At 42.5% G+C, this 269,355-nt stretch overlaps 8 protein-coding genes and 1 long non-coding RNA gene across 12 annotated transcripts; 2 read left to right on the top strand and 7 right to left on the bottom strand.

Annotated features, from left to right (window-relative positions):
• Positions 1–9,493: 9,493 nt before the first annotated feature.
• On the bottom strand, positions 9,494–20,502 carry LOC137097995 (phospholipase A2 inhibitor and Ly6/PLAUR domain-containing protein-like). Its single transcript, XM_067473611.1, has 5 exons — positions 20,430–20,502; positions 18,536–18,652; positions 16,369–16,521; positions 11,132–11,269; positions 9,494–9,696 (listed from the first exon to the last, which is right to left on the bottom strand). The coding sequence occupies exons 1-5, from the start codon at positions 20,500–20,502 to the stop codon at positions 9,494–9,496; spliced, it is 684 nt and encodes a 227-aa protein (XP_067329712.1).
• Positions 20,503–28,730: 8,228 nt separating this feature from the next.
• LOC137094858 (phospholipase A2 inhibitor NAI-like) lies at positions 28,731–55,997 on the bottom strand. Its single transcript, XM_067460776.1, has 7 exons — positions 55,835–55,997; positions 49,650–49,729; positions 46,658–46,814; positions 44,753–44,896; positions 34,734–34,886; positions 32,711–32,848; positions 28,731–29,044 (listed from the first exon to the last, which is right to left on the bottom strand). The coding sequence occupies exons 1-7, from the start codon at positions 55,995–55,997 to the stop codon at positions 28,839–28,841; spliced, it is 1,041 nt and encodes a 346-aa protein (XP_067316877.1). The 3' UTR covers positions 28,731–28,838.
• A 141-nt stretch (positions 55,998–56,138) lies between these two features.
• Positions 56,139–56,963, bottom strand: LOC137094857 (uncharacterized protein PF3D7_1120000-like). The gene has a single exon (XM_067460775.1). The coding sequence runs from the start codon at positions 56,961–56,963 to the stop codon at positions 56,139–56,141; it is 825 nt and encodes a 274-aa protein (XP_067316876.1).
• A 2,178-nt stretch (positions 56,964–59,141) lies between these two features.
• LOC137097943 (phospholipase A2 inhibitor and Ly6/PLAUR domain-containing protein-like) lies at positions 59,142–70,392 on the bottom strand. The gene is made up of 5 exons (XM_067473412.1): positions 70,344–70,392; positions 69,692–69,820; positions 66,282–66,434; positions 62,458–62,595; positions 59,142–59,359 (listed from the first exon to the last, which is right to left on the bottom strand). Exons 1-5 carry the CDS (start codon positions 70,390–70,392, stop codon positions 59,142–59,144), a joined length of 687 nt encoding a protein of 228 aa, XP_067329513.1.
• A 26,140-nt stretch (positions 70,393–96,532) lies between these two features.
• On the bottom strand, positions 96,533–104,377 carry LOC137094889 (uncharacterized). The gene is made up of 3 exons (XR_010908734.1): positions 103,919–104,377; positions 103,054–103,192; positions 96,533–98,262 (listed from the first exon to the last, which is right to left on the bottom strand). It is a non-coding gene; the product is annotated as an uncharacterized lncRNA (long non-coding RNA).
• A 17,131-nt stretch (positions 104,378–121,508) lies between these two features.
• On the top strand, positions 121,509–128,920 carry LOC132780278 (interferon-inducible GTPase 5-like). Of its 3 annotated transcripts, XM_060783892.2 has the most exons (3): positions 121,509–121,773; positions 124,630–125,683; positions 127,498–128,920. In XM_060783892.2, the coding sequence occupies exons 1-3, from the start codon at positions 121,745–121,747 to the stop codon at positions 127,504–127,506; spliced, it is 1,092 nt and encodes a 363-aa protein (XP_060639875.2). In that variant the 5' UTR covers positions 121,509–121,744; the 3' UTR covers positions 127,507–128,920. The 3 variants fall into 3 exon arrangements, with proteins under 3 accessions (XP_060639875.2, XP_060639874.2, XP_060639873.2); XM_060783891.2 differs by lacking the exon at positions 127,498–128,920 and having other exon boundaries at positions 121,509–121,742; positions 124,630–126,786; XM_060783890.2 differs by lacking the exon at positions 127,498–128,920 and having other exon boundaries at positions 124,630–126,786.
• LOC132780277 (nonsense-mediated mRNA decay factor SMG9) lies at positions 127,571–149,970 on the bottom strand. The gene is made up of 14 exons (XM_060783889.2): positions 149,884–149,970; positions 144,297–144,453; positions 144,139–144,213; positions 142,903–143,146; positions 141,605–141,702; positions 141,264–141,376; positions 140,028–140,139; positions 138,354–138,449; positions 136,757–136,842; positions 134,461–134,567; positions 133,522–133,629; positions 132,147–132,272; positions 130,706–130,850; positions 127,571–128,301 (listed from the first exon to the last, which is right to left on the bottom strand). The coding sequence occupies exons 2-14, from the start codon at positions 144,438–144,440 to the stop codon at positions 128,223–128,225; spliced, it is 1,533 nt and encodes a 510-aa protein (XP_060639872.2). The 5' UTR covers positions 144,441–144,453; positions 149,884–149,970; the 3' UTR covers positions 127,571–128,222.
• On the top strand, positions 149,970–163,912 carry LOC137094693 (uncharacterized). Of its 2 annotated transcripts, none has more exons than XM_067460822.1 (3): positions 149,970–150,048; positions 159,057–159,146; positions 161,431–163,912. In XM_067460822.1, the coding sequence occupies exons 2-3, from the start codon at positions 159,063–159,065 to the stop codon at positions 163,675–163,677; spliced, it is 2,331 nt and encodes a 776-aa protein (XP_067316923.1). In that variant the 5' UTR covers positions 149,970–150,048; positions 159,057–159,062; the 3' UTR covers positions 163,678–163,912. The 2 variants fall into 2 exon arrangements, with proteins under 2 accessions (XP_067316923.1, XP_067316922.1); XM_067460821.1 differs by lacking the exon at positions 149,970–150,048 and adding an exon at positions 154,447–154,587.
• A 936-nt stretch (positions 163,913–164,848) lies between these two features.
• LOC137094888 (intermediate conductance calcium-activated potassium channel protein 4-like) lies at positions 164,849–253,845 on the bottom strand. The gene is made up of 9 exons (XM_067460820.1): positions 253,457–253,845; positions 210,079–210,174; positions 196,993–197,402; positions 195,213–195,348; positions 191,713–191,823; positions 190,823–190,941; positions 186,445–186,514; positions 171,762–171,944; positions 164,849–170,282 (listed from the first exon to the last, which is right to left on the bottom strand). The coding sequence occupies exons 1-8, from the start codon at positions 253,709–253,711 to the stop codon at positions 171,762–171,764; spliced, it is 1,380 nt and encodes a 459-aa protein (XP_067316921.1). The 5' UTR covers positions 253,712–253,845; the 3' UTR covers positions 164,849–170,282.
• Positions 253,846–269,355: the final 15,510 nt, after the last annotated feature.

Genomic DNA, 269,355 nt, shown 5'->3' with positions numbered 1-269,355 from the left:
GGATGGAAAATGTCCCCACTCACCTATGAGCAAGAAGTTGAGATGTTGCAAGTTGAGATGTTGAATAGAGGACAATGGAAAGATGGGAAGCAGGGGGAAGAGAGAGGTGTTGCCATGGCAAAAGTTGCCATGACATCCCTACATAGTATGACTCCTCCTGTGTCATAGTTGGTTGGTCACATCACAGCCCCGTGGGACCTGGAGGATCTATTTATTTATTTATTTATTTATTTATTTATTTATTTATTTACTATATTAATATACCGCTTTTCTCAGGCCTCGGGCGACTCAGTAGATAAATTCAATGCTCAAAACATCATAAAACGGTTAAAGGCAATTAAAACAGTAGCATAATAAACAATCATTATAAATCAGTAAAACATCTCATTAGTGTCTCATAGTTAAAATCAAGATCCAAGTTCATCATCCAATTGTTCCATATTCCTATATTCGTTACACTGCCTTTTCAAATGCCTGCTCGGACAACCAGGTCTTCATGAACGGCTAACAGGGAGGGGGCTGATCTAATGTCTGTAGGAAGGGCGTTCCCTAGCTGAGAGGCCACCACTGAGAATGCCCTGTCTCTCATCCTCGGCAAACGCTCTTATGACGCAGGCGGAATCGAGAGCAGGACCTCCCCAGACGATCTTAACGTCCTAGCTGGTTCATAGGAGGAGATGCCAAGGGGATTTTGTCCAAACATGATTGTGGTGATAGTGGTGATCATTGTATGTATTCAAGTGGACTCCGGCTTGAATAGCTCCTAACACACATCATTGGATTTTTTTCAGCACTATTTCTTCAAAGGAAATTTACTGTCTCCTTCCTCCAAGATTGAAAGAGTGGCCACCATCTTTTAAAAGAGTGTTAACCTCTGATATTTTATGTTTCATGAAGGTTTTTGTGCAAATTATCTATAGAATTCCACCAACATTACATGCATTAAACCAGAAGTGACCCCTTTTAACTTCAATAGACAGAATCCCCCAGTGAGTGTGATCAATATTAACATTTTAAACCTGCTTGCAGGAGAGATGGTGAGCATTAGTCAAGGAGGTAGTGAAGTCTTCCTTCTCAACATTCCCTCCCCCCACCCAAAAAAAGATATATGTGTTAGTAAAGGTAAAGGTTTCACCTTGACATTAAATCTAGTCATGTCCAACTCTGGGGTATGAGTCCATCTCCATTTTTAAGCCAGCATTGTCCGTAGAAACCTCCAAGGTCATGTGACTGACATGATTGCATAAAGCGCCACTACCTTCCTGCCAGAGCAGTAAGTATTGATTTACTCACATTTGCATGTTTTCGAAATGCTAGGTTGACAGAAGCTGGGGCTAACAGCAGGTTCTCACCCCACTCTCCAGATTTGAACCGCCAACCTTTGAGTCTGCAAGTTCAGCAGCTCAGCGGTTTAACCCGCTGCGCTACCAGGGGCCCCTTAGGCTTGTGCATTCCAGCTGAACTGTGATCTATTTCTGCTCTCTAAATTTCAATGGATCCGCGGATCCATTTTTGTGCAACTCCTGAAAACGGGTGTACACCCAAAAAGCCATTTTCAGTCCTCAGGCAAAAAATGCGGCAAGATCCAGGTCATTGCTGGTAATGGGGAGCCTATGAAGCCTCCCCTTCCCATCATTTTTAGTGCTATCTCAATGAAAAGCCACACTTTTCATATGCATTGACAACTATGTCCAAATCCCCAAGGACTGGGGGCTTGTAATCATTGTCCCCATCTACAAAAAGAAAGAAAGATGGCCCTGGAAACTACAGACCAATCAGCCTCCTCAATACAATCAGTATGTTATATGCAAGACATCTTCAATGGATACTCCAAGACTGGCTGGAACAAGAAAGCATACTTGCTGAAGAGCAAGCTGGATTCAGGGAAGGTTGATCCACCATAGACCAATGTCTGGTATTGCAACATCTTGTTGAAAAATACTCCTCCCAAAACATATCCTCACTGTATGTCGACTCAATTGACTTTAAAGCAGACTTCGACTCCATCTCCCAAGTCAAACTATGGGAAAAACTGGAGAGCTCTACAGTTGATAGCCAACTACTTCACCTAATACACCTATTTCATGAAGGGACTTCACAGAGGCAGTTGGAACGGGAAAACTTGGTAAGCAAGGCTGCATCCTGGCCCCTCTACTATTTAACTTTTACATCAACTCTATGGTGGACCATTTTCACAACAAGGATTTCCACCCCGCCCTGCCCCCCAAAACTGACAGGAAGACATATTTCCACCTTACTTTATGTAGATGACGCAGCTGTACTCTCAAGAACACCCATTGGCCTTAAAAGAGCAATGAGAGCACTAACACAATAGTGAAAAGCAGATCAGCTCCAACTTAGTTACAATAAAACCAAAATCATGGCTTTTGCCAAAATACTCAAGAGTCACAGTTGCAGCATAGACAGACATAAAATCGAGTAGTTCCCGTGTTTCAAATACTTGGGTAGTCTTCCAATCAACCAGTAGCAGAGAAGCCCACGGAGATCACATAGCCCACGCTGCACAGAGGAGCTCAATTGCCATTTTAAAATATCTTAAGTCAAGAGGGGGCCACTTCACACCTGCAGCACTTAAACTATTTGAAACTAAGTAACAAGCACAAGTCCTGTATGTTGCCCAGCTAGGGCCCTTTTCCACTAGAGCTGGTACAAAGTTTCTGAGATCGGCCCTGCAAGTACCAAAATGCATTTCCAGTGCTGTCCTGTGACTGGAGACAGGTTTCATAAGAATGGAGGCCAGGATATGGGTGGTCATACTTATCTACTGGCTCAGAGTATCCCATGCTCCCCTTGGTCTTGTTCCTTTAACCATGGAATATGACTTCCAGTCCACATGGAAACAGTCTATAGCAACTAAAATCTCATCACTGGGCTTCTCCCCAGGGTTGCTACTCAGTATGGAATACGATCAAGCCAAAGCACTTGTCAAACAACATATCATAGACACAGAGCACCAAATGGATCTAGATCCGACCCGAACCTTCATTGTCAACAAAGACAATAGATATCTTGCCTCCCCTCTGGCATACTTAACAAATCTAGAGGTTCTTAATAATTGGAGGTCCTTCACCCTGGCTCGATGTCACGCCTTTCCATCAGCTGTAGTCGAGAGTCTATTCCAGAAGATCGTATTTCCAAAAAGACACTGTCCTTGTGACTCGGGTCACACAGAAACCAACTGATGTTACCAACTTGCAGCTTCTAATATCTTGAGGGCCACTCTATTTAAATAATACTTTGTATGATTCAGAATTACTGGAAATGACTGTGATGATCATCTGGAATTATTTATGCAACCAAGAGCTTACCAGCAGGTTTCAGATCTCTTTGGCAGTCCTTACTGCTCCTCGGTCTTAGATGCAAGAGCGCTCTTTTCAGAATGTCTAGTGATTCTATCACAATAGCTCTTTGTTTCCTTGCGTTCTAAGCAAGAGCCTTTGACCTGCTTTAGTAATTTGACTCCACTATTCCAAGATTCAGTCTGAAATATTCAAATATATTTTATACATCTTTGGGATATCAAGCTGTTTGCATTATAGAATTAACCACAAAGAATTCAGTGGTACATTTTAATTCCTGCCAGCCAAGTTGGACCAACCTCCTTTATTCTGCAGCCCTGATAAATTATTTAAAAGAGAGGCCAATGTTTTTTTTCTAAAATCTCTGTTTTTACTCAGCCCAGTGAGGCAAGGGTCACTTCTTTGTGGTGCAAAGGTTCCTCTTTCTTTTTTTATTTTTACTACCCAAGGTCTTCTGACTAGAAAAAAGATTAGAACATGAATCTTGGAGAAACATGTTTTTTTTTTCAGTTGACTGTAATAAAATCCCCCTTCTAAAAGAAAGAAAGAAAGAAAGAAAGAAAGAAATGATTACAGTAAAGCTAAAATACCCTGAAACATACCTTCAAACATTTCACAAAGTAAAACCACAATAATAATACTAATAATAATAATAATAAGAAGAAGAAGAAGAAGAAGAAGATATGAGGATTTAAAGATCGAACTGCAAAGACTGGCACAAGCCAATCAAGATGGTCCCGGTGGTGTAGGCCTGGGCAATGCATGGTTCTAAAGTACTTACAAAACTAAAGTTCTGGGGGTGAAAATTTCAGAACTCTAACAAAACTCTCAATATTTCATTATAAATGGCAGTTCCTAAGTAGTTCTGTCATAAAAATCACCAATAATGAAATAATAATTAAATTTTGAAAGTTTTGTTAGAGTTCTGAAATTTTCACCACCAGAACTTTAGTTTTGTAAGTACTTTAGAACCATTTAGAACCATGCATTGCCCAGGCCTAGTGATTGGCACACTGATGCAGTGCCTAAAGACCTTGGCCTGCACTTAAACACAATTGGCGCTGACAAAATTACCATCTGCCAGCTGCAAAAGGCCACTTTATTGGGATTTTTAGGGTTTTACAGAAAGTAGACAGGGTGGGCAGTAGTCTAAAACCATGACATGTGAGGCCAAGCAACATTAAAGGTAGGTCAAGTTGGCAAAGAAACAACATATAGTTTGTTTCTTTCCTGAGCCTATTGTGAATGACAAGATTCTGTCTCTTCCTGTCATCTCCACCTGAAAGTTGAATGCGAATTACTTTTGCACTGTCAGTCCAATCTGTAGCAATGTAGTAAATGGAGTACAAAAAAGAGTAAGGGTCCAGGTTACCTACAAGATTGCCTTCTGTACAATCCGCTTCGAACAGTGAAGTTCTCTGGGGGCATCTGCTCCAACCTGCCAGAACCCAACTGGCAACTGTCACTCGAAGGACCTTTTTATCGGCCGCCCCAAAACTGTGGAATGACCTGCTGGAAAAGCTCCAACAGCTAGATCAGCTGTCGCAATTTAAGACACAAGTGAAGACCTATCTCTTCTGGCAGGCCAACACAGACATCTGGTGTGAGGGAATTGGCTGTCTGAAAGGATGTTGCCCAGGAGACACCTGGATGCTTTGATGCTTTACCATGCTTATGGGAGGCTTCTCTCATGTCCCTGCATGGGGAGCTGGAGCTGACAGAGGGAGCTCATTCGCACTCTCGCCATATTCGAACCTCTGACCTGTTGGTCTTCGGTCCTGCCAGCACAAGGGTTTAACCCATTTCACCATTGCAGTTTCTCAAGTTGCTCCTGACTCACACACACACACACAAACCCTTGCATCTTATGTTTAATCTTTGTTTTGTGTATTGAATATGTATTTTGAGGAAATATGTTTAATATGTGTATTTTAATATGTGTTTTTACATGAATGTGTGTTTTAACAATGTTGTAACCCACCTCGAGCCATGAGGAGAAGCGAGCAAGAAATAAAAATTATTAATTAATTAATTAATTAAAATATTGCTATGAATTAAAAGAGCTGAAGGGAATGATGATAGACAAGCTATTAACAGCAGCTAGATTATTAATAGCAAAATAGCAAAATTGGAAAGGGGAAATGATGGTACAAACTGATGAATGGTATAAAGAAGTCTGGAGAATGGCATAAACAAACATCAAATTTAAAAGTAAAGAAGGGACTATGGAAAATCAATGACTTTGAAAGTCTGAAGAAGATTTTTAGAAAAAAAGTATTGGGAAAAGAAGATGGGAATTTACCTCCACGTGAAGAACTGAACTTTTGGTGGGATTTTAGAAGAAGAGATGGCTCTGGAGAAGGGGAGCACAAGGATGAGAGAGAATAAAGGAGGGGGAAATGTACAATCATAAGATGGGTGAACTTATGTCACACACACACACACACATATTGTAAAAAAATAAATTAAGAAAAAGGAAAATATGCTGAAAAAGGATCAGGACTGCCTGTATCAAATTAGAATGGTTGAAAATCATGCTGAAAGCATCAGATATTGTTTGGTTTTGGAAGCTTAGAAGGCCCAGGTCTGGTTAGTTCTTGAAAGAGAGACTGCTAAGGTTATGTATGCTATACTCATATCAGATTATGTATGTTATATTTGAAGAAATGTGGGGTTGAGTGTGCAGGAACCATGTGGAAGTAGAAAAACCGCCAACATATCTGGACGTGTGGCAAAGCATTGTAGAGCCAGGGAGGTTGGTTTTGAAGAAATAGGGGTGCAAAACAGCAGAAATCCATTTCAAATTTCATATTGAAATTTGGATGGTCCCTGCTTCCAATCCGAATTCCAGAAGTTTTGTTATTAATTTGTTAGTTTTGTTCGATTGATGGCAATGGTGAAATCTTAGAGGCTCATTTCTTTGTCATTTTATGGCTATCAGGATGAAACTTGCTACAATTGTAGCACACGTTTACCACTGTTGCGCACATTTATGGCTGTAAGTCTGCCAAGTTTCAAAATGGTTCCATCATCCAATGATTTTTCGGAAAGTTTTTACAAATAACTTTAAAAAACAAAACAAAAGAGGTAAGCTTTTAATGGCAGAACATGAGAATGGCAGAACATGAGAAGAGCATCATTCTTGCCAAGTTTAAGAAAGATGCAGTCATCCACTGATTTTTAGGATTTTTTTTTTCAATTTAAGCACTTTGGACGAGTCACAGAGGATTGAACATTTCTCAGCCTCAGAAGACTGACTTTAAAAAAAAACAGCTATCAGGATGAAACTTGCCACACTTGTAGGACACACTTATTACTGTAAGTTTGTAGGATCTTTAATTTTAGTTTTTAAGATTTTTTTTTTCAATTACAGCCTTTTGAGTTGAGTTGAAGTAGATGGCTTAAGGGGAAACTTTAGAGCAGTGGTTCTCAACCTGTGGGTCCCCAGGTGTTTTGGCTTACAATTCCCAGAAATTCAGTATACCAGCTGTTTGGATTTCTGGGAGCTGAAGGCCAAAATATCTGGGGACCCATGGGTTGAGAACCATTGTCTTAGAGGCTGCAAAAAGGAATCGAACCTTCAATACATGGGTTCAATTCCTATGAATTAGGTAAGCATGCATAAAAATGCAAGTACCTTTTTGTTCTATTTATAGTAAACTGAGGAACAGTTATGAACAAAATGCTCAATTAATGAAACTGCTGGGTTGTTGTAGTTTTTTCCGGGCTATATGGCCATGTTCTAGAGGAATTTTCTCCTGACGTTTCACCTGGATCTATGGCAAGCATCCTCAGAGGTAGTGAGGTCTGTTGGAAGTAGGAAAAATGGGTTTATATATCTGTGGAATGACCAGGATAAGACAAAGGACTTTTGTCTGCTGGAGCTAGGTGTGAATGTTTCAACTGACCACCCTGATTAGCATTTAATGGCTTGGAAGTGCCTGGGGGAATCTTTAGTTGAGAGGTGATTTGATGTGCCTGATTGTTTACTCTCTGTTGTTTTGCTGTTGTAATTTTTGAGTTTTTTAATACTGGTAGCCAGATTTTGTTCATTTTCATGGTTTCTTCCTTTCTGTTGAAATTGTCCACATGCTTGTGGATTTCAATGGCTTCTCTGTGTAGTCTGACATGGTGGTTGTGAGAGTGGTCCAGCATTTCTGTGTTCTCAAATAATATGCTGTGTCCAGGTTGGTTCACACGAATCAAGGAACATGAAAGGCACTGCAGACTACTCCAACCAGAGAAGTCAGCCATAGCAGAGCACCTGATGAACCAACCTGGACAAAGCATTTCATTTGCATTTAAATAGGGGGGGGGGGGGGAGGAAGAAATGGGAGAGGATGAAGGAAGGCAAGGCTCCAGCTTCCACTCTCTGCAGTACACCATTTATTCTTTCTCTGGATGTCTTCATGAGATCCTTAAAGTAGATTCAACAGAGCAAAAGAAGGATAGGACAGCAGTTGTAGACAGGCTTTGGGGAGCTGGCATCACCATGAAGGAGACATGTGTATAAAGGAAACCATGGTACCAATTCTCCTGACACAAAGATACATTGCATTTTTTTAGTTAGCAACGACTCTAGAACATGCAGTCTTCATTCTGTTTCTCTACGCTGATGCAATGCAATCCTGTGGGCAACCACCAGAAGTGGCTTTGTGACATTTGATGGCATCTGGGGACCCACAGGTTGAGAACCAGTGCTTTAGAGGCTCATTTTTCTGTCATTTTCATGAAACTTGGGACATTTCTAGAACACATTTACAATTGTAAGTCTGTCACATTTCATGACATTTCGCTCATCCACTGATCTTTTGGAAATTTTAAAAGTTTTTAGAAATAACATTTTTAAAAAACCAAAAAAGGTATCCTTTTGATTTTCCGCGCAGTGGCAGAACATGATTAGGGCATCATTTGTGCCAAGTTTCAGAATGTTTCACTCCTGCACTGATTTTTAGGGTCATATATATATATATATATATATATATATATATATATATATACTCCTACTGAGAGGTGAAAACAACTCGCAGGAAAAAAATGGGAATTCTGGGATTTGAAGTCCAGGATAATGGAGAGGAAAATCATCCTGTGGTTGGATGAGGAAGACCATGTGATGCAGCAAATATGGCTGCGCTCAGCCCCATGACCCCAACGGGTCAGCCAATATTGCTTTAACTATGGGAAAAAATGGTCAGAATACAAACAAACCTAATGATTTTTTTCTCCAAAATTCCATGAGGAGGAAGGTGCTGTTTGATTCTGTTTTGGGTCTCTGGTGGCCTTCCAGCATTTTGTTTTGGAGGTTTGTATCTACAAATTGCTGAAATGGCCAAATTTGGCCAAATTCCTAATTGACTGCTGGGATTTCACACACCCCTATGAAGAATGTGCCTCGCAGCAGCCACCTTCAATAGCCTGGTGTCACAATGTACATATTCACATGGTGACCTCATGCATCACGAGGAAGAGGAGATGACTACTCACAACCACCATGTCTACATCCACACATCAGTCCCCTACCTTGGAAGAAAGGGGGATGAAAGATTGGGACCCCATTCCTCTAACAAGAATTCACACAACAGCCCTGTATCAAGGAAGGAAGGTGTGATCAACTAAAGGCAGCTACTGTGAAAGCAATAGGCAATGGTTGGCAATGCCAATTGCTGCTGCTGTGCCCTCCCAAAGTCTCAATCAAATGTGTGTCAGCCTTTGAGAGAGCACCGCAGTGGTAATGGATGTTGCCAAACATTTCCCAAAGTATTGGCTTTCTAGTTTCTGGAAATAGTTGGCAAGGGAATTTCTAAGCCCATGGAAAGCTCTAGCCACCTATAGTCTCTTTTTCAATTTTTCCCCTGAACTCTCTAAGACAGACCGCCTGTGCTTCCTGGAAGCTCTGGGGAGAGCAGAACAGTAGCAATGGACATCACCGAATGCTTCCCAAACCCTAAACATGTCAGACCAGGCTGTACAGGCAAGCCAAACTCAAATACATAATTTTTTTTAAAAAAAACACACATTCAATTTTCTTTGGTTTTACAATTGGAGTTTATTCTTGCTGATGAATGAAGAGAAACTCCACCTGGATGTCCAAGCAGCATGGTGAACTGAAAACATGTGGATTCAGTAAAGGCATGACTAATTGTTTAGTTGGTAAAATCCTGCAAGGGCATCGTTTACAAGAGGATCTTCAGCAGCAGGAGCCCATAGCAGAGTAGTAGGACGAGCTTGGGGGAGGCTGACCCATGAAGTACATCAGGTGTGCATTCAATTTTCGTAACAATGGCTTCTCCCAACATTGGAGACCGACTACTTGATAATGAAGCACAGACAGACTCAGTTGTACAGCCCTTCATGGTATATGCTGTCTCCTTTCCATCTGAATGTAAAAGAATCAGAGGAATGATCAAGAAAATCATTGTTGCCTAGTGATTTTATTAGTTTTGGTGTAACTCTGTGCAATAGCACATGGCATTCCCCCCACCCTCCCATTCCAGTCCACACCACATGAATGTAGTTAAAATACCAGAAAATTAGATATTTTTTTTAGAAAATACCTTTTTTAAAACTTAGTAGCAATTAGAACTACTGGTGTGCAGGCAAAACCGCACTATTTGAAGCATTGTTATGATTAGGGAGTGAGACAGCTTTATCTTTGTGGGCAGTACGTGTAAGCTGGAGTGTGATCCCTGGTCAAAGTGGTCCCTGGTCAAATGATCCCTGGTCAAAATAATCCCTGGTCAAAGTGGTTCCTGGTCAAGTGGTCCCTGGTCAAAGTGGTCCCTGGTCAAATGATCCCTGGTCAAAATAATCCCTGGTCAAAGTGGTTCCTGGTCAAGTGGTCCCTGGTCAAAGTGGTCCCTGGTCAAAGTAGTCCCTGGTCAAATGGTCTCTGTTCAAGTGGTCATTGGTAAAAGTGGTCCCTGCTCAAAGTGGTCCCTGGTCAAAGTAGTCCCTGGTCAAAGTGGTCCCTGGTCAAAGTGGTCCCTGGTCAAAGTGGTCCCTGGTCAAAGTGGTCTCTGGTCAAGTGGTCCCTGGTCAAGTGGCCAGTGGTCAAAGTGGTCCCTGATCAAGTGGTTCCTGGTCAAAGAGGTCCCTGGTCAAAGTGATCCCTGGTCAAAGAGGTTCATGGTCAAAGTGGTCTCTGGTCAAAGAGGTCGCTGATCAAGTGGTCCCTGGTCAAAAAAAAAGGTTGGGAACCACTGAGATAGGTAGGTAGGTAGGTAGGTAGGTAGGTAGATAGATAGAGATAGATGATCTGCTAGATTGTTATTTTGGAATTGTCCCTCTCTGATGGTGTCACTGGGTTCAGTTTGCACTCACACACCTGCATAATGCCACCACTATTGTTGACACCATTAACTTCCAGAGGTCCACTAAATTTGGTTGACATGCATCCTGCCCTAACCACAAAATAATTTCTCAAGAACAGAGTTCAGCAAGATCTTTTTTTTCTAGATTGATCTGGTATCCTGGAAATGAACCATGGATTGTTGTCTAGATTCAGTTTGCCTTACTATAGGCTTTACTATCTAAAGGTGAAGGGAGTTCCAGCCTAACAGATCTGGAAAACTAAAGTTTCCTATAGTGATTCTGGGGCTGTAAATGTTGCAAGTGCAAAGAAATTTGGCATTTAGCATGGTGCAGCCACTTTGGTTAAATGAAGTGCCTTTACATGTCTTTTGTAAGAGGGAAGAGTAGCAGTCTCCATCTATATCAGGACCCAGATAGCACTGTAGCTAAACCTAAGCTCACATAAAGAAATAAAATTTAAAAATAGAGGAGAAATCAATTGGCCATTGAATTAAACTTACCAATCTTTACTAATGTAGACACATCGAAACAGAAATGCTGTGATCCAAAACATGCCACAGTCTTGTTGCCACATTTTTCAAAAGCAGTGTAGCATGCAGGGCATACTTTCCCATTTAACACAAATTCTTTTGATGGTGCTGGAAGCATAGGATAGGGAAATGGATTTTCAGTCAGTTCAAATATTGGTGTAAGAAAAGATACAGCGCTCTATTTCTAAATAAGTTTTATAAATGACTAAAAAAATCAAATAATTTATAAAGATGGGGCAGGTATTAGTACAACAAGGTTCAACTTTGCTAATGAGTTAAAAAATTATACATTGGAATACAGTCATCTCTGAGTCTATAGCTTTATGTGCATAACTAGACACAGGGTTTTCTTGGCAAGATTTACTCAGAAGAGAACTTTCTTTTTGATGTAAACACTGACAGCATATAGACTGAATCCTATTAGTTCCAATTAGAGTAGATTCATTATCTCAATAGCATTTGCATACATGTTGACTTACCAGTCAACAATGATGATTTACCAGTCAACAATGTTGACTTATTTTATTTATTTATCATGTCAGGAGTGAACCAAACAATTGTATTGCATTAAAAAACAAACAAACAAACAAAACACAAAGTTTGCAAACGTGGTATTCAATTAAATGTTCTTTGTCCAGTAGCTGGCCACTTGGAATGCCTCTGGTGTTGCTGCAAGAAAGTCCTCCATTGTGCATGTGGCATGGCTCAAGTCGCATTGCAGTAAGTGGTCTGTGGTTTGCTCTTCTCCACACTTGCATGTCATGGATTCTACTTTGTAGCCCCATTTCTTACCAGTCAACATTGACTCTAGTTAGAAGTAATAAATAGGGCACAAACATTTGCCTCCTCTCTTCTCCTTCTCCATCTCCTTCATTTAAACAAGTATAAGCCACGACACTAAGGAACCCATCACACTAGAGAATTAATCCACTTTAAGTCCGGTTGCTGCCTCCTGCAGAATTCTGGGGTTTGTAGTTTAGGGAGGAGCCTTTAACAGCCTCACTAAACTATAAATGCCAGAATTCTGCAGGAGGCAGAAACCAAATTTAAAGTAGATTAATTCTCTAGTGTGATGAAGTATTAAGTAACCAAATAAACATTTTTTCTTTTTCTATGAGACATTGTTCCATGAGATGTGATTCCTTGGGACACAGTGTCAAAGGAAATGTCTTAACACACTCAGCTTTTTAAAATTATGTACAGGATTTGTGGGAACCCTGAGCAATAATCTTAGCAACATTAAATGTTTTTTTATTTTATTTCAGGATGTTATTATGCTTTGTGTGATTTTTGTCTTGCATGTTATGTTAAATACGCTTTGATTTGTATTGTATTATGTTGTGAGCTGCTTTGTGTCCAGTTGGGGAGAAAAGTGGGATATACAAGGGTATTCAGAAAGTAAGGTTACAAGGCACATGGCTCTTGCAGGGAATTTTCTTGGGGGAAGTTGGCATCATTGCTGTGTAGCAGGAAGCCAGAAGAAGCAAACGAGCAGTGCCAGTCATCAGTAGCTCATTGACTGGCGTTGTGTTGAAGGTTAGAGAAGAGCATCCTCACTCTGTTTCCCTTCTGTCTGTCTCCTTCATGACAATGTGTGTCCGCACACCACTCATGCAACACAAGAGTAGTTGATTTCATTTGGTTGGAATGTTTTAAGCCACCCCTCTCACAGCCCCGACCTTGCACCCAGTGACTATCATCAGTTCACTCAATTGAAGGAGCACCTGGGTGGAAAACACTTTTCTGACAATGAGGAGTTGGAAATCGAAGTGACGAACTGGCTGAAAAAGGTGGCAGGAGACTTCTATGATACAGGCATCAAAAACACATTGCAAGGATGACAAAATGTATTGAACTGAATGGTGATTATGTGGAAAAATAATGTAATACATATGCTACATTCCATATAAATTATATTAAAATATGTTCATTCTTAGTATTAAAAATATCTTGTAACCTTATTTTCCAGATATCCCTCGTAAATAAAGATTTATTGTTGTTGTTGTTGTTATTATCTGCATTTCTATACTGCTTTTCACACTCGTAGAGGTCTCAAAGTGGTTTACAACATAATAAATGGAAAATTCAATGCCTAACATATATATAAAAATATCACATATCTAAATCAATAACATATAACTGTAGATTAAAACCATTAAAACTATAAAAATATCAAACATAGACATAAGCATAAGCAGGAAACATATGATTCCTGCAATTAAGAATGTAAACCCCTTCTCTCCCCCCCCCCCCCCACTTCCCATCTCTCTCTCCATAGTGTTTCAGCCATTCTTTTTATACCCTCCCTGTTGTTGTTGTTGTTGTTGTTGTTGTTGTTGTTGTTGTCGTTGTAGCACATTGGAGCATACAGAGTACAATGTTCTATAGCAGTGGTTCTCAACCTGGGGTCCCCAGATGTTTTTGGCCTTCAACTCCCAGAGATCCTAACAGCTGGTAAACTGGCTGGGATTTCTGGGAGGTGTAGGCCAAAAACATCTGGGGACCCCAGGTTGAGAACCACTGTTCTATAGGCATAGGTCAATGTAGCACTTCTCCTTCCCCAGTAACCTCTCAAGTCCCAGGAGGCAATCTCATTGCCAGTAATTAGGAAGGAGTGGCACAACAGTGATTGAAACTGAAATTATTATCCAAGAGTTCTAGGAGAATGGCTCCAGAGCAGCAACTATTGGGACAAGTACTGCCCCTGGCTGCCTTTCCCCTCTCCCCTAGACCAGTAAATAGTCCCAAGACTACTCTGCAACTGTCTTGGCATGGAGGTTTCGGATGTTTGGTGAACAGTTAAGGATTAGCACAGATATTGTACATTGGCTGCTTAATTATGTCTACATAACAAAGAGAGATCTCCTGATCCAATCGCCATCCAGCCCACCTAAAGAACCAGCAACCAGATCAGGTAAAGAGGTCATTTCAATATCCAAGATAGAGGATGCTCCCCGCTCCCGCACTCTTGCCAGCAATTGAGACTGAAGAAAGAACTTGAAACTGGGATTCTGCTCCTGACTATCACTGCTTTGCTCACTGGTGTAAAGGAAGGTTGAAACAGCTATCCTCCTTGCACTCCAATCAGAAACGGAGCACCTTTGCTTGCTCGAACTTCTAGCTCAGGTGGCATTCATGTAGTTTTAACAATAGACTACACAGTAGTGGATCCATGACTCTAAATTAGAAAGCCATTAAGCCATACCTTCAGTAAAGAACACTAGCCTAGATTTTTATGCAACATCCAAAACCACACATACCATATGTACTCGAAGATAAGCTGACCTTTTCAGCCCCCCCCCCCTTTTTTTTTTGAGCTGAAAAAGCCTCCCTCGGCTTATAATGGGGTCAAGATCAAGGCCAGGCAGGGGAGTCTGGAGGCAATTGCTTGCAATACATGATATATTTCTCTCTCCTCTTCGCCTCCCTTGATAGTGTGTTTTCTTTTCTAGTCAAAAGGGAGGGAAGGGGGAGATATATTTCATGTCCTTCTTGTTTGTATGGTTCTCTTTCAAACCCATTCAATGTCCTGGCTTTTTGTGTGTGTATCTAAATGTATTATTATTATTATTATTATTATTATTATTATTATTATTATTATTAACACAACAAGATGAGTCCACAGCAGACAAAATCACTCTGCTGGCTGTTGTATTGGATCAAACGTCGGGCACTTAGAATCATAGAATCATAGAATCATAGAATCAAAGAGTTGGAAGAGACCTCATGGGCCATCCAGTCCAACCCCCTGCCAAGAAGCAGGAATATTGCATTCAAATCACCCCTGACAAATGGCCATCCAGCCTCTGTTTAAAAGCTTCCAAAGAAGGAGCCTCCACCACACTCCGGGGCAGAGAGTTCCACTGCTGAACGGCTCTCACAGTCAGGAAGTTCTTCCTAATGTTCAGATGGAATCTCCTCTCTTGTAGTTTGAAGCCATTGTTCCACGTCCTAGTCTCCAAGGAAGCAGAAAACAAGCTTGCTCCCTCCTCCCTGTGGCCTCCTCTCACATATTTATACATGGCTATCATATCTCCTCTCAGCCTTCTCTTCTTCAGGCTAAACATGCCCAGTTCCCTAAGCCGCTCCTCATAGGGCTTGTTCTCCAGACCCTTGATCATTTTAGTCGCCCTCCTCTGGACACATTCCAGCTTGTGAATATCTCTCTTGAATTGTGGTGCCCAGAATTGGACACAATATTCCAGATGTGGTCTAACCAAAGCAGAATAGAGGGGTAGCATTACTTCCTTAGATCTAGACACTATGCTCCTATTGATGCAGGCCAAAATCCCATTGGCTTTTTTTGCCGCCACATCACATTGTTGGCTCATGTTTAACTTGTTGTCCACGAGGACTCCAAGATCTTTTTCACACGTACTGCTCTCGAGCCAGGCGTCACCCATTCTGTATTTTTGCAGTGTCTATTTTGCAGTGTCTTCTCTAGTGTCTATGACTGTGTGATGTATCGGTGAATAATGTGTGCGGATCCCAGTAGGGTAGCCTTCTGCAGCTGGCAAATGGTAATTTTGTCAGCGCCGATTGTGTTTAAGTGCAGGCCAAGGTCTTTAGGCACAGCACCCAGTGTGCCGATCACCACTGGGACCACCTTTACTGGTTTGTGTCAGAGTCTTTGCAGTTCGATCTTTAAATCCTCATATCGTGTCAGCTTTTCCAGTTGTTTCTCTTCAATTCTGCTGTCACCTGGGATGGCAACATACTTTGTTTTTTAACATGATCGTGAGGTCAGGAGTATTGTACTCCAAAACTCTGTCAGTTTGAATTATTATTATTATTATTATTATTATTATTATTATTATGTTATTGTTAATGCTATATTGTTTTTTCTTGACCCTACGTTTCCACTTACAGAACTAGTTTACTGTTTTTCTTTGAAATGAGGTAAATATTCAAAAACATTTAACCTACTGATGCCTCAATTAATGTAATTTTTCTATTTTTATTTACCCGTAGCCGCTGCATTTCCCACCCTCAGTTTATACTCAAGTCAATAAGTTTTACCAGTTTTTTGTGGTAAAATTATGAGCCTTGATTTATATTCAGGTTGGCTTACACTCAAGTATATACGGTATTTATTCATTACACCTTTATGTGTGCTTGGAATCTGTTTAGAATCTTTTGGGCTGCAGATGAAAAACTAAGAGAAACAGGGAATTGCAAGCGGGGAAAACCTGAGACAGTATGTTTACCTGAAGGAAAAGTATGTCTGCATTGTTGTCCTTTGCAACAGACCAAACTCGTCATGTAGGTTGTTTCATTTCCCATGTTCAGCACAACCATAGGAGTACCACACATGTCCAGATTTCCACAGCTTTTAACAGTGTTGGCAGACGTGTTTCCATCTGTGGTGGGGAGAAAGAAAGAATGACTTCTTTTCTGTGGCTTGCAAAGCATTTGTTGTTAAATTGAAATGGTTTGTCAAAATGATGTTCTCTAGCCTTGTGCTTTCTGCAGGATATCTGTCAATAATGAGTGAGCCATGAGGTGTTAGAGCAAAGGAAGAGGTGAGCCACCTCTCCACACAAGTCAACATTGACACTGAAATACAACACCGCCTAATCTCTGTGAGTGCAGCATTTTTTCCGAATGAAGCAGAGAGTGTCTGAGGACTGGGACATCTGTAAGGAGACCAAGGTGCTTGTTTGTAAAGCTATTGTCTTCCCAACTCTGCTATACACCTGCGAAACGTGGACTGTCTAAAGACATCACACTCCTGGAATGATTCCATCAGCGTTGCCTCCAAAAAAAACCCCTGCAAATCTCTTGGGAAGACAGGCAGACAAATGTCAGCGTGCTGGAAGAAGCAAAGACCACCAGCATTGAAGGGATGCTCCTACGCCATCAACTCTGCTGGACTGGCCACGTTGTCCAAATGCCCGATCACCATCTCCCAAAGCAGTTAGTGTACACTCAAGAACATGAAATGTAATGTTGGCAGACAGGAAAAGAGATTTAAAGATGGACTTAACGCCAACCTTAAAAACTGTGGCATCGACACCAAGAACTGGGAAGCCCTGGCCCTTGAGCACTCTAAATGGAGGTCAACCATGACTAGCAGTGGTACAGAATTCAAAGAGGCACAAATGGAGTCCAAAGGGGAGAAACGTGCCAAGAGGAAGGTGTGTCAAACCAACCCTGACCGGGACTGTCTTCCACCTGGAAACTGTGGGAGAACATCATGTGGGTCAAGAATAGGGCTCCACAGCCACCTACGGACCCACTGCCAAGGCACTAGACTTGGAGGACCATCATCCTTGGCCTATCAGGGATTGCCTAAGTCTCCTAAATGTATCCTGTCCAGTATGAATGAATGTAGGAGTTGATGCCTTAGAGATATAATTCTTGACTATGTTTTTCCCAAAAGAAAGAGTAAGTCATTATATTTGTTTTTTCTCACTGCAAAAAAGTCTCAAAAAACTGTGGAGTTGTCAAAGAGAATTGAGGCAGAGATCCTGCTTCTGATTGACAGAGTTTAAGGGTGGAAACACCCTTCTCCTTGGCACTATCTACCACTTAAAGAAATACTATGTTTGTTTGTTGTTAACTGCCTTCTGATAAAGTAAGTTGGAAATGGGTAGAGCCATGGTTTATTAAGGATACATTTGTAGCTAAGTAGGCAGAATAGAATATGGCCCATTATTTTTCTATGCAGATAATATTTCTACCCCAATTTTCTGAGCAAAACAGCCATTTGCAAAAGTCTCAAAATATGAAGATCCTTATCAGTCCAGGATAATTCTCAAAAACTAAGACACATTTTTTTCTACAAGTTTTCAAATCTTTAAAATATTTTCCTATCCCTAGCATGGGAGGACATTCAGCATCAATTGAACTCCAGCTCCCATCACCATTAGCCCTCAAAGCAAATGGTAAGGGCTCTTTGGGAGACACAGTCCACTTTCTAGAGGTTGACAGATGCCCATTTTCAAATTAAAAGCTTTCACTCCCAGCTCAGTTAGATATAGAAGTTGATGAGGGATGGGAGGGATATCAGATGTTTAACTTCTCCTTATCCAATTTTGATAGCAATATATTTCCATTGAAATTACACTGAACACCTTATTGATCCTGTTGATATTAGTTCTCCTTTCCATTACACAGTGTAGTCTGCAAAACTGCAACTTGATGCAAAAGTTGCAGAGCACAGTTGACACATGCAGCCACATGCAACAATTTGCTCTAATGAACATTAATGCAGAATTTCAGTTGATATATAACAGAGAATATTCATCTTACTTAGTGCTTATACTGTACTATAGGTTAAGTCCATCCTTCCAGATTTTCAGCCATTTCCATTCCCACAGTAGGTTATCATGACTGAGTTATTGATCTGCACACAATCTGCATCATACTTACCTATAGTGCTTTTAACCACTGCATAGATACACACATCTTTATCGGAAGGGCAATGCTCCCAATTACCAGAACAGGTGACATCTTCACTTTCACAAACTTCACAGTCTAAGGATGCAACTAGTAAGTGAAAGAATAGTAAAACAATAGAAAAATCAAGCACATTCTTTTGGGGGAAGTTGTGAATGTATTGTAAGTGTAGTGAGTCCTCCACATCCATGGGGGATTGGGCCTGGAACCCTCTGTGAATACCGACAAAATGCAAATGCTTTGGTTCCGACTAAATATGGTATGGGTAACAACAGAGGTGGAGAGCCTGTAAGTTAGCTGTGTCTTCCTCCAGGCAGTTCCCAGAAACAACAGAGTGCTACTTGTGTATCCAAGCAGCTTCTGCAGGGACATTGTGAGCAGCGGCAAAGCTCCACGGTGGGTTGAATCGACAGATCATTAGACCATGAATACTGCAATCTCACTATCCCTGAAAGGAGCTCTCCAGGGTGCTGAATCTGTTTTATAAGCCTCATCCACACAGGCACTAAACTCCAGTTTGAGGCCAAGTGTCCTGAAAACATTTCCTCCCTGGGTGATCTCTGACATGGATTCAACCAGAAATAGCATAATAAAATGACTCACCAGAAATCCAATTTCCAGCTATAAAATTTGCAGAATGCATCTTGTACCTAAACTCTAAACCAAGCAAGGGAAAGATCCAAATCCAAAATACAGAGAGCAAATGCAAATAGAGCTGAAGTTGGAGCCGGTGGATTAAAATGACAGCTGCACTGTGTAGCTGGAAGGGAAAGAAATGCCTCTCCTTCATCCCAGTAATGAAAGCACAGTGTTCCCATGGGGACACTAGCCTTTACAGCCTTTTACAGCACCTGAAGCAAGCGCTGGGGAAGCTGTTTGTTTCTTGGAGGAGGTAAGAAACAAATAATACACAACTTGATTTTTATTAAGCCAGGATAATAATTATAGCAATCTGGTGGCTCTGTGTGGACTTCTTTGCAGCTTGCGGCTAATTCGTATGGTGCCTACGTAGGCACTTCAGAGTGAACTGGAGCTCTATAATCCACATTCTGACCTGGATTAATTGCTTATGTGAAAGGGTCAATAAACCATGTTTACCAACTCCAACAGCTATTTCAAAGTCTGGACTGAAACCTATTTATTATTTATTTATTTAAAACATTTATACCCTGTCCTTCTCAACCTCCACGGAGGGACTCAGAATGGCTTCCAAATAATCAACAATTTGATGCCAAGCATAATATAGAACACATAATAAATACATCCACAAAATTAAAATAATTATAAATATACATTAAGATCCCACTCACCAGATTAAAATCACCAGAATTAAAACCTAGAGTGAATGTCCAGCTGGCATTGAAGATTGATTTTCCCCTGCTATCATGGAAAAATAGCAAAACAGGAAAATGTCACCTAATGCTATAGTTGCAATCCTCTCCTCCCTGTTTTTTCCCCCAAGGAAATTCACATTATTCTCACTTTTTGTCCACCATCAAGCCAAGCTTATATTATTTCTCCCAATTCAAATGGAAAAGTTTTTCAAATTATTAGAAAATTTTCATATTGGGTTGTTGTAAGTTTTTCAGGCTGTATGACCATGTTCCAGGAGCATTCTCTAATGATGTTTCGCCTGCATTTATGGAAGGCATCCTCAGAGGTTGTGAGGTCAGGAGAGAATGCTTCTGGAACATGGTCATACAGTCTGAAAAACTTACAACATTCCAGCCATGAATGCCTTCAACAATATAATTTTCATATTGTCTTTCATCTTGTACCCATGCCAGTCCCATGACATCTACGTAGATTGGGCACTTTTCTCTCCATGGAACAAATCTACAATTATTTTCTACCACTTCCTCCTTACCTGTGGCTATCAGTACAAAGAAAAGAAAGAGTTTCAGGACAATGTTGAAGAGGACATGCATGGTGATGGTCATAGGAATTCCAATGTGGATGAGCTAGTGCAGAATTTCTCTCATTGGTGTATCAAAGCCTGTGGCTCCCTGTGCCTGCTATAGTGTGGAAAAGATGGATTGAGATGAGTTTTTCCATTCCCACTGACTTCATAAGACTGCAACTCAGCTTCAGCCAGTTCTATTGATTAATAGCAGATTAAGGATAGAGAAAAGGAGTTGCATCATCAAAAAGAATGTTATGAATTTGATATCAAATGAGAATCAGATATAGACTTATATTTATAGTTTTGGATATTCACCCCCTCCCCGGTGCCATCCCCACTACCTATCTGTAGACCGCCTTCGGATGTTCTCATGGGTTGAGTTGAGTTTTAATAACTACTTGTATGTCATTTTTAGCTTAGATTTTAAAATTTGTTGAAGTTTGAAGTATATAACCCCTTGAGTTTGATGTGGATGTGCAGGACTGGGTCGCCCTGTTATGATCTGGTCAATGACCGTAATTTATTTATTTATTTATCATGTCATCCGCAACCAGAACATTGCATTACATTTCTAACAGAACAAAACAAACAAACAGATAAAAAATGACCGTAATAAAGTTTACTTACTTACTATTGTTAGGATATGGCAGCTTCTAGCTTAGGGTGCATCTACATGCATCACAAATGATGATGTTGATGTGGAATGGAGTAGTTCAGATCGGTGTCACTGGAGTCTGCATGGCCAGATACCAATCTGGTTTGGGAGCTGATAGTGGCTGCACTGAAGGCTCCCAAGCCAGACTGTTGGTTAGATGGTAACTGCACAACTCAGCAAGACTGGAATCAATTCAGTATCACTAGATCACCACCCTTACCTTGCTCTATCATTCTGATCTCTGTACTGACCACTGGGCACAAAAATGGCACTAGTCACCACTCGGTGGCTGTAATGATAGTAGTCAGAATGGCAAAGCAATTATGTGAGGGAAAGGGTGGGGGAGCAATAGTACTATCATCATTAAGCATCACCAGTGCTATTTTGTGTCTGATGGACATCTCAAAGGCCAGAATGATGGCACAAGGTTGGTGACATCCCCTATCTCTGGGCTGCCAAAGTTGGGGAAAAGTGGGATGGTGGTGTAAAAAGCCACAGCTGCTTCCTGAATAGGATTTGTCACAACTGTTTACATGGATCTAATTCATGATTTACTCTTAAATTCAGGGCAACCCACCACTTTTGTTAATGTGATTCACGGCTCAGATTCAAGACATCATGTGGCAGCCGTGGAGCTGATTAGACCCTCTTCAGAATAAAGGGTCTGTGTAGATGGACCCTTAGATGCTTTTCAAAGGAGGTTGAGCCAATTCATGACTGATATATGTATCAAAGATTACTATTATGATAATCATAATGTGCACACAATCTCCAAGAAGTAATATACTTTTGAATATCAGCTGCTGTGGACGGCTTGGAAAGTCTATTGCTTTCATGTCCCACTTTGGGGCTTCCCTTGGGCAACTGGTTGACCACTATGGCAAAGAGGATGCCAAATGGTTCTACTTCCTCTCCTCCTACATTTTTAAACCATAGGTCTAACCTTGACAAATTGAGGAGGTTTTTTTTTTTCATTCTCAGAAACTTAGGGTATTCTCTTTGCCACTTGGGAGATGCTATCCAGATTAGTTTATAGCCCATTCTTAGATATTCATTTTGAGAGAATTCTCCCCAACATCTTCCAAATCCACCACTTATATTCACATTTATATGGATGTCATCATCTTGATAGAATGAGACTGAAGACAATAGTTGCCCTTAAACTCATGCCCCAAAGAATTCCAATAACTGTAACTCAGGATTCTAGGAATCTAGGAATCTATTTCTCTTAAAGTGAAACTACAATCACTCCTCCACTTTTATGGGTGCCAGTGAAAAATATAAATATTTCTAGACAGCTGAACCATATTCAACATACACACACTAAGTATATCTATACTGGCAGAATGGTTGTATGAAAGTTAGTCAGAGAGAAGGGGATTTTGAAGAGATTGTCCAGCTAGGAATATGAAGAGATAAGGTGTGATGGAATCCTGGGAGTTATATTGTAAGGAGTCTTTCATCATCTTTGCCAAATAGTGTTGGCACTTCAACAAACTACAGCTCCCAGGATTCCACAGCATTCAGCCCTGGTGTCCAACTGCATTCATTCTATAGTAAAACTAGCTGTGCCCGCCACGCGTTGCTATGGCCAGCCTTTCCACCCTCTTTCTCTCCTTCTTTCTTTTTATCCTCCCTTCCCTTTTCTTTCCCTTCCTCTTTCTCCCCATTCTTCCTTCTCCACCTATTCTTGGGCTGCAACTCCCAGCAGTCCTCATGATCAATCTATCTACCTAGTTACTAGCTATCTCTACCTAATCTTTCTATCTGGAGGATTGCTGAGAGTTGCAGTCCAGGAATAGGAAATTGGAAATATGCAGGGATTGGGATGCTCTCAGAGAAATTCAAGGAGAAGAAAGCTTGCATTGTGGAAGCAGTGCATTTGGATCATCTTACAGCAGTGCATTTGAATCATCCTAAAGGGCCTGGTCTAGGGCATGCTGGAAGCTGTAGTCCAGAAGAGAATAGATATGCCATTGTGCGGGGGGTTTTGCCAGGGGAATTGTTTATGTGCATGAGCTATAGCATCTTTTTGCTTTTTTGGCTTTTAAAGTCCCTTCTGCTGTGTTTTTCAGTGTTTTTATGAGTGATGGTCACTCATTGGTCTGATAGGTGTATTGTGCCCAAATTTGGTGTCAATTTGTCCAGTGGTTTTTGAGTTATGTTAATCCCACAAACTAACATTACATTTTATTTATATAGGTGGTGTCCAACTGCATTCATTCTCCAGTAGCAGAGGGCCAGCAGCAGAAGAGGAAGCAGGAGGTGAGCCCTTCTTCGGAGGAATCTGGCTCTTGGAGTGTACTAGAAAGCTGAGTGTTTATTTGTTTCTTGTTTAAAGACTGGGTGCTTGGTTGCAAGGTGGTGTGTTTGCTTTTAAGACTTTGTGGTTCTGGTAGTTAGTGAGCTGATTACAGCTGTGCAAAACTTCATTTGGAAATCATTTGTTGGCTCTGTTTTGTAAGATTCACACATACGAAGCGATATTTACAAATGTGAGGAGTGGCCATACAAAAAACGTAAGATTCAAAACACTGACCTATGACTTTCGGATGAGTTATGTAAGTTTCATAAGTGGCTCCAGGTCTTCATCCAGGGTTTTATCATTTTATCTTGTCATTTGGCCCACTAATTGTGTTCAATTTTTCATTATGTTATTTTGCACTGTTTAATTTCTTCTTGTTACTTTATGTATTTTATTGTAATGTAATTTTTCGTTGTTTTGTATTTTATTTTGCTGTATTGTACTTTTGGGCTCGGCCTCATGTTAGCCACCCCGAGTCCCCTTGGGGAGATGGTGGTGGGGTATAAATAAAGATTTATTATTATTATTATTATTATTATTATTATTATTATTATTATTATTATTATGGCCAAGCCAGCAATAAGCTCCTTGGGCACATGGCCGGCCCAGAGAGAGAGGTAGACACCACACTCGCACTGAAACTACATTCTAGGAAATGTAGTTTAGGGCAGAGTCTTTTGAATTCTTTGCCACAAGGGTTCTCGCCTTCCCAATCTTCATTTCTCAGAATTCTGCTTACCGCCATGTCTGGCCTCCTCCTCCTCCTCCTCCTCTCTGAAAGTTTTGGTGGGGGAACTTTATCTCTAAAGGACTTTAGAGATAAAAAGGGATTGTTGGGAGTTGAATCAACTCTGTGAAGTAGAGAAAGTTGAGAGGCAGTAACTCCAAAGTTTACCTAGTAGGTTTGTTGTTGAATCAACTCTGTGAAGTAGGCAAAGTTGAGAGGGATAACTCCAAAGTTTACCTAGTAGGGTTGTTGTTGTTGTTGTTGTTGTTTCAAAGGCTGTATTGGCATCTGTTCGGGGTGGTTTGACTGTGCTTTTCCTGCCTGACAGAAGGGAGTTGGGCTGGATGGCCTCTGGTGTCAGATGGCTGGATGGCCATCTATCAGGGATACCTTGGCTTTTCCTGCATGGCAGGGCGTTGGAGTAGATGGCCCATATGTTGTCTTCCAACTCTAAGATTCTATGATTTGATAGTGTAGACATTCCCATGATGTGTTAAGATTCAGTTAGGATTTAAGTGTGCTAAATATATAGGGTGGGATTCTGTATTGCAATGATGGATTTGAAACCCAGATTTATGGATCCACAACTGATTCAAATTCATAAATATTGCATACATACTCACAATCGTGGCACTATTTCCACAATAGTAAAAGTTCACCACAATACCTTAATGACCACCAGCCACTGCATGCTACAGATGTCTGTTCTGAAACCTAAGAAGGTCTGTTCCCCTGTCAGCTGGGGTGCAGCACATTGGTGTTTCCATCATTCTGTCAACTGTTATCTCTAATGCAAAGGTAAATTGTGACTAGAATCCTTCTTTTTGTTGTCACACTGCAGATTGCTGGTAGTAAAAAGAGAGAAATGCCAGTCTGCTTCACTCAAATTGACAGTAGAGCAGATGTCCACCTCTCACAGTGGCTGTCCAGATGAACAGGATCTAGGATCTGGGCTATAATCTTTATTTGTTTGTGAAGTTTCATATTTTTATATTATGCACACATACCTATGAAATTGCTACAATGGTTCTAGGGGAGTAGTTGACTTCAGATAGTGGTTGTGATGGAAACAGTGATTCAGGGCTGGTACTGTCCATTGGAAGATATGAAGGAGTAAAGTCTCAAACAGAAACTACAAAGGGATTCAGAAGGTCCCTCTATATTGTGCCATAGCAGCAGGACAAGAAAGGCAATGAGTTAAACCCTTGTGCTGGCAGGACCGAAGACCAACAAGTCAGAGGTTCAAATCCGGGGACACTGCGGATGAGCTCCCTCTGTCAACTCCAGCTCCCCATGCAGGAACATGAGAGAAGCCTCCCACAAGGATGGTAAAACATCGAAACATCTGGGCATCTCCTGGGCAACATCCTTGCAGGCAGCCAATTCTCTCACACCAGAAGCGACTTGCAGTTTCTCAAGACACTCCTGACACAAAAAGGTAGGACAAGAGGTCCTGACATTTAGTGGCATTTAGTGGCAGGGGTTAAATAATTGGAGGTTCCCACAGTGGTGGGGCAAGTGGCAATCTGCTATTGCACTATAAGGTCTTGGCTGCCAGAATTTGGGAAGTGACAGAGAAGCATGTCTCCTGGCAGAGGAATCCACAAGAATTTAGAGTGGGGCTCTCATTATTATATAGGTTGAGTATGCCATATCAGACTTCTGGAGCTCTCCAAAATCCAAAATTATCCACATAGATAGTGAGACAGTGACACCTGTACTTACTGTTGACTCAGTATATGCAAACTTTGTCCATACACAGTTTTTAAATTGTGCATAAAAGTACCTCCATTGTGTACATGAAATATAAATGAATGTTGAGTTTGGATTAGGAACCTATCCCCAAGATATCTCAATATGTATATGCAATTATTAAGAAAAAACAAAATTGAAATATGGGACACTTCTGGTCCTAAACTTTGTAGAAACAGGATACTCAAACTGTAGTAATACTTGTTGTATTTTAGTGCTCTCTTTAATAATTTAATTCAGGTGTTTTGAAGGTAAGGGCGCTCCATGCAGTCACGCTGACGACATGACCTTGGAGGTGTCTATGGACAATGCCAGCTGTTCAGCTTAGAAATGGAGATGAGCACCAACCCCCAGAGTTGGACACGACTGGACTTAATGTCTGAGGAAAACCTTTACATTTACCTCAGGTGTTTTTCAGATCTGTTATTTGTATTACATTAAATTATCTTAAATTATATTATCTTAAATTAAATTAAATTATAGCTGATCCCCAACCCATCTAAAGCACAGACATGTGCCTTTCACCTCAAGAACAGAGAAGCATCCCGAGCTCTGAAGATCACCTGGGAAGGAATCCCACTGGAGCATTGCAGCGCACCCAAATACCTGGGAGTCACTCTGGACCGTGCTCTTACCTACAAGAAGCACTGCCTGAACATCAAGCAAAAAGTGGGTGCCAGAAACAATATCATATGAAAGCTGACTGGCACAACCTGGGGATCACAACCAGGTAGTGAAGACATCTGCCCTTGCGCTGTGCTACTCTGCTGCTGAGTATGCACGCCCAGTGTGGAACACATCTCACCACACTAAAACAGTGGATGTGGCTCTTAATGAGACATGCCGCATTATCATGGGGTGTCTGCGCCCTACACCACTGGAGAAATTACACTGCTTAGCTGGTATTGCACCACCTGACATCCGCCGGGAAGTAGCAGCCAATAGTGAAAGGACCAAGGCAGAGACATCTCCAGCTCATCCCCTGTTTGGGTATCAGCCAGCATGTCAATGACTTAAATTTAGACATAGTTTTCTAAGATCTACAGAGACACTCGCTGGAACACCTCAGCAAGCGAGAGTCCAAAAGTGGCAGGCTCAAACCCAGAACCTCAACCAATGGCTGATACCAAATGAGAGACTCCCCCCCCCTAGGCACACAGAGGACTGGGTGACTTGGAAGGCGCTGAACAGATTGTGCTCTGGCACCACGAGTTGCAGAGCCAACCTTCAGAAATGGGGCCACAAAGTGGAATCCTCGACATGCGAGTGTGGAGAAGAGCAAACCACTGACCACCTGCTGCAATGCAACCTGAGCCCTGCCACATGCACAATGGAGGACCTTCTTGCAGCAACACCAGAAGCACTCCAAGTGGCCAGATACTGGTCAAAGGACATTTAACCAACTACCAAACTCACAAGTTTTGTATTTTGTCTGTTTGTTTGCTTTGTTCTGTTAGAAATGTAATATAATGGACTGGTTGCCCTGACATGACAAATAAATATCTCTTACTATACTTCTGATTAGGTTTATTCTTGAATGGGGGCGGGGGGGGGGGGAAGCTTTGCTCCTGTCAGAAACCTAGGGAGAAGTGAAGACCAAACAAACAAATTCTCAAATCACATGAGAGAATACTATACAAACCCATTTACACTTTAGGATTCGACATATTCATGCTGTGGAAACTCTTCCTAGGCCCATTGAGGACTATCATCTGTATTCATCTTTAGATAGATGTCTTCACCTTGATGGAACACCACTGGACAATAGCTATCTTTAAATTCACATTGAAAAGGATTCCAGTAAATGTTACTTAGAGATTCTGATATTCCAGGATTTCACTTTTCATAAACTGAAATTATTTTTCATAGGGGAAAGTGAGTAAAAAACCATTCAGCCATCGGTCAGGCCTGATACCCAAGTTTAGGCAATTTTTGTCTAGGGATTGCCGAGATAGGACTATCCCAGACCTTGGAATGTCAGGGCCAAAGTGTGATGCAGGGGAAATAGAGATGTAAACCTTTATAACTTGCACTCTTTCAGACAAGAATATATATTACAGTTTTTTTCTTGCCATGATAAAATCACTCAAACCTGCAAAGCTCTTGAAGACTATTTGCAAGTCAAAACTCACTCTGCACACAATAATGCCTGGGTTTTTTTTTTTTCATAGTAAAGGTAAAGGTTTTCCCCTTGACATTAAGTCCAGTCGTGTCTGACTCTGGGGGTTGATGCTCATCTCCATTTCTAAGCCGAAGAGTCGGCATTGTCCATAGGCACCTCCAAGGTCATGTGGCCGGCATGACTGCATGGAGCGCTGTTACCTTCCTGCAGAAGCAGTACCTATTGATCTAATCACATTTGCATGTTTTCAAACTGCTAGGTTGGCAGAAGCTGGGCCTAACAGCGGAAGCTTATCCTGCTCCCGGGATTCAAACCACCAACCTTTCGGTCAGCAAGTTCAGCAGCTCAGTGGTTTAACTCGCTGCGCCACAGAGTTAAACCCACTTTTCCCCCCATAAAGAATAGCAATTTGTGCAGTGAAAATAATATTTTCTGTACAGATTTCTGTTCCATGGGAGTGTATTTTATAGTTGGAGTGCTACTATTGAGAAAATGAAAACAATTGCATTGTGAAACTCAGGGCCCATTTAGACTACAGTATTATTGTGATATTAGTCTACTGCTGTGATTCTAATCTTTGGGTGTCTGGGATTTGCAGTCCTAGCTGGCAATTGAGCTGAAGGAAAATATCTTCATCAAACCAAGAATATTTGGGTGAAAAAGCCATCTAACATTCAGATTATTTTTGCTTTGAGCCTGGCATTTATTTTGACCCAAGGAAGCAGAGAAAATCCAGAAACTGCACTCAATTAAAATGGAAAGTGATATGATGGAGTGAATGCAGAATGGAGGCATTCCCACACTGCTGCTTTTTAGCCAAAGGTCTTCATCAGCAGAAGCCCAGAGACAGTTGGCAGGAGGAAACTTCTAGGTTGAGACGCCTTAGAAACCTTTGGGTTACACTCAACCTCATCAAGTTCACCAGTGAAAAGAGGGATTTTGTCCTCTTTCATTGTTATACAAACAAGCTCACTTGTGCAACCTTTCATAATACTGTCGACGATTCTTCCATCAGGACCTAGGAGAGAAGAGGGATGGTTAAGGAACCAGTTATGCAGGTATACTCCTCTCCAAATTACACTCCATCTAATCTTTTTTTTCCCCTGCCACAAAGAGTGCATCCACATTATGGAATTAATTATGTTTGACTGCCATGGCTCAATGCTATGGCTCAATGCTATGGAATCCTGGGGATTTTGCAATATCCAGTTAATTGCCATGGCTCAATGCTATGGAATTCTGGGGATTTTGCAATATCCAGTTTTGGATAGCAAAGAGAAGGGTAAACACTCCTGCAGTATTTGCTTTGATATCTATAAACTTCATCACACTGGGGAAAAAAATCCACATATAATCTGGTTTCTGCCTCCTGCAGAATTCTGGGGTTTGTAGTTTAGTGAGGCTATTAAAGGCTCCTTCCTAAATTACAAACCCCAGAATTCTGTAGGAGGAAGAAACCGTATTTTAAGTGGATTCTTTCCTTAGTGTGATGAAGCCCCTTGCCCTTGTTCAGAAGATTTTGCCCTTCTTTCTGACCAGGCCCGTAGCCAGGATTTCGTTTCGGGGGGAGGCTGAATTTTTTTTCAGGGGGGGTTTCGGGGGGGCTGAGTTTCGGGGGGGGGCTGAGTCTGAGTGAAAGAGGGTCTAGCCTAGCAAACCTTTTGTATCATTACCCCAATACCCCCATGTATATGGGAAATAATGAGTATGGTGATCAGATCATGATATGAATAAACATAACAGTTTAAATAATGCACCAATAAGGCCTTTTCGCGAACCACCATGAACATTTCGGGGGGGGGGCTGAAGCCCCCCGACCCCCCCCCCCCGGGGTACATGCCTGTTTCTGACCCTTTGATGATTGAATTTTGAAAAAAAAATGGTTTGTTGTAGAAACAAGGATTGCTGAGAAAGCTTGAGCTGAGACGCCTTTTTTCTCATGATAACTCTTCCAGGAGTGAATTTCCCTTCTGAGTGGTAGATTTCTCTCACTTTCCCTTGTCTAACCCTATTCTTAACTGTGAGTTGTTTGTAAGATGTGATGGTTGTAATTTGGGGAGCTCCACTGGCTGCCATTCATTTTCTGGACCCAATTCAAGGTGCAGGTTCTCTCCTACAAAGCCCTGAACCTTTGTGACCGCATCTCTGTATACGAACCCACACAATCTCTTCGATCATCTGAAGAGGCCCTGCTCATGCTCCCACCTGTATCGCAAGCGCGATTGGTGGGGACGAGAGAGGGCCTTTTCGGTGGTGGCCCCTCGACTCTGGAACTCTCTTCTAAGGACATCAGGCATGCCCCAACCTTGGCAGTCTTTAAGAGGAGCTTGAAGATGTGGTTGTTCCAGTGTGCCTTCCCAGAATAATGTTCCCATAGCACTTTGTCCTCCAAAGCACTTGATATTGTTTTAAGTCTACTTGTATGTTTCCACAAACCGCCCCATCACTCTTTTCGCCCATGTCCAGCATTATTTTTTAATTTTAATTACATTTGGCCTACCCAAAGATTTTAAAGTGTGTTGTCTCATTTGATAATGTTTATGTTATTGTTTTACTGTTTTAAATTGCTTGTATTGTTATTGTTATTTCTTGTATTGTTGTATTTTGGGTTCGGCCTCATGTAAGCCACACCGAGTCCCTTGGGGAGATGGTAGCGGGGTATAAATAAAGTATTATTATTATTATTATTATTATTATTATTATTATTATTGGGGATTGTCTGAACTGGGATATTACAGTTAGAGTGGTTTCAAACTGCATTAATTCTATAGTATTGCACCCTAAGTCATTGTAAGTGAAAGAAGCATTGCTCCTTTGTTACATGTCCTTGCACTCAAGTCGCCACTCCTCCTGTGGCAACCCTATGAATTTCATAGAGTTTTTCATGGGTAAGGTTTACCATTATCTGTTGTGGCTCAGCAAGTGGATGGGAATTTTTCTGATGTTTCAGAGGACGAGGGAATTGATGGATTCAAAGTAAAAAGTCAGCTAGTGATCCAAGAGAATTACAGGCTGAGGAGGCCTCTGTTTAAAACAGCTTCACTGGCTTCCGAGCCAAATTTAAGGTGCAGGTTATGACCTATAAAGCCCTAAATGGTTCGGGCTCTGCCTATCTTTGCGATCGCATCTATCTTTGCGATCGCCCCCCCCCCCCCCCACCTCTGCAACGCCCTTCCTAGAGAAATAAGACAGGCCCCATCCCTCCCCTCCTTTCGTAAGAGCCTGTAGACCTGGTGGTTTAAACAAGCCTTTGAGAACGACTATTTCTAGCTCATCCCCAGATACTGTTGAATATGGCCATATCTTTTTCTACCAATTACCCAGGTTACTTCCTCCGATTAGGCCCCATAAATGAATAGCCATAGACTCTATCTAATTTCCTGGGCCCTATACAAATTGCACTAGCCTCGGCCCGGCCTTTTAAATTGCCTTAAACAGGCAGGATTATCTTAAACATGTATGTGCTATTGTGATTTTTTTAATGCTTTTATTGTCTTGTTAATTTTATGTTTATGCTGTTTTCTTTGTATGTATTGATGATTTTACTTGGAAACCGCTCTGAGTCCCCTTGGGGAGATGGAGCAGTATATAAATAAAGTTTTGTTGTTGTTGTTGTTTTGGATTCCTGTGCTCATTCCCAAGCAACAGGAAGCGAAGATGTCAGTTTCCTTGTGAAATGGCCTTTGGCCAATGGGGAGTTTTCCCATGAAGCCAGATTAGGTCTCCAGACAGAGGGAGTGAAAGATAGATTAATTAGAAATTCTTAGAAACTCTGTGAGAAGTCCTTGAAGCCCAGGTGTGTCCAACATGATCTCATGACTTCTTGGTCGGGCTTACACTTAAATCAAGTGGTGTTTACTTGGTGCCTTTCAGAGAGGACAATGTTGCCATATGATAGTGTTCCTGTTTCGGCTCTCAAGTTCATGATTCAAGTTTCCTGTGTTTGCCTATGTTCCTTTTTCCAAGGGTTTGCCTTGAAAAAAGTTCCTGCTTTCATGCTTATGGATTTATGCCTGAGATTTTGGCTCTCTTGACTTCATGTATTTTGCCATTTTTGGATTGCTGCCATTTTGTATACGGACTGCTGCTATTTTGTGTTTCCTTGTCTGCTGCTATTTTGGGAAATGCTCCTTTTCCCCTTTGTACATGCTTTTCTTAATAAATTGATGTAGTTAGTGCTACTGGACTCTGGTGTGATGATGGGTGAAAAGGTGTCTCAAGGCTAGAATGTAACATTTCTTTCCTCTAACCTGTCCGGACCATCATATAAAATGTTCTATGTTGAATGACTGCTGAAGATACCTTTTTGGAGAGCCTTTCCAAATGGCTTCACAGACTCAATGGATCTACAGGGGAGCTTACCTGGTCACTCAGGTAAGCATAACATAAACCAAATCCTTAAAATGTGCCCAGTTAAAATTAGGTAGCCAGTCAAATTCCTTTATGTGCTGCCTTCACACAGAAGTCTGAATGAAAACATTTTGCACTAACTTCAAGGGTAGCCCCAGATTCGGCACAATTCAGCAGTCTAGCCTTGAGGTTACTAACAGCTGGATCTGCGTAATCAAGTTATCCCTCTCCAAGAATGACCAATATATCAGCTGAAACCAATAAAAGACTCCAGAGGTAAACTAACAGGCTCCTTACAAAAGAGGAAGTGTCTTATATATCAGGAGGGACTTACGTTGTATGCGTGTGGTTCTGATACCAATGCAATGGGTGTCTTCTCCGGTACATTTCACTGCCTTTTCCTCACATGTTTTTGACCAAGCAAAGCAGCCAGGGCATTCCTTTCCATTGGGGGCTGTTTTTCCTAGTTTTACTGACAAAAAAAGAGTGGAAACTTAGCTCTATGCATGCTAAATAATGCAAAAGCAGAAATATTACTAAATACTGTATGTTGCGTGCATAGTTGAGTTTTATCAGAATAAAACCATGAGATAGTGTTCCTGTCTCGGCTCTCAAGTTCATGATTCAGGTTTCCTGTGTTTACCTATGTTCTGAGTCCCCTTCGGGGTGAGAAGGGCGGCATATAAATGTCGTAAATAAATAAATAATAAAATATTGAAGTGTATCCACAGCTATCTGCAAATTAGAATTCCCAGATTTCAGGGTCTAATTCTGAGTCTCAGGTCCTTCTCTGTTTTCTCCACTCCTCGGGGAAAGGGGGAAGGAACCCAAGGTGAGGGTGCTGCCCTGAAAACTGTATCTGTGCGTGTCAGTGTGTGCATGCAAATGTAATTTGATCATTTGTTTTTAAATGTATAAAAACATAGTATAAAGTGCAAGGATGTGTGACTACTACGCAGAACAACTAGGGACTAGTTTTCATATAGGGATATACATATGCTAAGTCAGGCCTTGCATAGTAAAGGTAAAGCTTTTCCCCTGACATTAAGTCCAGTCGTATCTGACTCTGAGAGTTGGTGCTCATCTCCATTTCTAAGCTGAAGAGCTGGCATTGTCCATAGACACCTCCAAGGTTATGCGGCCGTAATGACTGCATGGAGCGCCATTACCTTCCTGCCAGAGCAGTACCTATTTATCTACTCATATTTGCATGTTGGCAGAAGCTGGGGCTAACAGTGGGAGCTCACCCTGCTCCCCAGATTTAAACCAGCGACCTTTCGGTCAGCAAGTTCAGCAGCTCAGTGGGTGTAACCCACTGTGCCACTGTGGGCTCCAATGCATACAGGGCCAAAAATTTACTATCAGTCAATTGACATATTTGGCAAATAGGAGTGGTAATAGAGTTGTTCCGATAGTATTGTACATTGCAGCTGTGAATCCTAATAATAATAATAATAATAATAATAATAACTTTATTCTTATACCCTACCCCCATCTCCCTGAAGGGACTGGGGACGGCTTACAGAACTGCACAAAGTGCCTAAAAACAAACATAAAAATGAAGCACAATATAAAACACAATAAAATAAAACACATACACATATAAAAACATCAACTCAGGCTCAGTAAAACTGAAATCATAAGCCAGTGGCAGTAAGCTGCTGTCAAGATGGCCAAGCTGTAAGCAATAGGAATGGAATAAGTGCAAGCTGCAACAATAGACAGAGGGCATAGTATAAAGTGCAAGGATGTGTGACTACTATGCAGAACAACTAGGGACTAGGCATTCTCAAAGGCCTGTCTTCAAGTCCCTACGAAAGTCCCTATATTTCACATTGGGAAGTGTACATTGCGCATTGCATATTACATAATGGCACCCAGTAAATGATGTGTTGCACACTGTCGCCATTCTATATGTGGGGTGGCATGGCACGGGTGAAACTTATCTCCAAACTGGAAGATATACACTGAACTAAGGGGATGTTGGACTTGAAGCCTTATTATTTGGGATTTTATTTTAAATAATTAAATGTAATTCTCTAAAAAATGTTGACATTTAATGTAGCATGTTAAAGACGTTATCGAGGAATACTTGTCACCTTTGTAACATCTCGAGGACCTACCCACAGTGACAATGCATGTCATTGTCCTTCAGACTCCAATTTTGGTTCTGAAAATTCATGTCAGGGAAGCAAAGAAAATCCAAAAGAAATGATGAAGAAGATGGCTTCCCAGGTGAGCGACAAGAAAGAACACATCTGATCTTATATCTACAGATCTACATATGAACTCCTTTCAATCAAAAGAAAAATTAAGATGCTGAAAAATTAAGATGCAAACAAAATTGATATACGTACATGGAGGAACATCTTTGGGGCAGTTTTTGTCTTTGCAACAGGCTATTGATGACATATAGCTTCTTCCATTCCCCACAGAAAAGTGCATTTTGTTAAAGGTACAGATTTTAGAGTAATCACAGGACTTCTCAACAATGTGTTCTGTTACTCCACCTACAAGTAAAGGAGAGATGGAATTATTTTGTGACTAGCAGAAGATCCATCCATAGGATGAGTCTGGTTTTTAGTTATTTTCAGCAGTTCCAATTGTTTGTTATTTATCTATCTATTTATTTATTTCATTTCAACCCCACCTATCTCAACCCCGGAGGGGGCTCAAGACGGCTTACAAATCTGGCAAAAATTCAGTGCCGCACAGGTAAACAATAAAACACATCTTGTAAAATATAACAGTCTAAACATATAAGTAATCAAAACACATATCAATCAATCAAAGCCAAGTCTTTGAAGTTGCCTTCAAAGTCAACTCTGACTTCTCTACTTTTCTTGGCAAGATTTATTCCTGAGGAGGATTGTCGTGGTCTTGCTTTTAGGTTGAAAAATTGTAACCTGCTCAAGATTGCCCCAGGAGATCAGTCAATGGCACCCACAAACCACGGCCCTCCAGCTGTTTGGGCCTCCAACTCCCAGAATTCCTGACAATTGAACAAGCTAGCTAGGCCTTCTGGGAGATGGAGACCCAAACATCTGGAGAGCCGCAGTTTGAGGATGCCTGGCTAGCTAATGGGTTTCTATGGCTGAATGTGAATTTGAACCCTAGTCTTCAAGAATTCTAGTTTCTTTCAAGGACCCAATCTATCAAGATGAAATCTCTGTAACTGACAGTTTGATGACTCCATGGATAAGTACTAGGGTTGGATAGGTTCATTCAGAAGAGCTTGAAAGTTGTAAAAACTTCCGAATTTTGACTTTCGAAGCAGTTTTGATCCACGCAGGAAAGATGGGGGGGAATCCAAATTTGAATCACTAACCTTTTTTCTGAAATATTCCATGTTCTGATGTCTCCCAAGGTTATTTTAATTTTCAGAACCATTAAGCAACTTTGCAAAAGCCTAAAAAGTTTTAAAATCTCATGCTTTCCCTCCCCTGGCGATGCAAGGGAGGGATGAGATGGTTGTGGCTAAGCACAGCCATTAATGTAGTTTGTGAAGGCCAAGCCCCCAATGGTAGAGATTGCAAAAGGCCCTGCTGTTAAACTACATTTCTCACACTGCCTTGCTGCTCATTAGCCAAAATGGCTGAAGGACCTCTATAGCTATCTGTAGCAGTCTTCGTCTAAATATAAAATAAACTTATTGAATCTACAAAGGTGTCTAAAGAAGGCAGCAAAGCAATAAGCAACTTTTGCAAAGCCAAGAGAACATAAACTGCTTAAACCTTGGCCTGATTGTCATGAAAAAGGCATTGCGTAGCCAACCACTGCCAGCCAGCCCTTTATGTCAGTAATTAATGATAAAATAAAATGATTGATTGCATCTGCAAAAAGGAATAAACGGAGGATGTGTCTTGAAGGTCCCTCCAACTCAATAGAGGAAGTAAATAGATGTCAGTAAAGTTTGGATGGTGCCTTTCTGCTCAGAAGAAGGGGATCAGTCTAGATTTCCCTTGATAGGGTCTGTACTATGATTTCTGTCCTCCATCAATTTAACACAGTTTGTGCCACACAAACAAAGTTTCTGGAGTAGAACAACTACTTTCAAAGTAAAGACCACTCAATGAAACAGGAAATAACACTTTCAAACCAGGAACAGATTTTCTTTATTATTAAAAATGTTTTTTTTATAAAAGAAACTTTGAAAAATTGCCAAAACTCCATGGATAAGGCAAAGGTTATGAAATTTGGTGAACTAACAGTGGTCCATGTGTTCTACCACTGTAACAAGTTTCATCAGGATTGGTCTAAAAATGAGGGCGGGAGAATCCATTCAAGTTTCCTCAGTGCCAGTGCTTTTTTTTTTTTTCTCCTACTGTGCATGCGTGTCTGCCATTAACGAAGCAATTAGGAAGTTTCGGAAGTTTCAGTAAGTTTTGATTTTTTAAAAAAATAAATAAATTCAGAAGTGACTTTAGAATCCACCAGCACCCCTACATCCAAAATGAGTTTTGAACCATTTTTTTTAAATCAACCAAGCCTAATAAGTACTTATATGGCAATGAAAGAAATTGGAGCATGTTGAACTGTTGTTGTAACTGAATCCATCTCTGTAAACAAACTATAGTTTGTTTGCCAGCCATAAAGCATCATTAGTGGCCCAACCATGGTTTATTGTTGGAACGGAACATGGATAACGAGATTGGATTGTGATTCTATGATGAGACGTCGCGAATGATTTAGTGTAATTGTATTATTGATAGTGATGTTGTTATTGTTGTTTGTGATATTGCCTATATTGTAATTTGTTTTTATATGTTGTCAGAGGCGGCCCTAGGTAATTTTCAATGGTAAGCAAAGAATATTTTGGCGCCCTCCCCCCCAACCAATCACTGTGATACACACACACACACACACATATGGGCATGGACAAATTTTGGCCCTCCAGGTATTTTGGACTTCCTACTGGCTGTTTGGATTTGTGGGAGTTGAAGTCCAAAACACATGGAGGGCCAAAGTTGGCCTATGCCATCCATATATATACACACACACACACACACACACTAGCCGTCCCCTGCCACGCGTTGCTGTGATCCAGTCTGGTGATCTTGAAAAGAAAGTAATGAGAAAGTTGGTTTCTAATCTATGTAATGCCTTTCTGCTTGTGGGTAAACAGTATTTCTTCTTTCTTTGTCAGTGTTGATGTGGAGATTGTCTGGTTTGCCTACTCTGGAACATGCAACATATCATTGTCCTTCTTTAGGGATCCCTTTCAAATCTATGATATTATTTCTTCCATATGTGTGTGTGTGTGTGAGAGAGAGAGAATCATATAGATCTATATCTATTAGGCCTGTAGGTTTCGTTTCGTTAATTCGTTATTTCGTATTAAAATCGTTTTTTTTTCATATCCGAAGCGATATCAAAACAATATTTTTAAACCCGGAAGGGTTTAAAAATATCGAAGCAGCAGCCCCATGTATTTTACGAGCTGAAGCTCCGCTCGTTAATGGCATGGAGGCTGCTGCTGAGTGGTGCTGCAGTGGTGCCTGGGAGCCAATCCGGCGCTCCCAAGCACCCCAGCAGTGCACCATGGCAGAAGCCGGATGGCGCGCGGAGGCCGCTTGTGAGCGCACGCGCCATCCAATGGGCTCTGGCTTCTGCGCCCCCCTCCTCCTCCTCCTCCTCCTCCTCCTCCCAGATGGGAGGAGGAGGAGGAGGAGGAGGAGGAGGAGGGGGGCGCAGGAGCCAGAGCCCATTGGATGGCGCGTGCGCTCACAAGCGGCCTCCGCGCGCCATCCGGCTCCGGTTCCTGCGCCCCCCCTCCTCCTCCTCCTCCTCCTCCTCCTCCCAGGAGGAGGAGGAGGGAGGGCGCAGGAACCGGAGCCGGATGGCGCGCGGAGGCCGCTTGTGAGCGCACGCGCCATCCAAGCGGCCTCCGCGCGCCATCCGGCTCCGGTTCCTGCGCCCCCCTCCTCCTCCTCCTGGGAGGAGGAGGAGGAGGAGGAGGAGGAGGGGGGGCGCAGGAACCGGAGCCGGATGGCGCGCGGAGGCCGCTTGTGAGCGCGCGCGCGCGCCATCCGGCTTGTGTGTCAGTGTATACCATGTTCCAGAAGCATTCTCTCCTGACATTTTGCCCACATCTATGGCAGGCATCCTCAGAGGTCTGTTGGAAACTAATGGTGAGTTATATATCATCTCTCTAATACTATGGAATGTCCAGGGTGGGAGAAAGCCATTGGTGACCATTACTGCAACATTCACACTTAGCCTGTTTGATCAAGAAAAAATTTTTTTCTAAAATGTTTTGTAAATAATAACGAAAATTCGTAAATAACAAAACATTTTTTTGGTAAGTTTTGTAAATATTTTTAATATCGAAACAAAAAAACACCCCAATTAAGAATCGAATTTAGAAACAAATTTTTTCTTGATCAAACAGGCCTAATATCTATGGCTGGATAGCTCTTTGTCAGGAGGACTTTATGTTTTCTTGCTCTGGTGAAGGGAGTTGGTCTGGATGGCCATGCAGTACATAAATATCTATTTGAGGCAGAATTTCCAAGCTAACAATCATCTAAGTAAATGCAGCCGGACCACAAATAAGCAGCTCTGTTACATTATCTGACTAACAAGGTTATCCTCTGATCAGATTAAAGTGTTTTAAATTGTTGTTGTTGTGTGCCCTCAAGTCATTTCCAATTTATGGGTACCCTAAGGCAAACATAACAAAGTGCAATTTATCAGGTATCAAAGGGCCCTTCAACACTGCCATGTAACCCAGAATAACAAGGCAGATAATCCACATTATCTTCTTTGAACTGGGTTATCTGAGTTCACACTGCCATATAATCCAGTTCAAAGCAGAGAATGGATTTCAGGAAGGCCTTCGACAAGGTCCCCCATGGCCTTCTGGCAAACAAACTAGTCCAGTGTGGGCTAGGCAAAACTACGGTGAGGTGGATCTGTAATTGGTTAAATGGACGAACCCAAAGGGTGCTCACCAATGCTTCCCCTTCATCCTGGAAAGAAGCGACGAGCGGAGTGCCGCAGGGTTCCGTCCTGGGCCCGGTCCTGATCAGGATCTTTATTAATGACTCAGATGAAGGGCTAGAAGGCATGATCATCAAGTTTGCAGACGACACCAAATTGGGAGGGAGAGCCAAGACTCCAGAGGACAGGAGCAGGATTCAAAGGGATCTTGACAGATTAGAGAGATGAATGGCCAAAACTAACAAAATGAAGTTTAACAGTAACAAATGCAAGATACTCCACTTAGGCAGGAAAAACGAAATGCAAAGATACAAAATGGGGGACAATGCCTGGCTCGAGAGCAGTACGTGTGAAAAAAATCTTGGAGTCCTCGTGGGGAGGAAGTTAAACTTGAGCCAACAATGTGATGTGGCAGCAAAAAAAGCCAATGGGATTTTGGGCTGCATCAAGAGGAGCATAGTGTCTAGATCTAGGGAAGTCATGGTCCCCATTCTCTATTCTGCTTTGGTGAAACCACACCTGGAATAGTGTGTCCAATTCTGGGCACCACAATTCAAGAGATATTGACTCTAAGCTGGAATGTGTCCAGAGGAGGGCGACTAAAATGATCAGGGATCTGGAGAACAAGCCCTATGAGGAACGGCTTAAGGAGCTGGGCATAGTTAGCCTGAAGAAGAGAAGGCTGAGAGGAGATATGATGAGAGCCATGTATAAATATGTGAGAGGAAGCCACAGGGAGGAGGAGGGAGCAAGCTTGTTTTCTGCTTCCCTGGAGACTAGGACGCAAGGGAACAATGGCTTCAAACTACAAGAGAGGAGATTCCATCTGAACATGAGGAAGAACTTCTTGACTGTGAGAGCCATTCAGCAGTGGAACTCTCTGCCCCGGAGGGAGTGTGGTGCACGCTCCTTCTTTGGAAGCTTTTAAACAGAGGCTGGATGGCCATCTGTCAGGGGTGATTTGAATGCAATATTCCTGCTTCTTGGCAGAATGGAGTTGGACTGGATGATGACCCAGGAGGTCTCTTCCAACTCTTTGATTCTATGATTCTATCTGTATTTTATATGGCAGCATAGATGGGGCTGAAAACCCTTTCTACACTGCCTTATACCCTGGGATCTGAACTGACATTATTTGCTTTAAACTGGTTTAAACACTGCCAGATGATGATGATGATGATGATGATGAGCTTTATTTATTAATGTGGGATAAGAAAATAATCTGGGTTTAGATCCTGGGTTATAGGGCAGTGTAGATCCAAAACCCCTTCTACACAGCTGTATCCAGATTCTCTGCTTTGAACCGAGTTATATGGTACTGTAGACTCAGGGCCCTTCCACATAGCCCCATATCTCAGAATATCAAGGCAGAAAAACCCACATTATCTGAGTGTGGACTCAGATAACCCAGTTCAAAGCAGGTATTGTGGGATTTTCTGCCTTGATATTCTGGGTTATATGTTTGTGTGGAAGGTCCCTGACAGGTCCTATATCCTAGGATCTGATCCCAGATTTTCTGCTTTGAACTGGATTATATGAGTCTGCACTGCCAGATAATCTGGGATAAACTGATAACCTGGGATCAGATCCTGGGATATAAGGTCTGCCTGGAAGGGCCCTGTGACAATCCAGTTCAAAGCAGATAATATGAAAAAAAAATAAGAAAAAGAAAAAAAAACCCTCAACTCTGGGGTTTTTTTGTTTTTGTTTGTGCACATCCCCCTGCCATTGATATTCTGGATTATGTCGTTGTGCAGAAGGGCTCTAAACCTCCCTCTACACTGCCGATACTCACAGGGAGTGGGTGGCTGGGAGTGGAGTGAGGAAGTCGGCGGGAGAGGTCGCCCCCGGCTGCTCTTGCCCTGCCCCCATGGATGCTCCTGATGCCGCTGCCCAGGCACTCCAAGCTTGAGAGGGAGCGGGGGGCGGGGACAGCTCAGCTGGCCACCACCCCACCAGTCTCCCTGATAACGGGGCCTGCCGCTCCTCCTCCTCTTCCTCCCCCCTCGCCCTCGGCATCTCCGAGCAGCGCGGCCTGAGGAGGAGGAGGAGGAAGAGAAAGGGACGGAAGATGGGCTGGGAGGGGGAGGAACGGAAGGCCCCATGACCAGGCAGACTGGCGGGGGTGGTGGCCAGCTGAGCTGTCCCTGCCCCTGGCTCCCTCTCAAGCCTGGAGTGACGGGGCGTGCCGGCAGTGGGAGGGGCCATCCACAGGGGCGGGCAAGAGCAGCAGGCTGCGCCGCTCGGCGGGGGCGGGGAGGAAGAGGGACTCTGCTGCTGCTGCTGCTGCTGCTGCTGCTGCTGGTAGTGGAGGCGGAGAAGGAGGAGGATGGGAGGAGGAGGAGCAGCAGGCTTCCATACCACCACCAGCAGGGTCCCTCTGGCCTCTGCTAGCTTCCCGCGTCCCTCGCTCGCGGCGCCCCTGCCAAAATAAAGTGTTCCGCGACGGCTTACTTTGCGTAATGCTTGAGCCGCCCCTGTATGTTGTACACCGCCGTGAGTCGCCCTAGGGCTGAGAACGGCGGTCTACAAGTGCAGTAAATAAATAAATAAATAAATTTACAATCCCCAGGTTGCTTTGAAATGGATTTCCATTAGGTCTGAATCCCTCTCAGTCCTGGATTGCTTCTTCAGCTGCCCACCCTAAAACAGGAGCTGGCAAAAGTGAATGGAGGAAAACAAACTAGAGGTGTGGAAAAGAACTTGTGATTTGTTTGGTACTCGTTGGCTAAAAAAAAATCTATGTATGAAACATGGCTTAATGTAGCACTCTACAGTGTGGGTGGACAACTGAGAGAGACTAGTGAAGCACACAGGCACTCTTGGAGATCTAGGAGGAACTCCCTTCCGTCCCATCACAAAAATATATTGAATCCCTTCTCTGGCATGGTATAGCAGTGTGGCCATTGGACTACAGCTTTGATGACCAGAGTTCAAATCCCCACTCAGTCATGGAAACGCACTGTGTGACCTTGAATGAGTCACATGACCTCGTACATTAAGAGGTGAAAGCTTGGGTGACCATCCTTTTAGCGTAGAGAATCGCCCCTCTTATATTGTCAGCAGTCCTGTTTCGGAGTCTGCCTCCCCATCACACTCACACATGGAAATTAGAGAGCTGGCAATACATTCATCTTACATTCATCACAAGGTCAGTATTACTTTTTTTTTGTTTGTAAACAGAAGAAACAATTACATCCAAAAAGCAAGAGATCCCTTGCCCTGCCCAAAGCCTCTTATTTTAAAGGAGACTGACACCAGTTTAAAATCTCATCTTCCTGTGGGAAAAATTGTTCTGCCCCAAATCCCAGAGGATAGAAGAGACAGCGATCCAGGTTAAAACCACAGCCTTTCATGGGCTCTTATTGATTTGTAGCGAACCCCGAAGGTTACAAGAGGCAGTGATCCAGGTTAAAATCATTGCTTTCCATGGGATCCTATTGATCTGCCTTGAACACCAGAGGATACAAGAAGCAGTGATCCAGGTTAAAACCATTGCTTTCCATGGGACCCTATTGTTCTACACCAAACCCTGTCGCAGTGTTTCTCAACCTTCCTAATGCCGTGACCCCTTAATACAGTCCTTCATGTTGCGGTGACCTCCAACCAAAAAATATTTTGTTGCTACTATGTAACTGTAATGTTGCTACTGTTATGAATCATAATGTAAATATCTGATATGCAGGTTGTATTTTCATTCACTGGACCAAATTTGGCACAAATACCTGATACGCCCACATTTGAATACTGGTGGGTTTAGGGGGGGATTGATCAATTTTGTCATTTGGGAGTTGTAGTTGGTAGTTCACCTACAATCAAAGAGCATTCTGAACTCCACTAACGAGGGAATTAAACTTGGCACACAGAACTCCCATGACCAACAGAAAATACTGGAAAGGTTCGGTGAATATAGACCTCGAGTTTGGGAGTTGTAGTTCACCTACGTCCAGAGAGCACAGTGGACTCAAACAATGATGGCTCTGGACCAAACTTGGCACAGATGCTCGATATGCCCAAACGTGAACACTGGTGGTGTTTGGGAAAAATAGATCTTGACATTTGGGAGTTGTAGTTGCAGGGATTTATAATTCTTTTAAATCAAAGAGCATTCTGAACATCACCAGCGATAGAAATGGGTCAAACTTCCCACACAGAACCCCCATGACTAACAGAAAATACTATGTTTTCTGATGGTCTTTGGTGACCCCTGTGACACCCCCTCAGGACCCATCTGGGGGTCCCGACCCCCAGGTTGAGAAACACTGCCCTATCGGATACACAAGACTGTGATTCAGTTTAAAAGCATTTATTTCCATGGATTCATATTATTTTGCATTAAACCCATAGGATACAAGAGACTGCTGATGGTTGGACAATGAAACAGGATGGGAAACTGGGTTGTTTTTTTTGCGCTATATGGGTATGTTCTAGAAGCATTCTCTCCTGACATTTCACCTGCATCTATGGCAAGCATCCTTATAGGTGCAGGCGAAACGTCAGGAGAGACTGCTTCTAGAACATAGCCATATAGCCCGAAAAACCTACAACAACCTAGCGATTCCAGCCATGAAGGCCTTCGACAATACATAAGATGGGAAACTTTTGGTGGTTCCCATCCACCTGTTTTTCAGTTGTAAAGTACGATAAGAGGTCGGAGCTCTGAACATGATTGTTGGCCCATATTCAGAGTTCCCTCCTTTCAGGACATTTCTGTCTCTTTTCAACCCTGGAACATGTGATGAGCTCCGTGCCTCTCCATGCTAGAAAAGAAGCTTAAGTGTCCTGCTAGGAGGAAATCATAAAATCATTGAGTTGGAAGAAACATTGCGGGTAATAATAATAATAATAATAATAATAATAATAATAATCTTTATTTATACCCCGCCACCATCTATCTCCCCAACGGGGACTCAGGGTGGCTTACATGGGGTCAGGCCCACCAGCAGAATTACAATAAAATAAAATAAAAATAAAATCGAAACACAAAACAACAGCATAATAAAATTCAAATTCATCCAGTCCAACCCCCTGCCAAGAAGCAGGAAAATCACATTCAAAGCACCCCCTACAATCAATGTGATGAGGTTGATTACTGGAGTTCCTTCCTTTCCAGACACTTTAACTCATGTGATGAGCTTCATGTCTCTCCATGTTTGAATAGAGGCTGAAGTATCCTAAGACTGGGAAATTTCTCAATGTAATAAGAGGGACATTCTCTCAGTCTCAGACCTGCTCTGAATGAATCTTGCCATGAAAACCCTGTGATAGGATCACCTTAGGGTTGCCATAAGTTGGAAATGACGAAGGCACACAACTACAACAATGCAACATTTCTCCCTTACTATATTGCCAAGAAAAAATAGCCATTATTTTAAATCAGGGGGGAATCAGTTCAAAGGCCAAAACAATCTTATCTTAGCAGCTTCTCGCCCACCTAGATTGTGTTCGGAATTTACTATGGCGCAGGTATCTTTGTTAGCACTACAGGTCTTCATGGGGCCATTGCAATTGAATCTGGTGCCATTGCGGGTATGGTTGCTGAAGATCTTTATACAAGTTTCACATTGTAAGCAAGCACCTGGGGCAGACAGAGACACAGAAAATCCATTTGTTGGCATAGGTACGTCTGTTTGTCAAAGCATGTGTTTTTCATTACTGGCTCTTAATACCTGCTGGCCAGCTTAAAATACAGACCAGGCTGTATGGTATGCACACCTCTACTTTTCACCAGAAAGATGGAGCCACTGAATCTCAGATGAAATGACTAAAGGGCTTTCATCCCCTCCTCTCACACCAGAAACAACTTGCAGTTTCTCAGCTCGCTTCTGACACAATTAAAAAATCTCTTCCTTCTTAGAACTGATGCCTGACAGTCCCTTCACTCTGCCTGAAGGCTGGATTGACTTTGCTTATATATACAGTGTTTTTTTTTTTCCATGTCAGGAGCAACTTGAGAAACTGCAAGTCATTTAGAAAAGTAATGAAAACTTACCTGGCCTCCATTACAGGCTTCAGCCAGCTCTTTCGGTGCATAGAAATGATTTGCCAGGAGGGGGGGGGGCACATGAATTTCCTCCCCCCCTCCCCCGCTCTGCTGGCACGTCATTTCTATGCACCGGAAGAGCTGGCTGAAGCCTGTAATGGAGGCCAGGTAAGTTTTGAAATGACGTGCCAGCAGAGCGGGGGAGGGGGGAGGAAATTCATGTGCCCCCCCCCTCTCCTGGCAAATCATTTCTATGCACCGAAAGAGCTGGCTGAAGCCTGTAATGGAGGCCAGGTAAGTTTTCATTACTTTTCTAAGAAGTCTGGAGGCTTGGAAGGGGGGGGGGGGTAGGGTCTCCAGACATTCTCTCTGGCTAGTCCCAAGAGAACATCTGGACACCCATCCAGAAAGCACCAGCATCCTTGCTATGGAACCCAAGCATCCTTGCTATGCAATCCAAGGATGCTTACAACAGGTTTGCCAGTATGGACTGGTTCTTTCTTCTTCTTCCCCCTTTAACAATAACAGCATGTACTTTCTGGGGTGGGCGTGGACAAGCCCCCAGGAAAATCCATATTTTTAAAATGGGGATTCTCCTGGGATAAAGGCCTGTCTGAATCTGTCCTCAGGTAACTCAGTTCAAAGCAGATATTGTAGACTATATTCTGGGGGCCCTTGGATTATATTCTGGGGACCCATTCACACAGCCCTATATCCCAGAATATCAAGGCAGTAGATCCCCACATTGTGTGCTTTGAACTGGAATATCTGACAGTGTGGACTCAGATAAGTCAGTTCAAAGCAGACATTGTGGGATTTACTTCCTTGATATTTTGAGATATAAGGCTGTGTGGAAGGGCCCTATGATACAAGGTGGAGGATTCAGGGCTTCTTTCATGGCATCTTTGGGCCCTTCCACACAGCCCTATATCCCAGAATATCAAGGCGGAAAATCCCACAATTTGCTTTGAACTCGGTTATCTGAGTCCACACTCAGATAATGTGGGATTTCCTGCCTTGATATTCTGGGATATAGGGCTGTGTGGAAGGGCCCTATGCTATGGAATCCAAGGATGCTTACAACAGGTGTTGTGATTTTTCTTTCCAGAGTTTGTTTGCCAGTATGGACTGGTTCTTTCTTCTTCTTCCCCCTCTAATGATAACAGCCTATCCGGAACTTCTGGGAGTAGGGTTTTTACAAGAGAGGCAATGCCCTCAATAGCTACAATGCTTCATTTTCCTCTCTCTATTGGGATCTTGACATACCCTGCCCACTTCCTATGAACACCAGTCTTGAATTTGACACCACCGAACTCAATGGAATAATTCTCCAGTGAGCTATCTCTTCTTCCTTACCTGTTGTTAGGAGCACACAGAAGAGCAAGACTTTTAGAAAACCTTGCATGGTGGTAGAAACTCCATAGACCCTTGTTCCACGATGGACTGGATTCTTTGACTCAAAGGCCGGGCGGTGACATCCAGGAAAAACATGCACACCATGTGATAAATTCTCCTAATATTTATGTGATAATGTAATAAAGAGATGAAACCCAGTTCATTAAGATATAGTTAGTCTTAGGCTGTGGTTATATGAGGCAGGTTACTCTGGGCAATTTGTGCTTCAGAGGTGCCCCAGATCTCAGGCCCCTTCTACACTTTCATATATTCTGCATTATCAAAGTGGGTAATCCACATTATTTGATTTGAACTGGATTATATGAGTCTACACTGCCATATAATCCAGTTCAAAGCAGATAATCTGGATTGTATACGGCAGTGTAAAGGGGGCCTCAGAGTAATCTATGCATCTTCAAAGATATCTTGCCTGATCCAGTAGATCTCTTTTATGTTCTTAGGAAGCCACTGAACAAACCATCTGTCTCTTACAGATGTACAGATGTTGTTGGACTACCTATCCTCTTACTCCAGTCATTGGCCACATAGTGGTTAGATTTAATGGAGCCTGACAACATCTGGAGGGGCATTGTCCACATAATTAATTAAAAATGGTGAATCTGTACCTTCAGAAACCAGAGAAAGTTGAGGGTTGATCATGGTTTTTTTTCTACTTGGAAAAGTAATGCTTTTCACATAATTATATGGATGTTGTGGGAACTTTTTATTTCCATGGTGAAGACTGAAAGGGTTAACAGAACTTAGAAATGTTGAAATGCAAACCTAAAGAGGGGTTTGTCCCTCTCCTCTGGCCTGCAGAAGACCAAAAGCCAAGAGGAGATAATGTATCTAGAAGACACAAGATGCTCTATAGTCAAGTATGCCCAGGGAGTACCCAGGGTGGGTTAGTATGCCCAGGGAGTACCCAGGGTGGGTTAACACCCAAAATGCTTATCTGTAACAATAATGTGTGTGTTTACGTAGTTTGTAGAGGGTTGTCAGTTAAAGACACTGAAGTGGCAAAATATGAGAAAAACATGTTTTTGAATGGTTGATCCGATAAGAGGGGTGTGTGCCCATGACACAGTGAAAAGACATGTATATAAGGAGACTGAAAGATCCAAATGTCAGAGACAGCTTTCTTTGAAGACACTGGTCTGTCTTGGCTGTTTCTCCCTGTGTGGCCACACTTGAAATAAAGAGATTTTTGCTTCACCTACGGAGACTGCTTGCCTTCTGTCGCCAGCCTTGGGGTGCCTAACTAAAGGGGTACCCTTCAAGACCACCTCTGGTCTACTACTGTCCAGGGGTATTACAAATATGAGACAGTAAGGGGCCTTCTACACAGCCACATAACCCAGAATGTCAAGGCAGGAAATCCCGCAATATTTGCTTTGATCTGGAACATATGACGGTGTGGACCCAGGGCCCTTCCACACAGCCCAATATCCCAGAATATCAAGGCAGAAAATCCCACAATATCCGCTATGAACTGGGTTATCTGAGTCCATACTCAGATAATGTGGTATATCCTGCCTTGATATCCTAGGATTTGGGCTGTGTGGAAGGCCCTTCAGATAACCCAATTCATAGCAGATATTGTAGGTTTTTCTGCCTTAATATTCTGGATTATATGTCTGTGTGGAAGAATCCTAAGAGGGAAATGCACCCTAAATAAGATGGAGAAAGAAGAAATATAAGGTGTAACTGAAGTGGGAGCTCAAGCTGACCAAAAAAGCCTGTTCAGTAATCCAATCCACTGGGTTATCAGAATCCAAACTACCATATATTCCACTTCAAAGCAGAAAATGTGAGATTCTATTCAGCTGTGTGGAAGGGGCCAAAAATGAAAGCTAAAACAGAGTGAGGGCCCTTCCACACAGCCATATAACCCAGAATATCAAGGCAGGAAATCCCACAATATCTGCTTTGAACTGGAATATATGGCACTGTGGATTCAAGCCGGTTCCAGACGGGACTTTATCCCAGAAGCATCTGCGTTAAAAAAAACACAGATTTTTCTGGGGGTCTGTCCACACCCACCCCAGAAAGTGCACGCCCGAGACAACATCTGGAGGCCCTAACCCCTCCCCAGACCACTTAGAAAACTAAAAAAAATTACATTAGAAGCTTCTACCGGCTCTCCCAGCATGTAGAAATGACACACCAGAAGGGGGGGAGTGATTTTCTTCCCTACTTCCCGCCCCCCAACTCTTCTGGTGCATCATTTCTACACACCGGAAGAGCCAGCCGAGGCTTCTCATGGAGGACATGTAAGTTTTTACTAAGTTTTCTAAGGGGTCTGGGGGCTTGGGGAAGGGGTGGGTATTCCCACAGTTTACTGGGCTTATATAGCCTGGTAAACTGTGGGAATACTGTCTGGACTGCAGTATTCTGCAGTCCAGACCCAGAAATAGTGGATTTATCCCATGCCTTCCAAGAAGGCGTGGAATAAATTCACTATCAAATTAATTCGCTGTAAACCAGGGTTTTCCTGGCTTGTAGTGAATTAATTTGGGACTGTCCAGAACATTGTCTGGACAGCCCCTCCTTTATTTTGGGAGTTCCCACAATAAAGGTCCTGTCTGGACCCAGTTGAAAGCAGATATTGTGGGATTTCCTGTCTTGATATTCTGGGTTATATGGCTGTGTGGAAGGGCCCTGAAAATGGGGAAAAGGAGATAAAACCTTAGTTTCCTTACTTCCTCGAGAAAGAATCTCAGGGCCCTTCCACACAGCTGTATATCTCAGAAAATCAAAGCAGAATATCCCACAATATCTGCTTTGAACTGAGTTATCTGAGTCCACACTCAGATAATGTGGGATTTTTCTGCCTTGATGTTCTGGAATATAGGGCTGTGTGGAAAGGCCCTCAGGAAACTTAATTTGATTGAATAACATGTCATATTAGGAATATCTAACCAGTAATAATAAACAATTTAGCAAATACCACCTGATTGATGTTCAGCTGGGCTTTTCCAACTGCCACTTGGTTCTTCAAAATTCCATTACTCTTATAGTCACCACGGCAACCTGTGGGATGGAAAAACTGTGGTCAGTTTCGCTTTCTACACATTTGATTGCTTCCCCAAAAGCCCACATTCATTTTGTCCCAAAAGCACAGCCTGAAAAATATATCAGACAGGAAAAATTTCTCCCATTTGCACTGCCACATCATCATCATCATCATTTGAAACACAACAAGATGAGTCCACAGCAGACACTCTCCTGGCTGTTGTATTGGATCACACGTCAGACACTTCCCAAGTGTCTAGGACTGTGTGATGTATCTGTGAATAATGTGTGCAGATCCCAGTAAGGTGGCCTTCTGCAGCTGGCAGATGGTAATTTTGTCAGCACCGATTGTGTTTAAGTGCAGGCCAAGGTCTTTGGCACTGCACCCAGTGTGCCAATCACCACTGGGGCCACCTTGACTGGCTTGTGCCAGAGTCTTTGCAGTTCGATCTTTATTTTTTTAATTGTTTTATTGGGGTTTTTTCCCCACTCCCACCCTCCCCTCCTTGTATATACAATTTATACATCCAACTACAGAAGTTACATTTGAAATATCAGACTCAGTCTTAATTTTTCCACTCTACGTCTTAGCACATTTTCGAAATAATTCCTAATTGGTTCCCACATCCTCTTAGTTATTGTGACCTTTTCCATTTTATCTATATTATTCCATTTACAATTTGATATTTCCACATTTAACATATTAACTTTATAGTAGTAATGTTGTTGTTTTGATAAGATGTTTTTTATGATAATGATGAATTGTGGATTATTTTGCACTATGTTTTGTAAATTGCACTTGTTTTTTCATGTTGTACACCGCAATGAGTCACCCTAGGGCTGAGAATTGCGGTATATAAGCGCAGTAAATAAATAAATAAATAAATAAATAAATAAATAAATTATACCAATTAATTCAGTGTCCATTTTGTTTTATCCTTCCAACCCTTCACTAAAACAATTTGTGCACACGCTATTAATTTGTCAACCAATTTTTCCTTTTGAATATTCTTCGCTCCTGTTATCTGTGCATGTAGTACATTTCTATTTGCAGTTTGATCTTTACATTCTCATATCGTGTCATCTTTTCCAATTGTTTCTTGTTAATCCTGCTGTCACCTGGGATTGCAACATTGACAATCCATCGTGTTGTTTTTTAACACGATCAAGAGGTCAGGAGTATTGTGCTCCAAAACACTGTCAGTCTGAATTCGGAAGTCCCGTAGGAGTTTGACGTGTTCATTCTCTGTAACTTTTTCCGGCTTGTGATCCCACCAGTTATTTGTTGCATGCAGATGATATTTGTGTGCAACAGTGTTATGCCTCTACTTGTAGTCTGTCTGCGCGATCTTCTTGCAACAGCTGAGGATGTGATCTATTGTTTCATCTCCTTCCTTGCAGAGTCTACATTTGGGATCTGTCCTCGACTTTTCAATTCTGGCTTTGATGGCATTTGTTCTAATGGCTTTCACAGAAGAACCCTAGCTACACTGACATTTAATGCAGTATAGACCCATAAAATGCAGACTGAACTGCATTGAACTGGATTATATGAGACTACAGTGCCGAATAATTCAGTTCAATCTGCGTTATAATGGCAGTGTGGATGGGGTCTGTGAGGCAATTTGTTCCACTGTCAAAAATGTTTAACAGGCAGAGTCTCTTTTTGTATAATTTGACTGTATTGGTTTGCATTCTAGTCTCTGGAAATGCAATAAATAAGATCACTCCATCGTCTACATCTACCAGCCTCATCTATTCGATTAGGAGCTGTGGGTTAAACCCTTATGCCAGCTGAACTGCTGACCTGAAAGTCGACAGTTCGACTCCACGAGACAGGGTGAGCTCGCATCTGTCAGCTTCATATTCCCATGTGGGGACATGAGAGAAGCCTCCCACTGGATGGTAAAACATCTGGACGTCCCCTGGGCAACATCCCTGCAGACGGCCAATTGTCTCGCACCAGAAGTGACTTGCAGCTTCTCAAGTCACTTCTGACACAATTTTAAAAAATCTAGTTGATTGCTTGGAGATGGCTGTCATGTCACTTCTCAATTTTCTTTCAGCTGCAGAGCATAGATTAAAAACTGTCAGGAACCCACAGGCCATAGTTTCCAAAACCTAAGGAGGGTGGTTGATGGGCAGAGCTCTTGGGGGTTTCTCATTCAAATGATCGCCATAACTGTGATATTTCAATCATGAGTTTTGATTTCCATTCTGTTGCTACTATATGTCAATTCTGTATATGTGTTTTGTATGCATTTCTATTTTTTTATGTCTCTCTCGTTGACTTCCTTCGTATCTTCCAAGTGGATATTCCTTTTCCTTCTTTTTATCCGTATTCTTATTTCCGTTCTCTCTTCTACTTATTATTCTGTATTATTACTTATTTGGTCCGTATAGTCTATCACTCTTGTCCAGTCAGTTTCTTTTATCGGGGTTCCTTTACTTTTAGTTATAAGATATGTTAATCTATCCATATTTTTGATGTCCAATACTTTCTCAATCCAGTCCTTTATTTCGGGGGTTCCTTCCTTCTTCCACAGTTTCGCATAGCACATTCTTGCCGCAGTATTCATTAGAAAGAGGAGTTTATCTGTGTTTCTTTCTATTTTTCCGTCAGTTATTCCTAACAAGAAAATTTCTGGGTTAAATAATAATTTTATGTTTAGGATTTCCTGTATTATTTTGTGGATTTTTCTCCAATATATTTGTGCTTTTGGGCACGACCACCACATGTGATAATAAGTACCATCCATCCTCCCACACTTCCAACATTTAATGTTTGAATTTTTATATGATTTATTTAATTTTTGGGGGGTCAGATACCATCTATGTGCTACTTTCAGCCAATTTTCTTTCAGATCTATTGCATAGGTGTATTTAATCTTTGTTCTCCAAATCCTTTCCCAATCTTCTTTCTTAATTGTTTTGCCCAAATTTTCATTCCATCTCTTCATGTATTTTTTCTCTCCATCCTTTTCTGAGTTCCATTCCCTGAGTTTCCTATATAACTTTGTAATTATCTTTCTATTGGTGTTTAGTATCTTGTCCCAGAAGGTCTCTTGTTCCTGAAACCCTTGTCTTCTATCTTTCTTAAAACATTCCGCTATTTGTCTGAATTGGAACCATGATATCTTTTTGTTTATCGCATTCATTTCTTGTTGAGTCTTCAGTACTATCTCGTCTTGTCCTTTTTTCAATAATTCTTTATATCTCGGCCAATTATACCATCCCATTTCTCTTCTTTGGTTGGCCTCAAGGGGGGAGAGCCATAATGGGGTTTTTTCACATATTTTTGATTTATATTTTTGCCAGCTTTTTATAATTGCGGATCTAATGAAATGGTTCCCAATTTTTTTTTCCTTTTTTAAGTCTCCATACCACAAATAGTGGTGCCAACCAGTTCTTAATTGAATTCCTTCCAGGGTAAGCAATTTCTCCTTCTTCAATTCCGCCCAGTCTTTCACCCACATTAATGCACTAGCTTCGAGGTATAACCTTAAGTCAGGAACTGCAAATCCTCCCTTTTTTGTATCTTCGGTCATATTTTTAAATTTAATTCTTGCTTTTTTGCCTTGCCAAATATATTTCATTATCTCTTTATTCCATTCTTTTGGTAGGGTTTGATTTCTAATTATTGGTAAATTCTGGAAGAGGAAAATAAATTTAGGCAAAATTTTCATTTTTATACTAGCTATTCTTCCTAATAGTGACAAGTTCATACTTTTCCAACTTTCCATTTCTTTTTTCATCTTTTTCCAGCCTTCTATATAGTTGTTTTGCAATAATTGTAAATTTTTAGCCGTCAATGTTATTCCTAGATATTTCAACTTGGTTACCACCTGGATATTCCAATTTCTTCCCAATTCATCCCTCTCTTTTTGTGTAGTATTCTTCGTCAATGCTTTTGTCTTCTCTAGGTTTAATTTGAAGCCCGCCACTTCACCAAATTCATTTATTGTATGTATCCATTTTCCTAATTTTTTCTCTGGTTTTTCTATTACGCAGATGATGTCATCAGCATATGCCCTTAATTTAAATTCCTGCCCTTGAATTTTTGCACCTTCCAATTCCTTGTCTTCTCTAATTTTATCCAACAGAACCTCTAATGACAGAATAAATATTAGCGGGGATAGGGGACATCCTTGTCTTGTCCCTTTCTCTATTTCTATTTTCTCCGTTTCTTGCCTATTAATCCAAATTTTGGCCTCTTGTTTCTCATATACTGCGTTGATCATATTTTGAAAGTGATGTCCTATATCCATTTCTCACATGAGTGCTTTAAAAAAATCCCAATTTACCCTATCGAAGGCTTTCTCCGCATCAAGGGCTAGCAGCATTACTTTTTTTTTATTATGAATGTCATAATATTCAATCAGATCCAGTATTGTTCTGACGTTTTCTTTCTGGTGTCTATTCGGGAGAAAGCCGGATTGTTCTTCTTTGATTCTTTTTGTGAGTAATTTTTTTAATCTCTCCGCAATTATAGAACTAAATATTTTGTAGTCTAAATTTAGAAGTGATATAGGCCTATAATTCCTAACTTTTTCAGGATCTGAGTTCTCTTTGTGCAGCACCGTTATATTTGCTTCTCTCCATGAATTTGGGATGGTCTTGGTTTCTCTAATTGTGTTCATATTTTTTTTTAAGTAGGGTGTTAATTCTTCTTGAAATGTTTTATAGTAAGTGGCTGAAAAGCCATCGGGGCCTGGGGCCTTTTCTATTTTCAGATTTTTGATTGCTTCTTTTATTTCCAAATCTAGGAATTCTCTATTCAGGTCTTCCCTTTCTTCTTCTGATATTCTTTCTATTTTCCTTTCTCCTAGGTATTTTGAAATCTTTTCTTTATCTATCTCATCATTTTTATATAAGGTTTCATAGTATTCCTTAAATTGCCTTTTTATTTCCTCTTCCTGCGTGTATATTTTGTCTTTTTCTTTCAATTTTGTCACAAATGTTGCTTCTCTATTCCTTCTCAATTTCCTTGCTAGCCACTTCCCTGGCTTGTTTGCGTTCATAAAATAGTTTTGCTTCAGGTATTTTAGTTCTTTTGCTCTCTCTTCTAGTTCTAAATGTTCTCTTTGTTTGTGTAGTATCTTAAGTTTATTGATGCTTTTGTTGTTCCGTGGGTTTTTCTTTAGATTTTCTTCCTCCTGTTTAATTTCTTCCATAATTGCTTCCCATTCTCGTCTTTTCATTTTGTTCTTTCTTGCTTTTTGTTGAATAAAGTTACCCCGCATTACAACTTTGCTAGCCTCCCAGATCGTATATAGGTGGGTTTCCTCTTTATCATTTAATTCAAAAAATTCCTTTAATTTTTTTCTATTATTTTCTATATCTTCTTCTTTTTTCAATAGATTTTCATCTAATCTCCATCTTCTTGTCGGTCTGGATAATTGCATCTTCATTACTAATGGACAGTGGTCTGACTCTATTCTCAGTAATATGTTTACTTCTTTTACACTTATTGTTAGAGAATTGGATAGCCAAATCATGTCTATTCTAGACCAACTTCTAAAACGGTCTGAATAAAAAGTGTAATCTGTTTCTTTTTCATGTTTTGCTCTCCAAATGTCTTGTAATCTGTATTCGTTTATCCAATTTAGAATTGATTTCGGTAAGTTCCCACTAATCAATGTTCTATTTCCCTTCTGTTTTGTATTTTTGCTTCTGTCTAATTTGCCGTCCATTACTCCGTTAAAGTCCCCTAGTATTAAGAGTTGGTCAAATGAATGGGTATCTAATTGTTTTTTTAACTTCTCTGAAAATGCTGTTTTGGAGTCATTAGGGGCATAGATATTACAGATTAACAGGGTTTTTCCTTGTATCGTAATGTTGACTCCCAAAAACCTTCCCTCGTCATCTTTAAAGGCTAGAGTTGCCGGTATGTTTGTATCTATGTATGTTGCCACCCCTCTTTTCTTTTCACTTGCTGAACCATAAAAGACTCTTCCCAATTTTTTGTTAACGAGATGTGTTACGTGTTTATGTGTTATATGGGTTTCTTGTAGGGCAATAACATGATACTTTTCTTTCTTTAATCTGTTGAATATTTTATTTCTTTTAATCTGTGAATTAATCCCATTAATATTATTTGAATAAATTTTTAGTTCTCCATACATTCTTCTTTTTGTAGGTCTTCCTCCTGCTCTCCCTCCTCCCTCTCCGAGTCTCCATATTCATCTTCTTCTTCTTCAGTTCGCTCGTCTTCTTCGTTTGTAGCCTCTTCTGTCCTTTTTAACCTCTCTCCTTCTGTGATTCCTTCTGTTGTTGTCCTCGTCATCCTATCTGTTTGTCCTCTCGATCTGTCTTGATCATCCTGTCTTCTTGAGGAGTTTCTTCCTTGTCTGGTCCTTCCTCTTCTTTTCCCTCCTTCTCTTTTTATTTTGTCATAGAAGTCTTTGGCACATTCCTCGTTTAAAATCTAGTACCGTTGTTCTCTGTAAGTTGCCATTAGGCCGTCTCCTTTTTCCCAACGAAATCTAATGTTTTGTTTCTTTAGTTCTTCCGTAAGAAAACTATATTTCCTTCTCTTGTTCAGCGTTGCTTTCGGGTATTCTCTCAGGATCGCCACTTTTTTCCCTTTATAGTACACGTTTTTATTGCTATTTATTTTTAGTACTTCATCCCGAACCGTTTTCTTCGTGAAGTTCACGATGAAGTCCCTTGCAGTTTTGTTCTTTTTTGCATAAATTGTATTTACCCGATATATCCTATCTGTATGATTTATCACTTCTTGTTCCGTCCAGTTTAACATTTCTGTCAGGATCTCTGTAACTTTCTCTTGTATATTCTCTTTGGCCTCTTCTACTATGTTTCTTAATCTAAGCTGGTATTCCATATTCCTTGCCTCTATGGCTTCCTGTCTTTCTTCTATTCGATAGCTTTTTAGGTCCATAGTTTTTACTTTTACTGATATTTCTTCCTGTTCTTTCTTAAGCTCCTGTTTTTCTTTTTTTAAGTCCTTTAATTCTTTTTGGATGGAGGCAATGTTTCCTTTCATAGCTCCCAATTCTTCTTTCAGGCCAGCCATCTGTTCTTGTGCGATGCTTTGGTAGGCATCCTGCTTTTCTTGCATCTTGTCCTGTTTGTCTTGCATCGTTTGTATTTCTGCTAAGATCTTTTTCATCATTTCTTTTATATTCATTTCTTTTGGGATTGTCTCATCTGTCAATGAGTTTTTCCTGGATGTTCCCTTCATTTCTTTCACCTCCTTCTCCTTCTCCCCTTTGCCTTTCGGAGTCGTCATCTCTACTTCGGTTGCTTGTCTTATGTCTTCTTTCTCTTTTGGACTTCTCTATTCTTTCAGACTGACTTATTCAGTTGGCTTTATTTCTGTCTTTGTATCAGTTTACTTATTCTATTGGTTTTTCCTTTCAATTTAATCTGATTATCCTTGTGTGTGAGGTTCTTAGGGATACCTAATTGGGAGTGGGTTGGGGGATGGGTAGGGAGGAGAGCAGTATATCTTTTTCAGTTATCAATGTCTTCAGACAATTGCACTCCTGTATCTCTCTTTCCCCTTCTCTACCCCCTTTGTCCAACTTTGAGTCCTTGTCTAGCCTCAGGTGAATAATTGTCTGTTTCCTTACCGTGTTTTCGTCTTCAGTTTCTGCTCTTTTGGGTCTTCTGCCTTATAGTTCTCCTCTGTTCGTTCCTTTCTCTTTCCCCGCTTCAGTTCTGTACTTGCTCTTTTTTCCCGTCTTTCTCCCACTCTCGGTCTAAGCCTTCTTTGGGTGCTTTTGGTATTTTGAGTTTTCGCCCTATTTCCTGATCTTCCTGCGTATTCTCGTGATATTTTCTTCTTTTGCCCTTCTTTCGCTCTTTTCCGCCACACCTCGCCCTCCTCTCGTCCTTTCTCGCGTTGCTTTCTCTCCTCTCTTCTCGCGTTATTTCTCCCTCTTGCGCGCGTTATTTGTCGTCCTTGCACTATGACGCGGCGTAGTGTGGCGCGCGACCTTCTAACTTCCAATTTCTCCCTCCCACGCGGTCCACTCTCGTTTGTTTATCCTCCCTGTCTCCTCGCCTCCTCCTTATCGCTCCTCTGCTCTAGAGTGGTGTCTCTCAGGGACGGCATTTTCAAGGTCAGTTTCCTTTCCCTTCCAGCTCCTGTCTTCTTGTTTGCCCTCCCGATACATAAAGAGAAGAAAATTTCCTGATAGCTCTCTTTCTCTCCTATCTTCTCCTTTCTTCTATCGCTCTATCGCTCCGGATCGCTCCGGATCGCTCCGGATCGAGCCCATTTCTGTCTTTATTCCCTTATTTCCCTTACTTCGTTACTTCTTGGTTTGTTTGCTCTTTCTTGTTCTTTATCACCTTATTGATCCTTCTCCCCCTCTCCGTCCATTTTCCTCCTCCTCTTCACCTCTTTCTTTCCTCCTTCCTCCCCTTCTCTCTTCTCTCTTGTCGTATCCTCTCTTATTATGGTTTTATCTTTGTCCGATTCTCTGTGACACCTTAGGCACAGTTAATGTGCTCCTTTCTTTGTATTCTTTACCCTTCGTTTCTCTTTTCCCCCAGGGGATTTCACCCTTTCTTGCTCAAATTTATTTATAGTTCTTACCTTCTTAACCGCACTACCTTTCTTCTTAGTTCTAGAAGAGCTTTCTTTTCCACTTTTCCGGTACTTTCTTATGACTTCAGTCTCTCTTCTTCATTCTTTTTCTTTACTGTTTAAGCGTGCATGTTCGGAGATGTACAGGGATGCGTTACCCGTGCGCTACTGTGGCAGCCCGCCTTACCTCGGGGATCTATTTGCCGGGTCCTTCAGGCGCCCTCCCTTGAGGGGAGAGCCCCCTTTGGGACCGTCGGCCAATCCCCTTGCGGTTACGCAGTTTCCCTCACCTCGATCCGTGAGGGAAAGGGAGCTTTCACTCTACCCAGCTGCCTACAGAGCTGACACCTCTCTGCCGAGTCTAAGGTGCCTGTCTCTCCGCCATTACGGCACACCGGAAGTCCCTTCCACTGTGTTTTTCAGTGATGGTCACTTGTTGGCCGGATAGGCGTATTGTGTTCACATTTGGTGTCAATTCATCCAGTGGTTTTTGAGTTATGTTAATCCCACAAACAAACATTATATTTTTATTTATATACATGTATATATCTTATATTCATAAGTTTTTTAATTGGTTGTGCCCCACCTCGAGCCATCAAATTGTTCACTAAATCCCTTGGAATTGTTGGAAATTTAAATAACCTTTCATGTGTAATTGGGGAATGTGATAGAGCTCACAATCAGTGGCTTAGAATGTATGTGCATTTTTAAAAATAACCAGATTTTTTATTCTATTTTTGATTCAGTTGTGTTTATTTTGGCTGAAGAAAGCAGACAATCCTACAGGACAACTTACATTAGAGAGATTGACATGGAAGTGAAAAGGAGGCACAACTGAATGTTGGAGTGGATCCAGTCCTATGAACCCGTCTTTTACACAGAGAGAAAGATCTTCAACAACAGGAGCCAAAAAATGCTTGTCAGGGAGGAGCTGATTGAATGAAATCCCTTAGAATGTTTTGGCTTACATTCTGCATTTTTCACAGTTACGTAACTGCTCCAAACTGGAGAACGACCTGCTGCTAGTAAACCACAGACAGACTTAGTAGTGCAGCCCTTAATAATTCTGTCCAAGTGGGTTCCATTGGCACCTGGAAGACAAGATGCATGGTCAGAAGAACCGTGACAGTTACTGCTCCTCCCAAGAAGTCCATATTGAGACCCCTCTTCATATAGATGTGCTGCTAAGGTATAGAATTTAGCAAGACCTAGAACCTGTCAATGTGAGCCCAACAACACCAGACACACTAAGAACATATAGCTGACTGTCTTCATGATGCTTCCAGTGACTCTTTAAACCAGGCATGGGCAAACTTGAGCCTCCAGGTGTTTTGGACTTGAACTCCCACAAATCCTAACAGCTGGTAGTCTGTTAGGAATTGTGGAAGCCCAAACACCTGGAAGGCCCAAGTTTGCCTATGCATGGTTTAAGCCAACTTTGTCTTGCTGCAGTACAGTCAGATGATACTCTGGAGTTTGCCAGAAATGCAAATAGTTGGACTGAGTCCGATTCAGACTGATCTGCTGTCCAGAATGGACACTCGTGATATTATCCTTTTCCTGCACTCATCAGTACAAAAAATGGGATGGATCACACCTGTATGACCATGACTGTCACTCCTACTCAGCCATGGAGCACCATCCGAGCTCCTTTCTTTAAGTTGCAGGCTGCCCTAGTGAAGTGCATGGTCTAGGGCATGGTTCTCAACCTTCCTAAAGCCATGACCCCTTGATACAGTTCCTCATGTTGTGGTGACCCCCAACCATAACATTATTCTCGTTACTACTTCATAACTGTAATTTTTCTATTGTTATGAATCATATTGTAAATATCTGATATGCAGGATGTATTTTCATTCACTGGAGCAAATTTGGCACAAATACCCTATATGTCCAAATTTGAATACTGGTGGGGTTGGCGGGGAGGATTGATTTTGTCATTTGGAAGTTGTAGTTGCTGGGATTTATAGTTCACCTATAAAGAGTGTTCTGAACTCCACCAATGATGGCATCAAACCAAACTTGGCACACAGAACTCCCATGACCAACAGAAAATGCTGGAAGGGTTTGGTGGACATTGACCTTGAGTTTTGAAGTTGTAGTTCACCTACATCCAGAGAGCACTGTGGAACCAAACAATGATGGATCTGGACCAAATATGGCACGAATACTCAATATGCTCAAATGTGAACACTGGTGGAGTTTGGGGAAAATAGACCTTGACATTTGGGAGTTGTAGTTGCAGGGAGTTGTAGTTCAATCAAAGAGCATTCTGAACCCCACCAATGATAGAACTGGGCCAAACTTCCCCACACAGAACCCCCACAGCCAACAGAAAATATTGTGTTTTCTGATGGTCTTTGGTGACTTTTCTGACACACCCTCACAACCCCCCAAGGGTCCCAACCCCTAGGTTGAGAAACGCTGGTCTAAGGCCATCTAGACAATAGCCTTGGATCTGGCATGAACATGCTGGATCCCGGGCTACTCAGGACAGATTTATATGTCAGCTATTTCTGTAACCCGAAGCAGAGTTTGTCAGCTCCAACTGCCGCAGTATGAAAGTAATGTCTATATTATGATCAGTACTTGCAATAAACAGCAAATGCAGGAACTTTTTTTCCACATGAAAGCTTTATCTTTTGTTGCAGCTATTTACACTATAGAATCTATAGAATCCTCCCATTCACTATACATTATCACATCATCTGAGCCCCCGGTGGCGCAGTGGGTTAAACCCCTGTGCCGGCAGAACTGAAGACCGACAGGTCGCAGGTTCGAATCCGGGGAGAGGCAGATGAGCTCCCTCTATCAGCTCCAGCTCCTCATACGGGGACATGAGAGAAGCCTCCCACAAGGATGATAAAAACATCAAATCATCAAGGTGTCCCCTGGGCAACGTCCTTGCAGACGGCCAATTCTCTCACACCAGAAGTGACTTGCAATTTCTCAAGTCGCTCCTGACACGGCAAAAAAAAAATCACATCATCAGACCCCAACTTATTCTGATGGCATTCTTACATACACTTGAAAGATGTTCCATTCATGCAGTCATTCTCTTATACACCTGATGCAAACCTAACTTCAGGGTTTTGTTCTTCTTATCTTTAATCTTTAGGCACATGTGATCCATTAAAAAATTGTTCAAAAGTCATTACAAAACCAGGGGCACTGGTGTTTTGTTACTAAAGTGTTTCTAAAGTATAGTTAGTGCATAATTTATTACTATAACAAAAGTAACAAAATTTCATTACTATTTCATTATAGTAAATGTGCATAATTACTATAATTGGGGAAACTTTAGGGGCTCCTTGCTCTCTCATTTTTACAGCGATTGGGAAGAAATTTGCCACAATTTGTCACTCTTAGCCCATCAAATTTCAGAACATTTCACTTATCCACAGTTTTTTGATAAATTTTCAAAGTTTTTATAAACAACATGCTTTAATAATAAAGAAATCATGTTCCTAGTTTGAAAGTGTTATTTCCTGTTTAATTGTGTAGTCCTTACTTTGAAAGTAGTGGTTCTACCCTGGCAACTTAGTTAAATACGTGGGTGACGATTTTAAATTGGTGGACAGGAGACTCTACAAGATACTACAACAAAATGTGCCATAAGACGATGTATAACAGTAATAAACTTTCCCCATGTTTTTATGATGGTACCAATTAAGAAATGACATTTATAACCCAGAAAAAAATGAAACTGACTTTGGGAGCCTTCTGAGATTTACAAAACAAAAACAAAAAAAGTATGGGGTGAGTTTCAATTCTTAAAATTTTGGCACGGGCCATGCCCACATATCGGATATTACCTCGTAAGCATGAATTTAGCTAATTTGATACGACTTACAAGGACAAACAAAAAATATATACACTTGTTGTAGTAGAGTCTCCTGCTACCGTTACTACTGATAGTATGAGTGGCAGAAGAGGGAAAAGGTGTGCTTAGGAGTTAAGTGAGGAACAGCACTTACTCAGCACTTACAATACTAAAAATAACCCAACATAGGCCGGATTTAGTTCCCATAAAAAGACTTTATAAAAGGAGCTTCTTTGTCAGAAATTTTGGTAACTGGAGTAGGTCTGTAGATTGTGGTTGTACAATGCCTACAATCCCCCTTGTCTTTTGTTTTTGGCATCTTTAATCCTACACATCTTCTTTTGCTACATTTGATCTGGGACCTACCGGTATATGTACGAGATTCCATTTCAAAGCAGTATTTATCGTTTCCCAGACAATCCACCATCTCTCTATGACATGTTGGTTCCCAAGTATAGCATGCAAGACAGTGTTTTCCATTTCCTTTAGTCGGCTTGGGTGGTACTGAAAAGCAAAAGAAATCAGGATTAGCATTAAATTCATTCCTAACCCTGGTCTTCTGTGGTGGACGAGAGGGAATTCACAGTTAGCGCTGGTGCACTAATGGTGAAATTCCTAGAGTTTTCCAGTCTGTACCATAGTCCCATCCCATCTGGATTACTGTAATATATTCAATATGAAATTGCCTCTAAAATGTTGAGTAGTCTCTCCACATTTGCTGAGATTAGGGATGCAGAGTCCATGCAAAAGTGGTAAAATGTGGATATAACACAATTTTTTAACATTCTTTAGTAATTCAGGTCCTCAATCTGGGAGTCACCCTGGATTCAGCGTTGACTCTTGAGGCTCAGGTGTCGGCAGTAGCCAGGAGGGCCTTCGCATAGTTAAAACTTGTGCACCAGCTGCAACCATACCTCAAGAAGCCTGACTTGGCCATGGTAGTCCATGCTTTAGTTACATCCAGAATGGACTAATGTAATGCAGTCTGTGTGGGGCTGCCTTTGAAGACGACTCTGAAACTGCAGCTAGTGCAAAGAGCGGCAACCAGATTATTAACTGGGGTGAGCTTTAGGGAGCATACCCCCTTTTTAAAGCAGCTCCACTGGCTCCCAAAAAGTTCCAGGCCTAATTCAAAGGTAATTCCTATACGCTTCGAGTCCAACCTATCTTTGAGACCGCATCTCTTTCTACAAAGCGCTGCAGGCATTAAGATCTGCTGGGGAGGCCCTTCTCTCAGTCTTACCACCATCTCAAGCACGGTTGGTGGGGACGAGGGAGAGGGCCTTCTCGGTGGTGGCTCCCCGGCTCTGGAATACCCTCTCTAAGGAAATTAGATTAGCCCCCTCTCTTCAGGCCTTCCGAGTGAGTCTAAAAACATGGCTCTTCAGATAGAGCTTTTATCCTGAGTAATCCAAGGCCAATGTAATCAATCAGTGATAGTACTAGCCTGCACTTTAATTGATTGTTATGACAGATAGCTGGCCGGCAGAGCCCACTGCATTTTAGGAATTTTATAATTTTCCATTTTTTATAATTTTATTAATGAGATTTTTATGCACTGTTGTTATACTTATGTCATTGTATTTACTTATGTATTGTTGTCTGCATGTGGCACTTGGAGTGCTTCTAAAGGCCGCTCCGAGTACCCTTTGGGGAGATGCTGGGGGATACAAATAAAGATGATGATGAAGAAGAACATATTATTATTATTATTATTATTATTATTATTATTATTATTATTTATTCAAGAAGTTGCCATAGAATCATGCTAGAGGACCTACAAAGAAATGTTCTTTCTAAGCATTTCTAGGTCTTCCAATATGATTCTAAAATGGTCCTTGAAGACCTATATATTCCTCAAGAAATGTTTTCTCTAGTCACTTATAAATCTTTCATCATGATTCTGTGGTCAACTGGAAGCTGGATGCCGAAGGACATAAATGGATAGTGCGTGTGTGTGTGTATTAGAGGTGTTCAATCAATGAAAAAAAATTTCATATCTAATTACTAAATTAGGGTTGGAGATTTGTTTCTAAAATGTTTCTAAAATATCATAAGGAGTCTATGTCATAACTCTTACGACGTAACAAAATTGCCGTTATTATCTCATTAAGTTATTATGCTAATGGGGAAAATTCCGGGGCTACTTTGTCTCTCATTTTTAGAACTATCAGGATGAAATTTGCTTCAACTGTAGCACATATTTACCACTATAAACCCCCCAAGTTTCAGCTGACTCATAGAGAGTCACAATGCTTACGTAAATGTTATGGAAAGACATAGGCAAGTTTTTTGAATTTTAAGATTTTTGCGTGGCCACCACTCACACTTCAAAAATCACATCGTATGTACAGAGCTTACGAAATAGAACCGACATATGACACACATACGACTTTCTGCATGCTCCATTTTATATATATAGCTATATACATATAGCTATTTATATACCAGTTGCTGCCATTATTGTTGTTGTTGTTGTTGTTGTTGTTGTTGTTGTTGACATTTCTACCCCGCCGTTCTCACCCCGGAAGGGACTCAAGGTGGCTTTACATACAGGCAAATTATTTGATGCCCTAAAACTACAATGTACAGTTAAATAAACATTATAATAAAATGTATTATATATATATTTTATTATAATATAATATATAATAATATATTTTATTATATTATAAAATATAATAAAACATAAATTAAAACAATTAAAACATTTAAAAATAATACATTCAGAGTTAAACACGTAATCCACAAGCATAATCTGGGTCATTCCAATGCTCATTGCACATTGTTCCAAGTCTATCTATTGCACAAGTTCTCTAAAGGTTTGGTCACAAAGCCACATTTTCACTCTCTTGCGGAAGATCAGAAGGGAGGGGGCTGAGCTAACATTGCTGGGGAGGGAGTTCCAGATGAGGAGCCACCACTGAGAAGTCACTGTCTCTCGTCTCTGCCAATTACGCCTTTGAGGGAAGTGGAACTGAGAGCAGGGCCTCCCCAGATGATCTTAAACTCTGTGGTGGTTCATAGAGGGAGATACATTGAGACTGATAAGCTGAGCCAGAATCATTTAGGGCTTTATAAGCTAAAGCCATCACTTTTGAATTATGTGCTTGTTTCCCCAACTCCTTTTCAAGGGAAGCTAGACTAAAATCGTTATAGAACAATGAAATCATAGAGCTAGAAGGGGCTTCATTGGCCATTGAATCCCAATCCCGCTTGCTCAGTGCAGGAAATCTAGTTAGAAACCTCCCAGCCGACCCCAACAGATAAAGAGACTCTACCACCTGTCTAGAAAATTAGTACTTTTGCCAAACTGCTCTTTGCACCAAGACATTCATTCTAATGTTCAATCAAAATCTATCCACCTATATCTTAAAAGCATTAGGCTTGCTCCTCTTTCTGGAGCAGCAGTGAAGAAATCTGCATCATGTCCTCGATGACAGAACTTTATTTATTATTTTTTTTATTTATTGCCTATATTTATACCCCGCCCTTCTCCCTCTGAAAGGGGACTCGGGGCGGCCTAACAAAAGCATCATATGATGCTAGCATCATAAAAACAACCACAGTACAATCAACAATTAAAACAATTAATTAAGACACTTCCATTAAAATTGAAATTCAAAAACCAGTCTGGGTCAATTCATTGCCATAAGTTGAGTGATCTTCTTCCACTTGCTGCTCCCTGATCAAATGCTTGGCCCCATAACCAGGTCTTGATTTTCCTTCTAAAGGACAAGAAGGATGTGGCCAATCTGATATCTCTAGGGAGGGCATTCCATAGGTGGGGGGGCCACTGCTGAGAAAGCCCTGTCTCTCATCCCCATCAAATGCATTTGCGATAGTGGTGGGATCAAGAGCAGGGCCCCTCCAGAAGATCTTAAACTTTGTGATCGTTCATGGCAAGAGATATGTTTAGACAGGTAGTCTGGGCCAGAACCGTTTAGGGCTTTAAAGGTTAAAACCAGCACTTTGAATTGTGTTTGGAAGCTAATCGGTAGCCAGTGGAGTCAGCGTAACAAAGGAGTTGTATGTTCCCTGTATGTCGCTCCGGTGAGCAACCTGGCTGCCGATTATTGGACTAGTTGAAGCTTTAGATATTCAACAATCTGAAGAAAATTGGGCAGAGGAGGTGAAGAAATAGTGGGTGAAAGGTTGGAAGAAAAATGAAACCAATAACATGTACCTACATTTAGGAGTAGCATTTTGGCATTTGTCCCCAGTACAACAGACTACGTTTGCCCTGTAGAATTTATTTGGCCCCAAATAAATTTCAATGCTGGGAGTCCTGCAGATGTTCGAGTTTTCGCAGCCTTTCTCTATGTTAACAACTGTCTTTCCATCTATAGAGAAAAAGGAGGAAAAACGTTTGTGACATGAGTAGCAAAACACCTGATATTAAAGTCTGCTATTCCACTCCAGTCGCATTGTCATAAGTAATAAATCCATACCGGGTTATGCACCTTCAATAGTTGCACCTGTCTTCAACAGCACAATTGGACTGATTCACCATTCCATGGTACTGCAATTGTACTTTCACAACACTCATCGAATTATGGAATCCTAGAGTTGGAAGAGGCCATGTGGGCTATTCAGTCCAACCCCCTGCCATGCAGGAAAAGCACAATCAAAGCACCCCTGACAGATCGCTATCCAGTCTCTGTTTAAAAGCCTCCAAAAAAGGAACTTCCACCACACTGCCTTTCTGAACTATTGCAGTTCCTTAATTTTTTTAAAATTTAATTCCAACATTAGAAACAAGAAAGGAAAATATATGTATAAAATAAAAACAGCCTGCATGGGCAAAGAAAAAAAAATAATCCTGCCTTCTGACATCATGTTACTACTGATATGCAGCATAGAATCAGGAGGGACTCATTGAGTATGAATGCTTGTGTATTTAGTCCATTTTTGTGGGGCTGAATTTTTTTTTGTTTATTAGTTCAGTCACTTCCGATGCTTCGTGACCTCCTGGACCAGCCCATGCCAGAGCTCCCTGTTGGCCATCACCACCCCCAGCCCCTTCAAGGTCAAGCCAGTCACTTCAAGGATAACATCCATCCATCTTGTCCTTGGTCACCCCCTCTTCCTTTTTCCTTCCATTTTCCCCAGCATCATTATCTTCTCAAAGTTTTCCTGACTTCTCATACTATGGCCAGAGTACTTCATTTTTGCCCCTAATATCCTTTCCTCCAGTGAGCAGTCGCGCTTTATTTCCTGGAGTATGGACTGGTTGGATCTTCTCGCAGTCCAAGGTACTCTCAGCATTTTCCTCCAACTCTACAGTTCATAAGTATCTATCTTCCTTCGCTCAGCCTTCCTTATGGTCCAGCTCTCACATCCATAGGTCACTACAGGGAATACAATTGCTTTAACTATGCGGATCTTCATTGCCAGTGTGATGTCTCTATTCTTTTTTTTTTCAACTAAATTTTTATTTAATATAAAGAAATATAAAAAAGAAAACATCAATAAGTTTAAATTTACAGGTAAAGAGGGGAAACAATTAGAGTAAAGAGAAATAAGAAACAAAATAGAAAGAGAGGGAGAGAAGAAAAAAAGTTGAAAAATGAAAAATAAACAAAAGAAAAAAAGAAAAAAGAGAAAGGTATATGCGGTAAGATAAAAAAAATTAAAAATTTCGAGACTTTCTTCTAATTCCTTGTGGGTTCGACTTTGTGGTTCATTTGAGCATCTATATAACTCCTAGAAACAGACAGGATATATATATGTGTGTGTATAAAATAAAAAATAAAATATATTAATGTCAAGTCCAGGCTTCTGCTTCCATTTTAACCATTTTTTTTTAAAAAAATATATTGGGTTTTTATAGTTACAGCGAAAGTGGGGGAATAATTCAAGAAGATACAAAAGTAGGAAAGTACCAAAGCAATAACACCTGTGAATAGAAAGAGAAGAAAAAAGAAGAGAAAGAAAAATATCAAAAAATAAAAATCTAAAAAATAAAATGAGATATTAATAATAATAAAAAAAAACCAAAAGTCAGAAATTCAGAAAATTGGGATTTGGACTCCCTTATGATTCTGCCCGTACAATATCTTTTGTGTGTATATTTCAATTTATGCTTCCATTATGTCCTCAGTACTATTATAAGTCTTTATATCTTGTTTCAATATAATCATCAATTATTGACCAGTTTGTCTGTTTGAGTGGATTGCCTGTATTCTTTTTCAACAAAAAAAGTTAGCATATCCATGTCCTTTATTTCATTCGCATTTTAACCAATTTTTGTTATATTGTTCAAATCAAGTACACTTATTACTTATTACTTTTTTCTTCTTTTTTTCTTTTTCCCTTTTTTCCATGTACTTCTCCAATTGTAACCAGTCTGTTTGCTTGATCGGGTTGCCCGTATTTCTCTTTAGTAAGAAAGTTAGTTTGTCCATATCTTTGATTTCATTTATTTTTATTATCCATTAATTTCCTTCTGGAATTTCTTTCTGTTTCCAAACTTTCACATATATTATTCTTGTGGCTGCTGTTAGATATATAAACAGAACATCTTCATTCAAGTTTAATTTAATATCTTCATCTACGATTCCTAGCAAATAACATTCCGGCTTTTTTGGATATCTTTTTGAGAGGATTTATTGGCATTCTTCATGGATTAATTTCCAGTATCTCTGAGCAGCTCTACAAGTCCACCATAGGTGGTAGAAACCGCCTTCATGTTCATTACATTTCCAACAATTTTTGGAGGTATTTTTATACATTTGATTTAATTTTGGGGGGGGGGGGGTCATATACCACCGATGAAACATTTTTAACCAGTTCTCTTTTAAAGCCATTGCATATGTGTAATTTAGTTTCTTGTTCCACATTAGTTCCCAATCTCTCAGTGGTATCGATCTTTTAAAGTTTTCAGACATTTTATCATTTTATCTACTCTTAACTACTTTCTCGAGATTGCTCATTGCTCTCCTCCCAAGAAGAAAGCATCTCCTGATTTCCTGGCTGCAGTCTGCGTCTGCAGTAATCTTCATGCCTAGAAATACAACGTTAGTTACTGCCTCCACTTCCACAATTTTATATGATTTAGCTTGGTTTAGCAAACTCTATAACATCAAGCCCCTGGAGGCACAGTGGGTTAAACCACTGAGCTGCTGAATGAAATGTCGCAGGTTCAAATCCAGGGAGCGAGGTGAGCTCCCGCTGTTAGGCCCAGCTTCTGCCAACCTAGCAGTTCAAAAACATGCAAATGTGAGTAGATCAATAGGTACCACTCTGGCAGGAAGGTAACGGAGCTCCATGCAGTCATGCCGGCCACATGACCTTGGAGGTGTCTATGGACAACGACGGCTCTTCGGCTTAGAAATGGAGATGAGCACCAATCCCCAGAGTCTGACACGATTGGACTTAATGTCAGCGGAAAACCTTTACCTATAATATCTATAGTAACAGGGAGGGTAAGTGCATTTGCATTTAGCCAGTACAAATGGTTGTGCATTTGGTGCAGTTTGATTTTGCTTAAGTAGAATTCACGCATTTCTTCAGAAATCACTAGCAGCTGGAAGTCAGACTGACCAATCTGTTCACCTCCAGTGATAAACTGCCATGATATAAAGCCTCTACTACCTACCCAGAGTGCTTTCGGATAAAGAAATGGCACAGGTATCTTTCCTAATAGGGCACTTGTGCTTAGGGCCAGTGCATGTGGTCCCACTGGCCTCACAAACTTCACACTCGAGAGGAACATAATTGGCATTATCTGCAATGGGAAAAAAACAAAGGAGAAAAAAGAATGATCGTAGTTTCCTACAAATGCAACTTCTCCACCTTCTTAGCCACTTGGAGGCCTCACTTCTACATTGCCTCAGCATTGTGCAAATATTCACATGCTGACCTTTGCTATGTTAAGCCTGACTTACTCTTAAACACCAAAGATGGTTCACATGGCCATGCTTTGCTTCAGAGTGAGCAGGCAGGCGCCAAGGTGCAAAATGATCACAGAAGCGTTGCCAGGTGCAAAATGATCACAGAAGCATTGACACCCTGGAGGACTTCAATGGACCCGAGCACTGATGCAATCACTTAACATCTGGCTATGGGGATCTAGCCAGATGTTCTCTGAGGTTTCCTGCTTGCTGTGAAGCACATAATGGCCATGTGATGCCGCTTCAGACCAAAAGGAGGGGAGGGTTGGGGTGCTGCAGAGGGAGCGACAGAATACCAAGCCATACGGTGTCTGAATTCCAGTCTCAGTTTACTATGATTTACCAGTTCCTCCTTACCTATTCTTAGGATGACAAAGAAGAGTAAGAGCCTCAACAGAGAGTGCATGTTGAGAGGAAATCTGAGAGGCCTCTCTCCACATTGGGCTGAATTCTGTTGTTCAAAGGTCCTGCAAAAATATCAGAAAGAAGCATTGCATCAAAGAACAACTTTCTACAATGATTTGAGACCATTTTTTAAAATCACGGTTGTCCCTCTACATTTGTGGTTTTGGCTCTTGTGGGTTTGGTTATTCACCGATCATATTTAAAATGTTCTCTCCAGGAATCTCTATGACTTCTAGTGTGAGGACCTAGAAATTTGAAATTCAAGTAATCTTGGAAACTAAATTTCAATTCAAATCAGAATATTTCCTCCTGGGCACTTTAGACTTCCATGGAGACAGAAACAAAGAGGTACAATTTAGTTATTTAACACCGGCTGCTAGAATTGTCTATGCGTGCTATTGGAGGGAAAAGAAATACCTAGCTTAAAAGAATGGTTAATCAAAATGCTAGAAATCGGAAATATAGGCAACTTGACACAAAAAAACTTAGATATAAACAAAATAAAATAGAAATAGTTTGGAGCTCATTAACAAGATTTATGGAAGAAGCAAAAATGGAAATTTGGATATAAACAATATGGGGAGAAGAGTTCCTTCCCGGTAACTTTTGAAGAAGACGAGGATATAGAATAGAAGAAACGTGAAAACAAGAAGACACAATCCAGGACTGAGAAGATGGAAAGTTAAAATCCCCCGCTACCTTTCCTACCACCTACCACCCCTGCCCCCCTATACCAGTTCCTTTCCCCATCCCCTTGATCCCTCCCCCACCCCTTACCTCCTTTTTACCCCCCCCCCCTTTTTCTGTTTTCTTTTATGTAATCGTAAATCTTTTCAATAAAAATTATTATTAAAAAAAGAAAGAAATTTGAAATTTAGATTGGGGGATTTCGGCTTCCAATAGTCTTTGCTACGGTTGTAGTTCTGCGTTGATTTGTCAATCGTGTTGGCTGACCCTCTTGCACTGTCTTCGTTAAGAACGTTGTGTTTGGTTTTCATTGCATATTTATCATCCATTTGAGCTTTTCTTGAATTAAAAAAATCTTTACTGGGAACCAGTCTGTTTTTATTGTCTTCATCTTTTGGTTCATGTTTATCAATTGCGTTAATTTATCCATATTCATAATGTCTATTGTTTTTATTAGCCATTGCTCTTGTGTTGGAGTCTCCTTTGATCTCCAGACTCTCGCCATAGCATATTCTAGCTGCTGTTGCTAGGTAGCTGGAGAGCTTGTCTTTGTTTTTGTTTTTTTCCAATTCTGTCTCTAATATTCCTAATAAAAATGTTCTGGTTTGAACTCAATTTTACTTCTGGATGCATTGTTTTAATTTTTTTATGTCTAACTGTAGTGTATAATTGTAATTGTTTGTACTGGCATTGAATTTTGCCATTTCTTATGTGTAAAACCGCTTTGAGTCCCCCTCGGGGTGAGAAAAGCGGTATACAAATACTGTAAATAAATAAATAAATAATTCTAGTAATTCTCTATTTTTTCATGTATGTTTCTCCAGTAGGATTTGGCAGATGTACATGTCCACTATATGTGGAAAAAAGAACCAGTTTGTTCTTCACATTTTGAACATCTATCATTTGCATTCGAATAACATCCCCCAATCTACTTCCCTCAACCCCCTTCCCTCCCCTTTTCCCCACACCCCCCATCCAAAGACACCACTCCCTTCCCTAAATCTCCTCCTAAGCTTCCCTGACCATCCATCCTTATTTCCCTTTTTTCTTTTAATTTTCATTTGTAAAAAAATTCAATAAAAATATTATTTTTTTAAAGAAATTTGAAATTCAGAAATAACTTTGTGTTCTTGTACAAAGCCTAATGTTTTCACAGAAGAGTGTTAGCCCTAATGGTATGAAAGTCAAATTGCCTGCAATGATCTCACGTTGTTCCTTCTTAGCAGCTCTTTCGATGTTTAGTTTTAACAGTTCACTTCCTCATCGTTCCCTCTTGTAGCCCTGATGAGAGATCTTCTTGTTTAGCAATTCCTGTTTGAGGTCATAAAGAGTAGAGGTTGGCCTTCTGTTGAACCAATGCTTCTCAAAGTTCTAAAAAAAACCTGGGCATTCTTAGAATAGTGGCCAAGATCTCCATTAACAAAAACAATGAGCTAGGTGGGTTCCAGCTAAAGATAGCATGGTCATTATTACACAACCTCCCACTGTTAGGCACAGACAAAGTTGGGCTCTCAAGAGTGTGTCCAACCAGCACTTGACTGTCGGTGTATATTGAGATAGACCTTTTGATCTTCCTTTCAGTCCATTTCTGGTAAAAATGAATCTATATGTGCAAATTCCTTTATATATGGGATAGGAAGAACTTAATTTAAAAAAAAGAAAAAAAGAAATACGAATGACATTAAAATGGAGAGATTTCTTTGTCCAAACTCAAAATGATTAAGTGATTACCTCTTGGAAGTTGAGCTTTCAGTCTGCACATATTCAACAATGGAACCAGGCTGTGGCGCAGCTAGTTAGTAACCAGCTTCATTAAATCACTACTGGCAGAGAGGTCATGAGTTCAAACCCAGTACAGGTCGGAGTAAGCTCCCGACCATTAATAGTCTACCTTGCTGTCGAACGATGCAGCCCGAAAGACAGTTGCATCTGTCAAGCAGGAAATGTAGGAACTGCTTTATGCGGGGAGGCTAATTTAACTAATTTATGATGCCGTAAAACCTTCCAGAAGCATGCCGAAGAATGAGGAAGTACTCCATCATAGGACTCGGTGTCACAAGCGGATGGGGCAACTCCCCCTGTGGCCGGAATCGAGCCAGAATCAAGCATACCCTCATGAAGCTGGAAAGCTGGATGTTAAATTCCTCTGTGTCTGTCTACATATTTTGTATGTTTAAATCGCAATGAATGTTTGCCATGTACATGTGCATTGTAATCTGCTCTGAGTCCCCTGCGGGGTGAGAAGGGCTGAATATAAATATGGTAAATAAATAAATGTTAGTGTAGAAGCTTGCACAAGCATTTCTTTGTTTTGAAGAGGCAGCACATCTTTAAAATCCATGTGTCTGGTGGGTACAACATGGCCATGTGCCAAATGCATTTGGGCACAGAAGTCAGCTACATTTGTGCAGATCAGGAGAAAGTCAATTTAGTGTGTTGCCATATAAATATTTCTTGTTTTTCTACCATTTCCTCCAAAGCTGGAAATGAAAGAAGACTTTGTTTTGTTTGTGTGTCACATTGTATTTTAACAAGGCATTGAATGTTTGTTGGTATCTCTTTACACTGTAATCCGCTCTGAGTCCCCACGGGGAGAAGGGCGGAATATAAATAAAGTGTTGTTGTTGTTGTTGTCTAAATGCTATTCACTACATTAGCTATTTAGTTACATATGCAGTGTCTCCTGGACAGATCAGGTGAAGGCATGTCCAGTTAGTGATCAGGGCACACAGATGTTTCCAATTTTTTCCTGCCAATGAGTAAGGCTGCAACAATATAAAAGCAGGACCTCTATTGAAGGATATAAAGATGATTAGGAAGCCAATATGTATAGTACTGTATGGTGGAGCTAGGCCCAGCTGGGTTAAAAAGACAAACCCAGAGGGTGATCACCAATGCTTTCTCCTCATCCTGGAAGGAAGTGACAAGCAGAGTGCCACAGGGTTTCATCCTGGGCCCAGTTCTGTTCAACGTGTTTACTAATGACTTAAATGAAGGGTTAGAAGGCACAATCATCAAGTTTGCAGATGACACCAAATTGGGAGAGATAGCCAATACTCCAGAAGACAGGAGCAGAATTCAAAATGATCTTAACAGATTAGAGAAATGGGCCAAAACTAACAAAAGGAAGTTCAACAGTGACAAATGCAAGATACTCGACTTAGGCAGAAAAAATGATACGGAATGGGGGACGTGTGGCTTAAGAGCAGTATGTGTGAAAAAGATCCTGGAGTCCTTGTAGACAACAAGTTAAACATGAGCCAACAATGTGATGCAGTGGCTAAAAAAGCCAATGGGATTTTGGCCTGCATCAATAGGAGTATAGTGTCTAGATCCAAGGAAGTCATGCTACTCCTCTATTGTGCCTTGGTTAGACCACACCTGGAATATTGTGTCCAATTCTGGGCACCACAATTCAAGAGAGATATTGACAAGCAGGAATGTGTCCAGAGGAGGGCGATTAAAATGATCAAGGGTCTGGAGAACAAGCCCTATGAGGAATGGCTTAAAGAGCTGGGCATGTTTAGCCTTAAGAAGAGAAGGCTAAGAGGAGACATGATACCCATGTATATCCATGTGAGGGGAAGCCACAGGGAGGAAAGAGCAAGCTTGTTTTCTGCTGCCCTGGAGACTAGGACGTGGAACAATGGCTTCAAACTACAAGAAAGGAGATTCTATCTGAACATTAGGAAGAACTTCCTGATTGTGAGAGCTGTTCAGCAGTGGAATTCTGCCCCGGAATGTGGTAGAGGCGCTTTCTTTGGAAGCTTTTAAACAGAGGCTGGATAGCCATCTGTCGGGGGTGCTTTGAGTGCAATTTTCCTGCTTCTTGGCAGGGGGTTGGACTAGATGGCCCATGAGGTCTCTTCCAACTCTTTGATTCTTTGATTCTCCAACTTTGCCCACACAAATAAGTCAGCAGTGCACTCAACAGCTTAGTAATCCTCAAATATTTTCTAAAATGCAGCAGAAAGATAAAAGTCATAAGGCATATGGTACCCACCCTCCCTCCCCCCACCCCTCCCTCCCCCCAAAAATATGCAAAGCAAGCAAGCAGTGCCTGCCAATGCCAAGCCTACAGCAGGCCCCATGTTTCAAATGTCTGGGAGTAGTCCTTCACTCTTCCAACCGTAGAAATGTGCATGGGGACCACGTGGCTGAGATGGTGCAAAGGAGCTCTATAGTCATTCTAAAATACCTAAAGACAAAAGGGGGCCAGTTCATACTTGCATCACTCAAGCTATTTGAAGCCAAATCAGTGGCATGTAAGTTTTAGCTGTGTGAAGGTACTCCTGGCCACCGCCGACAGCTAGAGTTCCAGAATCACCCCCATGCAGTGTTTACAGTGGACTTTGCAGAAAGTGCATGTATCATGTTCTGCAGTTGATGGTGGTTGGTGGTGGTAGGCCTAGCAGCTGGTGATGGAAGTCTTGGTTCTAAAAGGTTGAGCAATCTGTAAGTAAGAATTCATGGGTGAAATCAATTAAGGGTGGAAGTATGCATGAGATAGGTTGCAGTTGGGTGTTTCTGGATATAATGAGCTAGCCTTGGGACTGATCTTTGGGAGAAAAACATTTGTCTTATTTTGGTGGTAGGTGCTGCTGGTTTTCCCCCAGGTTTGTGGATTTTTGGTATTCTGACCTTTTTCCTGTACTCTTGTAACCCTGGAACCTTGAATATCTGGACTGGCTTTTGACTATGGAATAGACTCTTGTTCCCTGGACTTTGCTCATTGAACTCTCGGCATTTGACCACTGGACTGGACCTTTTGACTACGGTGTTATCTTGAACCTGTTTTATATTCTGTGACTGGGTGCTATCTTTATGTTTATGTTTTGGACTATTAAAACAGCCAGAAAGTAAGTGCTGTTTTAATTAAATCGTTTAGCACAAACTGGGAGTTTGGTTCACCTCTGCCGGAATAATGTGACAGCTATCCTCCACAAAATGGAAAAAACAACCTGTTCGAGCCTTGCAAATGCTGATTTATTATCAATAAATATTTGATTTTTATACCTATTTATATACCTATATATCAGAGGTGATGTAAATATTTCTCAGGCAGAAAAGTGTCGCGAGTGGAAAAGGTTTAAAGTTCTGACTAAACCTATGCATATGCAACTGTGATCATGAATCCCTGACCACACTTTTAGCTGATCTTTCCTCTGCCAGCACCCAGAATTCCTGACAATGGCTCAGACAGACTGGAGCTTTTGGAAACCAAAATTCCAGAGACCAAATGTTGGGAACCACTGGTTTGGATGCTTGTCAATGAAACCACTGTTCTGTCATTAAAGTCATGTGACATTTTATTTCATGTAAATATATTTCATTCAGCTTACAGCATTACATTTACATTAATAAAAGAATATAAAGAACGTATTGTCTAAGGCTTTCATGGCTGTAATCACTGGCTTGTTGTAGGTTTTTTGAGCTATATGGCCATATTCTAGAAGCCTTCTCTTCTGACATTTCGCCTGCATCTATGGCAAGCATCCTCAGAGGTCACAACTTCTGAGGATGCTTGCCATAGATGCAGGTGAAACGTCAGGAGCTAATGCTTCTAGAACATGGCCATATAGCCCAAAAAACCTACAACAACCCAACATAAAGAACGTTTCCTTTCAGCTCTTGCCTTTGACCCACCAAATCAATGGAGCGATGGAACCACTTAAAATTGGATCCTATCCACTCCTTATTTTTATTTATTTTCTGCAGTGAATCATAAAGAAAGATCAACTCCTCAAGAAATCATGCTTACAATAAGGGTACGGTCGTATATGACATAAGTGGGGGGATAGGGGGTGTTCTGTCATTGCATTATAAACATTTCAACGAGCAAGAGAATCATAAGGAAGAATCCAGACGATGGCAGGGCCTCCTTGATTTGAGAGTCCTTGGCTGGAACACATGAGACGTTTTCAAATATAAAGCCAGGGATAAGATGGCTATAGGTTCTGTATGTCGCACAGGTAGATGCTGTAGTGCAACCTTTTCTTGTGGATTTTTCAGCCTTTTTGCCTGAACCTAGAAAGCAAAAGATGAGTTAAATATCCCCTGCTGACCTCCTACTGAAGGGGAGAATGGATCACAAAATATAACATCCATTCATCACATTGTGTCTTGGTCAACTGAAATGGAGATGTTGGAGATGGAAATCAACACTGTGGGGATTTGTAAAAAGACACCATGATGTCATGGGTTGACTGGAAAGACATGTGTCAGCAGCTGATTGGCTGAGCATGCCAGGAGCCAGATTTCTGATTGGCTACTGTCTCTAGCTTGCTGCTGGGAGTAATGGTTTTAACTGCCATTTTCATTTCAGAGAGTGAAGAGAATGCTGACTGGAAATAGCCAGGAAGGAAATGGCTGCCAACTCTCTGAAGCCTGATCTAAGGCATGAAGCATATTTTAAAGACTGTTTAAAAGGACTGTTTATGCCCTCTGTTCTCTGTAAGAGTTCAGAGAAAGTGCTGTATTTATTGATGCTCTGTTTGACCTTTTAAATGGAAGTAAAGTTACTGTTACTCGTTACACAAATCTGAATGACACATTATTATACTGCAGGGTATATTTTGATTCAGAAACAGTGGTAAAGCTTCTGTTTATTTACATTTACAATCTCCAACAAACACCTTCTCCATGCAACGTAGATGCTCAGACACTGAAGGGCAAAGGATACGCATAGTGTGAATGCAAGGAATTGTTGTGTGCCAGGGCTCATTCGGCTTCAAGTGCTAAGGTTTAATAAGCCAAGACCATATTTACTTATAAGGAAGACTAAAGTCTTGAGTATCGGCCTTATATGCTCAATATATCGCTTTGCCAATTACTGTGTTTGGAAATTAACTACTGTATATACTTGAGTATAAGCCAACCCGAATATATGCCGAGGCACCTAATTTTACCACAAAAAAACTGAGAAAACTTATTGACTAGAACAGTGGTTCTCAAACTGTGGGTCCTCAGATGTTATGGCTTTCAACTGCCAGAAATCCTAACAGCTGGTAAATTGGATGGGATTTCTGGGAGTTGTAGGCCAAAACATCGGGGGACCCACAGGTTGAGAACCACTGGTCTAGAGTATAAGCCGAAGGTGGGAAATGCAGCAGCTACAGAAGCAGCACCCAGAGCACTTATTTGAGGGATGTCATCTCTAATTTAATTGCCACGACTCAGTGCTATGCAATGCAAGGATTTGTAGTTTGGTGAGGCATTAGCATTCTTTGGCAGCCCCCATGATCCCAAACTACAGCACCCATGACCTGATAGCATTGAGCTGTTAAAATGGATGCATTCTACAGCATAGATTCACCCCAACTTCGTCTTTTTCATTGCTGAAAGCTTTGGCATTCTAACACTTTTGTTTTTAAAGGAATTATAAACTGCACCGGGATTGTGGCGCAGCAGGCTGAGTGTCAGCTGCATTAAGATCACTCTGACCAAAAGGTCATGAGTTCGAAGCCAGCCCGGGTTGGAGTGGGTTTCCAACCAATTGTGTGTAGACAGTTGTCGACCTTTGCAACCCGAAAGACAGTTGCATCTGTCAAGTAGGAAAACAAGGTACCACCTTAAAAGTGTGGGGAGGCTAAATTAACTGATTTATGAGGCCATAAAGAAGAATCCAGCAAAGCATTCCAGCGGGGAAGCATGCGGGAATGCGGAAGTGCTTCATCAGCGTCGCAGATGGACGATGAAAGCGACAGCTCCCCGGCGGCCAGAAAAAGTTAAATAGTCTCTGTTTATGTCTGTATATGTTGTATGTCAAAATTGGCATCGAATGTTTGCCATATATGTGCACACTGTAATCCGCCCTGAGTCCCCTGCGGGGTGAGAAGGGCGGAATATAAAAGCTGTAAATAAACAAACAAACAAACAAACAAACAAATAAATAAATAGAAGTATGCAGCCACTGTAATGCACACTTTTTTGGCCAAATTACAAAGAGTGTACTTTTTGCCGCTGCACATTACATTTAGCAGCAAATAATTTTTATTTTATTTTATTTTATTTATGGTTTTAGGGTTTGGAAAATTGAGGAGCGCATTAGACTTGATGGTTCATTAGACTAGAGTAAATATGGCATTTAAAACTTCCTAGAGATCCCTTAAAAACATCTTCCTCTCTGTTCACACATGCTAGGAAGAGATTTGGGAGGCAACTGCTGCTTTCCTGTTATAGGCAAATACCTGTTGGGATGAATAGATAATAAAGTGCTGAAGTGGATGTTGATTGGTGGAACACTTAAATAGATTTGCATGGAATGTTTAGTGAATTAACAGTATAGTTATCTAACTACAGCATTTATATAAATCCCCAATAAGATTTCCTGTCTAATGTTATTATCCTCATCATTGTTGTCATCGTCATCCCAACTCAAGATGGTTTACAGAAGAAAAAGAAGTTAAAAATTTTCAATATAGAAAGCCTAAGAAAACAGTTAAATCATAAATCTCAACAAATCACGACAAAAATAAGAAATAGAAAAACCGACGTAAGAGATGGCCATATAAACAGTCACTAAAAACCTGTCAAAATAGAAAGATCTTCACTTGCTTAGGAGTTGGAAAATAGAAAATGTGATCAGACCATTATATTACCTATAGAAATAAAAATGTAATGTTCATTTGTGGGATTAACAGAACTCAAAAACCACTGGACGAATTGACACCAAATTTGGACACAAGACACCTAACAACCCAATGTATGTCCTTCACTAAAAAAAAATTTGATTTTGTCATTTGGGAGTTGTACTTGCTGGGATTTATAGTTCACACAAAATCAAAGAGCATTCTGAACCCAACCAACAATGGAATGGAACCAAACTTGGCACACAGTTCTCCCATGACCAACAGAAAATACTGGAAGGGTTTGGTGGGCAGTGTCCTTTGGTTTTGGAGTTGTAGTTCACCTACATTCAGAAATCACTGTGGACTGAAACAATGATGGATCTTGACCAAACTACACGAATACTCAATATGCCCAAATGTGAACACTGGTAGAATTTGGGGAAAATAGAATCTTGACATTCGGGAGTTGTAGTTGCTGGGATTTATAGTTCACCTACAATCACAGAGCATTCTGAATCCCACCAACGATAGAATTGGGCCAAACCTCCCATACAGAACCCCCATGTGGGCCACAGCAAGGCGTGGCAGGGGACAGCTAGTTATTATTATTATTATTAATAATAATAATAATGTTTTGGAATTCACAGAGAAAGGCAGCTCCAGTAGATGTCAAAACACAAGTGGGTTTATTGTTGAAGGCTTTCATGGCTGGAATCACTGGGTTGTTGTGCATTTTCCAGGCTGTCTGGCCATGTTCCAGAAGCATTCTCTCTTGACGTTTCACCTACATCTATGGCAGGCATCCTCAGAGGTTGTGAAATCTGTGGGAAACTAGGAAAATGGGGTTTACACCTATCTCAAAAAGACAAGAGTTCCTTTCTCCCACCCTGAACATAGATATATAAACCACATTTTCCTAGTTTCCAACAGACCTCACAACCTCTGAGGATGCCTGCCATAGATGCAGGCAAAACATCAGGAGAGGCTGCTTCTGGAACGTGGCCATATAGCCTGGAAAACTCACAACAACACAAATGGGTTTGTAAGGGAAAATACACCACTGTACATACAATTTTACCTCCAACACTGCCAGTAGAATATAATTTTTGTGCTATGGTGAATAATTCATTTATTTATTTATTGTATTTGTATACCGCCTTTCTCAGCTAATCGGCGATTCAAGGCGGTTTCCAACAAAACAGTACACATTATATCATAAAACAAGTTAAAACATTAAAACAGTATAAAACAACAATAACAACAACATTAGCGTCTCCTTATTATCAAGCATTGTCCAGTTCCATTGTCAAGTCATTCAATTTCCTATGTCGTTTACTCTGCGTTTGTGAACACTTGCTCAAACAACCATGTTTTACTGGGTTGTTGTAGGTTTTTTCGGGCTATATGGCCATGTTCTAGAGGCATTATCTCCTGACGTTTTGCCTGCATCTATGTTTTAACTTGCCTCCGAAACGTTAGTAGGGAGGGAGCCGATCTGATCTCCCTAGGGAGGGTATTCCATAGCCAAGGGGCGACCACTGAGAAGGCCCTGTCTCTCGTCCCCACCAGACGTACTTGTGTCGAAGGTGGGACTGAGAGCAGGGCCTCACCAGATGATCTCAGGGTCCTCGATGGTTTGTAAAGGGAAATGCGTTTGGACAGTTAAGTTGGGCCAGAACCGTTTAAGGCAGTGGTGCTCAACCTGGGGTCCCCACATGTTTTTGGCCTACAACTCCCAGAAATCCCAGCTAGTTTACCAGCTGTTAGGATTTCTGGGAGCTATAGGCCAAAAACATCTGGGGACCCCAGGTTGAGAACCACTGGTTTAGGGCTTTAAAGGCCAAAGCCAGCACTTTAAATTGGGCCCGGTAGCAAACCAGCAGCCAGTGGAGCTGATGCAACAAGGGGGTTGTATGCTCCCTGAGTGCATACTATTGTCACCAACTGAATGGCATCCCTTTCCTATTTTGCCCGTGTACTATGATCCCGTCCCAGCCAATCACAACTCGTAGCAACTATCAATTCTTGGACTAAAGGAGAAGGAAAAACTCAAAGGCAGATAAAACGCCACATAACAATTGAATTACTAGTACCTCTAATGAGCACAAGGCTTAGACAGTGATCTTCATTTCCTGTACAGTAAACCACTTGCTTGGGGCACTTGGATTTAATAGCAGTGCAGGATGGGCAAACCTTTCCATTGCGTTTTTCCTCTGTCTTTGGAACTGCAAAAGAAAAAGAGAGAGAAGGGCAGGCAGAGGGATGGAAAGAAAGAGGTGTCAGCTTAAGAAGTAACTGCTGTGCCACTCTATAATGAAAACTATCCAGCCTTAGGGGAAGCTTGTATGAATAATTACGATCATACCTGTAATGCTTCCTTGAATAGTATACACTCTATATATATAAAAATGCTCTGTGCATAATGATTACCTTAAAACAAAAGAATCAATGGACAAAATCACACCAAACTTTTTAAAGTAAATTTTTATTGAGATTAAGATATTATAAAAGTACAGCGAAAGAGTGAGAATAATTTGGAGAAGATAGGAAAGTGGGAAATATTTTGCACACGTCACCCAAAAAAGAAAGAGAGAGAGAGAGAGAAAAAACCAGTGAAAAATTAAAAAATGAAAATGAAAAAAGAAAAAAATGATAAAAATAAAAAATAAATGATAAAAATAAAATTAAAAATAATTTTTATTAAAATAATTTTTATTAAATTAAAAATAATTATTATTTAAAATCACACCAAATTTGGCAACAAAATGTCTCACAACACAAGGAGTGACCATCACTCAAAAAATTATGATTTGTCATTTGGGAGTTGTAGTTGCTGGGATTTATAGTTCACCTACAATCAAAGAGCATTCTGAATTCTATCAACTTGGCACACAGGCCTCCCATGACCAACAGAAAACATTAGAAGGGTTTGGTGGGCACTGACCTTGAATTTAGGAGTTGTAGTTCACTTACATCCAGGGAGCACTGTGGACTCAAGCAATGATAGATCTGAACCAATCTCTACACGAATACTCAATATGCCCAAATGTGAACATTGGTGGAGTTTGGGAAAATAGAATCTTGACATTTGGGAGTTGTAGTTGCTGGGATTTATAGTTCACCAACAATCAAAGAGCATTCTGAACCCCACCAATGATATCATTGGGCCAAACATCCCACACAGAACCCCTATGACCACAGCAAGGCGTGGCAGGGGACGGTTAGTGCTCTATAAAACTATAAATACTTCAACAGTGATGCGGGCAAAAAGTGTTGCTAAATAGATTCCATCTCAGGGAGGTTCTTTGTCTCACTTGATGCTGCTGATGTTTGAATGATGAAGGGATAGAAGGCATAATCATCAAATTTGCAGACAACACCAAATTGGGAGAGATAGCTAATACTCCAGAAGACAGGAGCAGAATTCAAAACGATCTGAACAGATTAGAGAGATGGGCCAAAACTAACAAAATGAAGTTCAATGGGGACAAATGCAAAATACTCCACTTAGGCAGAAAAAAATGAAATGCAAAGATACAGAATGGGGGGAGATGCCTGGTCGATAGCATCACATGTGAAAAAGATCTTGGAGTCCATGTGGATAAAAAGTTAAACATGAGCCAACAATGTGATGCCGCAGCTTTAAAAGCCAATGGGATTTTGGCCTGCATAAATAGGAGTATAGTGTCTAGATCCAGGGAAGTCATGCTACCCCTCTATTCTGCCTTGGTTCAACCACACCTGGAATACTGTGTCCAATTCTGGGCAACACAATTGAAGAGAGATATTGACAAGCTGGAATGTGTCCAGAGGAGGCCGACTCAAAGGATCAAGGGTCTGGAGAACAAGCCCTATGAGGAGCGGCTTAAAGAGCTGGGCATGTTTAGCCTGCAGAAGAGAAAACTGAAAGGAGACATGATAGCCATGTATAAATATGTGAGAGGAAGTAATAGAGAGGAGGGAGCAACTTTGTTTTCTGCTGTCCTGGAGACTAGGATGCGGAGCAATGGCTTCAAACTACAGGAAAGGAGATTCTACCTGAACATTAGGAAAAACTGTGAGAGCTGTTCAGCAGTGGAACTCTCTACACCAAAGTGTGGTGGAGGCTCCTTCTATGGAGGCTTTTAAACAGAGGCTGGATGGCCATCTGTTGCGGGTGCTTTTAACACAATTGTTCTGCTTCTTGGCAGGGGGTTGGACTGGATGGCCCACGAGGTCTCCTCCAACTCTATGACTATGAATTAGGGATGGAAAGGTTAATTTGTCAAACTCCACAATTATATTATGAGTTTCAGCACTTATGCTATCTGCCAAGAAAGTGAATGAGGTTTATTTCGCAAAAAAGGAATGTGTGGTAGACCTCAGAATAAATCAAAGCCACGAGAAAATGTATGAAACCTTTCAACTGATAACATCAAGAGACTATAATTGAATTTGAAAGACATTTTCGATTATTATTTGGCCAGACTTTCAATAAAGTGTCCCATTGGTTTAGTAATTGCTAAATGAAGGTGCAATTGAAGGACTCTCAAAACAGACATTCCAGGGTGATGTGTCAATCCACCTGCTTACTCACCAAGGAGGGTACAGATGAAGTTCTGGAGTCATGACAGATGCTTTGTGGTTTCCTCCCTTCTAACATCAATAAAAGGCATTGGAAATTCCCCTGCCAGAGTTTCAGAGCTGACTTCAAGGTAGGGTGGAGGTGTTGGGTGTTACATGAGAAAACAGGGTTGTGGCGCAGTTGGCTAGTAGTCAGCTGCATTAAATCACCAGTGACCGAAAGGTAATGAGTTTGAAGCCAGCCCAGGTCGGAGTAAGCTCCCAACCATTTGTCTAGCTTGCTGTTGATCTTTGCAGCCCGAAAGATAGTTGCATCTGTCAAGTAGGAAATTTAGATACTGCTTATGCGGGGAGGCTGATTTAACTAATTTATAACGCCATAAAAATCTCCAGCAGTGGGCGAAAGAATGAGAAAGTACTCTATCAAGGATTCAGTGCCACAAGTGGATCATGAAGCGAGAGCTCCCTCGGTGGCCGGAATTCGAAATACCCTCATGAAGCTTAAATTGCCTCTGTATTTGTCTATATATTTTGAGTGTTTACGGCACTGAATGTTTGCCATGTATATGTGCACTGTAATCCGCCCTGAGTCCCCTGTGGGGTAAGAAGGGTGGAATATAAATACTGTAAATAAATCAATAAATGACAGCTCATTGTGTAGCCTCCGAAACAGGTTAAAAAAGCTTCTGGCTGCGAAGCTCCTTTTTACAAAGTCTTTTTATGCCTTCCCTGTCCTTGGCTCCTCTCCCACCCCTTTATTTACACAATATCCCTTGTCCAGCTGGATTTTTTTTACCAGCATTGGTAACAGGATGGATAAGGAAACAAGGGAGGCTGGAGAACAGGAACTGTTGGTGTTGGATTAAAGCAGTGATTCTCAACCTGTGGGTTCCCAGGTGCTTTGACCTACAGCTCCCAGAAATCCCAGCCAGTTTACCAGCTGTTAGGATTTCTGGGAGTTGAAGCTCAAAAACATCTGTGGAAACAGAGGTTGAGAACTACTGGATTAAACCAATACATCTTTTTAAAAAGCAGGGAAACATCAGCATTCAACTCTAGCTTGAAATTCTGCATCCAACAGGATAGCTAAACAAAAGCAGCCTCTGGAATCCCTCGCTGAACAAGTGTTGACAGCAAAACAGAAAAAAAAGGAATGCCAAGATAAGCTTGCTTCGCCAGTTACTTCTCAGCATGCTACACAAGCACATGGGTTACCAAGATAAAAATCATGAGAAAGCAGGTGAAAGAAATAAAGAAGGCATTCTGGAAAAAGTCTTCAGACTTTATGGTCACGGCTGGAAGCAGCTGAAGTGTAATATATATTACACACACACTTAGGCAAATGCAGGCATTCCAAAATTTGGAAAAATCCCAAATGCTTCTGGAATTCTGGCTAAGGGAAACTCAGGCCCCTTCCACACAGCTGTAGAAAATCCACATTGAACTGCATTATATGGCAGTGTGGACTAAGATAATCCAGTTCAAAGTGGATATTGCAGATTATCTGCCATGATATTCTGGGTTTTATGGCTGTGTGTTTTGTTTTTGGTGTCAGGAGCGACTTGAGAAAATGCAAGTCGCTTCTGGTGTAAGAGAATTGGCCGTCTGCAAGGAGGTCGCCCAGGGGACTCCCAAATGTTTTGATTTTTTAACATCCTTGTGGGAGGCTTCTCTCATGCCTCCTCAGGGGAGCTAGAGCTGACAGAGGGAGCTCATCCATGCTCTCCCCAGATTTGAACAAGAAGACATAGTTTTTATAATTTTTATTATTCATTGCTTTTATGGTTTTAAAATGTATTGTGATATTTTTTGCTTTTTACCGATGTATGTATTTTTATATATGGCATCTAATTGTTGCCGACTAGTATGCTTCCCTGAGTCGCCTTTGGGCTGATATGGGCGGGATACAAATGTTGTAAATAGTTAATTTAAAAAAATTGAACCTCCAAGCTGTCAGTCCTGCTGGCACAGGGGCCCTCAATCTGTTCTGAGACATTTGGCCCAGCCATAGGTTCTTAAATGCTTGTTGTTACTGTTACTATTTATTGTTTATTTTTTGTTTATGAGATTTATTTTGATTGTTTTGTATTGATGTTTTGTTATTGCTTTTATTATTGTTGTTCTATGGGCTCGGCCTCATGTAAGCCGCACAGAGTCCCTTGGGGAGATGGTAGCGGGGTATAAATAAAGATTATTATTATTATTATTATTATTATTATTATTATTATTATTATTATTATTATTATAGCTGAAACATCACCACCAAAAACTAAAAAGTTCTCATCCCACCTTAAACAACACCGCCACCTAGAGGTGATTAGAGATACTACATGCCAGACAACCTTAAAGCTTTAGTAAAAGCTCATACATTTTTAGGACATTATCACACATTTGTCACAATACTGTTCCTGTGATGAGTGGTAGTCATATACCCCTTCTTGCAGTAATACAAAAACTTTAAAATAAACACCTTTTGTTATGCTCACCTGCAGGTCCTGCAAGGCCCGGGTGTAAAGACCCAAAGCCTGCACCTGTAGACCCAAAGCATCTGGGCCTATGGGTGCATGCTTTGGGCCTACATTGAAGGAGACGTAGTTTTAAAAGGAGAATTTTCAGAGGTATTCCCAATGCCCATATGTCCTGAAAACAATCTACTGGAAGCATCTCCCAAGCAGCGTTTTTATGCCACTGCGGTTTATTTAATGGGACAACACACAAGTTGTCAACTACCAAGCTTGCAAACTCTGTGTTTTGTTTGTTTGTTTGTTAAAAATGCAATACAACTGTTTGGCTTGCTCCTGACACGATAAATAAATAAATAACACACAAGTAAATCCCTTTTTTTTTTCAATAGACCTATTCTAGGTGGGACTAACAATAGGATTCAGGCCACCAGTTGCTGATGATGGCAGATAGTCAGAACAGACAATAAGAATAAAATGCATGCATACGGCTAGTAATGTCTGGGTTACAGCCATCTACCAAGCAGCAGGAAATATTGTCCTTGAGGAAATTTCCTTTATCGACTTTCACATGTATAAGTCCAGTGTGGCAAATCATAGAGGATGCGCACTTCTTAAATACGATGGAATCTCCTGTTGAAAAAAGAGAAACAGAATATATGTAGAAGCTGTGTGATATGATGGACACGATCCAGGTTGATCAGGTGCAGATGAACACAAACATAGTAGTGGAAACGGTTCCGGCCCAAAATACCTTGCTAACCGCATCTCGGCCTACGAGCCCACGAGTACCTTGAGATCATCTGGGGAGGCCCTTCTCTCGGTCCCGCCTGCCTCACAGGCACGCCTGGCGGGGACGAGAGAGCGGGCCTTCTCGGTGGTGGCCCCCCGGCTATGGAACTCCCTCCCTGCTGAAATCAGACAGGCGCCTTCCCTCATGGCCTTCCGCAAGGGCCTGAAAACCTGGCTCTTCGAAAAGGCCTTCAACTAAGTGCTATGATTTTGGAATGACCACCGGAATGGACTATGACTATGAGATTGATTATGACCCAAACTAGACGAAGCGGATTTTTAGTTTAATTAGTTGTTGTATTAGTAAGATGTCGTGTTATGGTCTTGATCTATTGTAAATTGTTGTCTTTCTATGTTCTGTACACCGCCACGAGTCGCCCTCGGGCTGAGAGTGGCGGTTAACAAGTGCAAATAATAATAATAATAAACCAAGTCCTATGAAGAGTTGCTTAGTGACCTGGGGATATTTAGCTTGGAGCAAAGCACGTTGAGAATGGACATGACAGCCAGGTGCAAATATCTAAAAGGATGTCACATTGAGGAAGGGGCAAGCTTATTTTCTGCAGCCCTGGAGACTATGACATATAGCATTTCATTCAAACAGTAGGGGGAAAAAAGATTATACTTAAACATTAGGAAGAACTTTCTGATGGTAACTATTCTTATGCATTCACTTACCTTGATCCGTTTTGTGTTCAGCTTTCCATGGGGGCCCAGAACCATTTTCAAGAGGTTCTTTCATTTTATTTTTGTTTACTTTGGGAGGGGGGGCTTCACCCATAGGCCCAAAGCACCTGGACCTAGAGGTGCAGGCTTTGGGCCTACATACCTGGACTTAGCAGGGCCTACAGCTGAGTACCAAGTAAGGAGCACTCCTTACCTGGTGCTTGGCTACAGGCCCTGCCAGGCTCGGGCACGTTGGTCCAAACCCTGCATCCGTAGGCCCAGGTGCTTTCAGCCTACGGGTGCAGGCTTCTCAGCCTATATGCCCAGGCCTGGTAGGGCCTGCAGCAAAGCACTCAGTAAGGAGCACTCCTTACTTGGTGCTTGGCTACAGGCTCTGCCAGGCTCGGGCGTGTAGGACCAAACGTTGCATCAGTAGACCCGGCTGCTTTGGGCCTACAGGTGCAGGCTTCTCAGCCTATATGCCCAGGCCTGGCAGGGCCTGCAGCGAAACACTCAGTAAGGAGCGCTCCTTATTTGGTGCTCAGATACAGGCTCTGCCAGGCTTGGGCCTGCAACTGAGTGCCGAGTAAGAAGCGCTCCTCACTTGGTGCTCGGATACAGGCTCTGCAAGGCTCGGGCACGTAGGCCCAAAGCCTGCACCCATAGGCCCGGTACTTTGGGCCTACGGGTGCAGGCTTCTCAGCCTACATGCCCAGGCTTGGCAGGGTCTGCAACTGCGTGCCAAGTAAGGAGCACTCTTTACTTGGTGCTTGAATACAGGCTCCGATAGGCTCAGGCACATAGGCCAAAAGCCTACACCCATAGGCCCGGATACTTTGGGCCTACGGGTGCCTGATTCTCGGCCTACATGCCCAGGCCTGGCAGGGTCTGCAGCCAAGCACCGAGTAAGGAGCGTTCCTTACTCGGCGCTCAGCTGCAGGCCCTGCAAGGCCCGGGTGTATAGGACCAAAGCCTGCACCTGTAGGCCTAAAGCACCTGGGCCTATGGGTGCAGGCTTTGGGCTTTCACTGAAGGAGACGGAGTTTTAAAAGGGGAATTTTCAGAGGTGTTCCCAATGCCCATATGTCCTGATTTACTGCCATATTGGCCTGTTTCTGCAATAGGCCTTTGTTTACAGAAAATACTGATTGTTTGAGAAAACGTTGCTGCAGACAGGAAGTTACTATTCAAGGATAACAGTACATCCGGACAAAACTGCCTGGCCGGTGGTTAGCTAGAACTCCCAAGTTTCCCAGTTTGAAACAGAATAACAGATAGGATTGATTCATCAAGACAGTCATGGTCAGAGAGCAACAGATTATAGCTGTGCTATAGTTGTGTCATTGTTAGGGTCGCGTGTGTGCTATTATGTCAATCAAAATCATAAACAACCAATGAGCTAGCCTAGACCAATGAAATGATTTGTCTTTGGAAACCAATGAGACTGTGTATTCAATTTACAGCCATTGTTAGGGTCCCGTGTGTGCTATTATATCAATCAAAATCATAAACAACCAATGAGTATGTGTGCTATTATGTTAAACAAAATCATAAACAACCAATGAGCTAGCCTAGACCAATGAAATTATTTGTCTTTGGAAACCATTGAGACTGTGTATTCAATTTACTGCCATTGTTAGAGTCGCGTGTGTGCTATTATGTCAATCAAAATCATAAACAACTAATGAGCATGCGTGCTATTATGTCAAACAAAATCATAAACAACCAATGAGCTAGCCTAGACCAATGAAATGATTTGTCTTTGGAAACCAATGAGACTGTGTATTCAGTTTACTGCCAAAAACGATAAAAGCTTTGCAGCCCAATTGGGGGTTGCAAGAAATCCTTTGATTGCATTCCTATGTGTGTGTTTGTCGATATTGCTATGGCCACACTATAAAGCCTTTGTAGTAACCTCCTTACTTGGTGCTCATCTGCAGGCCCTGCCAGGTCCCACACAATCCATCTGACAGGCAGGCCTGCCTGCCTTTCATATCAATTGCATTTTCGTTTCAGGAGGGCCTTTCTAATAGACTGAACGAAATGGAAACATGAACGAAACAAATGGGACAAATTTCTGGTCCTTGACTAGTGGTAAGTGTTGTCTGACAATGGAATATGCTGCCTAGGATTGTGGTGGAGTCCACTTTTCTTGATGTTTTTAAACAGTGGTTGGACAGCCATCTTTCAGGAGTGCTTTGATTGTTTGTCCTTTGTATGGTAGATTGGGGTTGGACTAGGCGGCCTTTGAGATTACTCCCAACTATATGATTCTATTCAGTCATATGGACTGGTTTATGAGCCCTCGAACTTACCATCTACGCTTTCCATCACAATGGCGGCACAGGCATCTTCGTCTGCAGCACAAACCGTCCTATTCCCTGTACATGTGTTCTTTCCACTGCATTCCTCACACTTCAAAGAGGTGCCTGGAACAATGAGGAAAAGGTCCATTAGGTGTATGTCAGGGGTCCACAAATGTTTTAAGCAGAGGGCCAGGTCAAGGTCCCTCAAACTGTTGGAGGGCCGGATTAAAACTGGAAAAAAACAGGAATGAATTCCTATGCACACTGCACATATCTTATTTTTAGTGCAAAAAACACATTAAAACAATACAATAATTAAAGTGTAGAACAATTTTAACAAATATAAACTTATTAGTCTTTCAATGGAAAGTGTTGGCTTGCTTTTGGCTGATGAGATAGGATTGTTGTTGTGTGCTTTCAAGTTGTTTCAGACCCTGAGCAAGGGCCAGGTAAATGACCTTGGAGGGCCATATCCGGCCCCGGGCCTTAGTTTGAGGACCCCTGGTGTATGTGGTAGATTTCTATTTTATCATCCTATAATATCCTGTCTGATGTGTCGATACTAACTTTGATCCTTTTGTTACCATTTTTCAGCACACTCCTTACTGAATCTCTGTGTTACTTCCAAAATATATTATTTGTGTTAAGCAAGAGGTCCTACTCTCCCAAGTTTGACAGGTACAGTCCTGATTACGCCTGTAATCTCCCCACTTTAAAGATGCCCTAGTTTCCTCTTACTACTACTACTTTCCCCCTTTGTCCTCAACTTATTTCAGTTGCTGCAAACTGAGTGTTCGTGAAAAAGTTTAAAGTCAATTAACTCAACTCAGAATTTTTTTTTTTTTAAAAAAAGGGTTGCTGTGAGTTTTCCAGGCTGTATGGCATGTTCCAGAAGCATTCTCTCCTGATGTTTCACCCACATCTATGGCAGGCATCCTCAGAGGTTGTGAGATCTGTTGGAAACAAGGCAAGTCGGGTTTATATATCTGTGGAATGATGTCCAGGGTGGGAGAAAGAACTCTTGTCTGTTTGAAGGAAGTGTGAATGCTGCAACTGATCACCTAATGGAATAATTTTACCCCAACACCAGTGCCGAATGGAGAGATTCCAATAGTATGCCTTACCTGATGTTAAAAGTATGGCAAAGAGGAAAAGTTGAAGTTGAGCTTCCATAATGATGGGAAAAACACAGTGTGAAAATTAACTCTTTGGATTTTGTAGCCTGTGGTACCTGCAGAAATATGTATAGAAGCTGAATTAAAATAATTGTTATATCACCTAGTAGGAAATGCATGGTCTTAATTTACAAATTTTACTTTTTATTCCAAGTAATCTACCCTATTTCAGGAGGTTTAGAAGCAATAACATGTATACAACATCAAGTCGCAAGAACTATATGCCAAGTAACTAATAATCTGCCATCCACATTTCCCATTTTTTTAAAAAAATGACCCAGTTTCTCTCTCTCTCATCCTTTCTGTTTCCTCCTCGTCCTCAGCTTACATCAATGGCTGTAAAGACTGAAATTTGACATCCATTAAAAAAATTGACATTCATTAAGTCAGCAGAAGGCAAGAGAAGAGTAGAAACTTGTCCTTTTCCATTCCAGCCTCTCTCTGCTAGCCTTTACATCCTAACATACTGATGGAACTTGGTCCACATGTTTCCTAACATCCAACGGGCAGCAGCCAGGTTTCTCACCAGAGAGAATACAACCCCCCCTGTTATGCCTGCTCCACTGGCTGCCAGTCTGCTACCCAGCACAATTCAAAGTGCTGGCTTTAGCCTATAAAGTTCCAGCCCAGCTTACCTGCCCAATCGGATCTCCCTCTATGAACCATCAAGGAGATTAAGTGCTTCTGGGGAGACCCTGCTCTCGGTCCCACCAGCTTCACAAGTGCAGTTTGTGGGAACGAGAGACAGGCCCTTCTCAGTGGTGGCTCCTTGGCTCTGGAATTCTTTCCCCAGTGAGATTAGATCAGCGCCCTCCCTTCTGGCCAAAAGCTTGGTTATGGAACTAAGCTTTTTACTAGTAAAGTAACGCAGTACAAGAAGCAAATACAGAATGTGTGTAATTGACATTTGGAATGCTTGGATCATGTGATTTAAATGTTTTTATTAGGCGTTTTAATTCTTTTATTCATGTTTTAAATGACCTTTTATCTACTCTTATGATGCATTATCCTATTGATTTTATGCTTAATTATATGGTGTTGATTTGTGATTTGGTTTATGTATGAAAGGCATTGAATTTTGCCATTATTTCTGTGTAAACTGCTTTGAGTCCCCCACAAGGGTGAGAAAAGCAGTACATAAATACTGTAAACAAACAAATAAATAAATTCATCTGTAAAAGGTGAAGATAGATGCTTTTGAACTGTGGTGCTAGAGGAAAGTTCTGAGAGTGCCTTGGACAGCGAGAAGATCCAACCAGTCCATACTTCAAGAAATAAAGCCTGCTCATTGGAGGGAAGAATAGTAGAGGCAAAGATGAAGTACAGTACTTTGGCCACATCATGAGAAGAAAGGAAAGTTTAGAGAAGACAATGATGCTGGGGAAAATGGAAGGAGAAAGGAAGAGGGGCCAACCAAAGGCAAGATGGATGGATGGCATCATGGAAGTGACTGGATTGACCTTGAAGGAGCTGGGGGTGGTGACGGGCAACAGGGAGCTCTGCTGTGCACTCGTCCATGAAGTCACGAAGAGTCAGAAATGACTGAATGAATGAACAGCAACAAAAGGTGAAGGGCAGGCATGTTGCAAAGTCTTAATATTTAACATATCATTATTATATTATATTGTATTATTATTGGTATTATATTGTACTACAATATTACTATATTGTACTATAGCACTATATTGCAATATTATTAGTAATATTACATGTAATATATAATATATCATTATTATATTATTATATTGTATTATTGGTATTATTATTAATATTATGATCAATATTATATGTACATACAACATATTATAAGTATTAACATAGCACTACACTAGAATTATATATTACTATACTGTACTATACCACTATACTGCAATATTATTACTAATATTACATGTAATATATAATATATAATTATTATATTATATTGTATTATTATTGTTATTATATTGTATTGCAATATTACTATATTGTACTATAGCACTATATTGCCATATTATTAGTAATATTACATGTAATATATAATATATAACAATTGTATTATATTGTATTATTGGTATTATATTGTACTATAATATTATGATCAACATTATATGTACATACAACATATTATAATTATTCACATAGCACCATATTAGTATTATATATTATTATATTGTACTATACCACTATGCTGCAATATTATTAGTAATATTACCTGAAATATATAATATATAATTATTATATTATTATATTGTATTGTTATTGGTATTATATTGTACTATAATATTACTATATTGTACTATAGCACTATATTGCAATATTATTAGTAATATTACATGTAATATATAATATATAATTATTTTATATTGTATTATTATTCGTATTATATTGTACTACAATATTATTTTGTACTATAGCACTATATTGCAATATTATTAGTATATAATATATAATTATTATATTATTATATTGTATTATTATTGGTATTATATTGTTTTACAATATTATGATCAATATTACATGTACGTACAATATAATTATTAACATAGCACCATATTAGTATTATATATTACTATATTGTATTATAGCACTATACTGCAATATTATTAGCAATATTACATGTAATATATAATATACAATTATTATATTGTATTATTATTACTTAATGGCAAACAGTTTTATTATAAAGACGACTTTGCGGTTTTATTTCAATGTTTATTTAAAGTATAATTTCTTTGATTATTTTTCCCTAGTTGCTTGAAAGTACCAGTTGCTCCGAATTCCAGATAACTGAGAGTCTATATAAAAGGATGTAGTAAAATGGTGTCTTTTGTATACAATCAAGGCATGCTTTTGGTATTTTATTTATTCATTGCACATTATTTTTAAGCCACGGATGAGCATGTTAAATCCAGAATCCGTGCACACGGAGGTCCGACCGTATGGCAGAGGAAGGGACAAAATGACCAATGCGTCCCCCCAATAAGAATTCTGCTACCAATGCAATATTCCTTCATTCACCTAATTTCCATGCAAATAGAGAGGACAACATCAAAAACCATTCATGTCTGGGGGGGGGGGGGCATATTCTTTGCTAGCTTTGCATGTCTACCTTTTCGTATTTTATTTTGACACCTAACCTATCTTTCGAAATGCTCCAGTTTTAAGCTTCCACAATTTGGGAAAGAGGAAGGCGAAAATACATTTGTGCAACAGAATTTGACTTTTGGAGGGGGCAGGACCCCTTTTTCTCCTAGGTATATGGGGTGGGTGCATAGGCCAAACAAGGCTCTTTGCAAAAATGGGGCCTACTAGGACCAGAGAGGAAGTAAAGCTACTAAAGCCACAATCAACAAATCCAAAACAAAAGACGGAAGGATAAAAGACCAGCACCCAAACACTCACCTTGAGCTTCTCTCTCTGGATCCTCTGCCTCCCAAACACCCTTTTGTGTCCCTCTACTAAAAGAAAAAGGCCCCACCAATTCCTTGCAACCTTTGTGCCTCTGGCTCTTTCCTCCAGAAGAAGCAGTTTTTCCAAACCAAGAGTGTTTCCATTTCTATCATGTATCCGTTTTATCTCTTGCCTTGTGGAGGGATAGAGAAGTATAATCATCACATTGAGATGGGAAAGCATGGTGACCGTCTTTTTAGTATAGAGACATGTTTCTCAACCTGGGGTTCGGGACCCTTGGGGGGGGGGGTCAAAAGGGGGTGTCAAAAGGGTCACCAAAGATCATCTGAAAACACAGTATTTTCTGTTGGTCATGGAGGTTCTGTGTGCCAAGTTTGGTCCAGTTCCATCGTTTGTGGAGTTCAGAATGCTCTTTGACTGTAAGAGAACTATGAATCCCAACAACTACAACTCCCAAATGTCAGGGTCTATTTTCCCCAAACTCCACCAGTGTTCACATTTGGACATAGGGAGTATTTGTGCCCAGTTTGGTCCAGATCCATCTTTATTTGAATCCATAGTACTCTCTGGATGTAGATGAACTACACCTCCAAAATTCAAGATTATCACTGGCCCACCAAACCCATGGTATTGGGTGAACTATGTGACGAACTGAAAATCATGTATAGTTTGATCAACTCACATACTGCCTTGCCAGAGAAAGAAAATATGCCATGCAGATGAACAATAAAGAACAAGCAGTTTACTCTTTGTAATTCAGAACATATGTACAATCATGTGATCAGTCTTATAAACTCACATAATGTCTTTTTATGAGAGATTTAAAATTGTCTTTCTTTGTTCATGTAGAAAAACTCCTTTCAGCTGCTCATTAAGTGAGAGCACACTCCAAACTCTGTCTCTCTGTCTACTTCTTTCTGCTTCTCAGCAAGCACCTGCATAGCTCAAGCCTAAATATGTAACTGTATCCAAAAGTCCCAGGCTCAGTTGGCATAGCTTAACCAATCAGATTCATGCATTTTATTTTACAGTTGATACACACATACTAACTGATTAGAGACAAAGTTGAAGTACTTTTGCCACATAATGAGAAGACAGGAAAGCTTAGAGAAGACAATGATGCTGGGGGAAAAGGAAGGAAAAAGGAAGAGGGGCCGACCAAGGGCAAGATGGATGGATAGTATCCTTGAAGTGACTGGCTTGACGTTGAAGGAGTTGGGGGAGGTGATGGCCGACAGGGAACTCTGGCGCGGGCTGGTCCATGACGTCACGAAGAGTCGGAAGTCACTGATCGAATAAACAACAACAACAAACTGATTTCTTACATGCTCCAACAAACTACAATTCCAAAATTGAAGGTCAATGCCCACCAAACCCTTCCAATATTTTCTCTTGGTCATGAGAGTTCTGTGTGCCAAGTTTGGTTCAATTTCATCGTTGGTAGAGTTCAGAATGCTCTTTTATTGTAGATGAGCTATAAATCTCAGCAACTACAACTCCCAAATGACAAAATCTACCCCCCCCCCCCCCCCCCCCCCAACTCTAGCAGTATTCAAATTTGGGTGTATCTGTGCCAAATTTGGCCCAGTGAATTAAAATACATCCAGCATATCAGATATTTACATTACAATTCATAACAGTAGCAAAATTACAGTTATGAAAGTAGCAACAAAAATAATTTTATGGTTGGGGGTCACTACAACATGAGGAACTGTATTAAGGGGTCACGGCATTAGGAAGATTGAGAATCACTGGCGTAGACAATCACCTCTTTTATATTGTCAGCAGTCCAGTTTCGGGTTCTGCCTCCTCATCACACTCACACTCACACATGGAAATTTCATTATATATTCATTACAAGGTCAGTATTACTTTTTTTGTTTTTAATTAGGAGGAACAACAGTATCCAAAAAGCAAGAGATCCCTTGCCCTGCCTAAGAGATCCCTTGCCCAAAATTTCATATGGCCATGGTATATGAGTTCTGCATACAGAACTATGTTACAGGAAAGGGGTCAAGGAAAATTTGCCTATGTCCCCATAGCCACATATCTGGATCCTCCAGAGGTCTCAGTGGATGATGTAATCATTTCATGTGTGGCTATGAGGACATAGCCAGATGCTCCTCCCCATGGCCCTATATCTGGCATCAAATGATCTGTCATGGACTTTTATTGACAGACTAGAGATTGTTCAGAAAGAGTTTGCCTTTGCCTTCTTTTGAGGCTGAAAGAGTGTGACTTAGAATAATAGAATCATAGAGTTGGAAGAGACCTTGTGGGCCATCCAGTCCAACCCCCTGCCAGTGGGCTTCCATGACTGAGTAAATATTTGAATTCTCCAGAGTCATACCTTTAGGAGACACTCAATCAGTTGGCATTATATCATGTTTGTCTCTGTGCAAGTAGCCTGCTAGATCAGGATAATATTGTCATGGTTGTCCATTGCCTATTCCATGCTATGAGTGCCGCATTTCCCCATATCCAGTTTCACACATAATTATATTATTCTTTTCTCTCCCCATAATAACACAATATACATAGTAGAACTGGGACAAAGAGGAATAAAAACAGAACTAGAAAAGGGTGTAGTATTTTCGTAACACTCTCATCGGAGTTATTTTTTCTGCTGGTATTGGTCTTGGACTCTGTCGTGGGTGAAGAATAAAAGATTAGTTTATCGAGTGTCTTAGAATAAGATGGTGTCTTCAGCTTTTGCAGATCATCTCCAGAAGAAACATATTGGCTGCTGGGATGGTATGACTGGTAGTGATCAGGAGAGGGGATAACAAGTCCAAGATTGTGGTTCTTTGGGATTTGAGCTTGCCCCGTTTCCTGCAGGTTAGCTTTCACTTGCCTTGTAGTCCTATCTTCATAGCCAATGGTGCCTAGAGGAATGCCACCATTTGCTGATCCAGTGGTGAGAGCACAACAGACAAAGGAAGACAGTGGTGCTTCTAGTCTCTTCGCAATAAGTGCATCCTCACTGGCATTCTGCCTAATTTTGGCCAGGAAGTCCATTTGATGCTTCTGCTCAGTTTGTGCCGTGGAAGCCTCCCCTTCTTTCCACCTGATAATTTCTAGTAGAGATTTTGTTCTTGTATTTGTGCTCTGGGCCATGTCTGGAATCATCCTCTGATGCTTGAACATGGATGCTGAATTTTCAACATAGACCTCTGAGCCGGTGGATGTTCCTGAAAAGATGAGATGTCTGCCTTTTGTGTACTGCAATGTTGATTGTCTATAATCTTTCACAGAAGCTGTAGAAGAAGTGACAGCAAAGAAAATTCAGAATGTGGCCACCCTCTTGGAACATTACATTCTGCTCAGAAGCTAGAAAATATTACTTTCTGAATTGCACATTCCACAATCATAAACCGAAAATGGATTCCCTAAAGTACAAAGACACGAGACCACGACAAACTGTAGTACATCAATACAGTAGTAATAGGTTTTTTTTACCACTTATATGCAATAATAATGGGCATATACAGTGAACATAAATCTGTTGTATACACAGAGACTTATAACAATGATTGCCTTCTGGAGAGCAGTGTAAAATCATTCAATAAGAGTCCCAAGTTAGTAACCATATATACTTTGCAAGAAGATTTCTCCTTGAGGATGCAGAATCCTTACTCTCTTGTTTTTAGAAGTTTGTAAATCCAAAAAACTATAAACAGATAATTCTCTAATGAAACTGATATTTGGAACTTCCCCTTCCTAGTAGAGGATTTCCAATTCCCAGACCGATTTTGACTATATTAAGTCTTCCTCAAGTGGAAAAATATGAATTTCACAGAATGCAATGAACATCAAGTTCTCCAAAGTTAAATATTACTCAGGTGGAAAAGTATGAAATTACAACGATGAAGTGGACCTACAGGGAATATACACAAGTGTTATAAGACTCTGTGTATACAACAAATTTATGTTCACTGTATATGCCCATTATTATAGCATTTGTTGTTGTTCATTCGTTCAGCTGTTTCTGACTCTTTGTGACCTCATAGACCAGCCTACGCCAGAGCTCCCTGTCAGCCGTGACCATCCCCAGCTTCTTCAAGGTCAATCCAGTCACTTCAAGGATCCCATCCATCCATCTTGCCCTTGGTCGGCCCCTCTTCCTTTTTCCTTCCGTTTTCCCCAGCATCATTGTCTTCTCTAAGCTTTCCTTTCTTTTCATGATGTAGCCAAAGTACTTCATCTTGGCCTCTCATATCCCTCCAATGAGCAGTCGGGCTTTATTTCCTGAAGTATGGACTGGTTGGATCTTCTTGCAGTCCAAGGGACTCTCAGAACTTTCCTCCAACACCACAGTTCAAAAGCATCTATCTTCCTTTGCTCAGCCTTCCCTATGGTCCAGCCCTCACATTTGTAGGTGACTACGGGGAATACCATTGCTTTAACTATGCGGATCTTCATTGCCAGTGTGATGTCTCTACTCTTCACTATTTTATCGAGATTGGACATTGCTCTCCTCCCAAGAAGTAAGCGTCTCCTGATTTGCTGGCTGCAGTCTGCGTCTGCAGTAATCTTTGCACCTAGAAATACAAAGTCTGTCACTGCCTCCACGTTTTCTCCCTCTATTTCCCAGTTGTCAATCATACTTGTTGCCATAATCTTGGGGTTTTTTTATGTTTAGCTGCAACCCAGCTTTTGCACTTTCTTCTTTCACCTTGATTAGAAGGCTCTTCAGCTCCTCCTCACTTTCGGCCATCAAAGTGGTGTCATCTGCATATCTAAGGTTATTAATGTTTCTTCCAGCAATATTATAGCATATAAATTGTAAAAAAAACCCTGTTGCTGCTGTACTGATGTACTACTGCTTGTAGTGGTCTTGTTTCTTTGTATATCCCAGAATCCCCATGGGAGAATTCTGTGAGTTATATTCTAAAAGTGGAACCTTCCCAAACCCTGCTGCTATCACACCAAACATTCCTATTTCATTCATGAATATCTTGTTCATTCTATCTTATCTGTTAAACCCAGTGAAAGCACATTATCCTGATGTAGGTTGGATCTAGATTTTCATATATTTGAAACTGCCATATATAGTCAGGTTTAACACATATAATTCAACTCAATGCAGTTAAAAACCAGAGTATTATCTTTTGGGAATAATGGGTTTCGAATTAGAAAAGAATAAAGGCATGTTATCTTTCCATATGGCAATGGCTGCGAGACTAGTTTTCGCGAGAAAGTGGAAGTCTAAAGAGACACCAACACTAGAAGAGTGGATACTCAAGATACTTGATATCATAAACATGGATAATTGAACTCAACTCTTGAAAGTCAAACAGAATACAGTAACTGAAAAGACAGACTGGTCTCCAATCAAAAATTACTTCAACATCAAATAGACCTAGGCCAGAGAGGAGGGCTTTGAAGAGTGCACTATTACTAACACAGCTACGTGGGGGAAAATAATCAGTCAATTTATTAACCCTACTCGCACTCAATTTTCAATATTTAATCCTATTTTTCTTGTTTCTTTTTCCCTCTCTCTCTTTCTCCCTTGATAGCCTTCTATCTTTTTACTCTCTTTATTTTTTTGATTAATCAACTTACAGATATACCCCTTAAATCCCTCAATAAAAATCATTATAAAAATACATTATATGTATCTACACTCACCATATACAGTAATACAGTTTTGAACTGCTCCGTATCACAGTGTAGACGGGATCACTGTTATCTTTCTGTACCAGACAAGGCCAGCGCAAGTCATTTTGTTATCTGTGGTGCATTGGCAAGACTCAATACTAATCTCCTTATATGATCAGAAACATGGAATGGAATTTCCTGGACTGTTTCCCACTCTTCCCAGAAGCTCCTTTCCCTATATTTCCACAGTGAGGCAGCAATTCTGTGGGAGTCATGATTCACACAAATTGTTTGGCCTCGCCTGGGTTGAGTTGGCCAATGAAGCTGCAATGATGTGGGTTGAACTGAAAGGGATGCAACCCATGGTTTGGAGGCCATAGTAAGGGTAGAGACTTCTAGGTTCTCCAATACATAGTGATGATGTCATCATTGGAGCACACTGTGTAGTCAAAAACAAATCACAGCCTGCAGTAACAAACAGAAGATCTGGCTGTTGACTCTTATGGAAAGCCGGGCTGTTGTGGTGCAGCTGGTTGGGAGTCAGCAGCATTAAAATCACTACTGACTGAAAGGTCATGAGTTTGACGCCAGACTGAGTCGGAGTAAGCTCCCAACGATTTGTCTAGCTTGTTGTCGACCTTTGTAGCCTGAAAGACAATTGCATCTGTCAAATAGGAAATTTAGGGGAGGCTAATTTAACTAATTTACGGTGCCATAAAGATCTCCAGAAGCATGCAAAAGAATGAGGACGTACTCCATTGGTGTCATAAGTGGACAGTGAAGTGACAGCTCCCCCAGTGGCCGGAATTCAAAGCATACCCTGGAAAGTTAAATAGTCTCTGAGTGTCTGTCTATATATGTTGTGTGTCTATGGCATTGAATGTTTGCCATGTATATGAGCATTGTGATCCATCCTGAGTCCCCTGCGAGGTGAGAATGGGGGAATATAAATAAATAAATAAATAAAGCCTACAATCCTCAGTAGGCATAGAGCTCTTTATAAAAAACCAAATCTATCAGAAAATACACCTATGCAGACTTTGGTTCCAAAAGGTCAACCCCCTCTGACTGTGAGCAGACAAGACATATTATCACCAGACCTTTCTTACTAAGGTGGGGATGTTTCCAAAATTGCCACTGAAGAACATGTATGTCTTTTACTATTAGGACAGTCAAGCTAAAACATTCAGTTCAGACTAACCTTATCCATGCTTTGTAGACAAAGTTTGTGAGAATGACAAGAGACAAAAGAATAACTGAGGCATACCAAATGAAGGCCCTTGAGTAGATGCTCACATTGCCAGCAAATATCCAAAACTGCAGTGGGCAACGGGGGTTATGGGGCCATATTATCACCTCAGGGCAGCCTGGAGGACCATAGTGCCCCTATAATAGCCTCAACAAAAAGTACTAAACTTTAGTTCTATTGGCTTGTTACATACTGAGCTACTGTGGGACTTGTGACACAAGAAGGGAGGGGTTAAATGTAACAAATTGTGTCCGGAGTAAACACATTTTAGTGTTGTCACATATGCTTTGGTTGCAGGAGATCCTGTCTTCAATCCCCAGCATCTCCAGGTAAGATTGAATAATGTCCTGCCCTGTTTGAATCCCTACACTGCAGGTAACCCAGGCTAAATATACGAAATGATTCAAACCACAAATGTTAGGGATTTGGAATTTTTGTAATTTCTGGAATATTTTCATTTGCCTAATGAGGTATTTGGGCAATGGGAGTCAAGTATAAACATGAAACTCAGAGATGTTTCATATACTGTATAAACATTGCCTGCAGGATTTTATACACAATATTATTAAATATTTTATGTATCAAACAAGGTTTGTTTATACTGAAATCACCATCAAGCAAAAGTGTTACTACTTCAGCTACACATGCAGGCAGTTTTGGATTTTGGAACATTTCATATTTATGGATAAGGGGACTTAACCGATAATAGTCTAAATGATTGGGAGACTGATGGTTTTGATGTTGGTGATGTATCCTCTGTGAGTTTGAATCTGAACTTGAAAGTGGCTTTTTTGTGTGTCAGGAGCAACTTGAGAGAGAATTGGCCGTCTGCAAGGACGTTGCCCAGGGAACGCTGGATGTTTTGATGTTTTACCATCCTTGTGGGAGGCTTCTCTCATGTCCCCACATGGGCAGCTGGAGCTGACAGAGGGAGCTCATACGCGCTCTCCCTGGATTCAAACCTCTGACCTGTCAGTCTTCAGTCCTGTCGACAAAAGGGCTTAACCCACTGTGCTACCGGGGGCTCCTTGAAAGAGGCTTTCCAAATACTAAGCTTCCTTTGCGGAGGAGACATGGGTTCCTTCTTTGTAAGGAAGTCACAGAACAGACTTGACTCAAACCTAACTCTACGTCTTTTGAAGAGGCCATAGAGAGATCCAATTGTCATTTCATTTCAACTTAACATCAACCTTACCTTTTCCACTTTGAGCACTGGCTACACCCAGGAGACCCATGTGGACACAAAGGAGAAGCAAAGTTAACATTCCCTTTGGAATTTCAGTACACAAAACCACAAGATTTGGTACCTCAAACTGCAGAGAGGTAGGATGGACCTAGGCATGGAAAGAGAGTTGCAATAGAATTAGTAATTGAAACAGAAGGCTATATTGCACTATACAAGGAAACCAGCATCACAACTAGACTGTCACCTTTGGTAATGGTCCTTACCACATGATGCCATGTACATCCTACTGTTGGTTGGCCTCGTCCCCATGACTATGTCCAGTCCCTAGCTATTGATGAGTAAGATATGTTGATAGCTCTCAACCCTACTTTCATACAGTGAGTCCTTTCCACTTTTGTGCACCCTTTAAAAAAAATCAAGAGGCGGGATTCTCCCCCTTTCCCTTTCTCTCTGCTCTCCCACCTGTATACAAAAACCATCTGTTACTGTTTGTTTATATCCATATGCAGTTATATTTGCATTTTTCATTTTCCAAAGCTAGTACTTCATCTCACTAGAGAATGAATGCACTTTAAATCTGGTTTCTGTCTCGTGCAGAATTCTGGGGTTTGTAGTTTAGTGAGGCTGTTAAAGGCTCCTCCCTAAACTACAAACTCCAGAATTCTGCAGGAGGCAGCAACCAGATTTAAAGTGCATTCATTCTCTAGTGAGATGAGGTTCCTAAAATTGCAAACTTGCGTTAAAATAAAAAGTAATTAAAATATGGAATAGCGGTAGTGAAGGAAGGCATGATTACGAGAGTATACAGATAAATCTCTACCATCCCTTATCATTTAACCATGTTAGCTACATTAATCAAAATACCCAAACTCACCTGGAATCCGCTACTTTTCTCTCTCCATGATGCACAGGGACTTCCAGAAATAACTTGTCTTTGCCCTGATCTAGGCAAAGTTGGAGGATGCCCTGGAGTCTACTGAAAACTTAGGAATATCCTGGAGCTTTGTAACCATCTGGACAGCTGGTTTTGGTCTGAAGGGATTGTTTTGTCCTTGTGTTGCTGCTGTTGCTCCATCAGACAAGGAGCTCCATGCACACGTCTGACCATCACAGATGCATCTGCTGGTGTACATATGGAGCTCTGCTAGATATAGACTATAATCATTTGCCTACTGTAGACACTGTCTTCATGGACCAGCCTCTGAAGGGCCACAGGTTCCTTTCAATCAAGCTTGGCTTATTGGATCCAAATAATGACTTACCAGGCATTGGGTTCCTGAAAATCTCACTGACTGTGATCTCTTATTTCAGGAACTAAATAGACTTTTCTTTGAGATGTAAAGCAGCATGTGAGATCACACTATTGTAAGAGTAAATTAGGCGAAGTGATAGGGAATTATAAAGTGTTTCCTGGTGATTGGTTTTCCCAAAGCTACTGTCAGGAAATGGATGGTTATTTAGTTCTGCTCCCCTTGAGATCCCTCCCTATTTTGTGTATTATTCACTGCCCATTATTTGCAAAGGCTGATGCAGCTGAATGCCTTTGCTCTGCACATGTTGGATTAATGGGCTGACTTGACAAAAGGCGAGCTGCAGAAATGCAACAACAGTTCCTGGAATATGAATGAGGCTTGCCATACCAATGGGGTTAGTGCAAGATAATTTCCTGGTGGATTGTGCACATGGCACATGAGCCAAGCCAGAAAATGTTAGTGAACTGATGTTCAAAAAACAAGCCAAGACAGAAAGAAAAAGGAAAAGAGTTGGAAATCAAGGAAAATGTAAAATCAAAAGAGGGCTACAATTTGACTGCTGGATGGTAAATCTGTCTTGAATCTAAAGGAAGCAAGAGTCCAAAGACGTAAACTGAGCTATAGGTAAGTCAAATCCTGTCCAGGTAATCCAAAAAGTTCATGAAGTGAGACATGGAGTTAAGGTCTCAACTGGTCGGAAGTTCTTACACAATGGCAATAATTCACATAACCAAAGCCAAAAAGGGCATGGCAATGAGGACATTAAATATAGCCCATACAAAAGTAAAGAATTCCAAGAAACAAATGAGGCAGAGGACTTGGGATTTGCAGTTCCAGAAAATGCTAGGGGATACATAGGTGGCTGACTCTGGGCACCAGGTACTTAATCAGTGTTTCCTGTTTAACAGACATTGATTCTTATGAAGCTGTTCCTTTGCTCTTTCCCAGACTTCAAAGGAAGGGATATCTCTTTAACGCAGTGGTTCCCAACCTTTTTTTGACCAGGGACCACTTTGACCAGGGACCATTTGAATAGGGACCACTTTGAGCAGGGACCACTCTCCAACATTAATACCAAAAGGGTTAGGAATCAGTTTTTGGTCAACTCTAGATTCGGTTTGGGGGGTTGATTCAGAAAATTGCATTGGATAGACCACATCAGCTCTACTTTCTGAAACACAACATACGCCATGATCAGCGACAGGGAAGGATTGGCAGGTTGTGCGAAAGAAATAAAATAAAATAAAGATTAAGGGGGCTTGCGGACCAGATTTTCGTTCTCGCAACCCACTGGTGATCTGTGGCCCACAGATTAAGAAGCACTGCTTTAGCATCTCTCAAGTCCCACCGATAAAAGAGTACATCAGCTTCTCTAGCCACCTGCTTCTTAAGGGTTGCTTGTATGGGCTTAATAGCTTACACACCAGGCTCTTCCCATGACATTCTGGACCTTCTGGTCCTTATTCTCAGGGCTGTTCCAGATAGCTGTTTATCCTACAAACATCCATATTAAAAAAACACAAATGTTTCTGGAGGCTATACACACCCACGCCAGAAGGCGTGGAATAAATCCACTACCAAATTAATTCGGCACAAACCAGGGTTTTCCTGGTTTGTAGTGAATTGATGCAAGCCCCCAGACTCCCTAGAAAAGTAGTAAAAACTTACCTATCCTCCATTAGAAGCCTCGGATGGCTCTCCCAGCACGTGGGGGGGGGGGGGAGGAGTGATTTTCCTCCCCCCCCCCCTGCCCTGGAGTCTCATTTCTACATGCCAAGAGAGCCGTCCGAGGCTTCTAATGGGGGATATGTAAGTTTTTACTACTTTTCTAGGGAGTCTGGAGGCTTGGGGGAAGGGGTGGGTATTCCCACAGTTTACTGATCTTCTTTAGCCCAGTAAATTGTGGGAATGGTGTCTGGACTGCAGTATTCTTCAGTCCAGACCCAGAAGTACTGGATTTATCAAGTGCATTCCAAAAAGGCACGGAATAAATCCACTACCAAATTAATTTGGCACAAACCAGGGTTTTCCTGGTTTGTAGCGAATTAATGCAGGACTGCCCAGAACATCATCTGGACAGCCCCCCTTTTATTGCAGAACCTCCCTCTGCCTAGTTGTGAGGATGCCTCTGTTGATGTCAACATGGGACTCTCATGTTGGCCAGGAGATCTCATGCAGCTCTGTGGCCCTCTGGCAACTTCAACATAGAAGGAAAGTAGATAGTCCAGTGAAGCTGCAGTGGTCTCAGCTCAGCTGGGCGTCACCCTAGACTTTTCCTTGCTTAAGCAAACCTTGTGAAATTGATGGGGCTCACAATAAGTTGACAAATAACTTGAACGCACACAGCATTGTCCGTAGACACCTCCAAGGTCATGTGGCCAGCATGACTACATGGAATGCTGTTACTTTCCCACCGGAGCGGTACCTATTGATCTACTCGCACTTGGATGTTTTCAATTGGCAGAAGCTGGGGCAAACAGAGGGAGCTCACCCCACTCCCCAAATTCAAACCTGTGAACTTTCAATCAGCAAGTTCAGCAGCTCAGCGGTTTAACCCACTGCGCTACCGGGGGCAAAATGTTACCAGGATTTAATAAATACAGATGGCAATAACTGTATTAAAAGAATTAGAGTGACCATTTCTAAAGTACTGTTCATGTAACTTTCTAACATTGGTAAAGTAAATACCTGAAGTCATTCATGCACCCAGATTCCTACATGTCTTACTGCAAAAGGTTTCTGAGAAAGAGAAATAGAGTAAGGAAGGAAAAGAAACAAATAAATATAAGCCACAGGGAGCACCATCTTTAAATTACTGTGTGTATTTGTGTGTGAGAGGGAGATTGAGACTTGTTCCAGAATTTATTATGGATTTGATATATTCCTAGTCCTTTTTGAAAGCTGGGGACACTGCTCAAAATCCAGATGCTGGAATGGTAGTGATGTGCTAAATGGTATTCCTTGGGAAACAGCTTTAGTGCTCTGAATAGTGTTTTTCTCATTGTTAGCAAATCCAGAATAACATATACAAATAAAGGATATATTTGATATATATTTGATTTATTTTAAGTTTTTTCAGAGAATAAAATCAAGCTTTCCTTGGCACAATTTTGCATTGTTTGGAAATCATCACCACCACCATCATCATTGTTATTTATTACCCGGATTTCCTTTTGACTCAAGGAAAGGCACACCATAGTCAAATACATCTATAAAAGCGCATATTAAAACATAGTTAAAGTACACCCAAAAAGCTTATATTAAAACAAATATATCTTGAAATACACAAAACAAAAATTAAAACACAATGTGTTTTTAATTCATATTTAAATTCATATTTAAAATTGACTGGGTAGGCCTGCCCAAAGAGATAGGTCTTCAGTTGTCTGTTTCATTCTGACAGCTCATTTAGCTGTCAGATCTCTCCTTGCAGATCATTCCACAGTCACAGTTGTGGGGCAGAATGATCGCCTCCCACCAACCAGTTCCACTCACCACTAACTCCTTCCCCTAACTTCAAAGTAAAGCTTTGGTGTTAATTGGATGAAAACATGGCATCTAGTGGCTGAGATTGGTATTACAAGCTATTAACATTAAATTGTGTTTCTTCAGGTAGTTTTTTATTTATGGCAACCTAAGGTCCCATCTAAACTGCTATTATAATGCAAGTTGAATGATGTTTAAGGAAACCATGCACTGATTCAGATTAAAAAGAAGCACTTAAAACTCAATTTCAGCCTAAAAAATGTGCATATTCACATAACTGATGAGGACTATAAATAAATGGAGCCACAAACACATAGGTGGCTAAATGGAAGCTCAATTGGAAAGCAATTACAATGTGAACTCTGCAAGCAGTCCTTTGTTTTGATGTTTATGAAATTAAACAGAGTTTGAATTTACAGTAGGGTGAGGAGAGATAAGAAATATGCTTATCTCAGCACATATAAGACCCAGAGCATCTTGGAGCATCGGCTAAAAAAAATTAAAGTAAATTTCCACTGGATGTCCCACATCCATCTTGCGGATTTCAAATATCATATACAAACGAAGGTCTCAGGATGACTGTGAAGCATAGAACAAGACTGACAGGTCTGTGTTTGGACTTGCTGTCAGGTTCCAAGATTTTTCGTCTCACTTATTTGTCCCATATTTTGACACTGTCTGGAAATACCCAGTCTACACTGACCATATAATGTGATTCAAGCTGCAATATATGGCAGTGTAGATGGGGCCTCAGATGAACCCATTAGAGCAGGGGTCCCCAAACTACGGCCCGCGGGCTGTATGCGGCCCGCTGAGGGCATGTCTCCAGCCTGCGTGGCCTGGCCTGGCCACGCCCACCCGGCGCCACTCCGTCAATTCCGGACACCCTCTACTCCGGCCGCTCTGCCTGTGTGGGAGGGAGAAGCCTCCCAGGTGGGTCCTCTGCAGAGCAGAGCGGCTGGAGCAGAGGGTGTCCGCAATTGGCGGAGCGGCGCAGGGTGGGCGTGGCCAGGGAACGCCGGCTTCCCTGGCCACGCCCACCCGGCGCCGCTCTGTCAATTGCAGACACCCTCTGCTCCGGCCGCTCTGCCTGTGTGGGAGGGAGAAGCCTCCCAGGTGGGTCCTCTGCAGAGCAGAGCTGCTGGAGCAGAGGGTGTCCGCAATTGAGGGAGCAGCGCTGGGTGGGCATGGCCAGGGAATGCCGGCGTGGTGAAGGCAGGTGAACTACAACTCCAAAACTCAAGGTCAATGCCCACTAAACCCAGTATTTTCTGTTGTTCATGGGAGTTCTGTGTACCAAGACTGGTTCAATTCCATCATAGGTGGAGTTCAGAATGCTCTTTGATTGAACTATAAATCCCAGCAAATTCAACCCCCAAACGCCACCAGTGTTCATATTTGGACATATTGAGTATCAGTGCCAAGTTTGGTCCAGATCTATCATTGAGTCCACAGTGATTTATGGAAGCAGGTGAACTACAACTCCAAAACCAAAGGACACTGCCCACCAAACCCTTCCAGTATTTCCTATTGGACATGAGAGAACTTTGTGCCAAGTTTGGTTCAATTCCATCATTGATGGGGTTCAGAATGCTCTTTGATTGTAGGTGAACTATAAATCCCAGCAACTACAACTCCGAAATGTCAAGATTCTATTTCCCCCAAACTCCACCAGTGTTCAAATTTAGGCATATTGTATTTGTGCCAAGTTTGATCCCGATCCATCATTGTTTGAGTCCACAATGATCTCTGAATGTAAGTGAACTACAACTCCAAAACGAAAGGACACTGCCCACCAAACCCTTCCAGTATTTTCAGTTGGTCATGGGAGAAATGTGTGCCGAGTTTGGTTCAATTCCATCGTTGGTGGGGTTCAAAATGCTCTGTGATTGTAGTTGAACTATAAATCCCAGCAACGACAACTCCCAAATGACAAAATCATTTTTTTGTGTGAAGGACATACATTGGGTTTTTAGGTGTCTTGTGTCCAAAATTGGTGTCAATTCGTCCAGTGGTTTTTGAGTTCTGTTAATCCCACAAACGAACATTACATTTTTATTTATATAGAAGTGTGGGTTTTTTTCTTTCGTTTTTTTGATGGGGGGGGGGGGTTGCACTGCAAATAATATATGTGCAGAGTGCATAGGAATTCATTCATTATTATTTTTTTCAAATTATAATCTGGCCCTCCAACAGTTTGCGGGACTGTGACCCGGCCCTCTGTTCAAAACGTTTGGGGACCCCTGCATTAGAGTGTTTTCTTGGCACAATTTGGTCAGGAGAAGTTTGTCTTTGCCTCCCTCTGAGGCTGCGAGGGTTGCCCAAGGTCACTTAGTGGGTTTCTATGGCTTGGTCAAGGATTCCAGCTCTAGTTTCTACAGTCATACTCCAATGCTCAAACCATCGTACTGGCTCTCTTAATTAAAGCATTCAAACAAATAATATTGAGGATCACATCTCTAGTTTCTCAAGTGTATTCTCGCTATGCTTCGAGTATCTAGATTTCATTGTTTTGGATTTCTGGTAGGTGAACATACAGGTACACTCACATCTACTACATACATTGGAATCAATATGCTGAACATATTGCATGGTGTCCAAGTCTTTTTCTGACAAGAGAAGACTATGCTCCAGAGTCCAGCATAATCTAATATCATTGTAGATGTGAATGTGGATGTTTGCTGCTAAATGGACTTCTTCTCATCAGAGCTTCAGTCAGAACTCTTTGGGTGTTGTCCGTAGCGTTGGAAACAAATTTATTTAACATGACATAGGTGGAAAGAAGTGAAATTCCTCCTGAAAGTAGGTATCCGTAGAGTGGGAAATGCTGGAAGTGGTGTTGTTCATTCGTTCAGTCGTCTCCAACTCTTCGTGACCTCATGGACCAGCCCACGCCAGAGCTCCCTGTCGGCCGTCACCACCCCCAGCTCCTTCAAGGTCAGTCCAGTCACTTCAAGGATGCCATCCATCCATCTTGCCCTTGGTCGGCCCCTCTTCCTTTTTCCTTCCACTTTCCCCAGCATAATTGTCTTCTCTAGGCTTTCCTGTCTCCTCATGATGTGGCCAAAGTACTTCAACTTTGTCTCTAGTATCCTTCCCTCCAATGAGCAGTCGGGATTTATTTCTTGGAGGATGGACTGGTTGGATCTTCTCGCAGTCCAAGGCACTCTCAGAACTTTCCTCCAACACCACAGTTCAAAAGCATCTATCTTCCTTCGCTCAGCCTTCCCTAAGGTCCAGCTCTCACATCCGTAGGTGACTACAGGGAATACCATGGCTTTGACTAGGCAGATCTTTGTTGCCAGTCTGATGTCTCTGCTCTTTACTATTTTATCAAGACTGGACATTGCTCTCCTCCCAAGAAGTAAGCGTCTTCTGATTTCCTGGCCACAGTCTGCATCTGCAGTAATCTTTGCACCTAGAAATACAAAGTCTGTCACGGCCTCCACGTTTTCTCCCTCTATTTTCCAGTTGTCAGGAAGTGGGTATAGTCTCCTATTATCACCATAGCTCTAACCAATTCTGCAAAGCCCCACAGAACCACAGAGGTGAAAGACAGGGGCTTCATTACAGCTTTAAGGGTGGCTGCTGTCTTCCCAACCAGCTGAGAAAGATCTCTGAGTGATGGATCACCTAGGCCAAAGTTATGATAACACCAGGAGTGGACCTTTCTGGCAGGAAAGTAGGAGAGGCCTGGGATGGGAATAGCAGCAAAAATCCACAACCAAAGGGCTCTGGTAAGAATCTGCTTCTTCACGGCAGTTTTCTTGTTGTTCAAGAGTGGCAGGGAGATGATGGCCAAAGTAGATGCCAATATGAACTGGAAAAAAGGAAGCAGAACTTCCATGAGGATAGAATTCCAGAAACTTCTATTTCCACAGCTGAATTGTTAGGCCACAAGTGCTCTTTTAATGTGCTTGATATTCAAAATTCTAATTAGGGAGCCTATGGAAATCCTTGCAAGCCTCGCTGACCTATCATAAACCAAGAGGATTGGAACGGTTGGCACAATCTAGAATAGAAAGCAGTACTTAATGCTTTGCTGGGTGAATATCTGACCACAATCTCGTATGGTTTGGCATGGCATGCAGAAGGTATTTTAACCACCCACCTAATCTACCATAAAGCCATTCTCTGTACCATTTTTGGGGCCTTGTGAAGTGCAGGGATTGGGGCAAACATGTCAATATAGGCAGGCATGAAATCTTTACATCAGCCACTGAGACCTTTGGAAGACCTGACAGAACTCATCAAAAGATAAAATTGCTTTATAACTGAGTAAGAGGGCATTGTCAAATACTTCTGATATGTGCTCTGTTCTCTAGCAAATATGGAATGGTTGAGGGGTGGTATAGACTTCAATGGCATGATGATGGGGCTTGGGAAAAGGGGAATACCAACTTCCCCTGATCCTAAGGAGATAGGCATAGGTTAACATACATCTGGGCCTTCAAATACTTGTTCTAAGAACTCATTCTGCAGCAGGATGGAACCAATAAGGCCACCCAGCTCTCTGCTAAAATATTCCCAGTTCTTTTCTTCCAGACTGTCTCTTGCCTAGAAGTTTCAGAGATTTCAAAACATTTGATCCACAATGCCACTAAGAGGAACCAGACATCATCTATCTCTAAGATGTTTATCCTTTCTCCAGCTAAGAAGAGATGGCACCCTTGGCATCATTCCACAAGCACTGACCCACTGCCAGGGGCTGATTCCAGTTACAAAAGATAAAGTCTTAGTGTTAAGAGAAATGGCTAATTCTTAACTTTTTAGAAAATCAGTCCTGGTCCCTTTCACATTGCAGTTAAATCCTTCTGAATCCACTTTTAGTGCCACGGCTCCAGCTCACGCAATCCTGATTTTTACACTTCAAAGAACTGCATTTAGAATTCTCAACCACAGAGTTTTAATGCCTCAACATAAAATCTATGTTGAGAGCTCCAGCAGCAACAGTCAGGTAAGTTATTTTCCTTTTTAAATGCTTTTTAAAGGCGGTTCTGGGACCCCATCTGGACAGCCAACCCCACTCCCACCCCAGAAAAAACATGCACTTTCTGGGCATGTGCAGACTTTAACTCGGGCACAATCATGTCTAAGAAAGGTGATTGCTCCAGTGTTAAAGGGCTGTGTGGAACTGCCCTAGGTTAAATCTTCTATATTCCATCTCCCTGAGTAGGAACAATCCCGTCATTTTACTTAGATCCAGGAATACTTTGAACTAAGGCCCCTTCCACACAGCTGTATAAAATCCCACATTATCTGCTTTGAACGAACTGGAATACATGGCAGTGTGGACTCAGATATCCCAGTTCAAAGCAGATATTGTGGGATTTTCTGCCTTGATATTTTGGGTTATGTGGCTGTATGGAAGGGCCCTAAGATCCCTGTCCCTGGTGTATATGTTTGTGGTTAAATATGCTGTGAACAACCATGATTAGCACTGAATGTGTGTGTGTGTGTGTATCTTCAAGTTGCTTATCAACTTACAATGACCTGATGAGTTTCACAACATTTTCTTAGCAGTGTACAGGTTTTTGGCCTGGCTAAACATAGTGCTCTCATACTGGCCTAACGCCCGTTGCCTGTTTTTTTCCCTTCAGCATACAATGCAATAAAGAAGACAATCTTTTGAAACTACAAAGCAAGGATGTGGTTGAGTTCCAACAAAAGCACCATTCATCACTAAAAGTTAGGCAGAGCAGTATTGCTTTTACTCTATGTTGTAAGACCAAGGAATGGAGGAATCAAGTTCACCTTCTTGAAACAGATGGCCCTGTTGCAATTCTTCACTAATGTCAACTATCTCCAAGGTGAAACAGATAATAAGACAGTAATGAGTACATGCTATGAGAAAGTTCACATGCTATGAGTGGTATTTCTGAGATTCTGGCCCTAAATGGTTTATAGGTAAGAAGTCTTCAGCTGCTTGCAGAAGTAAATAGAAAACCAGTGAAGTTCTTTCAATGTAGTGTTACATGATCTATAAAATGCACACAGGAGAACATTGTGGTTACTCTATTTAGAATTAGTTGTTGCACCTGAAGTTTAATGTTTCCTCTCAGGTCTGTTTTCTTCCCCACAACAAAAACAAAAACAACAACGATAATAAACTTTATACCCTGCCACCATGTAAGAAGGGACAAACGGTGGAGTTTGAGTTTTCACTAGGGCCGTGGTTCTCAACCTGTGGGTCCCCAGGTGTTTTGGCCTACAACTCCTAGAAATCTCAGCCAGTTTACCAGCTATTAGGATTTTTGGGAGTTGAAAGTAAAAACATCTGGGTACCCACAGGTTGACAACCACTGCACTAGGGGATGAGGTAAAGTTCATCAAAAGGACAAATATGTACTGGGACAGTCATGCTATTGGATTTGTTGTTCATTCCTCAAAAGCATGCCAGAACAGCCAAGTTTTCAGGCTTTTCCTAAAGGCTGACAAAGTGGGTGCTTGCCTAATTTCCCCAGGTAGCAAGTTCCAGAGCCGAAGGGCCACCACCGAGAAGGTTCTCTCCCTCGTCCCCACAAGCTGCGAGAGAAGGGCCTCCCCGGAAGATCAAAGAGATCGTGCTGGTTCATAGAAGGAAATGCGGTCATGAAGGTAGGCGGGTCCCAAACCATTCAAATCTTTGTAGGTGATAACACACCTTGAATTGGGACCGGAAAATGAACGGCAGCCAATGGAGCTCCTTAAACAGGGGGCAGAATGCTCCCTCTAATTTGCTAAAGTTAGCAGCCTGGCTGCCGATCGTTGGACCAATTGAAGTTTCTGGGCCATCTTCAAGGGGAGCCCGACGTAGAGTGCATTGCAATACTCCAATCCAGAGGTAACTAAGGCGTAGCCAAATCAGACTTCATGAGGTACAGTTGCAGCTGACGCACGAGTTTTAGTTGTGTGAAGGTCCTCCCAGCCACTGCTGACATCTGAGCGTCAGTGCTGAAAGACAGGGAATCTTTTTTTAAAGTAAAGACAATTGATCATGTTGAGCAAAACTTTTCAAACATTTGTCGATTTATTTATTTACTGTATATACCGCCTTTCTCACCTCTGGAAGGACTCAAAATGGTTTACAACATATTAATAGCAATGTTAAGGCTTTAATGACATATTTGGGGCTTTGTAGGCTAAAGCCAGCACTTTGAATTGTGCTGAGTAGCAGACTAGCAACTCGAGGAGCTGACGTAACAGGGAAGTTGTGTGCTCCCTGTACGCTGCTTCGGTGAGCAACCTGGCTGCTGCCTGTTGGACTACTTGAAGTTTCCGAATAGTTTTCAAAGGCACGTTGCATGTTGCAGTAATCTATTCCTGATGTAACAAGAGCCTGGGCCACTGTGGCCAAGTCACTTCCCAAGGTACGGGTGCAACTGGCACACAAGTTTTAATTGTATGACAGCTCCCATGGCCACCGCTGAAATGTGGGGTTCCAGGCTCAGCGATGGCTCCAGGATCACTCCCAAACTGCAAACCTGTGTCTTCAGTACAGGCTGTAACCCTATGCCCTGTTCGGTGCGACTGTCTTGTCTGGAGTCAATTTCAACTTGTTCGACCTCATCCAGACTGTCACAGCTGCCAAGCACCGGTTCAATTACCTGAACACCCTCCTTAGTTGCAGTTGAAAAGGAGTGGTAAAATTGTACGTCATCTGTATACAGACATGTGTGTTGGTCTCAAACTTTTTAGACATGCATCATTTTGCAACACAGTCATTCAATTTTAATAGCAAACTAGAGGGTATAGGAGATACAGACACATACATAAATTGCAAGACTGAAATGTATGGGCACAACTTGTGTTATAAAAACCTTTCCTGTATATTTTAAAAAGATATGATCTAAAAGATAATAACATACATTTCCAAGATTTTTGTCATTTCCTGTGACATTCGTGCAACACATCTACACAGTACTCAGATGTGAACTCGTGAATCAAACCGCAAGGGAAGAGATTCCACCTAAACAGTAAGAAGAATTTTGTAACCAAAGAGCTGCTCAACTGTGGGGCCTACTATTCAGAAGGTTTGGAGTAGGCATGGGCAAACATGGCCCCTCTAGATGTTTTGGACTTCAACTCCCGCAATTCCTAACAGCCTCAGGCCCCTTCCTTAAGCGGCTGAGGGGGAAAAGGAAGGGGCCTGAGGCTGTTTGGAATTGTGGGAGTTGAAGTCCAAACCATCTGGAGGGGCCATGTTTGCCCATGCCTGGTTTAGACTCTCCTTTGGAGATCTTTTAATGGAAGTTAAATGGATGTCTTTTGGGAGTGATTTATCTTGTATTTCTGCATGACAGTGAGTTGGATGAGATAGCTTTGTCGTATCTTCTAACTTTATTATCCTGTGATTCTGACTCAAGGAAAGACTGTTAGGAATTATGGGAGTTGAAGTACAAAATACCTCGAGGGCCCAAGTTTGCCCATGCCTGGTCTAAACCTTCTGAATAGTAAGTTCCTCTCCATATTGTGCTTGAAATGATGCAGCTCAGGAAAGACACATCCTTGCTGCTAAAAGCCCAGTTTAGTCCTAAAGGTTAGCAATATCTAATTTCCTTTCTGAGTGCTTAGCTTATTCAATCTGCAAGTATTTACTTGCACGGCTAGACGTGTGATCTTTATTCCCACGGAAGAAGCGCACAGTGCTGGCCCAAAGTCCTGAGGTCCTGATCTGGTAGTGGATGTTGCCATCCCTTAAATTGTAGATATTGATGTTATTTTCCCCGCTCCCAGAAGCAAAAGTCATCACTTGCCCACCACAATCCACAACCATGTGGGCGTTGTCTTGGACGCAGAATGGCTCCTTGGCAAACTCCTCTACTGCAAAATCAAGGCAGCCTCCCAGTTCAGGGGAAAGGACCCCCCAGGACTGCAATTTATCTCTCACTCTCAATATATTAAAGATGCTCAATGGTTCCTGACGAACAGAGAGCCTCGCGAGGTACATCTCAGGGGTCAGCTCCCGGATCCTGTGCTGGATCTCATTGTATAAGAGATACACTGCAATCTCACACTCTCCCCTGCCGGAGAGAAATTCTATTGGTGGTGCAGCACACTGAATAACCATCCGAGCATTTTGCTGCACTAATGGGGGTTCCTTGTCAAAGATCTCAATGGCAGCTTCGAAACAAGCCTTAAGAAGAATGTTCACCCCACTCAGTTGATCACGATGCCTCAAGAGATTCCCCATCGTTAGGGGTTCAAAGGAGGGTAGCAGGGTGGCCACGTAGAACAGGGCATCCTTTAGGATTTTGATGACACCAGAGGACCGCCACCCTTGCCTGGTCACCACAGACAACCCCTGTCCTCTGCTCATGGGAGAATGGTCTTCCTTGCCCACAACAAGCCATGTAACAACAACGAGGAGGAGAGAAAGCAGCACCACAAATGCCACTGCAGTTAAAAATTTCCATAGAATTCTTTTCATCTGAGCTGCAAAGAAGGGGAGCATTGCATCGAGGGCCCATTGGATGACATTATACACCCAAGCTGCCATATTCCTGAAAAAAATAAAATGTTATCAGTCATGTGGTAGATACTGCAAAGCTTTCATTCACAGGTTGCATTTCTGCCTCATCATTTGTTCTTGTAAACTACGTGAGATGCCATCACTGTTGGAAACACAACAATGGTTATCACTGAAGAGTGAAGTACAACGTTTCCTCAAAACCATGTGGCAACAGGCAGTTAAAATACATTAAGTTAAAGGTTTAAAATTAAAATTAAATACATGTTATAAAACATATAAAACATTACAATCACTATTAAAAATCACGCCACTCACACGCCACTCTGGGGCCATTCCAAAAGTTATTGTACATAATTCCGTAGCTATTATTGCACTGTGGTTAATCTCCAAATGCTTGACCCCAGAGCCAGGTTTTCAGTTCTTATGAAGGCCAGCAGGGAGGGAGCTGCTCTGATATCACTGGGGAGGGAGTTCCACAGCCAAATATGTGAGAGGAAGCCACAGGGAGGAGGGAGCAAGCTTGTTTTCTGCTTCCTTGGAGACTAGGACGCAAAACAATGGCTTCAAACTATAAGAAAGGAGATTCCATCTGAACATAAGGAAGAACTTCCTGACTGTGAGAGCCGTTCAGCAATGGAACTGTCTGCCCCGGAGTGTGGTGGAGGCTCCTTCTTCAGAAGCTTTTAAACAGAGGCTGGATGGCCATCTGTCAGGGGTGATTTGAATGCAATATTCCTGCTTCTTGTCAGGGGGTTGGACTGGATGGCCCATGAGGTCTCTTCCAACTCTTTGATTCTATGAAGGGGTCACCACTGAGAAGGCTCTGTCTCTCATTCCCACTGGTCGTGCCTGTGAAGATCTGGAGAGAAAAACTTTGGAGGGAGTTGAAAGTCTGTGTTGCCCAGTAACAGCCCCAAAACATCACTGCTCTTGAGGAGATCTGCGTGGAGGAACGGGCCAACATACCACCAACAGTGTGTGCCAACATTGTGAGGACTTACAGAAAACATTTGACCTCTATCATTGCCAATAAAGAATATATAGCAAAGTATTGCGATGGACCAAAAACTTATTTTCCACCATAATTTGCAAATAAATTTGTTAAAATCAGACAATGTGATTTTCTGGATGTGTTTTCTCATGTTGTCTCTCATAGTTGAAGTATACATTGTTTCCATCCTAAATATCTCAGTGTCACCTTAGATCAAACACTAGCATATAGGAAACACTGCTTGAACACCAAAGGCAAAGTAGCTGCATGCAATAACATTCTGCGGAAACTTACTGGCAGCACCTGGGGTACAGACCCAAAATTAATAAGACCATCAGCCCTGGCCTTGTCTTACTCAACTGCAGAGTATGCCTGTCCTGTTTGGCATAAGTCTGCCCACGCAAAACAGGAGACACAGTATTGAATGAAACATGCAGAATAATTGCAGGATGTTTTAAACCTACACCTGTTGATAAACTCTACAAGCTGGCTGGCATTGCCCCCCCTACCCGATGTGCGACGGGAAGTTGCTGCTAAATGGGAGAGAAATAAGGTTGAGCACAGTGAAAGCCATCCACTACATGGCTACCGGCCTCCTCCCAATAGACTCAAATCAACGAAAAGCTTCATGAGAACTAGCTGCCGATTAGCTTCCGTGCACAATTCAAAGTGCTGGTTTTGACTTATAAAGTCCTAAACGACTCCGGCCCAGTTTACCTGTCCGAACGGATTCTCCCCTATGAACCATCAAGGCTATTAAGATCTTCCGGGGGGGGGGGGTGCTCTCGGTCCCACCACCCTCACAATCACGGTTGGTGGGGACGAGGGACAGGGCCTTCTCGGTGGTGGCTCCCCGGCTTTGGAACTCCCTCCCACTAGAGATCAGATCTGCTCCCTCCCTCCTGACGTTCAGGAAATTATTAAAGATCTGGCTCTGGAATGTGGCATTTGAGGACTGAACCTAGAACCTCCTCCCTGTGATGAACTATGATGAACTGTGACTACGAGTATGACTATGACCACGACTGGATTGATGATTTGGCTTAGGTAATTGTGATGATGTTGTATTGTATTTTATTGTACTATTTTAATATGTAATGATTTTGCACTTTGTTGTACTTATATATGATTGTACTTTTATATATGCTGTAAACCGACCTGAGTCCCTCGTTGAGGTGAGAAGGCCGGTATAGAAAACTTCTAAATAAATAAATAAATAAATAAACTACCACTCCTATTGGCGTCCCCCCAAAAACAGCAATGATATCCCTTTGGGGAGCTAAACCAGGAAACCCCATCTGGATGGCCCCCATTGAGGGTCTTCCTCCAGGGGCAAACCAAGAATGGGCAACTTGGAAGTCCCTGAACAGACTCGGAAGTGGAGTGGGCAGATCAAAAGACAACCTGGCAAAATGGCACGACCTAAAAGAATCCTCCACCTTGTGTGACTGTGGAGCACAACAGACAACTACGCATCTGTATGCTTGTCCGTAACGTCCTGCCTCATGTACAGAGGAAGAATTGTTTCATCCATACATCCTTCCATTCAACTGATTTATTTCAGTTCTTATTAGCAACTTTTAATTACAGCCCAGCAAGCAGGTTGTTAAGTCATTGTAGGCTTTAATATTATACTGGTGTCTCCAAAATTATTAACTCCATCCATACATCCTTCCACTCAACTCATTCATATCCACACATCATTATTAAATCCACATTTCTAAAATCTGCACATTAATTTTTTGAGACACTAAGAGATGCCCAAACCAATAGATAGATACTAAAAATAAATGGCATGCCATATTCCAGCAAATATGGAAAACACAAGAATGGCCATCAGACTGGAAAAAATCAACTTACATCCCCATACCAAAAAAGGGAAATGCGAAAGACTGCTCCAACTTCCGTACAGTGGCCCTTATTTCTCATGCCAGTAAGGTAATGCTCAAGATCCTGCAAGGAAGACTCCAGCAATACATGGAGCGAGAGTTGCCAGATGTTCAAGCCGGGTTTAGAAAAGGCAGAGGAACAAGAGACCAGATTGCCAATATCCGCTGGATAATGGAGAAAGGCAGGGAGTTTCAGAAAAACATCTATTTTTGCTTCATTGACTATTCTAAAGCCTTTGACTGTGTGGATCATAATAAATTGTGGCAAGTTCTTGGTGGGATGGGCATCCCAAGCCACCTTGTCTCTCTCCTGAGGAATCTGTACAAGGACCAAGTAGCAACAGTCAGAACTGACCACGGAACAACAGACTGGTTCAAGATTGGGAAAGGCGTACGGCAAGGCTGCATCCTCTTACCCAATCTTTTTAACTTGTATGCAGAACACATCATGCGATGTGCGGGGCTTGATGAATGCAAAGCTGGGGTGAAAATTGCTGGAAGAAACATTAACAACCTCAGATATGCAGATGACACCACTCTGATGGCCGAAAGCGAGGAGGAGCTGAGGAGCCTTCTAATCAAGGTGAAAGAAGAAAGCGCAAAAGCTGGGTTGCAGCTAAACATCAAAAAACCCAAGATTATGGCAACAAGAATGATTGACAACTGGGAAATAGAGGGAGAAAATGTGGAGCTGTGGTGTTGGAGGAAAGTTCTGAGAGTGCCTTGGACTGCGAGAAGATCCAATAAGTCCATCCTCCAGGAAATAAAGCCCGACTGCTCACTGGAGGGAAGGATACTAGAGACAAAGTTGAAGTACTCTGGCCACATCATGAGGAGACAGCAAAGCCTGGAGAAGACAATTATGTTGGGGAAAGTGGAAGGCAAAAGGAAGAGGGGCTGACCAAGGGCAAGATGGATGGATGGCATCCTTGAAGTGACTGGACTGACCTTGAAGGAGCTGGGGGTGGTGACGGCCGACAGGGAGCTCTGGCGTGGGCTGGTCCATGAGGTCACGAAGAGTCGGAGACGACTGAACGAATGAACAAAAAAATAAATATTGGGATCCTGGGGGTGGGGGTGTAAAATCCAAACATTTATCCATCTCCCACCCCTTTGAGATTCCCAGAACTTACATATTGATTGCAACCTCTTTCTTTGTCTTCTCTGTTTAATATAACATAAGGGAACCCACTTGGATCCTCTTTTAGCTTTCACTTTCCTTGAAATCACGTGCCCCATCTTTTACAAAAAAAACCAACCAAGGCAGATATCCTTCCTGTCTACACAATACCCTTCAGGGTTCAGCACTGCTTCTGGTAATTGAACTGAAAGCAAACATATTACAAAGTTTCCAGGATTGGATGCAGAGGAACCTCAAGTCTTCCTAGAGTAGACTTTGATTCCTACAACAAAGGACTTTCTTTTTCACCTTTGGGGCGTTCTACTCATTCCTGCCAGTAGAGGGCAGCAAGCAGGGATTGAAGGAAAACAGGAAGTGGGAGCCATTGAACGCTTTGGATTTCGCCCAGCATCTCCACCGACCCTCGGGAACCCCCTTTAGGACCCCCCTTTTGCAGCCTGCGACCTGGAGTCCTCCCAGGCCTGAATTGCATCAGCTTCAAAGCAAGGTATGGGAAAGAGGAGCTGTTCAACAGATAGGTAAAAAAGTACTTTTTTTTTTGCAATGAGTTTGTCTCAACCAGGCATGGGCAAACTTGGGCCCTCCAGGTGTTTTGGACTACAACTCCCACAATTCCTAACAGCCGGTAGGCTGTTAGGAATTGTGGGAGTTGTAGTCCAAAACACCTGGAGGGCCCAAGTTTGCCCACGACTGATCTACGCTATAGAATTAACCCAGTTTGACACTTCTCCAGCTGACATGGGATCCTGGGAGTTGTAGTTTCGCTGGGAGCAAGCTACAACTCTCAAGATTCCCTAGCAGCCAGCCGTGAAGGTTCAAAGGATGCCAAACTGCATTAATTCCACAGTGTAAATCCCATCTCAGGTAGTGGGGACTTGTAGTTTCACAAAGAGCAAGCTGGGACCAAGTGATAACTCCCTGGATTCCCTAACAGCCAGCCGTGGAGGTCCAAACGATGCCAAACTGTATTAATTCCATAGTATAGATCCCATCTTAGTTGATGGGGACTTGTAGTTTCACAAAGAGCAAGTTGGGACCAGGCAACATCTTCCCCTGTTCTATAGAAGCCAGCCATAGTGGTTGAAATGATACAAAACTGCATTAATTCCGCAGTGTAGATCCCACTCAGTCGGTGGGGATTTGTAGTTTCGCAAAGAGCAAGCTGAGACCAAGTGGCAACTTCCCCTGTTCTATAGCAGCCAGCTATGGCGGTTCAAACGATGCAAACTGCAATGTATTTTCGAAGGCTTTCATGGCTGGAATCACTCAGTTCTTGTGGGTTTTTTTGGGCTATATGGCCATGTTCTAGAGGCATTTCTCCTGACGTTTCACCTGCATCTATGGCAAGCATCCTCACCTCTGAGGATGCTTGCCATAGATGCAGGCGAAACGTCAGGAGAAATGCCTCTAGAACATGGCCATATAGCCCGAAAAAACCCACAAGAACGGATGCAAACTGCATTAATTCCACAGTGTGAATGCCATCTCAGCTGATGGGGACTTGTAGTTTCACAAAGAACAACCTGGGACCAAACAACAACTGCCCAGATTCCCTAGCATCCAGCCATAGCGGTTCAAAGGATGCCAAACTGCATAAATCCCGCAATGTAGATCCCATCTCAGCTGGTGGGGACTTGTAGTTTTGCAAAGAGCAAGGGACCACACGACAATTTCCCCTGTTCTTTAGCAGTCAGCCATGGCAGTTCAAATGATGCTAAAACTGGATTAATTCCACAGTGTAGATCCCATCTGAACTGGTGGGGGACCTAGTGGGATCTATTCCCTTTGCCAAAATCTGTGTTTTGCTGTTACCGTTTAGTCATGGCGATTGGGAAAAGAGACATTGCCCAACTCGGCTGAAGAAGAATCGAAACTAATCCTGACCTTTTCTGGTGACTTGTTTCATAATTCGATTTTTGCTTTGGAAGCAATATTTTGAACAGTAACAGTTCAAAACTTCCCTCTTCCTTGCAAATTCATTTTACATTTGCAAATGCATATTCACTGTAGAATTAATACAGTTTAATACAGGAATTCTGGTTTTTTTCCCCACAGTGTTCTCAATTTATTTATCGTGTCATCCGCAACCAGAACATTGTATTACATTTCTAACAGAACAAAACAAACAAACAGAAAAAAACAACACAAATTTTGCAAACTTGGTAGTTCTCAATGTTCTCAATGGCAAGGGTGTTATAAAATTCCCTGTGTTCTGAACAACCTTGATGCATTGTGTTGTCGAAGGCATTCATGGCCAGAGTCACTGGGTTGCTATGAGTTTTCTGGGATGTATGGCCATGTTCCAGGAGCATTCTCTCCTCACGTTTCACCCACATCTATGGCAGGCATCCTCAGAAGTTGTGAGGTCTGTTGGAAACTAGGCAAATGAGGTTTATATATCTGTGGAAGGTCCAGGGTGGGAGAAAGAACTCTTGTCTGCTTGAGGCTAATGTGAACGGGTTGTTGTAAGTTTTTTGGGCTCTATGGCCATGTTTCAGAAGCATTTTCTCCTGACGTTTCACATCTATGGCAGACATACTCAGAGTTTGTGAGGTCCTCACGACCTCCGAGGATGCCTGCCATGAAACATAAGGAGAGAATGCTTCTGGAAAGTGGCCATGCAGCCCGGAAAACTTACAAACTCAATGATTCCGGCCATGAAAGCCTTTGACAATTAAAATACTAATGTTGCAATTGGCCATCTTGATTATCGTTGAATGGCCTTGCAGCTTCAAAGCCTGCCTGATTGCTGCCTGGGGGATCCTTTATTGGAAGGTGTTAGCTGGCCCTGATTGATTCTTGTCTGATTGATTCCCCTTTTTGAGTATTGCTCTTTATTTACTGTCCTGATTTGAGAGCTTTTTAAAAAAATTGGTACCCAGATTTTGTTCATTTTCGTGGTTTGTGGACACCTTTGCCACATACACATTTTCACTTTTATGTGTGTGTATGTGTGTGTGTATATAATAATTCCAGCCTTGAAAGCCTTTGACAATTCAAATACGAATGTTGCAATTGGCCACCTTGATTATCATTGAATGGCCTTGCAGCTTCAAAGCCTGCCTGGTTGCTGCCTGGGGATCCTTTGTTGCAAGGTGTTAGCTGGCCCTGATTGACTCTTGTCTGGAATTCCCCTGCTTTTTGAGTGTTGATCTTTGTTTACTGTCCTGATTTTAGAGCTTTTTTAAAATACTAGTAGCCAGATTTTGTTCATTTCCATGGTTTGTGGACACCTCTGCCACATACACATTTTCACTTTTGTGTGTGTGTGTGTGTGTATAAAATCAAGTGTGCTGTTTGAAGAAAAGCTGCAGAGTTGCCATGAAAAATAAAAAAAATTCTTATGTTATTTTTGCATATTTTCTCTCTCTCAGGCCTCGTCTTGATCCAATGGCAGCTGCACCACAAGAGGCTGCCCAAAACCACCAGGTGAATTTTGAAGAATATGACATCATTACTGAAGAAGACATTGAAGAGATTAAGGATGCTATCGAAGGAGGGAGAATGGCAGAGGCAGCCTCCAAGATTATGGAAAACCTACAGACCTTAGAGAATGCCCGGCTGGATATTGCAGTAACTGGAGAGAGTGGCTCCGGCAAGTCCTCCTTTATCAATGCCATTCGGGGTTTAGGGGATGAAGACGAAGGATCGGCCCCGACTGGAGTGGTGGAGACCACCAGGGAGCCTACTCCATACCCACATCCGAAGCACCCCAATGTCACCATGTGGGATCTACCAGGAATTGGGACCCCAGATTTCCAATCCAGCACTTACCTGGAACAGGTCAACCTCTCTCGCTATGACTTCTTTTTTCTTATTGCTTCAGAGCGTTTCAAGGCCAACCATGCCATGTTGGCCAACGAAATCAAGGAACAGGGCAAGCGCTTCTATTTTGTCCGCTCTAAAGTGGATGCTGACCTAGAAGCAAGCAAAAAACGCCGGCCACGGTCGTACAACGAAGAAGTAGTCCTGACAAAGATCCGAGAGAATTGCCAAGAGTGTCTCAAGAAAGAAGGTGTTGACGCTCCCCAGGTTTTTCTTCTGTCCAGCTGGGAGTTAAGCAAGTATGACTTCATGTTGTTGGAGAAAACCTTAGAAAGGGAGCTCCCAAACCACAAGAGGCATGCCTTCCTTCTTGCCCTTCCCAACATCTCTTTAGAAATCTTACAGAAGAAGAAGGAAGTGCTTCAGAAACAGATCTGGAAGTTGGCCACCATCTCATGTGGAGTGGCTGCTGTGCCCATCCCTGGTCTTTCTGTAACCTGCGATATTGCTCTTTTGGTTAAATCTCTGTCAACGTATCGTAAGAACTTTGGCTTGGATGAGGAGGCTCTCATCAAATTGGCCGAGAAGGTTGACAAGCCTGTGGAGGAGATCAAGGAGGCGATCAAGTCACCACTGACCAAAGAGATCTCCAAGGACTTAGTGGTAAAGATGCTGACCAAGGCTGGTGGTGGGGCACTAATGTTCATGGAGTATTTAGCTAGTACGGTGCCTATATTTGGCTCCATGGCAGCTGGGGGAATCTCCTTTGGGACCACCTACTACATGCTCTGGAGCTTCCTCAATGAGGTGGCAGGTGATGCCCAAAACGTTCTTATCAAGGCCTTTGAATCTGGCGTTTGAAAGGATTTGTAGTATCCTGCATAGCGTATTTTAAGATACTGTGTTTAATTGAGCTTCATCTCAGGCAAGCTCAAACCAAGCTCGCCAGCTCAAAAGAAAAAAATTAAAAGGGTACAAAACCAGTTAACCAGTGGAACTCTGCCTCAGACTATGGTAGAATCTCCTTCTTTGGGGACTGTTAAACAGGTTGGATGGCCATCTGTCAGGGATGCTTTGATTGTGCTTTTCCTGTATGGCAGATTTTTAAAATACCCAGAGTTTTCTTGCATGTTTTATACCAAAGGATGCAAGCAACCAGTAAGCAGAGCTTTGAGAAGGAAAGTAGCTACTGTAGGCTGAACATTACATTCTAATTCAGTGGTTCCCAACCTTTGGTCCTCCAGTTGTTTTGGACTTTGACTCCCAGAAATCCCAGGTGTTAGGAATTGTGGGAGCTGAAATCCAAAACACTTGGAGGATCAAATATTGGGAGCCGCTATTCTAATTAAACCTACCTCTGTGTATACTGGAAGGCAGGAAAAGGAAGCTATAGGTGCCCCAAGATTAGAAAACCCAAGGACTGCAGTTGATTATTGTGTTCACTTAACCACATCCTGCACAAGTTCATAGTCCTCATCAAAGAAATAGATCGGCAGATGAGTTAGCTGGCAGGGAAAGCCCTTCTCCATTGCCCTTTTTGTCTGACTCTATTTTCTACACCTAGTTGTTAGACTGATACTTCTCAGGGACATGCCTCTTTTTATACAAAGTTTCCAGCAACATGGCAAGCCCCTGGGTCCTTCGTTTTTGTCTTCTCCTGCAAGCCTGGAGAGACAAGATGTCTGCAGATATGACAATTAGATAGCTGGGTCCAGCTTTTCTATATAGAAATGTTATTATTTCAATAAAATCTTTGCCACTTTTAAGGCTTGACTCAATTCCTGTAATTTGCTTAAGTTCATTTACCCAACAGATTGGGAATCTTGAAGGTCTCATTCATAGGGTTGTCATAAGTCGCAGCCAACTTGATTGAAATTAACAACTAGATTCCCTGGACCACTACTGTCACTGATCCCAAACTAGTGGTTGCACTATGTAACAAAATCTGAAAAATTTTCTGTTCCTGGTTTGAAAGTGTTATTTTGTTTAATTGTGCGGTACTTACTTTGAAAGTAATTGTTATGCTCCAGAAGCATCGTTTTTGTGGCCGTCATTTTTAACCTTTCAATGTGCCATTGTTTACCTTTCATATGCCATTTTTAACCTTTTGTGCAGACCGCAAACAAAGTTTTGAAGTTTAATAAACTTTTCCCGTGGTTTTATGATAGAACCAATTAGGAAATAACATTTATAACCCAGGAACAAAAGCTGTTATAGAATGTTATGAAATAACTGAACCAGCATTATATTACAACTGTTTATATGGCAGAGAAATGTTCTGAAAGCATCAAGGGGAAAGAAAAATTCTCAATAAAACACAGGTCAATGTCCTGAGTAATATGGAATCTTATTTTCATGTTGGTCCCTTAAATTCCCTGTTTATAAGCCGCATTCTTTCAATAACATCGAAGTCCAGTCATAAGCCCAGCACAAAGAACTCCATTCACAGCCCCCATCTCCTTCTCTTTCTTTCACAGAGAGAGTAGCTACTGCTCACAGAGGAGACTTCCCAAAGTCACCGGAGAGGTTCTACAAAAATCCACCCCGACATGAAGCATCTTGAACAATTTATTAAAACAGAAATGGAATACTAGGACACAGGAGGAAAGATTATATCTACTCTCCAGCAGAGGAGGAGGAATGCTCTCTATGTGGGTCAAGGGAGGTGGGGAGAGAAGAAGTTGGTACACCTCTCTCTCCAAATGGAAGCAGATAAACAACACTTGGAAGAAATGGAATTACATTCTGAAAATATTCAAAACAACATTAACTCTCCTCTGATTTTTACCACCTGCCCCAACACTGTGACTGCAAGTGGCCTCCCTTGCTCCCATTGGGATGGTAAGAGGTTGCAAGCTATCCACACATAACTCCCAACCCTCCTGAAAAGAACTGGGGGTTTGCAAACCCTTGGAGAGACCTCCATAAAGATAGAAACCAGCACACCAAAAGACATAGAAGGCCAAGTCCCATGCTGGGTGGGGTAGGAAGTACAGTGGCCCCATAGGGCACAACATGAATGCTTCTGCCATCCTGCTTGGCGCCACTGAAAGCCTGGCGCCGCTCTCCAGCTCCCCTCTCTCGAAAGTCACACATCGCTTTGTGCCTCTGGATGAGGGCACAGATCCCATGGCTCAGTGATCCCAGGGATGGGGAGGCCTGGCTGGCCCTCGGCGGTTTCAGGGCGAGGAGGTCACCGTGTTCATGCCAGTAGACGACTGTATTCGGAGAGAGCGGAGGATTTCTTCACACCATCCCAGATACGGGCAGCATAGTGGAACCTGCCCAAGACACAACAATTGCCATTCATTCAGCTTCAATTCAATATAAAGACAGGCTGGGTTCAAAGCTATCTGCTCTGCCACATAATAAAATAATTAAGTTTTTCAGTAGTGAAATCAATCTAATTTTCATGTTTTGTACATTTTTCCCTCCACATTTGCATTCCTGAGCAAATGAAAACAATACATATATAGACATTTTAAATTTTACCTAAAAGAACACTTCTCTAGTAATTTATAGCAATCCTATGGTCAATGCCAGGCAAAAGTTGACCACAGAATCCTAGAATGATAGAGTTGGAAGAGAACACATGGGCCATCCAGTCCAACCCGCTGCCATGCAGGAAAAACACACAAAGCACTCCTGACAGATGGCCATCCAGCCTCTGTTTAAAAGCCTCCAAAGGAGGAGCCTCCTCCACACCCTGACCTTATCTACATTGCCATATAATCCAATTCAAAGCAGATAATTTGGATTTTATATGGCAATGCAGAAGGCCTCCACAGCAGTATAATCCTTGGCCAAACAACCTTTAAGATCAGGATGCTATTTCTAATGTTCAGGTGGAGTCTCCTTTCCTGTAATTGAACCTAAATAAAATGCTGGAGGATCTACAAATGTTTAGAAAGAACATATGTTTGCATGTAGGGCAGGAGTGGAGGCAGCAGCAAATCCAGTAATAATAATGAAGGTGTATTGTCGAAGGCTTTCATGGCCAGAATCACTGGGTTGTTGTAGGTTTTTTCGGGCTATATGGCCATGTTCTAGAGGCATTCTCTCCTGACGTCTCACCTGCATCTATGGCAAGCATCCTCAGATGTAGTGAGGTCCTCTGAGGATGCTTGCCATAGATGCAGGCGAAACGTCAGGAGAGAATGCCTCTAGAACATGGCCATTTAGCCCAAAAAAACCTACAACAACCAATAATGAAGATGACGACGATGACGCTGGCACAAGCCAGGAAAGGTGGTCTCATTGTAATCAGCACACTGGGTGCAGTGCCCAAAGACCTTGGTCTGCACTTAAAAACAATCGGCTCTGACAAAATTACCATCTGTCAGCTGCAAAAGGCCAACCTACTCAGATCTGCACACATTATTCTTTGATATATCACACAATCCTAGACACTTGGGAAGTGTCTGACATGTGATCAAATATAATAATAATAATGATGATAATAATAATAATAATAATAATAATAATAATAATAATAATGCTGCGACGTGTGATCCAATACAACAGTCAGCAGAATGATCTTGTCTGCTGTGGACTCATCTTGTGTTTCAAATAACAACAACAACAATAATAAATATTTATCATGCTTTTCTCCCTAAACAGGACCCAAAGTGGCCCAATAACAACAACAACAATAATAAATATTTATCATGCTTTTCTCCCTAAACAGGACCCAAAGCGGCCCAATAATCACATCCATAAATGCTTGGCCCACAAATATAGAGGATCGCCTATAATTTATTACTGGCTGCAACAAAAATGTCTTTCCCATCATTTGGGACTTTGTGGAAGCATATGACGAGCTGGGGGATGAATGAGAATAATAAAAGGAGATAAAATGCATATAAATTATAATAAAAAAGCTAGTATGAATAAGGAAGGTATAAACATAAGAAAAGGAATACACTATAGGAAAACCCAGACAGCAACTTATCTCAATTTTTCAAACTTATCGGATATAGCACATTGTTTCTAATATCTGTGCATACATATTAGAAACTTGCTATTTTTTAAAAAAAGTTCTTACAAAGCAAATTCAATCCCTTAGAAATTCAGGCCTTACACATGCAATCATGGCCATTGGGACAGCGAGGGAGCAATTTGTTTATCTCCATAGAAACTGTTGCTCTGGAATCAAATCTGCATTAACCTCCCCTGCTCATACCCCCATTCACTTTTGCAAGTTTGACATCCTACATTTCACAAATATCTACAGTTGGCCTGCACTATACACTGATTCAAGTATCCAAGTCTTGAACATATTTGTTAACATTCCAAAAAGCAAACTTTGATGTTGACGTTTTATATAAGGAACTCCATTCCATTCACAGATTCCGATAACAATGGAAAAGGAGGTCCAGGAACCAAATTCTTGTGGATGCTGAGAATCATCTGCAATTCTGACAGTAAACTTGAAGTCAAAGAAGTGAGGCATCTTACAGTTCACACTATACTTATGACAGGATAGAGGCAGCTGTGTTTATGAATCTCAGCTCTAGAGATAAGAGACTTTCAGGATTAAAACACATTGTGACACACATTTTAAGAGGCAAAAGCTGTAGGAATACCATCTTTACAGGAAAACTTGAAAGTAAGCTGTAGAAATAGAGATGGAATCCCCCAATTTACCTTCTCACAATGCTTAAACACAAAATAACTTGTTCTTACCAGTTCTTTTCAGTCAGAATGGTGTGGGAGAGTTGCGGTCGGGGCATAGACATAATCTGGCTTTGAAGTTTGGCAATCAGAGACTGGAAACTGGGGTGTCCCTTGTATCCAGGCAGGAGGGTGAAGAGAGGACCACTTCCTGGAGCTGCAAAGCGAAAAGATACAAAAGCTCAGTGCGCTTTACTTTGAAAATCCTGGGGCTTTTACTAGAACTGCAACAGTCCCTTGAAAATTAAGCAAATAACCACGCCATGTCTTTTGTTTTAAATTTCCTTTCCTATGTGAAGGAAGGATGGGAAAGCAGCAAAAAAAAAAAAAAAAGCTTGATAGGAAAAAAACTTGGAATCCAAAATACATGTAATAGAGGTGGAAAATTCTGAATTTCAGCTGTAGATCAATAGGTGTATTGGTTAACCCCTTCTTTTCCTAGTTTCTTAATTCAAAATCCCACCCTATTTACAATATTTATATTCTGCCCTTCTCACCCCGCAGGGGACTCAGGGCAGATTACAATGTACATTTACATGGCAAACATTCAATGCCATAGACGCACAATATATATAGACAGACACAGAAGCAATTTAATATTCCAACTTTTCATGAGGGCATTCTGGCCACCAGGGGAGCTGTTTCTTCACCGTCCATTTGTGACACTGATGAAGTACTTCCTCATTTTTTGCAGGCTTGCTGGAGATTTTTATGGCATCGTAAATTAGTTAAATTAGCCTCCCTGTGTAGGCGGTACCTAAATTACCTACTTGACAGATGCAACTGTCTTTCGGGCTGCAAAGGTCGACAGCAAGCTACATAAATTGGTCAGACACTCACTCCGACCCGGGCTGGCTTCGAACTCATGACCTTTCGGTCAGTGGTGATCTTAATGCAGCTGACTCCCAAGCAGCTGCACCACAGCCCCGGTGCTTTCATCCCCACAGTCCCTAGTGGGGATGAAAATTCACAGAAAAACTGGGAAAGCCTAAAGTAATCTCTGCTGCTATTCCCTTTCACACTGGAGCATTTGCAACCCATTTATATCAATGTTTCTTCACTTTTGTTCTCCAATGACCTGGACTTCAATTCCCAGATGCCTCAATCACTTCAACCAAAGGCAAGAGGTTCTGGAAGCTGAAGTCCCATTATTCTGGAAAAGTAAATGTTGAGTGTTACTGCTATATATGATGAAGACTAGGAGCAAGGATTACTTCCAACTGACTAATGTCTAGAATTATTGTCTTAGTTCACACACCATTCCCTGGGGTACAGGTACTACAGAACATCATCTCTTGTCAAATATCCCACTATGGTCTGAACTAGAAATGTTGATTTGGGCACCAATATGGAGAGGAACCTAAATAAAAAAGGTAATTAGGGGAGGATTGATATAACCTCTTCAGGTCAGAACAGCAACCATGGGGCCAGAGGGAGGATTCCAGCTACTTACCTGCTCTGGGTAGTGCATCATCTGCATCCGGATCCATAAAGGGTAGCAAGAACAGGTTAACCTCTGTGTCAAGGTAACTTTGAGGCAGGCCAGGGAATATGTTACATTCCAGCATAGACAGTGCACCTGATGGAGTCAACACAGAAAAATGACTTAATTAAGTAGGTAGCTGACTCAACAGCACATTCAGAAGTATGGGATCAACAGAATGCTGCTGAATCAGTGAAGATTGTAGCTGGGAAGGAATCCCACTGAAGCATTGCAGCACACCAAATTACTAGGGAGTTACACTGGACCATGCTCTGATTTACAACAAGCACTGTTTGACTATCAAGCAAAAAGTAGGAGCTAGAAATAATATACGAAAGCTGACTGGCACAACCTGGGTAGCACAACCAGACACAGTGAAAACATCTGCCCTGGCACTTTGTTACCCTGCTGCTGAATACACATGCCCAGTGTGGAATAAATCTCACCATGTTAAAACAATGGATGTGGCTCTTAATGAGACATGCTGTATTATCACAGGATGTCTACGCCCAACACTACTGGAGAAAGTATACTGTTTAGCTAGTATTGCACCACCGGACCTGTTCGGATATCAGCCAGCATGACAACACCTTACATCAAGAAATAGTTTTCTAAGATCTACAGAGATACTCATAGGAACACCTAAGCAAGCAAGAGTCCAAAAGTGGCAGGCAACCCAGCACCTCAATCCATGGCTGATACCAAATAAGAGACTCCCTCCTGGGCACACAGAAGACTGGGCAACTGGAATGCGCTGAACAGATTAAGCTCTGGCACCACGAGATGCAGAGCCAACCATAAGAAATGGGGCCACAAAGTGGAGTCCACGACATGGGAGTGTGGAGAAGAGCAAACCACAGGCCACCTATTACAATGCATTCTGAGCCATGCCACATGCACAATGGCAGACCTTCTTATAGCAACACCAGAGGCACTGGTCAGCTACTGGTCAAAGGGCATTTAAGTATAATGCCAAGTTTTTAACTTTGTTTGTGTTTTTAAATACATTACAACTGGACCCTCAATTCGCTTCTGACACGATAAATAAATAAGTGCAGACTGGAGCAAAGAGATAAATCAACACTTCTAAAACTATACCTTACATTTAATAAAAAAACCCAAAAGTAAAAAGAACTTTGTCACAGCAGACAGAGGTTTTGGAGATTCATTCCCATTGAGTTTTTTTTCTGTTTGCAAAGAGACGCTGGTGGCCAGGAGAACTCCAAACTAGATTCTTCCATCTCTACTTTAAAATAGAGATGCTAAAATGAAGCCATCCATTAGTCCACAGCCTTCCAAGTTCTGCATTCCAGCCTTTTAAGTGAATGAGAAACCAAAACAATACCTTTATATTTCAGATGTGAGTGCATCATAATTTTGTCAGTTACAAGATGCATTTGCTTCAAGTTTCGGGGGCAGAAGTTTTCCCCCTTGGCTTTATTCTGGAGAAAAACTAGAGGGAGAGAGAAAAAGAGAATTGTAGCATCAGAAATGAAGTGCACCTTACTCCAAAGTACAGGGGCCACCTAGTGGCGTAGTGGGTTAAACCGCTGAGTGGCTGAACTTGCTGACTGAAAGGTTGGCGGTTCAAATCAAGGGAGCAGGGTGAGCTCCCACTGTTAGACCCAGCTTCTGCCAACCTAACAATTTGAAAACATGCAAATATGAAATCAATAGGTACTCCCTCTGCGAGAAGGTAATGGCACTCCATGCAATCATGCTGCCCATATGACTTTGGAGGTGTCTACAGACAACACTGGCTCTCCAGTTTAGAAATGGAGGTGAGCACCACCTCCCAGAGTCGGGCACAACTAGACTTAATGTCTTTACCTTTACTTCAAAGGACAGAAAAAAATCTCAACCTCCGCTCCCCTCCTGCCAGCCAGAGATAAATGTTTGTATGACAAGGAATTTCAAATTCCGAAACTAAAAACCATTGGGCTGTGGGTGTCATTTGACAAATGTTTAGGAAACTCTGCAAAAGCATGAAATCTAGCATCTGATGTGCCCTTCTATAGTTTTCCCCTTTTAAAAAAAGCTGGGACAACAGGTGGAAAACACCCAGAGGAACCAGAAGGCACCAATGAAGGAGCTTCAATGTTGCTCCCAGGCTTGCTGGGGTTTTTTTTTTTAAACTCCATGTCCCATATTTCTTGCCCCCATAATCTCCATCACCCACCATTTCCATCTTTTCAGCCCACTGTCTATTTCTCTGTGTAATATCCAAACGGGATATTACACAGGGAAAACAGCCCCATAAATCTCTATTAATGTTATTATGTACCAATGTGCGGGTAGTATTCTGTACCCTCATCCGAGCCAGAAGTGCCACTGGATTCATGACTGGGGGATGGAGTGGAGGGTTTCACCATCTCAGCTGTCTGAAGGAATCTGTAACCAATAGATAAGATTTCTTGTAAAGGAAGTCCCTGAGTTACACATATCCGACTTACAAACAAGTGATAATTACAAACAGGGGTGATACAACAGGAATTGAAAGAAATCTACTCCTAGGAAAGGAAATTCACTCCTGAGAGTTATCATGAGGAAAAGGAAGGTGTCTCCACTGAAGGTTTCTCCCTAAACCTTGTTTCTACAACAAACCATTTTTTTCAAAATTCAATTCGCAGAGGGACAGGAAGTGAGGTGAAATCTGTTTCTGACTTACAAATTCAATTTAAGAGCAAACTTACAGAACCTATCTGTACATTAGTGGTTCCCAACCTTTTTTTGACCAGGAACCACTTTGACCAGGGACTACTCTCCAACATTAGTACCAAAAGGGTTACAAATCAGTTTTTGGTGAACTTTAGATTCAATTTGGTTATTTGGGGTGCAGATTCAGAAAACTGCATTGGACATACCACATCAGATCTAGTTTCTGATACAAACCATATGACATCCAGTAGTCACCTTCTGCTCGCCCGCAGAAAACCATATTTAATAATCCTTGGTACTAAAGGAGTTTCACGAGACCAGTCACTCTCATTGCAATGGTATAGTAACAGTGAGGCCATGACCATATTTTAGTTCTTGCGGACCACTGGTGGTCCTTGGACCACAGGTTGGGAATCACTGTTGTATATCAATGGAGAACTGAATTAGTAAATTATGTATTACCTCCCTCTTGTGGTATCAGAAAAAAACAGCATGATCATTCTGCTCTCGTATGACTGATCCCTGGGCTTTGTTTCATTATTGCAAGGTAAGCATAAGATGTCAACGATGGGAAGTGGTATGGAATAGGACTACATTAAAGATGGTTGTAGAAAAAAGTATACATTTTTAGCATCTCTGTCTGTTTTACTTCCCATGGGGGATCTTAAGTAGCTTTACTTGTACAATATTTATTCTTTTCTCTGTATTAGGAGTAAACTTCCATCAAACTGATTTGTAGAACTCAAACTTCCTCTATTATTAGGAAGATCAGTAAATATGACATCCGAAAAACCTGCAGTATCTAATGCAGCCAACCTCAACCCAGACAACCCATCACACCTAGCAGCATGGATCTGCTGGCTCCAAATGATTACTACAATACATTTGAGAAGCCTCCAATGCATGATATCCAATTTAACCATTGTTTCCACAATGCCTTGTGAAACTTCAGTAGCGAAATTAGATTCCCAATGGTCTGAGATGCGTCTATGGAGGTTAGGATCACTCCACGGCTATTATAATGAAAATATATTATTATTATTATGTTTATTTATATCTCGCTTTATCTCTCCTGAAGGAGACTCAAAGTGACTTGCAATTAAAAGTATGACTGCATAATTTAAAATATACAAATATGCAAACATTAAAACATTATTGAATATAACAATACAGTGTTCCCTCGCTACTTTGCGGTTTGCTTTTAGCCGACTCGCTGTTTCGCAGGGTTTTTTTTAAAAAATAAAATAAAATACATATCACTGTATTTTCGCTGTTTTGTGGGTTTTTGCCGCCACCGCTCTCCAAAGGTGCTTTCCCTCCTCAGTCCTCCCTCCAGCCTTGAAGGGCCTTTCCTTCCTCTCCTTCACTTTAAGTTTATAAAGACTTAAAATAGTGTATAACTACTAAAATAATGTATAAATATTAAAATAAATATTAAAATAAATATTAAAATAAATATTAAAATAAATATTAAAATAAATATTAAAATAAATATTAAAATAAATATTAAAATAAATATTAAAATAAATATAGCGTCCCTACATCGTCCTGGAACATCCTGGAACGTAACCCCAGCAATAAGTGAGGGAACGCTGTATCAAAAATTCACAGTTAAAATCCTTTAAAACATCTTCAAACTTCCATCTCAACATAGCTGTGGGGTAGATTATACTCTGGCAGCTTGTGGTCATTGCATTATATTAGCCATGTTTCAGAATTTAAGATTTTCTTGGCATAGGATCTGGGTGACTGTAATGCCAAATCAAATTTAACATGAAAGGTGATTACATTCAGCCTTGAGTTTAGGCAACAGCAAACAACTGGCAATCCGGTCAAGGGTCTGTACAATATAAGGCTAGGTGAACCCTAAACGGATGCTCTTTGCTACAAATATCTATTTGTAAATGGATTTGGCTTCTTACCTGTACAAGCTCAGATCTGTGAACCAGTCCTGCACCACAATCACCACATGGCAGACAGTGAAGAGGAAAGCAGCAATCTGGAGGGACTGGAAAGGAGAGCAGTTGTCAGTAGGAGAGATAGTGTAGGGGAATTCAATCAAGACATCACACTAGAGGGTGCGAGTCTCTGCTCACATTGATAAAGCACATCTTTGCTTCACACACTTCAAAATTGGCTGTTCCTTTGTGAAATGGTTTGGCATCACAGGGGGGCAAACAAGTTAAGGGTAAGCCAATGAGGGTGAAGTAATGTTGTAAGGAGGTTAAAGAGATAATGCAGGGTGAGGCAGCATAACTTCCGTTTTTAAAATGCGCGCCATTCAGTCGGTTGAAGAGGTAGTGGAGAGCTAGTGGTCTCATTCGAGAGGCGGGAGTATAAAGTTTTGTCCTGACACAGTTCAGTCGCCATCATGCATTGGAACAGTGAGGAGCGTGCTTTTGCCGTTGAGGCCTACTTTCTGAGTGGATTTGGAGTGGCCGGCCCGCTCTCCAGATTTGGCCCCTTGTGATTTTTTTCTATGGGGCTTTTTGAAATCCCGTGTTTATGTGAACCGTCCAAGGACCCTACAAGATTTGAAGACCAACATACAGGAAGAAATTGCCAACATAACGCCTGCTATGCTGGCAAGAGTCATGACAAACGCCAGAAATTAGTTTACTCAGTGTATGGAGAATGGGGGACGTCACCAACCTAATTTGATCTTCAAAACTACGTAAAACAAAACTTTAGGTAAGTGCCTACATTATTAAAAAAAATTAATAAATTTCTGATTCATACAATGGGTTTTATTAAGTTTTGAAAAAAGGAAGTTATGCTGCCTCACCCTGTAGAATAAAGAAAGTGAGAGACTAAATGGAAGACACCCCAACTCTATCTTCTTGTTTAATTAACATCAATACGAGTCACTACAAACACATTGTAAACAAGACTCCAGATACAAAGATTCACTCCCCCATCTGTCATAAGTGATTACTTCATTCGCTATTGCCACATCCATCCAGGGCCGTAGCCAGAAAAAAAATTCGGGGAGGGTTGACAATTTCGGGGGGGGGGGTTGAAAATTTCGGGGGGGGGGGGGAATTTCGGGGAGGGTTGAAAATTTGGGGGGGGGGGTTGAAACCTGCCTCCTAGCTCATGTTGAAGCAAAGCGCACAGCAGGGGGCAGAGCAACCTTCAATAGCCTGCAGCTCCACCCCGGTCAACCACCTCCACCAAGTCTGGCCTCCTTAATGAGAGCATTCAACACACACACACACACACACACCACTTGGTTGCTTCACTACATCGCTATTGCTGCAAGTAATGACAGTGTGAATAAATTGTCAATATTTGCTTGAGATAGTGCTTACAGCTCTGGAGGGACTCTTAATTTTTTGCATCTCATAGACTTAGCATGGGGATTTGGTTAACCAGTTAAAATTCATGAGTAAACTAGTTTTTTTAAAAAAATCTGAAACATTTCGGGGGGGGTTTGAACCCCTAAAACCACCCCCTCGCTACAGGCCTGCATCCATCTCTTCCCTTTAGTCAACACACAAAACAAGAAAGGTGTGTTACCTGCATCTCAACATAGGTGTGGGGTAGATTATACTCTGGAGGCAGCTTGCGGTCATTGTTGATCAAATGGTCTAAGATGGAAGGGCTGAGAATGGGCTGTAGAAAAGGAACAAAAAGCTCTGAAGATTCTGTCTAGCTTCATTTCATGCTCAAGGCAATCCCTCGGGGTCTGTTTCCATTTCTTAGCTAAAGCTAGTCCTCTTATAGAACCCTTTGTAATGAGTGCAGCCATCACGTCAACATAATACCAGACCTTGCAAAATGAAATACCTTTTTAAAAAATCTACCTCTCATTCTACGGTTGGGAAACCTTTGTCCCTTCAAATGCTTTTGACTACAACTCCCACAATCCCTTACCTTGAATCGCTTTCACTCAGGGTACTCAGTGTCAAAATCCAAAATTTCTGGAGAGTTAAACATTTCCAGCACCACCAAATTTATCAGGATTCTTTTGGATCCACAATATCAACTTTGAAAATGTTTCTGGATTGCAGTTCCCACAGTTCCTCACAAACATATATGCTGGCAAGGGCTGGGTGGAGATGTAAGCCAAAAACATTTTACAGGACCACAACTGTCTACCTGAGGTATACAATATCCCAATCTGCCCTTTCCAAACTACAGTTAAGATAGCTGTGATTAGTCACATCCACAGCTACCTTCCTTATAGTGGTGCCGGCAAAGATTGGTGGGGGGCACAATGGAATGGGATTTGGGACCTGCCTACCTGCGTGACTGCATCTCTGTATACGAACCCACACAATCTCTTCGATCATCTGGAGAGGCCCTGCTCCCGATCCCACCTGCATCGCAGGCGCGATTGGTGGGGACGAGAGAGAGGGCCTTTTCAGTGGTGGCCCTCGACTTTGGAACTCAGACAGGCCCCAACTCTGGCAGTCTTTAGGAGGAGCTTGAAGACGTGGTTGTTCCAGTGTGCCTTCCCAGAATAATGATCCCATAGCACTTTGTCCTCCAAAGCACTTTACATTTTTTAGGTCTGCTTGTATGTTTTCCACAAAGCCCCATCACTTTTCCACCCATGTTCCAGCATTATTTTCAATTTTAATTCTATATTTGGCCTTCCCGCAGTTTTTAACTGTGTGGTTTATTGTTAATGTTGCATTATTTTATTGTCCATGTTTTTATTTTAATTGCTTGTTTTGTTGTTGTTATTGCTTGTATTGTTGTGTTTGGGCTTGGTCTCATGTAATCCGCACCGAGCCCCTTGGAGAGATGGTAGCAGGGTTCAAATAAAGTGTTGCTGTTATTATTATTATTATTATTATTATTATTATTATTATTATTTAAAAAGCACTTTATGCTATCTTGGCTTTATCAAAGTTGCTTAATGATTATAGTGAAAACTAGGCTCACCTTGGGAGACATCTGAAAGTTACAGAACATTTACGAAAAAATGGTAATAGATTCAAATTCTAACCCCGTCCCCCTTTCCTGCATGCCTCGGAAATAGCTTCGTATGCATAAATTTAACAAATTAGATATGACTTCCAATTAGATCCACAACAAACACACACCTCTAAAAGATACCATTTCCACCAAAGATTCAAGTGGAGCCAATGTTTGAAACCACCCAGGAATAACAAGAGATTGTATGGAGAGTTCCTCCAAAAAGACTGTCAAAAAGAACTACAACAAAGAGCATCAAACACAGACCTGGGTGTCAAGGAAGATAATTCGCTCCTGAGTAATGAAGAAGTCAATTCCACTGGTCTGGTTGCCCCCACGCTCCTTGATCTCCTGGCTCTGAGTGCGGAACACATAGGTTCTTGAAAAAGAGAAAAAGGAATTGTCACAGAAAGAACAAAGTGGGATTGATAATCTGCATCATATTACAGATGCAGCAGGGAACCTTGACACTGATTGGTTGAATTCATGTGATGGCACAAGTGTTCAAATGCTGCAACTGATCGAAAACAATGCAGAGGGAAAGAAAGATACTCCGGGGTCCACTTTCTATGTGTGAAAGGTAAATTGATTGGTTCAATGTACTTAGATAAGGGAGACAAAGCTTCAAGATGTGGTTTGAAGAGACATACTGAGAAGTAAACAATCTAACGTAGTGGTTCTCAACCGTCCTCATGCCGCAACCCTTAATACAGCTCCTTATGTTGTGCTGACCCCCAACCATAAAATTATTTCTGTTGCTACTTCATTACTGTAATTTTGCTACTGTTATGAATTGTAATGTAAATATCTTATATGCAGGATGTATTTTCATTCACTGTACAAAATCTGGCACAAATACCCAATACATCCAAATTTGAATAATGGTGGGGTTAGGGAGGTTAATTTTGTCATTTGGGAGTTGTAGTTGCTGGGATTTATAGTTTGCCTACAGTCAAAGAACATTCTGAACTCCACCAATGATGGAATTGAACCAAGTTTGGCACACAGAATTCCCAAGACCAACAGAAAATACTGGAAAGGTTTGGTGTTGGGTTTTGGAGTTGTAGTTCACCTACATCCAGACAGCACTGTGGACTCAAACAATAATGGATCTGGGCCAAACTTGGCACAAATATTCAATATGTCGAAAAGTGAAAACTGGTGGAGTTGGGAAAAATAGACCTTGACATTTGGGAGTTGTAGTTGCTGGGATTTATAGTTCACCTACAATCAAAGAGTATTCTGAACCCCACCAACAATAGAATTGGACCAAACTTCCCACACAAAACCCCCATGACCAACAGAAAAAAACTGTGTTTTCTAATGGTCTTTGGTGACCCCTCACGACCCTCCCAGAGGTCCCAACCCCAAAATTGAGAAATGCTGATCTAACAACATGAAACTATTACATTCATCCTCACAATATCACTGTCTAACTATTTTGTCAAGCAACTCAAACTATCCATTCTCAGCTATGGTTCCTCCACACCATCTTCCAAGTACCTCTGGTCTTCTTCAGGTTGATTGGCTGACAGTAGTGACATCACCATGGATTTGCCCGTACCCTGCAGTCCAAGAACCCCAACTACCAGAACATCTGTTTGGTCCAGGAGGTACTAATTTCAAGGAAAACACATACATGCATAAATAAGCATACGAGCCAGAACAGAAATTACAGAAATTGAAAGACTAGCATTATCTAGTCAATTTTATCTAGACACATTCGAAATGCCAGGTAAGGGAACCATGGCTAAACAAAATGGAAAGCAGGATTTCTAGGGAGAGCAAGGAAATGTACACAGTTGGAAGGGGCCCACAAGACATCTCCAGATTTTCAATAGTACCTCAATGGCACTGTCACACCAGTTCATTTGGTCATCCACCAGTTTGATGCTGTGTTTCATCTTCTTCGGTGCCAGCAACTTGGCCTGCCCAACTACAGCTAGAAAGGCAAAGAGGACAACAGGGCTCAAATGATGGCCTCATTACATGTGATAAGCTCCCATAGTCACTTTACATTAATCCTCAGACCTTCTGCATCAAGGCTACAAGTCCAGATTAAACTGGAACAGACATTTCATAACTACACACAAGAGGACAACACATTTTAACCCATCAGTGCACAGAAAAAAATGAGTTGAATTTTATTTGCAAATTCTACCTGTCTTTAGCATCTACTTCCTGGGCAACTATGATGCTTCTCTAGTATCAGATAATTCTTATGTGGCCTGCATTCAGGATGATGTAATGAATGTGAATTATAATAACTGCATGGAGTTTCTGTTCTGATGAATATAGTGTTGAATGCCCTTAGCACCAAGGCACAAAGGTATGAGAACCTTTGGCTCTCCTGATGTTTTAGACTACAACTCCTATTGTCCCTTACCATTGCCCAGTCCAATAGTTAAACATGAAGCCCCAAACATCTGGTTCCTCACTCCTGCTTTAAATATTTATTTATTTACTGTATTTGTATATTACCTTTCTCAACCCGTAGGCAACTCAAGACGGTTAACAAAGTAAAATTTAATGCTTACAATATCATAAATACAATTAAAAACATAACATATAATAAAAATTAAACGTATCAATAAAATGTAAATTCATAGTATCTCCTTGTTAAAAATGTTGTCCAGTCTCATTGTTGTCATTCCATTTTCCTAAATACTATTACAACACACCAAAATAAAATAAAAATGAATGGTAAGTAATTAAACAGGAAAGTTTAAGATGCATCAGATCACACTTATCCAATAGCGCTGGCTCCAGCATAGGGGATATTAAACACAATGCATCAGACACTAAGTTTTCATTGACCCTTCCCTGCCAATTAGATGTATCAAGTAGTTCTTTGAATATAATTAAATGAACTTTTACATTTGATCCCAAGCCTATGAAAAACAAGACTGGTGAGAGGATTTTTTTTTTAGCAAAATGCTATTAGATTTTGATTTTAATAAACAGGCTTTGGTTATTATGACAATGATTGAGTGCAACCATACGGTGAACAAAATCAAAACACAAGAGCACACTCTACATATGTGTAAATCTGAAAGACTCTGCTGATCCCATGCTTGGTTTTTTTCTTGCTCCAAGGATTGAACAGATAAATCACTGAAGTTGCCCCCTTCTCAGTACTTACGGTCCATGACACCACTGGGCGCAGCTGAACCCATGCCTCTGTTCTGGATCTGATAGACTGGCTGTGTAGGACGTTGGCCTTCCTTCTCTACTTTGGCAGCAGCTGCAGGAGGCTGAGCCGATGTCTCTGCTGCTCCTGCAAGGCCTTTGCTTTCCTCCCGGGACTTCATCAGCACAATAGGTTTCTCGATGGCTGGGGCAGCAGTGGGGGCTGGAGTGGGAGTAGGGGTAGGGGCCCCTTTGGACTGTGAGGATACAGAAGCCAAGATCCAAAACTCCTCTTTGCTGAAAACAAATGCGGACCCAACCCACTATATTCCACTATTCTCTGCCCCCCAATAAACACATTATTCTCATACAAGTACTAAAGAACAGTAATAGAGGAGAAACCTTTTTCTCAAAAGCTTGCTTCAGATTCTGTGCTTAACCATTTACAATCCATCTACCAAAAATACATTCACATTGAGAAGAATGAAGGGTTGGATTAAGGAGGAGATATTCTCTTCTCTGTGTCACTTACAAAATACAGAGGTAAAAAGAAACAAGAACAGTATTAGCAACCAAGGGCTCTTCCCCACACCCCTATATTCCAGCATATCAAGGCAGAAAATCCCACAATAACTGCTATGAACTGGATTATCTGAGTCCACACTCAGATAATGTGGGATCTTCTTCTTTGATATTCTGGGAAATAGGGCTGTGCGAAGGGCCCTAAGTGATGGAAAAACTTGGGAGAATTCTCAAACTTTGGATTAGATCTCAATTCTCCTTTACTAAGAGTCAGTAAAGCATGCCAGTACTGGCTGAGTATCCTTTATCCAAATGTGGGGGACTAGAATTGTTCCACATTTCAGATTTTTCTTTTTAGATTTTGGAATACTTGCATATACATAATGAGATATCTTGGAGAAGGGAGCCAAGTCTAACTACAAAAATTAATTTATGTTTCAGATACACCTTATACACGTAGTCTGAAAGTAATTTTAAATGCAATAGTTTTCATATTTTGGGCACAAAATAGAGCTTGTGTGCACTAAACCATCAGAAATCAAAGGTGGCAGTATCTCAGCCATCTGTGTGGACAATTCTGGAATTCCAGATAAGGGATATTCAACCAGTATTGCACTTCTTCAATTTTTCTGATTATTTTGCCTAAAAACTGAACAAATATCAGAAATTTCTTTTCCATAGTGTCAATATAACCCCCCACCCATTTCTAATGGGTTTCACAGCTTACCCTCTCTGCTGGTGGCTTAGCCAGGATGATGGGTGTCTTCTGCATCATGGTTCCCACAGGCTCATCCACAGGGTCCTAAAAGGAAAGAAAGTTCAAGGTAGACACCCAAATGGCTCCTTCATTCTTACTTTCATCCCAACCAATGTGTGGGTCATTACCCGCCGGTCTCGGTCTCTGTCCCAGGGAACATAGTCGCGATCTCTGCCTGGCCCAGACAGACTCTGGTGGCCCATCTCCTTATCACGGTTCCAGCGGCGGCGGCGTTCATACAGTCCAGGTTGGCTGTGCCCTGACTCTGACATATGGAAATGCAACCTGGAAATCAGAAGAGAAGCATGTCAAACTTCTGGATGATAGCACGGGATAAATTGATTTAGGACTGACTGCGTTCCCTCACTTCTCTCTGAAAATGTTCACATCACGTCAGCATTATTTTAGTTTTAATCTATTACATTTGGCCCGGCCATTGGTTTTTAAATGCTTGTATGTCACTGTTGATTGTTTATGTGATTTATATGAATTGTATTGTATTGATTGTTTTATTTGATGTTTTGTTTATTGATGTATTGTGGGCTTGGCCTCATATAAGCCGCACCGAGTCCCTTGGGGAGATGCTAGCGGGGTACAAATAAAGATTATTATCTGTATCTGTATATATAATAAAGAAGAGTGTTTGTTTGTATGGGAAGGACAGAGGAAGTGTGGAGGGCGGAAGTGTATGTGGCAGCTTTCTGATTGGCTGCCACTGTGGTGCTATTTGCATATGGTCTCTGATTGGGCAGCTTCAATAGGAGCCCCTGGTGGAGAAGAGGGTTCATGGCAGAAACGGGGCATGACAGAAGGAAATTTGCATATGGTCTCTGATTGGCCAGCCTCAAATCCAACATTCCGAGATGAGAGAGGAAAGGAAAGGCCGGGGGCTGGGTCAGAACACTACCAATACAGACCAAAATAGGCACATAGAGCCCCCATCACCCACTCTACATCCTACTGCAGTTTGGAGGAGTATGAACCATGGATGATGGGACTTGCAGTACCACCACTCGCATTCTGAGACCGCTGTTAACCTTATCCAATGACTGATCAGGACCAAACTTCGCACATAGACCTCTCATGACCCTCTTTACGTCCTGGTGTGGTTTGGCCGGGGATGGACCGTGGATTATGGGACTTGCAGTACCATTGCTGAATTCTTCAGACCACTGCAACCATCATCCAATTACCAATAAATACCAAACTTGGCACACTGAGTCTCCATGACGCACTCTACATCCAGGTGCAGTTTGAAGGAGGATGCACCATGGACGATGGGGCTTGCAATACCTGCACTCCCTTCCTAAGACCATTACAACTACCAATGATGATGGATCAGGACCACAATTTACACAGAGACCCAGCATGACCCACTCTACATCCTGGTGCGGTTTGGAAGAATTTGACAATGGATGATGGGACTTGCAGTCACTTCACTCACTTCCTGAGACCACTGAGACCCTCGCTGATGACTAATCAAGACTAAACTTGGCACATGGAGCTCCAATGACCCACTCTACATCCTGGTGTGGTTTGGAGGAGGACAGATCATGGATGATGGGACTTCAAGTACCTCCACTCCCCAAGTCTGCTGCAAAACTCATCTAATGACCAATCAAGACCAAAGTTGGCACACAGAGCCCCCATGACCCACTCTACAGCCTGCTGCAGTTTTAGAGGAGGGTTGACCATGGATGATGGAACTTCCAGTACCTTCACTCACATTCTGAGACCTCTGCAAACCTCATCCAATGACGGATCAAGACCAAACTTGGCACATAGACCTCTCATGACCCACTTTACGTCCTGGTGTTGTTTGGAAAAAATTGGAGATGGATGATGGGACTTGAAGTACCTTTGCTCACTTCCTGAGACCACTGAGACCCTCGCCAATGACTAATCAAGACTAAACTTGCCACATGGAGCTCCAATGACCCACTCTACATCCTGGTGCAGTTTGGAGGAGGACAGACCATGGATGATGGGATTCAAGTACCTCCACTCCCTTCCGAAGATTGCTACAACTCTCTTCTAATGACCAATCAAGACCAAACTTGGCACACAGAGCCCCCATGATCCACTCTACATCCTGCTGCAGTTTGAAAGAGGATGGACTTTGGATGATGGGACTTGCAGTACCTTCACTCACTTACTGACACAGAGCCTCCATGACCCACTCTATATCTTGCTGCTCTTTGTAGGAGGATGGGCCATGGATGATGGGACTTCAAGTACCTTCACTCACTTCCTGAAAATAATGCAGCCGTTATCCAAAGACCAATAAAGACCAAACTTGGCATACAGAACCGCCATTACCACTTTCTCTAATAACCCGGGCAACGCCGGGTCCCCAAGCTAGTTATTATTATAAATGTCCTTAAAGAAGTTCAGAAAGAAGGAGCAAAGGATATAGAACAAGAGTAGGAATCCTGCCATGAGCAAAACACATCCCTTCCATTTCCCACCTTCCAGGCTCCCATATGTGTGGTTTCCAAATAAATAGGAAACATTCTGAAGCTTACTTTTAGCTTTAAGTGCTCTGTGGGCCAAAACACAATGTATGAATAACTCGTTTCAGCAAGAACCGTGTCCCCTGGATATATAACTCTCTTTCTGGAAATGGGAAGCTCAGAGGAAGGGGATGGGGAAACTTCACGGGCCCCAAGATTGGTCTTGGTGGACCAGGCTATTTCCACATTTGGGATACATTAACTAAACCCTATAACTTATTTACCATGCTCAGATACAACAACAATAAATTTTATGTATTAGCCTCCTCTCCTGATGGCTCGAGGTATTAATTATAATAAATCTCTATACATGAGATCAGCTCATATATGAGTGTATATAGTGGTTGTTTCATTAATAGAAGATTTTTTTTTCCATGACCACATATCTCTTACCAAAAATAGAAGACCTTTTCATATAGAGCATGAGTACATTGGACCTTGTCCTGTATGCCTTGGGAATTATTATCCAACACTTGTACACTGTTGATGAGTTAATACAACCTTGTATGTTTGGGTGGCTTTTTCCTCAGATTTGTCATTTCAGTTGCCACTATAAAATCCCAAAACAAATACATATTATAGTTATGTAGATGTAATTTGGAAAGTGCAAGTAAAGCATCTCTGCAGGTTTTTTTGTAAATAATGGTTTAGATTACCTATCTCCCTTAGAAATCAATGTGCCTAAAATATCCTTCCCCTTAAATTTGTGGATTTTCTGCATTACTGCTGAGCTAGTAATATTATTAGGTATTATTTAGATATTACCCACCTTTCCTGATTCAGAAAGGGAAAGAGGGATACTCTGTTGTTATAAGCCACAGTTAAAGTGCTGTCAGACTACATTAATTCTACAACGTAGATGCATCCTTAGACTCTTTTTCTTTATCTCACCAACTTTTGGGCCAAATCAAGTCTGCCTTTACTAACATTCGCTTCCACACATCCATTACATTAGTGGATTATGTGTTTTAACTCTGAATGCATTGTTTTAAAAATTTTCCTTGTTTTAATGTACTTTTAAATTCTATTTTAATATTTATTTAGGTGTACATTGTGTTTTAAGACATCAAATCATTGCCCGTGTGTAAAGCTACCTTGAGTTCCCTCCAGGGTGAGAAAGGCGGGGTAGAAATGTCATAAATATTATATTATAATTAGATATTTCATATTACATGTAAAATTACTAATAATATTACAAGCTGGACAGGGGGAGTACGTCCCTGTTAGTTCTGCTGGACCTCTCAGTGGCCTTCGATACCATCGACCACGGTATCCTTCTGGGACACCTCGGAGACATGGGACTTGGGAATACTGCTCTGCAGTGGCTCCGGTCCTTTCTCGAGGGACGGTCCCAGAAGGTGTTACTGGGTAACACCTGTTCGGCCCCACAACCGTTGTTGTGTGGAGTCCCACAGGGCTCAATTCTGCCCCTGATGTTGTTTAACATCTACATGAAGACGCTGGGAGAGATCATTCAGAGTTTCGGAATGAGGTGTTATCTCTATGTCCAAATCTGTCACTCCTTCTCACCTGTCACCAAGGAGGCTGTCCAGACCTTGAATCGGTGCTTGGCTGCTGTGTCGGACTGAATGAGAGCTAACAAATTGAAACTGAATCCAGACAAGACAGAGGTCCTACTGGTCAGTCGTAAGGCCAAATAGGGCATAGGGTTACAGCCTGTGTTAGATGGGGTTACACTCTCCCTGAAGACGCCGGTTCGCAGCTTGGGAGTGATCCTGGACTCATCGCTGAGTCTGGAACCCCAGGTCTCGGCGGTAGCCGGGAGAGGTTTTGCACAAGTAAAACTTGTGCGCCAGTTGCGCCCGTACCTTGGGAAGTCTGATCTGGCCACAGTGGTCCATGCTCTTGTTATATCCCGAATAGATTACTGCAACACACTCTACGTGGGGTTGCCTTTGAAGACTGTTAGGAAACTTCAATTAGTCCAGCGGGCGGCAGCCAGAGTACTCACCGGAGCACCAGCTCCACTGGCTGCGGATCCAATTCCGAGCACAATTCAAAGTGCTGGTTTTGACCTACAAAATCCTATATGGTTCCGGCCCAGTGTATCTGTCCGAACGCATCTCCTTCTACGTCCCACCTCGGAGTTTAAGATCTTCTGGGGAGGCACCACTCTCGGCTCCACCTCTATCATAAGTGAGATTGGTGGGGACGAGGAGCAGAGCCTTCTCGGTGGTGGCCCCTCACCTGTGGAACTCACTCCCCGGGGAAATTAGGTCATGGACATCCCTCCTCTCTTTTAGAAGGAAATTAAAAACATGGATTTGGGACCAGGCTTTTGGGTAATCTGGAGGATAGATAAGACACAAGCGACGACTAGAATTGATGGATTGGACAATGTGGAATTTGAATTTACGTACTCTGAGCTGATAAACGTTGAGCACTAGATGGTTTTAGGGATTGTGATGTATAATGGATTGTTTTAATTATTTTAATTACTGTTTATATGTTTTATTTTTACCTTGTTGTTGTGCCGGCATCGAATTGTGCCTTTTTGTAAACCGCCCTGAGTCCCCCCTCGGGGGTTGAGAAAGGCGGGGCAGAAGTGCGAGAAATAAATAAATAATAAATAATGGTATAGTACAATATAGTGAACTCCCTCCACAGCAACGTTAGATCAGCCCCCTCCCTTCTGATGTTCCACAAGAGAGTGAAAATGTGGCTTTGTGACCAATAAATAAATAAATAAATAAATAAGGTATAAGGGGAGAGAATGAAAGAAAGCAGGGGAGAGAAAGGAAGAAGGGATGAAGATGTTGAATTTCTAGAGACCACTTCCAAAATGCATCCAGTGATGAATCTCCCTCTTATCCCTTTGGCCAAACTTTTCACATGCTGAGGCCTATTTGCTGGGAGGATGAAAACAACACGAGGTTCCTGCGCCTCTGCAGAGCGCCTCGATATATTAAGAACCAAATCCCCATCCAAATTGGGATTTTAAAACCTCGAATCAAAATCCTTTAGTTGGAGTCACAAAGGGACTATATTGCCTCCCGCGGGTGGATATTTTTAGAGATGCATCCTGTTGCTAAGCAACTATCCAGCGGAGGGATACGACAGGGAAAAATATTCCTTGCCGGAACTATAGAAGGCGGAAGAATATTGCGCTTCGTGTCCTAAGGCGGAGGGATACCACACGCAAACGTCAGACCTGCCTTATCTCCCTCCCTCGGAGAAATACCTGAGCGGCGGGGCCTTAGAAGGCGATAATCCCGTTTATGAAGGGACGTTTCTCAAGCCAAAAGGCCGCGCCAGGTACCGTCGCTGCGAGGAGGTCCAAATGCGGCGGCGGGCGTGAATCAACACATCTTGGGAGAACGAGCCTCGTCGGCCACCGTTGCCTTAGGTAGTGCGCACGCGCAAGAACTCATTTCTCAGCCTGCGTTCGGACAGCGCCGTTAGCTTCGGTTCGGCGCATGCGTTGTCCGAATCAAGAGTCCTCCTGTCCCCAGACTCACTTGTGCGCATGCGTCGACAAATCCTGCTTGTTGACATAACCATTGTGGGCCTCTTAAGTCGTTTCCTATTCATGGTAACCGTGTCCCAGGAATATTTTTTGGCAAGATTAATTCAGAGGGGGCTTGCATTTGCCTTCCTCAGAGTCTGAGAGTTTGTCACTCATTGATGAGAGGATTTGAATCTTGGAATATATCTACACCAGGCATGGGCAAGCTTCAGCCCTCCAGGTGTTTTATTATTATTATCATTATTATCTATCTATATAAATAAAAATGTAATGTTCGTTTGTGGGATTAACAGAACTCAAAAACCACTGGGGGAATTGACCCCAAATTTGGACACAAGATACCTAACAACCCAATGTATGTTCTTCACTCATAAAAACACTGGGGGGAAAAGCAGAAAGGACTTTAAAGCTCTGTAAAGCTACATGACAATACAGAAAAAAGGAAGAAAGGAGGAGGGAAGGGGAGAAAAAAGAAAGAAAGAATGAAAAGAAAGAGGGAGGGAAAGAAGGAAAGGGAGCATGGAAGCAGAGAAGGAAGGAAAGAGGTAGAGAAGGAATAAAGGAGAGAAAGGGAGGAAAAGAAAAAGGGGGAAAGAAGGAAGTTAGAGAAGGAAGGAGAGAAGGAAAGAAAAAGGGGAAAGAAGGAAGGAAAGGGAGCGAAGGAAGGGGGAAGATGTAGAGAAAGGGAGGGAAAGAAGGAAAGAGAAGGAAGAAAAGAGATAGCAGAAGAGAAAGAAAAGAGAGGAAAGAAGGAAAGAGATAGAGAAGTAAGGAAGAAGGAAAGACAGGAAGGAAGGAAAGAGGGAGTGAAGGAAGGAGAGAAAGAGGGAAGGTTGGCCACAGCAACGCGTGGCGGATACAGCTAATCTATATATAAATAAAAATGTAATGTTCGTTTGTGGGATTAACAGAACTCAAAAACCACTGGACAAATTGACACCAAATTTGGACACAAGACACCTACCAACCCAATGTATGTCCTTCACTCAAAAAAATGATTTTGTCATTTGGGAGTTGTAGTTGCTGGGATGTATACTTCACCTACAATCTAAGAACATTCTGAACCCCACCAAAGATGGAATTGAACCAAACTTGGCACACTGTTCTCCCATGACCAACAGAAAATACTGGAAGGGTTTGGTGGGCAGTATCCTTTGATTTTGGAGTTGTAGTTCACCTACATCCAGAGATCACTGTGGACTCAAACAATGATGGATCTGGACCAAACTCTACAAGAATACTCACTATGCCCCAATGGAGTTTGGGGAAAATAGAATCTTGACATTTGGGAGTTGTAGCTGCTGGGATTTATAGTTCACCTACAATCACAGAGCATTCTGAACCCCACCAAATGATAGAATTGGGCCAAACCTCCCACACAGAACCCCCATGTGAGCCACAGCAACGTGTGGCAGGGGACGGCTAGTTATAGTTCATATATTTATATCCTGCCCTTCTCTCCACAAGGGGGACTCAGCATGGCCTTACATGAGCTTCAGAGGATGCTAACAGCATAAATACCATAAAAATTACAATTCACAAGAAAATCATTTTAAAACATTGTACAACATCATCAGTAAAATTTAACAATAAATTAATAGATTAACATGCCAGTAAAACCAAGCTGAGCCAGGAGAATCCATGTCGCAAAATCCAAATTTCCTTTTCCTATTACCTCTGGCCTCTAATCGAATGCCTGACCCCAGAGCCAGGTCTTCAGTTGTCTTCTAAAGGACAGGAGGAAGGTGGCCAACCTGATATCCTTAGGGAGAGAGTTCCACAGATGGGGCCACTGCCTAGAAGGCCCTGTCTCTCATCCCCACCAACAGCATTTGCGAGAGTGGAGGGATCGAGAGCAGGGTCTCTCCTGATGATCTTAAGCTTCGTGATGGTTCACAGCAGAAGATACGTTCAGACAGGTAATCTGGGCCAGAACCATTCAGGACTTTAAAGGTTAAAACCAGCACTTTGATTTGTGCCTGGAAGCTAATCGGCAGCCAGTGGAGCTGACGCAACAGTACACTCCCTGTACGCAGCTCGACCGCTGGACTACTTGGAGCTTCCGAGAAGTATTCAAAGGCAGCCCCACATAGAGAGCGTTGCAGTAGTCTATTCGGGATGTAACCAGAATGTGGACTTCAACTCCCATAATTCCTAACAGCCTTGATATGCTGGGATATAGGGCTGTGTGGAAGGGCCCTTAGTCTTCACTGCCATATAATCTAATTCAATATGGATTTTTTACAACTATGTTGAAGGGGCCAAAGCCATATACTGTGCCTTCAGCTCTGGCTAAAAGGTGAGAAGTGCTGGAAGAGACCACATGGGTCTCTAGTTCAACCCCCCTGCCATGCAGGAAAAGCACAATCAAAGCATCCCTGACAGATGGTCATCTAGCCTCTGGTTAAAAGCTTCCAAGGGAGGAGCTTCCACCACAAACTGATAAACTAAAGGGAGCACAAGCAACTAAATAATTTTAGACCACAAATGGGCAACAGTAACCACATTGTCTATAGCTTTAAACAATTCTTCCTCTGTGCATGAGGCAGGGCATTGTGGGCAAGCATACAGATGCTGAGTTGTTCTGCTCCACAGTCGCACAAGGTGGAGGATTCTTCTAGGTCAGTGGTTCTTGACCTGTGGGCCATGGACCACCAGTGGACCACAAGGACGAAAATCTGGTCTGCGAGTTTCCTCTTTATTTATTTGCTTTATTTTTTTTCCAATCCTTTTGCACCACCTGCCATTCCTTCCCTGTTGCTGGCCATCCCCTTGGAGAGACCACATCAGCTCTAGATTATAAAATATGGTTTTCTGTGGGCAAGCAGATGGAGACTACTGGATGGCATTAGTTCTGATTCAGAAACTAAAGCTGATGTGGTCTGTCCAATGCAATATAATGGTATAGTACAATAGAGTAATATATAATACTCATATTGTACTATGCTAATAATATAATGTATTGTATGTATATATATCTTGTAAGCTGCTCTGAGTCCCCTTCGGGATGAAATGGGCAGCATATAAATGTCGTAAATATATATATAGGAAAAGGGAATGGTTTGATTATGTGATTGGATGATGTGATTTTAACGAGGAGATCTTAATGATACATGTTTTTATTGATTTTATTGATTCTGTTATGGTTTTATTATTCGATTGTTTTAGTATATTGAAATTGTATTTTATGGTCTTGGTACCAACTGTAAATCGTCCCGAGTCGTCTGCAGGCTGAGAGGGACGGTATATAAATGTAGTAAATAACTAAATGCAGTAAATATATATATATAAAGGTAAAGGTTGTCCCCTGACATTAAGTCCAGTCATGTCTGACTCTGGGGTGTGGTGCTCATCTCCATTTCTAAGTCGAAGAGCCAGCGTTGTCCGTAGACACCTCCAAGGTCACGTGGCCGGCATGACTGCATGGAGTGCTGTTACCTTCCCACTGGAGCGGTACCTATTGATCTACTCACATTTGCATGTTTTCGAACTGCTAGGTTGCCAGAAGCTAGGGATGACAGCGGAAGCAAGCATCCTCAGAGGTAATGAGGTCTGTTGGAACTAGGAAAAATTGGTTTATATATCTGTGGAATGACCAGGGTGAGACAAATGACTTTTGTTTGCTGGGGCTAGCTGTGAACCTTGATTTGCATTCAATGGCTTGGTAGCGCCTGAATGCAAATCAAGGTGATCAGCTGAAACATTCACAGCTAGCCCCAGCAAACAAAAGTCCTTTGTCTCACCCTGGTCATTCCACAGATATATAAACCCATTTTTCCTAGTTCCAACAGACCTCATTACCTCTGAGGATGCTTGCCATAGATGCAGGCGAAACGTCAGGAGAAAAATTGCCTCCAGAACATGGCCATATAGCCCGGAAAAACCTACAACAACCCATGGATTCCGGCCATGAAAGCCTTCGACAATACATTATATATATATCCCTCAAATAAAAGCACCGACTCCTATTTGAGATCAGGAGGGGGGGGGGGGGAGAGAGAGAGATTTGTCACAGATTGTCAGATTTCCTGATCTCAAATAGGAGAGGGTGCTTTTATTTGAGGGACACACACCTGTCATCCTTTTAAGGGCAATTCCTCTTGGAGAAAGAGGATAGAGTTATTCTGTGTGTCCAGAGCCCCCTCCACAGGAGGGAATCTGGCTGAGATTCCACTAGAACTACATCTCCCGGCAGGCGTTGCGCGAGCCCAGCTTCCGGTCGAATGCGAAGGGCTCCCAAAACAAGGGAAGGGGCGGAGTCTTGGTGGCGGCGCGCGAAGGGAAGCTCCCCGGGGCGCGAGGTGGGCGGGTACTTCCGGTCCTAATCCTCCGAGGAGCCTCAGAAGCAGTAGCATCATCATGCGGGAAGGCTTGCTGGGCCGGGCCGGAGCCGTGACTAGGCCATCCGGATACGCCTCGGTAGGTCGAGTGGGAACTGGGCGAGGAAGCGGAGAAGAAGGAGGGAAGGGACCTTGAGGGCTTCGTTGTCCTACGGGCCTCAGGGTGGGCCTGGGATTTGCCCTTGTTTCCTTCAGAAATAATAAGGAGCCTCCAGGGTAAAGATTTAGGTGGACTACAGTCATAGTACGTATACTTCTCCACCCTGGCTGTGGATTAGAGTCATTATTTTGGAAAAGACCCCAAGGGCCATTTTGCGCAACCCTATTCTGTCAAACGGGAAACATACAAAGCACTCCCGACAGATGAGCAGCGGGCTCAAATCCTCCATCGCCCTTTGGACTATGCTTCTAGGCACCTCCTTGTGTATTAAATTTATATGAGTTGGGAGAGAGCCCAACTGCCACCCATTCTGCCATGCAAGGAGACACAATCAAAGCGTTGCTGGCAGATGTCCATCTCGTCGTTTGGCAATCCTCCACCCTCCGAAGCATTGCACTGTTTGAAATTCTTTCTAAAGTTTAAGTTGAATGTTTTTTCCCCTCTGGTTTGAATTTATTACTCCCCCCCCCCCCCCCCCGTCTAGGCCAGGCATGGGCAAACGTTGGCCCTCCAGGTGTTTTGGACTCCAACCCCCACAATTCCTATCAGTCGACTGGCTGTTAGGAATTGAGAGAGTTGGAATCCAAAACACCTGGAGGGCCAAAGTTTGCCCCTTGCCTGATCTAGGTAGTCCCCGAGTTATGAACAAGATAGAATGTGTAGGTTTGTTCTTAAGTTGAATTTGTATGTTAGTCAAAACTGGTACACCTTTTAAGGGTAATTCCAGCCTGTCTATCTGTCTGTCTCTCTATCTATCTATCTATCTATCTATATATGCGCCGCCCACTGCCACGCATTGCTGTGGCCAGTCTGGTGATCTGGAAAATAAAGTAATGAGAAAGTGTTGGTTTCTAATATATGTAATTTCTTTATACTTGTGGGTAAACAGTATTTGATTACGTTTTCTTGCCCTGGTGAAGGGAGGTGGACTGGATGGCCTTTTCTATTGGTCATGGGGGTTCTGTGTGGGAAGTTTGCCCCAATTCTATCGTTTGTGGGCTTCAGAATGCTCTTTGATTGTAGGTGAACTACAAATCCCAGTAACTACAACTCCCAAATGTCAAGGTCTATTTTCCCCAAACTCCATCTGTGTTCCTAGTTGGGCATATGGAATATTCATGCCAAGTTTGGTCCAGATCCATCATTGTTTGAGTCCACAGTGCTCTCTGGATGTAGGTGAACTACAACTCCCAAACTCAAGGTCAATGCCCACCAAACCCTTCCAGTATTTCCTGTTGGTCATGGAAATTCTGTGTGCCAAGTTTCAATTCCATCATTGGTGAAGTTCAGAATGCTCTTTGATTGTAGGTTAACTATAAAGCCCAGCAACTACAGCTCTCAAATGACGAATTCGGTTGCTGTTTTTTTTTGTTTTTTTTTTTAGTGATGGTCACTCCTTGGGTTAGTAGGTGTCTTGTGGCCAAATTTGGCAGCAGTTTGTCCAGTGGTTTTTGAGTTATGTTAATCCCACAAATGAACATTACATACACACACACACATAAACACATATATCATTTTGGATATATCACTTTGGATAATATAGTGAAGGGTTAACACCCCTGTGGGGTTTCCTTTGTTGCCTCTGTTCTGAAGATGTCACCTCACTTTTTGTCCCTGTGATTATTGGATTTGAAAAAAAATGCTTCGTATGGCAACAAGGATTGGTGATAAAGCCTCAGGCACTTTCTATACTGCCATATAATCCAGATTATCAAAGATAATCCACTTTATCTGATCAGAACTGGATTATATGATATTACACTTGCAATATAATCCAGTTCAAAGGAGATAATCTGGTTTTTTTAATGGCAGTGTATAAGGGGCCTCAGTGAAGACACCTTTTCTCCATGATAGCTCTTTCAGGAGTGACTTTCCCCTTGGAGGGGTAGATTTCTCTCACTTCCTGTTGTCTCACCCCCGTTCTTAACTATGAGTCATTTGTAAGTTGGATGTTTGTAACTCAGGGGCTGCCTTTAGTTTGAATTTCTTTCTGTGTTGCGTTAAAGATGAAACAGCAGAAAATAAGATGGCTCTGTCGTCAATACACCATCCTTTCAAATATTTAAACATCGCTCTCATGTCCCCTTCTCTCACCTCCTTTTCTCTACACTAAACAGACCCAGTTCCCTAAGCCACTCATCATAGAGTTTCCAGACCTTTGATCATTTTGGTCACTCTCCTCTAGATATATTCCTGTTCACCTTGAATTGTTGTGACATAGTGCCTTATCACAGAGTTAAAAGAAATCTCAAGGGCCACCCAATCCACTTTCAACAGATAGCCATCTAGCATCTGATTAAATATCTCCAGAGGAAGAGACTCCTCCACCCTCCAAGGCAACCTATTCCACTGTCAAACAGCTCTGACTTTCAAGAAGTTCTAATGTTTAGATCAGTGGTTCTCAACTGTGGGCCCCCAGATGTTTTGGCCTTCAAGTCCCAGAAATCCTAACAGCTGGTAAACTGGCTGGGATTTCCGGGAGTTCTGGGCCAAAATACCTAGGGACCCACAGGTTGAGAACCACTGGTTTAGATGGTAGAAAGCAAGAGGGCATGTTTAGGCAGCAGTGGCACATTGCTTCAATCCACAGGAGGACCTGATCCAGCAATGTGCCCACTTTGGGCAGGCCTCTTGGCAACAGAGTTATTAAAACTATACTTGCATGTTAGAAAGCCAATGACAAACAGGTTTAAGATTTGCTGCCTAAGAAAGACCTATGGGGTCATCAAAACTCCACAAGTGACTAGAAGTCCATACATGATGTACCTTCTCTTTGGCCATTTCTCCAAAGTGAAGGGTAGGGTAGTCTTGTGGACCTCAAGTATTTGGGAATTGAGATTTGCTATTCAAGACCTATAAACAGAATTCCAAGGTTCTTTGCAGCAGCAAAAAAAAAAAAAAACAAAACAAAAAAAGTAGAATGAAGGGGGTAGGGCTCTTGAATGTTCATGGCTGCTATTTGTTTTGGGGGCAGTTCTTGTCCTGTCAAAATTGGTCGGTTGGTCTCACTGGCAAACCAGTTCTGTGTGTTTTCCGAAGCAAACAACATAGATCTCCGCTAGAATGCTGTGCCATTTGCATCACAGTCCAAGGGGAAAATTTGCTAGCTGGAACATGGCCAAAGAAGGGCAATCAAGATGATCAAAGGGTTTTGAAATTGAACTATTTAGAGCAGTGGTTCTCATCCTGTGAATCCCCAGATGTTTTGGCCTTCAACTCCCAGAAATTCTAACCACTGGTAAATTGGCTGGGATTTCTGGGAGTTGTAGGTCAAAACACCTAGGAACCCACAGGTTGAGAACCACTGATTTAGGGGATTCACTTAAGAAATTGGATATATTTGGCTTGGACAAGACCACAAGGTGATATGATAGCCATCTTGAAATACGTGAGATGATATAATGTAGAAGATGGAGAAAACTTGTTTTCTTCTGGTCCAGGAACTACAACACAAAGCAACGAATTCAAATTCTTAGACTTGGGAGTCCACCTAAACATAAGGAAAAACTTACTTAGTGTAAGAGCTGTTTAACAATGGAATAGGTTGCCTTCAAAAGAGATGGGCTCCTTTGTAATTCTTTAAATGGAGGTTGAATGAACATCATTCGGGTTTGCTTTAATAGTCTTTTTTCCAGCATGGAAGTGTCGACCATTTGAACCAAATGGTCTTTGCAATTTCCTTCTATGATTCTACATATGTTGATAGAAAGTGCATTCTCATCATCCCTATAAATCAGTAGTTTCCAATCTTTTTTATTTTTTTTACTAGGGACCACTTTCACCAGGGACCACTCTCCAACAATAGTGCCAAAAGGGTTACCAATCAATTTTTGGTCAACTTTAGATTCGGTTTGGTTATTTAGGATGGTGATTCGGAAAATTGCATTGGAGAGACTACATCAGCTCTAGTTTCTGATATAGAACATATGCCATCCAGTAGTCACCATCTGCTTGCCCACAGAAAACAATATTTAATAAGCCTCTATGAGGCACTATGAGAGGGTTGTGTGAGAACAGTTGCTCTCGTTGCAACCGTGTAGTAATGGTGAGGCCACGGACCATATTTTAGTTCTTGCAGACCACTGGGGTTCCATGGACCACAGTTTGGGAACCACTGCTATAAATGGTAGCTTGTTCTTTGGTACAACCTGATATAATGGTGCCACTTGGTATGGGAATTCTCATTGCACCGGGTTCCCTAAATCCAGTACTTCTTTTCCTTCTCCAGGGAGCCTCTTGGAGTTTACCAGCAGATTGTCTTTCCATTCTTCCATTCTTACATGCTCCTAGTACTTGACTGCTATCCTTGATATGTTTTTCGCAATTTTAGAATAATACTTTTAGAGTTTGAAATGAGTGGTAATTAGTGGTGTTTCTCCTCATTTTAGGGCACAATGGATGCAGTGGCAGGAATCGAAGTTGGAGCTGAAATTGAAGTGACCGAAGATGGAATGCTGGAGGAGTTGCCTTTACATTTGGTATGGAGTGTGAAATACTCAAATCTTTGCATTTAAAGAAGCATTATAATGTTTGCCTTGTTGCATGTGGCAGGAAAGGAAATGCTTTTCAAATCTTTTTTCTCAGAAATATCGCCAAAATTAATTATGAAATATTTTGTTTTAGAATGAGGAACAAAATATTGAAAGCAAGGTATTCATGTATTTACTCCCCTTCGTTATTTCTAAAAACTATATATGTAAGATAGCCATATATGTAAGACTATGTACAATAGCTCACATTGTTGTAGTTCTTGGTCTTGTCTTCTCTCAGTTCTTATTATGAGAAGGAAGGCTTTATGTCTGCTTGGCAATATGGAGGTCTAGAAGCATAAAAGTAAGCCAAGGAACTGCCAACACACATATGTGGACAACTGAAAGAGGAGTGCGTAATCAGGCACAGGGCAGAATCTAGATATCAGAAGCAAAGGTGTCAGAATATATAGCTATGGGAAAGAAAAAGTGCTTCTTTTTTTAGGATTCCCACAAGAAACAACATAACTTTTTACAAATAATGAACAAGTCAATATTAGCATTCTCAAAGCTGAAAATCTTTGAAAATCATGGTTTTCATTGAAATCCGCAAGCATGTGGACAATTTCAACAGAAAGGAGGAAACCATGGAAATGAACAAAATCTGGCTACCAGTATTAAAAAACTCTAAAATTACAACAGCAAAACAACAGAGGGTAAACAATCAGGGACATCTAATCACCTCTCAACAAAAGATTGCCCCAGGGACTGCCAGGCCACCAAATGCTAATCAAGGTGGTCAGTTGAAACATTCACACCTAGCTCCAGCAGACAAGAGTTCTTTGTCCCACCCTGGTCATTCCAAAATAAACCCATTTTCCTAGTTCCAACAGACCTCACTACCTCTGAGGATGCTTGCCATAGATGCAGGCGAAACGTCAGGAGAGAATGCCTCTAGACCATGGCCATATAGCCCAAAAAACCTACAACAACCCAGTGATTCCGGCCATGAAAGCCTTCGACAATAACTTGCCTTTAACTGTTTTTATTCTAAAAGAAACATTTTGTCATCCATTTTTTAAACCTTCATGGAACAAAATCCTTAGGGTATGTGTGTGTTGGGGGGATGTTGCTTCTTCATTTTCACAATTTCCCTCCAGGCCTGGAGAGTTCTGTCTGCAGCCTACCCCCAGGAAACTTGCAACCTGAATCTTTTATTGCGTTTCTATCTGATGTTGGGGCCTTGCTGTTTGCCTATCCACTTTCTGAGATTAAACTTGAATGGGTTAGTACATGGATGAATGCCTTTTTTGACATCAAATCTAGGCATTGAAATTCTTGCCACAGCCATGTTTACTTTATGTCCTGCTATCTGTATAAACAGGACTGATTGGCTATGTGTGAACCACATATTTGTGCACAAGGTTATTCTGTCAGTTTTGTATAAATCTGCATGTTTTGGTAATTATCTCAATTCTCTAATGTATTGAGGTTTTTTTGTTGTCTGCTTTGGATTTTGCTTTAAAGAAGGTATTTTAATACTGATAAAGAGAAGGACAAGGGACTATTCAGTCCTTCCTGGACATTTGGGGATTTTATTTGGCAACTCCTTAGGCTTCTAGGAATTGGCTAATTTTGCAATGTAATTTTCGGTTAAATGAACATTGACACAAAGCTGAAAGAATAGAAAAAAGAAACCGGGCATTATTCTGTGATTTCTCCTTCCCTCCCCCCAATGTTAATACAGCTCTGTCAATAAGGGAGAGGGCTTTCTCGGTGGTAGCCCCCAAGCTTTGCAACTCCGTCCCCAGTGAGATGAGACCGGCCCTCACACTGCCCTCCTTTCGTAGGGACTTGAGGATGTGACTCTTCAATCAAACCTTTCAGAATATTTAGCCCCTAGTTGTCCTACGTAATCCTGCACTTTTATCCCATGCCCTCTCTCCATTACTTCAGCTGGCACTTATTTTATTCCAGTGTTTGGTATCAGTAATTTACCACCATGGTTTGAGGATTGCAGCTTGATTGAGTCTGAATTGATGTTTGTATATGTACCTGTATTTTATTTGATTGTCTTCACTTTTATGTTTGTTTTTAAGCACTTTATGTTATCTGTAAGCCACCCCAAGTTTCTTCAGGGAGTTAGTGGTGGGATATAAAGTTGTTGTTGTTGTTGTTGGATATAAAGTTGTTGTTGTTGTTGTTGTTGTTGTTGTTATTAAGATGTGAAATTTAGTGGATGCTCCTCCCATGCATTCTGCTAATATCTTTCCTTTTCCCTCTCTTCTACTAGGAAAATGCCAAAAATTACCTTTCCTGGGAATCTTTGGATGTCTCCAGCAGTGACGATGATGGAGAGGCCTATTTCAGCTTTTGTTTGCCTGTCAGACGTCCATCCCGGCCTATACAGCGGCCACCAGTCCGGCGCCAGCAAGTTCCGCGTGTGCCACCCCAGCGGCCACCAGCCCCTTCCTCTGCTGTGAAGCCACTAGATTATGAGAACTGGTTGCCTCCCTTGTACCCCTGTCCATTGGTCCCAGATATTCCTTCTCCCCCAGTGCTTGGCGCTTACCAGTGCCAGAAGTGCCTGCAGGTGTTCATGGAAGAGTGGCACTATCTCCAGCACTTCCAAGATCACATTCAGGAAGAGATGCAGCAACAGCAGGCAGTTCTACAACAGCAGGCAATTCAGCAGCAGCAGGCAATTCAGCAGCAACAACAGCAACAGCAACAACAGGCAGTGCTGCAGCAGCAGCAGCAGCAACAACTCCAAACTCGGCCTCACTCTCCACCACGGAAACTGCGCTGCTTGGAGTGTGGCAAACGGTTCCTGCACCCCGAGCACTTTGCTCGCCACACCAAGTGGCACATGAAACTGGCGCGCAAGGGCATTAAAGTCTGCCACAGGAAAGGAAGCCGGCGCTCCTCCCAGATTTCCTATGTTTACAAGCCCCTTAGTGAAAACCCATCTGTTGCAGGGAGGGATACTTCTGGCCTTCCAGTTTCCCAAGAGAGTCAGAAGCAGCCAAAGGGTGTCTTGAAGGCCAACAAGCGAAAGGCCCTCAAGCACCATAAAAAGTTGGTTCCTGAGGCTTCGCAGGCTGAGGGTCAGCTCGGATCTACCTTCCCAGAAAATTCCGTCACCATCCTGGATGGAGAAGGAGGTGTCAATCTCCTGCAGCCATGGCAGAAGCAGGATGCCATCTTAGAAGGTCAGGTGGCGGGGACAGTCTACCAGTCAGCAGTCCTGAATGCTGAAAATCAGATCATCATCTTGGATGATGCTGGGGCAGAAGCTGTGGCTGTTGCACCAGATCATCGCTACACTGAGTTACAGGCTGCTGTCTTTGAAAGCCAAGGGAACGTCAGTGAGGTGAGGCCCCTCTTCCTCCAGGCTGAAGAGCAAACGACTCTTCTGGACAGCCAAGCAGGATTGAATTCCCTGCAGTTAGGCAGCATCAAGGACCAGGCAGTCATTGGAGCTGACTGGGGAGGCCAGAATCCTTGTACCCTTTTTAGGACTGTGCTCCTACAGGCTGAGGAGCAGGCAGCCACGGTGGACAGCCAAATGGAGCCCAGTCCCCTCCAACAGGTGATCATCAAGACCTCAGAGGGGTCACCGACTTTTTACTTGGACTCAGACCCTCACCTGTCTTCTCTGGACCCAGGAACGGTCCATTTTGTCCCTGTGGATCAAGAGTCTCAGTTTGTAACTGTTCCATATGGAAACACACTGACCTTGGAGCCAACAGATGAAGCAGAGAAGACTTGGGAGTCCCAAACAACAACCTTTCAGCTGCCAGGTGACCTTCAAAACTTGCAGCAGCAAAACAAACATCTTTCTCCGGCTGTGACCACTGACCAGTCAACCAAAGGTCCAATGATTGTCCCTTTGGCACCTGGTTCTTCTGGGGACCACCCTGAGGTCTTAGACCTGGAGTACGATACAGGAGGTGGCATTCCGGTCGCCTCCGAGCCTTGGGAGGCTCCTGTGCGAACTGGGCAGGAAGGTTACCCAACTGAGGAGGTGGAGGAGAACAATGTGGTTGTCGTGGAGATAGAAGAGCAGCGCAGCCAAGGGTCTGTAGTGAGCCGCCCACGCAAACGCTCCCGCAAGCGGGCCTTCCTTAGAACTAGAAAATCCATAGTTAAAAAGCACCTTGGGTGCTTTAAGTGTCCCGACTGTAGTGTTCGCTTCAACCGGGTATCTCAACTCCGCACCCATCGGAAAGGGCCAAAGCGCCGAGGACGGAGCTACCTGTGCGAATGCGGGGCTTCGTTCCGCGGCCTGCTGCACCTCCTGCGTCACCAGCTCCAGCACCTGGCAGAAGCTCTCTTTATTTGCTCAACCTGCGGGAAGTCCCTCCAAGGCCACCAACATCTGGTGAAACATGGCACCTGCAACCCTGGGCCAGCCGTTTTCAGCTGCTCTTGTGGAGTCAGCTTCCGACGCTTGCCCCGCTACCTCTGGCATCATGTGAGGAGCCAGAAGCCTGGCCTGAGGGTTTACACTCTCTCAGGTTTCCTCACTTCAGCCTGAAGTAGGACAACTGTCTTGGGGACCTGGGGTGAGAAGGAGGGAAACTGTGAACCTCTTGACTGGATGCCTGGTTTTGGAAAGGGGATGGGACATGAGAATGCGAGGCCTTCTGGGGCGCATTTAGTCTGAAATGGTTTACTGTTTGTGAAGCATAAGGGATGGGGGTGTTTTGAGTTGATTTTTCCAGTGTTAATGAAGATGATGGTAATTAAACAGTGACGATTCTGATCCCTTACATTCTCTCTTGACTGCTGCTGTGAAGTCTTGGGGAATAGAAAGCTCAGGGAAGCTTCTGTTGGGAAACTTATGTTAAGTCTGTAATGTGGACTGTGTTCATATAAATCAAATGGTGGGCAAATTGATGGCCTTCAAACATAATCATGTTCATCTGTCAGCGTAAAAAGAAATCTGGTAGTATCTGATGAAGTAGATTGGATCTGTGCAAGCTTGTGTTCCAGAGATCTTTTGGTTAGTCTGAGGATCCTTCAGCATTGGTTACCAACCTTTTTTTTTTGACCAGGGACCATTCTCCAGTATTAGTATGAAAAGTGTTACAAAACAGTTTCCGGCGAACTTAAGATTTAGTTAGGTTATTTGGGGTCAACTTTAGATTTGGTTTGGTTATTTGCTGATTCAGAAAATTGCATTGGATAGACCACATCAGCTCTAGTTTCGGATACAGAATATCTGCCATCCAATGGTCGCCATCTGCTCGCCCACAGAAAACCATATTTAATAAGCCTCAGCACTATAAGAGGGTTTAGCAAGACCAGTCACTCTCATTGCAACGGTGTAGGCCATGGACCATATTCTTGCTGACCACTGGTGGTCCATGGACCACAAGTTGGGAACCAATATCCAACAGGATCCCTTCAAATAGTGTTAGTCACTTCTTAACCGGGAGTTGGAACTCAAGAGCGACTAGACAGCCCTCACATAAACCAAGGAATGAGTCACTTGACAGTCTCCAGGTGTTGTTGGCACTTGTTCTCTACCAGACCCTAGCCAGCATTGTCAATGATGAGGTGATGCTGGGAGTTGCAATAGAATATCTCGAGGGCCCCTGATCAAAGGGTATGTCAACTGAAACAATTTGGAAACAAGATATGTTTTCTCAGAGTACGTGCACTTACGGATTGACTGAAAAGATAGCTTCAATGACTCAAAATAGTAGTTTTTGAAATAGTGTAAATGTTTATTATTTTTAATATAGGCACTTAAAAAAACAAGGTGACAAAACATCTGAGGAGAAAAAAATCCCTCAAGTGAGGGAAAAACAGGGAATGTCTTTGAGGGAAGGGTGGTGGATGTTTGGCTGAGGGTCACATGTCTCCAGGGACAATTCATTGAGCACCCCTTTTGCCAGTTATTCCTTTTCTCTCTGCTTCTCAGGCTGCCAATAAGGGAAGGCGATTCCATTGCCACCACTGATGCATAGGTAGAAGGACTGAAAATTCCTAAACTGTGTTCCTGTTCGTTCCAATTTTACATTGGGTGTTTTTTTTTCTGTGTCAGGAGCAACTTGAGAAACTGCAAGTTGCTTCTGGTGTGAGAGAATTGGCTGTCTGTAAGGATGCTGCCCAGGGGATGCCCAGATATTTTACCATCCTGTGGGAGGCTTCCCTCGTGTTCCCACATGGGGAGCTGGAACTGACATCCGCTTTCCCCGGATTCGAACTGCTGACCTGTCAGTCTTCAGTCCAAGGGTTTATCCATTGTGCCACTGGGGGCAAATACACCCAGTATACCCAATATTGGTATCAAAAGTCTGATGGTATGAGGAGCTGATAGGCAATACTCTGGGATAAACAAAATATGATTGGAGCTGTAAAATGAATTTGGAAAGAACAGGAACAAAACCTAGGATTTTTTGGTCTTTTTAATCAATGTGAATGCTTCTTGTGTCTTTTACTGAGTTTTTCTTGCCTATCCCCTCCTTTTCTTCTAACTATATCTGTTTTGACTCTTCCCCACTGGTTTGTGTGTTTATGGGGTTTTTGTGCCCCAGTCTCCTTTTCCTTAGGCCTTCCCCACCTGTGGGAATAGGCAACATGTGACCCTGAAACCATAGATTCCCCACCGCTGCTCTCAGTACCCCTGTTGCAATATATGTCCATCTTCTAAAATAGAAGTTATATATGTATCTCTCTTTAAAACTATTAGGCTGGCTCCAGGCTAAGTTCAACGTACATCAGTCCCGATGGAACTTGATGGGCCAGTTTCAGTCGCAATATGACTTCAGCTAACTTCGCCTGGATTCATTCCATTGTCCTTTTCTTCTGTGCAAATTAATGCTGATTCGATTGCTCAATTAGATTAAGGCCACCTACATTTAACAAACTAATGGGGCGACAACTCGAGTTTCTGTACCTTTTTTGCATAGGAAAAGTTAGGGTTGCCAGATTTTTTCTTAGCCCTGAAAAGCTCTGGAACAGGCATGGGCAAACTGTGGCCCTCCAGGTGTTTTGGACTTCAAGTTCCACAGTTCCTAACAGCCGGTAGGCTGTTAGGAATTGTGGGAGTTGAAGTCCAAAACACTGGAGGGCCAAAGTTTGCCCATACCTCATCTCGAGGCTGCTTTGGGAAGGGAAAGCATTTCCGATTACTATTTTTCCATGCCAATAACAGTATGCTTTTGATGCAGGTACTTAAGATCAAGGGATCCTACCAAGAAAAAATAGTTGGCTACCCTTGGATTGTGTACTTTCTGTAAAGTGATTCTTATGCAGTCACGCATCTGAAAGCATCCCAGAACCTCTGCTCTGCTTTATAAAATCATCAGTCTCTTTGCTGTGGAAATACTCTGAGATGTGATGGAGTAGACCTTGAAAAAAAAAAAACACTGGAGGAGGGATTGTGAACCTGTTTAAAAAGCTCATTCTCCTCATTAGAAAGTCAAAAGTTTATTATGGTAATATTTGGGTTTCAAGCAGCAGCTACCAGGCAAGCTCTAAATGGGCATAAAAAGCCTCTCCTGTTGAGAAGAATATTGTGCACGTAGATGAGGTCTCTTCTCTCTTTCCATCTACAACTGGGATGGAAAACTAGAGGCTCTTCAGACATTATTGAACTGCAACTCTTGTCTCGTTTAATCCATTACCAAGATGTGTAGGTTGAAAAGCCAGCTTTCCCCAACTTTGCTGTGTTGCTGCTTTCATTCGCTTCATCCACTGCTGTCCTTTGAGTCTTTGCAACTCCCGACATGTCACTTTTTAATCAGTTCTTTCATGGAGTTTGTGATAGATTTGGTGAGCGGTGCTTTACTCATCTCATGGGTGGAATGTGTCATTAAACCTGGCCCAGGGTGTCTGGCTTTTCTTAGGCTTCTGTGGTAGATTGTCAGCTGAGCAAAGATTGCATAGAAATATATATTTTACGGGCCTGGATTGCTATCCTAAAGGACTCCAAATGAGGGTTCTTTATCTGGGAGCTACTCTGTGAAGTAAATATGTCAAAAGTTTTCCCTGACATTAAGTCTAGTCATGTCCGACTCCGGGGGTTGGTGCTCATATCAATTTCTAAGCTGCAGAACCGGCGTTTTCCATAGACGCCTCCAAGGTCATGTGGCTGGCGTGGCTGCATGGAGACTATCCTGTGCCAAATCACAGCTGTTGTGTGGCTGTGAATCCAGGGTGCGTGAGGATTTCCCTGCTGATGGCAAAGGGCACATTGAATCTTTGCTGCTGTTCAAGATGGCACCATTTAAGGTAGCCAAGAGAATTTGCCATCCAGGACCACAAATGATTATAACAAAATGACAGGCAGTTCTTTTAAAATATACTAACAGCTGCCACTCAATCCCTATTCTGTTCCAACAATATAATCTCCAATGGGCAGTCTTTTCCTGGCATTTTAGCCTATAAGGTTTGTCAACTACCAGAATAGCCAATTGTAAGAACAATGGGAGCTATAATCTAAACATAGGGAGTCATAGGGAGGAGGGAGCAAGCTTGTTTTCTATAGCTCTAGAGACTAGTATGCAGAACAATGGCTTCGAACTACAGGAAAGGAGATTCCACCTGAACATGAGGAAGAACTTCATAACTTTGAGAGCTGTTCAACAGTGGAGGTCTCTGCCCTGGAGTGTGGTGGAGGCTCCTTTGGAGGCTTTTAAACAGAGTCTGGATGGCCATCTCTCGGGAAATGCAATTTTCCTGCTTCTTGGCAGAATGGGGTTGGACTGGATGGCCCATGAGATCTCTTCCAACTCTATGATTATATGATCTGCCAGGCCAAAGATCGAATCCTTTTATTCTCTCCCCACCCCAGCAATTTCCCAAAGTTTGGACTTCCAACACCTCTGAACCTCAGCCAGTATGACCAATAATTGTGGATTTGGAGATCCCTGGATGGCTAACAATTTAAACCCATTGGTCTTTTAGTTGCCCTCTCCAACTGAGCACCATCTTAAATCAGCAGCAGTTGAAGCCGGTGTCATTTGAGTGGTGAATACATTCAGTACAGATTTGAAAGGTGCTACCTGAGGTGCTGACACTGTGGTTAAAGCATTCAACGCATTGCATAGTTGTTTAAAAGTTTAGACAAAAATACAGAATAGATTCACTGCCTCACGGATGTGGAAAGCCTACTGTTCCAGATAAAAAAGACTGGAACACTCAGAATCCACTAACTAATTCACTGGTAATTTGGGGGAATTGAGGTCTGATGTATCTGGAAAGCCCTAGACTGAGAAGGCTGGTCTACAGTCAGGTCAAAATTTGAGAAACTCCTCATTTTCAGCTTTTGAGTCTGTCTTAAGCAGCAAAATACTCCTCTGGCACTTATCGGAGTTGCCTAAAGATGTTCCTGAGCTGTATATAACCCATCTGTTTGAGAAGTGTTCAGGTGAAATGGCTTAAAGTTGAGTCGAGTTAATTGGTCCATCCCATCCGATATTGAATACCCAATAAAGTGCTTAGCCAGAGTGTGTTTGAGGACCGGGACATCTGTAGGGATACCAAGGTGCTTGTTTATAAAGCTATTGTCCTCCCAACCCTGCTATACGCCTGTGAGACGTGGATTGTCTACAGACGTCACATGCAACTCCCGGAACGATTCCATCAGTGCTGCCTCCAGAAAATCCTGCAGATTTCTTGGGAAGTCACAAGTGGACAAATGGCAGTGTGCTGAAAGAAGCAAAGACCATCAGCATTGAAGTGATGGTCCTCTGCCATCAACTCCACTGGACTGGCCACGTCGTCCGGATGCCCGACCACCGTCTCCCAAAGCAGCTGCTCTACTCCGAACTCCAGAACAGAAAACGGAATGTTGGTGGGCAGGAAAAGAGATTTAAAGATGGCCTCAAAGCCAACCTTAAAAACTCTGGCATAGACGCTGAGAACTGGGAAGCCCTGGCCCTTGAGCACTCCAGCTGGAGGACAGCTGTGACCAGCAGTGCTGCAGAATTTGAAGAGGCACGAATGGAGGGCGAAAGAGAGAAACGTGCCAAGAGGAAGGCGCATCAAGCCAACCCCGACCGAGACCGCCTTCCACCTGGAAACCAATGCCCTCACTGCGGGAGAAGATGCAGATCAAGAATAGGGCTCCGCAGTCACTTACAGACCCACCAGTACACTGATCTTGGAAGATTATCCTACTCGGACAACGAGGGATCACCTAAGTAAAGTGCTTAGCAATTGTTTCAAAAGCATTTCCCAACTCTTTTGTCTAAAAGCATTTGAACTGGAGTCATGCTAGGATCTTAATAAGTTGCGCTTTTCTGCTCCTCGTTCTTTGTATTGCTATTTCTTCACCTATTGTGATTGTGATTGTGACAGTGCTCTTTAAGGCACTTTGTACCAACCTCAAAAGCAAATGCTACAGAAGGCTGGCCTGTAATCCATAAGTCTACCCATTTTCATGAGCCAGCTTGGCCAGCCATGGTAGTCATTTAAAGTAGCATCAAATGTCATGGGCACATTTTCCTCCAAAATAAGACTGGCCCCAATATACAGAGACATTTCCTTGCGTAGAGGCACTTGTACCTTGCTGGAGGGGACCGAGTCAATGGCTACATATAAGTCAAGACTTCAGAGGGTGGGATCTACCTTCACCGTCATCTTCGAGATCCTGTGTAACAAATCACTAACCACCTGCTTCCTGTAGATTTGTGTCTTGCCCCAAAATGGAAGACGTTTCTTCTGCCAAAAGGGAAGAAAGGGGCAAGGCCTTTGTGTTCCATGGCTCAGAGCCTTTCTTCCGTTATTTGAGTGCATGTCTCACTACTTCCTATCTGTAACATTTCGTTGCCAGAACTCTTTCTCTTTTTAATGGCTCAAAATCCTGTGAGAGGAATGGAAGTCATGCCTTTGATTTCCATCCAAGATCCTCCTGAAACATCATATGCGCCTTCACGGAGTTATTTCATGCTGCAAGAAGTCTTTCCGTGGCAAGTAAAATTCAGCCATCCTGATCATCCTTCACTAGCGGGTGATGCTAACGGCAATCTTGGCAAAATGCTTGTCGTGATTGTCCTTTGCCACAAGATGGGGTTGTAGTCCATAGCTTCCCCTATAGACTGCTTGATCCTATAGAGGCTGTAGTGGGTTTTAGAAGTTTCTCCACCATTGTGTAGTCAGCAAGATCAGCATCACCTCTTTAGCCACCTAAAATGGGAAGAAAGCAGAAGTTACAATCAAAATAGACAGGAATCATGTGATCATACCAAATCTGGGTTTTTGAAGCATTTGATTTGCCCACTCCCCAAAGGTTTCACCGAATCGAAATCAAGGTGGGATAAACTATTTGGTTATAGTTTGAGCTGGAAGTAAGAGGAAAAGACTAAGGACCTCATCACCACTAGAGCAGCTTTTCTCAACCTGGGGATTGGGACCCCTGGAGGGGGTTGCAAGAAGGTTTCAAAGGGGTCGCAAAAGATTATCAGAAAACCTATATTTCTGATGGTCTTAAGAACTCCTTTCACAGAGAAGGCTGAAGATCTTTCTGCCTGTACTTCTCTTCCTTCTTGGAAACAGATGCAAATCCTCCTAACAAAAGCCCTCCTCTGCTATGATTGGCTGCCTTCTCAGCCAAGGAGAGGGCCATTTCTTAGACTACAAGTAGGGGGGAGGAGAGCAGGCGTGCTTGGCGAATGGCAGCGTGGTGCATATGTGCATGTGAGGAGAGCGTGCAAGGTTGGAGGGAGGCTCACGCTATTGAGTCCCTTCAAGACATGGGAGTTCTTTGTGGGAAGTTTGGCCCAATTCTGTTGGTGGGGTTCAGAATTCTTTTTGATCGTTGGTGAACTATAAATCCTAGCAACCACAACTCCCAAATGAAAAAATCACACATACACCCAACCCCACCAGTACTCAAATTTGGACGTATTGAGTATTTATGCCAAATTTGGCCCAACTCCCAAATGTCAAGGTCTATTTCCCCCAAACTCCACCAGTGTTCACATCTGGGCATACTGAGCATTCGTGCCAAGTTTGGTCCAGATCCATCTGGATGTAGATTTAAAACTCAAGGTCAATCCCCACCAAACCCTTTTAGTATTTTCTGTTGGTCAAGGGAGTTCTGTGTGCCAAGTTTGGTTCAATTCCAACATTGGTGGAGTTCAGAATGCTCTTTGATTGTAGGTGAACTATAAATCCTAGCAACTGCAACTCCCAAATAACAATATCAATACTCCCCCCCACCAACCCTACCAGTACTCTAATTTGGCCGTATTGGGTATTTGTCCCAAATTTGGTCCAGTGAATGAAAATACACCCTGCATATCAGATATTTACATTACGATTCACAACAGTAGCAAAATTAAGAGTTATGAAATAGCAATGAAACTAATTTTATGGTTGGAGTCAACACAATATGAGAAACTATATTAAGGGATTGCAGCATTAGGAAGGCTGAGAAACACTGCACTAGAGCATAGTTCACTTTAAATCTGGTTTCTGCCTCTTGCAGAATTCTGGGGCTTGTAGTTTAGGGAGGGGCATTTAAACTGCTCAGCCAAACAGGTCCTGTGCCTCACCAAACTACAAACCCCAACTGCAACCAGATGATAAAGCAGTGGCTATTCATAGGTTTAAATTGGCAAAAACGATGCCATAGACCCCAGGATTTGCTTTCAGGTGCCATACCTAGCTGGCACCATTTGGAGGAATCCAGAGCACTGGCTGTTCCTGCTGATGCTTGGACTCCACAAGGACTGAGAGCAACTTGGTCATCTCATCCAGTTTCTTGTCCAGGGACTCGATCCGCTTCTCCAGCTCCCGGTGGGAATTGCTAAGGCTGGAGCTGAGGTCACACATGATCATTTGCATCTGGAAAGAATAGCAAAAGGGACACAATAGTCACATATTTGGCTTTTGCAGGAGACCAAAACTTGCCAAGTTACTTTGTTTTTGTTAGTTGTGTTAAGTCAGTATTTCTCAAACTGCTACTCCAACTGTTTTGGACTTCAGCTCCCAGTTTACCAGCTGTTAGGAATTGTGGGGGGCTGAAGTCCAAACTATCTGGAGGAGCACAGTTTGAGAAACTCTGCTCTAAGTCAAGCCCAATGAGATCCCCAAACAGCATAGTCACGCTGAATCAATGAGAGCTTGTTAAGTCAACTTCAGTGGTTCTAATTTATTTTGAATTAGAGATAGCAATCATTGCACTTTTCTAGTTGCAGTTGCACTGGAACCCCCAGCAGTCCTCACCGATTGGCTGTGCTGGCTAGGGCTGATGGGAGTTGTAGTTTCAGCAACACCTGGAAGGTCATATATTTTTCAATCTTAAGACAAATCAAATAATAGTGTAAATACTGGGGGGGGGGGAGGGATCCTATCAAAACGCTTCTGGAAATCTTTACAAAGTAACATTTTTAAAAAAGTTTTCCTGTCGTAGTCACTGTGAATCGTACATTTGGTATCTGTGCGCATGCGCAGTACAGCTTTCGGAACCTAGATAAAAATATAACAATTTTAGAGCCCACTAGCCCCGCCCCCCCTCCCCTCGGGTATAAGTAGCCCGAGGGCGGGGCTAGCCAGCAGTTCTCTTTTCCGCGCTATTGCAGTAGCTTGAGAACCTCTCTCTCTCTTTGCGAGCTTCTTGGATTTGACTGGACTGATTCTGAACGTTTTTTGGACTGGACTGATTTGTGACTAAGGTATTGGATTCTGATTTGGACTCTGTTTGCTGGCGATTGACCCGGACTGCCTGACCATTCCTACAACTGCCTCCCCTCACGTGCTCTTAGCGTGATGGCTACTACCTCCTTTAAGCGCTGCTCCAAGTGCCCTAACACCTATCCGGACACCGATGGGCACTCCCTGTGCCTGCAATGCCTTGGAGAGGGTCATCTTACCCAAGCCTGCTCGGTCTGTATGGCTTTTACGCCACAGACCAGAAAGAACCGGGAGCTGAGGCTTAAGGCGGCACTTTACGAAAGGGCCCTGCTCCCTCCTGCCCCATCACCGCAGCAAACGGGCCTAGCACTCTCTGCTGTGCCCCTCCTGGATCAGGCTATGGGGCTGACTAAGAAGAAGGCCAAAAGGCCCAAGGACAAGGCCTCACAAGATGGCCGCGAGCCAGCACAGCGTAAAAAAGCAGCTCCAAAAAGGGCGGGAAGCGCCTCTTCGTCCCTCGCTGCTCAAGCCCCTCCCTCCACAACGCTGGAACCTCAGAGTCAATCAAGCCGCCCTCTTAGGGCACCTACCTTATCCCTCGAGGCGGGGGATGTGACTCCTCTCAGGGCGCAGTACTCGGGACCGGAGGGCCCGGTCTCGGAGGCCTTCTTAACCCCCCTGATGCCAACGCTCTCTCCCTCCGGGGGCGGAGCCAGCGGGGAGGCTGCGCACAGGGATGGGAGACCAGTCTCCGTGGCTCCTCCCACCTCTCCTCCTTTGGAGTCGGCGCCTTCCACCAGCGGCGCGTTCGGGGGCATCTTCAACGCCCCTCCTACTGAGCTGACAGAAGCAGCCGCTCGAAGAGCCTCTCCGCCTGCCGCTTCGGCAACGCCTCCCTTCGATACCGCCAGCCTGGGAGGGGAGGCGGGCGCTCCGAGGCCGCAGATGTCGGGCGCCTTCCAGGCGGAGGGGCTTCAGAACTCCTCTGATGGCCCTCCGATGCCGGGAGCGGCACCAGCTACGGTCCTTTACCAGAGCCAACGGAGGGAGGACAGAGGGTCCCGTAGGCCTAGCAAGCGGCCGAGGCGCTCTAGATGCCCCTCCCGCAGGAGCTCTCGACGCCGGGGGCACAGAGCCTCTACGAGGTCGAGCCGGCGTTCAAGGTCTTCCTCCTGCTCTTCCTCATCCTCGACCTCCTCCTCGTCCTCTTCCTCATGCTCCAGGCGCCGGAGACACGCCCGCCGCTCCAGAGCCCCATCGTCCCGCCCGGCTGGACGTAGCCCCATGCCCGCGACTCCACAGGGCTACTGGCAGATGACTCCTTCTGGCCAGCTCGTCTTTGTGCCGGCCCCAATCCCTTACTCGGTACCGGCGGGGCCTCCTCCTACCCTCCCTCTGCGGGAGCTTGGGGGAGTCTCGGGGCAAAGAGCATCGACCTCTCTGGGGGGCCCTGCCGTGCAAGGAGCTCCAGCACGCTCCTCCCTGATCCCTGCTGAAGGGAACTTTTCTACAGGGGGCCATCAGCTGTCCCTCCTCGATACGGAGCCGGGCCGAGCAGTGTCCGGTAATCAGTTGCATTGCCAGGAGGCGCAAGGGGGCGCTGCGGCTTCATTGAACCTTGCAGTGCGCGCATCCCCAGCTGGATTGGTGCCTGTGAATGTGGACTCGGGCCCTCTGACTGAACCGGGCCCAGCCATGGCTACCCCAATGAGAGCAACTGCTATGGACTCCTCCAGAGCCATTGATCAGGACATTATGGACCCAAGAGACAGTGACTCTGGCTCAGAGCCTCCTGATCCTTCCCAGGCTCTAGGGGGTGAGGATGCTTCTTGTACTATGCCTGCTGATTTTCACAAATTTGCTGCTTTGGTGGAGCGTATGATCAGGGCACTGAATATACCTGCCCCAAAGCAGCCTGAGCACGTGGAGGATCCGATGTTTCCGTCGGATGAGCAACATACGATCCCCTCCTCTGCTCTCCCGCTTTTACCTTATCTACTGAAGTTAGCTAAGGTGGCTGACATGTCACCTGGGGCAGTACCGGCGGTCCCTAGACGATTGGACACGTTATACAAGATTGATATGGCCACGGCCAAGTGGGTGATAGCTCCTCCCAAGGCGAACACCGTGGTGGCGGAGGTCACTAAATCTAAACGTCCCAAGGGCTCAGTGACCACCCCTCCTGACAGAGAAGGGAGAAAATTGGACACCTTGGGTAAAAAGGCTTACCTTTCTGCCAGTTTATACACACGCATGGCTCATTATGCAACATATATGAGCGGTTACCAATCCATTTTGTGGAACCGGATGTTGTTGTATATTGAGTCCATGCCCGGGGAGGAACAGCGCCTTGCCAAAGCATTGCAAGGGGAAGCCCTGGCGCTGTCAAAACTACAAAAAGACTTCGCCAAACATATGGCGGAGACAGCGGGAAATCTGTTCGCCACGGCCACCTCCATTCGCAGGCACGCCTGGCTACGGGCCGCTAATCTTTCAGAAGAGGGAAAGGCCTTGGCTGAGGAACTCCCTTTCCACGAGGAGGGCTTATTCAACCCCAATACGGACGACAATTTGAAACAAAAGCAAGATGTTAGACAATCGGCCTCTAAATTCGGCTATACTTGGCAGCCATATAGCCAACAAAAGCCAAGATGGCAAAATCTTACCTCCTCTTACCGAAGGCCATTTAACAGCTCCTCCTCGGGGCCTTTCAGAAATCGCTGGGCGGGTTCGTCGAGATTCCAGGGAGGTCGCCGGAACCCTTATTTTCAAAAGACCAGGGCTCAACCCTTCCAGGGGAAACCCAAGACTTCTGGCGCCTCCAAGAAGCGCCTTTGACGTCCCTATGGTGGATAGCGGGCAGGACGTAACCGAGCGCCCTTCCGGCTTGTTGCGGGAGACCCAAGTTGTTACCCCTCCCCCGCAAGAGTCACTTCCATTAAGTGGTGACAGCCCCGTTGGGCCTTTTTCATGGTTCAAAGACAGACTCGCTCCCTTCTACGATGAATGGGCAAGCATAACCACAGATGCCTGGGTTTTGTCTATTGTTTCCAATGGTTATAGTATTGAGTTTGAAGACATCCCCAGGGTGGGCTTAGTCCGGGACACGCCCTTCTCCCCGCAGATTATGGAGGAGATTGCAATGTTGTTACAAAAGGGGGCCATTTCGCTAGTTGACCCATCTGCGGTTCCGTTCTGTTTCTTTTCTAGATATTTTCTGATTGTTAAGCGTGGTGGCGGAATGCGTCCGATCCTTGACCTTAGGGCTCTCAATAAACACATTAAGCCCAAAAGATTTCGTATGGTGACTCTTGCTTCCATAGCCCCCCTGCTCTTCCGGGGGGGCTGGTTTGCGACCGTCGACCTTCGAGACGCATACTTCCACATCTCCATTGCCCCACATCACAGGAGGTTTCTCTCCTTTAGGGTCAATGGTCAAGCATACTGTTTTAATGTCCTCCCTTTTGGCCTCTCAGCTGCCCCACGGGTGTTCACAAAGTGTATGGCTGTTGTGGCCGCACACTTGAGAATGAGGGGCGTGTCCGTGTACCCATACATTGATGACTGGCTGATAGTGGCTAGGTCTCGTGATTTGCTTCAACGTCACGTGTCCACGGTTTTGTCTCTTCTCCAGTCGCTGGGCCTCGTACTCAACCGGGAGAAGTCGGTCCTGATACCATCGCAGCGCATCCAGTTCATCGGGGCGCTCCTGGATTCGATTGCCGAGAGGGCTTTTCTCCCCGAGGACCGGTTCGACAACCTGCGAGACCTTCTCAATCGACTCATTGCCACTCCCAGCACATCAGCCAAGCACATCCAGGTCATCTTGGGGCACATGGCGTCGACCACGTCGGTTATCCACCACGCCAGACTGCGGATGCGGCCACTTCAATCGTGGTTCCTCTCCAACTTCAATCCGCTATGGGACAATCCCACCATGCGCCTGTTTCCCCCTCAGGGGGTCCGAGCTTCCCTGCGGTGCTGGATGGATCCAGCCTGGGCCTGTGAGGGACTTTCCTTTTACGCCCCTTGCGCCACAAGCGTGGTCACTACAGACTCATCCCTCACGGGGTGGGGGGCACACACCGGCGGCCTAGTGGCTCACGGGACGTGGTCAGAAGAGGAAAGCGCTCTTCACATAAACGCGCTCGAAATGCTGGCCGTAGACAGGGCTTTGAGGTCCTTCGAAAGGGTCGTCACGGGTCAGGTAGTACACATTCTTACCGACAACACCACGGTAATGTACTACCTGAACAAGCAGGGCGGCACCCGTTCGCGGACACTCCTGGACCTTACGACCCAAATTTGGGAATGGTGCATAGACAGGGGGATTCATCTCCTGGCGACGCACGTACCAGGAGAGCAGAACTTGTTGGCAGACTCCCTGAGTCGAAATCCTCTGGCGACTCACGAATGGTCTCTGAATCTGGAGGAGGTTCGGAGGCTCTTCCTGGCATGGGGCACGCCAGAACTCGACCTGTTCGCCACACAGTTCAATTCAAAATGCCACCTCTATTGTGCACGGACGCGGGCCGTGACCCGGGGCAGATGTCTGGGAGACGCGTTCACGCTTGTATGGACGGGTCGGAGGACCTACGCCTTTCCTCCCTTCCCTCTGCTGTTGCGGGTTGTTGCCAAGATCCAAAGGGACAACGCCCAGTGTATTCTAGTGACGCCGTGGTGGCCGAGGCAGCCGTGGTTCTCGCCCCTGCGGCTGTTAGCGAGAGGAATCTTCATCCCTCTCCCGCCCAGGACGGACCTACTCACATCACAGGGGGGCCAAGTGTTGTACCCAGAGGTACACAAACTGAGGCTGACGGCCTGGCGGATCCTGCCAACGTCATAAACCCCTTGTTGGGTTTATCGCAACCGGTGCTCCAGATCATTGAGGCAGCGCATAGACCATCGACAAGGCGCTCTTATGTCTACAAATGGGCGCGCTTCTCCTCCTTCGCTAGACAGCGAGGGGTGCTCCCTGACTCGGCTCCCATCTCTGTAGTGTTGGACTTCCTAGCGTCACTGTTGGACGCTGGTTTATCGTTTCCATCGTTGAAGTGTTATCTGGCCTCCATTTCCTGGTTTAGGCAAAAAGTGGGCCTTCCTTCCTGTTTTTTGGATCCTGTTGTTAAGTCATTTTTAAGAGGGCTTAAGAACACTAGGCCTCCTGTGTCCCCAGTAGTCCCTTCTTGGAGTTTGGAACTTGTCCTTAATACGTTGATGAGAGCCCCGTTCGAGCCTCTGGCATCAGTAAGCCTGTCCTGTCTTTCATGGAAGACAGCCTTTTTAGTAGCCATTACATCGGCTCGCCGGTCTAGTGAACTCTGTGCCCTTAGGGTTGACCCACCTTACCTTAAGTTTCACAAAGACAAGGCGGTTCTACGGACAGACATCTCCTTCCTCCCTAAGGTCTCAACTCAGTTCCATATTTCTCAGGATTTGATTCTTCCTTCCTTTTTTCAGAGCCCTACAACCCAGTTAGAAAGGGGTTTGCATTTATTAGACGTTCGCAGGGCTTTGGCCTTTTATGTGGATAGAACGGCCGCGCTAAGAAGAACCCCTAAGTTGTTTGTAAAATATCGGGCGGATGTGTTGGGTCATCCAGTGTCACCTCAGAGACTTTCGTCCTGGATAGTGTCTACGATCCGCTTGTGCTACCGCATGGCGGGCAAGGACTTGCCCCTGCCTGTGAGAGGCCATTCTACGAGAGCAGTAGCCACGTCGGCCGCGTTCTGGAAGGGAGTCCCCTTGGACACTATTTGTCGTGCGGCGATCTGGTCCTCACCTCTTTCGTTTGTGACCCACTATAAGTTGGATGTTGTATCCAGGCGTGAGGCTCAGTTTGGCAGAGCAGTTTTGTTTTCGGCTGTGGCATGACGCCCACCGTCCATGGTTAGTTAGCTCGCTATTCTACCAAATGTACGATTCACAGTGACTACGACAGGAAATTATAAGTTGCTTACCTGTAACTGTAGTTTCCTGAGTAGTCACCTGTGAATTCGTACATACCCGCCCGTCCTCCCCTCGGGTCATGCCACACCTTCTGGCTGCTTTGCGGCGGAAGAGAACTGCTGGCTAGCCCCGCCCTCGGGCTACTTATACCCGAGGGGAGGGGGGCGGGGCTAGTGGGTTCTAAAATTGTTATATTTTTATCTAGAAGGTTCCGAAAGCTGTACTGCGCATGCGCACAGATACCAAATGTACGAATTCACAGGTGACTACTCAGGAAACTACAGTTACAGGTAAGCAACTTATAATTTTATTAACACGAGGTCAACATAATGTCAACAAAACAAACATTACATTGTTATTTTTTTAACAAATAATATTACTGACACATAAATACCCACAAAAGGGGGAAAGAAACACTCTAACCAACATAATAGAACATTGTTTTAGAAACAAAGTTAAGAAAACTTTCCTCCATGGATCATTCCCATTCAAATATAAGATTATGCATTCATTGTCCCCAGGTAATTTTTTATAGGTAGCTAATTTATTTGTGCCCCCCCTCCCCCGGTGGCACAGCAGGTTACACTGCTGAGCAGGTGAACTTGCTGACCAAAAGGTTGGCAATTCGAATCCAGGGAGTGGTGTGAGCTCCTGATGTTAGCCCCAGCTTCTGCCAACCTAGCAGTTTGAAAACATGCAAATGTGAATAGATCAAGAGGTACAACTTCTGCAGGAAAGTAATAGCACTCCATGCAGTCATGCTGGCCACATGACCTAGGAGGTGTCTATGGACAATACCGGCTCTTCGGCTTAGAAATGGAGATGAGCACCACCCCCGGAGTCAGACACGACTAGACTTGATGTTAAGTGAAATTTTTACCTTTACCTAATTTATTTGTAGCTCATTTCTGCGCATTCAATATCCGGAATGGAATTAAAAAACAAAATGAAATAGACTGATTTATCTATCCATGCAATGAGCTTTGGTGGTTACTTATTTAAGCCTGGCCTTATATCGCTGTGTAATCGGTAGTGTTCAGTACTGAACTGTGGACTGGCTGTCATTCCTCCCCAAAAGATTCTATTTTACATATGTCTTCTGCATCCACAAACAGCTGGATTTGGCTGCAGCACCGGGAGGGGAATGTGTTTCTTTTTGTATTAGAACTTATGATTTGTACATTTCCTTATGTTTGTGATCGAGATTTGAAAAAGTCATATGGTGAAAAAAAAATTGACTTTCTTCTTTCTGCCATGCCAACCTTACTTTGGCACTTCTTATGTTAGAAAATGACCCCTAGATGGAGCTATTCCCTCTGGAGACAGGCGGAAACAAGTGTTTCTAGTGGAGCAGAAAGCTAAATGCAAAGTTCCTCCTTCAAAATGTTGACCCTTGTCACATCACATACACTTACACTAGTTATATATATACCATATATACTAGTTATATATATACTAAATATACTCGACTTATATTTGAGTATAAGTTGACCTGAATATAAGCCGGGGCATTTAATTTTACCTCAAAAAAGCTGGGAAAATGTATTGACTCGAGTATAAACGAATTTCAAAATAAAAATAGATACCAATAAAATTATATTAATTGAGCCATCAGTAGTTTAAAAGTTTTGGAATATTTACATAAAATTAATTTAAGATAAGACTGTCCAACTCTGATTAAACAACTACAGTGTTCCCTCACTTATTGTAGGTGTTATGCTCCAGGACCACTCGTAGAATCGTAGAATCAAAGAGTTGGAAGAGACCTCATGGGCCATCCAGTCCAACCCCCTGCCAAGAAGCAGGAATATTGCATTCAAATCACCCCTGACAGATGGCCATCCAGCCTCTGTTTAAAAGCTTCCAAAGAAGGAGCCCCCACCACACTCCGGGGCAGAGAGTTCCACTGCTGAACAGCTCTCACAGTCAGGAAGTTCTTCCTCGTGTTCAGATGGAATCTCCTCTCTTGTAGTTTGAAGCCATTGTTCCATTGCGTCCTAGTCTCCAAGGAAGCAGAAAACAAGCTTGCTCCCTCCTCCCTGTGGCTTCCTCTCACATATTTATACATGGCTAGCTCTTTAAGCCGCTCCTCATAGGGCTTGTTCTCCAGACCTTTGATCATTTGAGTCGCCCTCCTCTGGACACATTCCAGCTTGTCAATATCTCTCTTGAATTGTGGTGCCCAGAATAAGTGATAAGTGAAAATTCGGAAAGTAGGAACGCTATATTTATTTTAATATTTTAATATTTATATATTATTTTAGTAGTTATACACTTTTTAAAGTCTTTATAAACTTAAAATAAACCCCACACACTTACACACAACACAACCCTTTCTCTTAATAACCTTTCCACACTGTTCTGTGCAGTACATGTACTATACCTGTTTCTTTTTAAACACTCCTGTATCTTCGGCTCCCCCCACCCACCTCCCTCTCAGTGCGGGGCTGCAAAGAAAGGAAGAGAGACTGGGTGAAGAGAGAGAGAGAGAGCGAAGGAAAGGAAGGAAAGACCCTTCAAGGCTGGAGAGAGGGAGGACTGAAGAGGGAAAGTGCCTTGGAGAGCGGCGGCAGTGGCAAAAACCCGCGAAACAGCGAAAATACTGCAATATATATTTTTATATTTTTTATATCATATATATTTTGACTGGGTTGTGGCGCAGCTGATTGGGAGTCAGTTGCATTAAAATCTCTACTGAGGTCGTGAGTTCGAAGCCAGCCCGGGTCTGAGTGAGCTTCTGGCCATTTGTCTAGCTTGCTGTCGACCTTTGCAGCCCGAAAGACAGTTACATCTGTCAAGTAGGAAATTTAGGTACTGTTTATTAGGCCTGGGTAACCACGGAAAAATTTGTTTCTAAACTCGATTCGTTTTAGGGGGTTTTTGCGTTTCGTTTTTTAAAAGAATTCCGAAATTTTTCTTTAAAAAAGTTCGAAATATACAAAATTTTGTAAATTACGAAACAATCACGAAACAATTACGAATCGATTCGTTAATGGCGGACACGATTGCGCAATATGCCAAAAAAAACCCCTCCAAATGGGACAGGGGGGACTTCTGAAGCTTCCCTCTCCCTCTGTTGTTGACTGTTGGTGTGATAATTTATTTTTTATCACTGATAAAACAAACAACAACCCTAAAACTTGCACCAGACATACGGAAACAATTACGAAACAATTTCGAAACAATTTCGAAACAATTAAGAAACAATTACGAAAAAAATTGAAAAATTTGTTTCGATTTTTAATTGCTCCTGCATGGCTCGATATCAGATCGTAAGCTAATTTAAATACGAATTAATAACAAATTATGAAATTAACGAACGAAACCGCCCAGCCCTACTGTTTATGTGGCAAGACTAATTTAACTAATTTACGACACCATAAAAACTCTCCAATGTGCAAAAGAATGAGGAAGTACTACATCGGTGTCACAAGTGGATGGTGAAGCGACAGCTCCCCCGGTGACCAGAATTCAAAAAGCATACCTCATGAAGCTGGAAAGTTAAATAGCCTATGTGTTTCTTTCTATATATGTTGTGTGCCTATGGCATTGAATCTTTGCCGTGTATATGTGCATTCTGATCCGACCTGAGTCCCCTGCGGGGTGAGAAGGGTGGAATATAAATGCTATTAATAAATAATAAAAAATAATAAATTAATTTAATATTTATTGAAAAACCACAAAACAGCGAGTCCGCTAAAATCAAACTGTGAAGTAGCGAGGGAACACTGAATTCTAACTTTCTTCAAGGTAAATGTGCTTACATATCCTTCCAATAACCACCATACTTTGTTTTAACTATACATTTTGCGGGAAATGCTGTGTGCATATTAATAAGAAAAAGTGGGAAAGACTGGTGCCAAGAGAGGAGGAGAGCTGGGTTGTTGTGCAGAGAGGTGAGGGTCCTGGCAGGAAGGCCTGGGGCTGAAAGAAGCCCTTCTTACAGCTCCATGCCTTTCTGACAAGACCCCCACCAAAGTATAAGCTGAGGGGGGCTTTTTCAGCCTTAAAAAAAGGCTAAAAACTGGGCTTATACTCGAGTATATACAGTATATGGAAATATTTGTGGCTCATGACCACTACAAAATGATGGGAAGTGTTAATGTAAGGAAGGCCCTCTCTTGTTGAACCTTAATTTCCCACTGTTTGCAGATCTTGAATCAAAACAATGAGAAAAGGGGTAAACAAGTAAATACTGAGGCATAGACTGAATATCCCTAATCCTAAATACTTTGGACCAGAAATGTTGGGATTTTTTTTGAGATTTCGGAGTACCTGTATTTTCATATGCATACATGATGGAGATGGGACTCAAATCCAAACACAAAAATAAAGCATTTTCTCATAAACATAGTGAGGGTCATTTTTTGCAATATTTAAAATAATGGGCATGGAAGAAAGTTGCGCACATTGAGCCTTCAGAAAGCAAAGGTGCCATTCTCTCAATCATTGGTGTGGAGAATTTCAGGTTTACGAAAGTTTTGGAAAAGGGATGCTCAGGCAGTAATAACTTCTTAAGTAAGAGCTGGAGCCCATGGTGGCACAATGGGTCAAACCCTTGTGCTGGCTGAACTGCTAACCAAAAGGTCAGCGGTTCAAATCTGGGAAGTGGGGTAAGCTCCCATCTGTCAGCTACAGCTTCTCATGCAGGGACATGAGAGAAGACTCTTAGAGGATAGTAAAACATCTGGGCATCCCCGGCAAACATCCTTACAGATGGCCAATTCTCTCACACTAGAAGCAACTTGCAGTTTCTCACGTCGCTCCTGACACAAAAAAAAGTAAGAACTAATGGTTTGCATTGATTTGTTATGATGAAATAAGGTGGACTGAAGCTATTTGGGGTGTGTGTGTGTGCGTGTATACTAGCCATCCCCTGCCACGTGTTGCTGTGCCCCAGTCTGTGTATATGTGTTTTGTGTGTATGTGTGTGTTTATATATTTGTGTATATGTGTGGTTTTGCGCATGTGTTGTATTTTTTATTTTATTTTATTTTATTTTATGCTTTTTAAGTCTGTTCTGCTGCATTTTCAGTATTTTTATGAGTGATGGACACTCGTTGGCCTGATAGGTGTATTGTGTCCAAATTTGGTGTCAATTCGTCCAGTGGTTTTTGAGTTATGTCAATCCCACAAACAAACATTACACACACACACACACACACATATAGATATATATCTCAATCCAATACATGAATTTTAGACTCAACAGTAATGCTGACATTTCCAGTGAGTCCAGCTTCAGAGTGACAGAGATACAAATGAAGCTAACGAAACTGGGCACCAAAATATAAAAGTTGGCCTTACTGCCATGTTTTTTGGCAAGTGGCCTGAATGTGAAAACAAACAAGGTATTTTCTTCCTGGACAGTTGGTAAGCCTCCTTGCCACAATATACACATATAAAAAGCACGGTTCCCAGGGTTCTTTTGAAGAGAGGATGACAGCTAACCATCATAAGTCCCGAGGTATTAAAAACCCCTCAAAATACACAGAATATAGAACAAAGCAAAATTTCCTCCTGCTTCAAAAACCCAACGCCAACCTGTGCCCAACCTGCCAACTTAGGAATGTGAACTTCCTGAAGCAAAAGACAAGTGTCCGCCTCCCTTCATATGATAAGTACAGAAGCTACTGAACTGGCAGTTTAATCTTTCATTCTGGCAGTGCAACAAGATGGCCTCCTGGGTTGCATCTGAAGGTCATGGCCTCACTTGAGGGACTCTGGATAGATTGCTTGGCACACAAAGCTCAGCTCCCCATTGTGGCGAAACAGGCGGGGGACGACATTGGTCTCTAACACACATATCCCACTGTTGTCCCATTTCCAAATGATAGAGCAGATCTCTGCCTGAAGATGCTAACATTTTGGCACATACAAGAGGACCCAATGCCCATGTCTCTAAAGCAGGTGGTACAGTGTCATATGTTGCCTGGGACTCTTTCTTTATGGGAATAGATGCATTCCTTGGAGTTTGGTGGAAAGGAGTAGTAGAGTTGTGTATTATCTGCATATTTCATTGTTACTTATTTTTATTTACTGCATTTGTATACCGCCTTTCTCAGCCAGAGGCGACTCAAAGCGGTTCACAATCGGCAGCGATTCAATGCCATAACAAGACAGATGGCACTGAAGGTTCTTGTGGGTTTTTTCGGGCTATAGGGCCATGTTCTAGAGGCATTTCTCCTGACGTTTCGCCTGCATCTATGGCAAGCATCCTCAGAGGTAGTGAGGTCTGTTGGAATTAGGACAGTGGGTTTATATATCTGTGGAATGACTGGGGTGGGGCAAAGAGCTCTTCTCTGCTGGAGCTAGGTGTGAATGTTTCAACTGACCACCTTCATTAGCATTTGAAGGCCTGGCTGAGCCTGGGAAAATCTTTTGTTGAGAGGTGTTAAGATGTGCCTGGTTGTTTCCTCTCTGCTGTTTTGCTGTTGTAATTTTAGAGTTTTTTAATACTGGTAGCCAGATTTTGTTCATTTTCATGGTCTCTTCCTTTCTGTTGAAATTGTCCACATGCTTGTGGATTTCAATGGCTTCTCTGTGTAGTCTGACATGGTGGTTGTTGGTGTGGACCAGCATTTCTGTGTTCTCAAATAATATGCTGTGTCCAGGCTGGTTCATCAGGTGCTCTGCTATGGCTGACTTCTCTGGTTGAAGTAGTCTGCAGTGCCTTTCATGTTCCTTGATGTGTGTTTGGGCGCTGCGTTTGGTGGTCCCTATGTAGACTTGTCCACAGCTGCATGGTATACGGTAGACTCCTGCAGAGGTGAGAGGATCCCTCTTGTCCTTTGCTGAACGTAGCATTTGTTGGATTTTCTTGGTGGGTTTGTAGATTGTTTGTATGTTGTGTTTCCTCATCAGCTTCCCTATGCGGTCAGTGGTTCCCTTGATGTATGGCAGGAACACTTTTCCTCTGGGTGGATCTTCATCTTTACTCTCGTGGCTTGTTCTTGGTCTTGCAGCTCTTCTGATGTCTGAGGTGGAGTATCCATTGGCCTGGAGAGCCCAGTTGAGGTGGTTCAGTTCATCTTGGCACTGAACTTTGAAACTCCAGATGATCTCTCCCTTCCCTTCCCTTCCCTTCCCTTCCCTTCCCTTCCCTTCCCTTCCCTTCCCTTCCCTTCCCTTCCCTTCCCTTCCCTTCCCTTCCCTTCCCTTCCCTTCCCTTCCCTTCCCTTCCCTTCCCTTCCCTTCCCTTCCCTTTCCCTTTCCCTTTCCCTTTCCCTTTTCTTTTTTTCTCCTCCCTTTCTTTCCCTTCTTTTTCTTTTTTTCTTTTCTTCCTTCCTTCCATTCCCTCATACACATGCCACTGAGCAGCAGATAATCTGTGTCACTCCTTTTCTTTCCCTCATTTGTTCAATTATTTAAAGTCATTTATTTAAAGTCATTTAATGGAGGGTACGTGTGTCATTCACAGGCTGTTGGACGATAATGTCCATCATCCCTGATCAGCATAGCCAAGAATTGTGGGAAGAAAGAAGGAAGGAACTGATTGATTCTAATGAGCGTTCCTGTTTTGTTGAAGAACTACGTTTTCCTCCACTACAAAAGTGTATCCAGGTAGTGAGAACAAGCAATGCCATGTTCATTATAGAAGCATTGTCTCAAGCGAAAAGAAAGTGTTACATGTGCAAAATAAAAGGGAAAGAAGTTTAATGTTGGTTAAGATTAAAGGCAACTGTGATGAGAAGTCACGCCTCTTTTCAAATCAGTGCCAATGTTCTAGGCTAGGAATTGCTACCTTCAGTAGAATACTCACCTTAGAAATATCCACCATAGTGTTGACTCGATCTCGGATCTTCCGATGCTTCATTCTAACATGTCGAAACCTATGAGGGAAAGACAGAGATCTTGAAATCCTATCCTCTGTCGTATGTGTCATTCCTGTTATTTGTGGATGTGTCAAATAACCTCCAGGATTTTCAATCATCAACTGACCTACTCAGGTCTTGCAAACTCAGCTGTGGCTTCCTTGACTGAACCGATCCAATTGTAGTGTGGTTCAATCCTACTTGCCAAGAAATAAACATTTTCAATTGCAAGAATTACAAAGTCCCATGAGAGTTTAATATCTCTAAATTCTCTCAATATAGTTTCCTTCCTCGTGTTTGCTTTTATCCAATCTCCAATTCTATCTATATTCCTCTCTCTTAATTTTTTACCTAATATATATTTTTTTAAAAATTGGGAATTTTTTTATCCATTATTATTGGTGTTAGTGTTGAACTTTCTGATAATAATATTTCCTTGTATCTATTCCAAATTCCTATAACATTTCTCAACATTGGGGTTTTTATTTTCTTAATTTCTTTCCTTTTTATATCCTTAAAAAATATATTCCAAATTTTGTCCTCTACTTCTTCTGAATCTTCCTCCAACCATTCCAAATACTACTTATTTATTATCCCTTCTATAACTAGTCTCATCCTGTTTGCTTCATGGTATTTTTTAATATTGGGAAGTGCTAAACCTCCAACCTTTTGTGACTTATACCAAAACTGTTTATTTAACCTGTTTTTCTTATTGCCATTGTAATATTTATTAATTAATTGTTGCCATTTGTTCCCTCTGCAGTTTTAAGACTGGAAACAGCTTCATTGGAATCAATAGCTTGGAGGATGGCTCTAGGATACTGGATTGAGAGGGTATATAAGGGGCCTGAAATGTAAAGGTAAAGGTTTCCCCTAACATTAAGTCTAGATGTGTCCGACTCTGGGAGGTGGTGCTTATCTCCATTTCTAAGCCGAAGAGCCGGCGTTGTTCATAGACACCTCCAACGTCATGTGGCCAGCATGACTGCCTTCCTGTAGAAGCGGTAACAATTGATCTACTCGCATGGCTTTCCCCCCAAACTGCTAGGTTGGCAGAAGCTGGAGCTAACAGTGGGAGCTCACCCTGCTCCCCAGATTTGAACTACCAACAGCAAGTTCAACATCTCAGCGGTTTAACCCGCTGTGCATATATATTTGATCCAAAAAGACTTATTCAAATCACATAATATCAAAGTGCTAAATGAGAAATTTAGGCAGCCGAGGCTTTCAGAGGATAGTAGTCTTGAGTACAAAAAGACAATGAATATAATAGCTGAACGAATTAGTGATATAGATAAACAGGCCTCAGTGGCAGTGGTGCATTCCACATGCTCCTCACTGAGTCTAGGCTTAGCATTCAATTCTTCGAGAGGTGCTAAATAGCTGGAAAATTAAAATATTACCAGGGCCAGATTCAACGTAATCAAATCAGCCATGCTAGAGGAGCCCCCGGTGGCACAATGGGTTAAACCCTTAAACCATTTTGGACAGCAGGACTGCTGACCAAAAGGTCGGCAGTTCAAATCCAGGGAACGGGGTGAGCTCCCATCTGTCAGCTCCAGTTTCTCATCCAGGATCATGAGAGAAGCCTCCCACAGCATGGTAAAACATCCAGGCATGCCCTGGGCAATGTCCTTGCAGGTGGCCAATTCTCCCTCACCAGAAGCGACTTGTCGGCACAAGGGTTTAACCCATTGCGCCATCGGGGACCCCAAGTCCCAAAATACAAACAACTAAGACATATTGCTGTCTGAGGCAAAGAGGAAACTGACGCTCCACTTCTATGCTAACTGGTCACAAACAATAGCAAAACATGAACAACTTGTTATCATCTCCTTGGAGGAAGAACAAAGAGAATCCATCCATCACCTGTCTTGCACTTAAGTGCTGTGAAAACAAACCATGTGAAATGATCCTCAGCATTTATAGAAACATTGTTCAAATGGCTTTGTGTACATTATTTTAAAGGAAATTATTACAAAAGCTCTGTAATCTTATTCCCATTATTGCAGGTGGAAAGGCTGAGGTTCAGAGACAGTAGATGTCTAGAGGAAAGACCAGGGGATAGAGGGCTCTGTCATGATGTGAACTTGGAATATCTTGAGTTACAGTTCACACTTTTGGATCTGTCGCTATGCAGTGGGATCAGCATTTGAGACTGAGAAGGAGTTGCAGACATAGACTTAGGATGCATCTGCACTCTTTATTGTGCCAAGAAGGCTAAATATCTTGTACTGTCTATACCTAATTTCATAGCATTGACCCAGTTAAAGTGCTGTCAAACTGAAATATTTATATCTATTTATTTATTTACTGCATTTTTTACCCCGCTCTATCTCAACCCCGAAGGGGACTCAGAGCAGCTTACAAATTGGCAATAATTTAATGCTGCATTAAGACATAAAAGCATACATATTACATTGTGCATTTAAATACATTTAAATAAGCAGTTAAAAACAAAGAACATAGTCCCAAAAACATAGTCCATAGTCCATACTAATATATAATATATTATTATATTGTATTATATTAATATGTGTTATATTATTACTATTATTATAGTTATATACTTATATATAGTTATATATAGTTATATTATAACAGTGCTCCATGCAGTCATGCCAGCCACATGGCCTTGGAGGTGTCTACAGATAAAGCCAGCTCTTCAGCTTAGAAATGGGGATGAGCACCACACCCCAGAGTTGGACACGACTGGATTTAATGTCAGGAGAAAACCTTTACCTTTAACTATAATATTAAAATTATTATGCCAATCTATAATGTAGATTCATCTGGCACTCCATGCAGTCATGCCGGCCACATGACCTTGGAGGTGTCTATGGACAATGGCTTAGAAATGGAGATGAGCACCAAACTCCAGGGGAAAACCTTTACATTTACCTAGATTCATCCTTAAACTACTTGTCTGGGTGTTTGGGCATGTTTGCACAATATATAAAAATTGGTTTGATGATATGTCTCCAACTAGGTTCTTGTGGGTTCTTTCTGGCTATAGGACCACCTTCATTAGCATTTGAAGGCCTGGCTGAGCCTGGGAAAATCTTTTGTTGAGAGGTGTTAAGATGTGCCTGGTTGTTTCCTCTCTGCTGTTTTTCTGTTGAAATTGTCAACAGAAAGGAAGAGACCATGAAAATGAACAAAATCTGGCTACCAGTATTAAAAAACTCTAAAATTACAACAGCAAAACAGCAGAGAGGAAACAACCAGGCACATCTTAACACCTCTCAACAAAAGATTTTCCCAGGCTCAGCCAGGCCTTCAAATGCTAATGAAGGTGGTCAGTTGAAACATTCACACCTAGCTCCAGCAGGGAAGAGCTCTTTGCCCCACCCCAGCCATTCCACAGATATATAAACCCATTGTCCTAATTCCAACAGACCTCACTACCTCTGAGGATGCTTGCCATAGATGCAGGCGAAACGTCAGGAGAAATGCCTCTAGAACATGGCCCTATAGCCCGAAAAAACCCACAAGAACCTAGTGTCTCCAACTGTTTCTCTGGTTCAAGGAGAAAATCCAAGAAATCCAAGCTAGGCAAGATCACTAAGAATCATAGAATCATCGAGTTGGAAGAGACCTCATGGGCCATCCAGTCCAACCCCCTGCCAAGAAGCCGGAATATTGTATTCAAATCACCCCTGACAGATGGCCATCCAGCCTCTGTTTAAAAGCTTCCAAAGAAGGAGCCTTCACCACACTCTGGGGCAGAGAGTTCCACTGCTGAACAGCTCTCACAGTCAGGAAGTTCTTCCTAATGTTCAGATGGAATCTCCTTTCTTGTAGTTTTAAGTCATTGTTCCGCATCCTAGTCTCCAGGGCAGTGGAAAACAAGCTTGCTCCCTCCTCCCTGTGACTTCCTGCCACTTATTTATACATGACTATCATGTCTCCTCTCAGCCTTCTCTTCTTCAGGCTAAACATGCCCAGCTCTTTAAGCCTCTCCTCATAGGGCTTGTTCTCCAGACTAAGGCCCGTTCCACATTGCCTTATATCCCAGGATTTGATCTCAGATTATCTGCTTTGAACTGGATTGTATGAGTCTACACTAGCAGATAATCTGAGATAAGTAGGTAATCTGGGATCAGATCATAGGATATAGGGTAGCATAGGTCCAGCCACAGTCTCTCACCCGAGCTACAATTCCCAGGATCCCTTCTCGCACCATACTGTTCCAGCTTTCTATGCATTTCGGAAGTCAGGAACAGCCAGCTGCAATGCCCAATTCAATCTAAGCAGCAGATTTCAATCTTTCCCAGGGTCAGAGCGGAAACCAAGAAAACATCCCGGTGTATCCCATCCACTTACATATGGATGGCTGCCAGCAGCCTCCGGTGATGTTTGCGGGCTCTTCGTCCGTCCTTCCTCTTGGTGTGTTTGTATAACAACCAAGCCTCTTGCAACACGTTGGCAGCCGAGCATTTCATCTAGAAGCGCACGTAAAGTTGGGTGAGAAGGGGGAAACTTCAAAGCATTGGCTAAAGCTGTATTTCCTGCTCTCAATGGATGCTGTCAAAAAGGGTGGGTTGTTGTCAACCCAAATCTGCTTCCCCACATTACTTTATGTCCATCAATCGCTCTAAACTGTCAGAGTAAGCCACAAATGGTGTGCAGACCACATCACATGTCCTGAGGTTTCCAGTCCCAAATCCCAAACATGGGGTGGTCCCTGAATCATGTCATTAAGGATTACTGTATGTATTAAGTACCAAACACAATTGCTTTGGGCTTGTCATTCCAACAAACGCACCCATAAAGAGAAAAAAGAGAGAAAAAACATTTTGCTGTTCTCAAAAATCAAGGCAGACATCTTAGCCAAAGGAGCTGTTCTGATAGGTGAACTGGAGATTTGCACACAGCCCTGTCCTACTAGCTGGAGCTGATCCCACCAAAACTGGAGAATTTTCTCATCTCCTCTTCCAGTATTCTTGAATATTGGACAGTGTGATCTGGCAACTCTACCCACATCTGCTGTGGACTCATTTTGTTGTGTTTCAAATAATAATAATAGTAATCTTCATAATGTTTCTCCTTTAAAACAAAGAATTTCACACCTTATTTAACCAAAATAAATGGGGGGTTGACACAGGATGTTGTCTTCTGGAGAACTCCAAAGCTGGGGGAGCCCAGTCCAAAACAGGGGAAATTGGCCCACAGTCCCATGGAATATGTCCATTCTTGTCATGGTTCTTCCTTACCTCTTTGGCACACTGAATGTCCATCATGAAGTTATGAACATGTTTCTCAGCTCTGGTGAATTCCAGTTTGTCAGCTGCAACGGCCACCAAGAGTGCTGTACAGCCTACCCCCTGAAGATAAAAAAGGAGATCAGCACATGATAAAAGAAAGGCTAACTGGGAGAAGCCATATCTCAATCATAGGGAAATGTAGTTTGCATATAGGTCCTGTGTTCAGTCTCTGGGAGATACTTTGAATACTGTTAGACAGACGTATGTTAGATGAGCTAATGGTTTGGCTAAGGGTGTTGTAGTTCAGCCCATAGTGGTGTCTCATATTACTGTTAGTAGGGATTCTGGGCCTGAGATTTTAAGTCCTGAAACTGAGCAGTCTGTGTCTCCAGCTAGTCAAGGCCACATTCCAGAGGATGCAATGGAGCCGATCTCTAGGGAAAGGAGTTCAGAGGCTGAAACTCCGAGAACTGAGAATAATGAGCTTCAAGGTAATGGTAATGAGTTTGTTGATAGGAGCCTTAGTTTTAGTAGACTTCAAGTGATCAACAAAGAATACAAATGTATTGTTGAAGGCTTTCATGGCTGGAATCACTGGGTTGTTGTAGGTTTTTTCGGGCTATATGACCATGTTCTAGAGGCATTCTCTCCTGATGTTTCACCTGCATCTATGGCAAGCATCCTCAGAGGTTGAGAGGTCTGACCACACAACCTCTGAGGATGTTTACCATAGATGTAGGCAAAACGTCAGGAGAGGATGCCTCTAGAGCATGGCCATATAGCCTGAAAAAACCTACAACAACCCAAAGAATACAAAGATCACAGTGCTTATTAGAAAAGAGGCCCAGATCTGAATCCCATGTGAAAAGACATAATTTTTTTAGTATATTAGGGAGGCCAGGAGTTTTGTCCAGCAGTCTGGTCAATATGGATAATGGAGACCTTATTTATTTATTTATTTATTCATTTCCAGCATTTCTACCCCATCCTTCTCAACCCCCCGGGGGACGGACGGACTCAGAACAGCTTACACTCGGCAACAATTTGATGTTGCAACAAATAGACAAATGCAACAATATAACAACAATTTAAAACAATACATGGTAAATTAAAATAAAAACAATTAAAAGCATTATTGTCTACCATAGAATCATAGAATCAAAGAGTTGGAAGAGACCTCATGGGCCATCCAGTCCAACCCCCTGCCAAGAAGCAGGAATATTGCATTCAAATCACCCCTGACAAATGGCCATCCAGCCTCTGCTTAAAAGCCTCCAAAGAAGGAGCCTCCACCACACTCCGGGGCAGAGAGTTCCACTGCTGAACGGCTCTCACAGTCAGGAAGTTCTTCCTAATGTTCAGATGGAATCTCCTCTCTTGTAGTTTGAAGCCATTGTTCCGCGTCCTAGTCTCCAAGGAAGCAGAAAACAAGCTTGCTCCGTCCTCCCTGTGGCTTCCTCTCACATATTTATACATGGCTATCATATCTCCTCTCAGCCTTCTCTTCTTCAGGCTAAACATGCCCAGCTCCCCAAGCCGCTCCTCATAGGGCTTGTTCTCCAGACCCTTGATCATTTTAGTCGCCCTCCTCTGGACACATTCCAGCTTGTCAATATCTCTCTTGAATTGTGGTACCCAGAATTGGACACAATATTCCAGATGTGGTCTAACCAAAGCAGAATAGAGGGGTAGCATTACTTCCTTAGATCTAGACACTATGCTCCTATTGATGCAGGCCAAAATCCCATTGGCTTTTTTTGCCGCCACATCACATTGTTGGCTCATGTTTAACTTGTTGTCCACGAGGACTCCAAGATCTTTTTCACACGTACTGCTCTCGAGCCAGGCGTCACTCATTCTGTATCTTTGCATTTCATTTTTTCTGCCAAAGTGGAGTATCTTGCATTTGTCACTGTTGAACTTCATTTTGTTAGTTTTGGCCCATCTCTCTAATCTGTCAATATTGCCATTCCAGTCCAATTCCACATCTAAAGTGCTGTTATGCCTGCTGTCCAAAAGCCTGGTCCCAGTACCATGATTTTAATTTCTTCCTGGAGCCCCCGGTGGCGCAGTGGGTTAAACCCCTGTGCCGGCAGGACTGAAGACCTACAGGTCGCAGGTTCGAATCCGGGGAAAGGCAGATGAGCTCCCTCTATCAGCTCCAGCTCCTCATGCAGGGACATGAGAGAAGCCCCCCACAAGAATGATAAAACATCAAATCATCCGGGCTTCCCCTGGGCAACATCCTTGCAGAAGCAACTTGCAGTTTCTCAGGTCGCTCCTGACACGACAAAAAAAATTCTTCATGAAAGACAGGAGGGATGAAGCCAACCTAATCTCACTGGGAAGCGAGTTCCACAGGTGGGGAACCATCACCGAGGAGGCCTTGTCCCTTGTCCCCGCCAAGCTCATTTGCGAAGCTGACGGGACCGAAAGCAGGTCCTCCCCAGACGATCTTAAGCTTGACAACAGCTCTTGTCAAGCCATGCCTGCTTAGAGACTTCTAGTTTTATGCCTTTCTTCATGTTCTTGTTTTCAAGTACCAGGGATTGTTCCTGTATTTCTGTATTAGATTCTATGTTTCCTGGGTTTTCTTGTATTCTTGTTTTGGGTGCCTTGCAGCCATGAGACTCTTGATTATTCTTGCTCCTGGAACCTTGTGGATTATTGATACATTTGGACTTTGAAGTTTTTAATATTTTTGCTGTTTGCTTTTTATATAATCTTCAATAAACTGCTTTACTGATTTAACATGGACTGGCGTGAGGTGGTTAAGTACAGAGGTGTTTCCTGGCCTGGGGTGCAACAAACAGCTAGCTGAAAGACATAGATTAGAAATACTGGATTACAACTTCCAGAATTCCCTTTTGGTCATGCTGGATGGAAGATTCCAGGAGTAATAACACTAAGCTTAAAATATTTTGCTCCCCTAAGGGAAGCCAAAAATGTTCTCACTCTCCAAGTCATGATACTTAGTAGTTTGAAGATGCTCAGAATTCACACAGAGCTGGAATAGATTCCTCCACTGTAAGCCTGGATACCAAATGTGTGTTCGCCAACATTATCAGATGATATTATTTCAGGGGATTCCCCTTTTTAGCCCTACTGAGAAGTAGACCCATTGCTCCATCAGGGAGATTTCAGGTATGATTAACTCAAGACTTATTCATTTCCAACTGTCTCCCGTAAGCATTAAGCCTGGATCCAACCCAGTATTTCTTAATCAGACGTCAACAGTGGATTTCTATATTTGCTGAGAGTTGACATACACCATTATTCAGGATCTGATGGACAATGCAGAAATGATATTTAGATTGTGCCATCTCAAGGAAATGCTATTTAACTCTTGTCATCTTATTTGGAATTTGGTCAAAAATGAAAACAAACCAAAGGATTTAAATTTAAAACTCAGATCTTCAGATATGGGCTTCAAATGTCATGCAATGACACCTTCAAAATCTGGAAAGGTTGCGCATGAGTGCCACATACTCCGTGGATATGCTACTTACCATAACTCCAGTGAAGAGACACACCACTTTCCCACATGTTGTTACTGGCACCACGTCCCCATAACCAATAGTCAGAAAAGTGATGGGAATCAGCCAGAATGTTCCTGCCAGGTATTCATTTTCATCCATATGTTGCCTAACAAGAAAAGTTCAATATACAATGTATTTATGTTTGTTTACCTATAGGCTTATCATATCTACCCCTCTGCCTGTCCACCCAACTCGACAACTTTGAGCCTCATATGTTGATTTTGAAGATGATCTGGTTTTGTTTTGCAATCATATATAGAAACGTTATTCTTTCTTCCTGGGCTTTCTTGAATCAGTGTCACCTAAAGTGACAAAAATGTTATTTTTTTCCCACTAAGCCTGACAGCCTATGGTAAGCCGTTGGCTGGATAACAATGAGAAGAGGATAAAGACCTTTTAGGGAATGAAGAATTGAGAAAACTAGATTGAGAAGGGAGGAGGGATCCTTTGGTGGGAAGGTCTAAAGCAGAGGTTCTCAACCTTCCTAATGCCATGACCCTTTAATACAGTTCCTCATGTTGTGGTGACCCCCAACCATAACATTATTTTCGTTGCTACTTCATAACTGTAATTTTGCTACTGTTATGAACTGTAATATAAATATATTCACTGGACCAAATTTGGCACAAATACCCGATACACCCAAATTTGAATACTAGTGGGGTTGGGGGGGGGGGGGGTATTGATTTTGTCATTTGGGAGTTGTAGTTGGTGAACTTTGATAGTTCACCAACAATCAAAGAGCATTCAGGACTCCGCCAACGATGGAATTGAACCTAACTTGGCACACAGAACTCACATTACCAACAGAAAATACTGAAAGAGTTTGGTGGGCATTGGCCTTGAGTTTTGGAGTTGTAGTTCACCTACATCCAGAGAAACTGTAGACTCAAACAATGATGGTTCTGGACTAAACTTGGCATGTATACTCAATATGCCCAAATGTGAACACTGGTGCAGTTTGCGGAAAATAGACCTTGATATTTGAGAGTTGTAGTTGCAGGGATTTGTAGTTCACCTACAATTAAAGCGCATTCTGAACCCCACCAACAATAGAATTGGGCCAAACTTCCCACACAGAACCCCCAGGACCAACAGAAAATGCTGTGTTTTCTGATGGTATTTGGTGACCTCTCTGACACCCCCTCATGACCAAAGCCATGGTGCCTCCTTCATTTTGTCACCATAGAAAACAAGGAACTGCACATGGGTTCATGCATAGGCTGACAAAGCCATTTGGGGATGCGAAGAAAGTCAATATGTTTCAGGATCCAACAGCCACTTTGGAGGCTATGGAACCATACACACCTTGTCCTCTCCTGATTGAAAGCAATGTTAGGAAACCTCTTTCAGCCTCTGAGCCCAATTCAATTTCAGAAAACATCTCAGGATCCACATTAGTGGTGGCCGAAGCCAAAGGCAAGGAGGAATGTTCCAAAGTTATTTTGCCAGAAAGACTTGGAAGATGCATGCCAATCTTTCAAAACTTGGTATATGTGTAGACCAATATAAAAGCTGGGAAACTAGAAAACAATTATACTACGAAGGAAGAACTGTGGCCCTTGTAAGGCCAGGAGACCACAGAAAGAATTCATATTCTCTATTTCTGTTCTAAAACACATCAGTGTGCCCAATACAGAAATGCAGTGAGCTGAAAGGCTGTATTTAGAGCTCTTAATCCTTCCTTTGCCTGCCTCCAGCAGGTTTTTACCCTCCTCAGATAGCAACTTCTCCAGCAAAAGATCCTCACCGTTCACAGACCGACAGCACCCAAAACGCAATGAGCCAGAGTCCCATGGTAAAGATGAGCAGCACCCGGCCTGGTTGGCTGTTCACCATCACCCGCAGCACAAAAGGGTACTGGAAGTGGATTTTATTGAGGGATCCGATGCTACGGTAAGAGGCGTCTCCCAACACGCTGCTCCGCAGCAGCACAGCCCGGGGCACCAGGTAGAGACGGAGGAACATGAGCAGCGAGAGCAGCATGTCCATGTCAGAGAGGAACAAGAAGGTGTGCTCAGGTTTAGGGTCCAAACAAGGGAAGCTTCCGACTGGGAAGGGATGGAGGAGGCACACCAAAAGCTCCAGAGCAATCAGGCCCAGCTTTGGAGCACTGACTGCAATCCGCCAGTCCGTCAAAGAGTTATCTAGCATGAAGAGCTGGAGAGGGAAGAGACAAAGAGGCAAGATATCATAAAACAATAAAGCAATGGGAGAAATCCATTATAGTCAGTATGGTGTAATAATTTAAGCATTGGATTATGACTTGGATTATGACTGTGCTCCATGCAGTCATGCTGGCCATATGACCTATGGACAATGCTGACTCTTCATGTTAAAAATGGAGATGAGCACCACCCCCTCAGAGTCGGACACAACTAGACTTAATGTCAAGGGGAAAGTTTTACCTTTACCTTATGACTCGGGAGACCAGGGTTCAAATCCCTGCTCAACCATGGCAACCCAATGGGTGACTGTGAGCAAATCACATTTTTTCTGTCTCAGAAGAAAGCAAAGGTAACCCTCTATTCCAAGGAAGTCTTATGTTGGGTTCACCTTGGAGCCACCATAAGTTTTGATAAAAAGGAGTATCTTTGTTAACTGAAGTGTACCCATGTATTTCTTTTTTTAAAAAAAATATTATGAAACACACAAAAAGAGATTTTCATTTACATAAAAAATGGTGGAACAATGTAGTTAAAGAAAAGTAGGAAATAAAGATTTAAAAATCTTGACAAAAATAAGGGTAGAGTTGAAAAAGGAAAAAGGAAAAAAAGGAATGGGTGGCTCTTTAAACTTTCATTCTAAGCCTCTGCGTTTATGGTTCTCTCCCCCCCCCCCCCCCCTATATATGTAAAAGTCCTTTTTCTTCTAATTTGCCTTTTCCCATATTTACCCCTGCTTAACTTCTATCTTTTTTTCATATTCATCAAAAGAGTCCAGTCATTAAGTTTTGTTGGACTTCCCGAGACCTTCTTAAAAAAAAGTTAATTTGTCCATATCTCTGATTTCTCTTAGTTCACATCCAATTGTCGATGTCCGCTATCTCTTCAAGTTTGCATGTTACCCATGTATTTCTTAAGTGATACATCCCAATTGGCCACCTTTGAGAAATGGGATCATAAATCAAAATGTCCCTGGTTTCAGTACAAAATTTAAGGGCCTAGGAAATTTCATTTGTGTGTATAATGTGTGAAAGGTACAACCAAGCTTCCCATCTTATCAATCTGGTGGTAAGACAATATCAGAAGCCCCTTAGCTCTTCTTTTGATGTGCACAGAGCTCCTCTTTTGTGGGACAAATACAAACCAATCAAGACCTTTTAGTTTCCAATACAAGAGCAAGTACGAAAGGGCTGAGGGATTTAATTTTTGTGCATGTTTGGTATATGTATAATTGGGATGGTCCTGTGCAACAAAGATGGATGACAAACGACAAGGTATGGCCCATCCAAGGCCGTGAGAGGACCAGAACACGCAGACTCTCACACACAAGGCCAGACAGTGGGAAGCTACCACTGTATATTATATTTCCCTTTGCTGCCACCAATATATTATTTCATAGGCCACCTCCTTCAACTAGAATGTTTAAGAAGCCACGAACTCAGGTGAAATAAAACAAGAATATGTTGTTTATTTTGTTCCTGAACAGTCAATATGCGTAATGGTTTCATATAAATGGTCAGGCTTTACTTTTTAGAGAGAATGGACTTACAACTTGAGTTTCTTAAAGTTCCACACACAGGAATGCAAACAGATTATTTTGAACCTTTTGAATCTTCCTTCCACACCACAACTCTAATCACTATAGAGGCCTACTACATTTCATAGAATCATAGAATCAAAGAGTTGGAAGAGACCTCATGGGCCATCCAGTCCAACCCCCTGCCAAGAAGCAGGAATATTGCATTCAAATCACCCCTGACAGATGGCCATCCAGCCTCTGTTTAAAAGCTTCCAAAGAAGGAGCCTCCACCACACTCCGGGGCAGAGAGTTCCACTGCTGAACGGCTCTCACAGTCAGGAAGTTCTTCCTCATGTTCAGATGGAATCTCCTCTCTTGTAGTTTGAAGCCATTGTTCCGCGTCCTAGTCTCCAAGGAAGCAGAAAACAAGCTTGCTCCCTCCTCCCTGTGGCTTCCTCTCACATATTTATACATGGCTATCATATCCCCTCTCAGCCTTCTCTTCTTCAGGCTAGACATGCCCAGCTCCTTAAGCCGCTCCTCATAGGGCTTGTTCTCCAGACCTTTTATCATTTTAGTCGCCCTCCTCTGGACACATTCCAGCTTGTCAATATCTCTCTTGAATTGTGGTGCCCAGAATTGGACACAATATTCCAGATGTTGTCTAACCAAAACAGAATAGAGGGGTAGCATTACTTCCCTAGATCTAGACATTATGCTCCTATTGATGCAGGCCAAAATCCCATTGGCTTTTTTTGCCGCCACATCACATTGTTGGCTCATGTTTAACTTGTTGTCCACGAGGACTCCAAGATCTTTTTCACACGTAAGATCTTGGAGTCCTCGTGGACAACAAGTTAAACATGAGCCAACATTTCTTCTCCTTCTCCTTGAAGGCTTTAACTATTGTCCTCAAAGAGATATCTTTCATATAACAGTTCTCAAAACACTTCCTTCCTTCCTTCCTTCCTTCCTTCCTTCCTTCCTTCCTTCCTTCCTTCCTTCCTTCCTTCCTTCCTTCTCCTTCAAAACTCTCCAGTAAACAATATCGATTTCGTGTTTTCTCACCTTCATGATGGTTCTATGCTCTTAACCTCAATGACTGTAGATGGCTGACTGCATAATTTCAGTTGTCTTTGTCAGATACAGGTTGAACGTTCCTTATCACAAATTCCAAAATCTGAAATACTCCGAAATTGTTGGGATGGGTGACTGAGACAGTGACACCTTGTTTTTTTATGGTTTGTTTCATGCACAAAATATTAAACTGCATTATTGAAGACTTTCATGGCTGGAATCACTGGTTTGCTGTGAGTTTTCTGGGCTGTATGGCCATGTTCCAGAAGCATTTTCTCCTGACACTTCGCCCACATCTATGGCAGACATCCTCAGAGGTTGTGAGGGGAATTCCAGACAAGAATCAATCAGGGCCAGCAAACAACTCCCAACAAAGGATCAGCCAGTCTTTGAAGCTACAAGGCCATTAAATGCTCATCAAATCTGCCAATTGAAACATTCACATTTGCCTCAAGCAGACAAGAGTTCTTTCTCCCACCCTGGACATTCCATACATTTATAAACCCCACTTGCCTAGTTTCCAACAGACCTCACAACCTCTGAGGACGCCTGCTGCAGATGTGGGCAAAACGCCAGGAGAGAATGCTTCAGGAACATACAGCCCGGAAAACTCACAGCAACCCAATTATTAAACTGTTGTATAAATTTACCTTCAGACTAAGTGTATCTGAAACATATATGAATTTTGTGTGTAGACTTCAGTCTCATTTTTGTGGCGCAGTGGGTTAAACTGCTGAGCTGCTCAGTTTATTGACCAAAAGGTTGCAGGAATCCGGGGAGTGGGGTGAGCTTCTGCTGTCAGCCCCAGCTTCTGCCAACGTAGCAGTTCAAAAACTTGCAAATGTGAGTAGATCAATAGGTACCACTCCAGAGGGAAGGTAACGGCGCTCCATGTAGTCATGCTGGCCACATGACCTTGGAGGAGTCTATGGACAACGCCGGCTCTTCGGATTAGAAATTGAGATGGAGTCGGACACGACTGGACTTAATGTCAGGGGAAGACCTTTACCTTTTTACCTCATTTCCAAAGGTGCTTCGTTATGCATGTACGTGCAAATACAGGCACTCCAAAATCCGAAGCAATCTGAAATCCAAAACACTTCTGGTCCCAAGCATTTGGGATAAGGGAGACTCAGTTTGCAGTATCAAACTAAAGTGCTTGATCTTATTTCTAGTAAACACAAGGCAGGGAAACCGAAAGAGGAAGAAGAAGAGATCCAGAATTACTGTATTCCTTTACCATCAACTTGTCAATATGCTCAGCCAACTCCAACTCAGTCAGCAGTAGCTTGGATGCAACATGCAATGTGACTCAGTCAGGAAACGGCTTGCTCAGATCAGCAGCAGAGATCAAACGGCCCGGAGGAAAAGAAAAACCCTTCTGAGGTATACTTTCCAAGCGTCACTGCTTTATAAGCTTCCAACAACGGAGGCACGGCACAGTTTAGCGCTATAGGGCGGGAAGACGAAACCTCTGGGCATACATCCCAGGCCTTAGATGTACAAGCCCCAACTCCCCAACCGCTCTTTCCATTAGCCTCTCGTTCCTTCCCAAAATGAGCAGCAGACGCCAGCGGTTTGAAATATTAATGTATAGAGTGGAGGAGCATTACAGGTTCGAAATGCTGATGGGGCTCAATCTTGTCCTTGCGAGGATGACAGGTGCAAACACGCTGGGTTGGGCTATGCTATATGTTATTACTCAATACTATATTATCTTACACAGGTTGAGCATCCCTTATCCAGAATGCTAAAATCTGAAATAGTCCCAAATTGGCTACACTAACATATAAAATCCAGATTATCTGCTTTGAAATAGATTATATGGCAATGTAGAAGGAGCCTCAGATAGTGATGTCTTTGTCTTCTGATGGTTCGATGTACACAAGCCTTGTTTGATGCATTAAATTATTACGCAAACTTGTGTAAAATGCCCCCACCTTCACTGGAGTTAGAAGCACACAACTCCCATGAAAGTGAAAAACTGTAAATAAAGAAGTTGCTATTGTGTTATCCAAGAGAACACCTCTCCAGTAATTTTTTGGTCTTCCAGCATGACTGGATGGAAGCTGAACATATAATGGATTTGGAGGACCTAGAACAGTGGTTTTCAACCTTCCCAATGCCGCAACCACTTAATACAGTTCCTCATGTTGTGGTGACCCCTCCAACCATAAAATTAGTTTAGTTGCTACTTCATAACTGTCATTTTGCTACTGTTATGAATTGTAATGTAAATATCTGATATGCAGGATTTATTTTCATCATTCACTGGACCAAATTTGACACAAATACCCGAACTGATTTTGTCATTTGGGAGTTGTAGTTGCTGGGATTTATAGTTCACCTGCAATTAGAGAGCATTCTGAACTCCACCAACGATGGAATTGAACTAAATTTGGCTCACAGAATTCCCATGGCCAACAGAAAATACAGGAAGGGTTTGGTGGGCATTGACCTTGGGTTTTGGACTTGTAGTTTACCTACATCCAGAGAGCAATGTGGACTCAAACAATAATCTATCTGGACCAAACTTGGCACAAATACTGAATATGCCCAAATGTGAAAACTAGTGGAGTTTGAGGAAAATTGACCTTGACATTTGGGAGTTGTAATTGCTGGGATTTATAGTTCACCTACAATCAAAGAGCCCTTTGAACCCCACCAGTAATGGAATTGAGCCAAACTTCCCACACAAAGCCACCATTACCAACAGAAAATACTGTGTTTTCGATGGTCTTTGGTGACCCCTCTGACACACCCTCATGACCCCCCCCCCCCCCGGGGTCCTGACCCCCAGATTGAGAAACGCTGACCTAGAGAATCCCAGCATGATGTTCTCTCTAAGTCCTCCAGCATAAATGGAGGAAATTGACCACAAGATCACACTGAACAGTTGAGCAAGTCCTAGAGAGAAGATTTTAAACAAATTTTTGAAATATCAATTTGCAAAAGTTAAAACTGCAGATGTGGGAAAATGACTGTATATGTATAAAGCGTATATGAAACATAAATGGGTTTTGTTTTTGGATTTAGGTCCCATTTCCAAGACACCTCAGTATATATGTGCAAATTAAGGGAGATTCGACCCATATTTAGGCTACACTACTCTATGCTGCTACTTTTTTTCTGTGTCAGGAGAGACTTGAGAAACTGCAAGTTGCTTCTGGTGTGCAAGAATTGGCATGGACATTGCCCAGAGGATGCCTGGATGTTTTACTATCCTGTGGAGGCTTCTTTCATGTCCCCGCATGAGAAGCTGGAGCTGACAGATGGCAGCTCACCCCACTTCCCAGATTCGAACAGTCGTCCTTTTGGTCAGCAGTCCTGCCGGCAGAAGGGTTTAACCTATTGTGCCACCAGGGGCTCCACGACTTGCTGCTGCTAAGACAGGGGGAAAGTGCTTGGGCAAGGACAAATGCTGCTTGATCTCTGTCAAAATGGATAATGGGTAGTGATTAGGGCAAAATGGAAAAAAAATCTGTGAAATGTCCAATGTCCCCCTCTCAGCATAAGGAGAAAGGCCTATTTCCCTTCCACACAGCCATATAACCCAGAATATCAAGGCAGAAAATCCCACAATATTTGTGGGATTTTGTGATGTGGGATCATGGTGAAGTTGGCATTATCTAAAGACCTTGCATAATGCTCAAACTCTCCCCAAAACCAGCCTTCCACTCCTTGGAAGTGGGAAACAAGCTATGGTCCTATAGTTGAAAATACAAAAGTAATGCAATCATCCTGGACCTCTACAAGAACTTGAAATTCAGTCTCAGCCTCTGACCTCCTCTGGTTAGACAAGTGGTTCCCAACCTTTTTTTGACAGGGACCACTTGACCAGGGATCACTTGACCAGGAACCACTCTCCAACATTAATATCAAAAGGGTTACTAATCATTTTTGGTGAAGTTTAGATCCGGTTTGGTTATTTGGGGTACTGATTCAGAAAATTGCATTGGAGATACCACATCAGCTCTAGTTTCTGATATACAACATATTCCATCCTGTAGTTGCCATTAGCTTGCCTACAGAAAACCATATTTAATAAGTCTCAGCACTATAAGAGGGTTTTGTCAGATCAGTTGCTCTAGTTGCACGGTGAAGCCGCAGACCATATTTTAGTTCTTGCAGACCATTAGTGGTTCATGGACCACAGGTGGGAACCACTGAGTTAGATGGAAGTACTACTTTTTTGGACTTGAACGACTCGAATCCCACCCCAACCAGCAGCATGTCCCCCAGAATTTTGGAAATTGTACTCTGAAATAGATAAAACCTCTCCATTGTCATAATTCTGTTAGTTGAGTGCAGCTTCCCAACAGGGCAACGCTTCCTCCAAGCAAGGTTAGATTAGGTGACCTGCCCTTCACCAGGAGCACAAGAACCGAAAAAACTTGTTTCGGACGTCTGCCTTGGGCCATAGGAGTAGGTTATAATTACCCCACAACAGCTTCTTTCTGTCCCTCTTTAACAAGCACAGTACCGATGTTTAGCCCCTTTATGTGCCAGTTGATGGTGCATGGTAAATAGGAACGAGTTGCTGCAGTAAACCATTCTTGTTATACCCGAGGCAAGGAAAAGCATGGATAGATGTGCCTCAAAAGCATTACAGACATTCAACCAAAGGTCTGGCAGTGCCACCTCTGTTCCGTTCCCCTGTTCACTGCCCTCAACAAACACCATCTACCCGGAACCACTGGCCAAGATCCAGCGAGGTTGCTCTCCAGCCAAAACAACTTCTGTCAGCAGAAACAAAAATAGAATGGATTTTCTGCTTCCTCCTAAAGCCCTGTGCGTTGAGCTCCATAGATTGGGAAATTCCATCATACAGTACAGAGACGCCATTCTTTGTTCACTTGTGTATTCCTGCATGGCGTAACTGGGATGGGATGACCTTTATAGTTTCTTCCAATTCTATGTTTCTATGATTCTAAGCTTGAAGGATGCAAAAAGCAAAGACATCATTTTTTCTTCCCACTTCAAGGAAGTATTTAAAAATTATGCAGCTTTCAAGGTCTCTTGTGCAGAAACTGTACATAATATTCAACTAATATTATGTGCAGTTTCTGCACAAGTCACTTTGAAAGCTGTGTAGTTTTTAAATACTTTCTTGCAGAGGGAAGAAAATTGTTATTATACAAGGGTTGAATGAAAAGTAATGCCTCCACCTTTGTTTCTTGGGTTTAGATGGGAAAACTTTAATAAATCAAATGCAGAAATAATCCTTAGAATGTGCTCTTTAACTACCACTATTCACTTTTCTACTAGGGCTGTCCAACCACAGAAAAATTTGTTTCTAAACTCGATTCGTTTTTAGGGGTTTTTTGCATTTCGTTATTTAAAAGAATTCCAAAATTTTTCTTTTAAAAAGTTCGATATTTACGAAATTTCGGAAATTACGAAACAATTTTGAAACAATAACGAATCGATTCGTTAATGGCGGACGCGATTGTGCAATACGCTAAAAAACCCTCCAAATGGGACAGGGGGAACTTCTGAAGCTTCCCTCTCCCTCTGTTGTTGACTGTTGGTGTGATAAAAAAAAATTATCACTGATAAAACAAACAACGACTATAAAACTTGCACCAGACATACGGAAATAATAACGAAATAATAACGAAACAATTTCGAAACAATTACGAAACAATTTTGAAACAATTACGAAACGAATTGGAAAAATTCGTTTCGTTTTTTAGTTGCTCCTGAATGGTTCAATATCGCTTCGTTATCAAAAAAAATAACGAATTAATAACTAATTACAAAATTAACGAACGAAACTGCCCAGCCCTATTTTCTACATAATCACCAGACAATTGGTACATTTCTGCCAACAATGAACAAGTTTTCTGAAGCCGTCACGAAAGAAGTCAACACTCTGTTTCCGCAACCAGTGTCTCACAATTCTCTCAACGTCTTCATCAGAAGCATAATGATGTCCCCGCAGTCACACAAACAAGTATTTAACTCTTCTCAGGAATATAATACTTTACAAAAGGGTTATGATTATTCCAAATGGTGTGAATGCCAATTACTGTAATCTCTAAAAGCAGTGGTTCTCAATCTTCCTAATGCTGCGACCCCTTAATACATTTCCTCATGTTGCGGTGACCCCCAACCATAACATTATTTTTGTAATTTTGCTACTGTTATGAATCGTAATGCAAATATCTAATATGGAGGATGCATTTTCATTCACTGGACAACATTTGGCACAAATACCCAGTACACCCAAATTTGAATACTGGTTGGGGGGGGGGGGATTGATATTGTCATTTGGGAGTTGTATTGCTGGGATTTATAGTTCACCTAAAATCAAAGAGCATTCTGAACTCCACCAACGATGGAATTGAACCAAACTTGGCACACAGAACTCCCAAGACCAACAGAAAATACTGGAAGGGTTTGGTGAGCACTGAGCTTGAGTTTTGGAGTTGTAGTTTACCTACATCCAGAGAACACTGTAGACTCAAACAATGATGAATCTGGACCAATACTCAATATTCCCAAAGATGAACACTAGTGAAGTTTGGGGAAAATAGACCTTGACATTTGGGAGTTGTAGTTGCTGGGATTTATAGTTCACCTACAATCAAATAGCATATATGTAAGTTTAACTGAGATTATCCTGATCCTGTTTAATTGCTCTGTTCCCATGATATCTCCTGTGCCATTTATGTTCCTATCCACCCTATTTAATTATTTTCCCTTAATCAATTTGTATGTTGGCCTTCCGCCCCCGCCCTCCAAAATTGGTTTGCTGTTGCTTGATACTTTACTGTTATGCTGTTTGTGCTATTTTAATTTGTAATTTGCTGTTGTCTTTGCTTTTAATCTGTATGTTGCTTGGGCTTGGCCCCATGTAAGCCGCCCCGAGTCCCCTTGTGGAGATGGAGGCGGGGTAGAAAAATAAAGTTCTTCTACTACTACTACTACTACTACTACTACTACTTTTCCGAACTCCAGTGATAGAATTGGGCCAAACTTCCCACACAGAACCACAATGACCAACAAAAATACTGTGTTTTCTGATAGTCTTTGGCAACCCCCCTGACACTCCCCCCCCCCCCCCACCGTGACTCCCAGGGGTCCCGAACCCCAGGTTGAGAAACTCTGTCCAAAAGGGTCATGCTTCCAAAAGGCTATGGAGATTTTTGGTTTCTCAAAGGGTTATGGTGTCTAAAAGGTCATGCCTTTCCAAAATTGACAGACAAACATGTGTCTTTTAACCATTTTTTTTGCATATTTTTGAATACTTTCCATTTCTAGTGTCAAGGGCTATAGAGAACAGGGAAGCAAGGATCCTTAAACAAATAGGTATAGTAAGATGAAGAAGTGAGGTCACTGTTCCTATAGGGATGGGGTGGGAAACCACAGAGGAGGACAGCTTTCACATATTATTGTTTGAAAAGACAAGCTAGAAGAGGCTGCAACAGTTTGCTTTTCTCTATTGGGAAGGGCAAATTTCCATCTCTCCTTCCTTCAGCTAAGTAAATGAAATGCAAACTCCTCTTACTCTGTGAACTCAAGCAAACTGAGGACAACTGAGGAAAGGAGGGGAGAGAAACTTGGACATTTTTAAAGGAGTTCATAAAGTGGGGTGAACAGTGAATTAATACAGACTGTCCTAAATTGGGATGGTTGGAGGACATGAGATTGTGGATCTCAATAACAGAGACAATTCTGTCTCCTAGTGAGTGATCCAATGGGTACGTTCTTTAGCTCAAACCTCACGGAAATAGTGAGGTGGTCTACAAAACCTCAAAGGGGGCAAAGCTACCCAAAGTTTCCACCTAAACATCTACTGTTCTGCCGAATATGAGCTAAGGACCTCATATGTGCTATTTTCTTAATTTAAAAGATTTAGATGCCACCTCTGTGCCAAACCACAGGCCTCTGTCAGTGGCTGCCTGTAGGAGAAAATAATACATGACGTAAGAAGGTATGGCCACAAAAGAAAAACAGTGTGAGGTTAGAGTGGATGAAGTGTTACAAAGGAGAGATAATAAATTTTAAACAAAGCGGAATGAGGTTGATTGGAGACCTCTTAAAACCAGACGGTACAATTAAAGATTGGGAGACGATAAAGGACAAATGTTGAGAATGTAATTGGCTTTTATGGAAAGGTTTGAAACATAGGCTTATAGAGTGGAGGAGAAAGGGAAGAAGTTCAGAAATAGATTTTGATCCAATTTTAAATGGAAATTAGAGAAGAAGAAAAGCTTGATGGGTTTCATATACAGCAGTGGTTCCCAACCTGTGGTCCACGGACCACCAGTGGTCCACAAGAAGTAAAATATGGTCCGCGGCCTCACCGTTACTACACCATTGCAACACCCCAAAAGACCACACCTCCTTTCCTATTGAAGAGAGATGTTGACAAGCTGGAATGTGTCCAGAGGAGGGTGATTAAAATGATCAAGGGTCTGGAGAACAAGCCCTATGAGGAGTAGCTTAAAGAACTGGGCATGTTTAAGCTGAAGAAGAGATGGCTGAGAGGAGACATGATAGCCATGTATAAATACGTGAGAGGAAGTCATAGGGAGGAGGTAGCAAGCTTGTTTTCTGCTGCCCTGGAGACTAGGATGCAGCACAATGGTTTCAAACTACAAGAAAGGAGATTCCATCTGAACATTAGGAAGAACTTCCTGACTGTGAGAGCCATTCAGCAGCGGAACTCTCTGCCCCGGAGTGTGGTGGGCACTCTTTTTTTTTTAAAGCTTTTAAACAGAGGCTGGATGGCCATCTGTCGGGGGTGCTTTGTATACAATTTTCCTGCTACTTGACAGGGGGTTGGACTGGATGGCCCATGAGGTCTCTTCCACCGCTATGATTCTATGATTCCTTGTGGCCAGGCGCCTGTCGCAAGGAGGTGAGAGAAAGCCATTAGGGACCATTTCTTGGGTCCGCTTCTCCTTCTCCTTTTTTTACACAAGCATTGACAAAATCTACAGGTAATAACACAGCCTAACAAAACAAAAAAACTTGGGGTCTTCGTTTTTAGGCCTGTTCCTGGGGTTATTTGGGGTGCTGATTCAGAAAATTGCATTGGATAGACTGTGATGGCACACCGGAGCCTTTGGGAAAAATTATAGTGTCTGGTTTTACTTGGGAGCTATCTTTATACCTTCTGTTAAGATTAAGACCCCTTAACACAGAGGCACTTTAAGCAAGGTGAAAAGATAACCAAAATGAGTTTACTGAAAGTAAGATGAACAAATTATTAACTCCACCTGGGACTTTTATAGGATAACTTGAAACAATACATTACAAAAGGAGATTTTGCTGTCTGCAGTCATCTCTCTGGAGTCTTTGAAAGTCTCTTGCATCTGGTACAAAGCAATGTCTCAATCTTTTTCCTTGTGAAGCTTAAGCAGGCCAAAAGCTTCTGTTGTCTCTTGGACTGAGGGTATATGGATACTGCTAAATGCAGGTGCTAAGGATGCCTGTTTTGAATTGCTAGGGCCTAGGATTCCCTCCAGAGGAATAGTGGACATGATCTTCACTGCACAACAGCTCCAAGAAAAATGCAGGGAACAAAATCAACCTCTGTACATGGCATTCATTGACCTTGCAAAGGCATTTGACACAGTGAATTGCAGTGCTCTCTGGACCATCCTCCAAAAAATCGTGTGCCCTGACAAATTTGTGAACATCCTGCAAGTCCTCCGCGATGACATGATGACAACAGTCTTGGACAGCAATGACTCCCAAAGTGACCAATTTAAGGTGGCATGAGGTGTTAAACAGGGATGTGTTATTGCCCCAACCTTATTTTCCATCTTCATTGCTATGATACTTCATCTTGTTGGTGGGAAGCTATCGGACAGATGGCAAGCTATTTAACCTCAACAGACTGAAAGCCAAAACCAAGGTCACAACAACATCTGTTATAGAACTCCAATATGCTGATGACAATGCCGTCTGTTCGCATTCAGAAGAAGACCTACAAGCCACTGTAAACACATTTGCAATTAAGATAGTATCAAACAGCATTAATTCTACGGTGTAGATGCAGCCATTCTCAAAGCTGGTACAAAATCCTATACATTCGCGTTAGAAAGTAGGTTAAGATTACCTGGATCTCTTTGATGTGAAAAGCAAGGATCAGGATCACTAGCCCAGCTGTGGAGAGGCTGATGAGGCATTTCACCATGAAGGAATAGGCAAACCACTGAAAGAGGAAGAAAAAAGACGGAGAGATTGAAAAACATAATAGGGAGACTCCATGGGCCATTTCAGCCCTTCGCACCAGCCAGGACTTCCAGCTGATGGTTAAATAAATAGCAACATCCATTCCAGGAGAATCCTTTTGATCCATTTTTGTATATTTCTGCCTTTCTATCCTTTCACCAATTTTGAAATTTATATTGGTATTCTGACAGCTGTTTTTTTGCACTGCCACCACATTGCTTGCAAATACGAATGAAAGAGCCCCTGGTGGCGCAGCAGGTTAAACCTTTGCGCTGCTGAACTTGCTGACTGAAAGATTGGTAGTTCGAATCCAGAGAGCAGAGTGAGTTCCCATTGTTAGCCCCAGCTTCTGCCAACCTAGCAGTTCGAAAACATGCAAATGTGAATAGATCAATAGGTACCACTCTGACGGGAAGGTAACAGTGCTCCATGCACTCACACTGGCCACGTGATGTGATTGAGTCCCTACAGTCGGACTTGACCAGACTTAATGTCAAGGGAAAGCCTTTACTTTTATCTATTCTGACAGCTGTTTTTCTGTATTGCCACCACATTGCTTGCAAATACGAATGAATGAATGAATTTTATTGTTAGGGTCACCCAAGAGTTGCAAATACCATCATCCCCAATTGCTAACAGGAAGACAGGGGCTGATAGGAACTACATTCCATAATATCTGCAGGGTACCTGGTTGAGCTCAGAGCAGTATTATCCCACAACAGTATGAGTTGGTAGTCTCTCATCCAAGTACTAACCAGGGCTGACTCTGCTTAGCCTTAAGATCCTCCGGTCCCTTTGGAGACATTAGGCCATGTTGACATCAAAGGGCAAAAAACCAAAGGACACCATTTCCACTTGTCTGTCTCTCTCGGAAACACTGTCCCGAAGATCTGGCACCCATACAATGAATGATACATTACTTGACAGAACATATTCATTTTTGGTAGGTCTGTTTATAAGTGGCCATCAACCATAACAGGTGAAGGAAACATGGTTGATCCGCAGGATATTCATAGCAAACAAAATGAATGTTTTTTTAATGCAGTCTGAACAAAAGCTTATTAAGAAAAGGACTTTGTAAAAAACACACACATTTTGCATGTGTTGAAAGGCCTCCACTGGTTTGTTTGTTCCTGCAGGTGCAAATGGCATTGGCATCAGCACCTCATTTCGGTGGACAAATTCCAGAACTGAACCTGCTCTTTTATGTGCCAAATTGAGCCATCAAGCTAAAAATTAGACAGGGCTTCTCTACGTTTAGGGCAGTGGTTCTCAACCTTCCTAATGCCTTGACCCCTCAATACACTTCCTAATGTTGTGCTGACCCACAACCATAAAATTATTTTTGTTGCTGCTTCATGACTGTAATTTTGCTACAGTTAAGAATCATAGTGTAAATATCTGATATGCAGGATGTATTTTCCTTCACTGGACCAAATTTGGCACAAATACCTAAAACGCTCAATTTTGAATATTGGTGGTATTGGGCGGGGATTGATTTTGTCATTTGGGAGTTGTAGTTGCTGGGATTTATAGTTAACCTGCAATTAAAGAGCATTCTGAACTCCACCACAATGGAATTAAACTTGGTAAACAAAACTCCCATGACCAACAGAAAAAAACTGGAAGGGTTTGGTGGACATTGACCTTGAGTTTTGGAGTTGTAGTTCACCAACATCCAGAGAACAATGTGCAAACAATGATAGATCTAGACCAAACTTGGCAAAGAGGCTCAGTTTGCCCAAATGTGAACACGGGTGGAGTTTGGGGAAAATAGACCTTGATATTTGGGAGTTGTAGTTGTTGGGATTTGTAGTTCACCTACAATCAAAGAGCATTGTGAGCCCACCAACAATAAAATTAGGCCAAACTTCCCACACAAAACCCCCATGACCAACAGAAAATACAGTGTTTTCTGATGGTCTTTGGTGACCCCTCTGACACCCCCTTGCAACCCCCCCAGGTTGAGAAACACTGGTTTAGGGCTTGTGCAGGAGAGTGAACTTCATCAGTCGCTTGGGACAATTACTTTTTGATTGCAATCATCATTGGCCGTGCTGGCTCAGAAAAGAATTCTGGAAGTTGTTGAATTAGATCCCTTTCCTAAACTGCAGTTGGACTACATATTCTATCATTCCCATGTATGACAATAGCTGGTGGACATTTAGGAGTTATAACCCCAAGTCTAACTTTCTGAAGTTATGTTCCCAGCCTTGGTATAATTCTTTTTGTCTCGCAATGCAGTACTTATCAATGGAGGTGTTGTTAAAAAGCTTGTCACTTGTTGTTTCACTAGATTAGATATAGCTTCACATGCTTCTCACTGAATCAGAGTTAAATGCAAGCGCCCCGGCCAGCAGGTGAGATGTGTGGCCAAGGCGTCTTGGCCGATAAAACAAACACCACATTGTGATGTTGTTGCAGGCAACAGCTTGTCCAGAATAAGCTGATTTAACAGATGAAGCAGGTGCTGCCTTCTGAGACCGTTGGTTTGAGGGTGCGGTTGTTCCTTTCACACACCCATGAAACAATCCATTGCATACTGTTGGGCGAGTGGGCTTATTAACAAAAGACCCTCCCCTTCAATGTATAGCAGCAGTGTGACCCAGCACCAAAGTGATAAAAAGAACAATAACACACAGACCAATGTTATATCTTCCATAGGAGGCTTTTCTTTGTAGTATATAACCACTCAGCAAAAAAAAACAAAAACTGTAGCTCACTATTTATAAGAACAATATTTCCATAACACAAATAAAGTTATTTATGCTTCCTTCTTTACTTCCACGCTGGGCTTCTTTCTCATGCAGATAAACAGCTTCGCTCTCACAGAGCCTCTTCTCTCACCAAACTTACACAGGAACTTCACACAGTAGCTTTTTACACAGCAGCCTTCACACACTGAGGCCTTCTCGCATGATGGCCTTCAACCTGGGGCTTCTCTCACACCAAAGCTTCTCACACCAGGCATTCTCAAACTGAGGCCTACTAACACTGAGGCCTACCTCCCACTGAGGCCTTCCTCTCACTGAGGCCTTCTCACACTGAAGGCTGTCAGACTGACACCTCTCTCACACTGAGACAAACTAACACTGAGGCCTACCTCACACTAAGGCCTACATCACACTGAGGCCTTTCTCTCATTGAGGCCTTCTCACACTGAGGGCTACAGGCACAACTGCTACAGGCACACCTGCTTATACTGAGCTACAGTTTTTGTTTTTTTTTGCTGAGTGGTTATATACATTTAACCCTTACAGTGCTTGACTCACATTTCTGTAATTAAAAATACCTAGTTAATTTTTAATATTTCTGACACATACTTCTGGAGAAGTAACATTTTGCACTACAACTCCCAGGAACTTCACACTGTAGCTTTTTACACAGTAGCCTTCACACACTGAGGCCTTCTCACTTGATGGCCTTCAACCTGGGGCTTCTCTCACACCAAGGCTTCTCACACCAGTCCTTCTCAAACTGAGGCCTACTAACACTGAGGCCTACCTCACACTGAGGGCTCTGTCAGACTGACACCTCTCTCACACTGAGGCAAACTAACACTGAGGCCTACCTCACACTAAGGCCTACATCACACTGAGGCCTTCTCACACTGAGGGCTACAGGCACAACTGCTACAGGCACACCTGCTTATATTGAGCTACAGCTTTTTGCTGAGTCATTGCGTCCATTTAACCCTTACAGTGCTTGACTCACATTTCTGTAATTAAAAATACCTACTTAATATTTCTGACACATACTTCTGGAGAAGTAACATTTTGCACTACAACTCCCAGGTAACTGGCTAAAGGATTCCTGAGTTTCTAGTTCAACCAACCTAATATGCTGAGCTTTGTTGCTAATCAGCGAGAACAACAGATTATTCTACTTCACAGATTTTATGAGCAACACTTTTACTTTTCCTAGGAGACAAAGTCCTGCATCCTATTATTATATTGTTGAAAGGTTTATTTCTTTCCGGATTTCCCTAATCTGGGCGTAAAAACAGATTGCAGCAGTTAATAAAGACATAACTAATCAATGATCTCATGCAAATATTATTAACATAATTAAGTTGCCATTAGTCCCAATCAATAGTAATATCAGTTCCCACAGAATCAATGGGAACTTGGTAAGAGAACACCTATATATATTCGATTGATTCAATGTGTTTAACTCTAAATGACCATATTTTATTTGCAACCCCCACCCCCACCCCACTCCGCAACTATCCAGATTAACCAGAAGCAGCCCTAGGCCCATCTATACGTAAAGTAAAGGTTTCCCCTGACATTAAGTCTAGTCATGTCCGACTCTGGGAGTGGTGTTCCTCTCCATTTCTAAGCTGAAGAGCTGGAGATGCCCGTAGACACCTCCAAGGTCATGTGGTCAGCATGACTGCACGGAGCACCTGCATGGAGCAGAAGCAGTATCTATTGATCTACTCACATTTGCATGTTTTTTGAACGGCTAGGTTGGCAGAAGCTGGGGCTAACAGCAGGAGCTCATCCCGCTCCCTGGATTTGAACCTCCAACGTTTAGGTCAACAAGTTCAGCAGCTCACTGGTTTAACCCACTACACCACCAGGGGCCCCATCTGTACTGCCATAGAAAATTCATATTATCTGATTTGAGATGGATTATATGGCAGTGTAGACTCATATACTCCAGTTTATACATTTACTTATTTACTATGTTTTACCCCGCTCTATCTCACCCTAGAGGGGACGCGGAGCAGTTTGTTCAAAACAGATATTATGGATTATTTGTCAGTGTAGATCTGGCCCTAAAAAATACTCAGTTGTCCCAGGCCTTTTCTATACTGCCATATAAAATCCAGGTTATTTGAGGGCCCTTCCACACAGTCCTACATCCCAGAATATCAAGGCAGAAAATCCCACAATATCTGCTTTGAACTGGGTTATCTGAGTCGACATTCAGATACTGTGGAATTTCCTGCCTTGATATTCTAGGATATAGGGCTGTGAGGAACGGTCATGATTTGAGCTGGATTATATGGTAGTATACACTCATATAGTGCAGTTCAAAGCAGATAATGTGGATCATCTGATTTGATAATCTGGATTATACGGTAGTGTAGAAGGGGCCTGAATTCAACACGCAAAGGTATTTTAACTCCGCAATGGAGAGAGGAGAGGGCTGAGGCTGGATCTACAATGCCATATAATCTGGGTTATCAAATCAGATAATGATCTGCTTTGAACTGCATTATATGAGTCTACACTGCCATATAATCCAGTTCTAAACAGATTTTATATGGCAGTGTGTAAGGGGCCTCATATAATCCAGTTTAAAGAAGATAATCTGGGATCAGATCCTGGGATACAGAGCAGTGTGGAAGAGACTTCAGACAAAAGCAAACTGCTACAGCCATTCCTAGCTTTTCTGTTTTTCCTCATTCATAACTATTGCCATCTTGACCACACTCTAGTGTTCTTTGGAAGGTATGTCCCTTTCCAACACTGCCTGAGCTCTGCGAGTGCAACTTTTTTTCCGAATGAAGCAGAGAGTGTTTGAGGACTGGGACATCCATAGGGATACTAAGGTGCTTGTTTATAAAGCTATTGTCCTCCCAACTCTGCTATACGCATGCGAGATGTGGACTGGCTACAGACATCACATGCAACTCCTGGAACGATTCCATCAGCGCTGGCTCCGGAAAATCCTGCAAATCTCTTGGGAAGACAGGCGGACAAATGCCAGCGTACTGGAAGAAGCAAAGACCACCAGCATTGAAGTGATGGTCCTCTGCCATCACTCTGCTGGACTGGCCATATTGTCTGGATGCCCGACCACCGTCTCCCAAAGCAGTTGCTCTACTCTGAACTCAAGAACGGAAAACCGAATGTTGGAGGACAGGAAAAGAGATTTTAAGATGGGCTCAAAGCCAACCTTAAAAACTGTGGCATAGACACAGAGAATTGGGAAGCCCTGGCCCCTGAGCCCTCCAGCTGGAGGTCAGCTGTGACAAGCAGTGCTGTAGAATTTGAAGAGGCACGAATGGAGGGCAAAAAAAAAAAGAGAAACGTGCCAAGAGGAAGGCATGTCAAACCAACCCCGACCGAGACCACCTTCCACCTGGAAAGCAATGCCCTCACTGCGGGAGAAGATGCAGATCAAGAATAGGGCATCACAGTCACCGACGGACCCACAAGTACACTGATCTTGGAAGATTATCCTACTCAGACGGCAAGGGATCGCCTAAGTAAGTATGTCCCTTTCTTTACTTGTAAAATGTTGGACAAATTAGGATTAGCAAATGTCTTCCCCGCTTTTTCCTGGAAAGCTAATACATATTGGGAAAAGTAGAAGGTTTGCCCCATTTGCTTCCATTCTTTGCCCTTCCAGCACCGAACTCTGAAAAATCACCCTTGACTTGGCCTTTGAAAGGCAGCCAAGGCAGGACGAGAGACTCCCTGAGCAAATATTATTATAGTAGGAAAGTGCTTGAGATGGGACGGCGCTGAAGTGGTATATAAGAAGGGCAAAAGGTCTCCGAGGAATATCCAAGAGAGACAGATACAAGCAGTGACGGGGTGAAAGAGAAGTCAAACGATTCAAGCCAAATCCTTCAATCTGACACCCCTGGAAGCCTCTTGTATACAAGCCAAAGTAGGTCCTCCTGACTTTACTTTTGCAGATCGCTTCTATAAAATGAAAGAGCCGTCCCAGCCATAAGGCATATGAGGTTTCTGGTTTCTATGCATCCATCATCCCTGACCACTACTTCCAATTCTCTTCTCTTTCCCATGTGGAGGACAAACCCTAAAACAGCATTTCTCAATCTGGGGGTCAGGACCCCTGGCGGGGTTCATGAGGAAATGTCAGAGGGCTCGCCAAAGACCATCAGAAAACACAGTATTTTCTATTAGTCATGGGACCCACTCACTGTTTCTTATTTCTTTTCATGACATTTTGGACCTGTTTATTTTATTTCGTTATGTTATGTTATTATTTTGATGGTATTTTGCTTTTTTTGTATTTTATTTGCTATATTTGTATTTGTTTTGTTATAATTTTGGGCTGCCCTGAGTCCCCGTTGGGGAGATGGTGGAGGAGTATAAATAAAGTTTATTATTATTATTATTATTATTATTATTATGTGGGAAGTTTAGCCCAATTATATATCGTTGGTGGGGTTCAATATGCTCTTTGACTGTAGGTGAACTATAAATCCTAGCAGCTACAACTTCCAAATATCAAGGCCTATTTTCCCCAAACTCCACCAGTATTCACATTAGGGCATATTGAGTATTCGTGCCAAGTTTGGTCCAGATCCATCATTGTTTGAGTCCACAGTGCTCTCTGGATGTGGGTGAACTACAACTCCCAAACTCCAGGTCAATCCCCACCAAACCCTTCCCGTATTTTCTCTAGGTCAGGGGTCCTCAAACTAAGGCCCGTTCAGGCTAACCTAAGTCTGAAATGACTCGAAAGCACACAACAACAACAACAACAGTCCTATTTCATCAGCGAAAAGCAGACTCACACTTCCCACTGAAATACAAATAAGTAGAGGCAGGCGAAACGTCAGGAGAAAAATTGCCTCCAGAACATGGCCATATAGCCCAGAAAAACCTACAACAACCCAAGTATATATTTGTTAAAATTGTTCTTTATTTTAATTATTCTATTGTTTTTAAGTATTTTTGCACTACAAATAAGATATTTGCAGTGTGCATAGGAATTCATTCATGTTTTTTTTTCTTTCAAATTATAATCCGGCCTTCCAACAGTTTGAGGGACTGTGACCTAGCCCTTGGTTTAAAAAGTTTGGGGACCCCTGCTCTAGGTCATGGGAGTTCTGTGTGCCAAGTTTGCTTCAATTCCATCATTGGTGGAATTCAGAATGCTCTTTGAATGTAGGCGAACTATAAATCCCAGCAACTACAACTCCCAAATGACAAAATCAATCCCCACTAACCCCACCAGTATTCATATTTGGGCGTATCGGGTATTTGTTACAAATTTGGTCCAGTGAATGAAAATACATCCTGGATATCAGATATTTACATTACAATTCATAACAGTAGCAAAATTACAGTTATGAAGTAGCAACAAAAATAATTTCATGCTTGGGGGTCACCGCAACATGAGGAACTGTATTAAGGGGTTGCGGCATTAGGAAGGTTGAGAAAAACTGCCCTAGTTGTTCCTTGCCTCTCTTGTCCTTGCCCCAGGCGATTTCTACTTCTGTTGGTTGCTCTTCTGTGAACACTGTGTTACCTGGCCAGTCCAGATTAATATTTATTCTGTCACTGCTCCCAATCTGGCCTCCCCACCCACAGATCTCCAGTCCTGGCCCGTGAAGGGAGCGATTGTGTCCAGAACAATAACGTAAAAAGAACTTTGGCTTCCTCCTTCGACCCAGAGAAAGGGCTGTTTACATGCCAGAAAAAGCAGGATAAATAAAGAGCAAAGAAAGAAAAAAGACAAAGGTGATATTCTCACTGAGACTCAATCTATACTGCTATATAATCCAGTTCAAAGTAGATAATCTGGGTTCAAAAACTGGATTATATGACAGTGTAGTTAGGGCCTAAACTGGTGAAAGTGTTGGCTGTGGCCCATCTATGCTGCCATGTAATCCAATTATCTTCTTTGAACTGGATTATATGGCAGTGTAGATTTAGGCCCCTTCTACACTGCCATATGGAGCCCCCGGTGGCGCAGTGGGTTAAAGCACTGAGCTGCTGAGCTTGTTGATCGAAAGGTCGCAGGTTCGATTCCAGGGAGCGGCATGAGCTTCCGCTGTCAGCCCTAGCTTCTGCCAACCTAGCAGTTTGAAAACATGCAAATGTGAGTAGATCAATAGGTACCGCTCCGGCGGCGCTCCATGCAACGCTCCATGCAGTCATGCCAGCCACATGACCTTGGAAGTGTCTACGGACAACGCTGGCTCTTCGGCTTAGAAATGGAGATGAGCACCACACCCCAGAGTCAGACATGACTGGACTTAATGTCAGGGGACTACCTTTACCTTTTTTACACTGCCATATAAAATTCAGATTATCTGTTTTGAACTGGATTATATGACAGTGTAGATTTAGGTCCTGTTCCGTCTTCCAGGAGCATAGTTTACATTGCCTTTTAGCTGCATGGGATGGTGTTCTTTTGCATTTCCCCAGGGCTGCTACAGACCCAGCAGCACCCTGGAAGTTAAACAGCCTGCAGGCCCCTTTGCAGCTATTGGTTCAGAAAGTATCTCTTTGGGTTTAAAGTCCACCCTTTTTCCTGGGTTGAGATCTCCATTTTGGAATCTCCCCTGCCTCCTTCAGTAGAGAAAGAAAGCTTCAGATGTGCTGTTGGTCAGGCAGGTAAATTTGAAAAAACCATTGTAAGAACTATTGAGTTATATAGATAAAGAAGCTAATTGAGAGAGAGAGAGAGAGAGAGAGAGAATAGAAATTGAGTAATTGAGCTTTTGAGTTATAGATATTGAGTTATTGAGAAATAGTTATTGAACACTATTTGCTTCATCTCCAAAACCAACCTTGAGCTGGAATAGAGAAGGCCTACACTTTCTAAAAGATAGCGGCTCAGGGTTGGGGTAAAAAGATCTCAGGGTTTTTTCTACCATTTGGATGAAGGCAGCTCAGTGACTAGAGGAAAAGAAAAGAAAGAACATCTGATTGTTTTGTTTGTAACTTTAACAAACTGTGCCAAGTCTGCAAGGACTTTAAGAAATAAATATTCTGTTTTGATGTTCAAAGCCTGTAGTAGCCTCAGTTGCTGGGAATCTCAAGCTTCTAAAGAAAGACCCCCTCGGTCCGCCCAGACAAAGAGAGAAGCACATCTTAGCTTTATTTTCATAGGGTCTGGTTGTGACGGCACAGGTGCCTTCTACACTGCCATATAAAATTCAGATTATCTTGTTTTGAACTGGATTATATGGCAGTGTAGACTCATATAATTGGATTCTATGGCCATATAGACTCATTTTTCAGATTGTCTGTACCTGAACCATATAGGACTTTATGGGTCATAGCCAGAATTGTGGCTGGAAAAAAAAGGGGGTAGGCAGCGAAACTATTTCAACGAAGGAGTTACATGCTCCCTATAATGGGCTCTGTTCATCATTCTACCAACTGTAACATGTTGGATATATCCAAGTTTCCAGACAGTTTGCAAAGGCCTTTGAAGATGGCCTGGAAACTGCAACTGCTTCAAAGATCAGTGGCCAGGTTAATAATAGGAGCTGGTTACAGGGAGAGGTCAACCCCCCTATTTGAACAACTCCACTGGCTGCCAATAAGTTTCCGGTCCCAATTCAAGGTGCTGGTGACAAAGCCCTAAGTGGTTCAGGACCTGCCTATCTTCAAGATTGCATCTTCCCCTATGAACTACTTTAAGATCATCTGGGGAGGCTTTGCTCTCACTTCCGCCGCTGTCTCAAGTGGGAACAAGAGAAAGGGCTTTCTCGGTGGTGGCCCCTTGGCTCTGGAACTCGCTATCCAAGGAGATTATATTGGCACCTACCCTTTCAATTTTCCACAAGGAATTAAAAACCTGGATGTTCAGCTGTGCCTTTGATTAGGCAGTTCAGCAGAGAATTGGATCGATCTCGCCATAGTTCTTTGTACTTTCATTGGCCCTCCCACTGTAATCCTGTTACTCTGGATGCCTTAGGATGTTACCCTCCTAGCTATGACCATAACGGAATTGACGCGTATCCTGCACTTTTCTTGGGCTCTGTCTAGGAACGATAGCACATTCCTGTTCCTTTGCACTCAGCACTTAATCTTTCAGCCATTATACTGTTTTTAAAATGTATTTTGTGATTGTAATGTTTTTCTGATGTTGTTGTTGATTTTATTTTGTTTCATTTTATTTTATTTTGTTTGTTTTGATCTGTATTTTCGGACTTGTCCCTTGTAAGCTGCCCTTAGCCCCTTCAGGGAGATGGTGGCAGGGTATAAAATAAGGTTGTTGCTGTTGTTGTTGTTTAGAGTGAGTTACAGTAGTCCCAATGCGATGTAACAGCCAGATCTGACGTCTTAAGGAAGAAGCACTGTTCCCCTTGCCTTGATATAATGCCATGAATACATATATTGCTGTTAAAAGCTATCCTGCAGTTTTCATTTATTAATTCCTTTAAAATACACACTAGTTTCTCGTACAATGGAAACTTTGAACTGTGCAGTCCCTCAATGCAGCCTCACTAAAACAAAATCATGCAGAAGTATCACTGCTCCTGAAATGGACAGTACTACTTCTAATGTATACAGCAGGGGAAGATACGCAGATGCCTGCTGACTACAAATCCCATCAGCTCCATCAAACCAAATATGAATTATGTGGATTAAACCGCTGATGTGCAGGTACAGCTGTACCAGGAGCTCCAATTTTGTTTGCTTTGCACTGAATGTTTGTTGTAGTCCTAAGTTTCAGGGACTCTGCAGATAGGTGGCTTCTTTTGGCTGCAATCATAGGGCAAGCCACCTGTCAATTATCCTTAGGTTCCCTAGTCCCGCCCCCTTTTGGGGCTTTGGTAGGGAAGTGAGCCATTTTGTGTTTAGTTTCAGCCAGGTTAGCCAATGTATAGGATGTGTGTTGCTTCCCCTGTACAAAGGCTTCAACCTTTAAGAATTCCAAGGTCACAGAAACTCTAACAGAATCTCCAGGGAAAGAATTTCCAGGGGAGGACAGCTTTAAGAGTCTCCTAAGAACTCCAGGGAAGCCTTCCTACAGCTTTGGGAGTTTCCAGTAATACAGCCTTAAAGTCTAAAGAACTCCAGCTGGAGAAATCCATTGCCTTGCTGGTAGGTCCTCTCAGCGCTCGAGAAGCAGTTCGGTCTGGCAGCGAAACCCACACCAGTGAGGGTTGGATTTTAGTCAGCCTTGGGAGAAGTTAAAAAGGGGAATTTTCCTTTAAAGAAAGTTATTGAAGATAGTGCCTGTCCCCTGTGGACAAGATTGAGAGAACTAATACTTTATCAAGAAAGCCTTGCAGTTCCTGTTTAATTTCATTAACAAAGGACTTTGTTGTACTTCTCAAGCCATTTGAACATTCTTTGTAGAGGAAACCTCTGAGAACTTCTTCTTAGGCCCCTGGCTTCCCGCTGGGCAAAGGTTACACATCCTATATTTAAAGCCAACCAAATACAGGCCCACGGCGACAGAACAGTTGAGCTGCTGATCTTGCTGACCAAAAGGTCAGCAGTTTGAAGCCAGGGGGTGAGGTGAGCTCCCACTGTTAGCTCCAGCTTCTGCCAATCTAGCAGTTCGAAAACATGCAAATATGAGTAGAACAATAGGTACCACTCCATGCAGCCATGCTGGCCACATGATCTTGGAGTTGCCTATGGATAACGTTGGCTCTTTGGCTTAGAAATGGAGATGAGCACAACCCCCCAGAGTCGGACACGACTAGACTTAACATCAGGAGAAAACCTTTAGTATATATATATATATATTTATAAACAGCTGGCCATAGCTTCCAACTGAATATGAAAACTGGGGCGTATGTGGTTGAACACGATATCATATTAGCGTTTTTAAATGGAAGTGCCCACTTTGCTATTGCCTGTTTTGCTCCTAAATAATTCTGGGAAATGTAGTTTAGGATTGGGAATTTGGAATTCTCGGTGAGAGAGTGCCTCAGCTTCCCTAAACTACATTTCCCAGAATTCTGCAGGAGCACAGTGGGCAATAGCAAAACAGGAATCTCCTCTTTAGAGTGCTAATACATTAGATTGTGGTAATATCACACAAAATAGGAGAGGCTTCAGCAGTTTGCTTTTGCCTGAGTCCACTGGGAAAAGTGGAATTTGCACTTCAAGCTCAGTTCATAGCAATGGAAGTTAAGACAGGATAAAGCACAAGGAAGAGAAACTGGTGCCTTTTAAGAGCAGTGGGAGGGCAGAGGATTAATTGGGAAACAATTAACACTGTTGCCCATCAAGTCACTTGCCTGTGGAGATGCCGAGAGAAAGGACATCATGTGCACACACATCTGTAAACATGTAGAGGCACGCCATACTTGCATTCCCCTTCCCTTCCATTTCCTGCCTCCTGCATACTTATCCGGCTCATAAATACTGAATATATTTGAATTGTGTGCTCTTACAATACAGTAAAATCAACTGTAGTTCAAACATCCTATTAATCTTTACTAGGAAATGGTTGTGTTCATTGGACAAACACACCCTTCATCAGGCACATGCACAGAACAAGCAATTTGAAATGAATTTAGAGCACACCAGGCAAAGAAGGGTCTTCTGAACTTGACAAGGAGTAAAAGGGCATAGGCGAAAGCCCTTGGTGTGAAAATATCGCTGCTATTAACACACAGGTGCTTTTTTCATCTGCCATCTATCTCTGTGTTTGCCATAGTTATAGACAAAGTAATGTAGGCAGCTGCTTCTTGCATCTCAATAAGCAACTATTTGTCGTAATGTGTTTTCAAGCCATTTTCCACTTATGACTTCCAACATTTCACCGAGGAAGACAGAAACACAAGTGGCCAAACCACATCAGAGCGTAATTAAGATGTCAAAAGTTTTTAATGAGGAAGAATACACAAACTAAAAGAGGCTACATGTGCTTGCTTTGGGGTGAGTCCACTAAAGCCCCTTCTACACTGCCATATCAAATCCACATTATCTGCTATGAACTGGATTGTATGGCAGTTTAGACTCATTTAATCGAGTTCAAAACAAATAATGTGAATTATCTGATTTGATAATATGGATTATATGGCACCGTAGAAGGGGCCTTTAAAAGACAGGATTGTGCCTCATTCTTTCCCTTCCATCTGCTGAGTTGATTGGGTACAGGCTAGGTTTGCACTTTGAAATAAGTTTGCAGCAATTGAAAGAAGCTGGGGACAAAAGGAGGAAAGTTGGAAGAGAGTTTAGAAACCAGGACATTTTAAAACCACGTGAAAAAGTGGGACAATAAAGGATTAATCGGGACTGTCCCCACTTGGAAGGGTAGATTTATATGTGCCTTCATTTCACCTGCCAACTTAGGTGACACTATGAATTTCATGTGTAACCCTCAATCAGTGGTTCTCAACCTTCCTAATGCTATGACTCCTTAATACAGTTCCTCATGTTGTGGTGACCCCCAACCATAACATTATTTCTGTTACTATTTCATAACTGTCATTTTGCTATGGTTATGAATCGGAATGTAAATATCTAATATGCAGGGTGTATTTTATTCACTGGACCAAATTTGGCACAAATACCTGATACACCTACATTTGAATACTGGTGAGGGTGGGGGGAGGTTGATTTTGTCATTTGGGAGTTGTAGTTGCTGGGATGTATAGTTTGCCTACAATCAAAGAGAATTCTGAAACCCAGCAATGATGGAACTGAACCAAACTTGGCACACATAATTCCCATGACCAAGAGAAAATACTGGAAGGGTTTGCTGGGCATTGACCTTGAGTTCTGGAGTTGTAGTTCACCTACATCATGAGAGCACTGTGGACTCAAACAAGGATGGATCTGGACCAAACTTGGCACAAAAACTCAGTATGCCCAAATGTAAACATTGGTGGAGTTTGGGGGAAATAGACCTTGATATTTGGGAGTTGTAGTTGTTGGGATTTATAGTTAATCTACAATCAAAGAGCACTCTGAATCCAGCCCACAATGGATCTGCACCAAACTTGGCGCACTACTATATAGCCAATATTGAAAACTGGTGAGGTTGGCGTAGGCTGTTTTTGAATTCTGAGAGTTCACCAGCCCCAAAAATGAAGAGAAGGGCAGGTGGAAAGATCTTTAGCCTTCTCTGTCAAAAGGATTCTTAAGACCATCAGAAATATGTGTTTTATTATAGTCTTTGGCAACCCCTCTGAAACCCCCCTCGCGACCCCCAGGTTGAGAAACACTGCCCTAAATTGAAGGGGATTGGACTGGATGGCCCTGTGGTCCCTTCCAGCTGTATAATTCTATGAATCTGTTATGGGTCTTCTTGGCAAGATTTATTCAACAATATATTCAGGAAAGGTTTGTCACTGCCTTCCTTTAAGACAAAGAGGATGGCTTACCCAAGATCACCCATTGTATCTCCATGAATGACTAGAGGTTTAAAACCTTGTCTCCCAGTTAAAGTTAAAGGTTTTCCCCTTGACAATAAGTCTAGTCATGTCCAACTCTAGGTTTTGCTGCTCATCTCCATTTCTAAGCCGAAGAGCCGGCGTTGTCTGTAGACACCTCCAAAGTCATGTGGCTGGCATGACTGCATGGAGCGCCCTTACCTTCAAAACCCACTGTGCCACCGGGGGCTCTCAGAGACTGGTTCAAAGATCAGACCATTACACTATGGTGGCTCTGATATATCACAGGCATTTCATGGCCAGCTTTGTCCATAGAGGGATTTGCAATTGCCTTCCCCTGAGCTGAAAGAGTGTAGTTTGCCCAAGATCATCCAGTGGGTTTCCAAGACTGAGCGAGGATTTGAATTCTGCTCTGCTCTGCTAAGCAAAATCGCAATCCAACACTCAAACCCTTATATACCATATTGACTTCCCTTCCTCTTCTTTATCAGCACTAATGCCACTGCTGTGTACTGGAGGAAAGCGACCGATTATTCAGCTCTTTGTGTCAGTCTGTGGACGTGAGAGCTAATTTACTTTGTAGTCCCTTTGCTGATGTTATCTTTGCCTTCCTACTTTGATTTTGTTCCAGACCATTTCCACCAAAGTGTTACCAAAGTGTTTTGGCCACTTTGCTGAGGTCTTGAGTAAACCAACATTACCTAAAGAAGGATAGATAAGGATAAGGTCAACTGCATGGGAGTCAAAATAAGCTACATAATGAAACCAGAGTCATTTGCAACTTTGGGAATGCTCTCTTATAGCCTCAAATTGCCCTAATTTGGCAGCAATGCTCTCAATTAATCCTCTGTCCTCCCACTATTTCCGCTGCTTTCAAATGTCCCAGCTTTCTTTCCTTCTCCCGTGACCCTCACTTCATCTTAAATTACTTCAAGCACTGCAAAAGGTCATTTGCATTCAGTGAATGCAATGAATTGGGGACATGGGAGGAGGCAAAATATCCCCCTTCCCCATTTATTCAAACAAAAGCAAATGGCAAAAAGCAAATTTTATGACCGCGTTAGCACAATGTGTTAAACCACTAGCTGCAGGAAATCTGTGTTGGAGAATATAAGAAATCAGTGAGTGTGTGTGTCAACTATAAAATAAGATGCATAAAACTGATTGGTTGAGCTGTTTCCGGGGAGCTAGCTGAGCTTAGGTCTTTTGGATACTGTTACATTTTTCAGGATTGAGCTATGCAAGTGCTTGCAGAGAAGAAGAGAAGCAAAGAGAGAAAGAGTTTGGAGTGCGCTCTTGCTTCATAAGCTACTGAAGGAGATTATCCACATGGACAAAGAAAGATCATTTCATAAAAAGGCATTATGTGAATTGATGAAACTGATCACATTATTGTACATATGTTGTTCTGAACTACAAAGAATAAACTACTTGTTCTTTATTGTTCATCTGCATGGCATATTTCCTTTCTCTGGCAAGGAAGTGTGTGGGCTGATCAAATGTGAACTACACATGATTTTCGTTTCGTCACAATCTGCTGACTGGAAGGTTGACAGTTTGAAGCCACGAGTCGAGGTGAGCTCCCAACTGTCAGTCCAGCTTCTGCCAACCTAACAGTTTGAAAGCATGCAATGCAAGTAGATAAATAGCTACCGCCTCAGCAGGAAGGTAAAAGGGTGCCCCATGGCAGACATGTTGGCAACACAATCAGATGTCTATGGACAACAGGTTCCTCAGCATGGAAAAATGGAACAAGAGCACCTCCCCATAGTCGGAGTTGAGCATCACCTCCAGACGCCAGAGATGGAAAAAAGGGAATGCCTTTACCTTTGTCTGAGTTGTATGTCGTTGTTCACTGTGTGTAAAAGGCACTAAATGTTTGCCTCACATGTTTATATTGTAATCCACTCTGAGTCACTCCGGGGAGATAAAGCAGAATATAAACAAAGTGTATAATAATTATTATTATTATTATTATTATTGTTATTATTGTTATTATTTGAAACACCACAAGATGAGTCCACAGCAGACACACTGCTGGCTGTTGTATTGAATCACACGCCGGACATTTCCCAAGTGTCTAGAACTGTGTGATGTATCGGAGAATAATGTGTGCAGATCCCAGTAAGGCAGCTGGCAGGTGGTAATTTTGTGCCAATTGTGTTTAAGTGCAGGCCAAGGTCTTTGGGCACTGCACCCAGAGTGCAAATCACCACTGGGACTACCTTTACTGGCTTGTGCTACAGTCTTTGTAGTTCGATCTTTAAATCCTCATATCGTGTCAGCTTTTCTAGTTGTTTTTCTTCAATCCTGCTGTCATCTGGGATTGCAACATCAACAATCCATACTTTGTTTTTTAACACGATCATGAGGTCAGGAGTATTATGCTCCAAAACACTGTCAGTCTGAATTCGGAAGTCCCAGAGAAGTTTGGCGTGTTCATTTTCTGAAACTTTTTCCGGCTTGTGATCCTACCAGTTCTTTGTCGCAGGCAGATGGTATTTGTGGCACAAGTTCCAATGAATCATCTGAGTGACTGTGTTGTGCCTCTTCTTGTAGTCTGTCTGCACGATCTTCTTGCAACAGCTGAGGATGTGATTTATTTTTTCATCTGCTTCCTTGCAGAGTCTACATTTGTGATCTGTTGCTGACTTTTCAATTCTGGCTCTGATGGCATTGGTTCTAATGGCTTGTTCTTGGGCTGCCAGAGTCAGGCCCTCCGTCTCCTTTTTCAGAGTTCCATTTGTGAGCCAAAGCCATGTTTTGTCTTTGTCAATTTGGCTCTCAATTTTTCCCAGGAACTATCCACTGAGAGCCTTTTTTCGCCAGTTTTCTCTTCTGCTCTGGATTATTATTATTATTATTATTATTATTATTATTATTATTATGCTGCAGCCTCTCCTAGCTTGTCTTTTTTCCCTTCTTCCTGTCTTTCATCATCTGATGTGGGTTGGCCACATGCATTCTTGGTTTCTTCTGTGAAATGTTGGAGGGGTATGTTGCAATGCTCAAAATTCTCCATAATGACTGGAGGATTTTGGGTAATGTAGTCTCCAAAAGTCACTTTCCCAAGCTTTAGGATTTCAAAGGCCACTGGGTTCATAGGCCTGCGTTAGTATATGCCAACACAATGCCTTTATTTCTTTTTTACCTTCTTTTTAAAAAATAGGATCAAATGAGCCCAAATCCTAAAATGCCGGTGACCTAATTTGAACAGGATTTTGCCAGTGGATATTTGTTTGTGTGCACGCTTATTGCCCAAAACTGCTAAATGTAATGAGGAGGCCTTCGTAGATATACTCCTTTCATTTTTTAAAGGCACACCTAAATCATATATCACTGACAACCCACTGCCTAATGTGAGCAAACTGTACCCATTCATCTTCCCCAACCTGCTTCTCAGATATGTTCCTAAGCAGGGAGTGGACCCAGAGGAGGTGCAGAACGGATCCAAGGTCTGCCTCCAGATGTAAGTCCAGGAAAAACCCTTCATCTACCAAGGGAAACCGGCTTCAAATGTCGGTGCCCTCCGGAGACAGAGAGCTGCAGTGCTGTTAGATAGCAGGATAAGGGCAAAGGGCCAAGAAACTGCAATCAGAAATAAGGAAATATAAACTTGGGGGGGGGGGCAGTGAAAGGGAGGACATGGGGCAGTATGCCAGAACTCCTGACTTCTGTGCCAAGCTCCAAGAGCTTGGGAAATCAATAGGCTTCAAAGAAAAAGGTATGCTTTGGCACCATGGTAGTTGAAAGCAAGGGGAGATTAGATAGATAGATACATAGATAGATAGATAGATAGATAGATAGATAGATGATAGATAGATAGATAGATAGATAGATAGATAGATAGATAGATAGACAGATTCTCACGGATGTATGCATGATATAGTGTCACAGAGACGGGTTCAAATCCATCCTCAGCTACAGAAACCCACTTTGTGATATCTGGCAAATTACATTCAGGGTTGTTGTAGGCTTTTTCGGGCTATATGGCCATGTTCTAAAGGCATTCTCTTCTGACGTTTCACCTGCATCTATGGCAAGCATCCTCAGAGGTAGTGAGGTCTGTTGGAACTAGGAAAAAGGGTTTATATATCTGTGGAATGACCAGGGTGAGACAAAGGATTCTTGTCTGCTGGAGCTAGGTGTGAATGTTTCAACTGATCACCTTGATTAGCATTTAATTACCTGGCAGTGCCTGGAGCAATCTTTTGTTGAGAGGTAATTAGATGTCCTTGTTTGTTTCCTCTCTGTTGGTGTGTTGTTCTAATTTTAGAGTTTTTTAATACCGGTAGCCAGATTTTGTTCATTTTCACGGTTTCCTCCTTTCTGTTGAAATTGTCCACATGTTTGTGGATTTCAATGGCTTCTCTGTGTAATCTGACATGGTGGTTGTTGGAGTGGTCCAGAGGGATCATCTCGCTTCTGCAGGAATCTACCGTATACCATGCAGCTGTGGACAAGTCTACATAGGGACCACCAAACGCAGGAGCATTGCCCAAACACAAATCAAGGAACATGAAAGGCACTGCAGACTACTTCAACTAGAGAAGTCAGCCATAGCAGAGCACTTGATGAACCAGCCTGGACACAGCATATTATTTGAGAACACAGAAATGCTGGACCACACCAACAACCACCATGTCAGACTACACAAAGAAGCCATTGAAATCCACAAGCATGTGGACAATTTCAACAAAAAGGAGGAAACCATGAAAATGAACAAAATCTGGCTACCGGTATTTAAAAACTCTAAAATTACAACAGCAAAACAGCAGAGAGGAAACAAACAAGGACATCTAATTACCTCTCAACAAAAGATTGCTCCAGGCACTGCCAGGCAATCAAATGCTAATCAAGGTGATCAGTTGAAACATTCACACCTAGCTCCAGAAGACAAGAGTCCTTTGTCCCACCCTGGTCATTCCACAGATATATAAACCCTTTTTCCTAGTTCCAACAGACCTCACTACCTCTGAGGATGCTTGCCATAGATGCAGGCGAAATGTCAGGAGAAAATGCCTTTAGAACATGGCCATATAGCCCAAAAAACCCTACAACAACCCAGTGATTCCAGCCATGAAAGCCTTCGACAATACAAATTACATTCACTCAGTCTCAGAGGACAGCAAAGGCAAATCAAATTGTGCCAAGAAAACCCCTTGACAAATTCATCTATAAGGTTTATTGTGTGACTTGTGTATTTTGTGGCATAATGAAAATCACGTGTAGTTTACCTTTTATCAGTCTACACACTGTCTTGCCAGAAAAAGAAAATATACCACGCAAATGATCAATAAAGAACAAGTAGTTTACTCTTGGTAATACAGAACAACATCTATATAATTATGTGATTAGTTGCATTGACTCACACATTATTTATTATTATTATTATTATTATTATTATTATTATTATTTCTAGCATTTCTATCTCAACCCCCGAAGAGGGACTCAGGACGGCTTACACTTGGCAGCAATTCGATGCCGTTACATATAACAAATACAATAAAACAATTAAAACGAAAAATACATTAATTAATTAAAACCATAAAAACTGTAATGTCAGCCGAATCACCATTCCAGTCAAATTCCACATCCAAAGTGCTATTATGCCTGTTGCCCAAAAACCTGGTCCCAGAACCACGATTTTAATTTCTTCCTAAAAGACAGGAGGGATGAGGCCGATCTTATCGCGTTGGGATATGTTCTTTTTAGAGAGATTCAAAATGGTCTTTCTTTGTCCATGTGGAAAGTCTCCTTCCAGCAGCTCATGAAGCAAGAACACACTCCAAACTGTCTCTCTGCAAGCACCTGCACTGTTCAAGCCTGAAAATGTAACTGTAACCAAAACTCCCAGGCTCAGCTAGCTCCCCAGACGTGGCCCAACCAATCAGCTTCATGCTCTGCATTTTACAGTTAACACACACACACCAACTGATTTCTTACATGCCCCAACAAAGTTACCATAAGTCAGAAAGGACTTGAAGGCATACAACTACAACAGAACAGTGACAAATATGCCAGATGTTTCCTTGCATCTCTTGGACCTGACACCAGAATTTTACATCAGAATTGGAAGAGAAGAACCTGCAACGACCCATGCAGAGAGATCCTCCAGTTTCCTATGGCAGCAGATTCTCCCTTGCTTTTTCCTTCTTATCTAGACAACTAATCTTTCATAACAGAGGTTATTTGGAAGACTATGGGTTCATTAAATTGTGCTGTTTGAGGTGGGTGAGTTGGGCCGGTGTAGTCCAAAGATTTCTGTTTCTGGAGTAGAAACGTTGGTGCTCTGGAGTTCGCTATGGCATCTGGCACATGAGGAAATGCAAGAGGATTCATATCAGCAGTTTATGGCCTGTTTACTACTGAAATGTCTGCTGACACATCCAGTTCTGAACATGATGGAAGATTTGATAAGAAGAATGCTTTGCATGAATTTCTGGTGCATTTCTAATGCATTAGCTCAGTATACCTGACTAGTGCATTTCTAGTGCATTAGCTCAGTAGAACTTACAATGACGCTGGAAGGTCTACAGAATTACACAACGATGAGGGGAGAGGAATTAGGAGCAAAGCCCCATACGTTAACTTACTTAACTTGATTAACTGTTGGGGAGAAGAAACATAATTTTGGACCCATTCTCCAAAGTTTCTCATCACTAACCTACAAACCATTTCATGAGCAATAAGGTATCATGTGTACACACAATACCGAAGCAATAAGATGGCAAAGATTAGGAAGAACATCCTGAAGGAAAGAAATAGCTTCCCCTTCTGTGGATATTTTTAGACAAAGACTGGATGGTAACCTGTCAGGTTACTACACTTGGAGGTCCATCATCCTCGGGCTACGAGGGATCACGTAAGTAAGTAAATCTATATAAATAAAAATGTAATGTTCATTTGTAGGATTAACATAACTCAAAAACCACTGGGCGAATTGACACCAAATTTGGACACAAGACACCTCCCAGGCCAACAAGTGAGCATCACTCATGAAAAAACTGAAAAACACAATGGAAGGGACTTTAAAAGTCAAAAAACAAAAAAAGCAATACAACGCATGCAGAAAACCACATATATATACAAACTCACATATATACACATATACACAAACACCGAACTTGGAGGACAATCTTACTCGGACAACGAGGGATCGCCTAAGTAAGTACACAAACATACACACATATACACACACACACACACACACACAAACCATATACACAGATTGGGCCACAGCAACACGTGGCAGGGGACGGCTAGTCTATATAAATAAAAATGTAATGTTTGTTTGTGGGATTAACATAACTCAAAAATCACTGGACAAATTGACACAAAATTTGGACGCAATACACCTATCAGGCCAACAAGTGACCATCACTCATAAAAACACTGGAAAATACAGCAGAAGAGACTTAAAAAGTCAAAAAACAAAAGGAAAACATTAGAACGCATGCGCAAAACCACATATGTACACAAACACACATATATACACATACACACAAATATATACTGAAATATGCATACACATATATGCACACACAAAACACATACACAGAAAGAGGGAGGGAGGGAGGGAGGGAGGGAGGGAGGGAAGGAAGGAAGGAAGGAAGGAAGGAAGGAAGGAAGGAAGGAAGGAAGGAAGGAAGGAAGGAAGGAAGGAAGGAAGGAGAGAAAGGGAGAAGGGGGGAAAGAGGGAAAGAAGGAAAGAAATAAAGGTAGAGAAGGAAGGAAGGAAAGAAGGAAATAAACAAGTGAAAGAGGGAAAGAAGGAGAGAAGGAATGAAGGAAAGGAAGGAAAGAGACAAGGAAGGATGGAACCAAAGAGCAAAGAAAACGAAAAAAAAAACAAGTAGAAAAGGAAGGAAGGAAGAAGAAGGGAAAGAAAAAGGGAATGAAGGAAAGAGGGAGAGAAGGGAAAGCTGGATGCAGCAATGCGTGGCGGGTAGAGCTAGTGAGTAAATAAGTCAGTAAGTAAGTATTTTGAAACAGATTGACACTAGCAAGAAGCTGGAGTAGATAGTGCTTTGGTCTCTTCCAAATCCAGAAGTCTATGATTCTACAAACCTAGCAGTAGCAGCTGTAGGAACTGGAAGTAATTGCAATTTTTTTCCTCATTTTGTTTGTCTTTATTGCAATAACAAAGCATTACTTGTACATGGTTATGGGAATTAAAACAAAAATCATTATGCTCACAGTCAGCCTTTCACAAACTTCCTGTCTTTTATAACAAATTAAACTTGGATTTCCAGAGAATATTTTCAAAATTGCTAATATTCATTTTTCCCCCATGTATTGCATTTATTCAATTTAACATAAACACATTAAGTAAACATACCTTTATCACTAAATTATTCCTATACTCTATAACTACTACAAATTCCAACTAACTATAGATCAATTCAGACGTCTCTCAATTTACAAAACAAAAAAAGAGGAGACACCATGATCACGGAAGTAATTGCAAATAACCACTTATTTGAAACTCACTCATTTTCCAGTCAAGAAGGTATATCTGTGTTAGATTACAAATATAACAAAATGATAACTTGTATGTGTTTTATGGTGTGATGATTTTTTATGATGTGATGTTACTTTTTAGTTTGTTGTTTTGCAGAAATAGAAGATGTTGACGACCGAAAAGGCAAAAGAAGAAACATATTCCACAAGATCCAGGAAATCAAAGGGATGTTTAAACCAAGAGTGAGGATGCTATATAACTAGCAAGAGAATACCATGCCCAGTTTTCATCTGTGAAATTATGGAGGTTATGTACAGTCAGCCTTCCACATTCACTTGAGTTAGGGGCACTGGGCACCCATGAAGGTGAAAAAGTGCAAATAAAGAAATTGCTACTTTAAAAAAAAACTGAGAGCTCACCTCTCTAGAAATATCTAGGTTTTTCTAGAGTGTTTCTGTGGCCAATTTCCACTGGAGACTAACCAGAGAACTGCACTGGAGGAATTAAGATATTTCATCTAGGTCCTCCAGCATGACCAAAGGAAGGTGACCAGAGTCTCAATGGATGACCTAAAGATTTCTAGAAGCAATCATTTAATCAAATCTGTGACTTATCAAATCTGCAAAAGGCAAAACTTTAAATGTGGAGACACGACTGTACTGAAACCAAAACTTTAAATTGCTATAAGGACAGAGGGCTAACTCTACCATTAGGCAGAATGAAACAACTGCCCAGGATAGCAATTGCAAGAGAGTAACAGTAGCAGACTTTCGGAACATTTTTTCCTGAGGCACTGGCCATTTCCTTGTCCTGGAACAAATAGGTGTTTGTGAAACAGAGAGTGTTTGCAGACTGGGACATCCGTAGGGATGCCAAGGTGCTTCTTTATAAAGCTACTGTCCTCCCAACCCTGCTAAATGCCTGCGAAACGTGGCCTTTCTTACAGATGTCACACTCAACTCCTGGAACGATTCCATCAGCGTTGCCTCTGAAAAATCCTGCAAATCTCTTGGGAAGACAGGTGGACAAATGTCAGTGTGCTGGAAGAAGCAAAGACCACCAGCATTGAAGCCATGGTCCTCCGCCATCAACTCCGCTGCACTGGCCACGTTGTCTCAATGCCCAATCACCATTGCCCAAAGCAGTTACTATACTCCCAACTCAAGAATGGAAAGTGAAATGTTGGTGGACAGGGAAAGAGATTTAAAGTTAGGCTTAAAGCCAACCTTAAAAATGGTGGCATAGACACCGAGAACTGGGAAGCCCTGACCCTTGGAGGTCAGCTGTGACCAACAGTGCTGTGGAATTTGAAGAGCCACAAATGGAGGGCAAAAGAGAGAAACAAATAAAGAAGAAGGCCCGTCAGCAAACCCTGACTGCAGTCGCCTTCCAACTAGAAACTGATGCCCTCACTGCGGAAGAACATGCGGGTCAAGAATAGGGCTCCACAGTCACTTACTAATCCACCACCAAGACACTACACCTGGAAGACCATCATACTCAGACAATGAGGGATCGCCTAAGTAAGTAGGTGTTTGTGCCACACATCCTGGCCTGAACACACACAAGTTGACGGGTATGATATAGAAGAGGATTTAAAAGAGTCAAGTGACAGTCCAACTGGCATCTGTGGATGGGAGGACGGAGGAGGCCACAGGGCTGACCTTGCTGTAAGTCAGTGTTACTAACTTCAAAACACAGGCAGAAGGGGAAGACTGAGATAACATCTGCATGTTTAAAACCACAACAAGGAAGTGAGGAGCTTTAGCACTATCTTCTAAATAGCTCCATTCATATCTCACTCAGAAACAAAACTTTGCATTTTGACAATGGCATGCCATTCAACATTTCACAGATGGAGACTTGAGTTTGAGGTCATACAATGAAACTTTGGGTGAAGTATTCATAGACTAACCAAAGTCAGAAACATGATTCCCATCAGGAGTGTATGTATAAATAAATATGTTTTAATCAGAGCCTGGAGTAGGGCCTTTTTGGACTATAGTTCCCATAATCCCCCAACCAGCAGGATCACTAGTCATGTTGGTTTGGAAATTCTGGGAACTGTAATCCCAAAACAATTGCTAGTCTATGTTCTGGATATATCATCACCAACGTTTCTGAGTCTTTTGATTGAAGCTCATGTTGGGAAGGGCAACTACATGCCTCCATACTATGTTCATTCCAATACAGATCTGTCCTCTGGATGCACTTTCTCTCATCCTTTAGTGAATGTTAACCCCACTCCTCGTCCTTTCTGAGTTTTCCCCTCAGATACACACTACTCCATTTACTTATCTCACCCAGGGTTTTATCCATTTTAGCCTGTGCATTTGGCCTGCCCACTCTATTTTTTATTCTTCCATCATTTTAGTTGTGTTTGCTTATTGTATACTTGTTGTTTGCATTTTATTTCATGTTATTACTTGTTTGTTGTATTTTACTTTGCTATATTGTAACTCTTGGGCTTGGCCTCATGTTAGCCGCCCCGAGTCCCCTTTGGGGAGATGGTGGCGGGGTATAAATAAAGATTATTATTATTATTATTATTATTATTATTATTATTATTAGAAACACAACAAAATGAGTCCACAGCAGACACTCTACTGGCTGTTGTATTGGATCACATGTTGGACACTTCCCAAGTGTTTAGGACTATGTGATGTATCAGTGAATAATGTGTGCAGATCCCAGTAAGGTTGTTGTTGTTGTTGTTCTTCTTCTTCTTCTTCTTCTTATTATTATTATTATTATTATTATTATTCAGACAACTCCTTGCCCATTCAACTATCTTTTTTATGCCTGTGCTGGCTAAGCAATTGTTGGCATTGTAGTCAAAAAAAGGATGTTTTCTCAAATCTGTGTCATTTGGAAAAATGATCCCAAATAGTTGGCTCCATCTCCGGTAGCAGTTTAAACTGCATTATATGAGTCTACATTGTTATATGAGACAGGAATGGGATACCCTGGGTGCACAAAACGATGCCCAACCCAAGCAAAATGCCAGACACTGTACCTCCTTTCCTTGGGAATGAATCATGCCAGACAATCAGCCGATGACTAACTGAACTAACATGGCTACAATCCTAAATGCACTTAGCAGATGATAATTCCTATTCAACTCCCTGGGATTTCCTTTTTAGTAAACATATTGAGCACTACACTGATTGCAGGTAAGCATCCTTGCTTTGTGTTGTATTTTAAAATGTACACAGTAACTAAAAGTTGTCCCCTACTAAACCAGGGTGCATCCACACTTTAGAACTGGTGCAGCTTCACACCACTTTAACTGCCATGAGTCAATGCTAAAGAATCATGAGAGCTGTAGTTTTAAATGGCCTTTACCCTACTTTGCCAAAGAGACCTAGTGCTTCACTAAATGACGAATCCTGGGATCCCATAACATTGAGTCATGGATGTTAAAAAGAGTCCCTGGTGGTGCAGTGGGCCAACCCCTTGTGCTGGCAGGACTGAAGACTGACAGGTCGGAGGTTCGGATCCAGGGAGAGCACAGATGAGCTCCCTCTGTCAGCTCCAGCTACCTATGAGGGGATATGAAAGAAGTCTCCCACAAGGATGGTAAAACATCAAAACACCCAGATGTTCCCTAGGCAACGTCCTTTCAGACGGCCAATTCTCTCACACCAAAAGCAACTTGCAGTTTCTCAAGTCGCTACAGACATGGAAAAAACGGAAGTTAAAAACAGTGTCAAATAGCATCAATTCTATGTTATAGGTGCATTGTTGCTGTCTTCTATTTCTCACCCTTGAGAAGTTTTACCTGCTAAGCCTTACAGTCAAAAAGCATAAGAGAAACCATGGCTATATCCAGAGTCTGTGTTCGTGTGTCTTGGTTTTGTTGTGGTTTCTCTGTCCATCTGGCCACCCAACACTGTGGAAGAAATATTTGCATGACTGAGCCTGCTTATACAGCATCATGAGACCGAGTTCTTTCATGAAGGGGGAAATCCGGAGTGTCCAAGAGGAAAGAAAGAACTTGCGCATGCTCTTTCCAGTTTCTGGTCTTACACCGGACCTCTGCTCAGCATTCAAGTGGAAGAAAACAGCAACATGAATGCAAGAAAAAAGATGCAGGACATAAGATCCCAAACCTTTCGGAGCTGTGTATAAAATGTGTATGGATTAAAATAATGAGTTTTTACCCTTGCGGGACTTTAATCCATGAAGCAAAGCCAACCAAACTTTCCTCTTCCACATCAGTCTTAGGCCAGGTTTTATTACGAAGTCAGATCTAATTAGGGTTGTCTGATCTCTTATCCTCTTCTTAAGTGTCAGGGCTTAGTGCAGCATTTCTCAACCTGGATATCAGGACCCCTGTGGGGGGGGGGGTCATGAGGGGGTTTCAGAGGGGTCACCAAAGACCATCAGAAAACATCTTAGGAACCCTTTGGCAGAGAAGGCTGAAGATCTCACTGCCTGTCCTTTTCTTCCTTTTCGGAAACAGACGCAAGGGCAGCTCAACCCATGACGCAAAGTAAGCACTTGCAGTATAGTTGATTTTGCCCAGGGGCGCTCTTGAGGCGCTCTTGGTGGAAAATAGACCTTGACATATGCGAGTTGTAGTTACTGGGATGTATAGTTCACCTACAATCAAAGAGCATTCTGAACTCCACCAATGATGGAACTGAACCACACAGAACTCCCACGATGAACAGAAAATATATATATCAGTGATTGGTTGGGGGGGGGGGGGGCAAAATACTGTTTGCTTACCGTCGAAAATTACCTAGGGCCGCCTCTGAACAGACGGCAAATCCTCTGGCCAAAAGCCCTCCTCCACTGTGATTGGCCACCCTCTCAGCCAGCCTCTCAGCCAAAGGGAGGGCTGTTTCTGAGACTCCAAGCAGGGAAGGAAGAGCAGGCGTGCTCGGCGCATGGCAGTGTGGTACGCATGCACATGCAAGGGAGAGAGTGCGAGGCTGAAGGGAGGCTCGAACCAGTGCGTCCATTCAAGGAATGGGGGTTCTGTGGGAGGTTTGGCCCAATTCTATCATTGGTGGGGTTCAGAATGTTCTTTGGTTGTAGGTGAACTATAAATCCCAGCAACCACAACTCCCAAATGTCAAGGTCTATTTTTCCCCCAGACTCCACCTGCGTTCACATTTGGGCATATTGAGTATCTCTGCCAAGTTTGGTCCAGATTTATCATTGTTTGAGTCCACAATGCTCTCTGGATGTAGGTGAACTACAGCTCCAAAACTTAAGGTCAATGCCCACCAAAACCTTCCAGTATTTCCGGTTGGTCATGGAAGTTCTGTGTGGGAAGTTTGGCCCATTTCTATCATTGGTGGAGTTCAGAATGCTCTCTGATCATAGGTTAACTATAAATCCCAACAACTACAACTCTCAAATGACAAAATCAGTGCCCCCCTCCTCAACCCCAGCAGTATTCAAATTTTGGTGTATCAGGTATTTGTGCCAGTTTGGTCCAGTGAATGAAAATACATCCTGCATATCAGATATTTATATTATAATTCATAACAGTGGCAAGATTACAGTTATGAAGTAGCAACAAAAATAATTTTATGTTGGGGGTTACCACAACATGAGCAACTGGATTGTGTGAACAGGCAAAACTGCCTCTTCACACAATGGATTAAATAAAACTGGGACAGAGGCTGTCCATGCAGTCATGCCCGCCATGTGACCTTGGAGGTGTCTACGGACAACACAGGCTCTTCAGCATAGAAATAGAGGTGAGCACCAACCCCCAGAGTCGGACACGACTGGACTTAATATCAGGGGCAAACCTTTACCTAGAGGTTGGATGCACACACAGACTTCCCAGCAATCTCTATACTGTTTATGAATGATGGGACTTGAAATCCAACATCAAGGAGGCACACAGGTTCTCACCCATGGGTTACTAGTTAGTCATACTGATCAAGGAATTCTAGAAAATTCAAAAAAGAAATCACCACTTCAAGATCTGGCCATAACAGCATATTTTGAGATATGCAACTAATACACATCTCCTGACTTTCAGGAGTGTCTCACTGCTTCATCATTGCTGCTCAGCTATGTTGTGACTTGTCCCTCTGCCCCTTTTACCCACTCCTTAAATAACCAGATTTCCTCTGATTTGAATGGCAATGGCGTCCTTCACCCGGCAGGTCTGTAATTTCAGATGGGGGAGTGAATTGTGATCAATCTTATGGGAGCTGGCAAGTTGGAGCAAGGATTGGTCTGCTATTCTTTTCATGCTCCCTTGAGATATGGGAGATATGCTGGTGGAAAAGGAGACCAACAAGGCTGGACACGCTGAACAACTTACTGGGAAGGGACGATCAGAATATAGGAAAAAATGGCATTCTCATAATCAGAAAAATCTTTATGGGATTTTTGTTCTGTAATCCAAAAAGGAGGCGCCCAGGGTTGCACAGCAGGTTAAAACGCTGATCTGCTGAACTTGCTGATCAAAAGGTTAGCAATTTGAATCTGGAGAGTGGGGTGAGCTCCTGCTGTTAGCCCCAGCTTCTGCCATCCTAGCTGTTCGAAAACATGCAAATGTGAGGTGTCTACGGAAGGTAATGGCACTCCATGCAGTTATGCCGCCCACATGACCTTGGAGGTGTCTACAGACAATGCCAGCTCTTCAGCTTAGAAATGGAGATGAGCACCACTCCCCAGAGTCAGACACTAGAATTAATGTCAGAGGGAAACCTTTACCTTTAATCCAAAAAGGAACTTTCCCTGACTCTGCATTGAAAATACCTTTCCCCCAAAATATTAGTTGGCAATCATTAAAGTTAATTTCCTCTGGAAATTAGCAATAAAGTAGCAAAAATGTAGCAGGCCTTTAGTTGCAGAGGGAAGGGCAATCTTGGCTTGGCTTTGGCATTGCTATCTTTTTTTATTCATTTTTATGAGCTATGTTTAAAACCTACCTTTACTCGAGTGAGCTTTTTACTTTATCCACACAACAAGCGCTCTGGGAAATAGATCAAGTTGAAAGAGAGTGACTTCGCAAGGTCATCTGACATGCTTCCTTCCTCTCAATGGACTTGAACTTGGGTCTCCAAAACCCCAGACCGACTCTCTAATCTACCATGCAATGGCCAATATCCGATATAGTACATACTCTCTAACTGTTCAGATTTGGCAGGGTCAGTACCAATTAATTCTCTGTCATTCCACTTTTTCAGCTGCTTTTAAAATGGCCTGGCTTCTTCCTTCTCATCTTGCTTCTCGCCTTTGTTCTCTGCTTACTTGCTACAAGTCGCTTACCTGGGAAGGAATCCTACCGGAGCATTGCAGCACACCAAAATACCTGGTAGTTACCCTGAACCGTGCTCTGACTTACAAGAAGCACTGCTTGACAATCAAGCAAAAAGTGGGTGCTAGAAATAATATACAAAAGCTGACTGGCACAACCTGGGGATCACAACCAGATACAGTGAAGACACCTGCCCTTGCACTTTGCTACTCTAGTACTGAAAACACATGTCCAGTGTGGAATACATCTCACCACATTAAAACAGTGGATGTGGCTCTTAAAGAGACAAGCCGCAGGATCACAGAATATCTAGGTCCCACACTGCTGGAGAAATTATACTTGTTTAGCTGGTATTGCACCACCTGCCATCCACCAGGAAGTAGCAGCCAATAATGAAAGGACCAAGGCAGTGACATCTCCGGCCCACCCCGTGTTCAGTTATAAGTCAGCATGCTAATGCTTTAAATCAAGAAATAGCTTTCTAAGATCTACAGAGATACTTGCAGGAACACCTCAGCAAGCAAGAATCCAAAAGTGGCAGGCTAAAACCCGGAACCTCATGCATAATGACCTTCTTATAGCAACACCAGAGGTCCTCCAAGTCGCCAGCTACTGGTCAAAGGACATTTAGTATAAGGCCAAGTTTTTAACTTTGTTTGTGTTTTTAAATACATTACAACTGTACCCTCAATTCACTTCTGATATGATAAAAAAAAACTTCAAATACAGATTGAATTCAAAATAAGAAATAGATTTCTAGGGGGGGGGGGGACATATTATTCAAATCTGCAAAAATGAAATCTGCAAATGTGGAGGGCTGAATGTAGTCCAGCGACCTAATCCAGAAGGCCTTACATTCCTAAAAGATTTAGCAACACGTTCTTTGGACTAATTCATGCCAGCTGATCCCAGCCATGTTATCGAAACGGAAGTACTTAAATGGAATTATCAACAGCCTATGAAGTTCTGGATTCAAATTTCCTCCCTGTCAGGAATTCTCACTGGGTGACCTTTGCTAAACCTTTCTTTGTAATTTCAGTTCATCTCTCAGGACAAATAATACTGACAGCAAACCAAGGACAATAGCAATTATCTTGAGTCTAAAAACCCAAATAAACAAACAAATAAATAAATAAATAAATAAACATCTTGGTGTTGTTAGACCTGTTCCTGGGATTATTTGGAGCACTGATACAGAAAATTGCATTGGATGTACTACATCATCTCTGGTTTCATAGATATGGTTATCATGGTTTTCTCTGAGCAAGTAGATGGCAGCCTTGGCAGCCACTTCTCCACAAAAGTCAACAATGACACTGAAATACAACACCACCTGAGCTCTGTGAGTGCAGCATTCTTCCAAATGAAGCAGAGAGTGTTTGAGGATTGGGACATCCATAGAGATACCAAGGTGTTTGTTTATAACGCTATTGTCCTCTCAACCCTGTTATACACCTGCGAAAAGTGGACTGTCTACAGATGTCACACTCAACTCCTGGAACAATTCCATCAGCGTTGCCTCTGAAAAATCCTGCAAATCTCTTGGGAAGACAGGCGGACAAATGTCAGTGTGCTGGAAGAAGCAAAGACCACCAGCACTGAAGCAATGCTTCTACGCCATCGACTCTGCTGGACTGGTCACGTTGTCTGAATGCCCAATCACCATCTCCCAAGGCACTTTGCTTCATGATAATAAAGGTGCAGCCCAATGGTGGTTTTTGGCATTGTGAATCAAACACTGTGCCGGTTCAAAGTCAATTCACATTTTATTTGGGAAACCCTTTATTCTGGGCTCATTCACATTACACCGTTATAGCACTGTGATTCCACATTAACTATCACTGCCACATGCTATGGCATCCTAGAATGTGTAGTTTGTGGGGGCATTCAAGTTCTTTGGTTGAGAATTGTAAATACCTCTCTGTAAACTGCAAAGCCAAGCATCTCACAGGATAGAAGCAGGGCAATAAAAGTGGAATGATCGCGCTGTAGCTAATATCAATCAGCCATCCACATTTGCTGGAGTGAAAGTGAGGAAAATACTTTTTTTGCCAAAAGGAATACCGTATATACTCGAGTATAAACCGAGTTTTTCAGCCCTTTTTAAGGCAGAAAAATCCCCCCTCGGTTTATACTCGAGTCAATGTTATTTATTATTTTACTCTGTTATTATTTTTATTACATTTATTATTTTACTCTGTTATTATTTTTATTACATTTAGTATTTTACTCTATTATTATTATTACATTTCTTATTTTACTTTATTTATTATTGTTATTATTACATTTATTTTACTCTATTATTGTTATTATTGCATTAATTATTTTACTCTATTATTACTGTTATTATTACATTTCCATTATTATACTCTATTATTATTTTACTGACACAAAGACACAGTATGACACAGCAAACGAGATATATATGCTGGATTTTGTATCACAAAATCACAAGTCGAACACTCCCCAAACGTTTAGGACTGTGTGATGTATTTTCAAATGATGTGCGCAGATCCAAGTAAGATGGCCTTTTGCAGCTGACAGATCATGATTTTGTCAAAGTTTATTGTTTCCAAATGCCGACTGACAATATCAATTATCTTGAGTCTAAAAGCATAAATAAATAAATAAATAAATAAATAAGCATATTGGTGTTGTTAGACCTGTTCCTGGGATTATTTGGGGCACTGATACAGAAAATTGCATTGGATGAACTACATCATCTCTGGTTTCATAGATATGGTTAGATATGGCACGGCATAGATATGGCATGGCACCCAGTGTGCCGATGACCACTGGGACCACCTGTACTGGTTTATGCCAGAGCCTTTGTGGTTTGATTTTGAGGTCCCGATAACAAGTGAGTTTTTCCTATTGATTTTCCTCAATGCAACTGTCACTTGGTATGGCAACATCAATAATCCAAGCTTTTCTCTTTTCCACAATTGTGATGTCTGGTGTATTGTGTTCCAAAACTTTGTCGGTTTGGATTCGAAATAATAATCTATTATTAATATTAATATTATTATTATAACATTTATTATTTTACTCTATTATTATTGGAAGGATACGTAAGCACATTTACATTGAAGAAGGTTAGAATAATGATTTAATCAGAGTTGGACCGTCTTATCTTAAATTACAGTTTTATGTATCTTTTCAAAAACATTGAATCTTATTGATGCCTCAATTAATGTCATTTTATTGGTATCTATTTTTATTTGAAATTTACTAATAGCTGCTGTATTTCCCATCCTCGGCTTATACTTGAGTCAATACGGTTTCCCAGGTTTTTTTTTGTGGAAAAATTAGGTGCCTCGGCTTATATTCGGGTCAGCTTACACTCGAGTATATACGGTACATGTCTAGAAATCTGTAAGTTCTCCAACATGAATCTGGAGAGTTATCTAGAACCACTCTGAAGGACCTAGAGAGTTCTAGAAATAATAGTTTAGTTGAATGTGCAAATGATCAAGTCCTCAAAAGTCATCAAACTTTCAAATGTGGAACCCGAACTGAAGTGTGAATGAGACCTCCAATTAAAATGAAAAAGGCACAAAGCCATTGCCGTAAGGAGCACTTGTGAAAACAAGCTCTGCTAACCCAAGTCAAATATTGGAAGTGTCAAAAAGGTGTCGGCAAAAGAATGCATGTGAAGACATTGCTTCCAGGATGACTCAGACAAAAGAGCGCTACAGGACAGTTGACACACCCCACGCCCAGATCCGCCAACGTCTACAAACGGATGGGGAATATTATTCTTTTCCATATTGTGACGTCCTTCCAAAGGCACCAAATCTGTACCTTTCTTGGAAGCAAAGCAGGTTCAGCCTTGGCTAGTGCTTGAATGGGAAACCGCCAACGAATGCCAGGTGCTATAAGTGATTATTTCAGAGGAAGGAACCACTTTTCAGGATTCTAAGAAAGTGCTATCAAATTCATAGGACTTGAAGGCACATACATATCCTCACGTATATACTTAATCTGTTCCTAGGTTCTGTGCCACTCCCTAGTAAAACGATGCCCCTTCTATGTCTCTTGGGAAGATGCTTTTAATAGTGTGCATAGACAGACCTGCACATGTGCATACATGCTATCACATTCCAATGAGCTGTTTTTCTTCCATCTCTTCTTTCCCTCCTCCTTATCAAGACAGATCAGGATTGGAATCGTGGTCCTCCAGATATTTTTGGACTGCAACTCCCAGCAACCCTAACCGTCACAGCCAAGGGCAAGGAAAGCTAGGAGTGGCAGTCTGAACATGACTATAAAGTCTCAAAATGCACACCCCTGAGCGAGAAGATAAACAGTGAGTTGCATTCAGGGCCATTGTGAGTCACAGTCATTCTATTAGAGCAGTGTTTCTCAACCTTCCTAATGGCGCAACCCCTTAATACAGTTCCTCATGTTGTGCTGACCCCCAAGCATAACATTATTTTCGTTGCTACTTCATAACTGTAATTTTGCTACCGTTATGAATTGTAATGTAAATATCTGATATAGGGTGTATTTTCATTCAAAGGAGCAAATTTGGCACAAATACGCAATACGCCCAAATTTGACTATTGGTGGGGTGGGAGGGGGGGATTGATTTTGTCATTGGGAGTTGTAGTTGCCATAGATTTATAGTTCACCTGCATTCAAAGAGCATTCTGAACTCCACCAATGATGGAATTTAAACAAACTTGGCACACAGAACTCCCATAAACAACAGAAAATACAGCAAGGGTTTTGTGGGCAATGACTTTGAGTTCTGGAGTTGTGGTTCACTTACATTCAGAGTGCACTGTAGACTCAGACAATGGGTTGTTGTAAGTTTTTCGGGCTGTATGGCCATGTTCTAGAAGCATTCTCTCCTGACGTTTTGCCCGCATCTGTGGCAAGCATCCTCATAACCTCCAAGGATGCTTCCTACAGATGCAAGCGAAATGTCAGGAGGGAATACTTCTAGAACATAGCCATACAGCCCGAAAATCCTACAACAACCCAGTGATTCTAGTCATGAAAGCCTTTGACAATAGACTCAAAAAGTTTGATGAAGAGTTTGATGCGCATTGACCTTGAGTTGTGGAGTTGTAGTTCACCTACATCCAGAGCACTGTGGAATCACACAATGATGGACTAAACTTGACACGAATACTCAATATGCCGAAATGTGAACACAGGTGGAGTTTGGGGAAAACAGACCTTGACTTTTGTTAGTTGTAGTTGCTGGGATTTATAGTTGTGGCCCCGGTGGCACAGTGGGTTAAATCCTTGTGTCGGCAGGACCGACAGTCATAGGTTCAAATCTGTGGAGAGCACGGATGCCCAAATTTGAATACTGGTGGGGTTTGGAAGTGGGATTGATTTTGTCATTTGGGAGTTGTAGTTGCTGGGATTTATAGTTCACCTACAATCAAGGAATCCCTTGAACCCCACCAATAGAATTGGGCCAAACTTCCCACACAGAGCCCCCATGACCAACAGAAAATACTGTGTTTTCTGATGGTCTTTCGCAACACCTCTGACACCCTCTCACTAGGGGTCCCGGCCCCCAGGTTGGGAAACACTGTATTAAAGGCTGTGTTTTGAGAATAAGGGGAGGGGGGGGGCTGTAGCTCCTATTCATTTGGAAAAGCAGATTTTGAATGTTGAGGCAGAGCAAACTACTGAAGAGTACATTAAGGTAAAATACAGCAGAAATATTAAACTTTTAGCAATGCCTGGGTGTATTCAAGCAAAGATAATATGTGATAATACAAATATACAAGGGCAACCACGTCTTTGAGGCATAACATCAATCTTCTGGTAAAACACATCAACCCATGAATGAGAGACAATTTTGATGACTAAGTCAGGAAATCCACATATCATCCTTGCCCATCTACCACGAGCTACATAATATGCTGTTTAGCGTGGGAAAATTATTTTAGTGCAAGGACCATTCCACAATAGACTATGTGTATATTGCACTGTAAAATTAATGTATTTTGATAACACTGTAACTTCCATAGTTCTGTACAAATCCTGGGATTTGTAGTTTGGTGAGGCACTCTTTGGCGGAGAAGATGAGAAACCCTGTAAAACTATAATGCAGATTATTTTTTGCACTTTGAACTCAGTTTGCAATCACTGAAGTAAACTGAGGAGAGCCATAGATTTATAAAGTTGGTAGATATCATGTGCACCACCTAGTTCAACCCCCTGCCATGCAGTAAAAGCACAATCAAACCACCCCTGACAGATGGCCATACAGCCTCTGTTTAAAAGCCTCCAAGTAAGAAGCTTCCACTACACTCTGAGGCAGAAAGCTCCACTTCTGAACAGCTCTTAAAGTCAGGAAGTTCTTCCTAATATTCAAATGGAATCTCCTTTCCTATAATTTGAACCCATTGCTTCTCTGAACCCGGATCCAAACCAAGGAACATGAAAGGCATTGGATAAGTCAGCCATTGCACAGCACCTGATGAACTAATTCGGACACAGCATTTTATCTGAAAACACAGAAATGTTGGACCACTTTAACAACCACCATGTCAGACTACACAGAAAAGCCGCTGAAATCTACAAGCATGTGGACAATTTCAACAGAAAGGAGGAAACCATGAAAATGAACAAAGTCTGGCGATCAGTATTAAGAAATTCTAAAATCAGCATGGTAAATAAAGAGGAACACTCCAACATCAGGGGAATTCCAGACAGGAAACAATCAGGGCTAGATAAAAACTCCCAATAAAGGATTCCCCCAGGCTGCAACCAGCCAGGCTTTGAAGCTGCAATGCCATTTAATGCTAATCAAGGTGGCCAATTGCAGCATTTACATTTGCCTCAAGCAGACAAGAGTTCTTTCTCCCATTCTGGATATTATTCCACAGATATATATACCTCACTTGCCTAGTTTCTAGCAGACCTCACAACCTGGATGCCTGCCGTAGATGTGGGCGAAACGTCAGGAAAGAATGCTTTTGGAATATGGCCATACAGCTCATAAAACTCACAGCAACTCAACCTTAAATCTGTTTGGAAACTTTTTTTTGCACCAGAAATTTGAGAAACCACTAGTTGGCTCATTCCTTCTTACAGGACCACTCCAGATCCAGAAATTGGAAGTCTAGCTAGCCAGTACCTGCATAGTTATCCAGCGTCTGAAGGCATTTCTGCTAAGCCAAATCCATGGACAATGCTTCATGAATCATCCATGATAGACCAGGACTAGGTAAGGGGAATTGTTTTGGACAACAACTTCCAGAATCCTGGGCTGGTTGCGGAATACTTAGAGCTGCAGTTCAAAAACCCCTAACTTTTTCCAACTGTGCAAGTTGGCATCTACATTGGATAACGCCCTTCCTACGGACATTAGACTGGCACCATCTCTCATGGCATTCCGAAAAAAGTTGAAGACCTGGATGTTTGTGCAGGCGTTCGAGTAATCTAGTGCAATATGGGTAATTGAACATAGGAATGGAACAATGGACGACGAACCTGGACTACGCTTTGATGATGAGACGATTGGGTTGGTTATTGTAATAATTGTTTAGTGTAATTGCTTGTTGTTTATTAAGTGGATAATGTGTTAAGTGGTCAATTGTTATATGTGCATTGAATTATTGCTGTTTTTATTGGGTGTAAACCGCTGTGAGTCGCCTTCGAGCTGAGAACAGCGGTATATAAGCAAAGTAAATAAATAAATAAATAAATTTTTAAAAAATGGTTTTGCAGTGATGATACTCTTAGAATCATAGAATCATAGAGTTGGAAGAGACTACATGGGCCATCCAGTCCAACCCCCTGCCAAGAAGCAGGAGGCCATTCAGCCTCTGTTTACAAGCTTCCAAAGAAGGAGCCTCCACCACACTCCGGGGCAGAGAGTTCCACTGCTGAACGGCTCTCACAGTCCTTCCTCATGATCAGATGGAATTTCCTTTCTTGTAGTTTCACACACACACACTGGATCATCTAGGATAGTGTTTCTCAACCTTCCTAATTCCATGACCCCTTAATACAGTTCCTCATGTTGTGGTGACCCCCCCAACCATAACATTATTTTCATTGCTTCTTCATAACTATAATTTTGCTACTGTTATGAATCACAATGTAAATATCTGATATGCAGGATGTATTTGTATTCATTCAACCAAATTTGGCACAAATACCCAATGTGCCCAAATTTGAATACTGGTGGGGTTGGGGGTGTGTGATTTTGTTATTTGGGAGATGTAGTTGCTGGGATTTATAGTTAACCTACAATCAAAGAGCATTCTGAACTCCACCAATGATGGAATTGAACCAAATTTGGCACTCGGAAGTCTCATGACCAACAGAAAATACCGGAAGGGTTTGGTGGGCACTGATTTTGAGTTCTGGAGTTGTAGTTCACCTACATCCATAAAGCACTGTGGACTCAAACAATGATGCTTCTGGACCAAACTTGGCACGGATACTCAATATGCCCAAATGTGAACACTGGTGGAGTTTGGGGGAAAAAATAGACCTTGACATTTGGGAATTGTAGTTGCTGGGATTTATAGTTCACATACACTCAAAGAGCATTCTGAACCTCACCAATGCTGGAATTGAACCGAACTTGGTATACAGAACCCCCATGACCAACAGGAAATACTGATGGTCTTTGGCGACCCCTTTGAAACCCCCTGGCGACCCCCCCCCCCAGGGTTCCCGACCCCCAGGTTGAGAAACTCTGATCTAAGAAATGGTCTCTCTCAAAGAACAGCACTGTGGCTTTTAAACAAATTGATGAGTAAGCTGCCATGAAACACCTATCCCCACTATCCATTTTAACTTATCCATTTTTAAAGCCATGTAGGCATGCGGCCATCACAACTTTCTGGGGCGAGGAGATGCAGAACTTGTTTAATCTTGACATTCGTCCGCTACAGTTTTAGCATACTCATCCACTTAGATTTGTATAGAAAGGGAGCCCTTTTTGGAGGAAGAGCCCAAGACTGGAAAACACACTTATTCATGTAATTTTAATGTGTATTTATTTGGGGTCTTGTCTTTTATTGAGACAGCTTGGAGGACTGAAAATAACAATATAAAAGTTTGCCTTCCTTTCTAGCAATGTGTGGTAGCAATTTTGGTTTGGAAAAAGTAAACTACTTCTTACTTCCTTCCAGTTCCCATGCAAGGCACCTATTTTGAGAGGAGCACCTGGTGGCGCAATGGGTTAAACCCTTGTGCTGGCAGGACTGCTGACTGGCAAATCAGTGGTTCAAATCCAGGGAGAATGGGATGAGCTCCCTCTGTCAGCTCCAGTTCCCCATGAGAGTACCTCCCACAAGGATGGTAAATATCAAACATCCAGGTATCTCTTAGGCAATGTCTTTGCAGACGGCCAATTCTCTCACATCAGAAGCGACTTGCAGTTTCTCAAGTCGCTCCTGACACACACACAAAAAAAACAATAAAAAACAATCAGAAGATGCAATAACATTTCCAAACAGCAACAATATAATCAAGACAGACCAGTACTAAAAAGAAAACATGATATAGAACTCATAAAGCAAAATGCCTACTTAAGCAACATGTAGCAGTACACAGTGGGTAGCATAATGAGTGATCATTTCAAAGCTTGGGTACAACCACTGAAAAGACTTTTTCCTGAAACGTGGAGCAGGGCCACTTTGACCAGGGACCACTTTGACCAGGTACCACTTGACCAGGGACCACTTCACCAAGGACCACTTTGACTGGGGACCACTTTGACCAAGAACAACTTGACCAGGGACCACTCTAACCAGGGACCACTTGACCAGGGACCACTTTGACCAGTGACCCCTTTGACCAGGCACCACTTTGTCCAGGGACCACTTGACCAGGCACCACTTAACGAGGGACCACTTTGACCAGATACCACTCTAACCAGGGACAACTTGACCATGGACCACTTTGACCAGGGTCCACTTAACCAAGGACCACTTGAACAGTGACCACTTTGACCAGGGACCACTTTGACCAGGGGCCACTTTGACCAGGGTCCACTTTGACCAGGAAGCACTCTGACAAGGGACCACCCTGCAACATTAGTACAAAAAAAGGTTGTGAATCAGGTTTTGGTCAACTTTAGATTCGGTTTGGTGATTTGGGGCACTGATTCAGAAAATTGCATTGAATAGACCACATCAGCTCTAGTTCACATACAGAACATATGCCATCCAGTAGTCACCATCTGCTCGACCACAGAAAACAATATGTAATAAGGTTCAGCACTATAGGAGGGCTTTGCAACACCCGTTGCTCCAGTTGCAATGATGTAGTAATGGTAGTGCTGTGGACCATATTTTAGTTCTTGCAGACCACTGGTAGACTATGGACTACAGGTTGGGAACCACTGCTCGAAAGGAAACTGATCTGGAGCAACAACCTGCCTCAGTATAGGAATAGAGAGACTGAGGATGTCATCTTTGGACTACAACTGCCAGCAATTGCCTGGCTGCGAATTGTCATCCAGAAGGCCACTGTCCGAAACTCGGCACTGAGTAAAGAGGAAGCTAGAAGTTGGCAAAAGGAAGACATTGCCCTCCCTGAACAATTCTGCATGAAGTTTCAACTTGAGTCTTCACATTTCTAAGAATTGCAATCACTTAACATTTCAACAGAGTATTTATTTATTTATTTTGTCCATTTGTACCCCGTCTTTCTCACCCTTGAGGAGGGACTCAGGGTGGCTTCACCACAGGCACTCATTCAGTGCCATCCACATTCATAAAAATTCATTTAAAACAATCCATTAAACCAGGGGTCCTCAAACTATGGCCCACGGGCCACATGTGGCCCACCAGGGACATTTATCTGGCCTGCCGGGTGTGGAGAAGGGTGAGTCCCCCACCTCTCCAAGAAGCACTGGACCTCATCAAGCAAGCGAAGGAGGAAAATTTCTGCCATCTCCACACAACTCAAAATCTTTTAGCGGAAAAACCATCTTTGGCAACGCTTATGTCTGTGAACAGACATTTTCCAGAAAGCAACATCTGAAATCTCCAACCAGATCTAGACTAACTGGTGCACACTTGCATCACTTGTTACCTGTATGAACGTGTCTCCCCTTATGAACCAGCGAGGACTCTAAGATCGTCTGGGGAGGCCCTGCTCTTGGTCCTGCCTTCATCTCAAGTACGTTTGGCAGGGACACGAGACAGGGCCTTCTCAGTGGCGGCCCCTCAGCTATGGAACACCCTCCCTAGGGAAATTAGATCTGCTCCCTCCCTCTTAACGTTTCGGAGGCAAGTTAAAATGTGGCTGTTTGAGCAAGCATTTACAAATGCAGAGTAGCTAATATAGGAAATTGAACGATTTGACAATGGAACTGGACAATGCTTGATAATAATGAGACGCTAATGATGTTGTTTTTATTGCTTTTGTGGTGTTTTATATTGCTTAATGTTTTAATCTGTATTATGTTTTTATATGTACTGATTTGTTGGAAACTGCCTTGAGTGGCCGATTGGCTGAGAAAGGCGGTATACAAATACAGTAAATAAATAAATAATAAATTATGACTAGCAGTGACAAATATGGAAACTGGACATTGACCATCTCATTAGCCAAAAGCAGGCCAATAGTTCCCATTGAAATATTGGTAGTTTGTTGATTTAACTTTACTTGTTCTTCATTTTAAATATTGTATTTGTTCTTGAAGCTAGGGATGACAGCGGAAGCTTACGTTGCTCCCCGGATTCAAATCTGCGGCCTTTTGGTCAAAAAGCTCAGCAGCTCAGCGGTTCAACCTACTGCACCCCTTGAGTCTTATCCTCAATTGTTGCCTCTATTGTTCAAATGCTTGGTCCCATAACCAGGTTTTGAATTCCTTTCTAAAGGACAGGAGTGGGGTAGCCAATCTGATATCACTGGGGAAAGAGTTCCACAGGTGAGGGGCCACCACTGAGAAGGCCCTGTCTCTCATCCCCACCAGTTGCGTTTGCGATGGTGGTGGGATCGAGAGCAGGGCCTCTCCAGCTGATCTTAAACTTTATAATGGTTCGTAACGGGAGATACGTTCGGATAGGTAATCCGAGTAGCAGTAGTTACAAACTGAGGCAAAGTGACCCAGAGAAGGAGAAAAGTGGAAATGGAAAAGTGTTTGAATTGTTAGTTTTCCATGTCCCACTCTCTGCAACAAAAGGAAGTTCAAAACTGAAAAGAAAATGTCATGTGGGGGGAATAGAAGATCTTGGGATCCCTCAAAATGGCAAGTTCACACACTTTACATTAGGTATGGGCCAAATTGGGCCCTCCAGGTGCTTTGGAGTCCAACTCCCATCATTCCTAACAGCCTCAGGCCCCTTCCTTTTCCCCCTCAGCCGCTAAGAGGCTGTTAGGAATGATGGGAGTTGGACTCCAAAGCACCTGGAGGGCCCAATTTGGCCCATACCTGCCTTAAAGTCATCATGAGTGTGAAAACACTTTGCCAGCTGGTCATGGAAGCGAAATAGACTGAGCCTTGCTTAGTGCTTGGTTGGAAGGCCACCACTGAGCCCCAAGTGAGGAAGCATCAGGCCAAAGCCCACCTGAGGGCCGGGACTCACCTGGCAGCGCCCAAACCAGGCCAGTTCGGTGTGCAGGACCACGAGGGCCAGTCCCAGGAGCGCCGTGCCCAGCGCCCACCCGGCCAGCTGCCGCTCTTCTCCCAGGAGGACCTTCCTGCCTCGGAGGCGCCGCAGGTTCTCTCCTGGCTCCCTCGGGATGGGCAGCGCCGTCCTCTCGGCCCCCGGCCCGGCCAAGCCCCCCGCCAAGGCCCCCAATTCCTCGTCCTCCGGGGGCGCCTTGCCCGGCTGCATCATCTCCTGGGCGCCGCAGGGAGGAGGGGGGCGCTTGGGCCCCGGGCTGGGAAGGCAAGGGCTGAAGACCCCCTGCGCCGCCCCCCATCCCTGCCGCTTCAGCAGCCAGCAAGCGGCCAGCGCGGAGGAGGAGGAAAGGAAAGAAGAGGGAGAGAAGAAGAAGATAAGGAAAGGTGGAAATAAAAGGAAGGAAGGAAGGAAGGAAGGAAGGAAGGAAGGAAGGAAGGAAGGAAGGAAGGAAGGAAGGGAGAGATGAAAGAAGGAAGAAGAAAATGAAGAAAGGATGGAAAGAAAAGGAAGGAAGGAAGGAGAGGGAGAGATGGAAGAAAGAGAGGAGAGAGAGAGCAGAAGAAAATACAAAAAGGGTGGAAAGAAAAGGAAGGAAGGAAGGAGAGAAGGAAGAGAAGGAAGAGAAGGGTGGAAAGGAAGGAAGGAAGGAAGGAAAGGGTGGAAAGGAAGGAAGGAAGGAGAAGGAGAGAAGGAAGGAGGAGAAAAAAGAGGGAAGACAATGAAGAAATGATGGAAAGATAAGGAAGGAAGGGAAAGAGAGGAGAGAAAGGAGAAGATAAGAAAAGAATGGAAGGAAGGAAGGTGAAAGAGAGAGAGGAAGAGGAGAGAGAAAAGGATGGAAAGGGAAGAAGATGGAGAGAAGGAAGGAAGAGAAAGATAAATAGAAAAAATAAGGAAAGAATGGAAAGAAAAGGAAGGAAGGAAGGAAGGAAGGAAAGAGGGAAAGGGAGAAAAAGTAAGAGAGAGAAAAAGAAAAAGATGGAAATAAAAGGAAGAAGAAAAGAGAAAGAAGGAAGAGCAATAGTAAGAGAGAGAGAGAAGGAAAGGAAAAAGGAAAGGATAGGAAAAAGAACAAGAAGGAAGAACAAGAAGGAAGGGAAAGCGAGATAGAAAGAGAGAAAAGGAAAATGGAAGGGCTGAAGTAAGGGAAATAGAAGAAACGAAAGAAAATGGGAGAAAAGGATTGGAAGGAAGGAAGTACAGAAGGAAGGGAAAGAGAGAGAGAGATAGAAAAAGAAGGAAAGAACGAAAAATGGAAGGAAGGAAGGGCAGGAGAAAGGGATGGAGAAAGAAAAAATGAGAGAGAAAGAAGGGGGAAAGAAAAGAGAGGAAGGAAAGAGCAGGAAGGATGGAAGGAAGGGAAAGAAAGAGAGAGAGTAAAGGAAAGAAAGGAAAAAGGAAGGAAGGAAAGAAGGACAGAAGGAAGGGAAAGCGAGAGAGAAGGAAAGAAGGAAAAGAGAGAGAGAAGGAAGGAAGAGAAAGGAAAAGAAAAAGAAAGAGAAAGGGAAAGGATGGAAAGTGCAACGGAGCTATCAAGGAGAGGAGAAAAAGTGCAAAGGAACTCGGGGCACCCAGCCGCCGGGTGGCACCTGCTAAGAAAAAGAAAGCAAGCAAGTTCCAAAGCGCTCTTAAGGCGAGTTGATCACCGGCCAGGCAGGCATAGGCAGGCAGCCCCTCCCGCGGGTAAGGAAGGCAGCCCCAAGTGGCCGGGAGAGAAGGAGGGAGCCAGACCCGCGCGGGACGGAGCTGAGCCGGGAATGGGCCCAGGAGGGCGACCCAGAGGAGGGACCCGAGGAGGCGCGCCTGCCTCCTCCTCGCCTTCCCTCCTTGGTTGCTCAGGCCGGGAGGCTTCGTCACGGGGCAGGGAAGGGCGGGGAGGGGCGGGGGCTCCGCAGGAAGGCCGGACGGATCGCTGGAGATCAGACTTTGTTGTATGGCCACGTTCCAGAAGCATTCTCTCCTGACGTTTCGCCTGCATCTATGGCAGGCATCCTCCGAGGTTGTGAGGTCTGTTGGAAACTAGGAAAATGGGGTTTTGTATATCTGCGGAGTGTCCAGGGTGGGAGAAAGAACACTTGCCTGTTGGAACTAGGTGTGAATGTCGCAATTGGCCACCTTGATTAGCATTTCATGGGCTGAAAAGTTTTAGGTGTGGCTTGTTACTGCCTGGCGAATTCCTTTGTTGAGAGGTGATTAGCTGTCCCTGATTGTTTCTTGTCTGGAGTTCCCCTGTGTTTGAGTGTTGTTCTTTACTTACTGTTATAACTTTAGAGTTTTTTAATACTGGTCAGGGCTGTAGCAGGGGAGGGGGATGTTGTGTTAGGGGTTTATTTATTTATTTACTACACTTTTATCCCGCCCTTTTCAGCCCAAAGGCAACTCAAGGCGACGTACAGACTGGCAATAATTACACTGTTCTACAAATTTTCAGTTTTTCTCAGTTGCGGAAACGAAATGTGCAGTTTCTTAATAAATCTAACATGCTGAATTCAAATATAATAATTAAATGTGTTAATTGGCTCTGGTGTTTATGCAACAGCTATTTCAATTTTCTCCACAATAGGTAATTCGTTAATATTATGATAATGCGCCTAACCTTACTGCATGTATATAAACCGTGAATATTTACTAAATTTTAGTCAAATTATATTGCCAATAGTTTATACATGAGAAATATTTATTTAATTAGTCTATTGTTTATGTTTGTGCAGCAAGAAACTGTATTAGTAGGCTTAATGCAGTTGAAAAGTCTGAAAGTTTAAATGTTGCTTTAATCATGACTTTAGTTTATATCCTGTTTGCATCTCTTGACTTTTCTTTTGTATTCAAGGAAAGGATTGTCTCTTACAATGCTCCAGCAGTAGTCTGACAGCATTGACGGAGTCCATTTACCTTGATATCTTTTTTCCATAGTGCTTTATTTACACACGTGCGAGCCATAACTACAGTAAAAAGAACAATGTAAAACGATGTTTAACGATACTGTCTCAGTCTTCAACTGACTGACCCTCACCGTTCAAAAGTCTGGCCTTATAGAGGGCTTTCTGGCTTTTGCACACGGCACTAATACTGCGTCATCAAACTTTCTAGAATATTCTAGAATTTTCCATAGTGTAAGTCGCAACATGCATTTTTTCAACCATACGTGATCACGTGATTGTTTATATCATAAAAACTAGAGCCAATATACATTTTTAAATGTCATTTTTGTTTTCAGCACCCCAAAATCATAAAAGAACAACTATTTTCAGGCCCACAACTTTTTCTCCGTTGAACAGTGTTAGATGCCAAATACACATAAATACATCATTTAAAAACAGGTTAAATCACATAATAAAGTTCATATAAAAACAATTTAAAACTATTTAAAAATCAATGTATTGTCGAAGGCTTTTCATGACCGGAATCACTGGGTTGTTGTAGGTTTTTTCGGGCTATAGGGCCATGTTCTAGAGGCATTCTCTCCTGACGTTTCGCCGGCCTCTATGGCAAGCATCCTCAGAGGTAGTGAGGTCACTGGGTTGTCGTAGCTTTTTTCGGGCTATATGGCCATGTTCTATGTGAGGTCACTACCTCTGAGGATGCTTGCCATAGATGCAGGCAAAACGTCAGGAGAGAATGCCTCTAGAACATGGCCATAAACAGTTCAGGGCCAGCCTGCCTTTGTGATCGCATTTCCCCCTATGAACTTGTGCAATCCCTTCAATCTTTGGGGGAGGCCCTCTTCTCACTCCCGCCTCCGTCACAAGTGTGGCTTGTGGGGAAGAGGGAGAGGGCCTTCTCCGTGGTGGCCCCTCCACTCTGGAATTCAATCCCCAGGGAGATTTGGCAAGCACCCTGGCCACCTTTAGGAAAAGTTTAAAAACTTGGCTTTTCCAGTGTGCTTTTGAAGAATGAATAATTAATTCCCACGTCAGGTCCCGTCTCAGTGTCAATTGGTTTTCTGATGCACTTTATTCCATCCCTCAGTAAAGAATAACCTCACCCGAGTCTCTCTCTAAATACAGCACTTTACTTATCTACCTCACCCATGGGTTTAAACATTTTAACTCCTTGCACTTGGTCCAGCTTGCCCTCATCTAAATTCTTGTATTTTTATACTCTATTTTATTGTGTTATTGTTATTATCTTATTGATTTGTTATGTTATTGTACAAGCATTTTTACTTGATGCTGTCATGTGTCTTGTATGTATTTTATTTTATTTTAATTGTTTGAGCTTGGCCCCATGTTAGCTGCCTAAAGTCCCCTTAGGGAGATGGAGGCAGGGTACAAATAAAGTTGTTGTTGTTATTGTTGTTGTTGTTGTTGTTGTTGTTGTTATTATTATTATTCCTAACAGCTCAGCCCCCTTCTTTCCCCCCCTCAGCTGCTTAAGCTTTATTTATTTATTTATTTATTTATTTTCCAAGCTGTGTATCTGAGTAAGACATGTATAGGGTTATACTGTAAGTCTCATCGGATCTTTTACCATTCTGGGGGTGTGTGAATCACTGTTTTGGGCAAGTCTGTACTTTGGAAAGAGAACTACGAGGGGTATTTTTAAAGTAAGGTCCGTTTTGTTGTAGACACTAGTAGTTCACGTGCATACCGCAACAAGCACATGTGTCATGTACCGGCATGCCTTGGGAACAACTGTGCTCAGTTTCCGCTCTGTAGCTAACCTGTACAGTTCTGTTCTGTGGTTTAAAAATGTTTAAGACTATCAACTCACCCTCCGCATGTGAGGTTCGCTCAGTGATACGGTTTTTGTCAGCAAGGAACCTGCCTGCTGCAGAAATTCATCGACAGATTTGTGAAGTGTACGGTGATACTGTTATGAGTGAAAGCAAAGTGCGTAAGTGGGTACAACAAATTCAAAGATGGCCATGACAACGTCCATGATGAGGATCGCTCCGGTCGCCCTTCTTTGATTACAGACGATTTGGTTCAGAACAGGCGGCAAGTTTTTATGAAGAGGGTATTTTAAAATTGGTTCAGAGGTATGATAAGTGTTTGAACAAACTTGGCAACATATCGAAAAATAGAGTGAAGTATGTACTTTCCGAAAATAAATTTACTTTTTTGAAATAAACTTTCATTGTGTACTTATGTTCCAACTGACCTTACTTAAAAAAATACCCCTCGTATATACAACGGGGACTCATACAAAGAGAATGCAGGCAACCTGAAGATTGCACAGTGTTTACTATCCTGGTGGAGGCCACTGACAAACCCACACTTCTGTACATTTGTCAAATGACTTTACTCCCATCAGACTGCAACATCCATTAGCCCCAGCCAGCAAGAATAACAGGGAATGCAATCAGATACAAAGGTTTAAATATTTTGGGGGCTGCACGCTTCAGAAATTCCCCAGCATAGGCAATCTGGCTGGGATTTGCAGCTTTAAAAAGGGGAATTATCTGGAAATTTGTTGTTACAGTGAGTTAAAGCGCTGAGCTGCTGAACTTGTTGACCAAAAGGTCACAGGTTCGAATCCGGGGAGCAGGGTGAGCTCCCACTGTTAGCCTCAGCTTCTGCCAACCTAGCAGTTTGAAAACATTTAAATATTCCAGTCTATCCCAGCCAGGCCTGTAGCCAGGATTTTGATTCGGGGGGGGGGGGGGGGGGGGGCTGAGTCTGAGTGAGAGAGGATCTACCCTGGCAAACCTTTTGTATCATTATCCCAATACCCCCATGCATATGGGATATATTGAGCATGGTTATCAGAGCATGATATGAATAAACATAACAGTTTAAATAATGTACCAGTAAGGCCTTCTCGCGGAACACCCTGAGAAGCCCCTCAAGCCCCCCTCCCCCTGGCTACATGCCTGGTCCCAGCCAGAGTCTCCTTCATTGTCTAATCAAAGAAGGAATAAGAGAAAAGGTGAGAGTGCCTCTGAGAATGCACAGAGATCCTCCTACTCTATCACTGAATGAATATGATAATTGTTTGATATCATTCCACTTTTAAAATAAAATGAAATATGCTTTATTCTTGCATACAAAATGAAAGAAATTGCCTTTTTTGTGGCCCTCCAATTGTGGTCGGACTGTATCTCCCAGCATCACTGCCAATCCTGGGATTTGCAGTCCAGCAACATCTGGAAAGCAATGCATGCCCAAGCTAGGGTCGTTTTTTTCTTCTAAAAGCATCGGAGATCATGACCATCCCCACATCTTATAGAAGCCAAAGAGGCAAATCAATTATGCATTGACTGAATAGGTATTTTCTTTTCCTTGGTCTGACTCTCTGCCAATTGCTTTCTTAAGACGACTCCATGCAGTTCTACTATTCTGAGGAAGGGAGACCAGGGACTGCTTTTATTAAGGGCAAGGCGCCCAGGAACTAAAAGCATAGCCTTGAGTCTCGCCATCAGAGATATGATTGTAGAGTGGCCAAAGCAGCAAAGAAAAGCCAGGCTTGTTTCATTCCCTTCCTCGGTCTCTTTCCCCTTTCCCCTCCCATCCCTGTTGACGCCACCAGGTACAGTAACTCTTGGTGTCACCTCCATGGATCTCTTCCTGTACTAGGTCATGACATAATGTTGTAGCTGAAATTCCTATATATATATATATATATATATATATATATATATATATATCAGCAGCTACAAAAAGAAACAGCAGCAACAAAACCAACAGTGCATGCTTGTAGTGCTTGAAGACAACCACACATGATTCGAAGCATCATTGTAACTGTGTAACACTGACTGTCCTGACCAGTGCGCATGTGCATTAGAAGGTCCAAAAAGTAATTTAGCACCATCTTTAGCCTTGTATATATATTGATAAAGGTAAAGGGTAAAGGTTGTCCCCTGACATTACGTCCAGACATGTCTGAGACTTTGGGGTGTGGTGCTCATCTCCATTTCTAAGCCAAAGAGCCGGCATTATCCATAGACACCTCCAAGGTCATGTGGCCGGCATGACTGCATGCAGCGCCGTTACCTTCCCACTGGAGCAGTACCTATTGATCTAGTCACATTTGCATGTTTTGAACTGCTAGGTTGGCAGAAGCTAGGGCTGACAGCGGAAGCTCACGTCGCTCCCTGAAATCGAACCTGCGACCTTTCAATCAACAAGCTCAGCAGCTCAGCACTTTAATCCACTGCGCCACCGGGGCCTCCAGATATATTGATAGAGTAGGCTTATGGAAAAATGTATATTAGGCTTATGAAAAATAATTTTGTGGTGATGTTTAAATACCGGAATATTTTCTATTTAAAAAAAATAACAACATTAGCATAGTGTCTAGATCTAGGGAAGTAATGCTACCCCTCTATTCCACTTTGGTTAGACCACACTTGGAATATTGTGTCCAATTCTGGGCACCACAATTCAAGAGAGATATTGACAGGCTGAAATGTGTCCAGAGGAGGGCAACTAAAGTGATCAAGGGTTTGGAGAACAAGCCCTATGAGGAGCGGCTTAAGGAGCTGGGCATGTTTAGCCTGAAGAAGGGAAGGCTGAGAGGAGATATGATAGCCATGTATAAATATGTGAGAGGAAGCCACAAGGAGGAGGGAGCAACTTTGTTTTCTGCTTCCCTGGAGACTAGGATGCGAAACAATGGCTTCAAACTACAAGAGAGGAGATTCCATCTGAACATGAGGAAGAACTTCCTGACTGTGAGAGCCGTTCAGCAGTGGAACTCTCTGCCCTGGAGTGTGGTGGAGGCTCCTTCTTTGGAAGCTTTTAAACAGAGGCTGGATGGCCATCTGTCAGGGGTGATTTGAAAGCAATATTACTGCTTCTTGGCAGGGGGTTGGACTGGATGGCCCATGAGGTCTCTTTCAACTCTTTAATTCTATGATTCTATAATTCTATGAACACTGCACAAAGATTGTATTGACAGTCATTTTGGCATCACCAGAGCACGTAATACACACCTTAAGTCACTGTTTTCTCAGCTTTCCTAATGCCGTGACCCCTTAATGCAATTCCTCATGTTGTAGTGACCCCCAACCATAAAAGTATTTTTGTTGCCACTTCGTAACTGTAATTTTGCTACTGTTATGAGTCGTAATGCAAATATCCGAAGTGCAGGATGCTTTTCATTGACTGGACCAAATTTGGCATAAATACACAGCATACCAACATTTGAATACTGGTGGGGATGGTGGGGGGATTGATTTTGTGATTTGGGAGTTGTAGTTGATGGAATGTATAGTTCACCTACAAACAAAGAGCATTCTGAACCCCACCAATGATGGATTTGAACCAAACTTGGTACACAAGACTCCCATGACCAACACAAAATACTGGAAGGGGTTGTTGGGCATTGACCTTGAGTTTTGGAGTTGTAGTTCACCTACAATCAAAGAACATTCTGAGCCCCACCAAAGATAGAATTGTGCCAAACTTCCCACACAGAACCCCCAACCCTTGAAGGGACTCACTGGTGGCTTCCCTCCAGCCTCACACGCTCTCCCTCGCCTACACATGCAAACAACGCTGCCATGCTTCAGGGACACTTGCTCTCCCCTCCCCAGTTGGAGTCTCAGAAGCAGCCCACCCATTCGCTGAGAGGCCAGCTGAGAGGCCAGCCAATCACAGCAGGAGGAGGGCTTTTGCTGGGAGGATTCACCATCTGTTTCCAAAAAGGAAGAGAAGGACAGGCAGAGAGATCTTCAGCCTTCTCTGCCAAAGGGGTTCCTAAGATCATCAGAAATATATGTTTCCTGGTGGTCTTTGGCAACCCCTCTGAAACCCCCTCGCGATGTCCTCAGGGGTCCTGATCAAAAAGATTGCATTTTGCATTTAACCAGCATTGGGTAATTTTAGGGCTGAAAAAAGCCCTCTCAAAATATGCTTGGGGGCTTCTAAGAGTGCTTTAGGAACTACTGAGGCCTGCAACAAAATATTGGGAGGGGTACATGGAAGCAGTGTGCTTCACTTTCCCCACTTATGTCCTATATGATACTGCTGAAATGAAGAACGGTTGGGGCTCTTTAGAAAGGATTTCTGTACGGAAGGATTGTAAACTCTGATCGGTTTTGGCAGGCAAAACTAATCCTTGGACTAAGTAGAATAACAAAAGCTCTTTTGTTGGCACCTTAATATCTAACCGTTGTTGCTGCTTCTACTGCTTTTCATTATTTTTGCCATCCACTACAGGTCTTTTTGCTCAATGTTTCAATATGCCTCTGATGGAATATGCTATGGTTCATGGAAGGTTAGGCAATAATATCATCTTAATGATACTGCCAGAGAACCAGCATATTTTGGGTATGTGTGTGTCAGGAGTGACTTGAGAAACTGTACGTTGCTTCTGATGTGAGAGAATTGGCCATCTGAAAGGACGTTGCCCAGGGGACACCCAGATGTTTTACCATCCTGTGGAGCAGTGGTTCTCAACCTTCCTAATGCTGCGACCCCTTAGTACATGTTCTCACCTTGTGGTGACCCCCAACCATAACATTATTTTCATTGCTACTTCTTTAATTTTGCTACTGTTATGAATTGTAATATAAATATCTGATATGTAGGATGCATTTTCATTCACTGGACCAAATCTGGCACAAATACCTGATACGCCCAAATTTGAATACTGGTGGGGTTGGAAGGGATTGATTTTGTTATTTGGGAATGTTGGAGTTGCTGGGATTTATAGTTCACCAAAAATCAAAGAGCCTTTTGAACTCCACCAATGATGGAATTGAATCAAACTTGGCACACAGAATTCCCATGGCCAAGAGAAACACTGGGAGAGTCTGGTGGACACCGAACCTGTGTTTTTGGAGTTGTAGTTCACCTACATCCATAGAACACTGTGGACTCAAACAGTGATGGATCTGGATCAAACTTGGCGTGGATAATCAATATGTCCAAATGTGAACACTGGTAGAGTTTGGAGAAAATGGACCTTGCCATTTGGGAGTTGTAGTTGCTGGGATTCATAGTTCACCCACAATGAAATATCATTCTAAACCCCACCAATGATAGAATTGGACCAAACTTCCCACGCAGAACACCCATGACAAAGAGAAAATACTATGTTTTCTGATGGTCTTTGGTGACCCCTCTGACACCCCCTCGCGACCCCCACAGGGGTCCCGACCCCCAGGTTGAGAACCACTGCTGTGGAGGCTTCTCTCATGTCCTGCATGGGAAGCGGGAGCTGACAGACTGGAGCTCACCCCACTTCCTGGATTCGAACTGTTGACCTTTCGGTCAGCAGTCCTGCCGGCACAAGTGTTTAACCCATTGTGCTACCAGTATGGTGTGGTGCATTTGGACCGGGGTTCAAATTCACACTCAGCCATTAAATCCACTTACTGATATTGGTCAAGTCAAACTCTCTTGGGGTGCATCTACACTAGAAATAATGGAGTTTGACACCGCTTTAACTTCCATGGTTCAATGCTATATCTCTCTTTCACACCATACAGTTACAAGATTTTATGCTACTTTAACTATGTCTCCATCCAATGGAATCCTAGTATTAGTAATCCCATGTGGAATACCAGAAAACTCTAATGTCTCAACAAACTACAAATCCCAGAAATTCACGGTAAGTAGCTGTTTTAGTTAAAGTGGAACCACAAAGCTATAATTATACAGAGACGTTATAATCTAGCAACATTAGTGAGAACCATGAATCCCATCCCTAACGGTGCCATAACTCTAATCTTAACACTGCATTTGACTGCTGTTTTGTGTTGTTGTGTGCCTTCAAGTCATTACGTTCTTCCTCAACCTTTCTAATTCTGCAACCCATTAATATAGTTCCTCATATTGTGATGACCCCCAACCATAAAATTATTACCATTGCTACTTCATAACTGTAATTTTGCTACTGTTATGAATTGTAATGTAAATATCTGTTATGCAGGATGTATTTTCATTCACTGGACAAAATTTGGCACAAATATCCAATATGCCCAAATTTGGATACTGGTGGTGTTGGGGGAGAGGGATTGATTTTGTCATTTGGGAGTTGTGGTTGCTGGGATTTATAGTTCACCCACAACCAAAGAGCATTCTGAACTCCACCAATGATAAAATTGAACCAAACTTGGCACACAGAACTCCCATGACCAACAGAAAATACTGGAATGGTTTGGTGGGCATTGACCTTGAGCTTTAGAGTTGTAGTTCACCTACATCTGGAAAGCAGTGTGGACTCAAACAATGATAGATCTGGACCAAATTGGCATGAATACTAGGGGAAATAGACCTTGACATTTGGGGGTTGTAGTTGCTGGGATTTATAGTTCACTTACAATCACAGAGCATTCTGAACTCCACCAAGGATAGAATTAGGCCAAACTTCCCACACAGAAAGGACCACCTGGTGCGAACCTCCTTCCAGCCTCACACACTCTCCCTTGCCCACACATGGCTACCATTCTGCCATGTGCTGAGCATGCCTGCTCTCCCCTCCCTGCTTGGAGTTTCAAAAACAGCCCTCCCCTTGGTTGTGGGGCTGGCCAAGTACAGTGGAGGAGGGCTTTTGGTGGGAGGATTCGCCATCTGTTTCCAAAAAGGAAGAAAAGGACAGGCAGGGATATGTTCAACCTTCTCTACCAAAGGGGTTCCTAAGACCATCAGTAATATATGTTTTCTGATGGTCTTTAGTGACCCCTCTGACACCACCTGACACCTCCCCCCCCCGACCTCCAGGTTGGGAAATGTTATCCTAAGACAATTGACATTTTCTTGGCAAGATGTACTCAGAGAGACTTTGCCTTACTCTAAAGCTGAGGGAGTGTGAGTTACCCTAAATCATCCAGTGGGTTTCCATGGCCAAGCAGGGAGGAGAAGGAGAAGGAGAAGGAGAAGGAGAAGGAGAAGGAGAAGGAGAAGGAGAAGGAGAAGGAGAAGGAGAAGGAGAAGGAGAAGGAGAAGGAGAAGGAGAAGGAGAAGGAGGTAACCCTAGTCTCTAGAATTGTATTCCAGGGCTCAAACTGCTGGATCTCAGTATCAGGGGTTATTCCCCTTGCAGAGTTTCTGCCAAATTTGATGTCTGACCACTTCCAGGTTGACAAATTCTAGCCCTCATCAAAGTGTATCTTCTAAGAAGGCTTGAATCCCTCTTGTTTTAGGCTCATATGGCAAGACAGACAGCCACACCCCTTCAACACTTATCCACAAATCCTGGAATATAGAAGCAGGAAGGATAGCAGTGGGTGGGGTGGCATTAAGTGCACTAGACTGAAGAAATCCCTACAACCACAGACCAATGGGTGAGTCAACTATGTCAGTGGTAAGTGTAGCCTTGAGCTGTTATATTAATAATCCCTCATACAAAAACTAGGGAAGTGTATGTAAGGCTGTGCCAGACTTGTTAATCATACTCATGGTGACAGCTGGGTGAAGTGAATCACTGTCATTATTCCTCTTTTACAAACGGGATGCTGAGACTCCTAAGAGCAAGTCCGTTAACCTGAACCCAGCTCTTATCCAAGACATTCCTTAAACATCTTCTAAAACAGTGGTTCTCAAGCTTCCTAATGCTGCGACCCCTTAATACAGTTCCTCATGTTATGGTGACCAATAACCATAAAATGATTTTCATTGCTACTTCGTAACTTTAAATTTTGCTACTGTTATGAATCGTAATATAAATATCTGATATGCAGGATGCATTTCACTTCACTGGACCAAATTTGGCACAAATACCCAATACACCCAAAATTGAATACCGGTGGGGTTGGGGGAGGGGGTTGATTTTATCATTTGGGAATTGTAGTTGCTGGGATTTATAGTGCACCTACAATCAAAGAGAATTCTGAATTCCACCAACGATGGAATTGAACCAAATTGGCACACAGAACTCCCATGACCAACAGAAAATACTGGAAAGGTTTGGTGGGCATTGAACTTGAGTTTTGGAGTTGTAGTTCACCTACATCCAGAGAGCACTGTGATGGATCTGGACCAAAGTTGGCACAAATACTCAATATGCCCAAATGTGAACACAGGTGGAGTTTGTGGAAAATAGACTTTGACATTTGAGAGTTGTAGTTGCTGGGATTTATAGTTCACCTACAATCAAGGAACCCCTTGAACCCCACAGATAGAATTGGGCCAAACTTCTCACACAGAACTCCCACCACCAACAGGAAATACTGGAAGGGTTGATGGGCATTGACCTTGGGTTTTGGAGTTGTAGTTCATCTACATCCAGAGTGCACGATGGATCTGGGCCAAACTTGGCACAAATACTCAATATGCCCAAATGTGAACCTTGGTAGAATTTGGGGGAAATAGATTTGCCATTTGGGGGTTGTAGTTGCTTGCTCTTTGATTGTAGGTTAACTATAAATCCCAGCAACTAACTCCCAAATGACAAAATCAATCCTCTTCCCCAACCCCACCAGTACTCAAATTTGGGCTTACTGGGTATTAGTGCCAAATTTGGTCCAGTGAATGAAAATGCATCCCGCATGTTGGATGTTTACATTATGATTCATAACAGTGGCAAAATTACAGTTATGAAGTAGCAACAAAAATAATGTTATGGTTGGGGTCACGACAACATGAGGAACTGTATTAAGGGGTCGCAGCATTAGAAAGGTTGAGAAACACTGCTCTAAATGGTTCTGGCCCAGCTTATCCACCTGAACACATCTCCCTCTATGAACCATTAAGATCTTCCTGGGGGAGGCCCTGCTCTCGGTCCCACCTTCTTTGCAGGTGCAGTTGGTGGGGACGAGAGACAGGGCCTCCTCAGTGGTGGCCCCTCAGCTGTGGAACTCCCTCTTTAGTGACATCAGATTAGCCCCCTCCCTCCTGACCTTTAGGGAAAAAAACCTGAAAACTTGGATGTGGGACCAAGCGTTTGGATGTGAACATGGATGGTACAATGATAACTGGAACAGCCTGGACTACAATATTGGATGATGTGATCGTAGTAATTTTAATATTGATATGTTTTTAGCGAGTTTTTAAATGTATTTTTATTTTATTTTATGTATTGTATGTAATGTATGGCATCAATTTGTGCCTTTATGTGTGCCTCTATCGTTCCTTCAGGGTTGAGAAGGACAGGATATAAATATGGCAAATAAATAAATAAATTTTACTAGACCACAAGCTGAATATGAGTCAACAGTGTGAAGCCAATGCGATTCTAGGCTGCATCAATAGAGATATAGCATCTGGATCAAGGGAAGTCATTGTCCCACTCTGTTTTGCTTTGGTGGTCACACCTCACTTGGAATACTGTGTCCAGTTCTGGGCACCATAATTCAAGAAGGATATTGTCAAGATGGAAAGTGTCCTCAGAGGAGTGACCAAAATGATCCAAAGTCTGGAAGCTAAGCATTAAGAGGAACGACTTAAGAATCTGGGTATGTTTAGCTTGGAGAAGAGAAGGCTGAGAGGGGACATAATATTCATGTTGAAATAATTGAGAAGGTACCATGTTGTCAATAGCTCCAGCATGTTTGCTGCTACTACATAACTTAGGACATGGAATAATGTATTCAAACCATTAGAAAAGAGATTCCACCCAAACCTTAGGTAGGAGCAGTTTGACAGTGATGTGTGCTGCTGCGGAAGTTCTCTAGAAGTTTTTAAACAGAAACTGGATGGCCTTGTGTCAGGAGTGCTTTGATTGGGCATTTCTGTATGGCAGAATGGTTTTGGATAGGATGACCTTTGGGGTCTCTTCCAACTCTATAATTCTACAGTTCTATGAACTGCTCTTTTCATTTGAGGTAGGAATCTATTTTTATTCTTTCCATGTTATTTCTGCCTCTGGTACCAACATTTCTGTTAAATAAGAAATAATCCAAGAACACATCTGCTTCATTAACTGAGGTATTTTGTATGCTGTCCAATACAAGTCTGGAGAACAAATAAAAACTTAGAAACTAGGAGAATAGGAGGTTTCATATTGCTTGAGAGTTATGGTCCAGAAAAGTGAATATTACCAAACTCTTAGGTATTACATTTCTTCTATAACAACTAACTATAATTATAGTTTTCTGCTGAAGTACTCCTAAAAGATAGCAAAGTTATCGTATTTGCTGTTTTATGTTTTACTTTGGGAAGGGAGCTGTTAGATATTGCATTTCAGATGCCAACATGTTTATATTAGGTTGACCTTCGTTCTAGCTGAATATTTGCTGGTCAACTGTGATTCTGCTACTATCCAGAGAATCTGTAACAGACACATATGCTAGCATGATTTACTGTGCAATTTGAAAGAGATTATAGACATTCTTATAAACACATGTATGTTTGAATTCAGTTAAGCCCAACTATAATTGACCCATTAAATCATTTAATGCCCCGGTGGTACGATGGGTTAACTTACTTTACTTAGGCAATTGGCCGAATAGGATAGTCTTCCAGGATCAGTGTTCTGGTGGGTCCGTAGGTGACTGTGGAGCCCTATTCTTGATCTGCATCTTCTCCCGCAGTGAGGGCATTGGTTTCCAGGTGGAAGGTGGTCTCGGTCAGGGATGGCTTGACGCGCCTTCCTCTTGGCATGTTTCTCTCTTTCGCCCTCCATTTGTGCCTCTTCAAATTCTGCAGCACTGCTGGTCATAGCTGACATCCAGCTAGAGCGCTCAAGAGCCAGGCCTCCCCAGTTCTCTGTGTCTATGCCAGAGTTTTTAAGGTTGGCTTTGAGCCCATCTTTACATCTCTTTTCCTGTCCACCAGCATTTCATTTTCCGTTCTTGAGTTCGGAGTAGAGCAACTGCTTTGGGAGACAGTGGTCGGGCATCCGGACAATGTGGCCAGTCCGTTTGATTCTGTGCTGGCATGCTGGCCATGAAATGTAGTCAGGAGGTGGGATGTTCCTCCTCTCCCACTCTTCCCACTCATCCTCATTATTCCTTAAATCAGTGTTTCACAACCTCTATCTGCTCCAGCCCTCCATGTGGGGACATGAGAGAAGCTTCCCACAAGGAT

This window comes from Anolis sagrei, chromosome X (genome assembly GCF_037176765.1).
Source record: "Anolis sagrei isolate rAnoSag1 chromosome X, rAnoSag1.mat, whole genome shotgun sequence".
Lineage (NCBI taxonomy): Eukaryota > Metazoa > Chordata > Lepidosauria > Squamata > Dactyloidae > Anolis > Anolis sagrei.
This window is presented reverse-complemented; position numbering and strand designations above follow the sequence as displayed.

Coding starts and splice junctions, on each gene's coding strand:
- LOC132780277 (XM_060783889.2), bottom strand. CDS start 144,440: ATGTCAGAGTCAGGGCACAGCCAACCTGGACTGTATGAACGCCGCCGC. Junction 141,377..141,604: donor GGTGTGACAGTGCCATTGAG/GTACTATTGAAA, acceptor CCTTGAAATTAG/TACCTCCTGGACCAAACAGA. Junction 130,851..132,146: donor TGATGCACTACCCAGAGCAG/GTAAGTAGCTGG, acceptor TTCGCTTTGCAG/CTCCAGGAAGTGGTCCTCTC.
- LOC137094888 (XM_067460820.1), bottom strand. CDS start 253,711: ATGATGCAGCCGGGCAAGGCGCCCCCGGAGGACGAGGAATTGGGGGCC. Junction 210,175..253,456: donor CCTGGTTTGGGCGCTGCCAG/GTGAGTCCCGGC, acceptor TTCCTCTTTCAG/TGGTTTGCCTATTCCTTCAT. Junction 191,824..195,212: donor GTCTCTTCACTGGAGTTATG/GTAAGTAGCATA, acceptor TTTTATCTTCAG/GGGGTAGGCTGTACAGCACT.
- LOC137094693 (XM_067460821.1), top strand. CDS start 154,528: ATGCGGGAAGGCTTGCTGGGCCGGGCCGGAGCCGTGACTAGGCCATCC. Junction 154,588..159,056: donor GGCCATCCGGATACGCCTCG/GTAGGTCGAGTG, acceptor TCCTCATTTTAG/GGCACAATGGATGCAGTGGC. Junction 159,147..161,430: donor AGGAGTTGCCTTTACATTTG/GTATGGAGTGTG, acceptor CTCTTCTACTAG/GAAAATGCCAAAAATTACCT.
- LOC137097995 (XM_067473611.1), bottom strand. CDS start 20,502: ATGACCATCACCATGCATGTCCTCTTCAACATTGTCCTGAAACTCTTT. Junction 18,653..20,429: donor CTTTGTACTGATAGCCACAG/GTAAGGAGGAAG, acceptor TTCACTTACTAG/TTGCATCCTTAGACTGTGAA. Junction 16,522..18,535: donor AGTGGTTAAAAGCACTATAG/GTAAGTATGATG, acceptor TCCCCACCACAG/ATGGAAACACGTCTGCCAAC.
- LOC132780278 (XM_060783890.2), top strand. CDS start 121,745: ATGGGAAAGAGGAGCTGTTCAACAGATAG. Junction 121,774..124,629: donor AGGAGCTGTTCAACAGATAG/GTAAAAAAGTAC, acceptor TCTCTCTCTCAG/GCCTCGTCTTGATCCAATGG.
- LOC137097943 (XM_067473412.1), bottom strand. CDS start 70,392: ATGCACTCTCTGTTGAGGCTCTTACTCTTCTTTGTCATCCTAAGAATA. Junction 69,821..70,343: donor CTTTGTCATCCTAAGAATAG/GTAAGGAGGAAC, acceptor TTCCCATTGCAG/ATAATGCCAATTATGTTCCT. Junction 62,596..66,281: donor CCAAAATGCTACTCCTAAAT/GTAGGTACATGT, acceptor TTTGCTTTTCAG/TACCACCCAAGCCGACTAAA.
- LOC137094858 (XM_067460776.1), bottom strand. CDS start 55,997: ATGACGAGGACAACAACAGAAGGAATCACAGAAGGAGAGAGGTTAAAA. Junction 34,887..44,752: donor AAATTCCGAACACAATCTAG/GTGGGCGAGAAG, acceptor CTTTACTTGTAG/GTGGAGTAACAGAACACATT. Junction 29,045..32,710: donor CAGAACCACACGCATACAAC/GTAAGTCCCTCC, acceptor CTTCTCTCCTAG/GTCCTGATGGAAGAATCGTC.
- LOC137094857 (XM_067460775.1), bottom strand. CDS start 56,963: ATGACGACTCCGAAAGGCAAAGGGGAGAAGGAGAAGGAGGTGAAAGAA.